This window comes from Chionomys nivalis, chromosome 11 (genome assembly GCF_950005125.1).
Source record: "Chionomys nivalis chromosome 11, mChiNiv1.1, whole genome shotgun sequence".
In the NCBI taxonomy this organism is placed as follows: Eukaryota; Metazoa; Chordata; class Mammalia; order Rodentia; family Cricetidae; genus Chionomys; species Chionomys nivalis.
Window position 1 is genome coordinate 20,099,368 of NC_080096.1, and position 282,505 is coordinate 20,381,872.

Genomic DNA, 282,505 nt, shown 5'->3' on the forward strand with positions numbered 1-282,505 from the left:
GGGTTTCTTTGTAGTTTTGGAGCCTGTCCTGGAACTAGCTCTTGTAGACCAGGCTGGTCTTGAACTCACAGAGATCCACCTGCCTCTGCCTCCCAAGTGCTGGGATTAAAGGCGTGCGCCACCATCGCCCGGCTGATACTTCATTTCTTTTTTTTTTTTTTTTTTTTTTTGGTTTTTCGAGACAGGGTTTCTCTGTGGTTTTGGAGCCTGTCCTGGAACTAGCTCTTGTAGACCAGGCTGGTCTCGAACTCACAGAGATCCGCCTGCCTCTGCCTCCCGAGTGCTGGGATTAAAGGCGTGCGCCACCGCCGCCCGGCGATACTTCATTTCTTGATATTGTCTTAAATTTTGCATTCCAAGTGAGTATTATAAACAATGGTGCAGATAAATTCCTACACTAAACTAGGTCATTCTATGAATAGAATGAAAGATTTATTAGAGATCAAACAGTCAAGATTATGGGGGGAGCAGAAAGAAGAGCAAAGATGGAGAAAAGCAAGCAAATTTTATATGACAGTTGGCAGGGTTGGGATCTGAGCTGACAAAGGTACTCTATGTGCTTGGCGTATGTACAGAGTTCGATAAGTACTTGTTAAACTTCAAATCTCCATTTATTTATTGAATGTGTATGTGTGTGTGCCTGAATGAATTAATGTGCACCATATATGTCCTGTATAGATCCCATAGATGACGGTGTCAGATCCTTTGGAACTAGAGGGTTGTGAGTAACTTGATACAAGTGTTGGGAACTGAATCCAGGTCCTCTGCAAGAGCAGCAAGTGCTCTCAACCACTTGGCCATCTTCCCAGCCCCTATTTATTTAATTTAGCTCGTTTATATTTGTGCGTTATGAGTGTTTTGCCTGTGTGTATGTGTGTGCGCCATATGGATGGAGTGCCTGAGGAGGGCAGAAAAGGATCGGTTGGAAGAGGAATTTCAGATGACTGAGTGGGTGTTGGGGAACTCTGCAAGAGCAGCAAGAGCTCTTAACTGCTGAGCCACCTCTTTAGCCCCTTTTTATTTATTTTTGAGAAGTCTCACAATGTTGTTTAAGTCTTGAACAGCTCTGCTGGAGAGATCCTTACCTTCTGAGGGTTTCAGAATCATACTTGCCTGGTCCCCTGTGTTTAAAGTTGAGGTCGGGACAATAAATTGAACGTTTGTTGTTGTTCCGTATTCAACTTACAGCCTTGCACATGCAGGGAAGGCTCTAGCACTGAGCTATTTCTCCAGACTCTTGAAAACACACAAAATATTAAGAGTTACTACTGAGGTCCATAATGGCACAATGCTATGCTTAGCTGGGGTGCGCATCGTCACTTCGTCACCTTCAGGTATCTCATAGAGTGTCTCCGATTTAAAATATACACTTCTTTTCCAATGCGACTCTTACCCTCCTCGCTCCCCCCAGTGGCTGAGTTCACAATTTAAATACAGTATCCAATCAGTTTCGAGAGATCCAATCGAAACATTCAGGTAGTCGAAGCCGGGGGAAGGAAAAAAACCCAACTAATCCTAGAGCTGTCCTATGACGTAAGCCTTGCAGCTACCTCCCAGTGCACCACTCTTTAATAGGACCCCATCACAGCGCAGCAATGCACTTTTGCACATGCGTTCTTGTCCGCCGGTGCCAGAAGGCGGACGCCTTCCTTATCCTCTCGGCACCCGTACTTCTCCGGCTTCAGTGGCGAGGTTTCCTGTCCATCAGCTTCCTGTCGGAAGTGTGGAAGGCAGTCTGTACGGAGTTTTGGCTGGGCCCTCGCCGGCGAGATTTGGGTATTTTGGGAATACGGCTTGCGAGTGTGCACGCGTGGATTTACTTCCAGCTTTGCGAAGAGCTGCAGCGTGCACGGAGCCGTGTTGCTAGTGTAAGTGCACACGTGCCCGGGATCTCCGCGTGGGAGGACCGGTGCAGTCACTTGAACTTCACGATTCCCGCCTGACTCATTTGAAAAGACGTTCTAGTCGGACCGCCACGAGTACCCTGGCGCCTCCCCTTGAGTCTCCGTGGCGTCCGCCTTAGAATGATGGGTAGACGAGGTCCCTAGGTCGGATTTTTTTTTTTTTTTTTTTTTTTTTTTTTTGTGATTCCCTGGCTGGCTGGAACTTGCTTTGTAGACCAGCCTGGCCTCGAACTTGTAGCTGTCTTCCGACCTCAGCTCCCGAGTATTGAGATTACGGATGTGCCCCAACACGGCCAGCTTTTATTTATTTGTTTTGAAACGGGGCCTCTCTGTTTAGCCCAAGGTGTCTTCACCTTTTTTTGAATTTAGTTGTATGTCAGTTGTTTCATTTGAGCCACGTAGCTGGGGGAGGAGGGCTGAGTGGTTAAATGCCCCTGGTCTTATTTAAAAAGAGACAGACAGTAGGTTCCCGAACAAGAGGTTGCACAGCTGCCTCAAGATTACAGAGGATGAGCCGGGCGGTGGTGGCGCACGCCTTTAATCCCAGCACTTGGGAGGCAGAGACAGGTGGATCTCTGTGAGTTCGAGGCCAGCCTGGTCTACAGAGTGAGTTCTAGTTCAGTCTCCAAAGCTACATAGAGAAACCCCGTCTTGAAAGAACAAACAGAAAAACAATAAAGAAAGAAGAGCCAAAAAAAAAAAAGATGTTCGAAGTTCTGAATGAACAGGTCTTGATTTCAAGGCAGGTGGGACAGCAAACGTGTTGGGCCACACTACCAACGACTCCAGCATAAGGACGAATCTGACTCTTCCAGGTGTGTCCCGTGCTTAGCCGATTGGAAGATCTGTTTCCAGTTTTCTCGTCTGGAGCCAAATCAGAGACATCATGGAGGCCCCTCCAGTCACCATGATGCCAGTCACTGGGGGCACCATTAACATGATGGAGTACCTTCTGCAGGGTAAGTGAGCCGGGAGCCTGCGTTGCTCCGCTCAGAGGAAGTTGAGGTAAAGTTAACAAAGACAGCTACACAATTTCTATCGCCTATGTTTGAAAGGAGGTAGTGCGGGAATGATTCAGAGGCCAGGAATTCACCAAGTAGACCAGGCTGGCCTCAGGTGCCTGCGGGTTTACAGATGTGCAAAACACTTGCTTATTCTTGTTTTTGTTTTTCAATACAAGGTTTCACTGTGTAGCACTGGCTGTCCTGGAACTCCATCTGTAGACCAGGCTGTCCTCGAACTCAGAGATTCCCCTGTCTCTTGAGTCCTAGTACTGGGATTAAAGACATGGCCCACCACAACCTGTTTCGTTTATTTTCTTTCATCTTGAAAAATTAAGTGGCTGGAGAGATGGCTCAGTGGTTAAGAGCATTGCCTGCTCTTCCAAAGGTCCTGAGTTCAATTCCCAGCAACCACATGGTGGCTCACAACCATCTGTAATGAGGTCTGGTGTCCTCTTCTGGCCTGCAGTCATACACACAGACAGAATACTGAGAATAATGTATACATAATAAATATATATATATATATATATATATATATATATATATATATATATATATATATATATATATTTTTAGGTTTTCAAGACAAGGTTTCTCTGTAGCTTTGGAGCCTGTCCTGGCACTAGCTCTTGTAGACCAGGCTGGCCTCGAACTCACAGAGATCCGCCTGCCTCTGCCTCCCGAGTGCTGGGATTAAAGGCGTGCGCCACCACCGCCCGGCCCCTAAATAAATTTTTTTTTTTTTTTTTTTTTTTTGGTTTTTCGAGACAGGGTTTCTCTGTGGCTTTGGAGCCTGTCCTGGAACTAGCTCTGTAGACCAGGCTGGTCTCGAACTCACAGAGATCCGCCTGCCTCTGCCTCCCGAGTGCTGGGCGCCACCATCGCCCGGCAATAAATATTTTTTTTAAAAAAAAAAAGAAGAGCTGACGAGAGGCCAAGGAGAATGGCACAGGAACTTTCATCTGGCGATGGATCGAGAGAGAGACAGAGACCCAATTTGGATCAACCGTCTGAGCTCTTAAGGTCCAAATGAGGAGCAGAAGGAGGGAGAACATGAGCAAGGAAATCAGGACCACGAGGGGTGCACCCACCCACTGTGACAGTGGAACTGATCTATTGGGAGCTCTCCAAGGCCAGCTGGACTGGGACTGAATAAGCATGGGTTGAAACTGGACTCTCTGAACAAGGCGGACAATGAAGGCTGATGAGAAGCCAAGGACAATGGCACTAGGTTTCGATCCTAATACATGAACTGGCTTTGTGGGAGCGTAGCCTGTTTGGATGCTCACCTTCCTGGACCTAGATAGAAGTGGGAGGACCTTGGTCTTCATGTAGAGCAGGGAATTTGGACTGCTCTTCAGTATCGAGAGGGAGGGGGAGTGGACTAGGGGGAGGAGAAGTGGAGTGGGGATAGGGGGAGGGGAACAGGGGGAGGGGGCAATATGTGGGAGGAGGGGGAGGGAAATGGGAAACGGGGAGCAGTTGGAAATTTTAAGTAAAAAAGAATAAAAAAAAAAAGAAAAATTAAGGCTCAGTAGCCGTTATTTCTTCTCCCTCTCCTCCCTAGCCCTTCCCACTCACCTTCCCACTTTGTTTCCTATATTGGCTGCCTAATGTCCCATAGAAGCGAAATAACTGGTTTTGTGACTGGTTTCCTTCACCCAGCATTATGGCCTATGACAAAATTTACATTTTTTTGAAATTATGATAAACTGCCAGGTGTGGTCACACCTTTAATTCCAGCACTCTGGAGGCAGAAGCGGGTGGTTCTCATGATACTGAGGCCATTTTTGTCTTTTTTTTTTTTTTTTTTGGTTTTTCGAGACAGGGTTTCTCTGTGACTTTGGAGCCTGTCCTGGAACTAGCTCTTGTAGACCAGGCTGGTCTCGAATTCACAGAGATCCACCTGCCTCTGCCTCCCAAGTGCTGGGATTAAAGGCGTGCGCCACCACCGCCCCATTTTTGTCTTCATAGTGAGCTCCAGGACAGCCAGGGCTACAAAGAGAGACCCTGTTTCCAAAATTGTGTGTGTGTGAAACTATTTGTGACAGTTCATGTCTGTAGTACCAGCAGTTAGGAGGTTGAGATGTGAGAATTGCTGAGTTCAGGGCTAACCTGAGCTACATGGTAAGTTCTAGGGCCTTAAAACATCTTGGGCGAGACCTTGCCTTTAAAAATAAATAGGTTTTTGGGGGAGCACAGGATTTTGTGTGATATTGAACCTAGGGCTTTAAATATTCAAGGCAAGTGATCTGCCACTGAGTTATATCATAGCCCTTTTTAAAACTGTTGAGAAAATCTCAATTACCCAGACTGGTCTTGAATTTGCTATTTAGCGCAGACAAGCCCTGACCATGCTTTGTTTTTGCTTTGGACTCCTTATTGGCTAGAATTGCAGGCCTGGACCACCAGGTTCTGGTGAGTCTGTTTTTCTTTCTTTTTTCTTTTTTTTTTTTTTAAATATTTATTTATTTATTATGTATACAATATTCTGTCTGTATGCCTGCAGACCAACAGAGGGCATCAGACCCCATTACAGATGGTTGTGAGCCACCATGTGATTGCTGGGAATTGAATTCAGGACCTTTGGAAGAGCAGGCAGTGCTCTTAACCTCTGAGCCATCTCTCCAGCCCCAAGTCTGTTTTTCTAAATTTCTGCTCTGTACCAAGTATCTTAAGTGTTAAATCTACTTAATTGAATCTTTTAGGGGGGTGATTTGTTGTTTGTTTGATTGATTTTGGTTTTTAAGACAGGGTTGGGCTGGAGAGATGGCTCAGTGGTTAAGAGCACTGACTGCTCTTCCACAGCTTCCGAGTTCAGTTCCCAGCAACCACATGGTGGCTCACAACCATCTCTAGTGGAATCTGATGCTCTCTTCTGTCTTAAAGGTGTCCATGCAGATAAAGCACTCATATACATAACATATATAAATTAATCTTTTAAAAAGAAAAAGAAAAGACAGGGTCTTAGCTGGGTGGTGGTGGTGCACACCTTTAATCCCAGCACTCAGGAGGCAGAGACAGGCGGATATCTGTGAGTTCGAGGCCAGCCTGATTACAGAGTGAGTTCCAGGACAACCTGTAGTGTTTAACAGAGAAACCCTTTCTCAAACTATCTCCACCTCCACCCCCCCAAAAAGAAAGCGTTTATTGCAGGCTTGCTCACAGTTTCAGAGGGTTGGTTCATGATCATCATGGCGGGGAGCATGGCAGCAAGCAGGTAGGTACTGGAGCAGTAGCTGAGAGCTACAGCCTGATCTGCTGGCAGAGACACTGGGTCTGGCGTGGGCTTTTCAAAACTCAGAACCCTGAGAATCCACTCCCAGTGACATATCTCCTCCAACAAATACATGCTTCCTAATCTTTCCCTAACCTGTCCATCAACTAGGGTCTAGACTTTGTAATATAAGAGCCTGTGGGGGCCATTCTCACTCCAGCCACCAAAGGGCAATTGCTCCAAAGCCTGAGTTCAATCTGTAGGACCCGCATGGTGGAGGGAGAGAACCGTAGAATCCCATGGATTGTTCATAGGAAACAGTGAACAGAACTCCTTCCTTCCTTCTTCCTTCCTTCCTTCCTTCCTTCCTTCCTTCCTTCCTTCCTTCCTTCCTTCCTTCCTTCCTTCCTTCCTTTTGTTTTTGTTTTTTGAGACAGTGTTTCTCTGTAGCTTTGGAGCCTGTCCTGGAGCTGGAACTAGCTCTTGTAGACCAGGCTGGCCTCAAACTCACAGAGATCCACCTGTCTCTGTCTCCTGAGTTCTGGGATTAAAGGCCTATGCCACTACCACCCAGCTTAACTATTTCTTTTGTGTGTGTTTTATCTTTTGTTAGTTTCAAGACCTTTAGTGAAAGCCGGGGCTCATTGTCTTTTCTCCTCTTCAGGAAGTGTCTTAGACCACAGTTTGGAAAGTCTCATTCATCGCCTTCGTGGTTTGTGTGACAACATGGAGCCCGAGACTTTCCTTGATCACGAGATGGTATTCCTCCTGAAGGGCCAGCAGGCCAGCCCGTTCGTTCTAAGGGCCCGGCGCTCCATGGACAGGGCAGGAGCACCCTGGCACCTGCGTTACCTGGGACAGCCAGAAATGGGAGACAAGAACCGCCACGCCTTGGTGCGCAACTGTGTGGACATTGCCACATCTGAGAACCTCACGGACTTCTTGATGGAAATGGGCTTCCGTATGGACCATGAGTTTGTTGCTAAAGGGCACTTGTTCCGTAAGGGCATCATGAAGATTGTGGTGTACAAGATTTTCCGAATCCTGGTCCCAGGGAACACAGATAGCACAGAGGCCCTGTCGCTCTCCTATCTTGTGGAATTGAGTGTTGTCGCACCAGCTGGTCAGGACATGGTCTCTGACGACATGAGGAATTTTGCCGAGCAGCTCAAACCTCTGGTTCACCTGGAAAAAATAGACCCCAAAAGGCTTATGTGATTAAGAAAAGTCTGTCCATCTTTGAGGTCTGTCCTCACCTGGTAGGCTGCTGCCAGTCAGGCAGACTCCCTTCGAGAACCTGGGTGGTGAGAGTTTGGTTCCTTTGAACTGTTTCCTTCATTCGGTAATTTTGTTGTTTTGTGTTGTTTTTTTGGTGACAGGGTCTTACCTTGTAGCCCTAGCTCACCTGGAATTTGACTATATCACTAGCTAGCCTGGAACTCAGGTCCCCTGCATGTCCATCTAAGTGCCTGTGTTAAAGGCTGCCCTTACTGACCCAACTGTGTCTTCTCCTTGGCGGTCTCTGCTGATTAAAGGCTCAAGATAACATGGAGATTTCTTCAAGTCCTCCCTTGGCTCAAAGAGAGGGAAGTGGACTAAATTAGCTTTTCAGAGGAAAATGTCAAAAACAACTCCAATCATTGTTTTGCCCTTTGTTGTTGTTTTTTTTTTATAAAAGTATTTTCTTACTCTGTTATTTATTTTTTGTTTTGTTTATAAGTTTTTATTTGTCTTGTTTTGCCATTTATATATAAGGTTTGTAACAGCGTTGTGAGCTGGCATTGTATAGTAATAAAGACAGGAAAGAAACAATTTCTGATCCTTATTCTTAACTTTTTATTATTATTATTACTTAGCTTCTTAGCTGTTTACCAATATATCACTATTATCGTGTGTGATGTGTATGGGCACACCTACCTGTGGAGGGCCAGAGGCTTCTCCAGGACTCACGTGGTAGAAACCCGGCTCCTGCAAGTTGTTGTCCTCTCTCTCCGTCAGGCGTGAGTGCTGCTCCTTCACATGTGCACACCCACACCCTAAAGAAATGTATGAAGAAATGGTTAAGTAGCCACTGCCAGGAGAGATGGTTTAGCTGTTAAAGAGCACCGACTGCTCTTGCAGAGAGGACCCAGGCTCAATTCCCAACACCCACTTGCTGTAACTCCAGTTCTAGAGAATGTAATGCCCACATTTGAACTGCGCAGGCATCAGGCACACATAAAGTACACAGACGTACGTGCAGGCAAAACACCCATCCACATAAGTAAATCTTAAATAGGTGGGGGGTGGAGCTCATAGTCCCAGATTTGATGAGGTCAGAATGTGAATTCATATAGTTTTCTTTTTTTCCCCTCAGGAAAACTTTTGGTCTTTTTTATTTTTATTTTTTTAATTTTATTTTGTTTTGTCAAGACCTGACTTGAGATCCAGGCACCAGCTAGCTGGAGGTGGCTGGCTTCTATGTCGCCAGTGCTGGGGCGCTGAGAGGCAGGCCGGTCTAGATGAACCCGAGCTCCAGGTTCAGTAGGAGAACTTGTGTGGGAAGGAAAAGTAGATAAAGGTCCTTGCTGCCAGGCCTAACAACCTGGATCCCCCACATGGTCAGAGTGCAGAACCAACCTCTGGCAGCTGCCTCTGACATCCACATGTGCACATGTAAGACCTAAGTAAGTACATGTGATATAAAATCATCACCAAGCAGATGAGCCAACAGTGAGTTTCATTAGGGTTGTTTGTAGGATCCTGAGTTAAGACAGTCTATAGAGCGAGTTCCAGGATGGCCAGGGCTACACAGAGAAACCCTGTCTCAAAAAAATAAAACAATAAGCAATGAAAAGCAGTGGCTAAAGAAAACTATTATTTCTATTTTAGTATATATCTTTACTTACTTTTTATTTTATAGTATATATTTTAAAGATTGATTTTATTGCATGTGTATGGGAATTTTGCCTCCGTGTATGTCTGTGAGCCCCATGTGTATGATGCCCATAAAGGCAGAAGAGAGTGTCAGAGTTACATATGGTCATTAGCCGCCAGGTGGAATCAAACTTTAGGGTTTCCCATCAAGACTTAGATGGGAAGCCGGGCGGTGGTGGCGCACTCCTTTAATCCCAGCACTCGGGAGGCAGAGGCAGGCGGATCTCTGTGAGTTCGAGACCAGCCTGGTCTACAAGAGCTAGTTCCAGGACAGGCTCCAAAACCACAGAGAAACCCTGTCTCGAAAAACCAAAAAAAAAAAAAAAAAAAAAAAAAAAAAAAGACTTAGATGGGAAAGAGCAAAGATAGGCTTTTTGAGTAAAATCTCAGAAAATCCTGCAGGTAGGTGTAACAGCGGCGGTTGCAAGCCACTGCCCTTATACTGTGGTTGGAAGTGTTTTTGCAACTTTTGTTTTTTTCCCTAGCCATGCATGGGAAAAAATCCCGGCATTCAGGAGGCAGAGGCAGGAGGATCTCTGACTTCAAGACCAGCCTGATCTGCAGAGTGAGTTCTAGGACAACCAGGGGCTACACAGAGAAGTCCTGTCTCAAAAACCCAGAATTCAAAACAAAAAAAAATGGGTATGCCACCATGCCTGGCCATAACTCACTTTGGATCTTACTCTGTCTTTCAAAGTATTATACGAGGGAGGGTATAGCTCAGTGGTAGACTGCTTGGCGCACGCGCAAGGCCCTAGGTTCCACCACCAGTCCCACTCAGATACAAAAACTTGCACAAACTGTCAGGCCAGGCACAGTTTGCCCTCATTTGTCCCAGCTGAAGTATAAGGATCATTTGAGCCCAGGAATTTAAGACCCAGTTGGTGGTGGTGGTACATGCCTTTAAGCCCATTATTCAAGAGGTGCATGCCTTTAATCCTAGCATTCAAGAGATAAAAGCAGGCAAATTTCTGTGAGTTTGAGGTCAGCTTGGTCTACAGAGTTGAGTTCCAGGATAGCGAGGGCTACTTAGAGAGATTCTGTCTAAAAAAAGAAAGATAATAATAAATACAAATACATTTAATAACATTGTAATGTTATTAAATAATAGCATTACAATGTAGTGTATATTCATATATAGTATATGTATTTTGCAAGGTCTTGTTCCAAGGAAAGAAAAGGAAGAAGGGCAGGGAAGGGATGAAGAAGCAGAGGAGGAAGAGTGGGGGGGGGGTGAGACGGGAAGATAGACACCTGCTGCTAAGCCTGAGAACCTGAGCGTGATAACGGGGACTCGCACAGTGCAGAGAGAGCCTCGATTCCCACAAGTTGTCCTCTGACCTCCACATGTATGCCCTAGCATACAGACGCATGCAATAAAGACAATGTAAAAGAGAGACTCCTAACCAGAATGATGTGCACCTCTCTAATTCCATAATTCCATCTGAAGCAGGAGGCTGGACTGCAAATTTGAGGCCCGTCTGGAACACATAGGAAGTGTTCCTCATCCAGGCATAGTGGCCCATGGCTTTCATCCCAGCACTCGGGAGGCCGGGATTAAATCTCCTGAGTGCAAAGCCAACCTGGTCTACAGAGAGAGTTCTAGGATGGCCAGGGCTACACAGAGAAACCCTGTCTTGATAAATCAAATAAATAAATAGATAAATAAATAAAAGAGAGAGAGAGAGAAGAGGCATCCCTCCATGATCTTTGCTTTTGTTCCTGCCTCTAAGTTCCTGCCCCGATGTCGTCAGTGAAGGGCTGTGACCTGGGGTTGTGGGCTGAAATATGCCTTTCACTCACCAAGTTGTCTTTGGTCACGTTGTTTAGCACAGCAACAGGAAGCAAGTTAGCACGTGCTGTTACAGTGTGTTAGGGCGATGATTCAGGCACTGCTCCATATTGGTCAGCCTCTCTGCTGTTTCTAGACTGTTCCTTCTCTGTCCAGGTTGGCCTTGAACTTGAGGCAGTCCTTCCTCTTTAGCCCCTAGGGTGCCGTGATCACAGGCTTGAACACTACGTCCAGCCCAGAGTGCCGTGATCACTACTACATCCAGCCTTAAATTATACTTTCATTCTCTCTCCCTTATAACCACAAAGTTGGATTTATTTTTGTTTGCTGCTGGTTTTATTCTGAGGAAGGGGCTCATGAAACCCAGTCTGGGCCTCATGCTTCCGAGGTAGTAAGACTGGCCTTGAGCTCACCAGAGATCCACTTCCATCTCTGGAGTGCTGGGATTAAAGGCATGCACCACCATGCCAAGCCTCGTTTCTTTCTTTTTTTTTTTTTTTTTTTTTTGGTTTTTCAAAACAGGGTTTCTCTGTAGCTTTGGAACCTGTCCTGGAACTAGCTCTTGTAGACCAGGCTGGCCTCAAACTCACAGAGATCCGTCTGCCTCTGCCTCCCGAGTGCTGGGATTAAAGGCGTGCGCCACCACCGCCCGGCAATATTTTTTTATTATTATGTATACAATATTCTGTCTGTGTGTATGACTGCAGGCCAGAAGAGGGCACCAGACCTCATTACAGATGGTTGTGAGCCACCATGTGGTTGCTGGGAATTGAACTCAGGACCTTTGGAAGAGCAGGCAATGCTCTTAACCTCTGAGCCATCTCTCCAGCCCAGCCTCGTTTTCTTAAGTTACATTTATTTGTGTGTGTGTGTGTGCGCGCGCGCATGTGCTTGTGAGTACATTCTCATATGCATGTCACGGCTTGAGTGTGGAAGTCCAAGGGCAACCTGCAGGAACCTACTCTTTCCTTCCTCTGTATGGGGCCAGATTTGTGGTGCCTTCACCCACGGAGCCATTTTAGCGCCTACCCAACATTTTCTTATACTAACTTTATGGCTTTAGCTTTCACGGTTCAGCCTTTAAGCCTTTTGAAGTCTGTATTCGCATGGTTTCAAGCAGAGAGATTCACCTTTCTTTTTCCTATAGTGAGTTAGTTTCTGTCACAGCCTGAGACACAATCTCGCCAGGGCTTGGTGGCTTGTGGTCACCTTTACCACATATTAACTTCCCGCATGCAGACCTTCCTGAGCTCCCCACTCTGTTTGGTTGGTCTTTCCTTTGTTACTTGCCAGCGGCTGGCAGAGCGGTGTTTTTATTGGCTTTGGTGTAGATCCAGTTCTACCAGTAGGGCAGGCTCCCCCACTTTGCTTTCTCCTTCAAAATAGACTTAGTTTTCAAAGACCACACACCTGTAAACCCAGCACTTGGGAGCCTCCAACTACATACAGATGAGAATTCAAGGCCAGGAGGTTATATGGCATATCCTTCTTTTTTCCCCCCTCTCCTTCGTGAACAATAACTGTTCGTGCTAGCAGGTACTCACTTATGGGGATTCGCATCTTCCTCTAATAAAATGTGAGGTTCGTGAGGGCAGGAGTTTTGTTTCATGCTCTGCCGCATCCCAAGCATGTTCAAGAGTGGCCTAAGGTAGCTCCCTGGACGGTTACTAAGCCAATGAATAAAATATTTTTTTTTTGCACGTGTATGGTTTTTCCAAGACAGGTTTTCTCTGTGTATCCCTGCCTGTTCTAATAGTACACATCTTCAGCCTCAGCACTTGGAAGACAGGCTGGTAGATCTCGGTGACTCAAAGTCGTACACACCGTCTGATTTGCTCATTTCTACAATTTAGTTGCAATCATAGGTAATAAAACACACATGTGTCCACGTACACACACACACACACACAAACACACCTCACACGTCAGACAGAGAGAGTTTTATTCTGTTTGTTGAGGCAAGGTATCGAGAACTCTGTAGCCCAGGCTGGTCTTGAACTCATGGCAGTACACCTGTCTCAGCATCCAAAGTATAAGGGCCACCCAAGTATATACCACCCAAGTGGTAGAGCTCTTGCTGAGCATGTGCAAGGCCTTGGGTTTGTTTTTCAGCACAAGACAAAACAAAGAGTTTTGCTGTTTGTTTGTTTAAGACAGGGTCTCATAGTCCAGTTTAGCCTTGAACTTGCTGTGTAGCCAAGGCTGGCCTTAAACTCCTAAGTATCATTCAGGAGATATGACTCCCCATATAAAAACACTAGCCGCGGGGCTGGAGAGATGGCTCAGTGGTTAAGAGCATTGCCTGCTCTTCCAAAGGTCCTGAGTTCAATTCCCAGCAACCACATGGTGGCTCACAACCATCTGTAGAGGGGTCTGGTGCCCTCTTCTGGCCTGCAGGCATACATGCAGACAGAATATTGTATACATAATAAATAAATAAATAAATAAATAAATAAATAAATAAATGAAAAAAAAAAAAAACACTAGCCGCTCTTTCAGAGGACCCAGGTTCAGTTTCTAGCACTCACTCAAGGACCCGCAGATGACTTGAGAACTCCAGTCCCAGGGAATTCAGTGCCCCCTTCTGGCCTCTGTGGGCACTGCATGCACATACTGCACAGTCATACATGCAGGCAGAACACCAATACACATAAAATAAAAGCTTAACAAAATTAAAACTACCCAGGCATAGTGGTGAACCCCTTTGATCTCAGCACTCAGGAGGTAGAGGCAGATGGATCTCTGAATTTGAGGCCAGCCTGGGCTACACAGAGAAAATCTGTCTGATAACACAAAAACAAACAAACAAAAATGTAAAGTAAGGATATATGGAATTTTCCACTCTCTTTCTGGCTGTGGAGTCTGTGCAGCATAGCCAGTGCATGAGGGCCGAGAAGGCGAGCGTTTCCATGCCCTTTGGAGGTAATTGGCTCTCCTTTCCCATGGGGGAGGAGTTAGCCCAGGATGCTCTCTGCGGTGACAGGGTTCCTAACAGTGATGATGCCCATCAATGGAGAACCAGGGCTGAACTTTAGAAGAGGACAGGATATGAGTCACTGAGCTGGCCTTTTGTCAAGTTGACTGTACTTGTTTCTGTGTTTTTCCTAGGTAGTGTGAGTATGAAATAATGGGACTCATTTAAGGAACAAATAAACAAACATATTAGGATAAGCGTCAAAATAAGTAGCTCCCTCAGATACTGCTTTGGATTATTGGAAGAGAAGGGAGAAATCAAACCCATTCGTTTTAATATCAGTTTATGTTATAAAGCTCTTAATTTATTAAAATTATGATATGGTGGAGCCTGATTGAGGAAGTATATCGAGTAGGCCTCTGGCCCTCACGGACATGCATGCACATGTGGATATACCCATGCACATGAATTAAAATAAAGTCATTTCGGGTCTGGGCATGTAGCTCAGTTGGTAGAGTGCTTCCCTGGCAGACATGAAAGCCTGGGTTTGATTGAGAGCTGCATAGACAAAGTGTGGTGGTGCACACCTGATGCCCTAACACCTGAGGGGTAAAAGCAGGAGATCAGAAGTTCAAGGTCACCCTCCTAGGCTACATATCGAGTTAGAGTCCTGTCTGGGGTAGGTGACTCCCTTTCTCAGGAGTTGGCGATAGCCTGGCATGGTTAAGAGCACTGGCTGCTCTTCCAGAGAACCCAGGTGCAATGCCCAGCACCTACATGGCAGCTCACACCTGTCTGTAACTCCAGTTCCAGGGGAACCCGACACTCTCCCACAGACAGACACGCAGGAAAAACATCAATGAACATAAAAGAAAAACAAATTATATATTAAAAAAAAAAACCAAAGAGAACCTGTCTCAAAAAGTATTGGGGGAGGGGCAGTTAAAAAAATAAATTTAAGCCAGGGTTGGTGGCACATTCCTTTAATCCCAGCATTCAGGAGGAAAAGGCAGGAGAGTTGCAAGATCAAAGAGAACCTGGGCTAAGATCTTATCTCAGAAGCAAAACAACACGGCTGGAGAAAATGGCTGAACAGTCAGAGGCCTGGCTGCTCATCCAGAGGACCCAGGTCCAGTTCCCCTGCAGACACATGGAAGCTCTCAGCCCTCTGTAACTCCAGGTCCAGGGAATCTGACACTGTCTTCTGATCTGTGTGGGCACCAGGCATGGACATGGCACACCGAACGTGCATGCAGGTAAAACACTCATATACATACATACAATAAAAATTTTAAGATAAAATAATAATAAAAAAACCCCAAACAACAACAAAACCCCAAGGAAACAGATAACCACCACCACCAAGATTTAGCTTGTGAAGTTGTTCAGTGGGTAAAGTTGCTTTCCTCTAAGCTAGCCACCTAAGTTTGAGCCCCAGGACCCACCTGCTGGAAAAAGAGAATCAGCTCCATCTTCTGATCCCATCCCCATGCTATAGCACATATATGTCCACCCCTACACAACACAAATGAGTAATTCATTATTCTTCATACACACAGATGTGTGAAACACAGCACACAGACGGCTCAGCAGGTGAGGGCACTTGCCTGCCAAACCCAACTGCCTAAGTTCAGTTCCTGGAGCCCACACGGCGGAAGAAGAAAACTGACTCCTGCAGCGAGGCCTCTGACTGCCACACTCACACTGTGGCATGCGTGCCCTCCTCCTACAAGTAAATGAAATGAAATGATTCTTGAGAGTGTTCCATAATTAGAAAAATAAAAGGTTTGGACTTCAGAGCAGTTTTGAGTTTTTGGACTAAGGATAGTCAGTGTAGGGTGGTCAAGGTTCTTTTGTTCTTTTAAAAAACACAAAAAAAAAAAAACCTCAAGCAAATGAACAAGCAGGGTCTTGAGCTCCCGGACCCACATGATCCTTCTCCATTAACCTCCTAAGTAGTTAAAATCCCAGGAGTCCCGCCAGGCAATGGTGGCGCACGCCTTTAATCCCAGCACTCTGGAGACAGAGGCAGGCAGATTTCTGTGAGTTCGAGGCCAGCCTGGTCTACAAGAGCTAGTTCCAGGAAGGCTCCAAAAGCTACAGAGAAACCCTGTCTCGAAAAACCAAAAAAAAAAAAAAAAAAAAAAAAAAGAAGAAGAAGAAGAATCCCAGGAGTCCCCAACATATCCACTGTAGTGAGTTCTTAATGGTGACAACTTTCGTGTTTTTATCTCAACTCCATCTGTACCCCCCACCAAGTAACCTCTGTGTCTGGTACCTGTGCTCCCCTAGAATGGTCCTCCCCTGGGGCAGGTGACGGTACCCATGATCCCTCTAGAACAGTCCTTTCTGTTTTTTTTCTTTTCTGTTTTTATTCCCAAGACAGGGTTTCTCTATATAGCTCTGGCTGTCCTGAAACTCACACTGTAGATCAGGCTGGTCTTGAACTCACAGAGGATCCTCCTGCCCCCGCATCCTAAATGCTGGGATTAAAGGCATGTGCCACCATCGCCCGGCTAGTCCTTTTCTGTATTCCTGAAGAGTTCCTTTGTGTCTCTCCTGTTGACTTTCCTACATCCTAAAATTGTGTGTGTGCTCGTGTGCTTGCATGCATGCTTGGATGCGCATGTGTGCCCGAGTGTGCACACGTGTGTGCTCATACTTCACATATGTGCTATATACGAGTGTGAGTGCAGGTGTGCTAATTTGTGCAGGCCTCAGAAGTTAAAGGAGGACCGTGGTGGCCTGCCAGGTCACTTTCCACCTTATTACCTTGAGACAAGGTCTCTGGCTGAACCTGGAGCTCATCATTCTTCCCTGCAAGTTGGTTGTCAACAAGCCCCCGGGATCCTCCTGCTCCACCTCCCACAGCACCCCCTGGGTGACAGGCATGTGGCCGTGCTCCTCTCTTACCTGGATGCTGGAGATCTGAACTCAGGACCTCACACCTGTTGTAGCAAGCACTCTTACCCTTTAAATCACCTTCAGTCCCCCATAATTTAAAAAGTATATCTGTTAGATCTGTAGTTTTAGCAGGCCATGTCTTCCCCAGACTCCCTCCTTCCCTCATCACTGAGGCTCCAGCATAGGGCCTTGTGCCCAAGAGGAGAGTGAGCTGCCACTGAGTTATGGCTGCAGCCTTTTGGGGGGAGAAAGGAGGTGGGGTGGAAAAGGGGAGGGGACAGGGCTTTGTGCATGTTAGACATAAAAGTATGATTCTCCTGACTCAGTCTCCCAAGAACTGGGATTACAGATAACAACATGGTGACACTCTGCTACTCTCTTGATAGTTGTAAAAGTTTTATTTTGGTCCTGGAGGGATGGCTCAGCGGTTAAGAGCACAAACTGCTCTTGCAGAGGACCCAAACTTGATACCCAGCAGCCAAGCCTGGAACTCCAACTCCAGGGGATCCGACCCCTCTGTTGTCTGCGCAATTTTAAAAAAATAATACTAAATGGATCTAAAGTTTTCTTTTTATTTGCGTTATCTCGTTTCCTTCCACGTTTGTCTCGTATGCTCTCTGGCTCTTCTGATAGAGGAAAACCTTGTATCTGATCATCTTTGGCTTTCTGCTTATTGATAAAAGGCTGATTAGAGGCTCAGCGCAGAGTGGTGAGAGTCATTGACTATGACGTTGATTATTCAGTAATGACCAGAAAGTCATGGACCATGAGAAGCCGTCTGTTGGGGACCTCTATGCCACTGATCATGAGAAGCCGTCTGTTGGGGACCCCTATGCTACTGACCATGAGAAGCCGTCTGTTGGGGACCTCTATGCATTAACACAAGCGGCTTCCCACTGAGCTTCATCTTCTCCACTCATTTGCCCCCCTTTTAGCGTGGTGCCCCTAACTGCACTGGGTGACTCTCCTTCCTGGTGTTGCTGATTCTTTCAGGAGAATAAACCTCCGTGTAAATGCTGAGAGGGTCTGTGCAGGGAAAGGGGGTTCACCTTCAGCTCATCCTCATCACAGCTGCCCTCACCCTCCACCCCCAGGGATTGCAGAAGCAGATTAATTATTTCTTGGATGTAGTGGACTGTTTCTTAGCTCCCTCCCATTTCTGCCCCACGATTCAGTGTTCTTGAATTGGCCAAGCCTATTCCAATGTCTTCTCCCGATTTAGCATCTGCCCTCTTCTGCAGCTACTGTCCCCCATCCACCAGCTTTCTTTATGCCTGAAAGCGATCCTTTACTGAAGTCTTGGTGAGGTTTGGAGGTTAGGGGACAGTAGAACAAACTGCATGAGAAATGCAGCCATTCCTTCCACAGAATCCCTCCCCTATTCTGTCTCTTCGGAGACAGGTCTGTGCAAACTTGACTGGCCTGGAACTCACTGTATCGGCCAAGGTGGCTTCAAACAAGTGCTCTTAACTGCTGCGCCATCTCTCCAGCCCCTGTTTTAATTTTGAGACAGGATCTCACTACATTGTCTAACTTGTCTTGAGCTCTTTCTATAGTCCAAGCCGGCCTTGAACTTGCAGTTCTCTTGCCTCAGTCTTTGTTGGAGGTTGTACCACCTGCCTCAGCCTCATATAGTACATTTTGAAGAGTATCTGGAGCAAAAGTGGGTTTGGCATTGCATATCTGTAGTGAGAAATCAGACCCAAACAACAGGTGCCGCTTACTAATCATGTGACCCTGGAAGCTGTTTAGCCTCATAAGTCTCAGTCTCTCTCTCTCTCTCTCTCTCTCTCTCTCTCTCTCTCTCTCTCTCTCGTGATTGTCATTATATCACAGTGTTGTCATGAATATTGGATACATCAAGTGGGGAATGCCTTGCACAGTGCCTTGCATATGTTATGCACTCAGTTAGTGAGCACTATTATTGTGCCTTACTAAGGATTTTGTACTGATAAGTAAAGTGTTGATAAGCTAGGAGTTCCACCTTTCTGAACTCCGGTGTTTACAGCATTAAGTGAAATGTGGAGACAGAGCAGCACAAAGTGACAGTCAATAAATCTTAGCTTCCTTTGTTGCATTTTTGTGTTGAGACACCGGACCAACATGGAGGAGGAAAGGCAAACATCTATATGTTTGAACACGACACGCAAACATTTGTCTTTGAGCACTACATGGATCTTCCTGATCCATCTGTCACAGAGCCAGTTCTGGTCACTTCCTTAGTTGCAGAGATTTCACGTGCGCCACACAAGAACAGAAGAGGTGGCACACCTGCTTCCTCCGAGCTGGGGGTAGTCATGGAAGCAGGAGGATGGCCTTCTAGCCCAGGTCATCTCGCAGTCTATGCTGTTTTGGTTTTGTATTGTTTCTGTGTGCTTGTTTGTTTTTCATACCTGTTTACAAAGCTGTCACTCCTCTCTCTCTCACGCTCTCTCTCTCTCTCTCTCTATATATATATATATATATATATATATAAAATGTGTGTGTGTATGATGTTTCTGATGCATGCACACACACAAATATATACATACACATGTAACATGAGGGGCTTGTTTGTCAGGGTTTCTGTCCTGCCCAGTTCCCACAGCCCATAAGCCCCAAAGAAAATCACACACAGGTCTACATAAGATATAAACTGATTGGCCCATTAGCTCAGGCTACGTATTAGCTCTTATAATGTATACCAGCCCATTATTCTAGCATATGTTAGCCACATGGCTCGGTACCTATTTTAGTGGGGCAGGTCACATCTTGCTTCTTCCTTGATCTGGGCAGGTCTGCGGGGAATGGGCTTCCTCCTTCCTAGAATTCTCCTGTTCTCATCGCCCCACCTCTACTTCCTGTCTGGTTTTCCCGCCTATACTTCCTGCCTGGCTATCGGCCAATCAGTGTTTATTTAAAATAAAATTGACAGAATACAGAATTGTCCCCCACCACACACATACATGTGTATATATACATATATATGTATATATTTGTGTGTATACATCAGAAACATCATACATACATACATACATACATACATACATACATACATACATACATTTAATCCCAGTACTGGGAAGGCAGAGACAGGCAGATCTCTATAAGTTCGAGGCCAGTCTGGTCTACAGAGTGAGTTTCAGGACAGCCAGAGCTACAGAGAGAAACTCTGTTTCAAAAAAATTGATTTTGTTTATTATTAATTATCATTATATTATTATTATTGTATGTGTGATGTATGTTTAGGCTTACCTGTGTCATGAATGAACCGGTCATAGGACAACTTTGTGGAATCTGTTCTTTTCCCACCTTTCCCTGGGTTCCGGGGAAAGAATGCCCAAAGGTCATCTGGCTTTGATGCAAGTGCCTTTACCCTCCAAACCATCTCACCAGCTGTCTGGCTCTCTTAAGAAGTTTCTTAACCGCGTTGCTGAGGCTGCTCTTGAATTCTTGGGCTCAAGCACAGCTCTTGCCCAAATGTCATACCTGCTAGGACAACAGAGAAAGCTATCACACTAGCTTGGACTTTCTCTGAAGTACTTCATGCCCTATTGGGCATGAGGCTTGTGCTAAAAAGATGATGGTATTACCAGTTACCTAAAGTTCCTAACTGTCAGATTTATGGCATTTGAAAAAAATGTCAGGCTGGGGATTTGACTCAGCAGTAGTGTGCCTTGTGTGTGCTAGAGTTCCCTGTGTGTGTGCTTGAGCACACACACAAACGTACACACACAAACACACACACAAAGTCAATCAGTAATTAAGAACTCTCTTTCTCTTTTTTTTTTTTTTGTTTTTTTTTTTTTGGTTTTTTGAGACAGGGTTTCTCTGTGGCTTTGGAGCCTGTCCCTGGAACTAGCTCTGTAGACCAGGCTGGTCTCGAACTCACAGAGATCCACCTGCCTCTGCCTCCCGAGTGCTGGGATTAAAGGCGTGAGCCACCACCGCCCGGCATTAAGAACTCTCTTTAACCCAATACTTGGGAACTTGTCTTCCCGTGTTCGTAACTCTGACAGTGCCTAGCATCACGATTGACCCATAGTAGTTCCCAGTCCCCAGCTCTTGGATCACATTAAATAAATTGACATCCATTTAGACACTAGCTCCAAAACTCTGTCACCAAATAGTCATCATTCCAAAGGTGGCAGTCAATCATGAATCAAGCATGCCTGCAGACTAGGTAAGCCAGGGTTTCAACTTCCTGCATTGCAGGCATGTTAATACCCATTCCATTCAGCTGACCCTTAGGAAGAGAGGGCAAACCAAGGAGCGCCTGCCTCAGCAATGGACAGAAGCCTCAGTGTGGGCCCTGCAGGCCCACCCCGACCCTTGTACCGCCTGTGGGGGTCAGTTCATCTTTCCCAGATGCATTTTCCTCATCTGTGGGAGTCAATGGCTACTCTCTCATTCCTTTATGGAGAGAGCAGAATCTCCCGTCTTCTGTTGTTCTCGCTGTCTGGGGCTCTTGCCACCTTTTCCTTCTTTGGAGGTTGAGGGGTAGACACTTGTGTGTCACTTAGGACTTGCTCTGTGTCACACTCGTCTTATACCTCCTGCTTTTTCAGTTGATCCTCTCTCTCTCTCTTTCTCTCTCTCTCTCCTTACTAACTTCCTTTCTTTCTTTTTCCTTTCTTGAGACAGGGTCTCACTATGCAGCCCTGGCTGGCCTGGAACTCAATGGAGACCAGACTGGCCTTGAACTCACAGAGCTCCACCTGCCTCTGCCTCCACACCCACCCCTTTACTATCACTTTTTCTAGACTGTCTCCACCAGTGGCCACGGCATATTGGGTTCACTGTTAGCATCTTCCTGAAGCACCCACCAATTCTTTGTCATTTTTTCCCCCCTTTTTGAGTACTCAGGATGAAACCCAAGGCTGCGTGCATGCTAAACCAGTACTCTGCTATGGAACTCTGTCCCCAGCCCTGTAATTATTTCTCAAACTACTTACTTCCTTTCTGGACTGTTAATTCCTGCAGGATCTGGATAGCGTCTGCGTCTCTCATTTCTGTATCTCTGGTGTCCAGCCATCCCTTGGGGCACAATGCTTTGGCAGAGCGTTTTGTTAGATGAGTGAGAAGAATGAAATAATGTGCCCACGGACGGCAAGACGGCTTATTGGATAAAGGCGAAAGTCACTCAAACCTCACCACCCGAGCTTAATCCCAGAAGCCCTGGTAGCAGGAGAGGACTGACTTCTGAAAGTTGTCTTCTCACCGCCGGGTGTGGCAGCACACCTTAATCCCAGCACGAGGCCAGCCTGGTCTACACGGTGAGCTGCAAGTCAGCCAAGTCTATACACGTGTACTCACCCACAAACACACACTCACTAATAGCAATAATAATAGTAATATTTCTAAATTTGCAATGTTACTTTGTGTTTTTTTTTGTTTTTTTTTTTTTATTTTTCAAGACAGGGTTTCTCCGTAGCTTTTGGTTTCTGTCCTGGAACTAGCTCTTGTAGACCAGGCTGGCCTCGAACTCACAAAGATCCGCCTGCCTCTGCCTCCCGAGTGCTGGGATTAAAGGCGTGCGCCACCACGGCCCGGCTGCAATGTTACTTTGTTAGCAACAAAGTATTGGGGCAAAGTTTCCTCACACTGAGAACAAATTGAACTAGGCATTATGAATTGAGCTAGGCATTATGAATTGAACTCTGCATCTTCTATGTCCTTGGACAAATCTCTCTTATCATTTTTCCATTAGAAAAATTGAATGTCAGATGTCCAGCCTGGTGGGCAACGCTACGTGGTTCTCGTAAAGTCTGCCTTTTGCCACATCCTCCAGGCTGTTGTGCCTGTTCGGGGCCTCTACAGAAGTCCTTTGTTCCCTGCTTTCTCAGTGGCTAAGAGCTGACCTTAATCCATCTTCATTCTGATCTGGCAGCCTCTAGTTATTACATGATTAACCACTGCCCAGGGACCAGCCTGGAAGGGAAAATCGTTCTGGATATTACAAGGATCAACCCATTCTTCCGAGAGGAAGAAACAACTAACTCAAAATACCTTGTAAGCAGGTGAGGTGCGCCAAGTCTACAGCTGCTAATAAGGTAGCTGAGGCAGAAGGATTGCAAGTCTGAGGATTACCCTGAGGAGCTACAAATATCAGGCCAGTCAGGGCTGGCAAGGTTCTATCTTTTTTTTTTTTTTTCAAAAAAAGAGCCAGAAATGCATTTAGTAATCTAACCTGCTGAACATCATGTTTAGCCTAACCTTCCAAACGGTCTCTGATAGCCAGTCAAAATTATCTAACACAGCGTCTATTTGAAAAGAAAGTGCCGACCAATCAATTAACTCATGCAACTTTGAATATCTTAACAAATCCTGGCAACATAGTACACTGTCTAGAATCGGTTGTGTCTCTGCTCTGCCCCCAGCCCAGTTGCCCAGTTATGAGAGGGGCACCACAGTCGGCTCACGGTTGCCGCCAACATCAGTTGAGTACTGCTTTAGCAGGAGAAGACCAATGTTCAAAGTATGACTGCTACTGGATGCACATTGCCTCTGTCCCCCGTCAAAGGAAACACTGCGTTGGGGTCTGGCGAGTTAGTTCAGCAGCTAAAGTGATTGCCAAGCAAGTTTGATCACTTGACGTCAATCCCCTGAACTCACGTGAAGGTGAAAGGCAAGAACAGACTTCACAAAGTTACCCTCTGACCTTCACACGTGTGCCATGGAACATGCCCCTTCCACCACATGTATCATACATACACACAGATGCACACACAATATCATAATAATTTTTTTTTTTATTTTCGAGACAGGGTTTCTCTGTAGTTTTTGGTACCTGTCCTGGAACTAGCTCTTGTAGATCAGGCTCTGTTTCTCTGTTCTAGACCTTAGGACACTGTAACAAGTCTGCTTGGATCATTTTCTCCCATCTCTTTACAACTCTAACCTCCATTCCACCTTTATGTCTTGGCTTTTTTTTTTCTTTTCCTGAATTTGTTTGTTTGTTTTTGAGACAGGGTCTCAGTCTGTAGTCTAGGACGGACTATCCAGGGACCACATAACCCAGGCTGACTTCAAACTTCTAAGATTATAGGTGACTGCCCTCATTCCTGAGTGGAAGCTCTGGTTTAATGTCACTTCTTCAAGAACTGTCACTTGGCTTGCTTAGAATAAATTAACTCTCTCTGTTGTACGCTTTTTGTAGTTGGATGTGACATATGGTCAGATGTTCATATCTTAAAAAGAAAGAACTAGACCTAAATATGAAATTTCTGCTTTTTGTTTCTGTTTTGAGACAAAAGTTCTCACTATGTAATTTAAGATGAATTTTCTTTTCTTTCCTTTTCTTTTCTTTTTCTTTCTCCTTCCTTCTTTTCTTTTCTTTTTTTTTTTTTTTGAGACGGGTTTTCATATATTCTAGGATGACTGAGGATTGACCATGTATTGGAGGATGAACCTGGGCTGGATTACAGGCATGTACCGCTCTGACTGGTGTATGTGGTGTCGGTTTCATACATGGTAGGCAAGCACTCTACCAAAAAAACAAAAAACCAGCCTTCTCTCTACCCTTTGTGGTGCTGGGGATTGAACCTAGGGTTCTGTGTCTGCCAGGTAAGCAGAAAGTCTACTTTTGAATCAAGTCCTAGTCCCATGGCTTTAAACCTTCAGCTCCCTTCTTCTACCCCTGCAGTCCTGTGAATTCTCCCCACACAGACGGGTTTTGCTTTGTTTTAGAGAGAGGGTTGTGCCATGTAGCCCAGAATTACTACCAAACTCACAATCTGTGTGCTTTAACCTCCTGCTTAGGTGGGGGATTACAGGCGAGCACTCTACACTCAAGAGGAACTTTTCTTCTAAAACATTTCATGATTATTTTATGTGTAAGGGTATTTTGCCTGTGTGCATGTCTGCATATCACATGTGGGCAAGCAATTCTATTTTTAACGTTGGCCAACAATTTGAAAAGTGCCCGAAGGCTAGTGACTGCCTGGAACCTGCCCGTGTGTGGTCTGTGCTGTTCAACCTTTAGCTATCCTTGGTAACTACTTCTGTCTTAATCATCATTCCGTCATCCCTCCACTCGTTATCTGTGGACTCCATGCCAGGCTCTGTCTCAGTCCTTCACACAGATGACCTCACTAATCTCTTAAACCACCTGTGAGGTCAAGCAAGGTTCAGTCAGCAAGGTTAAGACACTTGCCCGAGGTCACAAGGTATAAGTGGTAGAAACCAATGCGAAAGGTCTGCCAGCTGGACTGCCGTGCCGTGAGCCACCATCTCCAGCTTGGTCTGGGGTAGGTGCTAATCTATCTGACAGCTATTAGCAGTGGTTACAGGGTTGTTATGTGCCGGACCCTGTGCTCTTTAGGCCCCGATTCTGTCCTCACCAGATCTCTGTGAAGGAACTAGTGTTATCATATCTATTTTATAAGTGGGGAAACTGAGGTAATACTCACGAGGGCAGGAAACAAGCTCCAAACCCAGTCTGATGTCACAGACCTGTCTTTTAGGAACCCCTAATTACAATTGTGTTTTTGTGGGTAGACTGTGGGGTGATGTATAGCTGGGGAAATCCAGAGCTGAGGGGAGGATTTGTGAACCTGTTCGTGAGCCCTGTGGCCTGTAGGTGGCAGCAGCATTAACAGTCTCTACAGACACAACCTCTGGACACCAGTCTTCTGGAGATCCGAGCCTGGTGGATTAGGATCCAAGGTCATCCTCGACCAAGTGATGAGTTTACTGGCAATCTGGCAATGTTTCTTTTTTTGCTTTTTTTTTTCCCCCGAGACAGGGTTTCTCTGTGGTTTTGGAGCCTGTCCTGGAACTAGCTCTTGTAGACCAGGCTGGCCTCGAACTCACAGAGATCCACCTGCCTCTGCCTCCCAAGTGCTGGGATTAAAGGTGTGCGACACCACCGCCTGGCTCTCAAGATAAATTTAAGTGTCATTTCTGACCATTATTTTTCACCATCTCCTCATTAAATCTACAAGTACAGATCAGAATAAAACCCAGGTCCAAACAGCCCAACACAATAAAGCCTTGTTATATGAGGCCATAATGCTTCAGTAAGAAGCTAATAGGACAGGAAAGCCTAAAACAAAAGAGAAGATACTGAGCGGGCCTGGGGGAAAGAGAAGATACTGAGTGGGCCTGGGGAGTGGCTGTGTGGACACAGTGCTTGCCACTCACTGTGAGGACTGGAGTTTGGATCAGCAGCACCCCCATAAAAGCTGGGCAGCCATGATAGCTGCCTGCAATCCTAGTAGGGCAGAGAGAGAGGATCCCTGGGCAAGTTGGCCAGCTAGATCGATTGGAACTGGTGGGCTCCAGGTTCGTTTGCCTTAATATACAAAGTCAAGAAAGAAAGATACCTGCCACCAACTTTGGGCTCACACCCCATACACAAACACACATGCACACACATAAACACTCACATGTATTTAAACACACACATGCATGAACATCACAGAGAAGCACATATGAATATACATAATTAAAATAAATCTTATAAAAAGATATTAAAGTTGTCATGTAAACTGTTAACTCCATTCTCTCTTCCTCTATAATTCTTTATTATTTTTTTAAAAAATAATTTATTTATTTTTATTTTATGTGTGTTGGTGTTTATGTCTGTGTGAGGGTTTTAAGTTCCCTGAAATTAGAGTTACAGACAGTTGTGAGCTGCCATGTGGATTCTGGGAATTGAACCAGAGTCTTCTGGAAGAGGAGTCAGTGCTCTCAACTGCTGAGCCATCTCTCCAGCCTGCTTATTTTTTTTTGGGGGGGGGGTGAGTTTTCAAGACAGGGTTTCTCTGTAGCTTTGGAGCCTGTCCTGGAACTAGTTCCTATAGACCAGTCTGGTCTCGAACTCACAGAGATCCGCCTGCTTCTGCCTCCCAAGTGCTGAGATTAAAGGTGTGCGTCACCACTGCCTGGCAATATTATTATTTTTTTAAAGATTTATTTACTATTTATATAGAGTTCTGTCTGCATGATTGCATATAGGCCAGAAGAGGGCACCAGATCTCATTACAGATGTTTGTGAGTCACCATGTGGGTGCTGGGAATTGAACTCAGGACCTTTGGAAGAGCAGGCAATGCTCTTAACCTCTGAGCCATCTCTCCAGCCCCCAAACCATGAATTTTTTACTACATAAAATTTGCCTGAAGAGCATGACCATCTGATGTCCACAACTCACATCTGCATTTACAGAGTTTTTTATGAGCTCTATACTCACTGCTACCTTCACCAGACAACACTGAGGTGCACTCGAATGCCCATGCACTGACGTTTTAGAGACATCATCCTAAAAGGGAGATTCATGAGGCTAGTGAGGTGGCTCAGAGGCTAAGAGTGCACACTGCTTGTCCAGAGGTGTTGAGTACAATTCCCAACAACCACAGGTTAGATTACAACCATCTATAATGAAATCTGGTGCCCTCTTCTGGCGTGCAGGTACACATGTAGGAGGAACATTGTATACATAACAAATAAATAAATCTTTTTTTTTTTTTGGTTTTTCGAGACAGGGTTTCTCTGTGGTTTTGGAGCCTGTCCTGGAACTAGCTCTTGTAGACCAGGCTGGTCTCGAACTCACAGAGATCTGCCTGCCTCTGCCTCCTGAGTGCTGGGATTAAAGGCGTGCGCCACCACCGCCCAGCCAAATAAATAAATCTTAAAAAAAAAAGAAAAGTTCTTGGGCTGGAGAGATGGCTCAGCGGTTAAGAGCACTGCCTGCCCTTCCAAAGGTCCTGAGTTCAATTCCCAACAACCACATGGTGGCTCACAACGGTCTGTAATGAGATCTGGTGCCCCCTTCTGGCCTGAAGGCATACTCGCAGACAGAAAACTGAGACTACTGTACACATAATAAATAAATAAATCTTAAAAAAAGAAAAGTTCTTTAAAAAAATAGGGAAGTACTTTTATGTTGGGGAATATTATTTTAAGTTTGTTACTTTTGTTTTATGTTGCACTTGTTTAACTCTGTGAAGCTGTGATTCTTTGCCTGTCTAAAACACCTGATGGTCTAATAAAGAGCTGATGGGCCAATAGCAAGGCAGGAGAAAGAATAGCTAGGGCTGGCAGGCAGAGAGAATAAATAGTAGGAGAAATCTGAACAAACAGAAGGAGCAAGATAGAACAAGAAGAGGAGGATGTCAGGGACCAGCCACCCAGTACCCAGCCAGACAAAGAGTGAGCAAAAGGTGGGGTGGTAGTGGTTCATGCCTTTAATCCCAGCACTCGGGAGGCAGAGGCAGGCGGATCTTTGTGAGTTTGAGACCAGCCTGGTCTACAAGAGCTAGTTCCAGGACAGGCCATAAAGCTACAGAGAAACCCTGTCTCGGGGAAAAAGAAAAAGAAAAAAAAAACAAAAACAAAAACAAACACAGATGGGTTAGTTAAGGAAAGCTGGCTAGAAACAAGCCAAGCTAAGGTTGGATATTTATAAATAATAATAAGCCTTTGTATAATTTATCTGGGAGCTGGATGGCAGGCCTCCCAAAAGAGTAAAAAACAACTAACCCATTTATTTGTTTATTTATTGGAGGGGGGGCTCATGTGTGCTCCAGAGGGAATATGAAGGTCAGAGGACTCGGTTCTCTCCTTCTACCATGTGGATTCCAGGCATCCAACTCAAGTCATAAGGCTTGGTGGTAAGGTGCTCTTCCAGGTGAACCACTGTAGGTGGGATTTTCTGTCCCACCAGCCAGCTCCCAAATAACCACACAGAGACTTATTATTAACTACAAATGCTCGACCGATGGCTTAGGTTTGTTACTAACTAGTTCTTAGATTTTAAATTGGACCATATTTATTAATTTACATGCTGCACAATTCTTGGCTGTGTTATGACATATTTTACATGTTCTCCTTCCTCTCTGTCTGGCTGCCCCCTCACCCCTATCACCACCTTTCTTCCCAGTGTGCTGTCTGCCCTGAAAATCCTTCCTAGTTATTGGCCATTCAGCCTTTTATTAAACCAATCCAAGTGACAAATCTTCACAGTGTTCAAAAGGATTATATTCCACAGCAAGCCATCTCATCTGCCCAAGAGGGAAGTATTTTTTAAAATAACTTTTTAAAAATTATATGTGTATGAGTGTTTTGCCTGCATATGTGTGTGTGTGTGTGTGTGTGTATATATATACCATGTGCATGCAGTACCCACAGAGGCCAGAAGAGGGCATTAGATCTCCTGTAAAAGGAGTTACAAAAGGTACCAAGGGAGATAAAGTGTGTGAATAATAAGTGAAAGGTGTTAAATAGAGGTAAGTGAGGTAACCTACTAGGATAGACTCTTAGCTTTTTGCGAGGGTAGGGGTAGTGGGAGTGGGGCTGCCACCCAGCTCCCAAATAAACACACTGAGTCTTATTATTTCTTATGAATGCCAGGTCTTAGCTTGGCTTGTTTCTAGCCAGCTTTTCTTAAATTATCCCATCTTTCTCTATTCTATATCTTCTTCTTCTTCTTCTTCTTCTTCTTCTTCTTCTTCTTCTTCTTCTTCTTCTTCTTCTTCTTTTTCTTCTTTTTTTGCTTTTTTCGAGACAGGGTTTCTCTGTGGTTTTGGAGCCTGTCCTGGAACTAGCTCTTGTAGACCAGGCTGGCCTCGAACTCTCAGAGATCCGCCTGCCTCTGCCTCCCAAGTGCTGGGATTAAAGGCGTGTGCCTCCACCGCCCGGCCTATATATTCTTTACTTCTTACTCCATGGCTTGCTGTGTAGCTGGGTGACTGGCCTTTGGTGTTCTCCTTCTCTAGCGCCTCCCTCTTCTTCAACCTAGATTTCTTCTCCAATTTATTCTCTCTGCCTGGCAGTCCTGCCTATTTATCTCTGCTGCCTAGCTATTGGCCGTTCAGTTCTTTATTAGACCAATCAGGTGGGGTTTTTTTTTGTTGTGGTTTTTGGTTTTTAGCGACAGGGTTTCTCTGTGTAGCTTTGTTTGGAGCCTGTCCTGAAACTCGCTCTTTAGACCAGGTTGGGATTAGGCTCAAAGTCACAGAGATTCACCTGCCTCTGCCTCCTGAGTGCTGGGATTAAAGATGTGCACCACCACCAACTGGCACAATCAGGTATTTTAGAGAGCAAAAACAGCACAGTTTTACAGAGATAAACAAATGCAACATACAAGAATGCATCACATCTTTGCATCATTAAATAAATATTTCACAACGTAAGTAAATGTAACACATCTTGAAATACTCCACAACATACAATTATTATCTTATTATCATTTATTATTGTTATTATTATTATTATTATTACCAGACAACATCTGACTGACCTGTAATTTTTTTTTTTTTCGAGACAAGGTCTTACTATGTAGCTCTGGCTGCCTTGGAACTGTGTAAACTAAATTGACCTTTTTTTTTAAGATTTATTTATTTATTATGTATACAATATCCTGCTGCATGTATGCCTGTAGGCTAGAAGAGGGTAGCAGGTCTCATTATGGATGGTTGTGAGCTACCTACCATATGGTTGCTGGGAATTGAACTCAGGACCTCTGGAATAACAGCTAGTGCTCTTAACCTCTGAGCCATCTCTCCAGCCCCTAAATTGATCTTGAACTCACAATATTTCCAGTCTCCAGAGCAATTAGGAATACAGGTGTGTGCCACCACAATTGGGTTGTAATTTATTGCGATTTTTTGATGTTATGGATTATGTATTTGAAAGGCATAGATTTTCTCCTGTGTTTCCCGGGTTCTTCTGTATGTATGGTAATTTAAAAACGTTTACATTTTTGGCTGGACGGTGGTGGCACGTGTGTTTAACTGCAGCATTAAGGCAGAGGCGGGTGAATCTCTGTGCTCTACACAGAGAAATCCAGTCTCAAAACAAAACAAAAAGTTACATTTAGGTCTAATATGGGTGTGACCCATGGGTTTGGCATTTAGAAAGATCCTCCAGCAGCAGCAAGGAGGGTGTCTGGAGGGTGATAGCTCTGGGGTCTGGAATGAGTGCAACTCACAGACAGATGGTGACTTCCACTAGGTGATAGTGCGGAAAATACTGAGAGTGGGGAGTGTGGAGGTTACATGTCTGTGCATAATGGGCTGGGTTCCTTATTTTCGCACAACATTGAGGGTAAACTGTAACTTTTTTTTTTTAAATATTTATTTATTATGTATACAATATTCTGTCTATATATATGCCTGAAGACCAGAAGAGGCCACCAGACCTCACTACAGATGGTTGTGAGCCACCATGTGGTTGCTGGGAATTGAACTCAGGACCTTTGGAAGAGCAGGCAATGCTCTTAACCGCTGAGCCATCTCTCCAGCCCCTAAACTGTAACTTTTTGACACTTCAAATTGGCTCTCGATAGTTTGAGACACAGACTGTAGAACACCACACATCCATAGCTCCTTTCTTGGGCATCGCCGGGCGTCTGTTACTGAACGTGTCCGCCCAAGCCAGAGACCTTCGCCTTGCTCAGAACTAGGCAAGCTGCCCAAACCCATTTATGTACAGAGCACCGGCCGCGGGCGGCGCATGCCCAGACGGGCAGAGTGGGGGGCCAGGCCCCGCGAGGCGGAGGGCTGGCAGTTCCCGCCATTTTGTCCCGATCGCCACTCAGCTGGCCACGGCTGGCGACTACAAGTCCCGTGAGCCTCCGCGGAGGCACTTCCTATCCTCACTGTCCAGCCTGCTCCCTCCGCCCCCCCCTCCCCGGGGGCCGAAGGCTCCGGCTCTAGCCAGGCGGCCAGAGACCAGGTAGGATTTCCGGGAGAAAGTGCTGTGGAGCCCGCGGAGGCAGCGGCGACCTGGGTGAGTTCTCCAAACTCGGGAAAGTGAGCGACTCGCGCGCGCCGCAGCCGCCGTCTCGGCTGAGCAGAGGGTCGCGGGCCGGACCGGGGTGGGGGGTAACGGCGCGGGCGGCGGGCCGTGCAGCCAGGGCGTGGCGGGCCGTAGCCTCCTCCCTCGGCCCTCCCACAACGGTCCCGCTGCTGTGTCCCCGCCTGTGGCCGGGCCGGCGCAGACTCGCGCTCTCCGCCCCCCAGCTCCGCGGGGCCCTTTTGTCTGCGCCGCTTTTTCCCCCTTTGTGACTGACTGTGCTTAGAGTCTCGGTCTCCGGGGGAACCCGCACGTCCTGCCGGGGACCGCTCCCTGGGGATCCGGTTACTGTAACTGGATCGGGTCAAAGTCCATCTTTCAAAAGTGACCTCCCTCAGCTCTCTGCATCCCGGCGGAGCAGAACGGACGGAGGCTTTGGAGCCTGGCGTAGTTTCTGTGGAGACCTCGAGGTTATTGTCCAGTTCCTAAGTGTCAGCCTCCGGCAGCTAGGGATCAAAACTCAAGGCGCTTTTCGCCCCGAGAGGATGATGTCTAAGAAAAAGTGAGACTTGGAGCCCCAACCCCGGAAACTGAGGAAGAGTGGAATTTACTGCGATGCGTGTGGCAGCTGTGTGTGTGTGTGTGTGTGTGTGTGTATGGGACGGGCAAACAACTCAAGCGAATCATTGCTTTAGAAACCTGAAAATCGGAGAGGAGAGATTTCTAGAGCATCATTCATTTCCTGCAAATAGTCTTTGGCACTTTCATTCGCCCACGCAGCTCCTCGATTCCCCAGAAAAACTCCAAAGAAAAAGTACGCTCATTGAAGAACTTGCTTTGTTGAAAACTCAGTGTATTCTAGAAAGTGGGTTTGGTTTGTTTTTACCCGGTGAAAAGAATGAAAGCGGTTAGGGGAAGAGTGATAAAATGTATTCTTTCTGCCCACCGCTGGATTCGTGGATCTGATCCAATTTGGTTAGATCTCGGTAACTGCACGTCCCGTCAAAGACCCCATCGCGAGACTTAGCGTAGGGGTAAACCTTCATAGAGGCCAAGGTAGAAACCCCTTTGAAAACTAATTAGTATTTCAAATTCCTGAGGGAGGGCAACAGGGACTTCTTTACATGAATCAGGAAAGGTGTTTTGAGGCTAAATTCCCACCCTAGCCATGTAGGCAAATAAAGTCTTCATTATTCTGCCTGGCATTTTGTAATAGAAATGACTTTGAGACGCTTGGATTGTGTTAATGTTGTATAGAGATAGAAGGTCCTTAATACAGGCTCATACCTTGATACCGGTTGTATCTTTCCTAGAAAGTTGTGGTGGCACACCCCTGTAACCCCGATACTTCTGTGGCTAGGGAAGATCATGGGTTCAAGACGAGCCAGAACCTTATTTCAAGGGGAAAGAAATGTTTTCTTAAATGAGTGTGGGAGAGAGTGGAGTGGAGACAGTGCAGGTTTGACATTGGAGACCGGCTCGGTGGAGTTGGTTTTCTCCTGCTTCATTTGGGTTCCTGGATGACCAGGCCTGCGCAGGAAGAGCCTTTACCATCTGAAGCATTTTGCTAGTTCACATTTTTTTTTCCTTTTTTGTTGTGCTAGGACTGGAATCCAATACTCGCTCTGCTGTGGTGCTTACACCTCTAGCCCCAGCTATTCTTCAATTATTGGTCATAGAAATTTATTTATTTGAGATTGGGTCGCCAATTAGCCTAGTCTAGCCTTGAACTTTCCTATCCTGCCTTTGTCTTTCCAAGTGCTAAGATTATGGTTGTACCAGCACATCTAGCTCTGAAATTCTGAACTTATAGCAGGCTTGCTACTTTCTGGCTTGTTTCCTCAAACATGATAGTGCTGTCCATGTTATTTTTTGAGGACTTGTATACATTGTATAAGTTCCGTTAACGTACATTGTATATCCTCACCACGGTTCTGTGAGGTATTGGTTCTCACTTTGCAGCTGATGCAGCCTTGCCTAAAATGTAAAGTGACTAGCCCAAAGCCAGACACTTAACCCTGGAAGGAAAGCTGAACCAAATATAAATAGAAAGTCTAGTGCTTTCTGTTACCTCAGATTTAATATAGCTGCTAGTCATATTTCCACAAACTGCTTTCATTTGCTGAGATCTGAATATTAGAGCAAAATTACGGAATTATTTTCCAGCCCAAACAAATTCCTCAGGAACTGAACTTTCCAGGACCATGATCATGTCTTTTCCATCAGCTGTTCGGAAGATCCTGCTTCACTCCAGCTTGCTTATCCTGTCTGTAGGCAGAATGGCAGTTTTATGGGGCCTTGGGGACACAAGGGTGATGAATTACTAAGTTGTGGCTTTAATCTTTTATTAAAAGGTGATTATGTGTGGGGCTAGTCCGGTCTTCATAACAAGTTTCAGGTCAACCAGAGCTGCCCATTAAGACAATGTTTCAGGGAAGAAAATAAAAGTCTGTCTGAGCCAGGTAGTGGTGGCGCACGCCTTTAATCTCAGCAGAGGCAGGTGGATCTCTGTGAGTTTGAGGCTAGCCTGGTCTACAAGAGCTAGTTCTAGGACAGGCTCCAAAGCTACAGAGAAACCCTGTTTAAAAAACCAAAAAACAAAAAAAGTTTCTCTGCAAGAGAAGATGGGTAAGGCTGCTTTGGCTCCTGAGCCTAACATTGAAGACAGAACTCAAATGCATGTTTTTTTTTTTTGTTTTTCTTTTGTTTTTTTTTTTTTTTTAGAGCATTAAGACTTAGGGAAATGCTTTCTCAATTTTTTTGCTTAGTAAAAAGTTCTGATCAGACTAAACCTGCAGTTTAGTCTTGGTTTTCTGTCAGTACATGCCATGAATGTGACATCAGATTAACAACCTACTTCAACTCTCGTACTTAAATTGTTAAGTGAAATGCATAGCATTCCAGTGAAATTCAGTCAGTGTAATTAGTTCAGGTTCTTTGTCTTATTTTCTTCTTTTTAATATATGATATTGCTATGTAGCCCAGGCTAGCCTCAGATTTTCATTGCTGCCTCAATCTCAGTGCTGGATTACAGACTAATTTAGCCTTTTAAACTAACTGATGCCCGTTTTGTTTTGATACTTTGGTGAGAATGAACTCTCTCTGTCTCTTTTATTAATGTTGCTGTACTTTATTTCCAAATCCATCCTTCTACTCATTCAGCCTTGAATGAAAGTTAAGACTCTACGTCCTGAGGACAAAGCAGTGACAGTGTTTTCTCCTCTTGGGTTATACAGACTTTGCACACTGGTACCGATTAGGGGAGAAAAAAAGACAGACAGTAAGCAGGGTGGCGCACACCTTTAATCCCAGCACTCGGCAGACAGAGGCAGGTGGATCTCTGTGAGTTTGAGGCCAGCCTGGTCTACAGAGGGAGTGCCAGGACAGGCTCCAAAGCTACACAGAGAAACCCTGTCTCGAAAAACAAACAAAAAAAGACAGACAGTGACTACATAGTAAATAAAAGTCTCAATAATTATACAGCCAGCTCAGATAATGTCTTTTATTTTTAAAATGAACTTGTTTTGTTAGAGACAGGGTCTTACTATATATGACAGCTCACACTGGTCTGAAGCTCACTATGAACCTGAAATGATCCTCCTGCCTCAGTTTCAGAAGTACTGAGATTAGGCCTGTGTCACATGGCTGGGTTATGTCACATCCTTGGGCCTTAGTCTTTCATCTTGAACATAGGGATAATGGCATCTTGCTTTACCTAATGGAGTGTTTGCAGGCAAGTGACCTGAGTATCTTTTGTTGTCAGCTGCAGATGCTGCTAGAAAAGGAAAAGGGAATGAGTGAACACTGGGCCAAGAACCCGTCCCTTTGTAAAACTTGGAGGTCTTGTTTTGGGGGAGATGGAGGAGGCTGCCCTGTTGCCATGTTAGGGCCTATATATGATTGGCAAATTCTATATTCCCACTCCTTCCCTTGTATCTTTTGTTTGTGTTTGTTTTGAGATAGGGTTTCTCCGTGTACTCCTGGCCATCCTGGAATTCATGCTGTAGAGCAAGCTGGCAGTCATCCTGTTAGACCAGGCTGGTCTCGAACTCACAGAGATCCACCTGCCTCTGCCTCCCGAGTGCTGGGATTAAAGGCCTGCGCCACCACTTTGTATCTTAATAGGAACTACCTTCCCCCCCAAAGTATTCTCCATTAAAGAAAGTTTGTTTTTATATTCTTTTATAATTTATTTTTATTTTATATATATTGGTGTTTTGTCTCCATGTATGTCTGTGTGAGGGTCAGATCCTCTGGAACTGAAGTTACAGACAGTTCTGAGTTGCCACGTAGATGCTGGAAATTGTACCTGTGTCCTCTGGAAGAGCTACCGGTGCTCTTAATTGCTGAGCTAACTTTCCAGTCCCCTGGTTTTTATATTTTTACAGTTAATTATGACAGTTATGACTATCTCTGGGCTACATCTCCAGCACAAGATAAAGTCTTAATCTTCATGTGAATTGCTTAGCACACAGTTCTTGGTATTTCTTCTCTTTTTTAAGATTTATTTTTTAATTTTATGTGTGTGTACTTGAGTGTACACACATATGCATCATGTGCAAACAAGAGCTGTGGAAAAGGCACTGGATCCCCTGTATCTGGATTGAGAGGCAGCTGTGAGCCACCTGATGGGGTGCTGGAACTGGGAATCAAACCTGAGTCCTCTGGAAGAGTAGCCAATGCTCTTACCACTGAGTCTGCTTTCTAGTCCCAGCAGATACTTTTGTTTTCTGTTGTATGGTAGAGGCTGCTTTTTTTTTTTTTTTTTTTTTTTTTTTTGAGACAGGATTTCTCTGTAGCTTTAGAGCCTGTCCTGGAACTAGCTCTTGTAGACCAGGCTGGCCTCAAACTCATGGAGATCTGCCTCCCAAGTGATGGGATTAAAGGCGTGTGCCACCACTGCCAGGCTGAGGCTGCATGTTTTATGAGCATAGTGATGTAATGGTATATAGGCCAGTCTCCAAAAACCTAAGGTATTACAAAATTATAACAGTGTAATGGTGCTAAATGGGCTGGAGAGATGGCTCAGTGGTTAAGAGCCCTGCTTGCTCTTCCAAAGATCCTGAGTTCAATTCCCAGCAACCACATGGTGGCTCACAATCGTCTGTAATGCTATCTGGTGCCCTTTTGAGGAAGAGACCTGGTCAGTCGTCCTCATCAACAGACCATGAAACCCAATATGGACAAGTTCAACAGAACCACCATATACGGGCTGCCCATGCATACTTCAGCATTGCCAGCGTATAAATTTTATTTTCATTTTTTCAATGGTGCTAAATAGAGATACATTTAAAGAATAGATAGGGATTGGGGGATGAAATGGCTCAGGCAGTAAAGGTACCAATTCAGATTAAACCTGAGTTAAATCACTGGAACCCAGATATTAGAAGAAGAGAATCAACTTTTGTATGCTGACCTCCATATGCATGCTATGGGGAAGCAGGGAGGAGAGGGAGAGAGAGAGAGAGAGAGAGAGAGAGAGCCAGACAGACAGACAGACATGAATAAATACATTGGAGTTGTAGAGATAGCCTAGCAGTTAGGAGCACTGTGTGTTTTTGCACAGGATCTAGGTTTGGTTCCTATCACCCACACGGTGGCTCACAATCATCTGTAGATCTAGGGGATCAAATGCCCTCTTCTGGCCTCTAAGGGCCCCAAGCTCACATGTGGTGCACATGCACAAAATTTTTAAATGGAAATAAAATTTAGATAGGGACTAAATGATTGTTTTGTTTGAGACTAGGGTCTTGCTTTGTAGCCCTTGTGAGCCTGGAAGTCACTGTGTAGATCAGGCCTGGCCTTGAAATTTCAATGATCCTCCTGGGTCCTGGGATTAAAAGCCAGCACCAATATGTCTGGTTTAAGATGCTGTTTTGAGCTCAGCAGTGGTGACTCATTTGTTTAATCCCAGCGCTGGGGAGGCAAAGGCAGGCGGATCTCTGAGTTAGAGGCCAGCATGGTCTATAGAGTAAGTTCCAGGACAGCCAGAGCTGCACAGAGAAACCCTGTCTCAAAAAAAAAAGCAAAGATTCTGTTTTGGTAAACAGTGCAGGACGGCATTACAGAAGGTGCGGTTTTAGGAATTCAGGCGGACTTGTCGCTCCAAGTTCTCTGCTTCCTCCTCCACCTCCATTTAAGGTGTGTGTGTTCACACGATGAGTGCATGACCACATGTGGAGGCTAGAAACCAATCTTGGATTTCCTTCCTCGACTGTGCATATGGGTTTTGGGATGGGGGGCGGGTGTCTCCTCTTCTAGCTTGTACCAGGACCTTTTTTTTTTTTTTTTTTTAAATGTAAGTAAACCTGTCTTTGCTGGTGATGAAACTCAGACAGCATTGTTTAGACAGATCTGTCTCCCCAGCTCTAAGGTTACTCTAGGCAGAGGGAGTAGTTCTGAGCTCAAGAATGGACTGAGTATAAAAATGTTCAGCTGTGTGTCACATTTGGGTGTTGACGTTGTGATTCAGACAGCCCTTCTAGATAGCTTGACGACTGTGCATAGCAAACGTGCACGCGGACACTGTCAGTCCCTTAGAGACTACTTCACTGGTGTGACGGCTCATGCCTGTGATCCCTGCACCAGGAGGCTAATTGCAGGAGGATTGCTGTGAGTTTGAAGCCACACTGAGGCACAAAGTTCTAGGCCAATCTGGGCTACAGAATAAGACCATGTTATTGAAAAACAAGCAAAAATAAAAGAAAAAAAAAGAATTAATAATTAATTAGTCATTGGGCTGGAGAGATGGCTCAGAGGTTAAGAGCATTGCCTGCTCTTCCAAAGGTCCTGAGTTCAATTCCCAGCAACCACATGGTGGCTCACAACCATCCGTAATGGGGTCTGGTGCCCTCTTCTGGCCTGCAGGCATACACACAGACAGAATATTGTATACATAATAAATAAATAATTAATTAGTCATGATTTCGTTTAGCTTTTTGTTTGTTTTGTTTTGGGTTTTTTTTGTTTTGTTTTGTTTTTTTGGTTTTTTGAGACAGGGTTTCTCTGTAGCTTTGGAGCCTGTCCTGGAACTAGCTCTTGTATACCAGGCTGGACTCAAACTCACAGAGATTCACCTGCCTCTGCCTCCTGAGTGCTGGGATTAAAAGTGTGCGCTACCACCACCCGGCTCTTTTTGCTTTTTTGTGATGTTAGAGACCAAATCCTGTGAAATGAGTTTTCCGTTGAGCTCCCCATAGCCCTTCTTTGATTCTTTAGATTTACAAGTATTTTTTGACAGCATATTTCAAATCTTTTAAGTTTTACAGTTAGAATTTCTTGATTCAGCTTTTATTTCCTTGGTTTTTTGAGACAGGGTTTCTTTGTGTATCCTTGTCCGTCATAGAACTAGTTCTGTAGACTAGGCTGACCTCGAACTCACAGAGATCTGCCTGCCTCTGTCTCCAGAGTACTGGGATCAAAGGTGTCCTCCTTTAAAAAAGCAAAACAAAACAAAATGAGCATTTTACCAGGTAGCCCAGGAACTTACTATGTAGATCAGGCTGGCCTCTAACTCCCAGAGTTCAGATTGCCTCTGCCTTCTGACAGCTGGGATTAAAGAACCTCGCCCAGTTCAGTTTTCTTGGCTGCTTTTCTCCCACCTGACTACAAGCCAAGCTTTCTTATTGACTTGTTGTTTCTTTCTCAATTGTTAAAATCCCCTTTTTTTGGTTTTATGTATATAGTGTATGTGTGGAAAATAAAAGAAGGGGTTTTAAAAATGGAGAAAGACAACAAATAAACAGCGAGCAAGGACGCGTGCACTGGACGTGCCGGCGTGGCAGCCTGAGAAGAGGCTGCTCTCTCTGGGGGTTTCTTCTTCTTTGTTTGGTGACTCTCCTGGGCTAAACCTGTAAATGTAAAGTGTGTGTGTTCTTTGTTCTGTGTACCCACTGTAGTCTGCACTTGTTTGCTTAGTGGCTAACTAATGATTAGACAGAGATTTTTGTATGTGCTGTGGACCAGTAAGTTTTCCAGCTTTGCTGAAGGCTTCTCATGAGGACCTTGGTAGGGAGGGGGAAAAGGTCAGGCTCAGGCCTTCATAATAGTGTCCCTCTCATAAACTTGACAGTTCCTTCAAGTTCCCTGAGTCCCCTCCATTAGGTCCTAGCTCTTAAAGGTTCCGTTTCCCGGTACCAGCAACCTGGGAACAAGGTTCCTAACACATCTGAAGCATAGCAGGCATCAACTCTGCTGTCTTTATTCCACACACTAACATCTCATTCTTCCCTCCTCTGGGCCCTTCTGTTGGTATACCATAGTATGCTATAGTACATTGTACCATAGTTTCTGCATAGTTTCTGGGGTGAACTAGCCACCTTTGAAGCTGGCTGCCTTGATGATCAACTTGTAGGAGGTTTTTTTTTGTTTGTTTGTTTTCAGTAATTTATTTAACTTTATTTTATGTGCATTGGTGTGAAGGTATCAGATTCCCTGGAACTGGAGCTACAGACAGTTGTGAGCTGTTATGTGGGTGCTGGGAACTGAACCCAGATTCTCTGGAAGAGCAGCCAGTGCTCTTAACCACTGATCATCCAGCCCCTTGTTTTTGTTTTTCTGAGACAGGGCTTCACTGTGTAGCCCTGGCTGTCCTGGAACTCACTCTGTAGACCAGGCTGGCCTCAAACTTAGAGATCCACCACCTGCCTCTGCCTTCCAAGTGCAGGTTTTAAAGGCGTGTGGAGCTGGGCAGTGGTGGCACATGCCTTTAATCCCAGCATTTGGGAGGCAGAGGCAGGCTGATCTCTGTGAGTTTGAGGCTAGCCTGGTCTACAGAGCAAGTTCCAGGACAGACTCCAAAGCTACACAGAGAAACCCTGTCTCGAAAAACCAAAAGGAAGGACGGAAGGAAGGAAGGAAGGAAGGAAGGAAGGAAGGAAGGAAGGAAGGAAGGAAGGAAGGAAGGAAGGAAGGAAGGAAGGCAGGCAGGCATGTGGAACTCTGCCTGGCCTTTCTTCTGCCCTGTTGAAGAATAGTCTCTTTTGTTTCTGCTGTGCTATGTACTCCAGGCAAGCTGGCCCAGGAGTGCCCAGGTCTCCCATTTCACCTTAGGAATGCAGAGGTTGTAGATGATGCCACTGCCTCTGCCATTTTCCCTGGGTTCTAGGATTGGAGCTCAGGTCATCAAGCTTGTGCAGTAGATGCTCTCACCAGCCTCCAGATAGCAATGTTCTCATTTAATAAGCTGTATTTTTCAATAATGTTTAAGCTATAATAAGTGCTAGTGAGTAGAGCTTATTTAAAAGACACATGCAAGATGATAAATTTGACATTTTCAATATCACATGCATGTACCTTTTCTCTTTTAGACACTCTTCCCCGCCTCCCTACTCTGGTTAATAGTGACATGGAAGATCCATTTGGTGAGTACAGCCTGCATTCTTATTGGTGCTTGTGCTTTGCCCTTACCTGTCACAGCTTTGAGTAAATTATCTCCTGCTTATTATGCTGATGTAGAACAGTGGCTCTCAGACTTTTCACTCTCAGTATCCATTTATACTCTTATTAGCTTATTTTGTTTGTTTACTTTTGAGACAAGGTCTCTCTACACAGTGCTAGCTGTCCTGGACCTCATGTAGACCAGGCTGCCTCGCTCCCAGAGATCCTCCTGTCTGTCACTATCCCCAGCCCTAATTTTCTTTTTTTTTGTTTGTTTTGTTTTTTGAGACAGGGTTTCTCTATAGCTTTGGAGCCTGCCCTGGCACTCAATCTGTAGACCAGGCTGGACTCAGATTCACAGAGATCTACCTGCCTCTGCCTCCCGAGTGCTGGGATTAAAGGTGTGCGCCACCACCACCCATATGTTGGTTTTTGAGACTGGGTCTCCCTGTGGAGCTCCAGCCAGCCTGGAACTCACTATGTAGACCAGAGCTCCTCTGCTTGTCTTCTGATTGTAATATAATACTGGTCTCCATTCCTACTCTTAATGTAATTAAAGGTCCTAAAAAGCTTTTGTTTGTTGACATTTTCTGTATTATAAATTAGGCCTGAGAGGCTGGAAAGATGATTCAGCAGCTAAGAAAAACAGATACCTAATTATATATATGAAGGAATTGTAACCTTACCATAAGCTGTATCCTCAGGCTTAGGAAGTATATTTGAGATGTTAATTTAGTTTATTTTATTCTGTCTTGCCCAATTGCCATTAATGTAACTGAGCCAAACTTTCTGGACTCCCTGACCCAGTAACCATCATCGGGCAGTTCAGGTTGCAGTTTTTGCCTCATGTTGAGATTTTTGTTTAAGATCTTGCAAGATGAGCATTTTTTTTTTCTAATTTTAATGAGGCTAGGTGTGAGCTCCTTGGAGTTTTTATGAAGTATCGCTAGTTCATTGGGAGATCTTTAGTGTGAAGAGGGCAGTCAGCACCTGTTAATAGACCTAGTTTTGTCGTCAAGTAATTATTTGTGAGGATTTGGGAGACTGAGTTTATTTTCATAGCACAGCGACTGTTCCTAAACACGGGTCCGTATAATAAAAAAGTGGGGTGTGATGACACAAGCCTGTACTCCTTGCACTGGGGGTGTAGTCAGGAAGTCGTCCTCCAGCACCTAGAAGAACATTCCTAAGCTACATGAGATCCTTCAGAAGACAAGGAAAGGCACCAGTCACAGGGAGACAAATGAAGCCATGACTGCAAACTGGGCTGGTGTATGATGTTGTTGAAGATTTTACTGAACTTAATTTTTTTCAGACTGATTTCCTTACTTAGCTCTACTATAGTTAGGTTTTAGGTTTAAATGTCCGTGATCTAAAATCTGTACTGGGGGTGCTAAGAGATGGCTCGGAAGTTCAGAGCACTGGCTGCTCCTCCAGAGGACCTCAGTTTGATTCCCTGTAAGTTACAACCCTCTGTAAGTCTAGGTCCAAAGGGTCTGGCGCCCTCTTCTGGCGTACAAGTAGGAAAACACCCATATACATAAAATCTGTAAATCATACAAAGTCTGAAAATTTTTAATGCTATTGTAATTGGAAAGTTGTACTTGACTGAGTGAGAATGGAATGGGTCACAATCCTAAAACAAATTAAAAAATGTATAAAATTATCTTTGGTAGGTATATATGACATGTAAATGAATTTCAAGTTTAACTTGATTTTTAAAAATTTATTATAATTATTTTTATGTATGCATGTTCAACACAGCAGTGGAAAGGTCACGGGACAACTCTCAAGAGTCTGTCCTTCCACCATGTGTGGTCTGGAGACCACACTCTGGTCGTCATGCTTGGCACCCGGAGTCTACCCACCTGCACTTGAGGCTGGCTGGCCTTAAACTCACTATAAAGTGAGTTCTAATGAGTTAGGGGATTGCAGGTGTGTGCCACATCTGGTTTATACAATGCTGGGGATTGAGCCCAAGTCCTTGTGCTTGCTAGGCAAACACTCCCTGACCTGAGCTACATCCTTTGGAGTCTTTTTTGAAGTGCTAGAGATTGAATTCATGGCTTGGCATATGCTAGGCGTAAGCCCTTCACCACTGAGCCACTTCCCTAGTCCCAGATGCTAGTGTGTGTTGTAGTTGTTGTTTGTTTTTTGAAACAAGGGCTCACTTTGTAGCTCTGACTGTCCTAGAAATCACTGGCTTTGAATTCAGAGATCTGCCTGCTTTGGCCTCCCAAGTGCTGGGATTAAAGACATGCACTACTGTGGCTGGCTTGTGTTTTCTTTTTTGAGGTAGAGTTTTATGTGGACCAGGCATTAACCAAAGCTGCCCCTGAATTTCTTTTCCTCTTTCCTGCACTTCATATATATATGACTTTTGACAAGAAGATCCTTCTATATATCCTCCAATACACACACAAAACAATCTTCAGGAACTTTGTTATAATCAAGATCGCTAACTTTGGTGGTAGGGGGGAGAGGTAGGGTTTTGCTGTGTTACCAAGGCTGCCTCCAACTCTTGGTCATACCTATGTTCCCTGATTGTTGGATTAGACATCTAATAATTATGAAAGCATCTTTAGGATCAATTATTTGCAGTGTTCTGAAATGAAGAGCAGTGAGTGTTAGCAGTTGTTTTTGTTTTCTGTGCTAAGACTCATACCCAGGGCTTTGTGCATACTAGGCAGCACTCTGTCACTGAGCTATCTTTGTTCCTGTCGAGAGACTTTTGCTCTCTAATTCCTGTGGGGAAGACTTAAAGCTCCAAGCTCCTTTCCTTCTGCATGATGTCTGCATATGTGTGCAGTGCCTAGGGAGGCCAGAAGAGGGCACCGGATCTTCTGGAACTGGAGTTAGAGTTGTGAGCTACCATGTAGATACTGGGACTTGAATTCTGGTCTTCTAGAAGTGCAATAAATATTCTTAACTTCTAAGCCATCTCTGAAGCCCCATTATTTAAAAATTATGCTATTAAGGCCAGGTGTGGTGTAACATCTCTTTAAACCTAGTACTCAGGAGGCAGAGGCAACTCTATGAGTTGGAAGCAACCCTAGCCTACCCATCAAGTTCTAGACCAACCAAGGCTATATAGTGAGACCCTGTCTCAAAAAACTAAAAGCCAAAGCCAAACAAAACAACAAAAATCATTAGTATTACTATTGGTCTCTGGTGAAAATTAACAAAAAGACATGAACTAACTAGAGGCTTGAGAATTGTGAAAAGCAATAGTCCATTATTATTGTTCTTGTGTGGTGTGATGTGTGGGTTTACATGGTATGGCACACCTGTGGAGATCCGAGGACAACTTTCAAGAGTTGGTTCTCTTTACCATGGGTTCCTGGGATCACACTTTTATCTGCTGAATGAGCTACCTTGAGAGCCAAAAACTAATACTTCTAAAAAATTCTTTTTCATTATTTGACGGTTTCATAATTTATATAATGGATTTCAATAATTTTCATCTCTTCCTCCCAAACTAATAATTTTGTTTGTTTGTTTGTTGAGACAGGGTTTCTCTGTGATTTTGGAGCCTGTCCTGGAACTAGCTCTTGTAGCCCAGGCTGGTCTCGAACTCACAGAGATCCACTTGCCTCTGCCTCCCAAGTGCTTGAATTAAAGGCGTGCGCCACCGCCGCCTAGCCCCAAACTAATAATTTTTACAGTTTCATAAGGACATCAGATAAACTTGCCATTGCCCTTGCACTGTTATTGTAAGTGTGCGCACAGTGAAATAGGCACGGTGGCTGCTAGTGCAGTCTCGGCGTTCTAGAGGCCACAGGCAGGTAGGCCGTCATGAATTCAAGGCCAGCCTGGAATACAGAGTTAAAACCCTGTCACAGCTACGGTCATACATCTCATAAATGTGCCTTGGTCAGTGACAGACCACATATACAGAGATGGCCCCATAAGATTATATCAGCTAGAGGTGGCTTGGTGACCCATGCCTGTAAACCCACCACTCTTCTGAGGCCAGCCTAGACTATGGGAGTTGCAGGCCAACCCAGGCTACTATATTGAGATCCTGTCTGAAAGAAAAGTAAACAAACAAATTACCTAGAGACATTGTAGCCTTCTTAGTTATTATCTTTATGTTTGTCCAAGAAATTACCTGGCCTATATCTGAGAATATGTCCCATCATTAAACAATATGATCTGAAAAGGGATGATTCTCCTTGTTGTAGTCCTCTGCCTTCATCCGCTTGCATAGGGACTTGGAGATAATACGTTGCAGGTGTCACTTGCCAACTTGTATTGGTGTGCAGTTACAAAGAGCAGAAATGGCTGCAGGGTAAGTGGAGTGCCGGGTAAAGACAGTAGAGAGAGTACACATGCACAGCTGTGCTTGTGGTTCTTCACACTCCAGTCCTTTTAAAATGTCCCCTACTTCTATTTCATTCTTCTCCATTCTCTGTGGATTAATCCCAGGCTCCCTACAGAATATCAGAACTGAAAAGTTATTGAAAATGGGACTTATTAGTTGTTAAAATGTACTGAATTGTAAGGACTGGCGATGTAGCTCAGTTGGTAAAGTACTTGCCTAACATGTATGAGGGAGGTCCCGTGTTTGATCCCTAGCACCCTATAAGCTGGGTGTGATGGCACGTACCTTTAATCCCTGCACTTGGAAGGAAGAGTCAGGAGGGTCAAGGATTCCAGGGTCATCCTTAGCTACCTACTGAGTTTCAGGTCAACCAGGGATACATGAGATTCCTCCTGCCCCCCAAAAAACTGCTGAATTGTCACTTCCAAAGATTTGAGAGGTCTAAAATTTATATATTGTCTCTCCCAAATATTTTGTTTATTTGTTTATTGGAAGCAGGGTTTCTCTGTGAAACAGTATGTGTTGGTGGAAGCTGCTCATTCATTTCCCAGCCTCCCAGAACCAAAATCATTACACAAACAATATTATTTGCAATACTATTTGGCCAATAACTTAAGCATATTTCTAGCTAGCTCTTACATCTTAAAATAACCCATTTCTATTATTTTATATTTTACCATGAGGCTTGTGATTTGCTGGCAAGGTTCCAGCACGTCTGTCTCCTGTGGCGACTATATGGCTTCTCCCTGAATCCACCTTCTTTTTCCCAACATTCAGTTTAATTTTCCTGCCTAGCTCTATTCTGCCCAGTAATAGGCCCAAGCAGCTTCTTTATTAGCCAATGGCATTCACAGCATACAGAGGGGAATCCCACATCAGTTCTGGCTGTCCTAAAACTTGCCCTGTAGACCAGCCTGGCCTCAAACTCACAGAGATCCTCCTGCCTCTGCCTCCTGAGCGCTGGGATTGAGTGTGTATGCTGCTGTGCCTGGCTCTTCTTATATTTGAATTTATAAGGACCTACTAGGTTGCAAAGATTTGGGGTTTGCTGTTTTCTTTCCTCTATTTCAGTGGTTCTCAACCTGTGGGTCTTGACCTTTTTCCTTTGGGGTGACGGCGTCAAAGACCTTCTCACAGGTGTCCCATATCAGATATCCTGAATATCAAATATTTACATTATGATTCATAACAGTAGCAAAATTACAGGTATGAAGTAACAATGAAAATAATTTTATGGTGGAGGGGTCACTAGAGCATGAAGAACTGCATTAGGAAGGTTGAGAACCTTTGTTCTATCTGGTCAAGGATACTTATTAACTAGCCATGCTCCTAGCAAGTGTGGCTTATTTCAGAGTTAATGTGAAATTTTTCATCATGTTATCTTAACACTGGAAGCTAAAAGGGTGTCAACAACACAGCCCTTCCCTTCTATTAAAAAGGAGGAGGAAACCTTAACTCTAATTAGTTGCAATTCTTCAGGCGTAGGAGATAAATTCCTTTAAGATTAAGATCTTTTTTTTTTTTTGTAGTGAAGGTCTCTCTCTCTCTCTCTCCCTTCCTTCCTCCCTCCCTTCTCCCCCTCTTTCTTTCTTATTGTTTGTTTTATTTTGGTTTGAGACAAAGTATCTCAAGTTGACTTCAAACACACAGCATCCTCCTTCCTCAGTCCCCCAGTTCCAGGATGAGGACTAAAGGCATTCTGTAGTTTATCTAGAAATTTAATATGGCATCTTCACAAATATCTAGTACATATTGTCTTCTATCTTTTTCCCTGAAAAAGGCATAAACATAGAGAGGATGGGAGTTTTTTATTGTTTTTTTTTTTTTTTTTTTTTTTTGGTTTTTGGAGACAGGGTTTCTCTGTGGCTTTGGAGCCTGTCCTGGAACTAGAGTTTTTTATTGTTATATTCCACTACTTGAAAGTGAACATGATTTTTTTCTTTTTTTTTGTATATATTTCTTCAAGGAGATTTAATTTCTCTTTGTGAAATTAAATGTGGTAGCCATACAAGCCAGAAGTGGTCAAGAATACCTAGAATAGCTGGGCGGTGGTGGCGCACGCCTTTAATCCCAGCACTCGGGAGGCAGAGGCAGGCGGATCTCTGGGAGTTCGAGGCCAGCCTGGTCTACAAGAGCTAGTTCCGGGACGGGCACCAAAGCTACAGAGAAACCCTGTCTCGAAAAACCAAAAAAAAAAAAAAAAAAGAATACCTAGAATACTGACCTCTGGAGGCAGAGGCAGAAGGATCAAGAATTCGAGGCTAGGCAAACATTGTGTCATTGAGTTTATAGCCCTGGCCCTCTAGAAGACATTTTTAATCTTTTTTAAAAACTCGATTTACTTTTGTTTCTTGTGTATAAGTGCTTGTCTGCATGTAAATATGTGTACTATATGCATGGAAGGCCCTCAGAGGCCAGAAGAGTGTGTTAGATAGATTCCCTAGAACTGGAGTTATGGATGGTTGTGAACCACCATGTGAGTGCTGGAATCTGAATCTGGGTCCTCTAGAAGAGCAGTCAGGGCTTTTAACAACTGAGCCAGCTCTCCAGGCCCAATCTACTAGTTTTATTTTTTGAGACAGAATCTACTGTGGCTTGGGCTAATCTGAAACCCTATTTCTAAAAAAGAAAACTTGAAAACTAAGTACTGAAATCATAAGCTTTAAGAACAGTGTCTGCCTGGCCTGGTGGCTCACACCTGTAATCCCAGCATTCTGGAGACTGAGGCAGGAGGAGTACCACTAATTTGATATCAGCTTGAGATAAATGATGGATTCCCGTACATCCTAGGCTACAGATTGGTTTTCCATCTCAAAAAACAAGATGGGTGAGTGGGTGGATGATGGATGGATGAATGGTAGGTAAGGTAGGATTGGGGGTGGTTTAGTTGGTAAAGCATTCCTGGAACATAGTGATGAGTGTATGTTTTCCCAGGGCTGGGAAGGCAGGGACAGGATGATCCTTGGGGGTTCCCTGCCTAGCCAGTCTAGCCTAATTGATGAGCTGTAAGTCAGTGAGAGAACTGTGTTCAGTATGATGTCCTTGGGTCTTCACACCAATCTGCACGAACACGCACCCATGGAGGCATGCACACCTAGACATAAATGCACAGAATAGTGATGAGAAACTATGCTAATAAATAATGTATTAATTGTAAAAGAAAAGTAAAGCTTTTTTGTTGTTTTGGTTTGGGAGGGTTTGTTGTAGTTTTGGGACTAAGGATTTATTTTATGTGTATAGCTGTTTTGTCTGCATGTGTGTGTCTGCACTACATGCATGGATGGTGCTTTCAAAGGCCAGAAGGGAGTGTCAGATCCCCCAGGACTGGAGTTACAGATGGTTGTGAACTGCCATATCCAGCCCTCTGGAAGAGCATCCAGTGCTCTTAACTGCTTAGCCATCATCTCTCTAGCCCTGAAGATTCATTCTTTTTTTTTTTTTAAATTTATTTATTTATTATGTATACAATATTCTGTCTGTGTGTATGCCTGCTGGTCAGAAGAGGGCACCAGACCCCATTACAGATGGTTGTGAGCCACCATGTGGTTGCTGGGAATTGAACTCAGGACCTTTGGTAGAGCAGGCAATGCTCTTAACCTCTGAGCCATCTCTCCAGCCCCTCCTGAAGATTCATTCTTAAAAAGATGTGTGGTTTGCTGGGTGGTGGTGGCATGCACCTTTAAATCCCAGCACTCGGGAGGCAGAGGCAGGCGGATCTCTGTGAGTTTGAGGTCAGCCTAGTCTACAAGAACTAGGTCCAGGACAGGCTCCAAAGCTACAGAGAAACCCGGTCTCAGGGGCGGGGAGTAGGGAGATGTTTGACTTAGGATAGAACATACAAAGGTATGTGCCACAAGCTGCTTATAATTTCATTATGCTTCCACAGTGTGTGCTTTAATATCGTTGCAGTGAAGGCTAGTTAGTTTCCTAACCTCAATCAAAAGATAATGGTCGGTTGATGCTTAGCTGACAGGATTTATTAATTCTTTCAACAAATTTCAGTTGGCACTCTGCCCTAGCTGCCGTGAAGGGAAACAGGAAAAGAACAGGGTAGTGTTTCAGGGCCTGGGAATGACTCAGTGGGCAGAGTGCTCACTCTGCAAGCGGAAGGGCATGAGTTCACATTTCCACACCATCTAAAAGCTGAGTTCAGTGGCCTGTGTAATCCCAGTGCTGACCAGATGGAGACCGGCTGATCTCCTGGCCTTGCCAGCTAGTCAGTACAGCTGACTCATCGAGTTCCAGCTTCAGTGAGAGACCCTGCCTTGAAAGATACACTGCACATTTGTATGCACTTGGATGCAGAATACATTCTCAGAAAGAAAAGATAAAATTTAAGGTCTTAAGAGATTTGGATCTTTTTAAAAATTTGAACAGGGTTTCTTGGTATAGCTTTGGCTATCCTGGAATTCACTCTGTAGAGTAGGCTGGCCTCTGAAGTCACAGAGATCCACCTGCCTCTGCCTCCCGAGTGTGCCACCTCTGCTTGGCTAAAGTGAATTTTTTTTTGTTTTGTTTTTTTTGTTTTTTGTTTTTTCGAGACAGAGTTTCTCTGTGGTTTTGGAGCCTGTCCTGGAACTAGCTCTTGTAGACCAGGCTGGTCTCGAACTCACAGAGATCCGCCTGCCTCTGCTTCCCGAGTGCTGGGATTAAAGGCGTGCGCCATCACCGCCCGACTGTGAATTTTTTATATAAATAAAAATAGTCTTGAAGCTAGGGGTTTGCTCAGTGGTAAATAATTGAATTCATGCAAGAATGTTAGGTGTCACGGCTTGTGGTTGTGATTCTGGCCCTGGGGAGGTGGGCCAGACAGATCCCTGGGGCTCTGTCCAGACAGCCTAGCCTCATTGGGGAGCTCCAGGTCTTGGTGAGAGACCTGTCTCAAAACACAAGGTGGAGAGTAATGACAGAATGCACGCAGCATCAGCCTCTGGCTTCCACATACCTGCAAGCAGATGCACACATACAAATCAGTTGCCTTGAGCCTCTGTGAAAGCTAATTTATAATAACGTATACTTATGGAAACTAATTTATAATAACATGTTTCATGTGGAAGCTAGTTTATAACATTTAATCCACACATAGCAATATAATCTCAATTATGCCTTTTTTATTTCTTTTTGTAGCAACTGATCAATGGTTTATTTATTTTTTAAATATTTATTTATTTATTATGTATACAATATTCTTTCTGCGTGTATGCCTGAAGTCCAGAAGAGGGCACCAGACCTCATTACAGATGGTTGTGAGCCACCATGTGGTTGCTGGGAATTGAACTCAGGACCTTTGTAAGAGCAGGCAATGCTCTTAACCGCTGAGCCATCTCTCCAGCCCCTGATCAATGGTTTATTATGTATTCGTAACTTCTAGGCCTGTTCCCATTTCAAAACTAACTCAGAGGAAGGAGCCTGGAGCGGATTCTCTCATTTTCATGTGGGTCCTGGGGATCGGAGTCCGGTCCTCAGGCTTCTGAAGCAAGCCCTTTACCCACCAAGCCATCTCACTGGCCCCCAAGTGGTTCTTGCATACTCTAGTGTGCTGTGTACTATGCTATTTTTTAAGGCTCTCAAGACAATTTCTACTTTTTTTTTGTCTCAAAAAATGAGGTGGGTGTGGTCAAGGAAGACACTGAGCATCCAGCTCTGACCTCCACGTGCCTGCACGCTCAGTGTCTCACACTACAGCCTCGGCTGCTCTTTTTTTTTTTTTTTTTTAATATTTATTTATTTATTCTGTATACAATATTCTGTCTGTGTGTATACCTGAAGGCCAGAAGAGGGCACCAGACCTCATTACAGATGGTTGTGAGCCACCATGTGGTTGCTGGGAATTGAACTCAGGACCTTTGGAAGAGCAGGCAGTGCTCTTAACCTCTGAGCCATCTCTCCAGCCCTCGGCTGCTCTTGAACAGACAGCCGTCTTCCTGCCTCCACCTGGGCTTAGACAGGAGCCACCCCCCGAGCCTCACTCTCTACTGTCAAGGAAGCGGTGAATAAATAGATGATCACTGCAAAGGCTGCGTCTACTGTAGATAGAGGTTCGTTCAGGATGACTGATTACATAAGACGAGTTGCCAGTGCCGACTCAGGGACGAGAGGCTTCAAGGAACTCAACTTGAGGAAGTCGCGTGAGAACTGGATATTGAAGAGTGGCAGTTGGCAGATTTAGGAAGGAAAGATGGAGAGAACAGCGTATGGCAAGTGAGTTAGACCAGGGAGAACAGGTGTCATAGCTTAGGAGTCCCAAGGGTCGACAGGTCTAAAGATGAGGGTAGGTGTGGGAGAGTTGTGAGAATAGGTACAAGGTCAGAGCCTCTGGGCTTGAGCACTTAATGGTCCTGCCTCAGCCTCCCCAGTGCCTGGGTTATAGGCATGTGCTGCCAGGACTGCGTACTTGGAGTCTAAGGGTCACTGTGACCTATGTTGAAGATAAGTAAAAAGATGGCTGTGAACCCTGTGAAAGAGTCGTTCAACTCTCCCCACCCCACCCCACCTGCTGAAAGGGGTCAGGACCAGAGGTTGAGAAGCCCTGGACTAGGCAATGATCTTGATGTATGCACCACCTTGAATTGTATTATTAATAAACCTCACTGATCACCAATTTTTTTCTACTCTATTATTTTTCATGAGCAGAATGTAGTTGCTTTTTATAGTTACAATACAAAGAAGATCAAAAAGCCTTAGTCTTCTAATGAAGAAGAGCACCTTATAAAGCCAAATAGATGTGCCAGCTAAGCTCTATTAAGGAACCAAGGCATCAGTGAGGCGTAGGAAATCAGGCCACTGTAGGGTCTGAAATGTGCTCAACGCTTCCTAGCAAGTAGCATTCACTGCTGGTGACTCAGATGACGACTAACGACGGCTGCTCCATCCTTCTCTCTCTTTCATAACTCTTTACGACTCAGCCGGCTCGCAAACTGCCTCCAAGTAAAGGAGACTGGACCTGGGCAGAATCAGCCCTCAGTCACGTATCTGTGGGAGTGCAATAACTGTTTGAGGCTAGCCGTGGCACCTGAAAGTTATTCAGGAACTTCTAGCAAGGATTCAGGTTAAGGGGCATTCCTTTCTGGCTTATGTACAGAAGAATCCAGCCTTTATCCTCTCCTAAATAAAAAGTCTGAGTAATAAACACCTGGTGCCACCGTGAGTCAGTAGGAATTCCTGCAAAATAACTAAGGATGACTATGTAAATGTTGTTTCTATCAAACTCACTCCAGCTAGTAATTCAAATGCACTTTCTTGTTTTCAACCTTCAATTTTTTAGAACCACAGGAAGTATGGGGGGGGTGAATAATTAAGTTTTTTTGACAGTACGTTTTGTTTGGGTTTTGTTTTTGTTTTGTTTTTCAAGTCAGGGTTTCTTTGTATAACAGCCCCGGCTGTCCTGAAACTCACTTTGAAGACCAAGCTGGCCTCCTGCCTCTGCCTCCCGAGTGCGGGACCACCCGCCCAGCCTTTTCATAGAACTTTTATGTTTTGCATCACATATACCTTTGTTTCTAAATTTGGTTTAAAACCAGAGCCAAATGTACTTGTGTCTTAGGAAAACAGTCTAGTGAGACCAGAGGAAAGGCGCACAACTCGCACTTTGCCTTACCTGTCTGTGCTAGAGCAGCCAATGCAATACTACCTTTCTAAAAGCTTACAAGTATTTTAGATAAAATGTATCCTGAAAACAGAACCTTCCAAGAAACAAGCTTGGTGATTGTGATTTCAGCTAAAAGCTATTTCTGCTCATGAAGAAGCCTTAAGAGAATCATGATCCCACAGGGGTGGTAACTTAAGCTGTAAATCCTTGCATCTGGGAGGCTGAGGCAAGAGGACTGACTACCTTTAGTCTGAAGCTGGGTAAGCCACAGAGTGAGGCTGTCTCTAAATAAAGATAAGAACACTCACACCCCCTATTCCCTGGCTTAGGCACCAAGACCTCTACAGTCTAAAGGAAGAGTCCTGTAATATCTAATCTTCACTGTGAACTTGACTGGACAGTGAAGCACCATGGAAACCCACCTCAGGCTTTACTTAAAAGGGTATTTCCAGAAAGGTTTAACTAAGGCAGGTAAAATGGCTTGCCATGCAAGCCTAGAGACCCGAGTTTGACCCCTGGAATTCACATAAAAGTGTAGAAAAAAACAACTCCACAAAATTGTCCCCTGACCTCCACATGGGTGCTGTGACATGCATTTCCACACTATCCTAAATTAATAAATAAGTAAGTTTATTACAAAGAAGGTTTACCTTAGGAGGAAAGACTCACCCTCCATATGGGCAGCATCCTCCCATGGGCTAGCGTGACTGAATGGACTGAATGAAAAGAAGAAAGTGGACTGCTGAGACGGCTCAGCTGCTAAAGGCTCTGCTGCTAAGCCTGGCACCTGCATTCTTGTTAATTGAGAAGTAATCTCCTACTGACCCCAAAGGGTCCCCATTTCAGCTATGCTGGCTGGCCGGTGAGCTGTAGGTGCTTCTCTTGATGTAATCCCCATAACTCTATGAGTAATTATCTCCATTCACTGTATGCCTTCTTTCTTTTTTTTCTGATTTAATCGTGAAACAAAGTGGTCCCTGATTGATTCCTCACTACTGTCATATGAAGGGCTTGGCACTTATATTCTCTTTTACTTACTTTTTACAATTCTCTTGTGCAAAATAATGGGACATGGACTTTTACCATATATATATTTCCTCTACCCCCAACCCCCAGATAGGATTTTTTTTTTTTTTTTTTGAGATAGGATCTTTCTATGTAACTCTGGCTGTCCTGGAACTCACTATGTATATCAGGATGGCCTCAAATTTGCAGAAATTTGCCTGCCTCTGCCTCCTAAGTGCTGAGATTTTAATTGTACACCATCATGCCTGGCTAGGATTAAAGTTTCAAATTCATTATGAACATAACATTTTTCCCCCACCAAAGTGAGTTTCTTAACTCACATGATCATTTGGAATGATAGAATCCTCTGTGGTCTGCACATTTTTTCCTTGTCTCCATTGCTCATGCTCTTTGCCCTGATGGCCTTGTTTCATTTGAAACGGTCTTGTATAATGCTGGTTGCCTTTAACTTCTCATTTCTCCTACACCAATACCCTGAAAGCTTGAGTTGCAGGCATGTACATTTTCCTTTGTTTCTGGGTTCCATAAGCAAAGCTTCAGATTAATTCTGTTTCTTTCTTTTTTTTTTTTTTTTTTTTTTTTTTTTTGGTTTTTCGAGACAGGGTTTCTCTGTGGTTTTAGAGCCTGTCCTGGAACTAGCTCTTGTAGACCAGGCTGGTCTCGAACTCACAGAGATCCGCCTGCCTCTGCCTCCCAAGTGCTGGGATTAAAGGCGTGCGCCACCACCGCCCGGCACTAATTCTGTTTCTTGCTGGAGCTGGAGCTCAATGCTTCCCTAGCATGCATGAGGCATGTTTGTGTGGTGGGAGGTTCAGGTTGTTAAAGACTTGCTGTATGTACACTGTGCACCGGGCTCCTTATGTCAAGCATTGGTAGTTTAAGGATAAACACATCATTGTCCTGACCATGAGGAGCTTCTAGAGTATCAGGGAAGTGTGAAGATTATTGCAGTTCAAGGTGTTGGATACATCAAGACCATTGCCTAGTTCAGAGCTTCTCAACCTGTGGGTCTTGACCCCTTTCGGAAAGTGGGGTGGGGTGGGGAGAGTTGAACGACTCTTTCACAGGGTTCACTTAAGATCATCTGAAAACACAGATATTTACATTATAGTTCATAACAATAGCATAATTATAATTATGATGTGGCAATGAAAATAATCTTCTGTTTGGGGTCACCCCAACATGAGGAACTGTATTAAAGGGTCACAGAGTTAGGAAGGTTGAGAACCGTTGGTTTTGTCCATTCTTTTTATTTTCTTTGAGTTTTTTGAGATAGTTTTACCATGTAGTTCAGGTTAGCCTGGAACTTGAGTCTTCTGCCTCTACCTCCAAGTGCTGGTTTGTACCAGTGTGGCAGACAATCAGTTCTTTGTCTTTTCAATAACTGTCTCTTGATATTTGTTCCTTTTTCTCACCTTGATCGTACATTCTCTGGCTTCCTCTAGACACACCCACCCACATATGCATACACACGCATACACACACACACACACACACGTGTATATTTGCGTGTTGCCTATGTGCTCATTATACTCCGTTGTAGTTCCTATTACTATAAGCACTTAGGGAAGAACCTTCTTTTGATGCCAACACAGTGTTAGGCACATAATCAGTGTTTAGTAAATCTTTATTAGAATTTTGTTAATGTGGCTAAGGAGAGGCTTCGGCGAAGGAAGGAACAGTTGAGCCTGTTCTTAAAGGGTGGGCAGATCCTCCCCACTTGAATTTGAGAAAGAAATTCCAGGCAAATGAAAAACACAGTGAAGAATATGCACAGATGAGTAGAAAAGCCTTCTACCAGGGGTGTGAGATAGTTACCGACAGATGCCACTACCACAGTTAGCTAAAGCCTGGCAACCAGACTGTTGCTGTATTATATTGCCTGAGTGTTTCTGTGTTTTCTCCTCATACTTACCCCTTAGCATTTTAGTTATTTTCTTGTTATTATTGTGATTTTTCTGTTGTTTATTTCCTATATCAAAACTGATAATAAGACCCTGGGGAGATGGTTCAGTGCTTGCTGTGTAAGCATGACAACGCCAGCATCATGCCCAGAGATTGTTGATGCTCTTGAGGAAGACAGACCAATATCAATCAGCCTCTGGTCCATACGAGCCTCTGCATATATGTACACATGCACATATTACACCATGCACACACACACACACAAAAGTTGATAATAGGGGTTAGGGGACCAGTGAGATGGCTCAGCAGGTAAAGGTGCTTGCCACCAACCCTTTTCACCTCAGTTTCATCTCCAGGATCCCCATGGTGAAAAATGTCTTTTCTGATCTCTACAGGTATATGCACACACACAAATAAATGTCGTTAAAAAGTGTTTTAAAATAGAAACTTGGAGCCGGGCAGTGGTGGCGCACGCCTTTAATCTCAGCACTCGGGAGGCAGAGGCAGGCGGATCTCTGTGAGTTCGAGGCCAGCCTGGTCTACAAAGGGAGTTCCAGGACAGGCTCCAAAGCTACAGAGAAACCCTGTCTCAAAAAAACCAATAAATAAATAAATAAATAAATAAATAAATAAATAAATAAATAGAAACTTGGAATGTAGCTCAGTTGCTGGCCTAGTGCCTAGACTACACAAAAGCCCGGGCTCCATCCCAGCATCGTATAACTACATATAGTAGCACGAACCTGCAGTGCCACCCTAAATCCCAGCATTTGGGAAATGGATGCAGGGGGATCAGTGCAAGGCTACTTAGTCCAAATTGAGACCAGCCTAGACTACATGAAACTGTCTCAAAAAGTGGGGAAGGTGCTAAATAATCATACATTTTTACTTCAGAGATTCCAAAGAATTTAGGATATATATGTCTATATATTTTTGAGGGGTTATTTTATGTACATTTTGCCTGTATGTATGTATTTGGTCCATGTATCTGGGATCTACAGAGGTCAAAAGAGGGTGTTAGATTCCTTGAAACTGGAATTATGTGTGGTGGTGGTGGTGGTGATGGTGGTGGTGGTGGTGGTGGTGGTGGTGGTGGTGGTGGTGGTGGTGGTGGTGGTTAACTGCCATGTATGTGCTAGGAATGGAACCCAGTTCTCTATAAGAGCAACAAATGCTCTTAGCTGCTGAACCATCCCTTCAGCCCCAACACACACATACACACACACACACACACACACACAGAGGAAAGGTGTTCTACAGTGTGGGTGGATGGGGAGGTAACAAATAATCAGTCCCTATACAACACAAACTTTCAAGAATAACTGGATGATCTGTAAGTAAGCTCATATCTAAAATACGCCTCTGAAACCCACATGAAACTGTTACTCTGAGCCCCGCTGGTGATGTGATTAAATGGCTAGGGTCTCTGCTGTACTTTGGGGCAGGCTCCTTATCTTCTGTGTCTAAGTGGCTTCCAACCAAGCTCAAAGTCAGGAAGAGGAGGTGTGGGCTTTTGGGCTGTGCCGCCAGGCAGCCCAATTGTGGTTGGCTGTCTCCTCCCCTTCCGCACCGGAGCTCTACACACTGTGCACTCTGGAATGACAGGCATTCCTGTGTGAAGACTTTTGTGAGAGGCACGAGTGGCCCAGGAGCCCGGGGTCCAGGAAAGCAGAAACGCCAGCTCTCGTGCTGTTTCCTGGCAGTCGGCAGTGACACAGGATTGCTGGTCCCTGTGTTGATTTGTCTTTTAGAGAAGTTTGCTTTTGTTCAGCATAGTTTGCTGTCGTGGGATACATCTAAGACAATTATAATCATGGGGCAAGCTGATGTCTCCAGACCGGTAAATCCAGATGCAGTCGGTGAGTAATACGAACAGAGAAATAGACATCTTGGCAGGAACGAGGCAGGTTTACAGCCGAAATCGCTGTCTCTTAGAAATTGGAATGCAAGACTTTGGCACCTTTCTAAAAGTTTGGGAGAAATGAATGAAACCTTTAAAGTTGTTTCCAGTCAAGTTTGTTTGCCCCTCACAGTCTTTTTTACCTGCTCTCTGGAGCCCTGTGTTTTAGATTATATTGCTAAGAGGTTACATACTTGTTGATTCCCTGTCTTTGTAGAAAATAAAAGTTACAGGAGCTGTTGTGTAGAGGTTAGAGGTATTTACTGATATTTTGCAGGTTTGGGCAGTTGTTAAGTGTGTGATCAAAAATAAAATTGCCAAATTATAAAAGCAAGAGCGTTTTAATACTGAGTTCGAGTTTTAGACTTGTTCTATTTTTCCCAAGCCAGTCATGGGCTTTTCTGTTGTATCAGAGTTGCTCCTCAGAAGGCACTGTGCTGTGGGAACTGCTGAAGTGTTACTGTCTGGGGCTAGCTCAGACCGGGCAGCTGGGATCCGTGAGGAGTGTGAGGTGCTGAGCTTGACCGTCATCCTGGCGGCACATTCTGCTGTCTTTGTAGGGCATTGTATTTGATGACAAGAGTAAATGGTTTAACAAAGAAGATTGGAAAAAGTCAAGTGGGAGAAAGCATTTAGGTTATTTCTGGACAATGTGCTGTTTAGGAAAAAAGGTTAACTGGTTTAGGAAACATCAGGAAGCCTCTTTAATCGGTTTTTCTGTTTGTTTTGGTTTGGTTTGGTATTGGCTTTATTTTGTTTTCTCTTTGCTAAGAAATAAAAAGTCCAAGATGGACATGGTATCTTAATCCCAGTATCAAGGAGGCAGAGTCAGATGAATCTCTGCTTCTTAGGTTCATCTGGTCTGTACAGTGAGTTCCAGGCTAGCCAAGGCTACCCAGTGAGACCCTGTCTCAAGAACAAAACAAAATAAAACAAAACAAAATCTCAATAACATAAAATGAAATGTGGCGGGGATTAAAGAAAAGCGTAGCAGTCTGGGGAAGCAGGTTCTGCTTCTCCCTTGTTGCAATTTAGTTTCTGATTTCCAGGGAAAGTTTTTTAGGGTTTCCCGAACCTGAGACACGATGACAAAGTGTTTACCCAGTCCCATACTGGAGGACCCCAGTTAGCTGATCCAGTTTCTTGCTCTACTTTACCACTAGGCTGAGTCTTTATCAGTTCAGTACTTTATTGTTTAAGAAGGTGAAAGGCTTTATAGAAAAGGGTGTACAGAAAAATGTAAGAAATCCTCTAGGACTACTTTGCAGCTTGGGAAAGTAAGTTAAACCATAGGGGCTGCTGGATGGGGTACCCGTTAGTAACCCCAGTACTTGGAGGCAGAAGCCAGAGGATCAGGAGCTCAAGTTTTAGGCCAGCCTAGGTTTTAAGAAACCCTGTCTCCCACAGACAAAAATTTAGTTAAGTAATTTTTAAAAATCAAAAAACAAAGTAGAGATACCCTGTCTTAGAGTTTCCTCTTGCTATGAAGACACACCATGATCAGGGCAGCTCATGAGGAAATCATTCATTTGGGGTGTCAGCTTACTCTTTCAGAAGTGAGTCCATTATCAGCATGACGGGGATCATAGCGGTGTGCAGACAGACGTGGTGCTGAAACTGAGAATGCTGCGTCTTGCAGCAACAGGAACTCAACTGACTGTCAGATTGAGGGAAGCTCGAGCAAAGGAGACCTCAGAGCTCACCCCCACAGTAACACATTTCTTCCAACAAGGCCACACCTCCTAGTAGTGCCATTCCCTTTGGGGGCCATATTTTTTTCAAACCACAACATATCCAACCCCTGCCTCCTTACCCTTCCAATGACATGTTGCTTTTTGCTCCTAGAACCAACCTCCCACTTTTGCAGGGTCCACTTTTTTTGTGGTTGCTGCTCTATTGTTCTTCTCTAACAAATACAGTATGGTCTCAAGTAATGGCAGGCTTTTATCTACACTATGGAAATGAAAAAAAGGGGGGTGCTGAGTTCTACCCAAGGTGCTCAAGAGTGTACTCTAGATGGAGGGTGCTCATCTTAGCTGCACAAAACTCTGGGTTCAATCCCCAGCACTGCATAAACTTGGGTGCAGCACACAGCTGTAATCCTGACATTCTGGTGGAGGCAGGAAGACCAGGTCAAGGTTATTTTTATTATTTTTATTTTTTTTTAATTTATTTATTGTGTACACCGTAGTCTGCCTACATGCATGCCCGCAGGCCAGAAGAGGGCACAAGATCTCATTACAGATGGTTGTAAGCCACCATGTGGTTGCTGGGAATTGAACTCAGGACCTTTAGACAAGTAGGCAGTGCTCTTAACCACTGAGCCACCTCTCCAGCCCTCAAGGTTATTTTTAGCTACATACTGAGTGCCAGGCTTACCTGGGCTGCCTGAAACACTGTCTCAGGAACAAAAAGAAATCAGTTTTGCCACTATAACTATAACAAAAAAATTTTGGGAGGCTGGAAATGTAGTTTGGCATAAAGTACTTTCTAGTATGCATGAAACCCTGGATTAGATTTGATCCTAATCATGGCAAAAAAAATATTACATATATAATAATAATCATAAATAAAATGTTTTAATTAAAAAAAAATTAGCTAGATGATAGAGGTGCATGCCTTTAATCCCAGAAGAGGCAGGCAGATTCTGAGTTCGAGGCCAGCCTGGTCTAAAGAGTAAGTTCCAGGATAATTAGGGCTATGTAGATAGACTCTTTCTCAAAACCAAACAAACAAAAATTTTACTCCTATGGGTGTTTTGCCCTGCATGTCTGTGCACCACTTGTGCTTGATGACTACTGGAACCAGAAGAGGGCACTGGGTCTCCTGAATCTGGAGATAAGGTAGGTGGGGGCAGGAGTCAGACTTAGTCTTAGCCGCTGAGCTATCGCTCCAGTGTTTAGGAAATGTTTCAGTAGGCAGCTGTTTAGAAGGCCACACAAGATCCTTCAGAAGGCTCAATATACTAAGACATGTAGACTGGTCTCAAACTCATGAAGATCCTCCTGCCTCTGCCTCCCAAGTGCCGGGATTAAAAGCATGCACCACTACCACCTGACTTTCTTTTTTCTTTACAAAAAGAAGCTCTGTGTGTGTGTGTTGTGTGTGTGTGTGTGTGTGTGTGGTGTTGTGCATATGCTTATATTCATGAATGCGTGCCGGGTGAGGCCTGAGGTAAATGTCACTTACCTTCTCAGTCACTCTTTCTCCTGTTATCATGTGTGTGCATATATGTGTGTGGGGACGTGTGTAGGTCATGTGCTTTTGTGGAAGTCAGAGGACAACCCACCAGAGTCTGTTCTTTACTTCCATCCTGTGCCACCCAGGAAGTAGACTTCTGCTTTGGTGACTAAAGTCTGAGCCCCACTCCACCCATTTTCCTTTTATTTTTTCCTTTTTAAAGAAAAGGTTTTATGTTGGGGTCTTAGTGGTACATGCTTTTAAACCTAGTAGTCAGGAGGCTGAGGCAGGCAGATTTCTGTGAGTTCCATACCATAGGATCTACACATATACTATTGGAGGCCAGTCAGAGGAACACAGTGACACTGTGGTGGTTTGAATATTAATGGCCCCTGTTGACTCATGTGTTTGAATACTTGGTCCTTAGGGACTGGCACTATTAAGAGGTGTGGTCTTGTTGGAGTAAGTGTGCCTTTCTTGGAGGAAGTGTTTCACTAGGGGTGTGTTTTGAGGTCTCAGAAGCTCAATCCAGGCCTGGTGAGTCCCAGTCTCTATCCTGCCTTCTGATCTGGATATAGAACTCTCAACTATCTCTCCAGCACCATGTCTGCCTGTGTGCCACCTTGCTTCCTACCATGATGACAGTGGACTATACCTCTGAACTGTAAGCCAGCCCCAATTAAATATTTTCCTTTATAAGAGCTGCCCTGGTCGCCAGGCAGTGGTAATGCACACCTTTAATCCCAGCGCTTAGGAAGCAGAGGCAGGTGGCCAACCTGGCGTTCAGAATGAGTTCCAAGACAGTCAAGGCTACATAGAGAAACCTGTCTCAACCAGAAAAACAAACAAACAAACAAACAAACAAACAAAGAGCTGCCATGGTCATGATGTCTCTTCTCAGCAATAGAAACCCTAAGTAAGAGAAACACCTTGTCTCAAAACAGACAAAAGACAAGGCTTCACTTTGTAGCCCTGACTGGCTTTGAAATCCCAGCCTGGCCTCAGAAAGCAGATGCCATCATACTGGTCTCCCCCTTTAATAAAGCATGTTTGAAAATGTGAGCTTGTGTATGTTTATGTTATGTGTGAATGCGATACACGCATGCCACAGTGCATGTGTGGTCAGAGGACAACTTTTAGGAGTCAGTTCTTTTGCACTGAGGGTTCTGGGGGTTGAACTCAGATTATTATGGCTGTCTGACAAATGCTTTTACACTATGAGCAGTCTCGCTGGCTCTTCTAATTTATTGAGACGGGATCTCTTCCTGAACCTGAGTAGACTATCTGGCTAATGGGCTCCAGGGTCCTATTGACTCCACCCCTGTTCCCTCCGTGCTGGGTTACAGACACAAGTTACCATGGTGCTGGGGATCCAAACCCAAGCCCCCGTAGTCGGCAGTCAGGTGCCATTAAATCTGTTTGTCATGTTGCTGAGCTGTAACACAGTTGTCATTTTCTATGTGGTGTGGGGCTTGTACCAGGCTGAGCAAGCACTCTGCCACTCAGCTGCACCCCGCCTGCATCATTCTTGCTGCAGTTGTGACTGAAAATACATTTTCCTGAGGTAGACTCAGATCTGCCTGTACTTAAAAATGCAGAGACCTTATCTGTCTGTCCCTCTGTCCAGTGCATTCTAATTCTGGTGGTCAAGGCTGTGTGAAATCTCCAAAAGTGGAAGGCTTTCTCTGCACAAAGGCTACTTTGTTCATTAGTGAAACATTTTGTTTTCTCTAATTTTGTTGCAGTTTTCTGAAACTATTCCTTAAATCCCAAAATAAGCCTCTTTTACAGAACAAAAAATGTGTTAAGTACTGTGGCAAAGTAACATAAATTATGCTATTTACAAAATTCTGAAGGCTGAGACAGGAGGATCATATTAAATTTCAGGCCAGCCAGGGGAGTGAGGCCCTATCTTAAAAAATAAAATAAAGCAAAAAAGCCAAAAAGGACCAAAAACATTGCCAAGCTAGCAAAGGTACCTGTTGCCCAAATCTGATGACCTGAGTTTGATCCTGGAACGCACTGGTAGGAGAGAACAAGCCAGCCTTTAATTCCAACATTCAGGAGGCAGAGGCAGGCGGATCTCTGTGAGTTCAAGGCCAGCCTGATCTACAAAGTGAGTTCCAGGACTGCCAGAAGCCCTATTTTAGAAAAACAAAAAATAAAAATTAAAAAAGGCAGAGAGCAAACTCTTTCAGGTTTTCCTCTGACCTCCACACATGCGGCCTGGCATGTGCACATACACATAAGACACATATACAGTGAGTGTGGGGGGAGACAGGGATGACACGATGACTTACAACAAAAAATACCCCAAAATTAACAAATAATAATTTTTGAAATTGATAAGGTACAAATGATAGACATGGAATTAAAATAAACCAGATAATTTAGTCACTTATTACAAATCTAGTGAAGGAATGTCGAAGACTGCATTCTGTGGATTTCTGTTGCCTGGCTATACTTAGCCATCCATCATAGGTGAGTTGGAGCTGGTTGTAGGCCAGGTGTGATGCTACACATCCACATCTGTAAGACCAGGTGCTCGGAAAAAAAGAAAAGAAAAGAAAAGAAAAGAAAAGAAAAGAAAAGAACAACCAACAAATAAAAACAGATTTCACAGGGCTAGCAGGGAGCCCATTCCCATGCATGTGTCACCTTCCTACCAAAGTAACATTTTTAATCCTTATTAACATAATTATGAATAAACCCACTTTGCCCTCCCCCTGTAAAAAAAAAAAAAAGACCAGGTGCTCGGGAAGCTGAGATGAGAGTGAGCTCAAGGCCAGTCTGGGCAAGTGAAGCCTCTTCTCAAAATAAATGGAAAGAATGCTAAGGATAGAGTTTATCAGTAGAATGTTTTCCTACTGTGCAGGAGGCCTTGGTTTCAATCCCTAGTACTACCAAATAGAAATATATAAAATTATACAGTCTTTGATCTAGGGTATATTGTTTAATCCTATTATTTTCTTTAGTTATGCATAGGTATAACTTACAAATAGTTAATGAATACCTGTAGATGTAAAGTTTTAAAATGTATGGTTTGGTTTAGTTGTTTTGAGACAAGGTTTCTGCTATGAAGTCCAGGCTAGCCTTGAACTCACTATATACTTTTGGCTATTCCTCAAAGATACAGCTAACTGTAGACAAAAGTTTCTATCCTACCCAGTTCAGTCCCAAAGAAACACACAGAGGCTTATATTAATTATAAAGTGTTTGACCTATTGCTCAGGCTTTTTACTAACTAGCTCTTACAACTTAAATTAACCCATAATTCTGATATATCTGTGTTTAGCCTCGTGGCTTGGTACCTTTTCTCACTAAGACACTCTCATCTTGCTTCTTCTGTGTCTGGCTTGTGACTGATTCTCTGCCCTTCCTCTTCCCAGAATTCTTAGTCTGGTCACCCCACCTATACTTCCTGCCTGGCTACTGGTCAATCAGCATTTTATTAAACCAATATGAGTGACAAATCTTTACAGTGTACAAGAGCATTATTCCACAGCAGCTAACCTCCTACTTCAGTCTTTGAAGTATTTGAATTATAAGCATGTACCATCATGGCCAACTTCTCATGTATGGTTTTTTAAAAAATTATTTTATGTGCATTTATGCCACGGGTGTCGGGTCCCCTGGAACTGGAACTGCAGATAGTTGTGAGCTGCCATGTGGGTGCTGGGAATTGAACCCACTTCAATTCTAGAAGAGCAACCAGTGCCCTTAACTGATAAGCCAGCTCTTCAGCCCCTCTAGTGTTTTTTTTTTTTTAATTTATTACTTTATTTTAGGTATTTAGTTATTTTGGGGCAGGGAGCATCCTTTATGCCATGGCATGTGTGTGGTCAGTTTGAAGGAGTAGGCTCTCTTCCCACCATAGGTTCCGAGAATGAATTCATCCCATCAGGCTTGCACAGCCAGTTCCTTCTTCTGCTGACTATTCTGACAGCCTGTCTTTGCTTAAAAATAAATGTGTGTTTGTGTGTGTGCATGTGTACATGCGAATGCACACCTTCAATCCCAGCACTCAGGAAGGAGAGGCAGGTTGATCTCTGAGTTCAAGGCCTCCCTGGTCTACAAAGCAAGTTCTAGGACAGCCAAAAGCTACACAGAGAAATCCTGTCTTACAAAACAAAACAACCCACTGCTGGTCATTGGTGGCACATACTTTTAATCCCAGCACTTGGGAGGCAGAAGCAGATGAATCTCTGTGAGTTCCAGACCGACCTGCTCTACATAGTAAGTTCCAGGGCAGGTAGGACTGCATGTATGACCTTGTCTACAGGAGAAAAGAAAAAGAAAAAGAAAAGAAAAAAACACAAAGGGACCAGAGAAATGGGTAAGGGCACTTGCTGCTCTTCCTGAGGACCCAGGTTTGATTCCCAGCACCCATATTGTAGCTACTAGCCATCTATGAGTCCAGTTCCAGGAGAATCCAGTGCCGTCTTTTGACTTCTTCGGGTGCAGAGCATGCATATTATGTACAGATAAATATGCAGGCAAAACATTCATACACATCAACTAAAATAAAAGTAATAAAAAAGGGGCTGGACTGATGGCTCAGAGGTTAAGAGCATTGCCCGCTCTTCCAAAGGTCCTGAGTTCAATTCCCAGCAACCACATGGTGGCTCACAACCATCTGTAATGGGGTCTGGTGCCCTCTTCTGGCCTTCAGGCATACACACAGACAGAATATTCTATACATAATAAATAAATAAATATAATTTTTTAAAAAAGTAAAAAAATAAAGTGAATGGCTTCTGGGTAATGATTTTCCAGCCTCCATGCATACCTGCACAAACAAATTACAAAATAAACCTTCTTTAGATACGTGAATAAAGACGTGCTAAAGTATCACTGGACATTTGAATGACTTATAACTGGATAACAAATTAGTTTGTAAAAAAATTAATTTGAATCTAACTTCATAATTTAGACCTTTTAAATTAAAAATTATACTTATTTATTTATGTGTGTCTACATGCACATTGTGCCTGTGGCAGTCAGAAGACAACTTACTGAAGTCTATGCTCTCCTACCATGTGGGTCTCAGGGATCAAACTCAGGTCATCAGCCTTATCAGCAAGTGCCCGTACCTGCTAAGCCATCTTTTCCTCCCCTTTATAAAATTTGATATTATATAGAACTTGAGATTAATAACCTGTGTAGGTAGTTGTGAGAACAAGAATTATATAATGTCATATATATTACATTTTGGTGTGTGTTTTGTTGTTGCTGTTTAGGTTTTTTTTTTTGGGGGGGGGGGTTCGAGACAGGGTTTCTCTGTGGTTTTGGAGCCTGTCCTGGAACTAGCTCTTGTAGACCAGGCTTGTCTCGAACTCACAGAGATCCACCTGCCTCTGCCTCCCGAGTGCTGGGATTAAAGGCGTGCGCCACCACCGCCCGGCTTAGGTTTTGTTTTTTGAGATAGGGTTTCATATACCCCAGGTGACCTTGGATGTTTGGTCTTACTTTGGCCTCTCAAATGCTGGGATTACAGATGTGTATTACCTTGCCCTCTGTCAACTGTATGCTGCAAGCCTTTGTTATTAAATGAAACAGATGTAGGAAATTATAATAAGATACAATAAGATTACAGATTTAAAATTAAAATAAAAAGTAGATCTGGAGAAGAGGGGAGATGATGGAACTGGAAGGAATGGAGGAAGGGAAAACTGCAGTTAGCATGTAATGTTTGTGAGAAGAATAAATATAAAAATTAAAATTAAAAGCAGCATGATAAAAAAAGAGCCACAGACTTTGAAGTTAGAGAGATTTCAATACATATCCCCATTTTGTCACAAATTAGAATTTTTTTATTTTTTATGTATGGATGTTTCTGTTCTGTTTTAAAGATTTATTTATTTATTACGTATCCCTGCAAGCCAGAAGAGGGCACCAGATCATGGTTGTGAACCACTATGTGGTTGCTGGGAATTGAAATCAGGACCTCTGGAAGAGCACACAGTACTCTTCACCCCTGAGCCATCTCTCTAGCCCATGTATGGTTGTTTTGTCTGCATGTACCTTGTGTGTGTCTGGTACCCAAGTCAAGGAGAGGGCATCAGAGCCCCTGGGACCCCTGGGACTAGAGATACAAAGAGATGTGAGCCACCATGTGGGTGCTGGGAATCAAACCTGGGTCCTCTGGAAGAACAGCCAGTGCTCTTAACCTCTGAGCCATCTCTCTAGCCCTGCCACACATTTGTAAAATACTAAAATTAAAGTAAGGCATAGGTGTAGCTTAGTGATATGCCATTTAACTAGCAAGCACAGAGCCCTAGGTTTATTCCCCAGTACAGCAGAAAAAAAAAAGAAAGAACAAAAAGGTAGTATATGCCTGTAATCCTGCTACTTGGAAGGTTGAGGCAAAAGATTCAGGAGTTCAAGGCCCAATCTCAGCCACATGAGACCCTGTCTCCAAAAGCCATTTGAATGAACAAACAAAACCAAAAACGTACAACTGAAAATATCTTCAGAAATAAATTTCTCGCCGGGCGGTGGTGGCGCACGCCTTTAATCCCAGCACTCAGGAGGCAGAGGCAGGGCGGATCTCTGTGAGTTCAAGGCCAGCCTGGTCTACAAGAGCTAGTTCCAGGACAGGAACCAAAAGCTATGGAGAAACCCTGTCTCAAAAAAAAAAAAAAAAGAAAAGAAAAGAAAAGAAATTTCTCCTTGATAAAAACAGAATTGCAGAAAGAAACAAAGAGTTCATAAATGATATATAGAAAATACAACAGAGGCTGGAGAGATGGCTCAGAGGTTAAGAGCATTGCCTCTTTTCCTAGAGGTTCTGAGTTCAATTCCCAGCAACCACATGGTGGCTCACAACCATCTGTAATGGGGTCTGGTGCCCTCTTCTGGCCTGCAGGTATACACACAGACAGAATATTGTGTACCTAACAAATAAATAAATATTTTTTTAAAAAAGAAAATACAACAGTATTGTTTGTTAAAACAATAAAATATTTCCTATGGTTTATTGTTACTTGTATTTAGAAGTGAAATATGTGATAATAGCTCAGAAGATTAAAGTTAAATAAGAGTCTTTCATTGTTTAGGAAGCAGTAAAAGTCTAAATCCACGTAGATTAATAAGTCAAGGATGTAGAAGACAAGACAAATACAAACAACAGAAATAAAGCCATACTGACAGTGGAAATCTCAAATGTAGGTGGACTAAGAACCCCAGTAGAGATGGCTGACTAGTTACAACACTGTACACCTGTGATACCGGTGCTGGGGAAGCTGAGCAGAGGAACTTGAGTTTGAAGCCAGCCTAGACCTTGTTTCGAGGGGGCAAAAAGTCAGTTATCAAATGAAATAGGAAACTAAAATTGAAGTAAAAGTATTTCTACAATGTATAGGAATTTTCTTCTTAATAAAAATGGGTTCATTCAGGAGGAAACCATCTAGGCTAGAGAGATGGCTTCACGTTAAGTAAGTGCACTGCTCTTGCAGAAGACCCAAATTTGGTTCTAAGCATTCACAGTAAGTGGCTCACAACCTCCTATTACTACAGTTCCAGGGGATCTGATACCTTCCTCTGGGCTCTACAGCTACCTACATGAGCACATATGCACACACACATACACATGATTTTAAAATTTATTAAAGGGGTAAAAAATGGCTTGGTGGTTATGAGGACCAGGATTAGATCCCAGCTCCCACACAAGGGCTCACAACTGTTGCCACTTTAGTCACCGGGGAGCCAACTCTTTCTAGACCCCCAGGCACCAGACAAACCATGGTGCAAACATACACGAAGGCAAAATACCCTTCCATTCCTTTAAATCTAAGGTAATATTAATTTCTTTAAAATATTTGTTTTTTTCGAGACAGATTTCTCTGTGTAGTCTTGGCTGTCCTAGAACTCCCTGTATAGACCAGGCTGGCCTCGAATACACAGAGATCTGCCTGTCTTTGCCTTCCTAGCACTAAGATTAAAGGTGTGCACCGCCACCACCTGGCTCTTAAATTTTTTAAAAAAATATTTATTTATTATGTATACAATAGTCTGTCTGTGTGTATGTCTGCAGTCCAGAAGAGGGCACCAGACACCATTACAGATGGTTGTGAGCCACCATGTGGTTGCTGGGAATTGAACTCAGGACCTTTGGAAGAGCAGGCAATGCTCTTAACCACTGAGCCATCTCTCCGGCCCCCTTAATTTTTTTTTTTTTTAAAGATGGGCAGTGGTGGTGCACACCTTTAATCCCAGCACTTGGAGGCAGAGGCAGGTGAATCTCTATGAGTTCAAAGCCAGCCTGGGTTACAGGAGTTCCAGGACAGCCAGGACTGTTACACAGAGAAACCCTGTCTCAAAAAACCAAAAAGAAAAAAAAAAAATTAAAGAAGAAAACATAACTAAGTTTACAATTATCCAACAGACCTTGTCACACAGAAAAGCAGCCAATTAATTTCATAGCTAGAGATGTCACAGTGCCTCTCCCAACAGTCGTTGGAAAAAGCAGACAGCACACCAGTCAGGGTGTTAACGATAGTGTAACACAGTGAACCAACTTGACCTGATTGGCATATTTGGAATACGTCACAATGTACATCGTTCTAGGTTTGTCTGTTTTGAGACAAGGCTTGCATATACATAGCCCATGCTGCCCTTAAACTTGTAATCCTCTAGCCTCAATTCCCGTAGTGACAGTACTGAGATCATAAGTGTGAGCCATTGGGTCCTGCTCATGATACACTTGTTTATCACTTTAATTTTTAAAGAAATTACCTATTATGTATATGTATGTATGTGCACTATATTTGTGTGTCTGTTGCCTATAGAGGTCAGAAGAAAGCATCCAGTCCTCTGAAACTGGAGTTGTACATGGTTATGAGTCACCATGTAGGTGCTGGGACTGACACCTGGGTCCGCTGGAGGAGCAATAAGTGCTTGTTCTTAACTGCTGAGCCATCTCTCTAGCCGCTTATTACTTTGTTTATTGTTAGTGTAAGTGTGCGGTATATTTTGGGAGGCGGTTAGTCCGTTTTCTGTGAGAGAACTCGGGTCATCAGGCTTGCTCAGTAGGCTTTTACTCATAGAACCATCTCTCTGGCTTTTTTACTTTTGAGTTAGGATCTCACTATAGTTCTGTGTCCTGGAGCTCACTCTGTGGCCCAGGCTGGTCTTGAACTTCAAGTTCCCAAATGCTGAGGTTACAGGTACGCACCAAGTGTTTGGTATAGTAATACACACTGCTGTGTATATGAAACGTAGTATAGGTGTGGCTAGAAGCAGAGGCAGGCCGATCCCTGTGAGTTTCAGACAAGCTTGATCTAATGCTTCAGCCCTTTAATACAGTTCCTCCTGTTGTGGGGACCCCCCAACCATAAAATTATTTCTCTTGTTACTTCATAGCTGTAATTTTGGTACTATTATGAATTGTAATGTAAATGCCGGTGTTTTCCAATAGTCTGAGATAAACCCTGTGCAAGAGTTGTTTGACCAACCCCTCCAAAGGGGTTGAGACTCACAGGTTGAGAACTGCTGGTCCACATAGGTTATCAACTACAGGGCAATCAGTCCTACACAGAGAAACCGTTTCAAAAAACAAGCAAAACGGAACGGCCGGGCGGTGGTGGCGCACGCCTTTAATCCCAGCACTCGGGAGGCAGAGGCAGGCCTGGTCTACAAGAGCTAGTTCCAGGACGGGAACCAAAAAGCTAAGGAGAAACCCTATCTCGAAAATCAAAAAAACAAAAACAAAAAACAAAAACAAACAAAACGCCAAACAAACAAGCCTATGCTTCCTTTTGATTTGAACTGTATGTGAGTGAAATGGGACCAGAGGGCAGGGGGATCTCACTACCCCATGGGACAGCCTTGGTCAGCAGAGCACTACAACATGGGATCTTCAGCTTCCTTAACAAAGGCATAAGTTTGAACCAGAAAATGTCTGCCTCTGTCTCTTATAACATATGTGAGGTTTCCAGATAAGAATCTGGGGCTGGGGTAACAAATTGGGTGGACCTGAGACCCCTGAATATTTGCAGTTTTTCTTTTCTCAGCTGTATGCAGGGCCTAAGGCCAGTGCCACACTCACTTAAGAGCTTGAGACAGCCCTGCCCTTGTTTTTGAGACAGCCCTGCTCATTGAGCTACATTGTTTCACTATGTAGCCCAAGCTGTCCTGGAACTTTTGATCCTCCTGCTTTTGCCTCTTGGATGCTAAGATTATAGACGGATGCCATCACACCTAGCTGGAGAGTTTTTAAAAGGATTTATGGTTCCACTTCCTGGGGATCCTGTATATTATAAAAGCAGTTGGACTGATTCTGAATATTTGGACAGATGTGAGTCACTGAAATAATATGCAGTTTGTCACTGAGAGGAGGGAGGGGAAGAGGAAGAATAGAAATGTGAGTAAAGCCGGGTGTGGCTTGCACCTGTAATCCTGAATTTGAAAGGAAGACCATGGAGGACCAGGAGTTCATGGTCATCCTTAGCTACAAATGAATTCAAAGCAAGCCTGGGTAACTTAAGACCCTGTCACATAAAACAAGCAAAAATAAAAACACAAAGATAGATAGATGAGTAGGTAAATGTTAATATGGATGAATGATTGGAAAACGTAAAGGGCAGGACTGGGTGTGGCCTTGCCCACTGTATGAAGCAAGGTTCTGGTCTCCTAAAACATTTGACAGGGCTGGAGAGATGGCTCGGCGGTTAAGAGCACTGACTGCTCTTGCAGAGGACCCGGGTTCGATTCCCAGCACCCACATGGCAGCTCACAACTGCCTGAAAATGCAGTTCCACAAGATCTGACACCTTCACATCAATGCACATAAAATGAAGTTAAATAAATCGTTAAAAAATTATTTTTTAAAAAAATTGACAAAACTAGGTACATATGAAGAGAAAAGCAAAGAAAACACTGTTTTTACTGGGCAGTGGTGGCGCAGCCTTTAATCTCAGCACTTGGGAAGCAGAGGCAGGCGGATCTCTGAGTTCAAGACCAGCCTGGTCTACAGAGTGAGTTCCAGGACAGTCAGGGCTACACAGAGAAACACTGTCTCAGGGAGGGAAGGTGAGGGTAATTGAAAAGTAACAATAACACAAACCGTAAATGTGTTAAACTCTTCCTGCCCCAAAACATTGCTTCCAGTATGAAATATTTTACAAATGTGTGGATTGATGCATTCTGTGAAGTAGCAGTTGCACCTTAATCCCAGGAGTGAGTCCACAGAGCTTTTTCTTTCCTCTAGACTTCTCCCGAGAACTCTGGGGCAGGAGGTGGAGTGCAAGGATGCATTGTGTTGCTTTCCTGCTTTTTCTGTTGCCTTCCTGCCCCGCCCTTGGCTGCTACTCTCTTTACCATTAAAGCCCTGCATGCGTTGTCATCACGAGGCCCTCAGGACCTTTGATCTCAGTGTTCGCTGTGTTTTGTGTCAACGCCTTAATATCAGGACTTTCTCTAAATAATAAGATGATGGCAGAGCAGAATCTCCCTCTACTCTCCTCCAATTCCCTCCATTTCTTCTCTCTGTTGTCCCTTCCCCACTCCAGTCTCCTTCCAGTCTTCCAGTTATGCAGAGCCCTTTTTGTGAGGGGAGAAAATCTGATAAACACTTGATGAAGTGCCCTTCCCCGAACTGCTTAAATCCTGAAAACTGCTGGGAGGTGTAATAAATTATTTAACAGTGACTCGGTAGTAGTGGAATTCCCTGCTTCAGGGACACAGAACTCAAGAGGATGGCTACATTGTGTGTGCTAAAGATGTAGACCTGGGGATCCTTATCATCACACTGAATTTTTCTCTTAAATGATGTCAGGTTGGTTTGCCTTCTACAGGGATCTAAGTTTTGAGTTTGGGCCTTTGCTGTCCATGTGGTGTCCAGAGTGTGACCTGTCTACGTGATTGTTATCGCTGCCCCATCCTTTCCCACGGGCACAGGAAGAGAGGGGACATTTTTAGAGGTTATACAGGAATAATAAATTGGCTGTTTCTTCCCCTTCTCCTCCATGTACAGAAGAAGCAGAGCAGCCCTCTGGAGATCCAGACATGGTCATGGGCAGTGTGGAATCAGGAGACACAACACCTCCCACCAAAAGAAAAAGCAAGTTCTCAGGTTTTGGCAAGATCTTCAAGCCATGGAAATGGAGGAAAAAAAAAAGTAGTGATAAATTTAAAGAGACGTCAGAAGGTGAGTGCTAAGATTTAGATGTGTGTTCTAATGAGTGAGGGCAGAGTTCTTGCCTGGGCTCTTCCCTGTTAGTACAGAGGACCTGGTGTACTTTTGTTCTCCTGAAGTCCCTGCAAGGAGAGGATCAGAAATCCAAGGACCAGAGCCCAAGGTCATTCTTAGACATAAACTGAATTTCAGGCCAACCTTGGCACCAACCACGGTGTCAAGACCTTGTCTCAAAAAATAAAAATAAGCCCTGAAAGAGCATTATGATTTAAAATTGATTTTCAATAGAAGGGTTGTTTGAAATATAAAAGACGGGCTTGGCTCCATGATCTCTTTCCCAGCGTGTTAGTTGGTGGTGTATAGAAAAGCTACTGATTTTTCCAAGTGGATTTTGTATTCTGATACTTTGATAAAATGATGGTTTCTAAGAATTTTCTGGTGGAAGGTTGGGATTTCTTATGAATACCACCATGCCATCTGCACATAGGAAAAAAAACAAAAATAAAAATAAAAATAAATATGGCTTATGTTAAATAAAAATTTAAGAGTTCCCTGTTTGTATTGAGGATGTAACTGAGCAGGTAAAGAAAGCTCTTGATGCAAACATTAGGGCCTGAGTTAGAACCCCCAGAACCCACATAAAACCAGATTCATCACACATGAAATTGTAAGCCAATGCTTCTGTGGGGAGATGAAAGGCTGAGACAGAGAGTTGCCAGGAACACGAGGCCAGCTGGCTTGCAGTAGGAAAAGAGCAAGCAGACGCAAGAGACCATCTCAGTCAACCAAAGTAGTGAGAACCGATGCTGGAGGTTGACCTCTGACATTGGCACGCATGTTGTGTCATGCTTATGCCCAAGTGTGCTTGCACACATATATATACAAATTGTACACACACATAAAAAAAGAATAATTGTCTGATTTAGCTGGGCTTGGTGGTACAGGCTGTATTCCCAGCACTTGGAAGGTGGAGGCAGGAGGATCAAGAATTTAAGGTTATCCTTGGCCAGGCAGAAAATTCAAAGTCAGTCTGGGTTATATGAGGCAAACAATTCACAACAAAAGGAGGGGAAGTTCTATTATTTAATTAGTAGTTGATTAATTTAGCAGACAGTCTCATGTATCAGGGTGTCCCTGTACCCTTTATAGAGCAAAGGTTATCTTGGAATTGTGGTTCTCCTGCCTCTACCTCCTGAGCACTAGGACTACAGGTGTGTGCTACATCTAACTTATAAGATGCTGGAGATGAACCCAGGGCTCTGGGCTTGAAGGCACATACATCACCAGCTGAGTTTCCTGTTCCAGAAGTACCCAGATTTTTCATCTCTCCCTAAACTTACATAACCTCCTACTCGGAGAGTTCATTCTTTTAGATTTAGACCGACGAATGGTCCTTCACTGAGCCTTTGCTTTCATTTGCATTGTGCATTGAGGATTAAACCTATGAACCTAAGGCATGGTACATACGAGGCTAGACAAGTGTGCTACACTGACCTACAACCCCAGCCATCTTTTTTTTTTTTCTTTTTTAACGCAGGGCCTCGTCTGACCTGCTATGTTCTTTCTTGCCTTATTTGTAGCACTTAACTCTGCCTCGGCCTCCCAAGTCCTATGGTGGGCCATGGTGTCTAGTTGTTTTAACCTTCAGTGTGTTTGCTGGGTCAGATCACAGCTCAAGGGGAAGTCTCATACAGTTTTGCCAAGTCTGTTCTCTCCTTCCACCCTGTGGTTCCAGGAATCAGACTCCATCCGTCAGGCTTGGCAGCAAGTATCTTTACCTACTGAGCCCTTTTGCCAGCTCCCCATCTGTTTTTTATTCTGATGCAGGTTCTTACTAGATTGCACAGACTGCCTTAAATTAACCATGATAATCCTCCTGCCTCAGCCTTTGGAATAACTGAAGTTTACAGGTCTGTTTCATCAATCCTGGCTTATACTTATATTCTGTAGCCTCCTTCCCAGGTTTGTATTTTGATGGGATTGATTCTGTCCAGTGAAGGCAGGCTTCATGTTGCACACCTGTTATCTTAGTACGTGAGAGGCCGGAACACAAGGGTTGCCATGAGTATGGGACTAGTCTGGGCTACATAGTGAGTCCTAGGTCAGTCAGAGCTGCATTGTAAGACCCCCCTCCCCCCAAAAAATAAATATGAAAATAAAAGGGCTGGATGGGAATACACAGTGAGACTGGCGCACCTGTGCCGTAGCAGATCTAAGGTGCTTCTTTCGCTTAGCACACGTCTCAGCAACATGGCTTATCTGTAAACCTTATTATTGAAGCCCTAATTAAGCCAAAGACATGTGAGTATGACTTCTTTGGGGAGTGACACTGTCCCAGTGCAGATAATAAAATAAATTTAGATGCTTTGTTGTTTGGTTTTGTATCTAGTTCTAAGTGTGGAACCCAGGGCCTTGAACATGCTAGGCAATCACTGCTTTTGCTCTCTCAACCCTGCAATTTTGTTTTGTTTTGGTCAGAGTCTTGCCATGTCCTAGCTGGCCAAGTACTGTGTAGCATAGACTGGCCTCAAACTCAGCAGTATTCATAGCATCTTCCTCTCAAGTGATGATTTTTGTTTTGTTTGAAGCAGTCTTATGTAGCCCATGCTAGTCTAGAAGTTACTATGTAGCTGAGGCTGTCCTGGAACTGATCCTCCTGCTCCCACCTCCCAAGTGCTAGGATTACAGACATATGGTACCATCCTCAGCTACGTTTTTTAATGTAAAGGTAGTTTCCCTGTCCTCTTTTCCCTTAAGAATACAAAGAAATGTGAACCACTTTATTCTTTTATACTTATAATGCTAAGAGTTGTGTTGACCTTCCAACTGCCACATTTCTGAGTTGTGTTTTCCAATTTAATGTTAGTTTTAGAGCGAAAAATATCTATGCGAAAACCAAGAGAAGAGCTGGTTAAAAGAGGGGTTCTGTTGGAAGACCCTGAGCAGGGTGAGTTCCAGACAATCAGCATATGCCTGTCTCTGTACATGTGGTCTTTGGCTGGGTCTCACTAGGGATTGGAATTCTCTTCTTTGCTTTATTCTTTCTGTAGTTATGGTGGAGGAACACTTGAAAAAATGATTGCCTATTTCTTCCCAGGTGTCTGGCTTCACTCTTAAGCTGTGACATAGGATGATTGGTGAAGGGTCCTGGGAGCAAAAATTCCATGTGTCTTCCTCCAACTTGTCACCTACTGTGGTGACAGTTACTTCAGATTGCCTATTGGTAGTTTTGATCAAATTGCCTCCAAGCTCATCTTACAGTGATCACTCCCTGATGTTTCAGTGCCCACTGCTAGTAAGTGATGTTGAGACGATCTTGTAGGCTGTTCTGCAGCAGTGGATTATAAATGTACAGCATAGTATTGTACCTTGATTTATTCAATTTCTCTTCAGTTTCATATGTGGAACAATTCACTACTTTTGTGCCTTCCTCTCCTAAAAATAAGGAAATGGCTCAGTGGTTAAGAGTACTTGCTGCTCTTACAGAGGACCTGGGTTCAATTCTGAGTACCCACATAGTATCTCACAGCCATCTGTAACTCCAGTTCCAGGTGATCTAGCACCCTCTTCTGGCTTCCCCTGGCACCAGGCGAGCATGTGGGGCATATACATGCATACGTACAAACAAAACACTAGGGCTGGAGAGATGGCTCAGTGGTTAAGAGCATTGCCTGTTCTTCCAAAGGTCCTGAGTTCAAATCCCAGCAACCACATGGTGGCTCACAACCATCTATAATGAGGTCTGGTGACCTCTTCTGACTTGCAGACAGAATATTGTATACATAATAAATAAATAAATATTAAAAAAAACCACTAGTACACATAAAAACCAAAAACAAAAGATTTTTAAAAATTAGCTAGACAGTCGTGGTGCACACCTTGAATTCCAGCAGAGTAGGTGAAGGCAGAGGCAGGTGGATCTCTGAATTTGAGGCCAGCCTGGTCTACAGAGTGAGTTCCAGGATATCTAGGGCTACACAGAGAAACCCTGTCTCAAAAAAACAAAAACAAAAATTTTAAATAATAAAATTAAAAATACAGTGCTAGAGAGATGGCTCAGCAAGTAAAGGTACCTACAGAGAACTGTTGTCTTCTGATCTCAGTATGTGTTCCATGACATACGATCCATGACACATAGATACCCATGCACATACATACACCCATAAATGAATGTAATAACTTTTTAAAAATAAATAAAAACAAAAAAACAAAAAATAAATAAATAAATAAATAAATAAATAAATAAATAAATAAATAAATAAATAAATAAATAAAAACATGGTGGCCCACACCGTTAGTCCCAGCACTTGGAAGTCAGAGGCAGGCAGATCTCTGTGAGTTCCAGACTAGCCTGACTAGACCAGCCAGGGATACACAGTGATACCTTGTCTCAAAAAGCAAAAGGAAGTAAAAACTAAAGTCTACAACTGTACATAGTAATACATACCTGTAATCTTAGGAGACGGAGAGAGGAGGATTACTAAATTAAAAACCAGCCTGGTATTTAGAGAAAACTCTAGGCCAGCCACAGACTCTTTCTGGAAAAGCTAGTTTAATAATTAACCAATTAATTAATTTAATAAAAGTAGACCAAAGTGTGGTATGTCACACCTATAATCCAACAGCACTAGGAGACAGAACCAGCTTGATCCAGTTCAAGGCTAGTCTAGGCTGAGTATGAGCCCTTGCCTCAAAACAAATAAGTAGGTAAAAATGCTTTATGATTTCTCTGCTTATTGTCTTTTCTTCAGTGCTTCTAATCTAAACCCCACTGCTTACTGGGCATGCTTGAAGGCCGCCGTCTAATCTCTTAGTGGAGGTGATGCATTGGGTGAGAGGAGCTGTGAGAGGTCTGTGAGAACTTACTGGACTAATGCTAAAGATATCAAGAGATAAGCGTACCTGTGTGTGCGCACACAAAAATAAAACAAATTTTAAACGATGTTACTCTAAGCATTACTGTGGAAGCAAGAAAGGACACTAATACCACACTGTGACCTGTCCTCCCTCCCTCCCTCCCTCCCTCCCTCCCTCCCTCCCTCCCTCCCTCTCTATTTCTTCCTGTCTCTTTCTGTCTTCCTTTCTTTCTCCTTCCTTTTTCTCTCTTTCTTTTCAATACAGATATATCTATTTACTTATTTACTCATTTATTATACAGCGTTCTGCCAGTATGTATGCCTACATGCTAAAAAAGGGTACCGGATCTCATTATAGAGGGTTGTGAGCCACTGTGTGGTTGCTGGAAATTGAACTCAGGATCTCTGGAAGAGCAGACAGTGCTCTTAACTTCTGAGCAATCTCTCCAGCCCCTGAGCCATCTCTCTAGCCTCCTCCTCGCTTTTTAAATATAGTTATATTTCTTTGTGTATGGGTGTTTTGTTTAATTGTATGCCCGTGCCCTTGGAGAACAGAGGAGTACATTGGATCACCTGCAACTGGAGTAACAGACAGTTGTGAGCTGCCAAGTGGGTGCTTGGTATTTAACTCAGGCCCTCTGGAAGAGCAGCAAGTATTCTTAACCACTGAGCCAGCTTTCCAGCCCCCTGACCTCACAATTTTCAGCTTTGTCTTGTAAAGAAGTCTAGGAAAATTTGAGGCACTGAAGATGTTTGTCTAATTGCTCCTTGAGAGAATTTCACTTTCCTTTCCTGTAGCAGTGTGTGATAATTGCAGGGCTTCTCACCACCTCCAGGCTAGTGGCCTTCCTTGGAGTTAGTGTTCAGGGAATCACTGTGTATATCATGTCACGCAGGAATCGCTGTGTGTCTCCTGTTGTCACGCCCCCAGCTCCCACTCCTACTACCCTCAGTCACCCCTGCTATTTTTTCATGTACATTAAAGTAGTAGTTTCTCTTGCTCTTCCTGTCCAGTCACTGCCTGTCTATAACCCTCCAAACAGCTTTCACAAGGTAGACAACATTATACCTCCCTGCTCTTTCTAGTCCTTGGGCTCTTGGTTTCATCCAGGATTTATTTCTAGCTCCTTTTCGTGTCTTAGTCTTTATGGGGCTGGAGAGATGGCTCAGAGGTTAAGGGCACTGGCTGATCTTCCAGAGGTCCTGAGTTCAATTCCCAGCAACCATATGGTGGCTCACAACCATCTGTAATAAGATCTGGTGCCCTCTTCTGGCCTGCAGGGATACAAGGGGGCTGAACATTGTGTATACAATAAATAAATAAATCTTAAAAAAAAAAAGTCTTTATCGCCTGGCTCCTAGTTGTCTTTACAGTCCTGCCTGTAACCATTACAGTCCACTCATAACTGTGGATACCAGGTCACTACCATCGCCAGTCCCTGATCATAATTATACCCTGGCGTGCAGGCATACTGGGAGGCAGAATGTTGTATACATAATAAATAAATCTTTATTTAAAAAAAATCCCCTGGAGCTGTAGTTACTGGTTGTTGTGAACTGTCTGGCATGGATGCTGGGGACTGAACTGAGGTCCTCTGCAAGAACAGAAAGTGCTCTTAACCACTGAGCCATTTTCCCAACTGCCCCTCCCCTATTTTCTTAATTTAAACAGACTATCTTTCAACCACCTGGTAGGCTTCTGGAGCCTTTCTGTCACAGCGTGGTTTTCTTCCTCAGTGCTGGTGTCAGTCACAGGGCTTTACATATGCTATGCAAGTATTCTACCACTGAGCTGTCCCCACCTTGACATCGTGATATGGACGTATGATAGATTATTTATGTAGCAAGTTACTTGACATAGTTGCTAATAAGTTACCTTTTGGGTTTTTTTTTTTTTGTTGTTTTGTTTTTAAAGATTTATTTATTTATTATTATGTATACAACATTCTGCCTCCATGTGTGCCTGCATGCCAGAAGAGTGCAACAGAGCTCATTACAGATGGTTGTGAGCCACCATGTGGTTACTGGGAATTGAACTTAGGACCTCTGGAAGAGCAGGCAATGCTCTTAACCGCTGAGCCATCTCTCCAGCCCAATAAGTTACCTTTTGGAAGAAGAACTCTATTTCTGTTAATACTGTGAGGCTCCAGATAACACAGACTTCAACAAGAAGCCTATCTATTCGAGAGAGTGAGATAAGAGAGGTTAGAAACCACCAACTCTTCCTATCTGACCATGTCAGGTCCATCATGTAGTGTTTTTCTCTTTCTTCTTGCAGGTTATGAGGATGCAGGAAAACTGAGCCATGCCACATTAAAGAATGGCCACACCACCCCCATAGGAAGTGCCAGGTCGTCTAGTCCAGTCCTAGTGGAAGAAGAGCCAGTGAGAGTATCAAGTCTTCGAAATCTTATTCCAGAGGAGGATCCAAAGAAGAGACTAGGTAAGAGTGGGTTTTTGAGTCTGAAAGCCATAGACTGTTCTCATTTACCTCAGAGGACTGCAGGAAAGGGAAGGCAGAGAGGGGAGAGGGATTCATGTTCTTGAGAAATTGCAGTTTTCTGCCCTTATTACTCCCAACCATTCCCCCAAATCCCTAAATCTGTGATTCTTTCCCTGCCCCTTTCTTTTTTCTCTACTTGTTTGTTTCAAGACAGTGTCTCTATGTGTAGACCAGACTGGCCTTGAACTCACAGAGATCTTCCTGCCTCTGCTTCCCGAGTGCTGGGATTAATGTTGTGTGCCACTGTGCCTACCTTCATTCTTTGACACAGAGTCTCACTCTGTAGCTCAAGCTGGCCTCCATCTCAGGGTGGTCTCACTCCCTTAGCCTCCCACATGCTGGGTTTCAGATGGGAGCCATCACACTTAGCTCTTCTGTAGGATTTTGTCAAGCTCCACATTTGTGTTCTTCCCAAGGAATTTTGCATGTGTGCTTTTATGGGTGCAGGTCTATATACATGTGGGTACCAGAAGCTGGCATTGTTGTTTGCTCTTCACCTCTTTTTTTGGGGGGGGGCAGCTAAAATTTAGTTTTATTTGTTTTGTTTTATTAATTTTGGTTTTCAAGACAGGGTTTCTATGTGTAACTGTTCTGGGCTGTCCTGAAACTCACTGTATAGAGCAGGCTGGCCTCAAACTCAGAGATCTGCTCGCCTCTGCCTTCCAAGTGCTGGGGCTTTTGCCACTACCACACAGTTTATTTGTTTATTTTGAGACAGCATCTCTTACTGAACCCAGAGCTCATTGCTTGGCTAGAATGAATGGCCAGTAAACTCCAATGGTCTTGTCTCTAACTCCACCTCCAGCACAGCACTAGGGTTAGAACCTAGCTTTTAAGTAAATGTGTTTTTCTAATTATTCTTTATTAATAAGAATTCAGGGTAAGAACCTGCATGATTAGAGAAGCATTGGAGAAACAACCAGTGACTTCCTTTTTCGTTCCTCCATCCAAATGGGCTGAGACCCTCTCCAAGCCTTGCCTACTACTTCCCGTGTCTATCTTTCCTCAGTCCTCTAAAACCTCTATGGTTAAATTTGGTCAGCAAGTTGCTAGCTCTGCCTTCTAATTCAAAACAAACTTTATTGTCAATCTTGGGAGTGTCAGATGCAATCAAGGTATCACACAGTAGTGGAGATTTGCGCGGCAGGCACTTACCTGGGATGTCTTTGGTAGGAGGCTCTTGTATAAAGGAAGCATCACTACCCTTACTGACCTCTCTTATGGATACTCCCTAAGCATGTTGAACACATCTGGAACGTGGTCTATACACTAATCTGTAAATTCATTGATGACGTTGGTTGTAAAGGTGTTCACATTTTCAGTCTCTCTTCCTTTTTAAATCCTATCATTTCTTGCATAGGCTCAACCGGAAGCCAGCCCAACTCTGAAGCCGAGTCTGCTCCTGAGCATGCACCTAAGCAGCCTTTGGTCCCTCCAAGCAGATCCTCATCCTCTTCTTCCGAAGCAAGTGAAGGGCAAGCAAAGGACATCATGTCTGGCAGCACAGTGAGGTCCCTGTCCTCCATTTCTGGCTCTACCACCACCACGCCTGCTGTCACCACTGCTGCCACAGACGTGACAAAGACTGCTAATTCCTTTGTCACCCCTACCCCAGCCCCCAGGACTCTGCCTGCTGCTCCTGCCAGCACTAACACTACTGTCACTCATACAGCTCCTGCCAAGCAACCCCCAATCCCACCCCCTAAACCAGCTCACAGAAACAGCAACCCTGTCATTGGTAAGTCTTCAGATGTTGTGTTTGGTTTAGTTTTGGACAGTTATTTTATTGAATGACTACTAGATTCTGATTTGATCTGTGAAAGCGTTTTCTAATTCATCTCTTTGAATATTCTCAATATAGAAAAAAGTTTTAGAACCAGGTGGTGGCGGTGCACACCTTTAATCTTAGCACATGGGAGGCAGAGGTAGGCAAATCTCTGTGAGTCTGAGGCCAGCCTGGACTACAAAATAAATTCCAGGTGTGCCACCACCGCCCGGCTAGAATTCACATTTTAAAAAAAGTGTGTGTGGTGGTGCTAGGGAAACAGAGGCAGGTGGACTCTCGGGGTTACAGGTCAGTCAGGCAAGTCTCAGATCTCAGTGAAAGAATATCTTAAAAAACAAGATTAAGGTGGTGGCGCACGCCTTTAATCCCAGCACTCGGGAGGCAGAGGCAGGCGGATCTCTGTGAGTTCGAGACCAGCCTGGTCTACAAGAGCTAGTTCCAGGACAGGCTCCAAAACCACAGAGAAACCCTGTCTCGAAAAACCAAAAAAAAAAAAAACAAGATTAAGACCAGACCAATCTGGTCTACATAGTAAATTCAGGTCAACTTAGTGAGACCCTCTTTCAAGAAAAATAAAGCAATTTACTTCATCAATTAAAAATTAAAATGGACCAGGCAGTGGTGGCGCTTGCCTTTAATCCCAGCACTCGGGAGGCAGAGGCAGGCGGATCTCTGTGAGTTCGAGGAACCAAAAACTACAGAGAAACCCTGTCTCGAAAAATTAAAAAAAAAAAAAAAAAAAAGAGCTAGCTGCAGGATAGGCCTCAAAGCTACAGGAAACCCCGTCTCGAAAAAAAAAAAAAAAGTTAAAATGTTTGCCCGGGTGGTGGTGGTACAAGCCTTTGATCCCACCTCTCAAGAGGCAGAGGCAGCCAGATCTCTGAGTTCAAAGCTAGTCTGGTATACAGACCAAGTTGCAGGACAGCCAGAGCTGTCATTACACAGAGAAACTCTGTCTCTAAAAGCAAAATCAAAGTGCTCGGATATGGTCCTTGTGGTGGTGGTGTCGCACACCTTCAATCCCAGCACTCGGGAGGCAGAAACAACAGGCGGATCTCTGTGAGTTCGAGGCCAGCCTGGTCTGCAGAATGAGTTCCATCACAGCCAGGGCCACACAGAGAAGCCCTATCTTGAAGTCTATCTAGAGACAGTTTTATCCTAGATGGAGCAGCTAACTGTTATTCTTACTTTGCATATCAGGTGCAGCGTTTTCCTAGGCTGTTCTTTTTATTTATTTGTTTGGGGTGAGGTTTTCTGTTTGTTTCTTAATTGTTTTTATTTTGTTTTTCTGACTCGGTCTCATCTCTAGTCCAGTCCTTGAAATCACTTTGTAGCAAGGATGATCTTGAGCTCTTGCTGCTGAGATCGTAGCACATACTACAGTGTCAACATAAAATACCCTCTGTGAAGACCGGTTAGGGTAAGTGAGATGGCAGCCTAGACCAGCTCACTCTTTGAATTTATACATGGAATGAGATCAAGGGCAAATAACATTTTATTTAGGGAAATTTATAGATTCTTTGAGAACATTGGAGAAACTAAAATAAAAGATTCAGATAGACGATTAGAGCTTGTTCATCAAAAGAACGCCTCTTTAATTGATTCACAGGTTAGCTTCCATATGATGTGATGGCCCTCTTCCTCCATAGATCAATGCCTGAGTCATGTGGGCTCTGGGAAGATCAGTAGGGATATGCTGGCATGCTATTGAGTAAGAGTGTCTCATAATCATGTATTGAGGGCACACTATGTGTATCCCTGGGAACATGCTATGGATGGAGGCAAGAGTTGTTCTGCCCTCAAACCCAGAGTGCAACGCAAAGTGAACATGGTGCACAAAGCATTAAGAGGTGTGCTCACTAATTCTAACATGGGTACCCTGGGTACCAGCTAAAGGCCATGCTTGTTTGTAGTGTGATCTTGGGCAAGCTACCTAATGTCTAACTTCTAGTTTTCCTTATGGAAGAAGAAAAAATAAGATGAGACCTTGTTTTCCCTTGTCACCTCAGGTGGTGCTGGTGAGGAAGGCATGAGATAGGTCTGCTGAGGTGGCCCAGTGTTAAAGGTACTTGTCACCAAACTTGACAGCTCAGTTTGATCCTCATGACTTACTTGGTGGAAAAAAAGAACCAGTTACCCCCAAGTTGCTTGTTTTTTTTAGATAGAGTTTCTTTGGTAGCCTTGGCTGTCCTAGAACAAGCTCTGTAGACCAGGCTGACCTCAAACTCACAATGATTTGCCTACCTCTGCCTCCTGAGTGCTGGGATTAAAGGTGTACGTCACCACTGCCCAGCAATTTAAAAGCTTTTTTAAAAAAAACATTAAAAAAAAAAACAGTTTAGTTTCTTTGAAGGGCTTTGTATTTGCCATATAAGTCAAGACTTATTAAATAACTATTGAATTTTATTAAACAATATATAATACAAAGCTAAGATATTAAGGTGTCATCATTTAACTGGGTAATGAAAGAATGCCCTAGAAATTGGGGTGCTTTTGGTTTTAATTTATTATGTGTGTGTATGTGTGTGTGTGTACATGCTGTGTGTGAGTGCCAATACGCACACATCACAGAGCACTGTGGAGCTCGAAAGGCAGCTTTCAGGAATTGCTGCTCACCTTCCACTGTGAGTTAAGGATCAAACTCAGGCCATCAGGCTTGGAGGTATGTGCCCTTACCTACTGAGCCATCCTGTTCACCCAGGTTGGGGTTTTAAGACCAAATTTTGTAAAGTGTTGTTCTCTCCTCCCCATCCCCAGCTACACAGAGAAGACAGTCTTGCTATTTAGCCCTGATTGACCTGGAGCTAGGTATGCAGAGAAGTCTGGTCGTGGGCTTGTGCTGCTCTTCCTGAGAGCGCTGGAGAGATGACACAGCAGTTAAGAGTACTGACTGCTCTTCCAGAGGACCTAGATTCGGTTCCCAGCACCCACGTGGCAGCTCACAACTGCCTGTAACTCTAGTTTCAGGGGATCTATTGCCTTCTTTCTGGCCTCTGAAGACACTAGTCCAGGTACATTATAAGATGCACAGACATACATGTAGGCACAACACTCATATACATAAAATAAAAAATAAAAAAAGACAATTTTTTTTTTTTAGACATGGTTTCCCTATGTAGGCCTGGCTATCCTGGAAATAGCTCTGTAGACCAGGCTAGCCTTGAACTGACAGAGATCCCATTGCTTCTGCCTTCCGGGCACTGTTTAAAAGTCATTTACTACCACTGCCCAGTTACAAACAAGTTTTTAATAAGTTTTTTTTTCTGGATTTATTCTGTTTATTCCATCAGCTCAGAGAGTTGTCATATGTATCATCATAGTAATTAAATGTTAATCATCATATTAACATTCTCACAGCTCTACTACTCATTAGATCTTCTACCTGGAGAAATACCAAGTTTCTTTCAGGTATTTAAGAAATTATAAATTTCAGGGCTGGAGAGATGCCTCAGTGATTAAGAGCATTACCTGCTTTTCCAAAGGCCCTGAGTTCAATTCCCAGCAACCACATGGTGGCTCACAACCATCTGTAATGGGGTCTGGTGCCCTCTTCTGGCCTGCAGGCATACACGCAGACAGAATATTATATATGCAATAAATAAATAAATATTTATTTAAAAAGAAATTATGAATTTGAAAGCCATTAAATTATATAATTTGCCTGAAAGCTTAGTTCTGACCTCAACTCTGGCCTAGATCTTCTGTGCATTGTAAGGCTGTGTTAACAATGTGTTGCTCTCTTCTTCCCAGCTGAACTGTCCCAAGCAATGAACAGTGGTACACTGTTGCCGAAACCGTCCCCACCCTTACCACCCAAGAGAGGCATTCCGTCAGCCTTGGGACCCACCTCAGAGCCTGCTGCTTCACCCACAACAAAAACAGCAAGTGATCAAAGAGAAAAAACTGTCTCTGTGTGGGAACCACCGCTGATGATCCCGCCGTCCTCCCCATCGCCCCCGCTGCCTACCCACATACCTCCAGAGCCACCACGGTCCCCATCGTTCCCTGCTAAGACTTTTCAAATTGTGTCAGAAGTTGAGTTTTCCCCTCCTTTAGATCTATCCCAGGACCTTTCCCAGCAGGAATATCAGAAAAAGGAAGTCCCCAAGAAGATACAGGACCAGAGTTTTGGGGAGCCCCATGTACCCTCCAGGCTGCCCCCACTCCCACTGCATATCCGAATTCAGCAGGCCCTTACTAGCCCCCTTCCCGTGACTCCTCCCTTGGAAGGCGCTCACAGAGCTCATTCCCTGCTGTTTGAGAGCAGTGACAGCTTCTCTGAGGACAGTGGTACCCTGGGGCGGACCAGGTCACTTCCCATCACGATTGAGATGCTTAAAGTGTGAGTGTTCATTGCCTGCCTCCTGTTCCTGTGCTTAGTGTACATAGCCCACATGGGAGGCAGCCTCAGAAAACATGGGCAAATTAAAGCTCAAGAAATGCCCTGCAAGGAGTGTTAGTTCTAGAAACAGCTTTTTACCCTGTTGACTTCTCTCAACTTGTGTTTTTGTAAATGGATTTTTATGATGATTTTTGTGTTGACACCAAAAGTACCTGTTTGTAGATGTGAATATTGACACTATAAGTTTTACATGATATACATGTATAACACATGGTGCTTCAGAACTTTTGCTGATAATGAAGAAGCCCTGGGTTATCACATCTCTCCAAGTCCTGGCTTGTCACTCAGCCTCTCTTGTTTAGTATCTCTAACCTAAATAAGGGGAGTGTCTACTCTAAAGACTTCTGTGAATGAAATTAGGCAAATTCTGAAATGTATCAGTATCTACTAAGAAACAGTGAAGGATTTGAACACAGTGCTTTTTAGATTCATGAATACTAAAAAGCTTCTTGGGAAGAATGTTAATGATTTGTTTGTTTATTTATAACTACTTTTATTTATATACTTTATGTGTATGGGTATTTTGTCTGAGGGTATCCATTACCCATTATAGATGGCTGTGAGCAACCATGTGGTTGCTGAGAATTGAACTCAGGATCTCTGGAAGATCACCAGTGATCTTAACCTCTGAGCCGTTGCTCTAGCCCCGAAGAATGTTAATAATGTCAAGACAGGGATGCTGTGTCTTCTACTTTCTGTGTTTCCATCCTTCTGAAAAGCCTCATTGTTTCTGAAAGGCAAAACAATATTATGTTCATTTGTTAGTCCAGATGATGATGAAGAAGAGCAGGCCTGCCCGTTGGCACTTGCTGAAGATATGACACCTACCTCGGGCACTCCTAGACTACCACCGTGTCTGCAAGAGGAAGGGAAGGAGAGTGACTCCGATTCAGAGGGCCCCGTTCAGTATCGAGATGAAGAAGATGAAGATGATGAAGATGAAAGCCATCAGAGTAAGAAACAGGGGAAGTGTGAACGTTCTTTTGTTTGTCGTGCTGGGGGCTGGGCACCACACATGCCAGGCAAACACTCTGTCCGTGAGCTAGATCCCCAGCAAGTGCGAAAACAGGTATCCTGTTCCCTGGAGTCCTCTGGCTGTTGGAGGCCGGTGTGAAGGACTCTGCCTCCCTTTTAGCGTGCCTCAGTTGAAGGAAGCCATGAGAGGGAGTCACATTGACAGAATCATTTGGATTTATTTTTTTTAATTTTGAGATAAACTGTGTAGCCTTGATTAGCCTGGAATTCACTATGTAGACCAGGGTGGCCTTGAACTCACAGACATCTATCTGCCTCTGCCTTCTTAGTGCTAGGACTAAAGGTGTGTGCCATCGTCATTCAGATTCTTGGTTTATATTTTAGATCTGCTTCCCCAGAGACCAGTGGTATAGTTCAGTTGTGAAGCTTGTGCTAAGCACAGAGCCTGGATTCAGTGCTCAGTACAAAAATAAAAAAAGTGAAAACCGCCGGGCGGTGGTGGCGCACGCCTTTAATCCCAGCACTCGGGAGGCAGAAGCAGGCGGATCTCTGTGAGTTCAAGGCCAGCCTGGTCTACAAGAGCTAGTTCCAGGACAGGCTCCAAAAACCACAGAGAAACCCTGTCTCGAAAAACAAAAAAAAAAAAAGTGAAAACCAAAACCATTCACCTTGAAGATAGAGGCTAAGAATTATAGAGAAAGACTGGAACAGAGATTACACTGAAGAGTGAGGTAAGATGCTGGAGAACGAGCTGGCTCAGCAGTTAAGAATGGATACTATTCTTGCAGAAGACCTGGGTTTGCTTCCCAGCACCCATGTTGGGTAGCTCACAACCACCTGTGACTCCCAACTCCAGGGGATCCGATACCTCTGGCCTCTGAGGGAACCTGCACTCAGTGTGCCCATACCTCCACACAGATAGAAACACACATATGTCATTAAAAAAATCTTAAAGGAAGCCGGGCGGTGGTGGCGCACGCCTTTAATCCCAGCACTCGGGAGGCAGAGGCAGGCGGATCTCTGTGAGTTCGAGACCAGCCTGGTCTACAAGAGCTAGTTCCAGGACAGGGCTCCAAAACCACAGAGAAACCCTGTCTCGAAAAACCAAAAAAAAAAAAAAAAAAAAAAAAAAAAATCTTAAAGGAAAGACTTAAATAAAAGAGATAAATGATGGTTTTTCTTAATATAATGGACTTCTTGATAATCTAAACTAAAAAGTGTGTTTTCCTGGATGTGGTAGGTTACACATTTAACCATAGCATTTGAGAGTCTAAAGCAAAAGGATTACATTAGTTAGAACATAGCCCGAACTGCTAAATTAGCTCAAAAACCAAAAAAGGGTTCTGGAGAGATGGGGCAGGGAAGGGGAGTGTGGGAGTGTCAGCTACATGAAACCTGTCTCCAAACAGCAAAGAAAGCAAGGGTAGGAAGAGAATGATGATTCTAGTCCACTTTCTAAGGGGCAGAGGTAAGAGATTGTGACCTCGGGAGTTTGAGCACAGCCTGGCAACATAGCAAAACTCTCTCTCTAAACAGTGATGAAGAGATGACAAGATGTACTAATATAAAAGCTTTCATGTTTTAAGTCAGAGGACTGTCCCAGAGCAGGCTAGATTCCATCTTTAGAAACTCTCACTGTCAGGGCGGTGGTGCACACGCCTTTATTTCCAGCATTTAGGAGGCAGAGACAGGAAGATCTTTGTAAGTTCGAGACCAGGCTGGTCTAGAATGCAAGTTCCAGGACAGTCAGGACTGTTACACAGAGAAACCCTGTCTTGAAAAACAAACAAAATAAAATAAAATAATAAGGGAACTATAAAAGTGGCTCAGTGGTTAAGAGTAATGACTGCTCTTACAGAGGACCCGGGTTCATTTCACAGCACCTACCTGGCAGCTCACAACTGTCTGTAACTCTAGTTCCAAGGAATCTGATACCCTGACAAATGTGCACATAAAATAAAAAAATAAAACTTGGGCAGTGGTGGTGCACACTTTTAATACCAGCACTCAGAAAGCAGAGGCAGGTGGATCTCTGTGAGTCAAGGCCAGCCTGGTCTACAATAGTTAGTTCCAGGACAGGCTCCAAAGCTTCAGAGAAACCCCGTCTCGAGAAACAAAAAAAGTAGATAAATAAATAAATAAAATTAAAATAAAAAATTAATTCTCACTAATGAGGAAAGTGTAGAGTGATGTGTATCCTTTATCTGACTCATTTTATTTTGCTGAAAATTATCTTTAAATGCCTTAATGTCTTATGTTGTTCCTTCCTCTGAGTTTGGCTGGATCATTCAAAGCCAGATGGGCTGCTGGGAATTGTATCGCTCTTGCGTGGTTCACATGAGCCTTTGTACCTTAGCATTTTTTTTCCCTATGTAAAGGTGCTCTGGCCAACAGAGTGAAGAGGAAAGACACGCTGGCAATGAAGCTGAGCAGCAGACCCAGTGAGCCAGAGTTGAACATGAATTCCTGGCCTCGTAAAAGCAAGGAGGAGTGGAATGAAATACGGCACCAGATTGGGAACACGCTGATCCGGTATGCCTTTGCATTTGGGTTTGTGTGTGTCAGACCCTTGGAAAAGAAAGCATTCGCCGGGCGATGGTGGCGCACGCCTTTAATCCCAGCACTCGGGAGGCAGAGGTAGGCGGATCTCTGTGAGTTCGAGACCAGCCTGGTCTACAAGAGCTAGTTCCAGGACAGGCTCCAAAGCCACAGAGAAACCCTGTCTCGAAAAACCAAAAAAAAAAAAAAAAAAAAAAAAGAAAGCATTCATCTGTCTTTTAAAAGAATAATTTTTAACAGTGTGTGTTCAACAGGTGGAGTTCTCTAAGCTTTAGGAGATGGGGAACATCAGAGATGACATTGGGAGCTTTCAGCCATCACATAACACAGGAGGCTCAGACAGGTTGCTAAAGAAGTCAGGCTGGTTTCCAGGACATGCAGATTCCTGTGTGACTTATCCGATTGCTGAACCATGAAATGCCAACCTAACTCATCATACCTGTATTTTTTTTTTAAATAAGTACCATGTAGCTACTTCTTTTCAAAAAGTTAGTATATTTTTCAAGTCAGCTGGAGTCAAAAAGGAGGGAAGTGGAGTGCAGGCCAAGCTCTTGTTTATGCAATGAGCATATTTGTGTGTGGACAGATGTTTACATGGCATAGACACTTCTCCCGTCTAAAAGGGATAAAAGAAGAAAAAACTCTTCTCCCTACAAGAAAAGTTAACTGAGGGCGTCCATCACTTAAGACCCAGCCTTCTTTCCTACTATAAACATCTAGCTTTTCTTTCTTGGTTTTTTTTTTTTTAATTTAAATTTATTTTATGTGTGTTGGTGTAAAGGTGTCAGATCCCCTGGAACTGGGGTTACAGTTGTGAGCTGCCATGAGGGTGCTGGGAATGGAACCCAAGTCCTCTGGAAGAGCAGCCATCTCTCCAGCTCCACTTTCCTTGTACACAGACTGTGTATTCATTCTGCATCTAGAAACAAGGCAGGCCCTTTGTATACTCTGGCATTCGGGGTGCTAAAGTCATTATCTCATACTGTGTATCAGTTACTTTAGAGGGGGATAGATAGACCCATTTCAAACAAGAAAAGTTGTGAGAAAATACACCATTTACCTAGATGTATTAGTGTGTACTGTTTGCCTTACTGATTATTGTGTACAGTGCCAATATGCACGTACTTTGGGTTTTTGGGGTTTTTTTGTTTGTTTGTTTGTTTGTTTCTTTTTTTTCCCCAAGACAGGGTTTCTCTGTGTAGCTTTGGCTTTCCTGGAACTCACTCTGTAGACCAGGCTGGCCTCGAGCTCACAGAGATCCACCTGCCTCTGCTTCCTGAGTCCTGGTTTTAAAGGTGTGCATCACCATACCCTGCTCCATACTTATTTTTTTTTTCTAGACCCTTTCAGAACACAGTGTAAGCTGTGTAGAATGTCTCCCACTGTGACTTCAGCACTTTGGAGACTGAATGTTGCTAGAATATTGCTGGTTCCAAGTTAATCTGGGCCATATAATGAGATTCTCAAACATTCATGATCTTTTTTTTGTATTGTTTAGACTGGTTCTCATTGTAGTTCAGGCTGACCTCAAATTCTCTATGTAACCCAGCCTGGCCTTGAATTTCAGAATCTTCCTGTCTTAGTCTATCAAGTGCTAGGATTACAGGTATATGCACACTAACACATACAGCTGATCTCATAGCTCTGACTAGTCTTGAACTCACAGAGATCCACCTGCCTCTGCTGAGTACTGGAATTAAAGACATGCGCCACCATACCTGGCTCAGGGACTCTACTCCAAAGTACTTCAGCACAGTCTTCTATGAAGAAGGACATTCTCTTATCCCACATCACACTTACAAATTCTTTACAAAAAGAAAAAAAACTAGTATTAATGTAGTATTTTTATCTATACTATCCATATTCAATTTTATTTATATGTATCTATTTATTTTTGAGACAGGGTCTCGTGTAGCCCAAGCTACTCTCAGACTCACTGTGGACCTGAGGATGGGTTTGAAGTCTCCATTCTCCCACCTCCACTTCCCAAGTATTAGAGTTATTGATATATACCACCATTACTTCATAGTTGTTTTGTTTTCCAAAACAGGTTTCTCTGTGTAGCCCTGGCTGTTCTGGAACTCACTCTGTAGACCAAACTGGCCTCAAACTCACAGAGATCCACCTGCCTCTACCTCCTCAGTGCTGGGATTAAAGGTGTATACCACTTCCTGGCCTAACCCATAATATTTTTTTTTTTCGAGACAGGGTTTCTCTGTGGTTTTGGAGCCTGTCCTGGAACTAGCTCTTGTAGACCAGGCTGGTCTCGAACTCACAGAGATCCGCCTGCCTCTGCCTCCCGAGTGCTGGGATTAAAGGCGTGTGCCACCACCGCCTGGCTCCATAATATTTTTAATAGCAGGGTTTTGTGCTCTAAAGTCTAAATTCCAGTCTGATCTAATACGTGAAATCTAGTTGCCCTGTCTCTTTGGTTTGCTTTAATCTGAAAATTATTCTTAGCCATTTTATTCTAAAGGTTTAATAATTGTGTGTGCATGTGTGTGTGTGTATGTTGGTATACATGCATGTGCATGCATGAGTGAAGTGCCCTCAGAGACTAGAGGGGTATAGGATCCCCTGGAACTGGAGTTACAGTTGTGAGCCGCTTTATGTGTGTTTTGAAAATCAAACTTGGGTCCCCTAGAAGAATATTGTACTTTTAACCGCTGAGTCATCTCTCTAGGCCCCCATCGTCTTTGTATTTTTTTTCCCCCGAAGAACATACTCACCATCAGGAGGCAGAAGCAATCAGATCTCAGTGAGTTCAAGGCCATCCTGGTTTACAGAGTAAGCTCAGTACAGCCAAGGCTGCATAGAGAGAGGCAGTCTTAACAGCAACAAACAGAAAAAGAACATGGTTACTTATTTTGTAGAATGCAACTAAATTTGAATCTGTCTGGTTTCTCATGATGAGATTTCAGTTACTCGTCATCTATTTTTCTTTTCTACTTATGTCTTAGTGTGCATAGTAGTGTGTGTGCACACATGAGCATATATCAAAGTGTTTGGATATGTGTGTGTACACCTTTGCATGCATCCGTGTATATACAGAGTGTTTGTATATATGTGTGCACAATTTGTATGAGAAACAATGTGTGTGTGTTTGTGGCAGAGAGTGTGTATGCGGGAAAGTGGAAGGGGAGAAGTGTGCTTCGCCCATGTGTACACATACAGAGGCCACAGAGAAGTCATTCAGTGTCTTTCTCTGTCATTCTCAACCTTATTATTTGAGGCAGGGTCTCTCATTGAACATGCCAGTTTGATTAATGGCTGACCAGAGAGCCTCCAGACCCACCTCTCTCCTCCTCTCAATGCAGGGCTCGCAGCCGCCTGCTGGCATACCCATGGGTACTAGACTTTAGGTCCTTAAGCTTACACAGCAAGCACTTTACCCACTGAGTCAGGGTCTCACTATATAGCCCCGGTTGACCTGGAACTTGTTATGTAGATCAAGCTAGCCTTGAACTCACAGACATCCACTTGCCTCCATATCCCTAATGCTAGGATTAAAGACATGTGCCACCATGACTGGCTCTACCATCTATCAAATTGTGATTTGCAAAGATTTTTTTCTCTCCCTATAGTATAAAAATAAACACGTGTTTATTATAGTAATAGTTAGAAAATTACAGGAAAAAGAAAACCTAAGGGCTAACAAGATGGTTTAGTGTGTAAAGGTGCTTGCCACCAAGCTCTGCAACTTGAATTAACTCCTGGAACCCATGTATGAGAAGGAGAGAATCCACTCCCATGAGTTTTCAATGGCCACACCTATGTGTTCTGGTCACGGGTGTGCCTCCTTCCTCCTAGCACACGTCCAGATGCACAAACACACACAAAAGTAAATGTGATTAACATTTTAAAAGAAAAAGCCTGGTACACACCTTTAACCCCCACCCAGAAGGCAGAGGCGGGTGGATCTCTGCAGTCCCAGCCAGGACTACACAGAGAAACCCCATCTCAAAAGAAAGAAAGAAGAGAAAAAGAAAAAAGAAAATGTTAATTGCTCATAATCCTATGCCTTATAAAATAGGGTTGACCAACTTCTCTAAAGGACTGAAAACAAGTATTTCAGTTGGGTGTGGTAGTTTCACCAGAAACAGTGAGCTCGCGTTCAAGACCACCTGCAGGTACATAATGAGTTTGAGGATAATCTAGGACTACCTGAGGCCCCTCCTCAAAAAAATGAGAGAAAACGTTTATGATTTCAAGCCACATACATTCCCTTTTCTGAATTTTGGTTTATAGTTTGTTGACTTTTTGAGATCGGGTTTCATGGCACTTAGGATGAGGTTACAGGTATGTGCCACCATGCCTGGCTACAGGCTCTTTGCTTCCTGTGGTGCCAGGGATAGAGCACAGGATCTCTAGCTTTGGAGCCTATCCTGGAACTAGCTTTTGTTCCAGGACAGGCTCCAAAACCACAGAGAAACCCTGTCTCAAAAAAAAAAAAAAAACCTTTCAGGAATCCACTTGCCTCTGCCTTCTGAGTGCTAGGATAAAAGACTCAGACCACCACCAGCGACCAAATATATAGTCTTTGTCCTTACGTCTAATGTTCACTGTGTAACTGATACAATTAACAGAGCCCTGTTAGTTAGTGTTCACCTCTGGTGTTTTGTTCCTCTAATTAATTCTAGTCAATGGTTCTCACACTTAAGCATTCATTTGGCAGGCTCAACTTACCTGGCAAGCTTGTTTAAAAGCAAATTGTTGAGTTCCACCCAGAGTTTTTGCTTCAGGGCGGGCGGTGCCTGGGTTGTATTTCTTGTTTGTTCATAATACTGATCCTGGGGCCACTTTGAAAGTCAGGATTCTATGAGTTCCCACCAGTGTGCTCACTGCAAAAGTTCTGGGGATTATAGTGTAAACTCTTTTGTGGTTGTTTTGTGAAAGTCTCATGCTGTGGCCTAAGCTAGCCTGGAACTCACTCTGTAGCTGAAGCTGGCCTTGCACCTATGGCAACCTTCCTGCCTCAGCCTCCCATGTGCTGGGACTTGAGATCTTAGTGACTCTGCTCAGCAGTGCAGGTCCTGCCTCACCTCTGTCTCTGCTCTTGTCAATAATGTAAAATAGCTGGGTGGTGGTGGTGCACGCCTTTAGTCCCAATACTCGAGAGGTAGAGGCAGGTGGATCTCTGTGAGTTCGAGGCCAGCCTGGTCTACAGATTGAGTTCCAGGACAGGCTCCAAAACTGCAGAGAAACCCTGTCTTGAAGGAGGGAGGGAGGGAGGGAGGGAGGGAGGGAGGGAGGGAGGGAGGGAGGGAGGGAGGGAGGGAGGGAGGGAGGGAGGGATATAGAATAACTAGTGCTGTGGAATGATTTTTCTGTACACTGTGACTATGCATTCCTTTCATTGGTTAATAATAAAAGTGATTTGACCAATAGGCAGGCCCAATAAGGTTAGGTGAAACAATCAAACTGAGAACTCAAATGAGGAGGGGTAGAGTCAGGAGAGATGCCAGCCAGCCACCAAAGGAGCAAAATGTATTATAGCACAGGTAAAGCTAGGAGACACGTAACGAAACATAGATTAATAGAAATGGGTTGATTTAAAGATAAGAGCTGCCGGGTGGTGGTGGCGCACACCTTTAATCCCAGCACTCAGGAGGCAGAGGCAGGCAGATCTCTGTAAGTTCGAGGCCATCCTGGTCTATAAGAGCAAGTTCCAGATAGGCTCCAAAGCTACAGAGAAACCCTGTCTTGAAACCGCCCCCCACACACAAAAAGAGAAAATTTTTAAAAATAAATAAATAATAAAGGTGAGAGCTAGTTAGTAATAAGCCTGAGATCTTCGGCCAAGCATTTTATAGTTAATATTAACCCCTGAGTGATTATTGAGTAGCAACTGTGGGATGGGTCAGAGCAGAGAAACCACCGTTTACAAATTAGTGTGTTCATAGTCACAGATGTAACCTTTCCTCTTAAATAGCTGCCCTTCCTGAGAGAGTCATCTCTCCCTGTGTCTGTTCGTGTAAAGGACATTATTGTTGCCTTACTCTTAATGTTGCAGCCAGATGGGATAATGAGTACCTGGAATCCCAACACTCAGGAGACTGATGCAAGAATATTACTTCAAGTTTCAGACCACCTTGATTTACAGTGGGAAACCCTGTTTCCAAAAAATAAAATAACATATATTTGGCCATCAGGTATATTTTATAACACTCAGCATTTGGCCAGGTGTGTGCACCTTTAATCCTGTTACTTGGAAGGCAGAGGCAGATGAATCTTTAAGTTTGATACCAACCTGGTCTACACAGTAAGTTCTAGGACAGTCAGGGCTACACAGTGAGACCATGTCTCAAAACAAAAATATGTTCAGGGGGGCTGGAGAGATGGCTCAGTGGTTAAGAGCATTGCCTGCTCTTCCAAAGGTCCTGAGTTCAATTCCCGGCAACCACATGGTGGCTCACAACCACCTGTAATGAGATCTGGTGACCTCTTCTGGCCTGCAGACATACACACAGATAGAATATTGTATACATAATAAATAAATAAATATAAAAAAAATATGTTCAGCACTTGGGAGGCAGAGGCAGGCGGATCTCTGTGAGTTCGAGACCAGCCTGGTCTACAGAGCTAGTTCCAGGACAGGCTCCAAAAACCACAGAGAAACCCTGTCTTGAAAAACCAAAAAAAGGGGGCTGGAGAGATGGCTCAGCGGTTAAGAGCATTGCCTGCTCTTCCAAAGGTCCTGAGTTCAATTCCCAGTAACCACATGGTGGCTCACAACCATCTATAATGAGGTCTGGTGCCCTCTTCTGGCCTTCAGACATACACACAGAAAGAATGTTGTATACATAATAAATAAATATTTTAAAAAAAAAAATGTTCAGCATCACTAAACCAGAGACATCTGTTCACACAAGATTTATGAGATGATGAACACCTTTTTTCTTTTTGAGACAGTTTCTCTGTGTTGCCCTGGCTGTCCTGGAAACTCACTCTGAAGACCAGTCTGGGGTTAAAGGTGTGCACCACCATCACATCCTACAAGGATTCTTTTTGTTAATTTTTTTTAATGTGTATGAGTGTTTTGATTGTATTTAACCATATGTGTGCAGTGCCCAAGAAACTCAGCCCCCCTGGAACTAGAATTCTAGTTGGTTTTGAGCTGCTACATGGGTGCTTGGGACCAAACCCAGGTTCTCTGGTAGAACAACCAGTGCTCTTAACTGCCAAACTACCTCCACACTTACCTACCTTTCTGTTCTGAGGCAGGGTCTTTTACATCTCTCCTCAATGCTGGCCTCACAGTATAAAGCCACCACATTCAGCGTAACATCGCGTGTGTGTGTTAGCACTTTCAGTATCAAATTGGTTTCATGATAAACAAATCAGCTACTGAAGTATATGTTAGAAATTTTACTGATTCTTTGTTATAGATCAATATAAATCTTGGCCAAAACAAACAACCCCAAAATCCTTAGAAATGGTGGTTGGAGGTTTGCTGTGGACAGTTAAGTACCTGTGTCTCTCTCTTGTAGGCGACTGAGTCAAAGACCGACCGCAGAGGAGCTGGAGCAACGGAACATACTACAGCGTAAGTCCAGCGTGATGAAGCTCAGCCTTTGTGCACCATGAGTGTAGTATGCTAAAGGGGCCAAGGAGAGTTAGTTCCTGCTCGGGAAGCCCAGTTCCTAGGAAGATGTCACCATGATATTGTTTACTGTACTGTGATATGTTTTCATAGCTCCTGGGTCTGTGATGGCATTTGTGACAGTGTGCGCAGGCTTGGCCTATGCCTTGGTTCAGGGAGGTAAGGTCGTGACTGAGCTGATGGACAGGACATTCCTCTTCCTGGTGGATTCAAAGGATAAGGCCCAGAATATTCCTTCTGCTTTTATTGCTTGACTTGTATTTCTGTAGCCACCAAAGAGGAATGCGTATCTAACTAACTTCCTGCCCATGTGCATAGTTAACTCCCCAGAACAATGTTCTGATCTAAGACTGACTTTGTTTTACCAGCGTTTTGACTTAGAACCTGTGCTCTGTTGCTCCTCCCCTTCCTCTCCTGGGATCTGTAGCTCCTGACAAGTCACTGCTTGTCTCCATCCCAGTTAAAATCACCAGAAATAGTCCCAGCCAGGTCTTTCTACTGCTGCTCCCTTTGGTCTTCCCACCCCAAGCCATGTTAGTTCCTTCTCACAGCAGGGGTTCTCACCTTTGCTCTCAGCACACCCCTGAACTCTGGAGATTATGCTCTTCCCTTAAGGCCTCTCTGTCCTTGTGCCTTGGAAGTACCCACCTCAGTGAGGAAACTGAGCTGAGCCCCTAGGTCAAGGACCAGTCACATCCTGGGGTACCCGGTGTCCTTGTGTCTCAAGTACCATCCCTCTGACTGTGCCTGCAGTCCTGTTTGCCCCTCAGAGAGTGATCTTTTCTAGACAGCTCCTATTTATTTTATCCCTGTGGATATGGATGCAGAGGGATACAGGAGTGAAGAAGAAAGGAAGCAAAAGCAAAAGGGGTTCAGTGATGAAGGATGGGGGTGCCTGTGACAGAGGGGAAAGACCTAGGTTCTCTTCAGAGAGTGTGGGATGAATGAAAGTGTTAATAGCAGAGAAATGGGAGGATCTCCTAGAGCTGCTTCCGAGCATGCTGTCTGACCGTTGTATCGCCTGTTTTCTCGGTGCTTTCTGGATCTACATTCACAGCCTAGGTACTCAGTGAATTTATAATTGAGAACTTTATAGGTGCTGCCCTCAACAGGACACGGTGTCAGTCGCCTATTTTTAGGGATTACTCTGCAAACTTTTTCTTCCCTTTGTTAAGAAAGATTCATGTGCCGGGCGGTGGTGGCACACGCCTTTAATCCCAGCACTTGGGAGGCAGAGGCAGGCGGATCTCTCTGAGTTTGAGACCAGCCTGGTCTACAAGAGCTAGTTCCAGGACAGGCTCCAAAACCACAGAGAAACCCTGTCTCGAAAAACCAAAAAAAGAAAGAAAGAAAGAAAGAAAGAAAGAAAGAAAGAAAGAAAGAAAGAAAGAAAGAAAGAAAGAAAAGAAAGAAAGGTAGGTTCATGTAAGCTGGGCGGTGGTGGCGCACGCCAGCACTCGGGAGGCAGAGGCAGGTGGATCTCTGTGAGTTCGAGACCAGCCTGGTCTACAAGAGCTAGTTCCAGGACAGGCTCCAAAACCACAGAGAAACCCTGTCTCGAAAAAAACCAAAAAAAAGAAAGGAAGGAAGGAAGGAAGGAAGGAAGGAAGGAAGGAAGGAAGGAAGGAAGGAAGGAAGGAAGGAAGGAAGGAAGGAAAGAAAGATTCCTGTATTTCATTTGCATATATGTGTGAACATGCATATGAATGCAGGGGCCACTGTGACCAGAGGCTTCAGATCCCCTGGAGCCAGAGTCACATGCAGTTGTGCACCTGGGAGCTAAACTAGGATCCTCTGCACGAGCAGTATGCATTCTTTTTATGTGTAATTTATTATCTGTGTTTTGCTTGCACGTGTGTCTGTGCAGCCCATGAAGAGGAGGCATCAGGTCCTCTGGAACTGGAGTTACTCTTCAGCCTCTAGAAACTATTTTCCCCCAAGGAAAGTTTTTATTTATTCTTCTTATTACTCATGTGTGTATGTATGTGTTGTGAGTGTGTGCCATATTTGAGGTGGGATGATGGTAGGCCAGAAGAAGGAGTGGAATTCCCATACCCAGCTGGAGTTACAGGCAGTCGTGAGCATCCACTGTGGTTCTGGGAATTGGACTCAGGTCCTCTAGTGCAGCAAGCACACCGAACTATCTCCTGCAAACGTCCCCTTCAAGAGCACTGTGGTCAATATTAGCAATATGTCCAGCTCTGTAGATCTTTAAACACATGGAAACCTTTAAGTACCTCTAAAGTGTTTTTAAAATGTGAAAAACTGCCGGGCGGTGGTGGCACACGCCTTTAATCCCAGTACTCGGGAGGCAGAGGCAGGCGGATCTCTGTGAGTTTGAGGCCAGCCTGGTCTACAAGAGCTAGTTCCAGGACTGTTACACAGAGAAAGCCTGTCCCAAGCAAACGAAGTGAAAAACATCCTTAGCTCAAGCCTGATGCATTGCCCTGTCTTGCTCTTAAGTATTTGACTGTACAGTGGACAGGAAAAGACTGTCCTGCTAGGAAGTTTCTTGATTAGCCATTCATAAGTGGAGTATTTCATTCTAGCTTTGACGCTAAGAAGTATATGTATTGTAAGTACTTAAGTGTCTGCTGTGTAAATTGTCATTTGAAGTAATATCCTCTGTTTCTGTCGATTGAAGCTAAAAATGAAGCTGACCGGCAAGCAGAGAAGCGGGAGATTAAGCGTCGGCTCACTAGAAAGGTACAGTGTCCTGTGTCTAGACGGCCTGAGTGAAGGAGTTGGTTTGTGCCTTACATCAGTATGAAAATAACACATTAGCAGGAGTGGCATCTGCTGGTTTATTTTTCATATTTGAGAGGTTGTCACATTTAAACCAAAAGCTCTGAACATGGTGAGAGCTTTTTTTAATTTGTCTGGGGGGGGATTGTTTGCTTGGTTGCTTTGTGAGACTAGAGAGCAAAAAGAAAAGGTCTTTGTGCATTCTAAACAAGTGTTCTACTAGTGAGCCCTCTTAGACTAAAATTTTTATATATATAAGCAATAATAGGAGAATTTGTAGCATTCCGTTTTGCAACGCAATCTTGTTGTTTTCTAATCAAGAAAACAATTGAAATAATCCTGGGTCCTAAAAAAATAAGAGGAGGCATAATTTTCTCGATCAGTCGGGATAGGGTCTTTTCTACACAGGGTCCATGTTGGCGCTGGAGTCGTCTCTTCTCTCTTCCATTGTCCACGACTTCTGTGATTGCTTCCTGCAGATTCAGATGTGCTCTTAGCTCTTAGATACTTCTTAAAAAATCATAAGAATTGCCGGGCAGTAGTGGCACACACCTTTGATCCCAGCACTCGAGAGGGATTTCTGAGAGGCAGGCGGATCTCTGTGAGTTCGAGGCCAGCGTGGTCTACAGAACGAGTTCCAGGACAGGCTCCAAAGCTACACAGAGAAGCCCTGTCTTAGAAAAAAAAAATGATAAGAAATTGCCAGGCATAATGCCACAGCACCTTTACTCCCAGCACTCAGGAGGCAGAGGCAGAGGCAAGTGGATCTTTCAGTTCTAGACCAACCTGATCTACACAGGGAGTTCCAGGACAGCCAGAGCTACACAAGACAAAACAAGACCAAAAAAATCCCAGTGCAGGTGTGGATATTCTTTCTGGAATTATTCTATCCTTCTCCAGGAATGGAGGACTTATCTAACTTGCTTATTCGAGACTGATTAGTGGTTCTATTGCCTTTTAACATTTAAGGTTACCTAATCCCAGCACTCGGGAGGCAGAGGCAGGCGGATCTCTGTTAGTTCGAGACCAGCCTGGTCTACAGAGCTAGTTCCAGGACAGGCTCCAAAGCCACAGAGAAACCCTGTCTCAAAAAAAAAAAAAAAAAACATTTAAGGTTACCTAATTGTATATCCTTAAATCTAATTTCTCAGGGCTGGAGAGATGTCTCAGAGGTTAAGAGCACTGGCTGCTCCCCCAGAGGTCCTGAGTTCAAACCCAGCAACCACGTGATGGTTCACAACCATCTATAATGGGATCTGATGATGTCCTCTCCTGGTGTGTAGGCATACATGCAGATAGAACACTGAATAATAAATAAATAAATAAAAAGTCTTTAGGGGAAAAAATCATACTTCTTCACAGAATCTGTTATTTGGTAACATTGACCACGTATTACCTAGGACATCTCAGAGCTATGTAACCTCAGGTTCTATTCTAGATCCATTTATAATCAGAATCTGTTTCTTCTTGGGGCAGGGCGGTGGGAAGGGACCAGTGCTACGGGGTAGACCAAGGGTGTCACAGATGCTAACCTTGTGCTTTGCACTGAGTTCTGTCATCAGGCAGCATCTACACTGTAACCAGATCTTCAGGTGCTAAGGGTACATATTAAAGTTTGAAGACCATAGGGCATGGCTATGATTCTGTTCAGACAACCAAACTCTCACAATTTTTCACACATTTTTATTTATTTTATGTGAATGGAGTGTTGCATGTTATGGTATGCATGGTGAGGTCAGAGGATAACTTGTAGGATTAATTGCAGTTCATTAGACTTGGTGACAAGTGCTTTTCCCCTCTAAGCCACCTTGCCAGCCCAAAAGGAAATTCCCGATACCCCAAATCCTTGGGGAGCTTTGGGGAGGATGGGACCCAGGGTGGTATAGTTAAAGCTTCTCGGGTTCTCTGGAGGTGGCAGTTCGTGCCTGTAATTCTGGCATGCAGGCAGCTGATCAGCAGGAGGATTAACTGCAAGTTTCAGGCTAGCCTGAGCTACAGTGTAAGGCCCTATATCAAAAGAAAAAGTGTAGGCCTGGTGGTGGTGGTGGCGGCGGCGGCTGCGGCGCACGCCTTTAATCCCAGCATTCAGGAGGCAGAGGCAGGTAGATCTCTGTGAGTTCAAGGCCAGCCTGGCCTACAGAGTGAGTTCCAGGATGGCCAGAGCTACACAGAGAAACCCTGACTCAAAAAAATCAAATAAATAAATAAATGAATATCTAGATAGACAGACAGACAGACACAGACAGACAGACAGACAGACAGACAAGTGAGGGCTGGAGAGATGACTTTGAGATTAAGGGCACTAGCTGCTCTTCCAGAGGTCCTGAGTTCAATTTCCAGCAACTACATGGTGGCTCCCAACCATCTAGAATGAGATTTGGTGCCCTCTTCTGGCATGCAGGCAGAACACGGTATACATAATAAATAAATCTTCAAAATAAATAATAAGTAACAAAAGAAAGAAAGCTTCCCATGTAACTCTATTGTTCAGTGAATGGTAAAGGCAATTTAATGCATGCTTGGCTCTGTGTGTTTCAGCTCAGTCAAAGGCCGACTGTGGCTGAACTACTTGCCAGGAAGATCCTGCGGTTTAATGAGTATGTGGAGGTTACAGATGCTCAGGATTATGACCGGCGAGCAGATAAGCCATGGACCAAACTGACTCCTGCTGACAAGGTAACTCGAAAATGCTCATATATTCTCTGAGGATCTCTCTCTTCTCTACTCTTTCTGTTATTATTGTGAAGCACACTTAGGGTTTATTAAGAGCGCTTTGAAACATAGATTTTCAGCATAGAGGTAACAGAAAGGGAGACACTTGGCAAAGTCCAGCCACAGCCCAGTGTGGATCTTCAGAAGGACACGGCACTCATGAGAAGAGCAAGCCGGCAGCAGAGCTTCTGGTTTTGATAGGGTGTCACATTTCAAAGCAAGATATAAAATGCCAAGATGTAAACCCAAGTTTTCTATTAAACATTAAGAAAACAACTGTTTTGCCAGGCCATACTAGCACACACCTTTAGTGTTATTTTACTTATGTTTTAATCAATAAAGCTTTCCTAAAGATCAGAAGCAAAGCTAAGCCACTAAAGGGCGGGCAGTGGTAGCACATACCTTTAATCCCAGGATTTGGAAAACCTAGGCAGAAGGGTCTTTGTGAGTTCAAGGCCACCCTGGGCTACACAAGATCACTGCAGAAACACCTGCAGGTAGTGGTGGCTCACACCTTGAATCCCAGTACTAGGGAGTCACATGCCTTTACTCCCAGCACTAGAGGGAATATAAAATGGGAGAGAGGCTTAGTCTACTTCCTCTGTGGTCGCCCAGCCTTGGTAGAGGTAAAACTTCTCTAATAACTTGGCTGCTTTGCTTTTCTGGTTTTCAGATTGAACCCCAATGTTTTGTTTCTGGGTTTTTATTATTTTTGCTACACACACTTTTAATCCTAACACTAGGGAGTCAGAGGCAGAGGCAGACAGATCGCTAAGTTTGAGGCCAGCTTGGTCTACAGATTGAGTTCCAGGACAGCCAGGGCTGTTATACAGAGAAACCCTGTCTCAGAAAAAGGGAAAAGCAAAAAAGAAGAGGAAGGAAGGGAGGGAGGAAGGGAACAGTTGCATAAGGGTGGGGAAGAAAAAATAAGCTGTATCACAGAACAAAAATTTGAGATGGAAATAAAATACCCTTTTTTTCTAATTTATTTTATGTTTATGGATGTTTTCTGGCATGTATGTCTATTCAGAGAGGCCAGAAGAGGGCATCAAATCCCTTGGAACTGAATTACAGACAGTTGTGAGCCACTATGTGCTGGGAATTGAACCTGGGTCCCCTGGAAGAGCAGCCAGTGCTCTACCAAGCTACCTCTCCAGTCCCAATAAAACATATTTTTGGGACTGGAGAGATGGCTCAGTGGTTAAGAGCTGCTATTCCTACTGCCGGGCGGTGGTGGCGCACGCCTTTAATCCCAGCACTTGGGAGGCAGAGGCAGGCGGATCTCTGTGAGTTCGAGACCAGCCTGGTCTACAAGAGCTAGTTCCAGGACAGGCTCCAAAAACCACAGAGAAACCCTGTCTCGAAAAACCAAAAAAAAAAAAAAAAAAAAAAAAGAGAAAAAAAAGAGCTGCTATTCCTGAGTATCCAGATTCAATCAATTCACAGCACCCACATGGTGGCTCACAGCTGTCTGTAAATCCAGATCCAGGGGATCTGGCACCCTCACAGAGATATACATGCAGGAAAAAAAATGCACATAAAATAAATAAACCCCCCCCCCCCGCCAAAAAAAAAAAAAAAACAATCCCCACATTTTTACCAGCAGCAATTGGAGGAGATTTGGTGCTGTATCTGAGTAATTCTCTCACTTCTATGCCCTGCTTAATGTGCTGTGGAGACGACAAAGACTATCTTTTTTTAAAAAAAAAAATATTTATTTATTTATTTATTACGTATACAATATTCTGTCTGCGTGTATGTCTGCAGGCCAGAAGAGGGCACCAGACGTCATTACAGATGGTTGTGAGCACCATGTGGTTGCTGGGAATTGAACTCAGGACCTTTGGAAGAGCAGGCAATGCTCTTAACCGCTGAGCCATCTCTCTAGCCCAAAGACTATCTTTTTAACGCTTTGATTTAAATCGAGACTTTCTGGTTTACATGAAGCTTAGTAGTGTCAAGGAGAGTACTGTGTGTCAGGCTCAGCTTGGCTGGATCTCTTGGCCTGACTTTTCTTCCCTCTGGGCTGCATCCAAGATGTGTGGTTCTTCCTAATGATAAGCCCATTAGAGATACTTGGCAAGTCATGAGGCTGCCCTTCAAGAGAGAAAAGATGCTTAAATCTTATTTCTATCTTACAGGCTGCCATAAGAAAAGAATTAAATGAATTTAAAAGCTCAGAGATGGAGGTTCATGAAGACAGCAAACATTTTACACGGTAAGACCCAAAGATCCAAATATTTGTAGCTGAGTAAAGTTTCCCCAGCAGACAAACATAACAAAGTCGTTCAGATAGGAGGAACTCTACTGATCTAGAAAGTCAGGCATGGTGCTATAAATCCATAATTGTAGTCTTGGAAGGTGGGGGCAGAAGGATCAGGAGTTCAAGGCCTACCTAGACTCTACGAGACCTTGTATTAAAAAACAAAGACAGTGGGGCTGGGGTGATTGCTCTGTGGATGAGCACTGCTGGGAAATGTATAGATGAGTGTGGATCTCAGCACCATGAGAAACCAGGTGCAGCTGGGAGTGTCTGACATCCCAGTGCACATGGTGAGGTGGAAGGCAGGGATAGGCCAGTCCTCAGCTAGCCTGGTGTCTGTCCACAGCGGTGAACAAGAGACCTTCACTAGAACAAGTAGAAGACAAATACTGACACCTTAAGATGTCATTTGACTCCCACGTGTCCATTGTAGTGTATGTGGGTCTGCACTCACACACTACACACATATTACAAATGGAATAATATACCAGGCAGTGGTGGCACATGCCTTTAAACCCAGTACTCAGGAGACAGAGACAGGTGGATCTCTGAGTTCAAGCCCACCTGGTCTATAGAGTGAGTTCCAGGACAGTTAGGGCTACACAGAGAAACCCTCCCTTAAGAAACCAACACACACCCCAGAAAAAATAAATAAATAAATAAATAAATAGGTCTGAGGATGTAGCTCAGTTGGTAGAGTATGTGTCTTGCGTGCCCAAAGCCCTGGGTGCCATCCCCGCACTGCATAAACTGCGTGTGGTGGTGTATGCCTGTCATCCCAGCACTCAGGGAGAGCAGGAGTTCAGGATCATCTTCTGCTACATAACAAGTTCCAGAGCCACCTCGGGGAAATCAGACCCATACCAAAGCAACATCACCAGCAAAAGAGAATGAGAACTAAGAGCTAATTCTAAATGCCATTCTGAGTTTTGCCATTTTGTGTAGCCCAGACCTAGAATTTATATATAACCAGGGCTGACCAGAAACTCACGGCTGTCTAGCCTCTACCCTGGGATTACAAACTTGAGCTACTAAGCTCCCAGCTACTTCTTCTGTTGGTAGTGATTTTGAGACAGGGTCTTGCTGTGTAGTTGTGGCTGGCCTCACAAGAATTGACTGGATTGTAGGGCCTGTGCCACCACGCCCAGCTTAGCCTGGGGCTCTTGATGGTCCTATCAACCTCCTGAGAGCAGAGACTACAGATGGGAGCCCCACGCCTGAGTGCTCGTATTTCTACCTGTCTAATGAAGTTTGTGAGGCCTGTGAGACCATAAGCTGTAGAGACAGCTTCATTTAGTTAACAAGTATTTACTGAGCACCTACAACAAGTACATACAATTCTGGGTCTTTAGGTTGCAACAGGGAATCAGGCAGAGCCTCGGGTTTCTGCAAACTATGCTCTACAGCAGAAGGGTGACTGGGAAATGAAGTGCAGCTATTTGAAGGCTGACAGCACCTGTGGCTTACTGAGGTGGCACTGCTGGAGTCTCGAGAACAAGCATCCTCGGTCTCAGGCTCTGCTCCTCAGCCTACAGCTGGAACTGCCAGCATGTCAACACCAGATAGTAGATCCTTCAGGGGAAAGCCCATGTTTATTGTTCTGTTTTTATTTGGGGAGCTTGTTCTTGTTTACTTGGCTTCTAACAAACAGCTGTTTTGCTGCTTGTCTGGAGTGACAAGCACACAGGTCTGACCCATTCCTCCTTTGGGGAGCTTGTCGCCCCCCACTTTGTGTGTGTGTGTGTGTGTTTTGAGATAGGATCTCACACTGTAGCTCAAGCTAGCCTGGAACTCAAAGCAGTCCTCCTGCCTCAAACTCCCAAGTGCTGGAAGTCCCGCCCTCCAACTACAATACTGATACTGATACAGCGAAGCCAGAGCTGGAGTTTAATTAGTGGCAGAGCATGCGCAAGGCCCCGGTCAGTCTTCAGCACCACTTGAGGTGCATGTATTCCTGTAATCAACAAAAGTCCTTTTGACTTTCCAAAACAGATTTCAAGAATAGGAAAGCAGTCTACATTGTCTGGTAACTTGTCCCTTTCCGACCCTTCTAGCTACCATCGCCCGTGATGCTGATCGTGAAGAAGGGACTAAAGGACCATGGGAAAGCAGAGCTGCTGTGTTGCTTGTCTCCAGGGCAACCATAGCACTTCCCACACCACAGCCAGAGCTGCTCTGGGATCTGGTTCAGAGCTGAACAGCACTTCTGTGAATGTAGCCTTCCACTGTAACGGATTCTCCTGGGCTGCCATTGGAGAGAAATGAGACACCCAATGTTTTTGAACCTCCTCACAACACTGCAGCAGACTTGAGGGCTTTCCTCTCGCCAGCCACCTGAGCTCGGGCCCTTGAAGGCTCTGAGTTTTACTGGCGGCAGCACACCCTGTCCCAAGAGGCAATTTGTGCCATTAGCCTTAACCGCCTCCCTGTTTGTGCGACCGACCATGTAGGCGTCCATCCTCTTGCCAGAACAACCCTGGAGGCTCTACCGTGCTCTCTAGCAAATGGGCCCCCACTCCTGAATGCTTAGACCTCCCTGGCATGGCAGTCAAAAGATTGCACTGTCCCTCCTGGATGACCAGTGAGGCCCCCAGGAAGCTTGGTGTCTGAGCTGTCCCTCCTTTGACACCTGTCATCCCAGCTCCTTTGTTTAGAGGCAAGATCTGAAACTGGCTCAGACTAGCCTGTACCTCGCTATATAGGCCAGGCTGGCCTCAAACATTGTCTCAGCCTCCCAGGTGCTGGGATTACAAGCATGAACCATCATGCTTGGCTCTCATCCTGGTCCTTATTTTAAAGTTATCCTAAAGAAATGATGGAAATCTATTTGTTAAAACAGTCTGAACTGTAATCAAGCTGTTCAATGAGAGTGTCAAGTATAGTTTCTATACAAACCAAGAAAAAGGCCTTAATATTAATGCCAGTTTGGCAGAGCCTGACTCATGGGTTAGACTCCTTAGACTAAGCATACATTCCTTGTACCAAATGATATTGTTAGTCACTTCAGCCAGTGGGTGGGGCACTGTGTGCTGCTGGCCCTCCGTACTGCACAGTGCCTCTTTACTCCAGTAGCCGCTGCTTCTCTCCGGCAGCCTTCACCTCACTTGCCTTTCCATGCTGTAGCCAGTGTGGTTGGTGCCTCAGTTTTTAGATCAGGCCCTCCCCATTTGTATTTGTGATGTAAATGTGATTTCCCAAAGCGAATCTGGTCTGTGCCTCAGAGTTTTCTCTTGAAGCCCATACAGCCTCACCTCTCCCTCCCAATCGCTCTTCACGTTCTAGGTGGAAAAGAAATACATCCTAGTTTTTCTTCTTCTTTTAGTCTGCAACTCAGTCTGTAGCTCAGCCAGCCTTTGACTTGAGGTCTCCCTCCCGGCTTCCCGCCCGGGATCGTAGGATCATGCGTCCACAGGCATAGCCGGTTCCTCCTCACCCACCATTTAGTAAACTGTGAGTTTTGAGTGCTTCCTCTGCACCCCTCTTTTCTCTCTGTGTTCCCTCAGCAGTGTTCTCCTTGTTAACACCGCACTTGCGGAAGATTTAGAATATAGGGCAAACAAAAGCTAAAGTGACCTTAAAATAGGACTTCCTTCTCTTCGGAGTCCTGTCACTATCAGGTGGTTTCTGGTTATGGAAACAGGGCTGCCTCCCCACTTCCCCACCTCTTCACCACCCCCTCCCCACCCCCTCACCCTCCACCTCCTCACCACCTCCCCAGCTCCCCTCCTCCCCACCTGCTCAAAGCTTGTTAACACTTGGGTTAAGGAGGGAGACCAATGACAGTTGGAAGAAGTCTAGACACAAGGTTGCCATAATTGCTGACCTGATCATTCAGCATCCTCTTTTGTGATTGTATTTTGTTCAGTGTGCTCAAGATGGAATCCAAGTTCTCACAAGCTAGGCCAGTTCTCTGTGCCACTGAGCTGTCCTCAGCCCTGTGTCCCAACCACACTTGCTTTCCTGTTGGTTTTAGAGACTGCATATGCCTTCACTGTCTGTGGCTGAGGTGACATTTTCTCTTCTGTTTTATTAGCTGTGGTCTCATGTAGCCCAGGCTGGCCTCAAACTCACTATATAGCCAAGGAAGACCTCAACCTTCTGATGGTCCTGCCTCCACCTCGCAAGCACAGGGATTGCACCATGCCTGTCAGCAAAACAGCCTTTCGGTTGTCTTCCACCGCTGCTGTCCCTCACCGTGCCAAGCCTGAGCTACCCGTCTGCTCCTGGGCCACCAGCGCTCAGATTCACTCTTCATCTCGTTTGTTAGGGCAGCATCTAGTCAGTGGTTCTGTTTTAATGTATATAAGAGCTGACTTTGTGTTTTCTCTCTGTAATTTGAAGTCACAGTCGTAATGTAAAGCCTAGCATATTGTAACGTCAGAATGTCCCCTAATGTACAGAATCATGTAAAATAAATAATTACATTGTATATCAGTCTTCCCACCAGTCTTAATTATTAAAGTATTTTAGAATATTGAAAAAAACCTGATTTTTTTATTTTTTTATTTTTTTAGTACTGGAGATTGAGCCTCATTACTCAACCGCTAAGCCACATCCCTGATTTGTGTTTTGTTTTACTTTTGTTTGTTTGTTTTTGTTTTTTGATTCAGATTTTTTTGTTTTGTTTTATTTTTTATTTTTTTGTTTTTGTTTTTTGAGACAGGGTTTCTCTGTGTAGCCCTGGCTATCCTAGAACTCACTCTGTAGACCAGGTGGCCTCGAACTCAGATATTCACCTGCCTCTGCCACCTGAGTGCTAGAATTGAAGGCATTCGCCACCACCACCCAGTCTTTTTATTTTTATTGGTGCTTTACCTGTATGTATGTCTTTGTGAGGGGTGTTGGATCCTGGAGTTACAAACAGTTGTGAGCCTGGGTCCTCTTGAACCAGTCAGTGCTCTTAACTACTATACCATCTATCTCTCCAGCCCCTGTTTTGTTTTACTTTATTCCAGAAAATTAAAGCAACTTAAAAATGATACCCAAATCCCAGCACTTGGAAGGCAGAGGCAGGTAGATCTCTGAGTTTGAGGACAGCCTGGTCTACAAAGTGAGTTCCAGAACAGCCAGAAATATACAGAGAAATCTTGTCTCAGAAGAGAGAGAGAGAGAGAGAGAGAGAGAGAGAGAGAGAGAGAGAGAGAGAAATGATATCCAAAATATTGCTAAAGACTCCAAAATGAAAAAGAAGATAAGTGATTATGTTAAATGTAGCCATGTTTGTATATTTCTCTGCATGAACAAGAGTCACAGGACTGGGATATAGCTCAGTTGGTAGAGTGCTTATCTTGTGTGTACCAACCCGAGTTCAGTCCCACATCATAAAGCAAGGCACAGTGTATCCCAGAACCTCTGAGGCTGAGACAGAAGGATGAGAAGTTAAAGGTCATCCTGAGTGTAAGGAGTCACACAAGTGGCCGGGTCCCTCCCTGAGGACCTCTAACTGCCAGGCTCCACCCACAGAGCACACACTCTTAACTGCCCTAACAGCTAGGCCCCCAGCCTACCGAGTAAAAAGCTGAGTCTCAGGACTTGAAATTCCACCAATCTCTACCCTTGAAACCTTAACCCTAAGAAGTTCATTCCCCTCCCCCAAAAACTGTCTAAGCCCTGCCTTCTGCTCAGTTCTTCACTGTTTCTTGCCCAAGCAGAGGCAGCCACCCTCCTGGGTTTTTTTCCTTCCTGGTAAATCTCTTCTGTGAGGTTTGTTGTGAGGTGTGACTTTGTGGTATTTCTTGGCTCCCTACTGCCTGGATTTCTTTCCATCCAAACTATACCACTTACATTTATGTCAGAACCCAGCATAGGCTCTCCCTGTGCCTGCGGTTCCCCTCGGGTGCCTAAGGTGCACAGACCCTATCCCTTACTCCTGTGCACCTGCCACAGACTCACCTTCCCCTCAGCAATCACTCTGTCCCACCCATCTGCAGCATTTAGCTAAGTTTCCCCTTTAGTCAGTGTAAACATTTCCCTGTGTCTGACAAAGTGACCACTGATTGTCACCCCCAGCCATGGTCTCTAAGGCCACAGACAGCTGGCCCTCTACACCTGACCCCATCACCTGACCCTTATAGTTGCAATCCTGCAGTTTCCTTAGGCCCAACTGGGCTGCTGTGCCCCTGGCTGTCCCCTTCTCCCTGGAGCTACCTGTAATCCCACAGCTCCTCTAGGCCCTCATGGCTTTCGTGACCCCATTGCCGACCCTTTCCTGTGGAAGAGACCCTCCTCCTGGAGCTTGGTTTCCATTCACCTCACCTCTACAGAAGCCCTGGTACCTACCAGGCACTGAGACTCCTCTGCCTTACAACGACCCACTGAATGGCTTGACCCTTGTTCGGTCCTCCCTGAGTCCTAGGTTTGCCCACGACTAGGCTGCAGTGATATTTTCCTTCCTCTCTACCATGGGAACGTGTCTTCCATACCCTCCCACTCCCCCTTGGGATGCCTCTTAGAAAACCTCCAGACTCGGGGAAACCCTGTCTCAAAAGCCAAAAAAAAAAAAACCTCCAGCTTCTCCACCTGACCCCCAACTGAAGGGCCTCAAATTTACTCACTTTTGCAATAAAATTTGGCCTCAATACCCCTTAGATAATCAATCCAAAGAACCACCTAAGAGCACTCTAGATCCTAATATCACTCAGGACCTTTACAAATAGTGTGAGCGATCAGGGAAGTTAAATTCAAAGATCTCTTTCTAAAGGAAGAAAGGAGGATATGGGGCATGGAGAGATGGCTCAGAGGTTAAGAGCACTGGCAGCTCTTGCAAAGGTCCTGAGTTCAATCTTCAGCAACCACACGGTGGCTCATAATCATCTATAAAGAGATCTGGTGCCCTCTTCTGGCATGCAGGCAGAACACTGTATACATAATAAATAAATAAACCTTTAGAAAAAAAGGGGGAATATGATATTAGAAATGATGAGATAAAAGGTATCTTATTGAATGTATCGTAATCCAAAAAGCAACTGTTGATCTCAAAATATTTTATATTGGTATGGGGTTTTGGTTTATTGATACAAACTTAATGTTAATTTTGTTATACTGTATATTATTTCTACTCCTGTTTGGGGTATTGTGCTTATGCAGTTCATTTTAAAATGTTATGTAGGGCTGGAGAGATGGCTCAGAGGTTAAGGGCACTGGCTGCTCTTCCAGAGGTTCTGAGTTTGCTTCCCAGCAACCACATGATGGCTCACAACCATCTGTAATGAGGTCTGGTGCCCTCTTCTGGTCTGCAGACATACATACAAACAGTATACATAATAAATAAATGTTTAGGAAAAAAAATAAATAAAAAAGTAATGTATAATTAAGAAATACAGGTGAATATTTAGTCATCTATAAAAATCAAACGTGTAGTCATATTAGGTATATATATGTTTTTTTGAGACAAGGTTTCTCTGTAGCTTTGGAGCCTGTCCTAGAACTAGCTCTAACAGCACTAACAGGCTGGCCTCGAACTCACAGAGATCTACCTGCCTCTGCCTCCTGAGTGCTGGGATTAAAAGCATGCGCCACCAACGCCCAGCTAGGTATATTTTCAAGGTTAAACAGATATATTTACGTAGATAAATGATCATCAAAGACTATAGAATTTGGCATTTAACAACCTAAGGCTTTTCATGATGGTGAGACATGTCTGCTTCTGACAGAACCAGTTTGCTTCAAAAGATGATGGGCATCAAAGAAACTCTGTATGGAGATGGAGTTTTCATTCTTTCTTTTTTTATTTTTTTAATTTTTTATTTTTCGAGACAGGGTTTCTCTGTAGCTTTTTTTGGTTCCTGTCCTGGAACTAGCTCTTCTAGACCAGGCTGGCCTTGAACTTCCAGAGATCTGCCTGCCTCTGCCTCCCGAGTGCTGGGATTAAAGGCGTGCGCCACCACCGCCTGGCGAGATGGAGTTTTTTTTTTTTTTTTTTTTGGTTTTTCGAGACAGGGTTTCTCTGTGGCTTTGGAGCCTATCCTGGAACTAGCTCTGTAGACCAGCCTGGTCTCGAACTCACAGAGATCCACCTACCTCTGCCTCCTGGAGTTTTCTTTCTTTTTTTTTTTTTTTTTTTTAAATATTTATTTGGGGCTGGAGAGATGGCTCAGTGGTTAAGAGCACTGGTTGCTCTTCCAGAGGTCCTGAGTTCAATTCCCAGCAACCACATGGTGGCTCACAGCCATCTGTAATGAGATCTGGTCTCCTCTTTTGGCATGTGGGCATACATGGAGGCAGAATGTTGTACACATAATAAATAAAGAAATCTTTAAAAAATTATTGGCTCAGCAGTTAAGAGCGCCGAATGCTTTTCTAGAGGTCCTGAGTTCAATTCCCAGCACCCACATGCTGACTCACAACCATCCATACCTGAAGTCTTGTGGAATCCAATGCCCTCTTCTGATGTGCAGGTGTATGTACAGTTGAAACATCCATATACATAAGACAAATAAATAAATCTTTAAAAAAAAAAAAGGTAGACAGCATTCGGGAGGCAGAGGCAGGCAGATCTCTGTGAGTTCGAGACCAGCCTGGTCTACAAGAGCTAGTTCCAGGACAGGCTCCAAAACCACAGAGAAACCGTCTCGAAAAACCAAATAAATAAATAATTAAATAAATAAATGGTAGATGGGATAATTTAGGAAAAGCTGACTAGAACTAAGCCAACCTGAGGTCAGGCATTCATAAGTAAGAATAAGTCTCTGTGTATGTATTTATTTGGGAGCTGGGTGGCAGGACCCCCAAAAGAGTAAAGAGCAAAGAGAAAAAAAAAAAACAAAAAAAAAAACAGCCAACAACAGAATACTGGTTGTATGTCCTTCCTGGGTCAAACTCATGCCTGCCATTGCGATCGTACCCACTGTCTTATTAGACTCTCTCACCACGCTTCTCGTTAGTTGCTCTAAGCCCAATATTACTACCATCCCTTCTCCTTCCCACACCTCTCTCTTCAGTATCGTAGACTTCTTTAACTCCAACATGCTTTGTGGGCACACTGGATTCTGCGGTTGCAATACCTTTTACCCTCAGTACCACCACCCAGTCCCTGTGCCCAAACATTCCCAATGCCTCCTTTCTCTATGGCACTCAAGTTTATCACTGCCTACCTGATGGGTGGTTCGGTACATGTACCCTGGTGTTCTCTTTTCCAAAACTAGAGGTTGGTACCTAGTGAAGAGCCCGTGTGGATTCCCATCAGAAGGTTTAGAGCATGCTGGCATGACAAAGGAGCAGCTCGGGTCACCCCGTCTAGAGAGGGCCTGGCGGAACTGACTACTTACCTAGCTCTTTTAGCTCTTCCTCTCAGTTCCTCCAGGATCTCCGGTGGGGGCCTCAGCCCGTTCTTACCTCAAGGGACATAGACTCCCTGAGTGCCACAAGTGCTACAAGATCATCGAGGATTAACTAAAGGCAAAAGAGGTGGCCTTTGTCAACTAAGTCTGTCCCATCACCTCTTTGCAGCAGGACCAAGTCCCTCCTCCCAACCCCGTGCCTAGGCTGAGAATGGATTCCATGCTCCAGAAAGTCCGTTCATGCATTAGAGTTAGATCCTGGTCCCACTGTCAGTGGCCCCATACACTGCCCAAGTCACACCCTTGTCACCTGTATTCAGTTCGTTCCTACGCAGGTTCCCCAGGTGTCAGTCTGAAGTCAGTGATCTCTCACTAGTCGGGTCAGCTACCTTAACTACTTAGGTTAAGGTATTACCCTTCTTAACCCACTTTCTCCTACTGGTTGCACCCTGCCTTATAAACTTCTTATCTACATTTCTTCAACAATAGAGTCAAAATATTTCCAAGCAGACTTTTAATCAGTTGTTATTACAGAATTACCAGCCCCTAGCTTCAGAGCCAGAGCCCAGCGATGGTGAAGATCAAGTTCGCCCAAAGGGTAGCACGGCTCAGCAGGAAGCAGTCTAAGGGTCACACCACCCCCTTTCTTGTGACCTGATTGTCTAGTAATAATATAAAGGGGGGAACGTAAGCCCCTCGAGTCATACAATTGGTTAGGCCCCTCCCCTGAGGCCCTCCAACTGCCAGGTTCCATGCACAGAACACTCTAACTACCCCAACAACTGAATCCTGCCCCCACCCCACAGAGTAAAAAGCCCAATCTCTGGACTTGAAACCCCACCAATCCCCAAGAAACTCTATATAAGCTCCGCCTTCTGCTCAGTTCTCTGCTATTTCTCCCCTGATCAGAGGCAACCACCCTCCTGGTTTTTCCCTCCCAATAAATCTCTTATGTGAGGTTTGTTGTGTGATGTGACTTTGTTATTCCTTGGCTCCCAACTGCCAGGATACCTTTCCATCCAAACTATAATGCTTACATTGAGTAACATAGCAAATTCAAGGTTAGCCTGGGATAGCCTGGGGTATATGATCCCTCTATCTCAATTTTTTTCATTTTAGAAATTTTGCAGGTGCTGGAGAGATGGCTCAATAGTTAAGAGCACTGGCTGCTCTTCCAGAGGTCCTGAGTTCAATTCCCAGCAACCATATGGTGGCTAACAGCCATCTATACTGAGATCTGGTGCCCTCTTCTGGCCTGCAGGCATGCATGCAGGGAGAACATTGTATTCATACTAGTAAATAAATCTTTTTTTTTTTTTTTTTTTTGGTTTTTCGAGAGAGGGTTTCTCTGTGGCTTTGGAGCCTGTCCTGGAACTAGCTCTTGTAGACCAGGCTGGTCTCGAACTCACAGAGATTCACCTGCCTCAGCCTCCCGAGTGCTGGGATTAAAGGCGTGCGCCACCACCGCCCGGCCAATAAATCTTTTTTTAAAAAAGAAAAAAGAAAAGAAAAGAAAATTTGTAGAGAAAGTATTGGGAAACCCTATTGCTAAGGATGTCACTAGGTGCCTGTCCTTCTTAACCACCCTCTCCCTAGTTTGGAAAATGAGATTATACAGGTCAGGTTTTTTCAAGGTCAAAACAAACACCATTTGTGCATTTGCTTGAGGACAATAATTTGCAGCCCACTCTGTCTCCCTTACAAGGATTTACTGGACATGGACAACAGTTAACTGAACCTCAGCCTGATGTCACACAGAGCAGCTGATGCTGCTATGCTTTCTGGCAAGCAGCCCGGTTTCAGCCCAGAGCACCTCAGCAATGACTCACCTTCTACTTGCCTCTTAGCACATTACCCTGTACTAAAGCTAAGAGAAACCATGAGTCAGAACTCTCTGGGTGTTTCTTTGCTCCCAGATTGCTGTGGCCCAATTTTCAGGCCTCCAGCTGGTACTACAGTTTCGGGGCTATAATGTCTCCAGAGGTTGCTCTGAGGTTACTCACGGCCCAGTATTTCCTGAATGGTGGGTGAAACTTGGTTCTATGTGGATGGAGAGTGAGGTCTGGAAGACCAAATCACAAAGGACAGGCCCAGGGCCAGCATGATGGCTCAGGGGTATAAATGCATGCCACCAAACCTATTGATCAGAGTCAGAGCCCAGAAATCCACATAAAGGTGGACAGAGAGAACCACATCCATGCTGGGTGGTGGTGGCGCACGTCTTTAATCCCAGCACTTGGGAGGCAGAGGCAGGACGATCTCTGTGAGTTTGAGACCATCTCTGTGAGTTCCAGGACAGGTTCCAAAGCTACAGAGAAACTATTTCTTCTGCCCCCAAAATGCTTTCTTTTCAATATCTTATTTTTGTTTTTGGTTTTGTTTGTTTGTTTTTTGTATTTATGACAAGGTTTGGTGTAGCCTAGGCTTGCAGCAAATTCTCCTTGTTGCCAAGGCTGGCCTTGAACTCCTCCAAAACCTCCTCCTTCCAGTCCCCAATAGTAAGATTCCTTCTCAAAACAAACAAACAAACAACCATAAAGGGCTATGGAGACAGATGAAGGCCTTTGACACAAGGTCCTGTTGATGGAATTCAGTCCCTAGAACTCATTTAAAAGGTGCAAGGAAAAAACTGACTCTGCAGGGTTGTTCTCTGGGCTCCACAGGAGTCCCATGGCACGTGACTGCACCACCCCCCCCCACAATAATAATGTTTAAATGAAAGAGATCTTTTTAATTCTATCCTTTGGTTTGAGTATGTGAAGGAAATCCAGTCTCCTGCAGATATATAGTTAGAATATCCAGAATAGTAAGGGCTAAAGAGAGAAACCCTGTCTCCAAAAACCAAAAAAGGTCATGGTGGTACACACCTTTAATTCCAGAACTCAGGAGGCAGAGGCAGATGATCTCTGTGAATTTGAGGCCAGTCTGGCTACAGAGCAATTTCCAGGACAGCCAGGGCTACGAAGAAAAATCTGTCTTGAAAAACCAAAAGAAGAAAGAGGAGGAGAAGAGGAAGAAGAAAGAGGAAGAGCTGTGCAGTGTTGACACATATCGTTAATCCTACCACTCGGGAGGCAGAGGCAGGCAGATCTCAGTGAGTTCGAGCCCAGCTTGGTCTTCAAAGCGAGTTTCAGGACAGCCAGTTCTATTATACAGAGAAACCCTGTCTCGAAAAATGAAATAAAATATAGAAAGTGAAGAAGAGAGAATAAATAAATTCATCATTCTTTTTTTTTTTTTAAAGATTTTATTTTTTATTATGTATACAACATTCTTCCTCCATGTATGCCTGCATGCCAGAAGAGGGCACCAGATCTCATTACAGATGGTTGTGAGCCACCATGTGGTTGCTGGGAATAGAACTCAGGTCCTCTGGAAGAACAGTCAATGCTCTTAACCACTGAGCCATCTCTCCAGCCCCTCATCATTCTTTTTTAAGAGACAGGATCTCTCCATGTAACCCTAGTTGTCTTGGAATTCACTATGTAGAAATGACTGGCTTCCAATTCAAAGATCTGTCTGCCTTTGCAGGCCTCCCAAGTGCTGGGATTGAAGACTTGTATCAGAATGTCCAGTCATTTTTTCAAGTAAATATTTCACAACAAAATTTGTGTGGCTTAGTTTCACATCTTAAAATCTGAGAAATATGGCCAGTCGGTGGTGACGCATGCCTTTAATCCCAGCACTCAGGAGGCAGAGGCAGGCAGATCTCTGTGAGTATGAGGCCAGCCTAGTCTACAGAGTGAGTTCCAGGACAGGTTCCAAAGCTACAGAGAAACTCTGTTTTGAAAAACCAAAAATAAAAAATCTGGGAAATATGCCAGACAGTGGTGGCGTACGCCTTTATTCCCAGCTCTTGGGAGGCTGAGCCAAGCGGATCTCTGAGTTCGAGGCCAGCCTGTACTACAGAGCAAATGTTTGTAAAGACTTAGCACACAATATATAAGAGGAACATGGTCAGTGTTTCTGCTCAGTCCAGCCTTGATCTTATGATAATGTCATTTTATTCATCTGACTCTATACTGTATTATTACTGTTTGTCTATGTATTATGGGGGGGTGTCATTGAACAGGTACAGTATTTCTTAAGTATATTTCTTAAGTATTTCTAAGTATATCTTATTGTCAACGTCTTTGATCTGTTTGTGTGTAAAGTGCACATAACATTTAACAGCTTTTTAATCAGGTGTAGATCAGAACCTGAAATTCTGGGCAGGTGTCCTCCCACTGAGAATGCATAAGCGCTTTTTGTTTTTGTGTGTTTTACTGACTTTTATTTGTATGTGCGTGTGTTTGTGAGTTATGTGCACCACGTGTCTGCAGATGACAGCTGAGTTGTGAGCTGCGAGCTGTCACATAGGTACTGGGAATTGAACCCAGGTACTCTGGAAGGCAGCCAGCGAAGCCATCTCTCCAGTACCTCTAATCCCTCCACCCACCGGGACTTTTTTTTTTTATTATTATTATTATTTATTATGTATACAATATTCTGTTTGTGTGTATGCCTAAAGGCAGAAGAGGGCGCCAGACCTCTTTACAGATGGTTGTGAGCCACCATGTGGTTGCTGGGAATTGAACTCAGGACCTTTGGAAGCGCAGGCAATGCTCTTAACCACTGAGCCACCTCTCCAGCCCCTCCCCGGGACGTTTTTAATTGTAATCAATCCTTGTATTCGCTGTATCAAACGTTTCTTCCATATACAAAGTAGATTCCAACTCTGGAGTCTAGGAAGCATTCCTCTAGACAGATGTCTTTGCCCATTTTGCATATGCCAGCATATCCAGGCACTGAGGACAAATCGCTCAAACTCAACAACACACTGCTTGGACTTAGAAGCTCAAGAGATCGCACGAACCTTGCCACATTTCCAATGGTCCTCCGTGCGCATGTCCCTGCGCAGGCGCAGTCTGCATTACCCGACTTCCGGGGATTCATGTATAAATATGGCTGCCTCGGCTCTTCTCGTTCTTTCCAGAGTGTCGGAGTCGTCCTGTAGTCTGTTGCTGGTGAGTTACCTTCCGCTCCTTTTTCTGCTGCTGTCGGTTTACCGACGGGGTTCGGCTCCCAGGTTGGAGGTTGGAGAGAAGCGGTTGCGGTTGCGGCTGCGCAGACTCCGCGGGGAGGCCGGGATTCACTCGGCGTAGCGTGGCCTCCTTGGCGGATACGTGCCGCCCTTCCCGCCCGGGACGAGCCTTTCTTAGCTTCATTTTCCAGAGAGTCTTCGCTTTCCCTTAAAGTTGGTGCTGCTCGGGAGGAAAAACTTTCAGCCCGGCGGCGGTGGCGCACGCCTTTAATCCCGACATCGGGAGGCACAGGCAGGTGGATCTGAGTTTGAGGTTCGCGCTACACAGAGAAAGCCTGTTTCCAAAAGGAAAAGAGAAAAATTTTGTTCATAGTAAATATGCCACGTGATTATCGTAGTTCGTGGGCATGGTTTTAACTTTGTGCCTAGGTTCTCAGCTGCGTTTATAATTTTTACTCGTGTCGTAGACAAGTTCCTACGCTTTGGTTTTTGGCGGTAATCTATTACTCTTAATTCAGAGATAATTCTTAAGGCAAATAATGACAATTTGGCAGATGTTTCGTTCTAATTATATCCAAAAAAGTCGGGAGGGGTAACTCATACTAGAAGTACCAGCACTCTGGAATCGATATAGGGTTAGTTGAAAGACGGTCTTCACCGTGTATTTCCAACGTGGATACCTCGGGAGGTCACTCTCCCCGGGCTCTATCCTAGTGGCGTAGGGGAGCATAGGGCCCTGCCCCGTGATGTATAGTCCCGTTCCACGACGTTGGAGATGAAGCTGGGCCTCGAGTCTGCGCCTGCATATTCCTACGGCTTCTCAGAGTCCTCTGGACCGTGACTGGGGAGACAAACCATGCAGGAAACAGTCTTGAATCAGGAGATCGGGGAGTGCGACTGCATGATGGAGAAATTGGATTAGGATTTATTTATGAAGTAAATGCCCTCTTTTTCAGAATTCATCAGTGATTACAAGTTACTTTTTGCTTAAGGTAAGCTGAATTGAATGCTAGTGTCTTCCACGTGGTTTTTTTTTGTTCCAATTGTAAACTAAATTTACATATTAGCCATTTTCTGTGTGTTATTAGTGGATACCTGTAACTCAGGTCATTAGAGACTAATTTGCTTTGGAGACTTGCGTATTGGTTGGGGTTGACGAATCATTGGGTACTACCAGACTTCCCAACGTGGATACCCCGGGAGGTCACTCTCCCCGGGCTCTGTCCTAGTGGCGTATGGTAGCATAGGGCCCTGCCCCGTGATGTGTAGTCCCGTTCCACGACGTTGGAGATGAAGCTGGGCCTCGAGTCTGCGCCTGCATATTCCTACGGCTTCTCAGAGTCCTCTGGACCGTGACTGAGGAGACAAACCATGCAGGAAACAGTCTTGAATCAGGAGATCTATGAGGGAGTCTGCGTGATTCAGAAATTGCATTAGAATTGTACTCACAAATGCCTTCTTTTACAGATCTCATCAGTGATTACGAGTTGTTGGTTAAGGTAAGCTCTACTTGAATTGTGTCTGTCACATGATCTTTTTTTCCATTTGGTAACTGAATTTATGTATTAGCAATTTATAATAAGTGGGTACTTGTGACTTTTTAGGGCATCAGACTAGTGTGTTTCCGGAGACTTGGTTGACGAATCATTGGGTACTAGACAGACGTTCCAACGTGGATACCCCGGGAGGTCACTCTCCCCGGGCTCTGTCCTAGTGGCATAGGGGAGCATAGGGCCCTGCCCTGTGATGTACAGTCCCATTCCACGATGTTGGAGATGAAGCTGGGCTTCGAGTCTGCGCCTGCATATTCCTACGCCTTCTCAGAGTCCTCTGGACAGTGACTGGGGAGACAAACCATGCAGGAAACAGTCTTGAGGTGATAAGTTGGTGGCTCAGTTGGAAGGCAAAGAAGGGCACGCTCCAAAGCTACAGGGAAACCCCAGGGGTCTTTAAAAACTTAAAGTGAGGTGCTAAGGGTTTCAGTGTTTCACTTTTGAGAATCTGATCTTTGCTTGTTTTTCTTCAGGAAAGAAGAGGATCTACACAGCTAGCTACCTGCTGAAGGTTAACTTGGTGCTTGATTTGGAGTCTTGTAATTAACTAGATACAATTTGGCAAAGTTGCTGTATTTGGGTTTAACACCGAACATTGTCATTGCTAAGCATGCACTATTCTCCCTAGCTATTCTTGGTCCGGTAATGAATATTGATGTCTAGGTTTGTGCTTTAGCATATATGTGGCCCATTTCCTGGTAGGATGTACGCTGGCTGCCCCAAGACCATATGCACCACAAGTGGTACCGAATGGTATACAGAACTTATATAAATAAATGCCTGACAACTGATGTTGACCTTTGTATGAATTAAAGGAAAAATTTTTTGACTATGTTTTCATTTTGAATTAATGTGTCAGTCAGTACATGTGTACAGAACACTGGATGGTTTCTAGTTGTTCGTGTAAACCAGCTAGTGTATGATGCATGGATTGGGAATGAACTTGGACTGTTGGTAACACTGTTCCAATAAGTCTGGTCCAATGAGGGCAGTGTGTGGTGGGTTCACCTTAAAGCTTGTCCTTATGATGTGTGCTAGGGGTGGTAGCTAGGTCATAATGGGAAGCCCTGATTTCCTGTGCTGGCTGCTTTCACCTTGGGAAAGTCAAGAACCTGAATGATGGAATAGGGAGAAGGTAGGCCTTGAAGATAGATGCTGGGTGTCAAGATAGATGATGGGTGTCAAGTGGTAATGAGTGTGGGAGGGAATGCCCTGAGTTGGCATGGGACATGCCTAAGTGTATAGCTAGGGATTCCAGCAGAAACACAGGCTTCTCAATTGAAACAGCCCATCTCATAGCTAAGGTGTCTTTCAATATGCCAACATAAGCCATCACTAGCTTCTGGGGGTAAAATCCTGTACCTCCAAGTTCAGTGAGCCTGTCCTTAAGCTTTTGTTTTAAATTTATTATGTATATAGTGTTCTGCCTGCCTATAGGCCAGAAGAGGGCACCAGATCTCATTACAGATGACTGAACCACTGTTTATGTGGGTGATGGGACCTTGGGAATAACTGCCAGTGCTTTTAACTTTTGAGCCATCTCCAGCCCCGCCCTTAGTTTTCTGATAGTCCTGGACGGCACAATGCCTTGGCTACTGACAGCAAAATTGTTTCCATCCACTTTAAATTTGGATCATCGCTCCTGTACCTGTGCAGGGGGGTGATCCCATAGCCTAGGCAAGTAACCTTCCAGAGGACATAAGCCCCTAGATATGGTTGTCAGTTCCCAGTGCATAAGTGGGTGAAGTATTTACTTTCATATGCTCCAAATAACATGGTTAGTGTTTTAAGGTACAGCCTTAAGAGTTAAAGCAATCCAGGGCTACACAGTAAGAAAGACCCTGTCTCAAAAGATCTTTTATGTGCCTACAACTGGAAATACCAGCTGAAGTACATAGCAAGACCCTGTTGTGAAGAATGCTTAGGTTTCTTGGGGTTGACGGCAGAACCTAAATTCCGGGCCATCCTGTTTTACATGGATTATGTCCTTTAAAAGAGGTGGAGAGGGTTATCAACCATGATACGAGAGCTTACATCAGCACCCATGCAACATCCTGGGCATCACGAACACATGTATTAAACCTGGTGGCCGCGGGCGTGTGAGGTCCTGGGTTCAAGTTCCAACAATGAAATCAGTTTAATCCTCTAGAAGTCAGGCTCCAACCGCCTCTATGGTGATTGAAGTCTTAATGTGCATTGGTGTTTGGCCTCAATGTTCATCTGAGGGTGTTGGGTTCCCTGGGATTAGAGTTACCATGTTGGCTCAGAATTGAACCTGGGTCAAGGGAAGAGCAGCCAGTGCTTTACAGCTCTTATTTCGTGTGTGTTTATGTTCATGTAACATGTGCAGGTCATTCCAGATGTTTATGAGCTACCTTGTAGTGCTGCGATTTCAACCTGGGTTCTCTGCAAGAGCAACAATTTTAATCTCATTTTCTACCTCAAGTTTTTGTGAGAAACAAATGGGTTAATGCACATAAGAAGGGTTTACATCTATGGGAGGTGTTTCAGTGGCTGAAAGTTATATTGCTCTTCCAGAATGCTAGAGAGTTTGGTTCTTGGCACCCACATCCAGCAACTGCCTGTAACTCCAGCTCCAGAGGTCCCAGTGCCCTCTTGCAATCTGCACACCCTGCATGCAACATTCACAAACCCACACACAGACATAATTCAAAATAAATGATTTGGGGGCTGGAGAGATGGGTCATCTGGAAGAGCATTGGCTGTTCTTGTAGAAGTCCTGAGTTCAATTCCCAGCAACCACATGGTACCTGACAACCATCTATAATGGGATTTGATGCCCTCTTCTGGCATATAGGCATAGGTACAGATAGAGCTCACATACATAAAATGCTGAAAGAAATTTTTTTTTTTTTTTTTTTTTGGTTTTTCGAGACAGGGTTTCTCTGTGGTTTTGGAGCCTGTCCTGGAACTAGCTCTGTAGACCAGGCTGGTCTCGAACTCACAGAGATCCACCTGCCTCTGCCTCCCAAGTGCTGGGATTAAAGGCGTGCGCCACCACCGCCCGGCGCTGAAAGAAATTTTTAAAAATGAGTTTGAGGGACAGGGACTTGGTGACACACCACTATAATCCTAGCACTGGAAGGCTGAAGCAGGAGGATTAGGCATTTGGTGATAGCCTAGGTACATGAGTCTTTCCCCTCCCCCTAAAATTTCTTTTTTTTGGTTTTTCGAGACAGGGTTTCTCTGTGGTTTTGGAGCCTGTCCGCTGGTCTCGAACTCACAGAGATCCTCCTGCCTCTGCCTCCCAAGTGCTGGGATTAAAGGCGTGCGCCACCACTGCCCGGCTAAAATTTCTTTTGTAAGATAAGTGATGATCATATTTCTGTAATTACATTAAGCCATGTGAATGGGTAAGATCTTGGAGAAAGACAGCAGAGTCTCCAGGGCGAAGCTTGGAGAAACTTCACAGTTTATCATCCAAGAGAGGAGGTCATGATGGAGGCAGAGGTAACCCTGAAAAGGTAAGACAAAACTAGGGCACCCATCTGGGGCTGGCACTACATAGTAATCGTCAAGAAATGGCTCCGTTGGCAAAGGTGCCCGCTGCCAAGTCTGAGGACTGAGTTTGCCTCTGGGACCCACATGATGAGTGGACAGAGAACGTAATTTTGAAAGTTGTCCTCTGTCCCCACAAGCACTGGACGTGCGTACACACACAAATAGAAATCTAAGTGTGTTGACAGGTGAAGCATCAAGGTCAAGAGGCCTCTCCCGGTTGTGAGCCCCACTTTTTTTTTTTGTTTTGTTTTGTTTTGTTTTTCGAGACAGGGTTTCTCTGTGGTTTTGTAGCCTGTCCTGGAACTAGCTCTTGTAGACCAGGCTGGTCTCGAACTCACAGAGATCTGCCTGCCTCTGCCTCCCGAGTGCTGGGATTAAAGGCATGCGCCACCAACCGCCCGGCTGGGCCAGCCTTTTTTAGGTGCTGAGCTTGGTTTTTTGTTGTTGTTGTTGTTTTGTTTTTCAAGACAGGGTTTCTCTCTAGCTTTGGAGCCTATCCTGGAACTAGCTTTTGTAGACCAGGCCGGCCTCAAACTCACAGAGATCCGCACCTGTCTCCCGAGTGGGATTAAAGGCATGCTGATCTTGTTCTTTAATGAAGGTACCATTTTCAAAATAAATAACTGGGCATGGTCATGCACACCTGCTCTAGTGAGGCAGAAGCAGTCAAGGTAGAGCTCTTAACCTCTGAGCTATCTCTCTAGCCCTGAAAATCTATCTTTAAACTCCTAATATTCTGTGATCAGAACCATAGTGACTCACTATCTGCATAGACACACTAGACCCTCACCCTCTACTACTCTAGGGTATGTGGCAATTTCACACAATTTACACTGTCATTGCAAATGTTACCCTTCTAGGACTGGAGAGACGGCTCAGTGGTTAAGAGCTCTGGTTGCTCTAGTGAAATTGGAAATTCCAAGGACCTACAAGGCAGGTCACAACCATCTGTAACTCCAATTCTAGGGCATCAGGCGCCCTCTTTCGGGCTATTTCAAGCATGGCATGGTGAACATGGTACACAGACATACATGTAATAAGCAAATGTTACCCCTCCTGAATGCTTTTCCCACTTAGATTTGAATTAGAAAGCCTTTTCTAATTTTTTTTTTTTTTTGATTTTTCGAGACAGGGTTTCTCTGTGGCTTTGGAGCCTGTCCTGGCACTAGCTCTTGTAGATCAGGCTGGCCTCGAACTCACAGAGATCCACCTGCCTCTGCCTCCCGAGTGCTGGGATTAAAGGCGTGCGCCACCACCGCCAGGCATATCCTAGCACTCAGGAGGCAGAGGCAGGCGGATCTCTGTGAGTTCCAGGACAGTCTGTTCTACAGAGCGAGTTCCAGGGCTACACAGAGAAACCCTGTCTCAACAAGACAAACAAATCTGTTCCTGAGCCCTACCTACCTACCTAGGCTGAAATCAGATGGCCCTGTATAGGTGACAGTTGGATTTTTCAGCCCTCAGATAGACACTTTGAGAACTAGAACGATCAACCTTGTTTTGCTCCGTACAGATATCACGCACCAGATTTTCCCAAACAAACCAGGATTGTAGTAATCTGCTGGTTGTCAGTCCGTCTGTCCCATTTTGAGTTCTGGAAAAAAAAAAAAAAAACCACTGTAGTGGGTAGAAACTGGTAGCACCCGATCGCACTCCCCGCGCTGGCCGCCAGGGGCCGCCCGGCTCTTTGTTTTCCTTTCTAGTCAGGGTCGCGGCCGGAGGCCCGCAGAGCGCATGCTCGGCAGTTCGCCGCCGGCCGCCGAGCGCCGGAGTTGCTTGTGGCAGTCCCGCACGGAGGTAGGTCGCGGGGATCCCCGGGGACCGGAAGCTGGGAGGGACGCGGGACCGCGTTGGGCCGAGGTCGCCAACCGCGTGGTGTAGCGCGGGGCGAGCTGCACGTGAAGCCGGGCGCGCGAGCTTCGGCCCGCGTGGGCCCCGCCTCGCCCGCGCACGGGCCGCACAGCTCCTTAGCCGCCGCGCTCCGGGCGCGCGCTCCGCCAGGCGGCGGGAGATTCAAACGGCTGGTGCGCGGCGGGCGGGGACGCGCGGGAGGCCGCCGGCAGGGAAGGAGCGGCAGCGTCCACAGACGATCGTCTAGTCTTAACCCCCATCAACCAACCCTGTGTCACCCTATCGCTTGCAGCCTGTCGGTGCCGCGCTGCTCCTGAGCCAGTGGGGAACAATGGTGGCAATGGCGGGCCTCCACGTTCTTTGCGGAGCGCCGGGGCTCCCTGGCGGGACTTGCGTGGTTCCACAGTTAGGGTCTCCTGGGATTAGCAAAGTATGTCCGTGGAACTCGAGCGTTGCTGCTGCCAAGTCTTTGGTCTATCAGAAATTAAGTCCTCCGACCACGTGTGGCCTGGCAGAAGTTGAGGGTATGAAATTCCAAAGCGGAAGCCTTTACCGGGTCGTGGAGGGTGGGGATAGTGACCCGATGGGGCTGACTTTGGGTGGTGAGGTTGTAATATGTTTTGGATAACACGGTCAGATTAATCTAGACATGGGGCACAGCACATGCAACCCCTAAAAGTGTTTGGGGTCACAGATGTCAGTGGTGGAACTTTTGGGGAGGGTCGGAGTGAGCGTGGAGGACACAGAGAAGGTGGATTCACCCGAGAAGAGCATCCTAGTGGTGCTTGGGAAGATGACTCAGACGTGATTCGCCAAGGTCTGGTTGCAGAGTCAGCTAAGAACAGGAGTCCGGTTTGGGTCCCACTAGATCCTCTTAAGCCTTCGTTTTCTTACCTATAAAATGAATGTAATATATCCCAAAGCCAGTAGCTCTATCATCTGCTAGAAGCCGTGGCTCCTCTCTCTAGGGAAAAAACGAGATAGCACTAGGGAGTACCATACCTGCTGGACCTGGTAAGGAACTTCCTGGTGTGAAGTGTACTAGCCCAGTTCCCAGCAGCCCACAGCAGCAGCCTGCACAAACACTGCCTTCTCTCATGGTAGCCTGTCCCACGAAGACATTCTGCAGCCCCTAAGTCTGATTGGGGGGAGGGTCGCAGATACTCCTGACTCCTGGTAGATTGTGTAACCTGGTGTACCTACTCCATTTGACTTGGCAGGTGAGGAAGCAGGCTTGGAGCAGCTCCAGCTCAGGGGGGCTGTCCCCTGGGGCTTCATCTCAGCCATGAATGGCCTGCACACCTATTCCTGCCACGGGGACAAGTCTCAGCCCTTAGAGGGTCCCGCACTGTGACTTATTGGAAGTCGGCTCCTTTCTGGTTTTTATTTCTGAGTCTTGCTCACCCTTCTGGTTTTTAAACCCCTTGAAGATGGATCCTGGGGCGTAAGTGGGAATGCAAGGATGGCGACAGGAGACAGGTGTTTGGGTTTCAGTTTTTATGTGTATGAGTGCATGGCTGTCTGTGTTCCATATGCATGCAGTGGCCCACGGGGGCCAGAAGAGGACATTGGATCTCCTGGGAATGGAGTTACAGGTTGTTGTGAGTAGCCTTGTGGGTTCTGGGCACCAAACCTGGGTCCTCTAGAAGAACAGCAACCAGTGCTGAGCCATCTCTCCAGCCCGGGCTATGTTAAAACAGTCTAGGTCTCATTTTGTAGACCAGGCTGGCCTTGAATTTGTGGAGATCAGAAATCCTGCCTCGACCCACCACGCCCAGCTAGGCTGCCCTTCCCCTGCCTGCCTTCTGGGTTTGCACACTGCCAAGTGCAGCAAGTAGACTTCCTGCAGTGCAGATGGAGAATTGGGGTACCTCAGGATCTCTTCCTCAGCAGTGGCTCCTCGAATTTGTTCAAACTTATCGGACATCCTGAGATCTTGCTGTATAGCCTGGGTTGGTCTTGGTCAGTTTCCTAAGTTCTGGGATTATACAAACAGCACTTTTTTCCCCCTTAAAAAAAGTGAAGGCTGGGTGGTTGTGCACACCTTTAATTTCAGTACTCAGGAGGCAGAGGCCAGGCTAGTCTACAGAGTGAGTGCCAGGACAGCCAGAGAAACCCTGTCAGGGTCCTTTTTCCATCCCTCCTTTGCTGTCTGAATATGGGCGAGGAAACGTCCAGTTCTAAGCGTCAGCTCCCTTGGCCGTGGGTAGAGGGGCAACACTGTCTTCAGCTTTCCTGAGTTGGGTTGAGTTTGTTGTGTGTCGTGTGCACGTGTTCATGTGAATGTGCATGAGGGCCTGACTGTGTGCATGTGGAGGGCAGAGTTTGTCTTCCTTGATTGTGTTGTGCCTTACTTTTGGAGAGGGCATCTCACTGAACCAGGAGTTCACCCATTAGGGTCCACTGGCAGCCAGCGAGCTTCAGAGATGTGTGTACCCCACCACATCCTGGCTTCTCTGCACTAGGGTTGTGGGAGTGTGCTATGCCTAGCGTTGTGTGAGTTCTGGGGTTGGGAACTCAGGTTCACATGCTTGCCCGGCAATCGCTTTACTGACCCCGTCTTCTCCGAAGCCCTTGGTTTGGTTTTTTTTTTTTTTTTTTTTTTTTGGTTTTTCGAGACAGGGTTTCTCTGTGGCTTTGGAGCCTGTCCTGGAACTAGCTCTTGTAGACCAGGCTGGTCTCGAACTCACAGAGATCCGCCTACCTCTGCCTCCCAAGTGCTGGGATTAAAGGCGTGCGCCACCACCGCCCGGCCCTTGGTTTGGTTTTTGAGAAGTAAAAGTTTTTGTACAGCAAAGATTCATGAGTTGTTTTCTAGTTTCTTTGGGAGAGAATGATGGGTTAGGAGGGGAACAAGGGGTGACTTTTGTAATGATCTTACTTTCTTACTAGAATGAATGTAAGCTCCATGTGTACAGGAAGCAGCTTAGCCTCTATCTTTGCATCTTAATCCAACCCCAGGCAATCCTGAATACTTGGGAGATGAGTATATTTGTGTCACTCTTTGACTGCCTGCTGTGTGTGAGGAGCCTCCAGTCCCTGCCTGCTCTGTGCTAGGGACATCCAGTCCCAGCTTCTGTCCACCCTGAGAGGTAGCAGATTGTTAACGGTTGAGCAAACCAGAGCCCTGGAAGATGAATTGAGTTCCAGCGACTCCAAAGAGCAGGCATTTAAGTGTGAGGAGAAGGGTCTCAGAGACGCAGCTAGGAAGGGAGGGGATGCCATTGCTGGGAGAATGGAAATTGTGCAAAGTTCAGAATTGCCACCTCATGACAGAACTGGGCCAGCCACAACCTGCACAGGCTCTGCAGGATCCTGACCTGTTTTTGGTCTCCTCCCTCGGAGTCAGAAGTCTCTGGCCTTGTGTTCACACCTTCTGAGTTGACAGCTGGGAAGCCTGAGGCCCAGGGGTGGCGCTGACTAGACCCCCAGCTGACGCGGAGAAGGGCCTTGAGCAGTTTTCATTCCTGTCAGGTGAAGGACTGGCAAGCCTGCTTAGACTCCAGTAGGTTTCTGTCTCAGTGTCATCTGGGGAACACCCTGAATCACCACTGTCCCACCAGAATTAACATTGAGCAAGCTCTTACTCTTCGACTATTTTTATTTGTTGTTGTTATTATTAATTTATCATTGGCTTTCTTTTTGGTTTTTTGTTTGTTTTTTTCAAGATAGGGTTTCTCTGTAGCTTTAGAGCCTGTTCTGGAACTCCCTCTGTAGACCAGGCTGGCCTCGAATTCACAGAGATCTACCTGCCTCTGCCCCCCTAGTACTGAAAGAAAGGTGTGCGCTATCACCGACTGGCCATGTTTGTTTTTTTAAGATTGGGTCTTTCTATATAGCCCTGCCTGTTCTGGAGCTCACTGTGTAGACCAGGCTGGCTAGTCCGCCTGCCTCTGCCACCTGAGTGCTGCGATTAAGACCCGTCACTCCCAGCTCTATCTGTCTATTTGTTTTGTTTTGTTTTTTCGGGACAGGGTTGTTTTGGTTTTTTTTGGGGGGGGGGGTCTGGCTTTCCTGCAACTCATTACGGAGATCACACTGGCCTCAAACTCAGACCTACCTGACTGCCTCCCGAATGCTGGGACTAAAGGTGTACACCCAGCCCAGCTTAATTTTAATTTGATTTAATTTTAATTAAAACTGGGGTGAAATCCAGAGCCTCAGAAATGATAAAAGAGCACTCTGACATTAAGCCACACCCCAGCAGTGTGATGTCATTTAAACCTACGTGTCTGCCACTCCCGGGAAGCACGGGTCTGTAAACTCAGCTCAGGTGTGGCCCTGAAGGAGAGGAGCTCAAGGCAATTGGAAGCTACACTGCACCCTGTTTCAAAAGAACAGGTAGTAACAGATTGGTGGTGCTCGGGAGGCAGAGGCAGGCGGATCTCTGTGAGTTCGAGGCCAACCTGGTCTACAGGGCGAGTTACAGGACAGCCAGGGATACACAGAGAAACCCTGTCTCGAAAAACAAAACAACCCCCCCACAACCAAAAAAAAAAAAAAAAAACAAAAAAATTAGTTAATGCCAAGCTAAAATGGAGACCAGGCAGCTCTTTAGACTGCTCGCTTTGGGTGTGGGGTGTTGATTTTGTTTTATGTGGTTCGTTGTTTCACTTTATTTGGAGATTCAGTCTCCCTGTGTAGCCCTGGCTGGCCCGGAATTAACTGTCTAGACCAGAGATCCGCCTGCCTCTGCCTTCTGATTGAGCGCTAGGGTTAAGAGCATAAAGCACCTGTTTCCGTTGTTTCTGTGTGTTTGAGACTGGCTGGCCTGGGTTGTGGATGCTGCAATGCTGGGGTCATGCGTGGGCACCACACCTGGCTTCTGTCTGCTCTTTGTCACAAGGAGCATCTTTCTATTCAATAGATTTGTCTCTAAAAATGTCACTTTTGATGGCTTCCTACCATTTCATCATGTATATTCTACCTATGTAGCCAGTTGACTCCTCCCGCCCACACATTCCTAGTGCTGAGAGTACAGACATGTGCCACCAGGCCCAGTTTATGTAGTGCTGTGTTTGAACCAGGATCAGACATGAAGCTTAGGCATTTTCTCACCAGGCTGGGTATATCCCCAGCCCTTAGTCTACTGCTATTAATTGAATGATTTGCTCCTCCCTCACCTCCCACCCCCATGTTACCAGCAGTAGAGAATATTTGTGAGCTCAGTTATTATCCACTCAGCAGTTCTAGGGTAGATGCTGGGGAGGGGGTGTTAACTTCTGGGTGACTCCTTACTTTTTAGGGTTTTTGGGGTTTTGGTTTTTTTGAGACAGGGTTTCTCTGTGAAACCATCCTGGCTGTCCTGGAACTCACTCTGTAGACCAAGCGGGCCTCGAACCTACAGAGATCCACTTGCCTCTGCTTCCTGAGTGCTGGGATTAAAGGCGTGCACCACCACCCCCTGGCACTGTTTTTGATAAATATTATATAGAAAGATGTTTGTGATTCTGACATGTAGTATTTGGCTGGGCTTTTCAGGACAGGAAGATGCCACCCAAGCGCATAGCTAAGAGAAGGTCACCCCCAGAAGATGCCATCCCCAAAAGCAAGAAGGTGAAAGGTAAGCTAGCCTTGGTCCCTTCCTGGCTCTGAGAGGTCTCAGAACAAACAGTAAACTCTCTGGGTCCATGCTCCTTCCTCCCTGGCTGGAAGCTCTGAGGGGCTTAGATGTCTAGGGACCCCTGCTCAGCGGAGGTCCTCGTTCATCTCCCCCAGTCCGACCCTGTAGCAGTCAGCAGAGAGGCATAAACCGAGGCCTGTCAGAGAACACTTGGAGCAGTGTTGTCAGAAAAAGAAAACCCCAGATCCTAGGACTTGGCCCTAGGCAAATGCATTATGGTTTGTTCTCTCTACGATACTTTGATTTCCTCCCCCTGATAGTGGGGAAAGTCCTTGGCCTTAGGACCATTTGCTCTGACCTGACTGCTTGAAAGCCTGAGGCTCTTGGATCTGCTGTGCTTTCAGAGTTGGGTCAGGTCCTACCTCTGCCACTTTCTGGCTGAGCTAATCTGGCTGAGGGTGAGTTTCCCTTGGTAGAATGGAGATGAGACTCCACCAGCCTGTCTGAGTCATTGAGGATCAGATGAGGTGATGTCCCGACTTCGTTTGAGGGACCTGTCCTATAATTTTTCTCTCCTACAACCCCAGAGTGTGGTGAAGACAAGAGAAATTGACCCCTAGCGTGGGAGGGAGGAGCGTAGACACATGCTCAGACAGTGTCTGTTTTTTGCAGACCCTCGTAACCGCGGTCCTGCCGCCCGCTCCCGCCAAGGTGCCTGTGGGCCAAACCCAACTGACCCGAAAACCCAACCAGATGGCTCCCTGCCTGGTGCAGCCTCTGTGCATCCGCAGTGGCCCTGGCAGCTGAGGCCACACCCTTGGGGAAGGGACTGGATGCCATTGACTGAAGGGCTGTGGCAGGTTTCCATTGGCTGCCAGAAGGCTTTGCACTACCCACTGGTTGGCCCACATCTCTCTGCAAATGCACCTGTGGGTTCTTACTGTGCCTTCCTGTTCCTCTGAAGCTGTCACTGTGCTGCTCATGCTGGCAAAAGGGGTAGTCTCCTTTCCTCCTGTGTTTGGGAATTGGAAATCTGGTCTGAGGGTGGAGGGCCATTCAGATAGAGGCTGTTAAGTGCTGTAACCCAGGAAGTTGCCCTGTGTTCATTGCAAACTCTGCTAATTAACTTTATGAGCCTGAGTAGGCTCTGATCCATGTCCTGTAAAAAACAGAACAGTGTCTTCTACTTTGGATGTTTGCTTGAGACAGAATAGTCCTGGCTGTCCTGGAACTCACTATGTAACCCAGGCCGGCATTGAACTCCCAGAGATTTTGCTGCCTCTGCCTTCAAGTGCTGGGATTAAAGGCTTGCGCCACCACCTGGCAACAGCTAGGGGTCTTCTAAATATGGGAGGTCTGCAGAGCCAGCTAATGTTGGTAAAGCAAGCAGTCAGTGAAAGGTTGGCACTATGGGTGCACATCTGTGGCATGGTCTCGGCAGAAGACTATCTTGTAGCCTCACTGCCCATGTGCCCTGCCCACCGACATCCATTTCACTGTGAGAGAATGTCGGCTTGGGTTTTAATCCTCACAAACCCTATGAGACAGATCCCCTCGTCATCCTCGTTCACAGATGAGGACGCTTAGGTCTTTCTTATCTCTAGCCTGTTGGCAGAGCAAGGGCTTGAACCCCAGGTCATCACAGTCCCAGAGCCCATGCTGTGCCCTCTGCTGCCTTCATCCTGCACACTCAGGGGCCGTCTTCTCCAATCTTCAGTCTCACACAGGTCCCACAACACAGAACCAGGCTTGGTGCTGACACTGGGCCAGGGCGACGTGGGCCAGCTGGGGCTGGGTGAGAGTGTGCTGGAGAGGAAGAAGCCGGCCTTGGTACCCCTTCTACAAGATGTTGTGCAGGCTGAGGCCGGGGGCATGCACACTGTGTGTCTGAGCCAAAGTGGCCAGGTAGGTCAGAGGGTTGGACTGGTTGGATAGGGCCTGGGTACAAGGGTGTGGGGCAGGACCTGGCTATAGAAGCAAGGAGCGGCCTAAATGAGTAGGCCACAGAAGCAGACTTTGTGCTGATACCACTCCCTGGGTACAGGTCTACTCCTTCGGCTGCAATGATGAGGGTGCCCTGGGAAGGGACACATCTGTCGAGGGCTCAGAGATGGTCCCTGGGAAAGTGGAACTGCAGGAGAAGGTGGTACAAGTGTCAGCAGGAGACAGTCACACAGCAGCCCTTACCGAAGATGGCCGTGTCTTCCTCTGGGGCTCTTTCCGGGTAAGACTGGGTCTGAAGAATTGGGGGTGGGGGCCAGCAGGCAAAATTAACACAGGATACCCAATAGTTCATGACAGTTTCTTTGTGTAGCCCTGGCTTGTAGATCAGGTTAGCCTCAAACTCAGGGAGATCTGCCTGCCTCTGCTTCCCACAATGCTAGGATTAAAGGCTTGCGCCACCACCTCCTTATTTATTGTAAACATTTTTATAGAGAACTTGTCAACACAGAAATACTCAGAATAGTGTATTGCACCTCTATCTTCTTGCCCTGCTGCTTCAACAATTAATTGGCTTTAGGCAGATTTGTTTGTCTCTGCTCAGGTTTTTATCCTCGCTTGCTTGCACAGTTCCCAGACTGGGGACACTGTCAGTCTTGAGGATGTCCATATGTGGCCGGGAGCCTGCCTGTCTCACTGTCCACATGTGCTGCCACTCCCGTCCTTTACCAGGCAACTGCCATGGCCTCAGCAAGCCTGGGCTTGCCCGTTACAGTCTCTGTCCCTCCTTTGTAGGACAATAATGGTGTGATTGGGTTGTTGGAGCCCATGAAGAAAAGCTTGGTGCCTGTTCAAGTGCAGCTGGACGCACCTGTGGTAAAGGTAGCCTCGGGTGAGTGTTGGGTGCACTGGGCTGGAGCGAGGACAGTTCGGCCTTGGTTCTTACAGAAAAGCCCTTCATCTTCTGCCTTCCTCTTGTCTTCAGGGAACGACCACTTGGTGATGCTGACAACTGATGGAGACCTCTACACCTTGGGTTGTGGGGAGCAGGGTCAGCTGGGGCGTGTTCCTGAGCTATTTGCTAACCGAGGTGGCCGCCAGGGCCTTGGTAAGTGGCTTTGGTACCTCCAGTGGGATGATTTGGTAAACCATCCCCTGGCAGAAGTAAAAATTGGGAATGTAGCTGGAGATTCTCATCTCGCCTGATCTCCCAGTTGCTTCTAAAATAACCACCCAGGGGTTTACTAGTAATTACATACTGTTTGACCTATTGGCTCGGGTTATTATTAACTTGTTCTTACATCTTAGATTAACCCATTTCTATTTGTTTGACCATGAGGCTTGTGGCTTGTTGTCTCACGTCTTGCTTCTATGGTGTCTGCTGGCGTCTCCTTCAACTCTGCCTTTTTCCCTGTATTCAGTTTGACTTTTCCCTCCTAACTGTAATCTGGAAACAGCTTCTTTATTAACCATTGGTAATAAAACATATTGACAGCATACAGAGGGGCATCCCACATCACAGATGGGATTCTGTTGAGGGTCCTGTCCTGTGCACTTGCAGTGTTCCTTAAGAACTCAGACTGGGCAGTGGTGGCACACGCCTTTAGTCCTAGCACTTGAGAGGGCAGAGATAGAAAGACCTGTGAGTTCAAGGCTAGCCTGGTCTACAGAGCAAGTTCCAGGAAAGCCAGGGCTACACAGAAACACTACCCACTACCTCAAAAAAAAAAAGCAAAAATGCTTTAAGGTGGAATGGTTGGTGGCAGACACCTTTAATCCTATCAGTCAGCAAGCAGAGGAATGTGGATCTCTGAGTTTGAGGCCAGCCTGGTATACATAGTTCTAGGCCAGCCAGTAAATAATGAGACCCTCTCAAAAAGGGTGGGGGCTGGAGAGATGGCTCAGTGAATAAGAGCACTAACTGCTCTTCCAGAGGACCTAGGTTCAATTCTCAGCACCCACATGACAGCTCACAACTGTATGTAACTCCAGTTCCCAGTTCCAGGGGAATCTGACACCTTCATACCAATGTGCATAAAATAAATTTAAATTATTTTACACAGGGGGATGTGGAGACCCTTAGACTTTGGAGGCTGTCTTCTTATCTCTAACTCCCCACCCCACTTCTGTTGGCTACTGTGAAGAGAGAAGTGACTTAATCAGGAAGATTCCTGGCACTCAAGTTCCGCTTAAGCTTTTCTTCTTGTGACTGTTAAAAATGTGAACCGGCAGAGCCGGGCGGTGGTGGCGCACGCCTTTAATCCCAGCACTTGGGAGGCGGAGGCAGGCGGATCTCTGTGAGTTCGAGACCAGCCTGGTCTACAAGAGCTAGTTCCAGGACAGGCTCCAAAACCACAGAGAAACCCTGTCTCGAAAAACACCAAAAAAAAAAAAAAAAATGTGAACCGGCAGCCGGGCGGTGGTAGCACATGCCTTTAGGACCAGGGCTGCTACACAGAGAAACTCTGTCTCAAAAAACCAAAAAGAAAAAGAACATTGGCTCTGCATTTTCACTCCATTGGTCTAAGTTACCTCTTCTGTAACAAGAATGGCCCTGCTCGACTTCTTGGACTTTTGTGGAAGAGAAAACCCCCTGGGTCTGTCATTGATCCTGTCTTCCTCTTTCCTGACAGAGCGACTCCTGGTCCCCAAGTGTGTGCTGCTGAAATCCAGGGGGAGTCGGGGCCGTGTGCGCTTCCAGGATGCCTTCTGTGGTGCCTATTTCACTTTTGCCATCTCCCGTGAGGGCCATGTCTATGGCTTTGGCCTCTCCAACTATCACCAGCTTGGTAAGTACTGGCCATAGCATCAGGCTGCACTCGACCTTGTTCCAGCTCTAGCTTTTGAACTTTGCTTTTGCTTTGTGGGGTACCTGATCCCTTAGAGCTATGGTGTAAGGTGGCATTTCTGGGGAAGGGTGGGTGTGGCCTTTCTGAGGACGACAGTGATGGAAGCTTCTGGAACACCTTCACCCTTGACAACAGGAACTCCAGGCACTGGATCTTGCTTCATTCCTCAGAACTTGACATCCTTTAAGAATTCCACCAAGTCCTGGGTGGGCTTCTCAGGTGGCCAGCACCATACAGTCTGCATGGATTCGGAAGGTAGGTTGCCCAAGTCCTTCTGCATGGGACACAGTCATCCCTGACACAGCCAGCATCCTAGGATTATGATTTGGGCCAGACATAGATTGCATCTGTGAGGGTTTCCTGGTACTTCAGAGTGGGAGCACCCTGGGGGTTTGTGTAGAGCATCTTCTAGCTCCCACCCCCAGATGGAGAAAAGGCCCTGAGACTTCACCATCTGAGATCTGACCCTCAAGAGCATGGGGATTCAGTCAGTGTGCTGTCTGTTTTACTTGGAATATGTCTCTGCTGATACTTACCTTCTCCTTATCCCACAGGAAAAGCATACAGCCTGGGCAGAGCTGAGTATGGGCGGCTAGGCCTTGGGGAGGGTGCTGAGGAGAAGAGTATACCCACCCTCATTTCCCGACTGCCTGTCGTCTCCTCAGTGGCCTGTGGGGCTTCTGTGGGCTATGCTGTGTCCAAGGATGGTGAGTGGGGCTCCTCAGATCTGGTATGGTTGGAGCCTGGGGAGCACGATTCCTAGCATATTCCTCAGGTTGTCTTGGAGATGACTCTGCTTTGCCACTGACTCTCAGGAACCCTGGAGTATTTTTGCTATTTTGTTTTGGCGTTTTGACTTTGAGACGGGGTCTCTCTCACCGTGTAGACCAGGCTGGCCTGGAACTCAGAGATTTGCCTTCCCTGTCTCTGCCTCCGGCTTGAGTGGAACGGGTGTTGAGATCACAGGCATGTGCCATCATGCTGGACTTAATGTAATGAGTCTTTTTCTACCCTGCCAGCCAGTTCTCAAATAATGGCACAGACACTTTTTATTAATTATGAAAGCTTGGCCTATAGCTTAGGCTTGTTTCTAACTAGCTGTTATAACCTAAATTTACCCATTAATAGTCTGCATTCTTTTTTTTTTTTTTTTTTTTTTTTTGGAGTAATAGTCTGCATTCTTTTTTTTTCTTTTTTTTTTGCTCTGGAGTAGGGAGAATGCAGTGGGGGAGCAGTCTCTTCAGCTCTTCCAAGCTCCTTTGAACTCTTGGGCTGGGGCCTTGCCAGACTGCTATTGGTCAAGGCCACGTATCTCTTGGTATGGCAAGGCAGGCCTGGGGATCTCAAAGACAGCTGCCTCTTTTTCTATCCCTTCTAGGTCGTGTTTTTGCCTGGGGCATGGGCACCAACTACCAGCTGGGAACTGGGCAAGATGAAGATGTCTGGAGCCCTGTGGAAATGACTGGCAAGCAGCTAGAGAACCGTGTGGTCTTAAGTGTGTCCAGCGGGGGCCAGCACACAGTCTTATTAGTTAAGGACAAGGAACAGAGCTGATGAAGTCTTTGTGGGCCTGGCTTCTGGCCCCCGATCCAGCTTCACAGAACAGGAAAACGGCCAGCGACAGATTCCAGAAGGCCCCTCCAGCCCCGACAGCTATCGTCTCCTGTCTTTTCCCATCACCACAGCAGAGCCCTTTTCTTCTGTTTCGTCCTCTTTTTCATCCTGGGACTTGCAGGATGAGGGAGGATGGGAAGGGGGTCTCGGAAGGAACTTTGCTTACCCTAGACTTACGTCATTAGACCTTTCCCTTCACTGCTCTGCCTCCTGTGGTCGTCGTAGGCCCATTGCCTGCAGAGCCCAAAACTTCCTGCCCACACTCTGAAAAGTTGGGAACTCCATCAAGCCCCCCTTCCCCTGTGCCACTTTTTATTCCTGCCACTAGCTTACAAGGAGACAGGTGGTGGCACAGTGTCAGATCCAGTTGTCATGGACCATGCCTGGGGAGATCTGGACAAAGGCTTTACAAGGCTGTGGGTGACCCTAAGCCAAAGATCTGCCTCTAAACAGGTGTCTGTGGGCAAAAACAGTGACCCATTTGAAAAAAAAAATCCAACTAGCTTGCCCAAAAGCACAAAGCACCCACTGTGTCTTGGGCATTGCCTGTGCATTCCCCATCCAGTCAGCCTCTCTGTCCCAGAGGACTGGAAAGCCTTGCTGGGGCTCTGCTAAGCAGTCAAGGCAGGGTATTGTGCAGGGGTGGGGTTGGAGGCCAAAGCTTGGAGGGGCGGAGGCTGGTCCTATGAAAAGGAGGTAACAGTGGCTGAGAAGATAGTTTTGATTTTTTTTAATTATAAAATATTTTGGAGGGGGGAGTGAAATCTTTTAACACTTTGAATAAATTTAGAGTTTTTTAAAGTGGGCTCTTTGTTTTATTCAGGTTCCCTGGGGTTGTTTTGTTGTCTTAAAAGGAGCACCTGCCATGTGCCAGGCATAATGAAGAGGGCAGGGTAGCATGCCTGTGGGCCAGTTGTCAAGGCTGTGGCCAACACAGCTGTGCGCTTCCATGTGCTTGCTGGGAATTGACCCCGGGTCCTCTGGAAGAACCGTTGAGCCATCTCCAGGCCCTGGGATGGGAAAGTATTTTTGTTTTGTTTTTGGCAGGAATTTACTGTGTCCCTGGCTGGTCTGGAACTCACTAGCTTTGAACTCACAAAGATCTGCCTGCCTCTGCCTCCTGAGTGCTGGGATTAAAGGTGTACCACCAGGCTCCTGATTTACTGGACTGCTTGCATTTTTGACAGTTGGTGTCTTTGCTTAAAACTTGGGTGCTCTGCCGGGCGGTGGTGGCGCACGCCTTTAATCCCAGCACTCGGGAGGCAGAGGCAGGCGGATCTCTGTGAGTTCGAGACCAGCCTGGTCTACAAGAGCTAGTTCCAGGACAGGCTCCAAAGCCACAGAGAAACCCTGTCTCGAAAAACCAAAAAAAAAAAAAAAAAAAAAAAAGAATCAGAAGCACAAAACTTGGGTGCTCTGTGGTAAACTTCTGGGAAATGCTATACACACATGTCCACATACACAAATAGGAAACCTAGAACAGACTGAATTAGATATCACCAAAATCAGCCTTGGACCCAGACCCATGGCAGAAGGGAACATGAAATTTGGAGACCCATAGTTGGCTTGGGGATGGAAGGGCCTTAGGGCTTCTTCAGGCACTCAGGGTGGCCTTCATTGTCAGAACTGATTGCAAGGCACAGGGGCTTCCTATTTCTTAATTTTTTGTTTTGTTTTTTGAGACAGTTTGTGTAGCCCTGCTTTCCTGGAACTCTGTAGGCCAGACTGGCCTCAAATTCAAAATGATCCATCCATTTGCCTCTGCCACCGGAGTGCTGGGGTCAAAGACATGCGCTACCACCCACTTTCTCCTGAGCTGGATACCAACCTTATGTTGAAGCCTGGCAGGGAGCTCTCAAAAACCAAGTCTAATAAACTGAGCAGTGGTGCCGCACACCTTTAATCCCAGCACTTGGGAGGCAGAGGCAGGTGGATCTCTGTGAGTTCGAGGCCAGCCTGGTCTACAAGAGCAAGGATAGGCTCCAAAGCTACAGAGAAACCCTGTCTTGAAAAAAAAAAGTTTACTGAGGATTTTCTATGGGTAGGTTTGTGCTCTGAGGTAAAGCCTTGGCATTGTGGAATGGAGTGGGAGGGGCCAGGAGTGGTGTCTCCCACTTGTAAACCTAGAAGACTAAAGTAGGATTGCCAAAAGTTACTGCAGACAGCCTAGATTATACAGTGTGTACCAGGACGGCTTGAGCAACATAATGCCTTGCCTTAAGTCAAAAATATAAAAATTAAAGCGGGCTGGAGACGTGGCTCGGGCATTAAAGAGAATGAATGCTCTTTCAGAGGACGAGTTCATAGAGATAGAAACATAAACACTAGGCACTTTTGGGCCGGCCAGGGCTACATAAAGACGGTGCCCCCGCCCCAAATGATGGGTGAGAGGGCTTTGATTGGATTATTAAGTGAGCCGTTCCTTAGTCCTCTCCGTCACAGGGCTTTATGAGAATGAAGAATCTCAAAAAAAAAAAAAAAAAAAAAAAAAACCAACCGTGTTTTTTCGGGCTGGAATGCAGAGCCAGAGGACAGCTATGCAGGCAGCGGCTCATCCAAGCCCCCAGAGTGGTTCCTTCACTAATTTACCTTCGTGCTTATGCTCGGAATTCCCTAGAGTGCGAGCCTTACCTCTTTTAATTATAGAAGTATTTACTAAGTGGCAGAGTAGCTCAAGCTTCCCGCGCCCCTGCCGAAGCCACGCCCCTAGCCGCCCCGGAGCCACGCCCCCACTCGCGTCGGGAACACGCCCCCTAAGAGCCGGAAGCTGCTGACAGAAGTGAGGAAAACCCGGATCGGCGCGTCTAGCCGCCACGGCTGCGTGTGCGCAGGAGGCGTCGCTGGCGCAGACTCCGCCGACTCCGGCGGTCTCCGCTGCGCAGACGGGCGCGGGCGCACCACGGTCGCCGCCCGGGTGCGGGATGGCGGCCAGCCTGTGGATGGGAGACGTGAGTGAGGGCCGCGCCTGCTCCGAGAGGACCAGAGGGTCTCGAGTCCTAGGGGAGGGTGGGGCTGAGGGCCAGGGGCCTTCCGATCCCTGGAGGGTGGAGGTGAACAGGACGGGTTCTAGGGACAAGGAAAAGCCAGGCCGGTAGTGAGGCGCATGCCTTCATCCTTGCAGTTGCGACAGAGGCAGGAGGCCCGCCACAAATTCGAGGCCCCGTAGCTAGTTCTAGGCTAGTTGGGGGTTCGCAGCGAGGCCCTTTCTCACTCCTGCCCTGATAGGACAGGGAGGCTGGGCATCAGAAGGAAGAGTCATCAGGTGCAGAATCTACGGGTTACAGGTTTTGGGGTCCCCCTTTCCAATATGGCAAAGAAAAGGGGATATTGGGGGTGGAATGGGAGGACTCCCCCGAAGAATTGAGGGGCCTTTTGTTTCTAGAGCCGAAGGCACGCAGAATTCCAAAAAGGGGAGCGATTTTGTTTGTTATTTTTGTTTTGAGATGGGGCCTCACATAGCTCTGACTGTTCTGGAACTCACTATGTAGACCAGCCTGGCCTCGAACTCACAGAGTTCCTTCCGCCTGCCACTAGCTCCCCAGTGCTGGGACTAAACACGTGAGCCACAGGGCCCCGCAAGGGGAGCCATTTGAAGTAAAGAAGTGGTTTGGAACCACAGCACCCTTCTGTGGAGAGTGTCCCTGACCGAGCGGGAGGGGCTGGACCCCTTAGGAAGCTCCTGGAACTGAGCCTCGCTGTTCCGGTTTTCATGCAGCTGGAACCATACATGGATGAGAACTTCATCTCTAGAGCCTTTGCCACCATGGGGGAGACCGTGATGAGCGTCAAAATTATCCGAAACCGCCTCACTGGGTACATCTCCCTTTCACCTCTCCAGTCCTCAATAGAGCCTACCCCTGCTGCTGTCATGCCAGAGGACAAACATCGCTGGAATCTGGGCTTCTCGCCTGGTAGTGGTCCTCATCACACAGTACCGCAAAAAGAACATGGGGTTGGGGTGGACGCTTACTGAGCAGAAACAGCTTTCAGGTTTCAGTGTCCCAGTGTTTTAGGGCAGGATGCTGGAACCTGTGTTTGAAAACTGTTGTTTGATCTTTGGTAGATCACTTGTTTGCTTCATGTATCTTTGTTTTATTTTGAAACTTTTTTCGAGACAGGGCTGTGTAGCCCTGGCTGACCTGGAACTCGCTCTGTAAACCAGACTGGCCTCGAACTCAGCAGTGCAGAACTCCGAACTGCTGAACTCAGCTCCCCTTTATTTAATTTTGAGCATGTGCCATCTCACCTGCCCACATACCCCTCCCTTGTTTGTTTGTTTGTTTTTCTTTTTCAAGAAATCAGGAAGGAGAGTTCAGAAGTACAAGGCTGTGGGAGGACAGTGAGGTAGCTCAGCAGGTACAAGCACTGGCCTCATAAGTCTGTTGAGCTGAGTTGGAGATCCTGGACCTATGATACATTGTATAGACTTTTCAGATAGTTAAGCAGGGGTAGAGGCACAGCACTTGGAAGGCCAGAACATCCCAAGCTATGTAGAGAGACCCTTTCTCAAAAAGCCAAACAGGAAAGAAACCACAAATAATTCTCAGATAATTAATACAAATGTTAAAGAATACCCATCCGTGCCACCTCAGGCTCTCTGTCATTGGACAGGAGAGAAATAATTTCAGCTTACCTCAACCGGTTTTAAGGATGCTGTCCTCCCGGAGTATTCATGTGGGAGTTGTTCTAAGACCCCCCTACAGAGACCCAAACCCCTATGTTTATCCTCCTGTATACTGACAGTGCCTCTAGACTACAATACTAACACAGTGTACAGATAAAACTGTATTGTCTAGGCCAGTGGTTCTCAGCCTTCCTAATGCTCCAACTGTTTAATACATTTCTTCATGTTGTGGTGACCCCCAACCATAAAATTATTTTGCTACTTCATAATTGTAATTTTTCTACTGTTATGAATCATGTATGAATCTGATATACAAGCTATCTGACCTATGACCCCTGTGGATGGTTAGTAAATAGTTCAGGGACTATCCACATTCACTGTCCTTGAATTAAATTTGCAAGTTGTTTCTCATCTGGAATATGGGGTGGAATAATAATCGAGGCTCTATTTGTGGTGTGGCATATGCCTTGTAACCCCAGCACTTGAGAGGCAGTGGCAGACCCATCTCTATGACTTTGAAGCCAGCCTGGTCTACAGAGTAAGTTCCAGGACAGCCAAAGCTACATAGTGAGACCTTGTCTTAATAAAAAGGAAAAAAAAGAAAAGAAAACCATTTTTCCTTTCTTCAGGCCAAGATGTACCTGGATATCTTTATCATTCTGTTTCTCTGCTTTCTTTCCAGAATCCCAGCTGGCTACTGCTTTGTGGAATTTGCAGATTTGGCCACAGCTGAAAAGTGTTTGCATAAAATTAATGGGAAGCCCCTGCCAGGAGCCACACCTGTAAGGACATTTGGATGATGATGACCTTGTCATTTTTATTGTCCTTAATTACCACCACATATTGAATTGCTTACTGGATAGTTAAATCATTTTATACAATAGGTAGTGTTATCTTTCTCAACCAGGAAACTGAAGCAGGGAGATACAATGATTTGCTGAAGGCAATACAGGTAATTAGTAACAGAGCCAAGATTCAGGCAGAAGATTGATTGCCTACAAAACCCTGGCCCTAGGAGCCAAAACCACAGAGAAACCCTGTCTCGAAAAAACCAAAAAAAAAAAAAAAAAAAAAAACCCTGGCCCTTTCCACTCTGCAGTACTGCCTTCTATGACAGAAGATTCGAAAATCGGGCTGGGGGTGTAGCTCGGTGGTAGACTACTTACCTAGCATGCCCAAGACCCTGGGCTCAATCCCCAGCTAAAAATAAAGACTTGAAACTCTAGGTCTTTTGCCTGATTGAGAATCTAGAACAGGCTGGTAACAGCGAGAACACATCTCAAGAGAGTTACATTCTGCTCTTCCCACAGTTACTTAGCTTACAGCTGTACCAGCTGGCACACCTGGGCTCATAGAACCATGGAGCTGGCAGTGCCCTTAACGGTCAACCGTGCAACCCCTTCATTTTATACAGGAGAAAAACTGAGGCTTAGAGAGGGGGAGATGTTTTGGCCAAGGTAATTTATTTCAGTTTTTTTCAAATATTGTTTGACTTTTGAAAGACCCTTCTCTGTTTTAGTTTGTTCATTGTTTTTAAATTTCCAGGCAAAACGTTTTAAACTGAATTATGCCACTTACGGGAAACAACCAGACAATAGGTAAGTAAGGAGCTGCGTCATTGTATGTCTGAGTAGAGGCACAGATGTCGTGGTGCCATTTACTGCCAAAAGGAGGGTAGAGAACTGAATCCGACTGTAAAGACATATTCTCCTACTCCCTGGCCCCATCATGTCAGGGCCATGTCTTTCCTTCTTTGGATGTCTCTCTTTTTTGGGGGGGAGGGGAGACATATCTCAGACTGGTCTCAAACTCCCTGTGTAGTCAAGGGTGACGTTAAAATTCGGATCTTCTACCTCCCTAGTGCTGTGATGAACATATGCATGCCCAACCCCGAGTGTTTGAATGTTAGAGACACACCATGCTGGTGATGGAGCCCAGAACTTTGGGCATGGAAGGTGTCTTTAGTCACTGTTGTACTGTGAAGAGAGAACATTTAACTGGGTGCTTAAGGTTTCAGAAGTTTAGTCGCTTATCGTCATGGTAGGGAGCATGGCAGAAGGCATTGCAGGCCTGGTGCTAGAGAAGTAAATGAGAGAGACCAGGTATGGTATGGCTTTTGAAACCTTAAAGCCCACCCCCAGGTGCACACTTCCTTCAACAAGATCAAAACTAATCCTTTTAATCCTATGTAAGCATTCTAATATATGAGCCTATTGGGACCATTCTTATTCCAGCCCCTTTATTCAAACATACAACAGAAGGCAAGAACTCTTATCTTGAGCTCTATTTATTTTTTGTTTTATTGAAACAAGTTCTCATTCTGTAGCCCACACTTACCTAGAATTCACTAGGTTGCCAAGGTTGGCCTCGACTCACTATACCTCATGGTGCCTAAGATTATAGGTGTGTGCTACCATGCCTAGCGAGGCAATATAAGATTATAGGTATGGGGCTAGAGAGATGGCTCGAGGTTGAGAGCACTGATTGCTCTTCAGAGGTCCTGAGTTCAATTCTCAGCAACCACATGGTGCATCACAACCACCTATAATTAGGTCTGGTGCCCTTTTCTGACATGCAGACAGACATGCCAGCAGAACAGTGTACATAATAAATAAATCTTTAAAAAAATTATAGGTGTGTGCCACTATGCCTGGTGAGGCCCTGTCCGTCCGTCCCCCCCCCCCCGACCTTCTACCATGTTAATTTTCCAGGTTTTGAGGTTTTATTCAGTAAGGATCTATTTACTATAACAATGTGAAACCAGGTGGTGGCACACGCCTTTAATCCCAGCACTCAGGAGGCAGAGGCAGATGGATCTCTGAATTTGAGGCCATCCTGGTCTACAAGATCTAGTGCCAGTACAGGTGCCAAGCTACAGAGAAACGCTGTCTCAAGGGAGGGAAGAAGGGAAGGATGGATGGAAGGAAGGAAGGTGTGAATTGATTATCATTTCCAGTGACTGTCTAGAAGTATTTGGCTGCTGTGTTAAAGATTTACAGTCTGGGGCTGGAGAGATGGCTCAGTGGTTAAGAGCATTGCCTGCTCTTCCAAAGGTTCTGAGTTCAATTCCCAGCAACCACATGGTGGCTCACAACCATCTGTAATGAGGTCTGGTGCCCTCTTCTGGCCTGCAGACATACACACAGACAGAATATTGTATACATAATAAATAAATAAATAAATAAATAAATAAATAAATAAATAAATAAATAAATATTTAAAAAAAAAAAAGATTTACAGTCTGGGCTAGAATAGACAAACTCCAGGTTTGCATTTCCACATTGGAAGCAATCCTGCCTGTTTCACAGAGTTTCTAATTTCGCAATGGTTCTTCAGCTCCATCTCAGACTGTAAAGACAGCGCTGTGGTCAGGTCTGGCAGCACCCTGTCGTCCTAGCTCTCAGCACTCAGGAGGTAGAGATAGGAGGAACGTGGCAAGTTGGAAGTCATCCTGCTCTGCATACTGAGTTCTCAGATAGCCAGGGCTACAGAGTGAGATGCTTACTCTAACAAAAACCTTGAGTTGCTCTGCTTAGTCCTCAGTGGTTTTTGAGAGTTTTAAGACAGTATCTTAGAAGCTTTACCAAGCTTGTTATCTCGTGACCCTGTAATTCCATTCTCCAGAATTTATTCATGGATGTGTGCGGGGTGTAATCTCCTAAATGCTCATTAAAGCATGCATGTGAGGAGAATCCCAGATAGCCTCATAATACAGAAATGGCTGGCTGTAATATATTCATTTGTTAGAATCCTCACAAGACATGTTGCAGAGTCCTGATGTCATGGTGTTGGCAATATGGCTGTGTTGCTTTGACTTACCTCAGACTCCTGTTGTAGCCTCTTGAATAGCTGAGATTTACTGGTGAGCGTCACTGTGATGGAGGAAGGTCATTGGTTAAAAAATAAAGAAACTGCTTGGCCCTCATAGGTTAGAGCATAGGTGGGTGGAGTAAACAGAGCAGAATGCTGGGAGGAAGAGGAAGTGAGCTCAGACTTGATAGCTCTCCTCTCTGGGGCAGATGTGATGAAGCTCTGACTCAGGATGGACGTAGTCTAGATTCTTCCCCGTAAGCGCACCTTGGGGTGCTACAGAGATTATTAGAAATGGGCTAAATTAATACGTGAGAATTAGCCAAGAAAAGGCTAGATATAATGGGCCAAGCAGTGTTTAAAAGAATACAGTTTGTGTGTTGTTATTTCGGGGCATGAGCTAGCTAGGCGGCCAAAGCTGGGAGCTGGGTGGCAGGAACGCCAGCCCACAGCTCCCGCTACATCACTGCACCCAGTTTGGGCAATATATGAGAACCTAAGATGGCAGAAGTAAAACATGGTGGGTCACACTGAAGTGTTGTAGATGAAATGACAGGGACATAGCTCACTAGACAGTGTCTGTGCAGGGAGCCTTGGGCTCAATCCTCAGCACCAAATAAAATGTCATAGAGACTTGTCTGTGATCCTGGCACATGGGAGGTAGAAGCAGGTAATTCCAAAGTATAGAAGGAAGTTTTTGTTCCACCTGGTCCTGCAGCCATTCAGTCCCAAAGAACCACACAGGGGCTTATATTTATAAACTGTTTGGCCTATTGCTCAAGCTTATTATTAACTAACTCCTACACATAAATTAGCCCATAATTCTTATCTATGTTTAGCCATGTGGCATGGTTCCTTTTCTCAGTAAGACATTCTCATCTTGCTTCCTCTGTGTCTTGCTGCCTGCCTGCCTTTGCTCTTCCTAGAAATCTCTTAGTCTGTTTACCTCACCTATACTTGCTGGCCAAATAGCATGTTATTAAACTAATATGAGTGACAAATCTTTACAGTGTACAAAAATATTATCCCGGGGCTGGAGAGATGGCTCAGAGGTTAAGAGCATTGCCTGCTCTTCCAAAGGTCCTGAGTTCAATTCCCAGCAACCACATGGTGGCTCACAACCATCTGCGATGAGGTCTGGTGCCCTCTTCTGGCCTGCAGGCATACACAGAACATTGTATACATAATAAATAAATATTTAAAAAAAAAGATTTATTATGTGTACAACATTCTGTCTCCATGTATGCCTACAAGCCAGAAGAAGGCACCAGATCTCATTGTAGATGGCTGTGAGCCACCATGTAGTTGCTGGGAAATGAACTCAGGACCTCTAGAAGAGCAGCCAGTGCTCTTAACCTCTGAACCATCTCTCCAGTCCCCTTTTTCTCCTCGGCAGTCAAACAATTAAAAGACAACACAATAACATACACTATCCAGACTCTATATTTTCCATGTTTACGTATCTTTTTTTTTTTACTCTATTTTATTTTTATTTGGGTTTTTTTTTGATTTGTTATGTATATGGTGTTCTGTCTGTCTGTATGCTTGCTGGCCAGAAGAGGGCACCAGATCTCATTACAGATGGCTGTGAACCACCATGTGGTTGCTGGATCTCCAGAAGAACAGTCAGTGCTGTTAACCTCTGAGCCATCTCTCCAGTCCTAATTTTTGGTTTTTTGAGACAGGGTTTCTCTGTGTATCTTTGGCTGTCCTGGAACTCACTCTCTGTAGACTAGATTGGCCTCAAGCTCTGCCTCTGCCTCCCAAGTGCTGGGATTAAAGGCATGTGCCACCACACCCGAATACTCTTTTTTTTTTAAGGACTTTCTCTGTCCTTTTTCTTTTCTCTCCCAAGCCTATGTATATTTTTAAATACATTGTAAACCATTGAATCTGTCCTTACCATATATCTCTCTTTTTCTGAGCACCAGTTGTTTTTTTTGTCTTTTGTTTTTGTTTTTTGGTTTTTCGAGACAGGGTTTCTCTGTGGCTTTGGAGCCTGTCCTGGAACTAGCTCTGTAGACCAGGCTGGTCTCGAACTCACAGAGATTCACCTGCCTATGCCTCCCAAGTGCTGGGATTAAAGGCGTGCGCCACCACCACCTGGCTAGTTTTTATAGTCTGCTAAACAGCATGCCTAGGATTAAAGCTGCGGCTTTGGCGACTGGCTCCACCCCATTCCTTAACTTTCTGAGAGTCTAGCTTCATGGCGGAGGTATTGGCAGCAATCACATTTATTGCCACATCTCTGAAGTTTCTAGGTCCGTGCCACCACCAAGAAGTCTGATGCCAGTTGATCATAAACAGCACTTTAGTGTTTGATGGCAGAGTCTTTAGAGTGTACAAGAGCATTATCCCACAGCACAGAATTTCAAGGTCATTTTAAGTAAAATGTGGAGTTTGAGGCTAGCTTGAGCTACATGAAACTTTTTCAAAAACCAAACAGTGGGCTTTAGAGATGGTTCAGCATTGAACAGAGTATTATTCTTGCAGAGGACCAGAGTTTGTTTCCATCATGTATATAGGTATTGAGACGAGATCTCATAGCCTAGGCCAACTTTGAACTTGCTATATAACTGAAGCTAACCCCGAATTTGTGAATCCTCCTGTTTCTCCATGGGCATGGGAAACTATACCAAGGATATGTATCTTAAAATGATTAAATAAGACCTAACATGGTGGCACAAAAAAACAAAAATTTGAGCTGGTGAGATGGCTCAGAGGTTAAGAGCATTGCCTGCTCTTCCAAAGGTCCTGAGTTCAATTCCCAGCAACCACATGGTGGCTCACAACCATCTGTAATGAGGTCTGGTGCCCTCTTCTGGCCTGCAGGCATACACACAGACAGAATATTGTATACATAATAAATAAATAAATAAATATTTAAAAAAAAAACAAAAAAATTAATCTGAATCTCTAAATACATTTGTAAACATTTCTAGGAAAGATTTGATGACCTTGTTCCAACAGAGTTTGAGAATTTCTTAAATAGATTTTAGGTCTTTAGGAGATAAGGGTCTTATTTTATTTTATCATTGGAATTAAAATTTATATTGAATACCTGTCTAGTTTCTTTTTTTGTAAATATTTATTATGTATACAGTGTTCTACTTCCGTGCATGCTTGCACGCCAGAAGAAGGCACCAGATCTCATTATAGATGGTTGTGAGCCACCATGTGGTTGCTGGGGATTGAACTCAGGACCTCTGGAAGAACAGTCAGTGCTCTTAACTCTAGCTTCTTGTCTAGTTTCTTAAAACAAAACCAGACATAAAAACTCCTGGCCAGACATTGTGGCATGCGCCTTTAATCCTAACACTCAGAAGGCATAGGCAGGTGGATCTCTGTGAGTTTGAGGCCAAACTGGTCTAAACAGTGAGTTCCAGGACAGCCAGGGTTGTTACACAGAGAAACCCTGTCTCGAAAAGCAAAACAAAAACCTCCTTGGAGATACCTGTCTAGCCCCTCACCTGTTCTGTCTCTCCTGTTCTCTCCCTCTCTATATTTTTGAGGCAAGGTTTCAGTGTGTAGCCTTGGCTGGCCTGAAACTAACTAGGTAGACTAGTTTAGCCTGGAACTCAGAGAGAGACCTACCTCTGCCTCCTAACTGCTGTGATTAAAGGAGTGCTTCATCTGTGTCCTTCCCCTCCCCAAGATAAAGTTTCTCTGTGTAGCCCTGGCTGTCATGGAATTTGCTCTGCACAATAGGCTGGCCTCAAACTCAGAGATCCTTCTGCCTCCTGAGTGCATGCATGCCCCACCACACCTAGCCCTGTACTCTCTTGATGCTTTAAGTCAGATAGGTTTTGTGTGGTGTCTGCTGACCTCAGAGCAGGGAGCTAATTCTGTAATCTTTTACAGAAGTGTAATGAACTATAGTTCTAGAGTGACTAAGCCTCACATTCATGAGACACTGGGTTTGAGTCTCGGCAGCAGAGTGGGGATATCTGATTAAGTAGGCACATCAGATTTAGTGTTTCTGAAAGCCCCTAGAGGCTTAACCGAACTGTGCCCTTACTCAATATGTGTCCCTATAATTCCTACACTCAGAAGGCTTAGGCAGGAGGATTGCTGGGAGTTTGAAACCAGCCTGGGCTCTATGGTAAAACCTTTTGTCTTAAAAAAGACGAGGGGAGAAAGAAAGATTCCAGAAACTCATAGCAGGGTTTTGATATTTTTCTTGCTGACTCTTCTCTCCTCTCAGCCCTGAGTACTCCCTCTTTGTCGGGGACCTGACCCCAGACGTGGATGATGGCATGCTGTATGAGTTCTTTGTCAAAGTCTACCCCTCCTGTCGGGGAGGCAAGGTGGTTTTGGACCAGACAGGCGTGTCTAAGTAAGGCCTTACTTGTTTACTTTGTTCAGCATTCTTACCTCCTGGGGGGGACCGATCAGAGATACCAAGGAGGGTGGTGGCCCAGAGTGCAGACTTTCGAGCCAGACAGCCTGGTTTGAGCTCAGCTTCATCACTGACAAGGGAATGTGCACTAGACAAGTTACAGATTCTCACTGTTTCCTAATCTATAAATTGAAGCAATATTATATGATTGACATAAGGATTAGAGGAACTATGAATAGCTGGGTTTTGTATTTATTTCTGTTAATAAGGCTTTCTGTGTAGTTAAAAATACTATTCTTTAGCCTAGTGTGGCCCTGCACACCTGTATTCCCAGAACCTGGGTAGTGGATGCAGGAAGATCAGAAAATCAGGTGAGTTCAAGGCCAGCCTGGGCTACACAAGGGTCTCTGTTTTTGTTTTTCAAGACAGGGTTTCTCTGTGTAGTCCTGGCTGTCCTTGAACTCCTTCTGTAGTCTGGGTTGGCCTCTAACTCAGAGATTCACCTGCCTCTGCCTCCCCAGTCCTGAGATTAATGGCGTGCACCACCACTGCCTGGCTGAGACTTTCTTAATGCTCACCCGTCCACCCCCACAAAAGAAAAGAAAAAGGAGGGTTGAGTTTTCCATTTTAAAATGGAGAGACCTGTCAACACTTGGAAGGCGAAAGCTAAGGATTTTGAACTCAAGCCAGCCTGAGCTACACAGCAAGACCCTACCTCAAACAAAACAAGAAAAATGAAGCTAGACTTGTTGGCACGCGTCTATAATCCCAACTGCCCAGCGGAGGCAGCAAGATTGCAAATTCAGGGTCTTTGTGTGCTGTGCAGTGAGTTTAAGACCAGTGTAGGGAACTTAGCAAAACCCTGCCTCAAAAAAATAAATAAAAGTCCACAACCCCGTGTACAGAGCAAGTTCCAGGAGAGATGCAGGGCTACACAGAGTAACCTTGTCTTAAAAAAACAGAAAAACAATCAAGGGGGCTAGAGATATGGCTCAGTAGTTAACAGCACTAGTCATTTTTCCAGAGGACCTGGGTTCAATTCCTAGCCCCTCATGACAGCTCACAAGTATCTGTAACTCCAGTTCTAGGGGATCTGACATCTTCATATGGACACAGGCAAAAACATCAATGCTCCTGAAATAAAAATAATTAAAAAATAAAAATAGATACAACTAAATGCTAGGATGTAGCTCAGTATTGGAGAGTTTGCTTAGCATGCACAAGGTTCCGAGTTTGGTTTCCCCATTCAAAAGAAAAGAAGGTACTTTTTTTTTTTTTCTTCAATTCTTTGCTGTGTGTGGGATTGAACCCGGCCACATCCCACCATTCCAAGAAAGACTTGTTCTTTTTGTATTTGTACTAGATGTTACACCCAGGTACTTAGTGCCCTACCATAGACCCACTTCCTCAGTCCTGACTTCCCCCCCTCTTTTCCCCATATGGTCGTAGCTGGCTTCAAACTCGCTCAGCTTCCCTAGTACCAGAGTTACAGGCATGTGCCACCACCAGCAGCGTTTTCTTCGTCAGTTAAGTCTGACTTTAAGAGTTAAGTCTGCTTCTGTTGTGCGTGACTCTGAGCTAGTTATCAACCCTCTCTGAACTTTGGCTGCTCTTTAGTGCTGTGTAGTACTCCATGTGATGGGGTAACCTTGAAAGTGTCCTCAGCACCTTGTCCAGCAGATAGTACGCGCTGTTAATTGTAGGTGTCATGAGCAGTCTGTAAGTTGTTTGACCTCAAGGAATAGGAACCAGGTCTGTCTGTAACTGCTTCCCGGCATGCCTGATACAACCCTGCAGGAGTCTGAAAAGTCTGCAGGGCAAACTTCACCTGTCCCCACAACTACACGGTGCTGATACTGTTGCCTTCCCCTTGTTTGAGAAGGAGCCCGTGGATGAAGGGGTGAGGAGCATGGGGGCTGAACTGAAAGCCCACCTCTTTTTCTACCCCCTTTTCCATGTTTCCTCTTGTAGGCTTCATCACTTTTGTGATCTAAGTTGCGTTTTTTTTTTTTTTTTTTTTTTTCTCCCTCTAGGGGCTATGGTTTTGTGAAATTCACAGATGAATTGGAACAGAAGCGAGCCTTGACGGAGTGCCAGGGAGCAGTGGGACTGGGGTCTAAACCTGTGCGGCTGAGTGTGGCCATCCCTAAAGCGTGAGTTCCGCAGAGAGCATAGGCCTGGACTAGCTAGCCTGCCCTGGGCCCTCTTTGGCTGTTTGCTGAGTCAGGACATCCATATGTGCAACACACTTCTGCAGAGAGGCAGATGTCACAGATACTATGTGCTTTGGCCAGGCTTGGTGTGGGGGATGAACTAGCGTAGCCACACACCCCTGGGAGCTGATAGCCGAGGGGTCAGACATTGAGAGCAGCAGTAGGGAAAGCTGTTTTGTCCCATATCTTTGTTCTTTGGCCAACTGCTGCTGTTGGGAAATTATCTATAGAGTTTGTTAGAATTAAAAAAAAAAAAAATTCTAACCAGTGTCTGAAATACTGTGTATCTCAGGGCTAAAAAAGCTCTTGGAAATCCATGGTTTGTTTTGTTTTGTTTTCATAGACAGGATCTCTATGGTTACACCTAGCTTTGTTGTTTTGTTCTTTGAGACGGGGTCTTACTATCTCTATTCTTGGCTGGCCTGGAACTCACAGAGACCCACCTGCCTCTGCCTCCAAGTGCCAGCATTAAAGGTGTGTGCCATCACTCCTGGTCCAAGTGACATTTCTATCCTTCAGCCAATGCAGTATTTCTCAGCAGGTAGAGATTTCACTCACTAGGAGGCATTGGTGGCATCTGGATATATTTTGGGGTATTACAACGTGCTAGTGGCATCCAGGAGGTTATAGTGAGGGGTGCTGCTCCAGATGCTTCACTGCACCAGGCAGCCCTATAGCTGGGAATTAGGTGGTACACCCCTACCACTGGCAGAAGTAACAGGGCCAGCCTGGTCTACAGAAGGACTACCAGGATAGGTTCCAAAGCTACAGAGAAACCTGGTCTCAAAACACCATAAACAAACAGATGTAACAGGGTCCAAGATATCTTGACCACAAAGTACAAGGGCAGCCAAACTTCAGGAGATATCTTCCCAATGGTCTTTTTGAAACAACAGAGACTTGAATGTTTGACAGGATTTCACCATGTAGCCCTGGCTGGTTTAGAACTTGCTGAGCAGAACAAGCTGGCCTCAAACACAGAGATCTGCTTGCCTCTGCCTCCCAAGTGATTGATGGGATTAAAGCAAAGAAAGATTGTTTTGGGTTTTTTGTTTGTTTTTTTTTTTTTTTTTTTTTTTTGGTTTTTTTTTTTTTTTTTTTTTTGGTTTTTCGAGACAGGGTTTCTCTGTAGCTTTGGAGCCTGTCCTGGAACTCCCTTTGTAGACCAGGCTGGCCTCGAACTCACAGAGATCCGCCTGCCTCTGCCTCCCGAGTGCTGGGATTAAAGGCGTGCGCCACCACCGCCCGGCTTTTTGTTTGTTTTTGAGACAGGGTTTCTCTGTGTAATCCTGGCTGTCCTAGAATTAGCTCTTGTAGACCAGGCTGACCTCGAACTCACAGAGATCTTCCTGCCTCTGCCTCCTGAGTGCTGGGATTAAAGGTGTGCACCACCACTGCCCGGCAGAAAGATTGTTTTTTTGGTTTTTGTTTTGTTTTGTTTTGTTTTTTGTTTGTTTGTTTTTTTTTGGTTTTTTTTTTTTTTTTTGGTTTTTCGAGACAGGGTTTCTCTGTGGTTTTGGAGCCTGTCCTGGAACTAGCTCTTGTAGACCAGGCTGGTCTCGAACTCACAGAGATCCGCCTGCCTCTGCCTCCCAAGTGCTGGGATTAAAGGCGTGCGCCACCATCGCCCAGCCATATTTTTTTACATATAAGTTCTGTTCAACAATTCCTCTGTTTTTGATCATTTTGACTGTTTCTGGTGTATTCCTGTTTGTTTGATAATTAGACTCGGGCAATATAGCTGTAAGCAGAAACCAAGGCCCATCTGCGAACTTCTGATTGGTTCTGTCTATTCCACACTGAACACAGTTGTTAGTAATCAGTGCCCACCCCTGAGGAGGTGCTCTCAGACCCTTGGGATAAGGAGAACTTCACTGTAATGCATAGGTGTCTGAAGGAAACACAACCAACCCCGTCCAGGAAGATGAACCTCCGTTACTGTTGACAGAGTGATGGCTACCCATAGATTCATTAAGGAGGGGTCAAAGAGGTGAATATTAGGTATGCCCAGCCCAGCACTTGGCAAGTAGGACTATCTGCTTATTGCCTTCAGTGAAGCGTCCTGGGCTAGAGCTGGGTGCTTCGGTGTTCAGCACTTGGATTTGCTTAGCACTGAGTCCCTTTCACAAAGCAAGAGCTTGAAAGTGCTCAGTCAAGTGTTGCAGCCTTTGCAGTGCCTGGTATTCTCAGCTCCTGCTAACAGCTTAGTTTCCTGTCTGGGTTGATGAGCATAGCAAAGGAATATACCAGTCATGAGGGCAGAAGTCAACTCTCCTCTTGAGTCCGCCAACTGCATGGTGGAGCCAGCCTCTGGCTCTTGCATGTTTTTGGTATCATAGGACATTCTTAGCTCAAATTCATGAGTGGAAACCCCTTGTCATGTGCTTGAGCTTCTCCACACATGGTTTTTGTGTCTTTGAAAGCAGTGAAGCCTTTGTGGATTTGTGGATTTGGCAGTCTATCTTTGATTGGAGTGGTGGTGGTTACAGTATGGTAAAAAGGAAGCTTCCCTGGTGGATTCTTTGGAATGTGAGAGTTAAATCTAGACCTGGCCTATTGACTTGTCTTTGCTTTTCTTGTTTTGTTTTCTCCAGACCTGGTTTCTCTGTTTAGTTTTGGTGCCTGTCTTGGAACTAGCTCTTGTAGACCAGGTAGGCCTTGAACTCAAAGAGATCCACCTTCCTCTGCCTCCCTAGTGCTGGGATTAAAAGCATGTACCACCACTGCCCAGCTTAAAAAATTTTTTTAAGATTGGTTTATTATGTATACAATGTTCTGCCTGCATGTATGCCTTCATGCCAGAAGAGGGCACCAGATCTCATTATAGATGGTTATGAGCTACCATGTGATTGCTGGGAATTGAACTCAGGACCTCTGAAAGAGCAGACAGTGCTTTTAACCACTGAGCCATCTCTACAACCACCGGATATTTTATTTTTTTTATTTTACATGCATTGGTGTTTTGCCTACCTGCATGTGTGTATGTGTGTGTGAGGATGTACAGCCCCTGGAGCTGGAGTTACAGACAGTTGTGAGCTGCCATGTGATGCTGGAAATTGAGCCAGAATCCTCTGGAAGAGCAGTGCTCTAACTGCTGGCAATCTCTCCAGCTCCATAAAGCCCGATTTCTTATGTTATGTTTTCCTGAGCTTTTGCAACTGTCAGAGAACAGAGCCCCCCAAAATCCTGAGAATGGGGCTGGAGAGATGGCTCAGAGGTTAAGAGCATTGAGCTACTCTTCAGAGGTCCTGAGTTCAATTCTGAGCACCCACCTGAAGGCTCACAACCATCTATAATGAGATCTAATGCCTCTTCTGGTATGCACACATGCATGCAAACAAAACACCCATATACATAAAATACATAAACAAATCTTTAAAAAAAATTGGGGAGAGGGTCTTGAAGGGAGACAACCTAAGCAAAGAAAGGCTTGTATCCTAAGAGCGTGGATTCTGTAGGCAAACTGTCTGGGTTTATGTTTGTGCCTTAGTCTTGTGACCCTGGACCAGACACTTAAATGCTCTGTCCTAGCCTTCATCCTACAGCAGGGATGGGGATACAGAGTGTGGAGGGCAGCCGGAGGGAACCCTCCCAGAGCATTTAGTGCAGTCCGTGGTCAAGGGAAATCCTCTTACATCTGATTTTGTTCCCCGTAAGGAGCCGTGTAAAGCCAGTTGAGTACAGCCAGATGTACAGTTACAGCTACAACCAGTATTACCAGCAGTACCAGAACTACTATGCCCAGTGGGGCTACGACCAGAACACAGGCAGCTACAGCTACAGCTACCCGCAGTATGGCTACACACAGAGCACCATGCAGGTAACACATTCGGAAACTCTTGGGTCTCATTTTCCCACCATTTTCTACAGTGAAGTTGGTAGCGGGTTGGGGTTTTGAAAAAGTGGGGAAGGCTAGTAAGACCTAGCTCTATTTGTCAAAAGTCAGCCAGAATTTTCTCAGGCTCCTCATCAGTCCTCTCCTCTCTTGACAGACATATGAAGAGGTTGGGGATGATGCCCTGGAAGGTAAGAGTCCCTTCAAGCTCCTGGTAGTTGTTTCAAGTGCCAGCTGTGGGCCCTCAACTAGATGGAGCTGTGGAGTTGGAGCCTGTCCTGGAACTCACTCTGTAGACCAGACTGGATTTGAACTCAGAGATCCTCCTGTCTCTGCCTCTTGAGTGCTGGGACTAAAGGCGTGCACCACCACAGCCTGGCGAGAATGTGTGTGCTTTCTAAAGGTGTGGACACACCCATGATTGCCAGGTTCTGCCTGTTATAATGAAATGAGTGCTGCTCCCAGGGAGCTTGTTACTTCAAGCTGTGGCACTCTGCCCCACCCAGTGGCTCTGTAACATTGATACTGTTATTTTATATTTGTTGGGTTTTTTATTGGTTTGTTCTTATTTCATGTGCATTGGTGTTTTGCCTGCATGTAATGAGGGTCCCATATCCCCTAGAACTAGAGTTACAATTGTAAACTGTTCTTTGTAAGAGCAGCCAGTGCTCTTAACCACTGAGCTATCTCTCTAGCACCTACTTTGTATTTGTTTACCAGTTTGTTTGTTTGTTTTTTGGTTTTTCGAGACAGGGTTTCTCTGTGGTTTTTGGAGCCTGTCCTGGAACTAGCTCTTGTAGACCAGGCTGGTCTCAAACTCACAGAGATCCGTCTGCCTCCCAAGTGCTGGGATTAAAGGTGTGCGCCACCACCACCCGGCTTTGTTTACCAGTTTGTAAGATTAATTTTGTGTCTAAATTTCCTTCTGTTTTGGTTTGAGATATAAGGTCAGGCTGATCTTCACTGTGCTATGAATGACCTTGAACTCCTGTTCCTCCTGCTTTGCCTCCAGATACAAGCAGAGTTTTTAAAGGACAGGAGGTTGAGACTAGACCTATTCCTTTTGTTCATGGTTAGGTTGGGTCTTGTAGTGAGACTCTGTATCAAAAGAAATAGCAGGTGTGATTGTGCAGCCTTTAAATTTAATCCTTGCAAGGCAAGGGTAGGGGCATCTCTATGAGTTCGAGGCTAGCCTAGTCCACATAGTGCCAGGAAAACTTGAGAAGAGGGAAAAGACTAACTCAGCTTGGTGTGGTAGTGCAGGGCTTTATTCTCAGCATTGGGTTCTAGACCAGACAGCACCACACAGTGTACCTCCTAGAGAGATACTTTACTGTGGGCTTCTCTTTGTGAACATCTTTCATGTTCAACATGGTAAAGCACTTCTGTAGTCTCCTGGCTGGGGCACAGTTGGGTTTGAGATTTACTGGGACTGCAGACCGTCTCAACACCCAGAAGGTCTGTTACGGGTCTTTAGACATTCTCAGTATTTCAGTGCAGGTGGAGTTACTCATGATCCATCTGCCTCCACTTCCCAAGAGTGAGGCTATAGGGATGCCACCACACCTTGAAAATGTATATTTGTGATTTCTGAAAGAGACAGAACTAGGTCCCCAATTCATGTGACCAGGCATTTCATCAGACATTGGTTTAGTTCTTAAGGTAACACTTTGGATTGATTCATTAACTTAAATGTTTTCCAAACCCACATTTTTTTAAATTTATTTATTAAAGATTTCTGCCTCCTCCCCACCACCACCTCCCATTTCCCTCCCCCTCCCCCAATCAAGTCCCCCTCCCTCGTCAGCCCGAAGAGCAATCAGGGTTCCCTGCCCTGTGGGAAGTCCAAGGACCACCCACCTCCATCCTGGTCTAGTAAGGTGAGCATCCAAACTGCCTAGGCTCCCACAAAGCCAGTACGCGCAGTAGGATCAAAAACCCCTTGCCATTGTTCTTGAGTTCTCAGTAGTCCTCACTGTCGGCTATGTTCAGCGAGTCCGGTTTTATCCCATGCTTTTTCAGACCCAGGCCAAACCCACATTTTAAATCTGAGCAGAACAGAAAATCTAAGACAGATGTAGCTTTGTAAACTGGAAGGAGAAACTGGCTGCTATCACATGGTCCAAATTACAATGATTTCCATCTTCGATACCCACTCTAAGATGCCCGGAGGCAGGAGCCTGAGCGCTCCTTCCAGATGGTTCTTTTGGCCTGCTTGACCTTGTCCTTTCCTTTTCCTGCAGACCCAGCGCCACAGCTGGATGTGACTGAGGCCAACAAGGAGTTCATGGAACAAAGTGAGGAACTGTATGATGCACTGATGGACTGTCACTGGCAGCCCCTGGATACTGTGTCTTCAGAGATTCCTGCCATGTTGTAGCCAGGACATAAGGATCCAGGCTTTTTTTTTTTTTTTTTTTTTTTTGGTGAAGCTTTTATCTTTTTGAAAAATGGTTTACAAGATTTTAATAGTTTACTGTTTTCTGAGATTGTGAGCCACTTCTCCACTTGTTATTTGTTATTATTAAGCCGTAGTGAAAGGCGTGGAAGGGAATTGTTCTAACAGGAGCTTGGTAGGTCACGTGACATTTTTTTTTTTTAATTGAAAAAAAATTTTTCCGCCTCCTCCCTGCCTCCCATTTCCCTCCCCCTCCCCCCACTCCTCTTCTCCTCCCTCTCCAGTCCCAGGAGCAGTCAGGGTTCCCTGCCCTGTGGAAAGTCCAAGGTCCTCCCCCCTCCATCCAGATCTAGGAAGTTGAACATCCAAACTGTCTAGGCTCCCACAAAGCCAGAACCTGAAGTAGGATCAACACCCCGTGCCATTGTCCTTGGCCTCTTGTCAGCTCTCATTGTCCGCCATGTTCAGAGAGTCCAGTTTTATCCCATGCTTTTTCAGTCACAGTCCAGCTGGCCTTGGTGAGCTCCCAATAGATCGGTCCGACTGTCTCAGTGGGTGGGTGTACCCCTCGTGGTCCTGACTTCGTTGTACATGTTCTCCCTCCTTCTGTTCCTCATTAGGACCTTGGGAGCTCAGTCCGGTGCTCCAGTGTGGGTCTCTGTCTCTATCTCCATCCATAGCTAGACATTTTTAAGACCCTTAGCTGGAGTACTAGAGAAGTGGCTTAGTGGCCAAGAGCACTTACTGTTCTCCCAGAGGACCAAGTTCTGTTTCCAAGTCAGGCAGCTCTTCTACCCTGCATGAGACTCCAACTGCGAAGAACCCGAACATCCACTTCTGTAGATACCCAAACACATCTAGATACCGCCCAGATCATTATGGCACAGGCTTGATGCTTCTGATTGCTTATCAGTTTTCCTAGTAAAACAGGTAATTGTAAACTGCAGTCTCAACCATGAATTGGCAGAATCGAGACTTAAATCAGCTAGGTAGTCCAACACAGGTTAAAACCTGGTTTTAGAGGCTTTTCTGATTCTGGGATGTTTGTAAACATCTGTTTTTCAGACTGTTTCTGTGTACCTCTACCTGTCCTGGAACTAGCTCTCCAAGGCCAGCCTTGAGATCCACCCACCCCACCATGCCATAGCTACATATTGTGCTTTGTGTACCGATTGTTAAGCAACTGATATGAATTGAGAAGGGCTCCCACAGATTGTTTGAAAAATTGGTCAAAGACCTTTGCCAGGATAGGTATGGATGTCCTAAAGTTTCAAGTCTATTACAACTTGCTAGGAGGAAAGTACTGGCACGGCGATCCGTGTGCTACCGTGTATCTACTCTGCCTAGAGTATGGCATCGCACCTTGACATTAAGTTGCTAAGCCCAAGGCAGTCTTATTGGTACCTTTACAGTCCCCATCACTAGCAACCATGGTACATTACTCAGAGCAAGAGGGCTTTTTCCTTTTGCTATTTCACCTGGCTCCTACTGAGCTTGAGTACAACAAAATAAACACAACTGACAGGGACACATTTTGGGGGGTGGGGAGACATGTAAATCAACCTCTGCAGTCTCAGAAACCAGTCCCTAGGACATGAATTCCCAACTAATGAGGGTTGAAGATTTCAGTTGCTGTCCTGGGTTCAGTGGGCAACATCATTCACTTTCAGACATTTAAATTACAGAGAAGATACTTTCAAAAGTCTTTATTGACCAGAATACATGTTAAATCCCAAAGCATTCCACTTTCTTTTTGTGGGTGGGGTGATTTTTCTAGACAGGGTTTCTCTGGTTTTGGAGACTGTCCTGGAACTAGTTTTTTTTGTTTTGTTTTGTTTTTTTTGGTTTTTCGCGACAGGGTTTCTCTGTAGCTTTGGTGCCCGACCCGGAACTAGCTCTGTAGACCAGGCTGGCCTCGAACTCCCCGGGATCTGCCTGCCTCTGCCTCCAGAGTGCTGGGATTAAAGGCGTGCGCCACCACCGCCCAGCTTCACTTTTTCAAGACAAGTTTCTCTTTGTAGCCTTTACTGTCAGTGTGGGCTTCTGCTTGCTTCCAGGGAAGTCCGCTTGTTTTTTTCTGAAAAGGAAGTGTAAGTCTGTGTTAGTTCTGACCTCAGGCTCACTCCCCAGACCTCAGCCTTTTCCTAAGAACTGGTCTCAGTCCCATATCCGCATTTCTCATCCATAGATGTCCACTCAGATTAGGTTTCATCCTAGACCAGTGTTTGAGCTCCCTGCGCACTCCCTCACAATCCATCTTCCCGTCTGCAGGGGTAGTAGATGATCTAAGTGCATGGCTGCTTAGCAGAATGCACTCATGGCCCTCACAAGACAAGCACCTTTGTCCCTAAATGTGAGCAGCTAATTAATGCAGCACACAGGCCAGACATGAATTACTCAAATGCTGAATTTTTTTTTAACACACTTGAGCAACTTTCTGCTGCACTTAGGGACAGAGTACATAACAGCCCTTAACTTACCCAACTGTAGATGAGATCATAAATGATGACCCCTTCACTGGTTACATGGCTCTAAAAAAAATGAATAAATCATTAGAGACACCCAGGCACAATGCTACAGCTGCCCAGATACATATATAATTCTCAGGCTATCCCATTTTACAAGAGCCAAGGAGGCATGTATGAATCTGACCCAATGCTCTATAGCTGACTATATTGCCGTGAGGCCAGCTTCGGTCTGCTCTTCCTCCTTTACGACCACCAAGACCAGCGTCAAGATCTGATGGGAAAGGGAACCGGAGGGTAAGGCTGTGTCAAACAACACCTTTACCTTAGTGACTGAGCAGAGGCAGACAGGCTGACTTCCCCAATTAAGAGCCTTGAGAAGAACCTGCAGAAGGGAAAGCTTTGAGTATCCACGGAGACAACACTGTCCCAGGTAGCAACCCCAGGAACATGTATAGGAAAGTCGAGTGGCAGCTGCAGGCACTGTGCTGGCCTGGGCTGTCAAAGTCTCTCCAGTTACTCTGGCATGCAGTTGGAGATCCCATGGCTACCACCAGCCACAGCCCTTGGAAACATGCTGTACCTCTCACCACATCTCAGCTAGCACCGCCATACTTACCAGGCCCTAGTGCTGCACAGCATCAGTCCCATCTGTCTTCATGGAGGCTCCATCCGCAACAGCTAAGATGAACGGCAACAATTATCCACGTATCCTATAGTGTCCTGCACCTGGTCACCCACTGGCCTCCTCTTACAGGGAATGTGACCCATGACGTGGCCATGTACCAGCAAATGTTTGACAGGTGAACACACTTGTAACTGCCCTTGTATGTTCTTAGGTTCAGCAAACTACTTCCAAAAGTGCCATTCTAACTCCACATTGAAGACATTCTTGTTGGCTTGTAGCATACTTATGCTGATGCTCATAAAGATTTCTAGATACTTCAGAGAAATCACAAGGTGGAGCTGTCTTTTCCCAAAATGTTGCAGATCAGTTACTGTAAACAGAACCACGACCGTCAAGGAAAACTTTTTCTCTGGGCCTCTTTTTGACCACAGCAGCTATGGAGAAGCGGCTGCAGCTTCGATAAGGGCCACGGGCACGGATGCGGGTTACAATACCTCACACCCACAAACCACCTGGTTCACAAAATCGTAAATTACAGCTCTGACTACTACACATTAAAAAAAAAAGAAAATCTATGAGCTCGAAAGGCCAAAAGTTCAACACATGAAGTCACATTGGGGTAGGTTCTTGATTACAACCCAGCCTACAACTCCGTCTCCAGCCACCACACACACAAAAGGCATTAAGTAATTTATTTCAGTTGTCAGGGTAAGTTTTAAAAGGCCGTTTATGCAATCAGAAAGCGACAAAGTGGAGGTTTTAAACTCCTCCCGAAAAAAATTTTTTTTTAAAATATTTATTTATTATGTATACAATATTCTGTATGTCTACCTGCAGGCCAGAAGAGGGCATCAGATCTCATTTCAGATGGTTGTGAGCCACCATGTGGTTGCTGGGAATTGAACTCAGGACCTTTGGAAGAGCAGGCAATGCTCTTAACCACTGAGCCATCTCTCCAGCCCCCGAAAAAAATTTCTTAAAGGCTTGAAGGCTATGGATGAGATATGGTTCACCTAGCACGTGGCCGGAATCCAAAGTTTCGAGCGCAAGACCCGTAACCACTAGGGTAACTCCAGAAAACAGGAGACAGGTTAAGTCGCCAAAGGTCACAGCCTCTTCAGTTGGCGTCATCCCAATAACGTCATCGCACCCAAGCACTTACCCCTCAGCCCGCAAATGCTGTTACCACCAGACCCACGGCCTAAGTCACTCACCCGTCAAAGGGCGCGGTATGCAGGCCGCTGACTACCACTACGCCAGCCGCCATCGTGGCCGCCTTGTTGGCCTCCACCGCCGAGACGGAGAAGGCCGGCCTTCCCGCGACAGGTTCCGCATCTCGCAGTCTTGGGTGCAGCAACCGGAGAATGCGTCCCGAGAGCGGCGAGTTGTGGAGGTGAGGAGGACGAAGTACATGACAACGACACAAAGAGAACACGGATGGCGCAGGAAGAAAGGACGAAACGCGGCCCGCAGCCATCTTATATATGCTCGCGCCCATGGTCGCGCTTGCGCGCTCTGCCTGCCGCATGGGCACTCTGGGAAATGTAGTCCAAGCACACTCACGGTCCTGTCCTGAGCCTGGCCGAGACTGGCCACCAGCCAATGCAGATTAAGTCTCTGGGCAATTTTGAATTAACACGTATTTTAGAAAAGATTCTCCGCACCAGGCAGTGGTAGCGCACGCGTTTAATCCCAGCACTTGGGAGGCAGAGGCAGGCGGATCTCTGTTAGTTTGAGGCCAACCTGGCTCATAGAGAAACCCTGTTTCGAAAAACCAAACCAAAAAAAAACCAAATATATAAATACCGTTTTCTGAACACCTGCTGTTTATGCTGGGCCGATTATTCCATCTCATTTTCATACAAAACTGTGTACTGGCTTCTTGATTTGCCCTTTGTTCAGGAAACTGAAGAATGGGTCACAGCTAACAAAGTAGAACACACTCAGAATGGCTCAGACACTCCAAGCCACGACCATGTGTTGTCTTTTGCTCATGGGATGAATGAATGAATGAGCCCCAACCTAAGAACATAAAAGCACTGGGGGTGTAGCTCAGGTGGTAAAGGGCATGAAATCCTGGGTTTAATCCCTCATGCCTCAGACCCTAGTCTGTAATCCCAGAACTGGGGAGGTGGAAGGAGGATTAAATGGGTAATGTAAGGTTTGGTTGGTTGATTTTTTTGTTTGTTTTTGTTTTTGAGTTAGGGTTTTCTATTGTGTAGCTCTGCCTGTCCAGACTGGCCTTGAACTCACAAAGATCCACCCGCCTCCCCCTCTCAGTGCTGGAATTGGTTAAGATAAGTTCTGAGGCCAGTCAGGGCTACCTGAGGCCCAGGCTCAAAGGAAAAAAAAACACACAGAAGCAGGTGGATCTCTGAGTTCAAGGCCAGCTTGGTCTACAGAGGAAGTTCCAGGACAGGCTCCAAAACTATGCAGACAAACCTTGTTTCAAAAAAGAAGGAGTGGAGGAGGGGAGGAAGATTGGGCGGGAAGAGGAAAAGGAGAAAAGTAAAAAATTGTTGCCAAGAATTAAAAGTAACTACTCTGTGGTGCCGTTACTTTGTAAATTTGTGTCCTTCCATTAATTTATTTATTCCGTGAGGGGAAGATAGTTTATTTAGTTTACATTTCCAGGCTCCTGTCATCACAGCGTGGCAGTCCCAGCAGCAGGGGCTTGATCAGTGACTTTTTCTTGGTTAGATTTTTGCTTCTGTTTTTACACAGCATCTCACTAGTTTGCCCAGGCAGGCCTCAGTCTCCCAAGTAGCTTGGATTACAAATCTATCACCAGGCCATCTTTTTCCCCCTCCCTAATATTAGGGAGAATAGCATTGACCTTACTATCTACTGCCCCTAACTTTATCCTTCAGCTCCTATATACACTGAAGAAACAGGTTTCAGTGAAAGTGTGAGGACCACAGTGTGGATCCTAGCACCCACATAGCAAGCTACGAGTGGTAGCTTGTGGGGGTGTTTGTTTTAAAATTTATTTATTGTGAATATAGTGTTCTGTCTGCATTTTGCCTGTGCACCAGAAGGGGCATCAGATCTCATCATAGATGGTTATGAGCCATCATGTGGTTGCTGGGAATTGAACTCAGGACCTCTGGAAGAGCAGCCAGTGCTCTTAACCTCTGAGCCATCTCTCCAGCCCCAAGAAATCCTGTCTTGAAAAACAAAAAAATAAAATAAAATAAAAGCCTGCACTGGCCGGGCAGTGGTGGCGCACACCTTTAATCCTAGCACTTGGGAGGCAGAGGCAGGCGGATCTCTGTGAGTTCGAGACCAGCCTGGTCTACAGAGCTAGTTCCAGAACAGGCTCCAAAACCACAGAGAAACCCTGTCTCGAAAAAAAAAAAAAAAAAAAAAAAAAAAAAAAAAAAAACAGAAAAAACCAAAAAGAAAAAAAAAGCCTGCACTGTTACACACTACCTTGTTTTTTAAGACAGGGTCTCTCATTGGCTCCGAATGTGCCAGGTACAGAGGTACAGTAGGAGAGGAGAGTGCCCCAGATATCTTCCTGTCTCCTCCTCCTCCCAGGACTGGGATTACAAGTTCTGGAGATGGAGTTTAGGTCCTTAGGTTTCGATGGCAAGCACTTTACCAGCTGAGCTACTACTCCAGCCCATGTGTGTGTTTTTCTACCTTCCTCCTTAGAAGGTGAGCTCCCCAAGAGCAAGAACTTTGCCTCGGCCTTCTCTGTGCTGTATCTGTGCTGGAATATAAACGATAGGATGGGGGCTGGAGAGATGGCTCAGAGGTTAAGAGCATTGCCTGCTCTTCCAGAGGTCCTGAGTTCAATTCCCAGCACCCACATGGTGGCTCACAACCATCTGTAATGAAATTATACACGCCAAAAGGTAGGAGCTCAGCAACGCACTTCTGAGATCTGAGTTCAATGGCCAGAAACTGAGAGAAATGACCGCAAAATTGTCCACTAGCCTGTGGGGGGAGGTGTGGGGGGGGTGCACATGGCCAGGGCACCTGTGGGTTTGTGGGTGTGGGGTGCACATGGCCAGGGCACCTATGCATGTGTGTGTGTGTGGGGGGGTGCACATGGCCAGGGCCCCTGTGCGTGTGTATGGGGGTGGGTGCACATGGTCAGGGTACCTGTGGGCGTGTGTGTGTGTGCGTGTGCGTGTGGCGGTGGATGCACATGGTCAGGGCACCTGTGGGCATGTGTGTGTGTGTGTGTGCGTGTGTATGTATGTGCGTGTGTGTGTGGCTGGGTGCACATGGGCCAGGCACATATGGAGGTCAGGACATTAAAACATACTAGAAGTCAGCATCATCACCCAGTGATGACTATTGTATAACCGGTCAGTGACCTTTGAACCACACCCAAATCTCCCCAAGAGAAATGTGCAGAGCCTTAGCTGCGGGGGTCTACAGTTCTGTGTGAGCTGACTCATGTGCTGCCGTAGCAGACGAGGAAGCAGGACCCAGGGAAGGGAAATGACTAGCCCCTTGGGTTCCACAGCCTTATCTACGGCATGGGTCAGCTGACATGTGGATTCTGGTGCCAGGTGCAATCAGAGGCAAACACATGACCGACCGCAGCCCTAGTCAGCCCTAGTGGGAGCCTCCGACAGAGGAAGTTCAAAGACTCTGCTGCTGACACTGCACAGCCCACGAGGGCTGAGCCGGGGGCTGCACAGCCTGCCCTTGGGAGGGCTCATTTCCCGCGGTTTCATCCCTCTCTGGACTTGCCAGCTGCACTGGCTCTTATTATTTAGAGGTGTGATATAAATGGCTTTTTTGTTTCTTTGTTTAGAACCAGTGAGACGAGGGCCATCAAGATGACTTATTGGGTAACGGCACTTGCTGCCAAGCCTGACGACCTGAGTTCAATCCCTGGGTACCTAAAAGGCAGAAGGACCATGTGCACCCCCTCCCCCCATGCACAAATAAGTACACATAAAAAAGGGAAAGGGCCGGGCGGTGGTGGCGCACGCCTTTAATCCCAGCACTTGGGAGGCAGAGGCAGGCGGATCTCTGTGAGTTCGAGACCAGCCTGGTCTACAAGAGCTAGTTCCAGGACAGGCTCCAAAACCACAGAGAAACCCTGTCTCGAAAAAGAAAAAAAAAAAAAAAAAAAAAAGGGAAAGGGATGGGAAGAATCCTGGGCTGGTCCAGATCCCAGATCTATGTGGTGAGAAAATGAAAGAATAAACAAAACTTTTTCCGCAAAGCAAGTTCCAGGACAGCCAAGGCTATTACACAGAGAAACCCTGACTCAAGAAAACAAAACAAAACTTTGGGTTTGTGTAGATTTACTAGGTGTTGAAGTCTTCCTTCCTGCAAGCTTGGGCTTGTCATGTAACTTCTCCAAGCTTCCGGTTCTTCAGCTATAGAAATGGACAGAATAACCGCCTGCTCCAGGCTGCGTGAGAGAGAAACCTAATAATCCAAAGATGGTTTGCAGCACGGAGGGCTTTCCCACCACCCCTAATTTCCATATCAAACTGGCAAGACCGTCTCAGAGAGATTGAAAAGAAAACAGAGATTAAAACTGCCCGGGACTACCAGTCAGTTCCAGCCTTGATTCCTTAAGCTTCCAGAAACCAGATTTAGATGCAGACAGGCCATGCAGTCCTTATATGAGCTTTTAATCCAAGTGGGACCCAAGTCCTGGTTTTCTGACTTCCCTATGTTCCCTTTTTGGGGCATCAAGGGGATCATGTATTATTGCGACCCCAGGTGGCACTGTATGACCTGAGACAAGCCACACCTCTGAATCTTGGTCTCCTAATCCCTAAAATAGACCACAAAGCTAAATCTAAGTGTTACTCCCAGAAAGCAGCTAGCCCCATACTCCCTGGGTTTTATCTTCAGGAGAGCCGTGTGCTCTAGGGTTACACTTGCTCCTCTACGTGAGCACATGCAGCTCTGTTCTGGGTCCCTGCTGTCCAGGCATAGGAGCTGTTGGTCATTCACCTGCACCTTTGAGCTGGTGAAGTCCCCAGGCAGGGCTAGTGACGCTACAGGAAAGGGGAACCTGAACAAGGAAGGTGTGTCTGGAAACCAGCCACTGCCTAGAGTGATGCGAACGACATCCTCCTGCAAAGGTGCCCTGCCGGTGGTGGTAACCTTTAACCACAGCGCTCAGTAGGCAGACGCAAACGAATCTCTGTGATTTCCTAGCCAGCCTGGTCTACAAAGCGGGTTTCAGGACAGCCATAGCACACAGCAAACCTGTCTCGAAAACCAAAAAAGAAGAAAAGGTGTATGCTGCCGTGCCCAGCTATTTTAATTTCTTTATCCTGTGAAGCAGAGGTCACTGTCCCCATTTTACAGAGGTAGTGACCTGACTGACCAACTATACTAAGGATTGGTCTTCCTGGACCAGGCTCCCTATGATGATAGAGATCCTTCCTCGAGGCTGTGCCAGGACCAGGAACCCGGAGGAGGAAGAGGAGGAGATGGAGGAGGCGGGGCAGCACAAAACTGTCCGAGGTCAGCCTGGAGCCCAGATCCCATGGAGGCAGCGGGCTGCAGCTACCAATTCCGGATCGCTCTGCTCGGGGACGCCGCGGTGGGCAAGACGTCACTGCTGCGGCGCTACGTGGCGGGCGCTCGGGGTGCGGTGGAGCTGGAGCCGGAGCCCACTGTGGGCGTGGAGTTCTACAGTCGCGCGCTGCAGCTGCCCGCCGGGCTGCGGGTCAAGCTGCAGCTCTGGGACACCGCGGGTCACGAGCGCTTCAGGTGCGGCGGGAAAGGGGGATCAATACCACTCACCTGGGGGGGACGCGCCTGCAGGTGCCAACCGCAGGGACTCTGTGGACCCTCCCCTCCCCACCTCTCCCTACTCAGTCATTCATCCTACAAACTCCGCGGGGTGTGCCAAGCCCCCCAACCCCAGCAAGTGCTGTCACTGAGCCACACTCACCCACCCCGTACCCCTGCCTTCCCAAAGCCCTTACTCAACCCTAAAGGAAATGTCAGCTTAGGGAATTTGCGCTGAAACATTGAACTTCCCGGGGAGATAAATGACCTGGTTGCAGAGACAGCTCAAGGGGATGGGGGAGGAAGGAAGACTGGTGTGGAGCCATGGGTGGGAGTTGCCAGCCAAGGAATCAGAAACAGAACAGGTATGAAGAGGGGACGGTACCCTTTCCCCAACACCTCCCGCTGTCTCCGCAATTAGGAGTGAAGGCAGATCAGGGATTCAAGGCCAGCTTGGGACTGAGATGAATGAAATGTGTTGGAACCGAGTGGGAAGCCTGAGGATCTTGGGGCCCTCTGAGGCTGTCTTAAAGGCATATTTACCCTCATTTACCCCCACCCCTAGGACCATCACCCGATCCTTCTACCGGAATATGGTGGGCGTTCTGTTAGTTTTCGATGTGACCAACAGAGAATCCTTTGAACACATCCAAGCCTGGCACCAGGAGGTCTTATCCTCTCAGGGCCCTGACAAGGTGATCTTCTTACTGATTGGCCACAAGTGCGACCTGAGCAGCCGAAGTGTCTCCACCCAGGAGGCAGAGGAACTGGCTGCCTCGCTGGGCATGGCCTTCATGGAGACTTCGGCCAAAAGTAACTGCAATGTGGACCTGGCATTTGACACTGTCGCCCGCGCCATCGAACAGGCCCTGCAGCAGGGGGACATCAAGCTGGAAGAGGACTGGGCAGGTGTCCGGCTCCTCCACAGAGCCCCAAACCCCAGATCCCCCAGCAGAAAGCAGGACTCAGGCCCATGCCAGTGTTGACTCTGGGAGAGAAAGGGCTACAGTGGTGCCAGCCTCAGACTCCCCAGGGAACTGGAGGGCAAATGACAAGATGCTGCCTCCTGATATGTTCCTGCCTTCTAATTCTTGGCCTTTTTTTTTTTTTGGTCAAGATTGAACACAGGGCTTGGCCAGCCACAAATATCTTCAGCCCTTTTATCTCTTATGTCTTCAGAATGATCTTGCTCAGTCCCCAGGCTAGCCTTGAACCTCAGCCTCTTGAGTGATCGGGATTACAGAAGTGTTCCACTAGGCCTGGCCCTCTCATGGGTTTTTAGTTCACAGCACAACCCCTTTCTAGAGAGAAATCTAAGCTCGGGTACGCAAGTTAATGTCATTTAGCCAAGTTTCCTTATCTATCAGTGTGACATGGCAGTTCACAAACGCCCATAATTCCCAAACTCGGAGGCAGGACAAAGATGTCCTCAGCTTCAGAGAATTCAAGGTCAGCCTGGGCTACTGCAGACTATTGCAAAAAACAAGAATAAAAACATTTAAAACCTTCTTTTCTTAATTCCACTGCACAGGGAGGCTGAGGCTGCATAAGGGACAGGCTTGCTGCCTCAGAGCCTGCCTCGCTGGCAGCTGATAGCAAGCTTCTGGCTTCCTTTCTTGGCTTCAACATTTTCATTCCTGGCAGCATCCCTGGTCTGGGAGACGGCTTCCCAGCAGCTCACTGCTTTGCTGTGGGGTAATGTGGGGAATTCCAGTGCAAGCCTGGCTTAGCGTTTCCCCAGCCCTTAGAGTAGCATGGGTCTGGCCTTAGCATGCGTTGCTTCTCACGGTTCCCACCCCAAGCTCAGCGACTACCATTGAATTTGGGGGTTGATCATGAAGGAGCTGCAGGGTGCCAAGGTCTTCCCTAAGATCCTGCATTCACATCTTTTTCTTTCGCTTCCCGGGTCCTTGTGCATGTGCTCTACCCCCAGATCTAGAGGGGTGGCCTTATTCTCCTTCACTTCCTTCCACCTTCTTCTCATTTCTCTCCTTTCTTGTCCTTATCTCTCTCCTGCTCCTTGGACAGGATTTTATGTATTAGAGGCTGGTTTCAAACTTAAAAGTCCTAGCCAGAGATGGTGGTGCCTTTAATTCCAGCACTCGGGAGGCAGAGGCAGGCAGATCTCTGTGAGTTGGAGGTCAGCCTGGTCTACAGAGTGAGTTCCAGAACAGGCTCCAAAGCTACACAGAGAAATAAAAGTGTCCTTGAACTCCCAAAGCTTCAACTGCAAGCTCCCAGCAGCTGGGATCACAGGCCTGCGCCACCTACCTAGTCTATGTAGCACAGGAGGGATCAAAACCAAACCTGGTGCATGCTAGGCAAGCACTCTACCAACTGAGATGTGGTCCCAGCTGTTTATTTTTTGAGACAAGAGCAAAGTAGTCCTAGAACAGAACTCATGGCAGTCCTCCTGCCTCTGTCTCCTGAGTGCTGAAGTTACAGACACATGCCACCATACTTAGTTACAGACACATACCTTGTCTTTCTTAACTCCATTAAGACCTTATTTCTACATGGGAAGTAGAAAGTAGAAAAAGACAAGATTTCCTGAGTAAATTGGGAGCATGGGGACCTTGGGGGAAGGTTGAAGGGCAGAGGGGAGAGGCAGGGAGGGGAGCAGAGAAAAATGTAGAGCTCAATAAATGTCAATTTAAAAAAAAAGAGATGGGGGAGAATGTGGGTGGATGCAGAGAAGGTGTGGAGCAGGGTGCTGATTCGGATTGGACTCTGAGTTTCCCAGAGACAATAAACTCTGATGGCTATGAAAAAAAAAAGACCTTATTTCAGTTTTTCCCTCCTTTTCCTGGCCCACCCCATACAGGCACAGGAAGCCTCTTCATAATGGCTTCCTAGTCCTAGGTGGTCCTTCTGTCTTCAGTCTTACCCTGTTGTAATAGCCAGCCATGTACACACACACACACACTGCTTTTTAGTGAATTCTTCCTCAGAAGAGTCCTTCAAGGTTGCATCTTCGGTCCAAACCACTACTGGCAACATCCCAGTCAGCATTTTCCTGCTTCCAACTGCAGTCTTCAGCCCAGCACACCAGGCAAGGCCTTAGCATCAGCACAGACATACCAGCCCTCACCTGAAACTTCACTGGCTTCCGGCTGTCCAGACAGCAAGTCTAGAGTCCCGCTTAGCATGTGAATCTTTTTGTTTTGTTCTTCTGGATTTGAGACAGGGTCTCTCTATACAGGACTGGATATCCTGGAATTCACTGTGTAGACCAGGAATTCACTGTGTAGACCAGGAACTCTCTGAACTCAGAGATCCACTGGGCTCTGCCTCCTGAGTGCTGGAATTAACGGTGTGTCCTGTGTACCACCACAGCCTGGCTCAGGCCAATTTTTCGTTTTTGTTTTGTTTTGTCTTGTTTTCCAAGACAGGGTTTCTCTGTAGCTTTGGAGCCTGTCCTGGAATTAGCTCTTGTAGACCAGGCTGGCCTCGAACTCACAAAGATATGCTTGCCTCTGCCTCCCGAGTGCTGGCCATGCCAATCTTTTTTTTTTTTTTTTTTTTTTTTTTTTTTTTGGGGGGGGTTTTGAGACAGGGTTTCTCTGTGGTTTTGGAGCCTATCCTGGAACTAGCTCTGTAGACCAGGCTGGTCTCGAACTCACAGAGATCCGCCTGCCTCTGCCTCCCAAGTGCTGGGATTAAAGGCGTGCGCCACCACCGCCCGGCTCTTATTTTTTTTTTTAAAGATTTTTATTTATTATGTATATAGGTTTCTTCCTTCATGTATCCTGCAGTACAGAAGAGGACACCAGATCTTATTACAGATGGTTGTGAGCCACCATGTGGTTGCTGGGAATTGAACTCAGGACCTCTGGAAGAGCAGCCAGTGCTCTATTCCTCTGAGCCATCTCTCCAGCCACCCATGCCAATCTTTTAAAAAATTATTATTATTATTTCCTTCAAGGACAGGGTTTCTCTGTGTATCCCTGGGTGACCTGGAACTCACTTTGCAGACCAGGCTGGCCTTGAGCTCACAGAGATCCACTTTTTTTTTTTTTTTCCGAGACAGGGCTTCTCTGTGGCTTTGGAGCCTGTCCTGGAACTAGCTCTTGTAGACCAGGCTGGTCTCGAACTCACAGAGATCCGCCTGCCTCTGCCTCCCGAGTGCTGGGATTAAAGGCGTGCGCGCCACACTGCCCGGCTAGATCCACTTTTCTCTACCTTATCTTCCCCAGTGCTGGGATTAAAGGCATCCAACATACCTGGCTTTTTATTTACTTAGTTTGAGTATCCTTGAGCTTGCTATGTAGACCAGGCTGCTTTTTTATTTGTTTGTTTGTTTTTGGTTATTGTTGTTTGTTGGTTTGGTTTTCAAGACAGGATTTCTCTGTGTGACAGCCCTGTCTGTCCAGGAACTCACTTTGTTTACCAGGCTGGCCTCCAACTCTCACAAAGATCTGCCTGCCTCTGCCTCCCATGCATCGCCAAGCCCAGCATCCAGACTGGCCTCAAACTCACAGAGGTCCCATCTGCCTCTGCCTCCTGAGCACTAGGATTAAGCACATACCCACCATGTCCCTCTATTTATGTGTATGTGTGAATGCCTGCTTGTTTATCTGTGTACCCTGAGCATGCAGTACCAAGGGCTCAGGAGAGGGCATCAGACTGGAGTTGCAAGCAACCTTGTGGGAGGTGGGAGTCAAGCCAGGGCCCTCTGGCCACCTTTCCAGTTCCTGTACACCAATCTTTTTTTTTTTTTTTTTGGTTTTTCGAGACAGGGTTTCTCTGTGGCTTTGGAGCCTGTCCTGGAACTAGCTCTGTAGACCAGGCTGGTCTCGAACTCACAGAGATCCGCCAGCCTCTGCCTCCCGAGTACTGGGATTAAAGGCGTGCGCCACCATCGCCCGGCTTCCTGTACACCAATCTTGAGTAAACAGAATCTCTCTGGATTTACTTTTTTGGGGGTGAGGGTCGGCGTCCAAGTTTTATCCAGCAACTCCAACAAACAGGCAGGTATGGCCGGGCGGTGGTGGCGCACGCCTTTAATCCCAGCACTTGGGAGAAGAGGCAGGCGGATTTCTGTGAGTTCGAGACCAGCCTGGTCTACAAGAGCGAGTTCCAGGACAGGCTCCAAAACCACAGAGAAACCCTGCCTCGAAAAACCAAAAAAACAAAACAAAACAAAACAAAAAAAACAGGCAGGTATGGTGATGTATATCTGTAATTTCAGCCGCTCAGGAGGCTGAGGCAGGAAGATTGTGAGTTCGAAGCCAGCCTGGGCTACAGAGGGAGACTCTTTTTCCCAAGACTCATGTGTGGGATGGATCTTAGTGGCACAGAACCCACCTAGCATGAGCAAGAGTTTGATTTCTAGTACTACATATAAACAGACAAATAAATAGGGGCTAGAGAGTTGGCTCAGTGGTTAAGAGCACTAACTGCCCTTCCATAGGATCCGGGTTCAATTCCCAGCACCCACATGGTAGCTCACAACTCTTTGTTCCACTCTCACACAGACATACATACAGGCAAAGCACCAATGCACATGAAACAAAATTAAATAAAAGCTTAAGGGGCTGGAGAGATGGCTCAGCGGTTAAGAGCACTGCCTGCTCTTCCAAAGGTCCTGAGTTCAATTCCCAGCAACCACATGGTGGCTCACAACCATCTGTAATGAGGTCTGGTGCCCTCTTCTGGCCTGGCAGGCATACAAGCAGACAGAATACTGTATAAACAATAAACAAATAAATAAATAAATAAAAAAACAACAAAATATTCAGTACTAATAGTCAACATTTAAAAAAATAAAATTAAATAAAAGCTTAAAAAAATGCCGTTTGAGCCTTTGGCAGGCCTAAACAGCACAAAATAATAATAATAATAATCTAAAATAAAGCAACAGAAATCTAACAATAAATCTTAAAACAAAATATCCTAGATCCAATTCCTCAACTTGGTTCATCTCCAAATAATTTGCCATTACCAGCTATGAACAAGTAACCGGTCCCACGGTGGAGTCTTCACCCTGCATGCCCATGGTACAAAGGCCCATACATTATAGTTTTAAAACTATTTACTTATATTCTGGTCTGCCTGCTTCTCTCCCTCCACCTTTATGTGAGTTCTATGACTGAACTTAGGTTGGCAGGCTTGCATGGCAAACAATGAGCCATCCGGCCAGGCCTCAATACCTTTTGGGAAACCCCTCACTTCCTCACTACCACTGCTCTACTGAGACACCCAGCCTCCAGTTCCCGTCAACTTTTTTGATGCTGACATACCCCAACTCCACCTTCTACATAGCCCAGTGTGCCTTTCCCACTTCCCTTTAGCTGTGTGACTGTAACTTTTCCTGATGTCAGTTCACTCTAGGCAGAGCACCAAGGACAGAAACAATTCCACCCAGGTCTCTCTTGGTGAACGAATGAGTTTATTGGGCTTACGTACAGGAGCATGGGGGTGACCCCCAAACAGCTGCATCACTGAAAAGTCTCACCCCAACATGATGACAGGGATGAGGTTCCCTCTGAAGTTGGCTGTGCACACTTTGTATTCTCCAGCTGCCCCGAGACCACATGTGGCTGGGGCAGGGTTACTGCAGCTTGCCGGGCAGCAGGTTGGAGTCCTAGATGAAGGCTCATTAGCCCTTCTCACCCCTTCCTTCCGAGGGAACAGTAACAGACATGATCTTAGGAGAGGCTCTAGCAGATAGCCACCGCTGCTCTAAGTGAGGTGGTGATAGACAGCCTGCAAGGCTAGCAGTGCACACCTCCAACCCAGCACTTGGGAGAGGGAGGCAGTTGGATCCTTAGTCCTGTAACAAGTTTAGTCATCAGCCTGGGCTACAGGAGATCCTGTCTCAGAGGATGGAACAAGTTTAGTCATCAGCCTGGGCTACAGGAGATCCTGTCTCAGAGGATGGAACAAGGCTGGGAGTAAGCTAGTTATCACCAGCCTGCTGCTCCTCACGGTGTATTCAATAAACCTGGCTTTTCCTTCAGGATAATCACAACTAAACAATCAAGACGGCAACCAGGGCTGGGGAGACAGCTAGGTGCTTGTCTCGAAGGCATGGGGACCTGAGTTTGATGCCCAGAATCTATATAAGATGCTGGATGTGGTGGTACATACTTGCAATTCCAGTGCTCGGGAGAGGGAGACAGTAGAATTCCTGGGGCTCATTGGTGAGACAGTCTAGCCTAACTAGTAAGTTCAAGGAGAGACCCAGTCTCAAAGTGGGGAGATGACATTCCTGAGTTGGCTTCCACACACACAGGTGTATGTTCACGTGTGAGCACACGCACACACGCGCACACACACGCACACACACGCACGCACACATGCACACACACATGCACACACATACGCACACACACACAATGCACGCACACGCACACACACACAAATGTGCCGCCATGCTCTACCTAGAAGACGACGTCCCACAATGCCCCTCCCATGCCTTCCCACACCGCGACAGCGTCAGAGAGGCAGGGTGGGTTCTATCATCTTGTCTAATGCAGTCCTTCCCAAGTCTCAACAGGTAGAAAAGACACTGATCAGTGAATGTTGCAGGAAGCCAAGAACGGCCTGCAGCCAACACAGCTCACTGGAGCAAGGCTCCAAATGCCCGAGATGCCGGGATGAAGCCACACTGAGTCTGAGGACTGTCCACCCCATGCTCCCTTTCTTCTCTCTGTACTCTCTTCCAATCCTGCACCTGTTAAGTCCCATCTTGACACTTTTTTTTTCCTTAAATGTTTTTAATTTCTGGGATTGAAACCAGGACCTTACTATATTAAGCATGGGCTCTACCACTGAACTACATCCCTAGCTCCAGGTACACCACCTTCTATAGACCCCTGGGCCTTCGCACATTCTATCACTGTACAAAATGCTTCACTGGCTCCTGTTACTTCTGGACAAAACCCACTCATTGCTGGAACCCGAGACTACACCTTCCCGTTCCCTTTTCTTCTTCCAGATGTGACTCTAGTCTCTGTCGTATTTGTCTTTCTCTGATGGCAGCACACCTGGGTTGTTTTAATTCACTATTGCGGCTCTTGCCTAGTAGCGGCACGGACACAGCGTACAGGGACCTGTACAGCCACTCGGTGTGCTAACAGGACGGTAGGACTGAGACAGAGGAAGCCACCTACCTGTCACACAGCTGATCAAGATCTGACATCTGTGAGTACCTCACTTCTGTCCACTGTACCTCCCAATTGCCTTGTCCCTTTCCATCCTCGACACAGGTCTCAAGAGTCCTTCAAGCTTCCTTCTTGGCTGCTGGAGTCAGGGCTGTGTCCCTGTAAGGGCGCAGTGTGAGCCTTCTGCTGTCTGTCGTCACTAACAGAGCATCCTTTGAGAGCATCTCCCAGTGGCAGCAGGCTCTGGGAAGGTCAAATCCTCCAACATCCTCCTCCTGGTGCTAGGCCACAGGCCGAGCTCAGTGTCCGTGTGACCAGTGAAGAAGCTGGTTGTCTTTTTGCAGGTGAAACCTCAGCCAAGAACAACAGCGACATCTGAATGGTTTTGAGCTGCTCACCCAAGAGATCTACAAACTGTCCCATCTTAGACCAAGCCTCAGGAGGAAGATGACAAAGCTGTGCCTGTGCTGCGGTCCCTAGGTGGAGGGGCAGCCACCCTCCCCAGAGCCCATGGACCCCTCACAATCCACAGGACTGTGCTGGGCATGGGTAGGACAATGCCTTGGGGAGAACATCCTGTGCTCTAGCAGGGCCTGCTTTCCTCTGATGACAGACGCTCAGCAACAGGACTGTACCCGAAGCTATTCACATCCTCCTTCATGATCTTCCATGGAGTTCCAGCCGCGGTCCAAAAGGGCTCTAGAAAGCCGGGTGTGAGGATGCACCCGTAATCTCAGCACACTGAGAGGTAGAGGCAGGAGGGAGGGATCAAGGATGACGCCAGCCTGGGTTACATGAGAGTTTGCCTCAAAACACCAAAAACAAACAAAAAAAAGAAAAAAGTCCCAGGGACATTGACATTACCAGAACTAGAATGCTTGTTTATTTCAGGACTAGTTTATCCTGTCTGGTGGCAGAGAAACTGGATTCCAACTCCTGCTAGTTTGTTCCTTCAGAGTAAAACTGAAAAACTTTCTTAAATGTACGGATCGGTGCGGAGCCTGTGCTGCCACCTGCTGACGGCAGCGCTCCAGCCTGTCTGGGCCTGACTGGCATTTCAGAGGCCCTCAGCTGTGCACCGTGTCTTCAATTAATAAGTTCTTTATTCTGGAAAAGCAAATCAAGTTCATATTCATATAAACACTGACATTACAAAGTACAGGGACTAGGGGAAGGAGCAGACAAACCCGCTACAACCTTGCTAACACTGTCTCACCTAACATGACTGCATATACCGCTCTGCCTACAGTCAATCATTTATAAGACAAACCGGGCCACGTCTTCTCCTGAAGATACACTGCTTCTCTTTGAGACGGCAGGGAAAAGGAACCAGAAGTTGGGGTAGGAGGCTTTATTCTTTTGGCAGATCTTCTCAGTCATTATAGATATTGCTGCACTGTTAATAAAAAATATATGCTTCTCTGTAAAGCATTTAAAAAAAAATCCAAGGATGAGATGGCTGAGGTCTCAGCTCAAGTATCTCCAAATGCGTGTCGTCCATTCACTGACTGTCCCTGTGTTATTTCTTCGTTGTTTTCCGGATCAATGCCATTCTCTGAAAGAGGAGAGAAATGAAGAGGGCTCTGAGTCAGAAGCTTTATGGGATATCCAGAGGCTGTTAGCAAGTAGCATGGTCGACATTGTAGGAGCAGCATGCAGGGTTGAGAGATAGTCACTGGGCCCATTTCACAGACTGAGAGACTGGCACTACCCAGCTGTGCCTGCCATATTCACATGAAGCTCCCTTTCCCCATCAGGGCAGCCATTTAGATTACAACAGAGAGATGCCAGACTTGTCAAGAGGAGGCCAGTACCCCCAGTGGACTAAAGACAGAGATAACTGGTTCTCTATCAGAAATGATGTTCTCACACTGTTAAGAAGGGCAGAGGACAGCAGCTACCATGAGACATAACCCAGAATGTCAGGCAGACCAGCCTGGGTACCTCTCAGCACAAGCCCAGCACACTGCTTTCTCTGCCCTGGGTGGTGTATGTCATTTAAACTGGCTTTTCCTAAGGTGTGGGGGCAGGTGGGAATGCCCACAGATGCTCTGCAATTAAGAGTCTTTTTTTTTTTTTTTTTTGGTTTTTCGAGCCAGGGTTTCTCTGTGGCTTTGGAGCCTGTCCTGGAACTAGCTCTGTAGACCAGGCTGGTCTCGAACTCACAGAGATCCGCCTGCCTCTGCCTCCCGAGTGCTGGGATTAAAAGCGTGCGCCACCACGCCCGGCCTGCAATCAAGAGTCTTAAGTGAAACTCTCTGGGGCCGAGAGGAAACTGAAAGCTCCCCTGCAGCAGCACGGCACCAGGGAGGCTGTCACTGTGCTGCCTCTGACCTCTGTACAGGGAAGCTGGCTGCACAGGGGACGACACTCCTGGAAGACAGCTGGCGTGCCCACTCCGAGGTGCAGTTCTAGGGACCAACCCTGGCTGTCCCAGGCTCCTCACCTGTTTGTGAGCTTCTGTGGTGCAAGCTTTTTTGTAGGGTCGGATTTCTTCGGAGCCAAATCCTGGGATCCACATGTTCCACTGGCGCTCTGCAAGGAAGCAGGGGCAGAGCTGGGGTTCCCGCGAGAAGAGTCATGCAGCTGAGGGCAAGCGGGGCAAGCAGACTGGGCACCCACTGAACAGCCATGGCCTCTCCAAGGCTTCTTCACTGGGCTTGGTGCACACAAGGCAAATACTCTACCAAGTATACCCCAAGTCCTTTAATGTTGGGAGCTGTGGACCCCCAGACCTTGAATTTCCTGTAAACAACTTGTTTTTCTGTGTTTGCAGCTACTCTGAGCACGAGGCCCTCAGGAGTTCCTGATGGCAGGGGATTGGTTTCTGGTGGGTTTGGCTTGGGTGTGGCTATCAGTTAAGGATTCCTATATAAACCGGGCGGTGGCGGCGCACACCTTTAATCCCAGCACTCAGGAGGCAGAGGCAGGCGGATCTCTGTGAGTTCTAGACCAGCCTGGTCTACAAAGGGAGTTCCAGGACAGGCTCCAAAGTTACAGAGAAACCCTGTCTCGAAAAACAAAACCAAAAAAAAAAAAAAAAAAAAAAAAAAAAAGGGATTCTGCCTGGAACACAATAAAGGGGTCATCCTTGTTTCAAGGATGACCCGAGTTTCTGTCTCTGCGTGTGTCAATCTCTAAGCCAGCTCACGAACGATCCCATAGCTACAGGCATAGTACCATATAGTACAGGTGCTACAGGACCATAGTACACATAGTAGCACAGATGCTACACTTTAATGCCCCCCATTTGTTTTTGGTTTTCTGAGATAGAGTTTCTCTATAGTTTTGGAACCAATCCTCAAACTCACACTGTAGACCAGGTTGGCTTCAAACTCACAGAGACCCACCTGTCTTTGTCTCCTGAGTGCTGGAATTAAAAGCATGCACCACCACTGCCCAGCAACATAGAAGTGCTTGAGTTTTCTTTTTTGTTTGTTTTTTTTTTTTTTTGGTTTTTCGAGACAGGGTTTCTCTGTAGCTTTGGTGCCTGTCCTGGAACTAGCTCTTGGAGACGAGCCTGGTCTCGAACTCACAGAGATTCGCCTGCCTCTGCCTCCTGCGTGCTGGGATTAAAGGCGTGCGCCACCACCACCCGGCTGTTTGTTTTTTTTTTTTTTTTTTTTTTTTTTTTTTTTTTTGGGTTTTTCGAGACAGGGTTTCTCTGTGGTTTTGGAGCCTGTCCTGGAACTAGCTCTTGTAGACCAGGCTGGTCTCGAACTCACAGAGATCCGCCTGCCTCTGCCTCCCGAGTGCTGGGATTAAAGGCGTGCGCCACCACCGCCCGGCCCGGCTGTTTGTTTTTTGAGACAGGGTTTCTCTATGCAGCCCTAGCTGTCATGGAAATTACTCTGTAGACCAAGCTAGCCTCGAACTCACAAAGATTCGCCTGCCTCTGCCTCCTGAGTCCAAGTGCTGGAATTAAAGGCGTGCACCACCACTAACTGGCTATAAAATTTATTTTACTCTGGACAGACCAACTACTTAAAACAAATAGAAACTGTGTATTACGTGTGTGTGTTGTGTGCACATGTACATGCCTCTGTGGATCTGGGCAGAAGACACGTGGTGTCCTCCTCTATAACTTTTCTCCCCCAGGGCAGCGTCTGTCACAGGACATGGGGCACTGCCTTCTAGTTAGGCTGGTTGCCAGCAAGCCCCAGTCATCCTCTTGTTTACCTGTCCTAGAACTGAGATTACAGGCATGCACAACCATAACTTTTTTGGCTTCTTTTTTCGAGACAGGGTTTCTCTGTAGCCTTTCCTGGAACCAGCTCTTGTAGACCAGACTGGCCTCGAACTCACAGAGATCCTCCTGCCTCTGCCTTCTGAGTGCTGGGATTAAAGGTGTGCGCCACCGCCGCCCAGTTTACTCTAGTGACTTTATCATGTTACAGTTAATGCACATAAATGTTATGTGACTAACTCATGTTTAGCTGTAGAATGTGCTATTTTTTCCAGTTTATGAACATAATCTGTACTTCTCATAGTTTCCTGCAAGTATCCTCACTTTATGAAAAGAGAGACAGACTCTCAGAAATCAAGCAGAAAGGATTAGGTGGTCCCAGGGGGCATCCCATACCACAAAGCTTTCTCTCTTCTATTGGAATGGTAAAGGTCTGGTTGTGGCCTGAGGATTTCTCTGACCTTTGCCCTGAAAGTCCTCATGGCCAACTCGCGGAGATGCTTCAGGGGAGAAATGAGACCACATACCTAGATGCAGCTGGACATCTTTAACCTCCAGGGTGCTGGACTTGCGATGCCGAGCAAGCTGGCAGGCCGCTGTCACTACACTCTCAATGAAATCATCGGCGATCTGTAGCAGCATCTGTAGAGGGGAATGGCGGAGAGTAACCATGCCATTGGCAGGGCAGGCTCCTGTTTTGAGGATAACTGTGTGCTTCCTGAACCACATATTTAGTCAGGCTTGCTTGCTTTCTCTCTCTCTCTCCTTCCTCCTTCCTTTTTAATAATTAACTTTATTTTATGTGCATTGGTGTGAGGGTGTCAGATCCCAGGGAACTGGAGTTACAGACAGCTGTGAGCTGCCACATAGGTGCTGGGTATTGAACCTGGGTCCAACGCTCTTAACCATTGAGCCATCTCTGCAACCCAGAGCCAGACTTCTATTAGTAGGCCTGGAATGAGGAACTGGACTAGTGTGGATGAGGGAGGTCAAAAATATCACTCAGGTCAAGTACAGGTCATACCTTTCTAAGGATGTCCTTTCTCCTCAGTGGAGATTGACGGAAACAGTCACTACTCTTATGTTTCTTCTTAATCTTCCTTTCCTTTTCTCTCACTCTGTTTTTTGTTTGGTTTGGTTTGGTTTGGTTTTTTGCGACAGGGTTTCTCTGCATAACTTTGGCGTCTGTCCTGGCACTCACTCTATAGTCCAGGCTGGCCTTGAACTCAGAGAGATCTGCCTGCTTCTGCCTGACGCCTGCCTAGTGCTAGGATTAAAGGCACACGCCACCATCGCCCGGTGCTCTTTCCTGTACACCTCTGTACAGAGAACCCTGCCTCAACCTCACCTCCCCCCCAAAAAAAATTTGATGCCCGATTCTTCACTACTGTCACATGAAAGACTTGGTATTTCTATTCTTTTATTTGTTTTTTTTTCCGAGACAGGGTTTCTCCGTAGCTTTGGAGCCTGTCCTGGAACTCACTGTTTAGGCCAGGCTGGCCTAGAACTCATGGAGATCCACCTACCTCTGCCTCCCAAGTGCTGGGATTAAAGGTGCATGTCACCACTGCCCTCTCTGTAGCTTTAGAGCCTATCCTGGAAGAGATTGTTTCTATCTCCCAACAGTTGGGATTAAAGGCCAGTGCACCATGCCTGGCTATTTGTGTTTTTGAGATAGGGTATCACTATGTAACACTATTTGCCTGGATCTTGTGTAGACAAGGCTGGTTTTGAAATCCCTATAGGCTTGCCTCTGCCTCCCAAGTGCTGGGATAAAGGCATGTGCTGCCACACATTTATGTGTTCCTAGGAGAACAGAAGAGGAAGGATGTCAGATCCTCTGGAATCAGGAGTTACCAGTGTTTGTGAGTTGCCTGACATGAATGCTGAGAACCAAACTTGGGTCTTCTATAAGAACAGCAAGTGCTCTTAACTGCTAACCATTTCTCCAGAGCCTCAATCATTAAAAAAAAAAAATTGTGTGTGTGTGTGTGTGTCTGTGAGCGCACGCAACTGGAGAAACATCAAGTATTCTCTACCTCAGCCTGCTCCTGTGAGGCAATGGACCTGGACTTAGCCTTTCTCAGCAAACTCTAGCAGTCCACATTTCTCTGCTTCTTGTAGATGAGCAGCCTCTTGCACTGCTGCTGGGATCTGATTGCTCGTCTTCAAGCTTGTGCAAGAAGTAGTCTTAACAGCCCAGGCCTCACCTCCCCAGGCCTTCGTCCCCAGCCTTTAAAGGAAGGTGCTGAGACTAAGACCCACCTACTCACAGCTGTGTAGTAAGATAGCAGGAGAAGGGACTCAGCCTTCAAGGTCAAGTTCTAATCCTGAAGCCTTTTTATTTTATCTATTATTTAAATAATGCTCTCTCTCTCTCTTTCTGTAATATGTATGGATGTTTTGCTTGCACGTACATCTGGGGCTGGTGCCTGTGAAAGCTAGAAGGCATGAGATCTCCTCAAGCTAGACTCAAAAAGCTGTCATGTGGGTGCTGGGAACTGAATTCAGGTCTTTTGGAAGAGTAGTCAGTGCTCTTAACTGCGGAGCCATCTCTCCAGCCCCTCTTTTCATATTTTTTTTTTTTTGGTTTTTTTTTTTTTCGAGACAGGGTTTCTCTGTGGTTTTTTTGGAGCCTGTCCTGGAACTAGCTCTTGTAGACCAGGCTGGTCTCGAACTCACAGAGATCCGCCTGCCTCTGCCTCCTGAGTGCTGGGATTAAAGGCGTGCGCCACCACTGCCCGGCTTTTTCATATTTTTAAAGTGATGTATATTAGTGTTTTGCCTGCATGTACGGATGTGACCACATACTATGACTACATGGGAGACAAAGAAAGGTACTAGATGACCTGGAACTTGAGTTATGGATGGTGGTGCTGAAAACCAAACCTGAGGCCCTGTAGGAAAGTACTCTTGGGGCTGGAGAGATGGCTCAGAGGTTAAGAGCATTGCCTGCTCTTCCAAAGGTCCTGAGTTCAATTCCCAGCAACCACATGGTGGCTCACAACCATCTGTAATGGGGTCTGGTGCCCTCTTCTGGCCTGCAGGCATACAGACAGACAGAATATTGTATACATAATAAATAAAAAGACAAAAAAAAAAAAAAAAAGAAAGTACTCTTGGCTGGCTGGTGGTGGCACATGCCTTTATTCCCTGCATTTGGGTGGCAGAGACAGGCAGATCTGTGAGTTCAAGGCCAGCCTGGTCTACAGAGCGAGTTCTAGGACAGGCTCCAAAGCCACAGAGAAACTCTATCTCAAAAAACCAAAAAGAAAAAAAGAAAAAGATTAAAATTCGTATTTGTCAACACTAAATCTCTGCCCCCTTTAAAAAGCTATTTATTTATTTGGCTTCTCAAAACACTGTTTCTCTGCGTAGCCCTGGTTGTCCTAAAACTCACTCTGTAGATCAGGCTAGCCTCGGATTCAGATACCCCGTTCCTACCTCCCTAGCGCTATGATTAAAGGCATGCAGCACCACCAGTCCCTATATAAAATATATTTTTATTTAAAAAAACTTTTCAAAAAGTTTTATGTTTACAAATATTTTGTCTGCACATACATATATGAACCGTGTGTGTGTGTGTGTGTGTGTACCTGTATAAGTCAGAAGAAAGCATCAGAATCCTTGGAACTGGACTTACGAATTAATGTGAGGTACTATATGGTTGCTGGGAATTGAAACTGTGTCCTCTGCAAGAGCAGGTGCTCTTAACTACGGAGCCATCTCCAGGCCCATATTTTTATTTTTTATTTGTGTTTTGTCTGCATGTATGTCCATATTATGGTGCTGGGTCCTCTGGAACTGGAGTTACAGTTGTGAGAAATCATGGGAGTGCTGGGAATTGAACCCAGGCCCTCTGGAAGAGCAGCCAGTGCTCTTAACCAGTGAGCCATCACCCCATCTCCCCCACGTCTCCACTCTTAACTACCATGCTGTTATCATCTTTGGTACCCAGATGTAACTTACCTCCTCCACATCTTCATCCAGCTGCTCATTAGGATCCACCTCTCTGACTAAGTCTTGTAATTTCTTCTTGGTTAGTACCTAAAGTGAATTGGGGGAAGAGTTTTCGTAAGCATCAAGGACACAAACTTTATTACCCTCTAAAGAAGACAGGCTGTCAAGTTGTTTAGTTCTAGCTTCCAGACAGCCCTCCCTGGTGGTACAGCTGCAAAAGTACTCAAGGGCAAGAGGCAAGAGTGGTTTGGAGGGGCTGGAGAGATGGCTCAGAGGTTAAGAGCACTGACTGTTCTTCCAAAGGTCCTGAGTTCAATTCCCAGCAACCATATGGTGGCTCACAACCATCTGTAATGGGGTCTGGTGCCCTCCTCTGGCCTGCAGACATACATGGAAGGAATGTTGTATACATAATAAATTAATAAATATTTAAAAAAAAAAAAAAGAGTGGTTTGGAGGTGAGGTCAGCACCTGACTGTCATGCAGTTTATTCAACATTATCTTTCTCACTATTCTTCCCTGCTCTGCACAGAGCAGTCTGCAATTCTCAGAACACCAGATCACCATACACTGTGCCCTTGATCAGTTGTATTAAGATGTGTTCTTCTTTCTTCCTACACGCTCAGGATATGTTCTCTTTTCTGAGGTGTCTCCTGGCCCAGCCAGGAAAAAGGACCCACCCCCTTCAGCTCTTCTTCTGTCACTCTGCAGATTTGCACATCAGCCCATATCTGATTTAGAAGGCTAAGGGTTTGAGCGAGGTATGATGGCACACATCTTTAATCCCAGCGCTTGGGAGACACAGACAGGCAGACAGATTCTGAGTTCAAGTCCAGTCTTGTCTACAGAATGAGTTACAGGACAGCCAGGGCTAGACAGAGGAACACCTCCACCCAAGAAAAAAAAGGCTAACAGTTCTGAGGGTGACCAAAAGTGGTCATCTCTGTACACCTAAATAATAGTCAGTAGCTGAAGGTATCACCCCCTTTCTAAAGAAAGTTATCTTACATCTAGATAACTTTAAAACGTGGTGGGGGAGCTGAAGATTCAGTTTGGTTGTAGACTGCTTGCCTAGCTTGAAGCCCAGCTATGGATCCCTAGAATCACAGAAAAAAACACAAAATCTAACCATTTAAGTGAAACAAGTATCTGGTTTTTGTGTCCTCCTACCCCTCCTACCTACATCACTATGTAGACCAGGCTGCCTCTGCCTCCTAAGTCCTGGGATTAAAGACTTCTCTTTGCTGGGCGGTGGTGGCGCACGCCTTTAATCCCAGCACTTGGGAGGCAGAGGCAGGCGGATCTCTGTGAGTTCGAGACCAGCCTGGTCTACAAGAGCTAGTTCCAGGACAGGCTCCAAAACCACAGAGAAACCCTGTCTCGAAAAACCAAAAAAAAAAAAAAAAAAAAGACTTCTCTTTACAGTTATTTAGTGGTGACATGTGTGCGCGCGCGGATGAACACAAACAACAGTACACATATGTGGAAGAGGTTAACTTGAGGAATTAGAATCTCTTCTTCCACTATCTAGATTTGGGGATTGAACTCAGATTATCAAGATTGGTAGCGAGGGCCGGGCAGTGGTGGTGCACGCCTTTAATCCCAGCACTCGGGAGGCAGAGGCAGGCGGATCTCTGAGTTCGAGGCCAGCCTGGTCTACAAGAGCTAGTTCCAGGACAGGAACCAAAAAGCTACGGAGAAACCCTGTCTCGAAAAAAAAAAAAAAAAGATTGGTAGCGAGGCCCTTTACTGACTGAGTCTTCTTGCTAGCCCTCAAGTTTTCTGAGGCAGGGCCCACAACTGGTTTTGTAGCAGAGGAAGAGGAATCCTGTGGAAGGTGTGAGCCACCTTGCTCTTTTATAGTGGCCTCCATAGTCAACACAGGCTGGACTCTATTCAGCCAACCCTTTCTTTTTTTTTTTTTTTTTTTTTTTTTTTTGATTTTTCGAGACAGGGTTTCTCTGTGGCTTTGGAGCCTGGAGCCTGTCCTGGAACTAGCTCTGTAGACCAGGCTGATCTCGAACTCACAGAGATCCGCCTGCCTCTGCCTCCCTGGGATTAAAGGCTGGGATTAAAGGTGTGCGCCACCACCGCCCAGCTCAGCCAACCCTTTCACAAGCAATTCAGTTAGTCCTCCTATCCACTCCCTTGAATGTCTCCTCATCCATCATATTCAGCCTACAAGATCCAAGGCTTTGTCTTTCTTTTGGTTTTCCGAGACAGGGTTTCTCTATGTGATATCCATGGATGTCCTGGAGCTCACTTTGTAGACCAGGCTGGCCTTGAACTCACAGAGATCCGCCTGCCTCTACCTCCCAGCTTTATACTTCTTTTCTTGTTGCTCTCTCTGGAAGGTGGAATCAGAGTCATAGGTACAAAGAGGGGAACAGATTTCAGAATCACTGCAGAAATGAATGGCAGCAGCAAGATAAACCATGAGAAGGAACAACTGAACACTCTTATTTTAGGACTAGGAGCCCATGTATTATATAGATAACTCATAAAATATCCGCCACTGCCGAGCGTGGTAGCTCACTCCTGTAATCCCAACCCTGGGGAGGATGAGGCAGGAAGATTGCCCATGACTTTGATTCTGCCTGGGACCACATCTTTGAGTTCTACTCACCCTAGGCTATACTAAAACCCCAGCCACATGCTCTTTGAAAGTTTGTTATTACATACACACACAGTCATATATAACAGAGCAAAAATTGATACTCATAGACAATTCAATAAAAATGCTATCCCAGAGAGCAAAACCCTTTTTCTATTTTTGTTTGTTTGTTTGTTGTTTTTCGAGACAGGGTTTCTCCGTAGCTTTGGAGGCTGTCCTGGAACTAGCTCTTGTAGACCAGGCTGGCCTTGAACTCACAGAGATTCACCTGCCTCTGCCTCCTGAGTGCTGGGATTAAATTTGTGGGCCACCACCACCTAGTTTGGGAAAGACCTTTTTCAACAGAGAGCACGAGCACCTGTTATGTCCACCTCTGTGCCTCACAGGTGCAATGTCACAAAGGAGAGCTAAGAGGTACCTGGTTGTTTTCAGGGCTAAGACGACCGCCTGTCCCAGGAGCGCCTGGTATCTTTACCACCGTCGTGCTATTGGCCATGGAGCCTTGTGGAGGGGTGCTGGCTGGCTCCGGTTTTATAGATGAGAAATTGGAGAGGTTGATTAGAGCTGAGGGGCCAAACTGGTTCATAATCTGCCGAGCTTTGGACTTCAGCTCATAGAGCTTATCAAGATCCTGTTTCTTTTTGGAGCTGTGAGGACCAAGGCCAATCAACTGGAGAGGAAAACAGACAGCAGGATTACTCTAGAGACACCTGCAGTAATGTGTGCATTTTGAAAGTAACATGAGATCTGTCAGACTTGAGTCTTCTGTGTGTCCAGGAGGGTGATTGCTTGATATTGACATTAAAATGGAGGGGATGAAGAATGTTCACTGCTCTCACCTGGTTTTGGAAATCATCTTTTCTCCAAAATCGAAATGAAATAGTTCGCAAAATTAAGTTAAAAAAAAAGTAAATGAAATGAGAAATCTTATTTACAAAAATAATCTAGAATAAGCAAGACATTTTTGAGGGATTCATACAAGTAAACAGAATCCAAGTGAAGTACTTACATGCATGTTTTTTTTTAAGTAGGAAATAATGTTAAATTCAAATAAACAGCACAATCACACACTTAAAACTCAGTCACAAAGCTTAAGAAAATGATTAGTTCATTATCAAAACATGAAGCATTTCAAAACATGCTTAAGTCCAAGGCAGGGGTCTGTCAAATAAAGACCACTTTTAGCAACTGTAAAAGCTCTGCTTTACTATAAAGAACTTTTCCCCTGTGTTTTAGCAATCTTCAACACATGCTGAGACCATCGCCTAAAGCAGTTGCAGGTCCTAAAGCTTATAGCCATAAGGCCAACTCTGTGAACATAGGCTGAGGTGTCAAGACCAGAAGCACATTCACCAAGTTCTGCCCACAGTGGCCTCAAGTTTACTTACTGCTATCTGAGTGTCTAGATCTTTAATTACATCAGCAACAGCTGTAAGCCCGGTGTAATGAGAGACAGCCATTTTCAAAAGCTACCTGTAAACAAATAACTCGCATCAAGTGCCACCCCGGCCACAGAAGTATACCAGTTGTGTGGTGGCATGGTGCAACTTCAACCAGGATTTAGCTGAAGATGCAAGTTGGTAGTAGAGAGCTTGTCTAGTATATCTGAGGCCCTGGGCTTCATAACTCCATCAAGACAGGATTGCAAAGTCAGGCATGCCAAGCTGGGCAGTGGTGGTCCCTGTCTTAATTCCAGCACTTGGGAGGCGGAGGCAAGGTAATCTCTGTGAGTTCAAGGCCAGCCTGGTCTACAAAGGGAGTTCCAGGACAGCCAGTGTTACACAGAGAAACCCTGTCTTGAAAAAACCAAAAATCTACCCCTCCTCTCCAGCTCTGCCTCTACTCATCACATGAGCAGAAACATTCAAAACATGTCTGATGCTGGGAGGTGGTGGAACTCACAGATCCACTTGCCTCTGCCTCCCAAGTGCTGGGATTAAAGGTATGTCCATCACTTCCAGTAGCAAAAATCAGTATATTAAAAAGGTCTACCCATCTTGGTATTAATTCAATACACTACCCACTGTATTATGACCATTCTTTTTTGTTTTATTTCTTATTTTTGTCCTTGTTGTTTGTTTTTAGATAGGATCTCACTCTACCCCACAATGCTCTGGAATTTACTATGGGACAACTAAACTCATGGACAATCTTACTGCTTTAGCCTCTCAAATGCTGGCATTATAGGCCAGCACCACCAGACCCAGATCTTTTCTGAGACAGTCTTTACAGACTCCTGGCTCATTTGGTACTTGCTGGTTGTCTCAACTGGCTTTGAATCTGGGGTGATGCTCCTGTCTCACCCCTCCCCACTCCAATTACTGAGGTTACCATGGATCACCATGCCTGACTTCTGTAATCATTTTTATAACTAAAGAATTTTTTCTGTTCTATTTATTTCTTCTTTTATGTTGGGGAAGGGACAGGCATGTGTCACAGTGAATATAGAGGTCAGACGACAAGTTGAAGGCGTTGGTTCTCTCATTTCACCATGTTGGTTAAGACTGGCAGCAAGCACTTTTATCCTCTGAGGTATCTCACTGGCCTTAATGACTGGAGTTGTTTTTGAGGGTTTTTATGTTGTGTTGTTTAAAGGAAGAGATTGGATATTTAAATCAGGGAATGATACTTTGCCTGGCATGTATGAGGTTATGGGTTTTATCTTCTGCACAGGGAGGAACAGAGGGAGGAAGATGCTGGCAATCTCAGCTACTTGAAAAACCAGGCAGGAACATCACTTGGGTCCTGCTGTTCAAGGGTAGCCTAGGCTACAAAGTAAGATCCATCTCAAAGAATAAAAGTAAACACCTGAGCCGGGCGGTGGTAGCGCACACCTTTAATCCCAGCACTCTGGAAGCAGAGACAAGTCAGATCTCTGAGTTCGAGACTAGCCTGGTCTACAAGAGCTAGTTCCAGGACACGCTCTAAAACTACAGCAAAACCCTGTCTCGAACAACCAAATAAATAAATAAATAAATATTAAAATAAAATAAAATTAACACAGGCATGGTGGTAAATGCCTATATCCCAGCACTTTTTTTTTTTTTTTTTTTTTTTTTTTTAGTTTTTCGAGACAGGGTTTCTCTGTGGTTTTGGAGCCTGTCCTGGAACTAGCTCTTATAGACCAGGCTGGTCTCGAACTCAAAGAGATCCGCCTGCCTCTTCCGGAGTGCTGGGAGTGCTGGGATTAAAGGCGTGCGCCACCACCGCCCGGCTATATCCCAGCACTTTTGAGTGTGGAGGCAAGAAGTTCAAGGTAGTCTCTCTCCCTCCCTCCCTCCCTCCCTCCCTCCCTCCCTCCCTCCCTCCCTCCCTCCCTCTCTCTCTCTCTCTCTCTCTCTCGACAGGGTTTTTCTGTGCGACAGCCCTAACTGGCCTGCAACTAGCTCTGTAAACCAGGCTGGCCTTGAACTCACAGAGATCCTCCTGCCTCTGCCTCTGGAGTGCTAGGATCAAAGGCGAGCACCAGCCGGGCGGTGGTGGCGCACGCCTTTAATCCCAGCACTCGGGAGGCAGAGGCAGGCGGATCTCTGTGAGTTCGAGACCAGCCTGGTCTACAAGAGCTAGTTCCAGGACAGGCTCCAAAACCACAGAGAAACCCTGTCTCGAAAAAACTAAAAAAAAAAGAAAAAAAAAAAAGAAAAAAAAAAAAAAGGCGAGCACCACCACTGCCTGGCGTAGTTTAAAATAATCTTGAGCTACTTACAGAGTCAGGTCAAGGCTAGCCTGGGCTACAGGAGAAAGTGTGAAGAGTTCAAGGACAGCCAGAGCTGTTACACAGAAAAATCCTGCCTCAGAAGAAAAAAGAGGGGAGAGGGTGTGAAGAAAAGAGAAATAGCAATGGCAAATAGTCGCAGACGTCTTGTAGGAGGCACCATGGAAAACTCAAGTCAAGTGAGCTAGGTGCCGTCTTTGACCCTAGTTCCACGTCTCTTTTAGCAGCTGAATCATTGCAAATTCTAAAGTCCCTTCAAGCTATGTGAATACTTCAAAATGTATTGTCCTAATACACCTGGTTGACAGTACAGAACAAACTGCTGATGTTGAGTTAGGGATGTAGCTGTTGGGAGAGAGCTTGCCTAGCATACGTGAGGCCTGGGCTGGATACCCAGCGCGACATAAACTTGGATCTCGGAGCTAGAAACTGGCCTGGTCTAGACAGAGTTCCAGGAGAGCCTGGACTTGGAAATACCCGTCTCAATGCCCCTTCCCAATAATGAATATATATATATATATATATATATATATATATATATATATATATATATACACATGTACATATATGAAGCTTTGGCTTCCCAAATCCTTCCTCAGCTTTGTGAGCCTTTCTCCGTGTGCCTGCCGTGTCTCCTGTTAGTGGAAGCCTTAAAACACAACAGTACCTGCTAAGCTACTGAGAAAATAATACTTTCCAGTATGTTAACCTTTCTTTTTCTTAAAAAACAAAACAAAACAATAAACCCATCACTCAGTGGTGGCCCATGACATTAGTCACAGCACCCGGGAGGCAGAGGCAAGTGGAATTCTGAGATTGAAGCCATTTTGGTCTACAGAGTGAGTTCCAGGACTGCCTGTAGCACTAGTAATAAAAAACCCATAGGCAGATAAATATTGGGGTACAACCTGAAGACCAGAAAAATCAAAGCACCTAGTCACTGGCTCTTACCGTTACCTCTGTACAAAAATGGTGATCCTGCCTCCAGGAATCCTCAGAATGAGAATGAAACCTGTCTCCTCCCATTTTATAATCCTCTCTAGTGCTGGGATTAAAGGTGTGCACCACTACTACCTGGTTTTATGGCAAACTAGTGTGGCTACTGGGATTAAAGGTGTATGTCACCACTGACTGGTCTGTATGGCTGATCAGTGCAGCTGTTTTACTCTCTGATCTTCAGGCAAGCTTTATTTATTAAAATACAAATTAAATATCACTACACAGAGAAACCCTGTCTTGAAAACTAACCAAGCCCAGTGGTGGTGGCACACACCTTTAGTCCCAGCACTCGGGAGACAGAGACAGGCGGATCTCTGTGAGTTCAAAGCCAGCTTGGTCTACATAGTAAGTACCAGGACAGGCTCCAAAGTTACACAGAAACCCTGTCTCGAAAAACAAAAACAAACAAAAAGCAAAAGAAAGAAGGAAAAATCAACCAACAAACCAAACAAAAAAACCCCAAACCTTTTTTCCTTTATTTATTTAGTGTGTCTGTGCACAAGTGGTAGGAGGGTTATTTGGGGAGTTCATTCTCTCCTTCCACCTTGTAGGCCGCAGGGTCATCAGCCGTGGTGGCCATCACCTTTACCAGAAGAACCAACCATCTCATTTGACTTTTTTTTTTTTGAGACACAGTCTCATGTTGACATTGAACCCCTGATCTTCCTGCCTCCACCTCTAAAATAATGGGATTGCAGGCAAGCACCAAGACACCTGGCTACGTCAATCCGAGTCCACAACATCTAGTGCGTGCAAGAAAGTTAATTTGATGTAGCCCTAATTTTCAAGAAATCAAGTACATCGTACTCTATTGTAAGGAAAGATTCTATAAACGTTCCTTTTTCTTTTTCTATCTTGAATGTCTATGCTTCCGTGAAAGTACAGGAATTAGGTTTCACATAGGACACTACATAAGTATCCTAATAGTATTTATTGACATTAAAAGGAATTAAGTTGGGTGTGGTGGAGCATCCTTTAATCCCAGCACTCTAAAGGCAGGTGAATCTCTGGAGTTTGAGGCCAGCCTGATCTACATATCAATTTCCAGGCTATGGGGAGCTAAAAGGTTGGGGAAGGAGGGGTGGGGTGAAGGAGTGTTTTCATTAGGTGTCAGGCTTTGTATAACTATTCTATTTTGTTGACTTAAAGTTCAAGAAAGTTTTAGAGGCACATCTAGGGCTAAATCACTCTTGTACTATGCCATTTACGGCAAAGTTCTCAACCTCTTTGGACATATTTACACCGGCGCTAACAATACTTAACTGTGATAATGAATTGATGGAATACTTGTACGTGCTTTAAATTGCAGGGTGTGGTGGTGCACACCTTTAATCACAGCACTTGGAAGGCAGAGGCAGGTGGATCTCTAAATTCGAGGCCACCCCTGTCTAGAGCTCAAGCTCCAGGACAGCCAGAGTAACAAAGAGAAACCATGTCTCAAATTCAGAACAAAACAGAAAGTGCTCAGGTTGTGCCTGACTCATCTGAGTAGGTTTCGGTCATGGATATATGAAGGGAAGTAGCTGGCTCCAAGTCACTCTTCTAGAAGCAATTCCTAGCAAAGGTTCCTGATAAAAATATAGGCCACACTTATTTAAAAATATATAAAATGTATTTTACTTAAAGGCTCACTTACGACATTTACTGTATCTTAGGTCGATGCCATAGTAGTAACCAAAGTATTAGAATCTGTAAAAACGATCCTTCTGAGTTTGAGGGTAGAGATTCCAAAAGCCTTTATTCAAGTAATCTGAACCAAGCACCTCTTGTTGCTGCACACAGAAGCGCACTGAATAACCTAAGAATTGGCTCACCATAACCCTAATCCTTCTTTGGGGCCTCCTTTCCTTAAATGCCAAAGAATTCAAAGTGATCTTTTGCTGTCCTTCCATCTATGACAGTTGGCTTGTGGTAGAGAGGTCTGTGCTCAACAGGGCTGAATGGAAGGGGGCTTAAGGCACTTCCCAAGTACATAACTGCTTCCAACTTCACATCCGTTTTACAACAATGAAGGAGAGAAACGAAGACATTCATGTGGGTTTTCTAGATTGAGTATCTAACACAAGAAAAGCCTAACTGCAAAAAGCCAAGTAGGCAGCGCCAAGAAGTCCTTCCCCGAATGTATCTTTTATCCCTCTGGGTTCAGAAAACAGATCGCTAAATCTTTCAAACCTCTGTCCCTTAAAGGCTGATCTCCCAGCCACGACCCCTTAGATCCTCCACTTTTAAGAGCTCGGGTCCTCACAGCCCTGTCCCTTCAGGAACTCTTGAGTCCGAAAGCCCCGATCCCGCCCCAACAGTAGACCCAGTCCTCACTGCCCGTTTACCTTCCCTCCCAAAGTCAAGTCTTCGCTGCTCGCTTCTGCCTCTCCGGTCCCTAAGTCTTTGCTGCCCTGTTTCTGACTCTTCAGGAGCTGGGACTTTGCTGTCCCGCTACTCTCTCTTAGGAGCCCGAGTCCTCTCGCTGCTCCACTTTTACCTCTGGAGCCCGTGTCTTCACACCCCGTTTCGTTTCCTACCCATGCCTCCTATAAAAAGTCCTCATCATCCTGTCCCTATCAGGCGGCTTTCCCTCAGATGCTGCAGAACTCAAATACCTTCTCGTTCCCTAAGTCTCGTTCGGAGCCCGAGTCCCCAACAGCCGCTGCTTCTGCGAGCCCGAACCCCTCAAGTCCCATCCCAAGAGCCTGGCTCCTCACAGCCCCGTCTCTTCCACAACCTAGTTCTTCCAGCACTGACCCGCTGTGGGTCTGGGTCCTGACGCCCTCCTCCCGCTCTTCGTCCTCAACTGCCAGGGCCCAAGACTCACAGGCAGCAGCGTCTATCTCCCCATGATATGCGGAGACTGCCCCAGTGAAGCTTTCGTCTCAGCAGCCGGTCCGACTGCGCGGCCCTCCCCAAGCACTTCCGGCACCGCTCCCCGCCTCCAACCCGGAAACGCGCGGATCTTCCGGCCGCCGGGCGCGCGCCTACCTCGCGCAGGCGCAGACTTGGGTTCAACACGTGGTTGAGCTGTGAGGCTGGCGCCCGGCTCGGCTAGCTGGTCGTGCTTTCTGCTGCGTGCGGCTGGTTGTTGGCGTGGACGCTGCGTCTCCTACCTCGGTGTGAATCCCTGCCCTAGATGTTTCTTTCCGACTCCTATGTTTTCACTAGCGTGATCGGTAACCGACGGCCTCGGATGGCTTCCAAGTCGCCATTTTTTGTTGGTGCCTTTGTCGTGCTGAGGATGGGATGTGTAGATACCAACTATGCGGCTCCCTCCAGGGGAGTTGGTGGCATGAGAAACTGGGGACTAGAAAGCCTAGTTGGGCCCGTTACATTGTTACAGTTGAGCGAGCGCTGTCTGAGGAACTGGTTAAGCACCCCCACTTTGCAGTAGGTCATGTGATCGAGGAGGAATCCTGTGTGCAATTTACCAAGATTCTACCTAAGAGATGCAGGGTCTCAAAATTCTCACTCCAAAGCCTGGGCTGGACCTGTAACCGCCAAGCTCTGAGCTTTGAGGTTCTTTTTAGTTCATTAAATGCTTGGTGAAGACTGTATTTTTTTAACCCTATTCCAAATATGCTAGGCATGTAAGCAACACGCGGGTTCAGCATCTGGCAGGGTTCTCACTCAGTAAGCTGGAGACCCCACACACTGTCTAGAAATCTCTGAGCTATCAATGTCCTTGTTCGCAGGAATCAGGAAGAGGTTCCCAGGTCGGTTCTTTATCTTTCCATCCTCATTCTGTCAATCTCATCCAACGTGCTGGAGCAAGGGCTTAGCTACCATTAAGTGGCAAACTGTCCATAGCTTTTTCTTTTTCTTTCTTTTTTTTTTAAACTTATTTTCTGTGTAAGAGTGTTTTGCTTGCATTTATATATGTGCCTGCCTGGTGCACAGAGGTCAGAAGAGGGTAGAGGGTAGCTGAAGCCTTAGAATTGAAGTTAGAGATGATTGTGAGCCACCATGTGGCTGCTGAGATTAGTCCTCTGCAAGAACAAGTGCTCCAAGCCATTAAGCCATTTCTCCAGCTCCTAACTTTATTTTTCTAATATAGTCTTTAGAGTTTGGCATATCAGTTTTTGTCGTTAAGTTTCTCCATTTACTAAACCTTTTTTTGGCTGTGTGCTGGGTACATACTGTTGGGTAAGACAGGCAGTCTTGTCTTAAGAGTGTACAGGCAAATGCACAAAGAGTAAGAATATCAATAAATTAAGACTGATCTGAGTGATGGCGGGTCCTAAGCCAATGCTCTGTGTTAAGAAAGCTTACAGATAAAGAGCCAAAGTGGTTGACGTTTGATAGGTGACAGTGAGAAACAGGTGGACTAGGTTGGAGGATTCATTTTAGGCCACAGCTTGTACAATATAGTAGAGATTTGGGCTTTTATTCAGTGTGCAGTGGAAACTGAGGAGGGAGAGCGTAATTTGTGTTTATGGAAACACTTGTGAGATGTGTTATCTCACACCTTTGATCCCAGCACTCTGGAAGCAGATGCAAGTGAATCTGAGTTTGGGGCCAGCCTGGTCTACTTAACAGAGAGGCTAGCCAGAGCTACACAGTAAGGCCATGTGTCAAATAACGTTGGTTTATAAAGGATCTTTTTTTTTTTTTCTTTTTGGTTTTTCGAGACGGTGTAAAGGATCTTTTGATGGACACTTGATAGCAGCCACCTGCCTTCCCACGAGTTTCAAATACCTCTTCCTTTTCCTTTTGCACTGTAAAGCGTTATTTAAATATCTCCTTTTGTTTGTAGATTCCACTTCATAAAGGGCAGGAAACTATATATATTATTAAAATATATTAAAGTATAATGTCCAAAAGTCTTTTCCTTTCTTTCTTCCTTCCTTCCTTCTTTTTTTTTTTTTTTTTTTTTTTTTTTTTTTTTTTTTTTGGTTTTTCGAGACAGGGTTTCTCTGTGGTTTTGGAGCCTGTCCTGGAACTAGCTCTTGTAAACCAGGCTGGTCTCGAACTCACAGAGATCCGCCTGCCTCTGCCTCCCGAGTGCTGGGATTAAAGGTGTGCGCCACCACCGCCCAGCTTCTTTTCTTTTTTGAGACAGGGTTTCTCTGTCTAGCTTTGGAGCCTGTCCTGGAACTAGCTCTTATAGACCAGGCTGACCTTGAACTCAAAGAGAGAGATCCACCTGCCGCTGCCTCTCAAGGGCTGAGGTTAAAGACGTGCGCCACTACCACCCGGCACATCTTTTTCTTTTGGTTTCAAAAATGCATATGCCATTGTGCCTGGCTTCTATACACATTAATGTAAAAGCAGTAAGGAGTGGAGAGACAGCTCACTAAGGAGTGGAGAGACGGCTCACTAAATGGGTAAAGCACTTGAGGTGCAAACCTGTGTTCCATTCCCAGCATCCTCAGAAAAAGCTGGACCAGACTGGTACCCATATGTTGTGAGGAGGTGAAAACAGAAGGATTCCCGGGCTTGTTGGCTAATCTGCATGAATTGAGGATGGTTAGGTGAGAGACCCTGTTTCAAGACATAAAGGGAATGATGAGGGAAAACATCAGACTTTGACCTCTTACCTACAGTAAACCAAGTATTATTGGGACATTCCAGTAATCCTGTCACTTAAGAGACTGGATTCAGAGTTAGAAGGCGGTTTAGACTGCAAAATAGTATCAAACCCCCCCCCCCCCCCGCCGCCGCCGCCCCACACTTCCTTAAAAAGCTCTCTGGACGCTGCCATTCAAGTTCAATCCTGGGTTACTTGATGAGACACTTCTAAAATTCCTTCCCCAGAGGAAACATAACGTCTACCCTTTTCCCAAGAGTCCCAACTGAGGTTCGCACCACAGTTCACTCTGGGCAGCCAATTAGTTTATTGGGTTTATTTACAGAGTAGGTGAGAGGTTAGCAACAGGGGTATGAGTACTTTGTCCCCCAGAAGTCATACCTTAAAATGTTTACTCAGCAGGGATAATGGCTGTCCTATAGTGCATAGATGAGCCCCTCCCCAGTGTTCCTTGGGCTACATACTGTAACCCTTGCTGGACACCACGCACAATGAAGGAAGAATTGGAGTGGCTGGATACGGCAGCTGAATTTTATGACAACCCAACCCCCCTCCTTGAGGGAATGTCAACTGGTATGATCGTTTGCAAGTGGGCTCATCTGAACAGCCCAAGATGGTGATTATTGGGCTTGGGGACTGGTCTTGAACAACACCCTGTCTGAAATAAGTAGCTTAAAATCCATCAGTCATTTGTCGGGTGCTTTTTGTCTTTGATGCCATATAACCTAGGCTTACCTGGAACTGCTGCAACTTCCCATGCAGGAATGCATGCACCACTCAGCCCAGTGGTTTGAAACTCGACATCTACTCTAGCCTAGCTAGAATTCCCTGTAGTGCTCCTGTCTCTACCTCCTGAGTGCAGGAATTACTGAAATAACACACCAGACCGCCCTTCTTTAAAAAGTATATATCTAGCCGGGCGGTGGTGGCGCACGCCTTTAATCCCAGCACTTGGGAGGCAGAGGCAGGCGGATCTCTGTGAGTTCGAGACCAGCCTGGTCTACAAGAGCTAGTTCCAGGACAGGCTCCAAAACCATAGAGAAACCCTGTCTCGAAAAATCAAAAAAAAAAAAAAAAGTATATATCTGAACCTGGCGTGGTAATCCTGGCGACAGCTAAGGTCACACAGAGAAACCCTGTCCCGACAAACCAAACCAAGTGGTGGTTAATATATGTGTGTATATGTGTGTATGTGTGTATACACACACATATATACACACACACACATAAACATATATCTGTTTTCATCGAAGTACAGTGTCCTGCCATTTAGGCACAGGGTGCTGGCTGGCTTGGCTTTTCCCTCCCCATCACCTAGAATCTAGGTCCTAGACGTCCAGTTGCTCCGTTTGCTTGCTTTTACAGTCATTGGCTCCTCCTGTGTGTTTCTGTCAGGCTGGACCGGAATGGACGGCTATGAGTGGCACTAGACTCCATATTTCAGTTTTGATTAAGTTAAGGCTTGGTGCTCCCAGAGCTAGTCTTCCCCGGACGGTTCTTCGCGCTGCGAGTTGGAAGTTGTGGTTGGCGGCAGCGCCGCCTACCTTTCCCTCCGAGCCCGCCAGAGCCTTCCCGACAAGCACTGCTTAATTTGCATATTGACTCACGCTCTTCCCTTTACAGCTATACAAAAATCGAAAAACATTCTCTTTGTGAAAGCTTCGCTCGGCTTCAGAAGACTCTAGTGTTCCCTCCCGGCGTAGGCAATATAGAATTGAAAGTTGGGTCGACTTCATTTTCACCTTCATCTTAAGATGGGTGGTCCGACATTGCCACCCTGCTCCTGCGCGTGCTTGGGCAAAAAGGGCTTCTGTCGTGAGTGGCACACGTAGGGCAACTTGATTGCTCTGCGTGCGGAATCGACATCAAGAGATTTCGGAAGCATAATTTTTAGATTCTTGGGCAGCTGGTGATCGTTGGTCCCGGCGCCTGCATCTGGTGTGAGAAAGTCAGAGCCTCTCTACATGTGTAGTTTGGCTTTTGTAGCGCTGTGTTCTACAGCATGTTTTTCCGATGTTAGCCCCCTCATGTATCAGAAGACGACTGGCGGACCCCACTCGGCAATGCTGCTACTCTGTCAGCTTTCTGAGCACATGCCCGGTTGGCCTTTGGTGTGTAAATATTACTTGACGTGCACAAGTGTTTTGTCCTCGTGGACACCTGAGCTTACATACTTTGGTGCCCATGGAAGACAAAAAGAACATGGGGTCCTCTGGAACTGAAGTTTACATTTTGTTTTGTTGTGTTCTGTCACATGGTTGCTGCAAACTGAACTCCTCAAATGTTGAGATTAAACTCGCGTCCTACTATGTCCAGATTCTGTTGACCTTAGAAAGGAATATGGGGGGGCTGGAGAGATGGCTCAGAGGTTAAGAGCATTGCCTGCTCTTCCAAAGGTCCTGAGTTCAATTCCCAGCAACCACATGGTGGCTCACAACCATCTGTAAGGAGGTCTGGTGCCTTCTTCTGGCCTGCAGGCATACACACAGACAGAATATTGTATACATAATAAATAAATAAATATTAAAAAAAAAAAGGAATATGGGCTTAGAGGGTTGGCTCAGCAGTTAAGAGCTGAACAATTGTTGAGTTTCCAGTGTTCAGCACTCCACCTCTTCTGGCCTCCTTGGCAATAGGCACAAATGAAGTGTACATATATACACATAAAATAAAGAGAAATAACTCATTTTTTTCAAATATACAATCTATGTGTGGTGGTACATATGTTTAATCCTGGCACTCAGGAGGCAGAGACAGGCAAGATCTCTGAGTTCCAGGTCAGCCAAGGCTCTGTAGTGAGACTGTCTCCGGGAAGGAAGGAGTGAATGACTAAAGGAAGAAAAAGGAGAGATGGTTCAGAGAACAAACAGTTCAGAGGACCCGAGTTCAATTCCCAGCATCCACATGGCTGCTAACAACTATCTGTGACTCCCAAAATCCAATACCCTCAGACAGACAGACATGCAGGCAAAACACCAATGCATATAAATTAAAAATAAATAATTTTAAAATAATAATGTTTACTTAAAAAGAAGGAAGAAAGAAAAAAATGGGAGGAAAAGGAATTTGGAGTTCCTAAGGGCTTTGATGCTTCTGCACTGGGCTTGAAGGTGGTCACAGGCTCAAGGATCTTAGACTCCAGTGGACGACGCTGCACGTGTGGCACCAGCTCATGGAACACCCGCTATGGAAGAAACTCTGGTCTTAACTAAGGTCCCATGGTAGCTGAGGCAGCACTGCCTGGGCACTGAGCACTGTAGGTGGGTAAGTAGGTGGTGAGTACCAACGGAATATTAATAGTAATGCCATCTGGAATCTCTTTTTATTTGGGGGTGCTTTTGTGGTTTTTTTTTTTTTTTGGTTTTTCGAGACAGGGTTTCTCTGTGGGTGCTTTTGTTTTTTGAGACAAAGGTTCACTATGTAAACAGACTGGCCTAGAACTCACAGAGATCTGCTGGGATTAAAGATTTCCCCTAACACGCCCAGTTCCAATAGGTATTTCTTGAGTGCTCACCACATTCTGGAGATGTTCTAAGATCTTTTCGCATGTGTGCAGTACCTCATTTTCTCTTCACAACCCCTGTCCCATCACATACACCTATGTCTGAGGTGCTTTTTCCAGCCCCTCACTGCCCCCCCCCCCTTTGGACAGGGTCTCTCTACTGTCCTGGAACTTACTATCTAGACCAGGCTGGCCTCAAACTCACAGAGATCCTCCTGCTTCTGCCTCCTGAGTGCTGGGATCGAGGTGTGGGTTATCTATCACTCCGACCTCCACCTCCCTTTCATTTGTAAGGATACTGGAGTGGAAGCGGAGTCTCAGGAGCATGGGGCCTGGAAGCAGAGTCTTAGGAGCACGGGGCCAGCAGACCTTGACTCTTACCCTGACTCCTGACTGGAAGTCAGCTTTTCCTCAGGTCCTGACACTGGGGTGCAGATGGGGCAGGGGTGGGGAGGGTGGGAGAGGCAGTGACTCACCTGTCCCCATCTACATTAGTCTCAGATTTTTTTTCTTTTTTTCATCAACTGGCAGAGCTTCCTCTCTTTCTAATGCTGTCTCTTCTTCTGATTCACTCCCCATCTGTTACTAGTTTCTGGTTTCTGAGAGTGTGGAAGGGAGGGACAAGCTGTGGGGGGTGGGGAGGTGGGAACAAACGTGCAGTAGTCTTTAAGCAACAAATTATTTTGACATCCTGTGTACCAGGCTGTCCTCTGTGGCTAATGTAACCTTTCGTTGCCCTCGCAGAGAGTCGACTGCAGGATATGTATTGTGGAGGGGGCACAAGTACAGGCAGGAGGGAGCCCTGTCGGGTATGGGTAAAGACATTAAACAGATGTGAAAGAGAGTATCCATGAGGACAGTGAGGACCAGAAAGGCCTCAGCCTGGGAAGGAGGCAGCTGAAGATCTGGAGAGTGTCCCCGGCTTGGGGAAACTGCATACCTTCAAAGGCCATGGAATTCCTGGGTTGGATGAGGGACAATGTGGGTCTTGGGGTGTGGTTCAGTGGTAAGTGGCAGGGAAAGAAGCCACTGTAAGGCAGCAGATGGACAGAAAGAAAACAAGTCAAGGTCAGGTAGACTGATGAGAAGTTCTGATTTTGTTCTAAGCACGAGGTGCACATCAGAAGACTGAGTCCTTAAGGCTGCAGGGCAGGAAGTGAGAAGGGGGGGATTGCTCTCTGACTGTTAGGGAGCTATGTGAAGAAGTCAAGACCAAGTAGGGGTACAGAGAAGAGAGATGTTTTATTTTTTGCTTGCTTTTTGAGTTAGTATCTCACAAGTTGGATTAGAATTCACTATGCAGCCCAGGCTAGTCTTAGCCTACTCAGATGTTGGGGGGAAAATACATTATATAATACTTTTTTATGTATAGTTGCATTTAAAATGTATTTATATGGACTGGAGAAGATCCTATGACAAAATAAAAATCAGAGAGTAGCCGGGCGGTGGTGGCGCACGCCTTTAATCCCAGCACTCGGGAGGCAGAGGCAGGCGGATCTCTGTGAGTTCGAGGCCAGCCTGGTCTACAGAGCTAGTTCCAGGACAGGCTCCAAAGCTACAGAGAAACCCTGTCTCGAAAAACCAAAAAAAAAAAAAAAAAAAAAAAAAAAAAAAAAAAATCAGAGAGTAATCCTAAAACATTCACATCACAATCCTCCCTCCAAAGATACTGCCTGGGTTCATCTGGGGTGTATGTGTCCTCAGTCTCCCCAAGGGTTCCCCAGCAGCCAGGGACAGTAGCAGGGGCTCTGCAGGTTACCTGCTTATCTTCAGATCTCACACCTGGGAACTTGGGGAAGCTGTTTTGCTGCTTCTCACCCCAAAATCAGTGACAGACCCACCCTTTGTGGTTGGGTCGGTCCAGTGTTTAGGGCGGGGCCATGAACCTAGCAAGCTGGAAGCAATTCTGGGCAGAAACCCTCATGTCCATACTGCTGACAAGGGCTTGTAGCCATGGAGAGCCCATGTCCAGTTTATCCCTATAATCTCCCCAAGGGGGCCTGGGATGTCTTTACTATCCCATTGTTCAACCTCCTTTTTTCACTCAGATAAACAGAATCATTTCCTAAATAAAATAAGCTATCAGAGCCCAAAAATGCTGGCAGATAGGATTACTAGCTATGGTATCAATTATCTTTTTTTTTCTTTGTGTTGTGTGTTTGATGAGGGTTCCTAAAGGGGCCCAATTCTACTTTTTTTTTCTTGTTCTTATTTTTTTTGGGGGGGTGTCTTTTTCGAGACAGGGTTTTTCTGGGTAGTCTCTGCTGTTCTGGAACTCACTCTGTAGACCAGACTAGCCTCAAACTCAGAGATCCATCTGCCTCTGCCTCCCAAACACTGGGATTAAGGCCTGTGACTCCACCACCGCCTGGCTTCTACTTTTTGTTTTCAAACAGAGTTTTCTAAGTTACTCAAATTGGCCTTGAACTCACTGTGCAATTCAGGCCAACATTGAACTTGTGATCTTTATTGCCTCAACCTCCCCAGGAGCAGAGATTGCGGTCTGGGCTACCAGGCTGGGTCCAAGCTTCTTTCATACTGTAAAGAAACAAGAAGGCTGGTAGTGTAGCTCAATAGTGAGGCACTTTCTTAGCATGTACCAAGCACTGGGTTTGACCCCAGCATTGCAAAAATCAAATCAAAACTAAAATATACTAACACCTCTTCAATGCTTAAGAAACAGCATTGCCAGGTGGTGGTGGCGCACGCCTTTAATCCCAGCACTCAGGAGGCAGAGGCAGGTGGATCTCTGTGAGAATGAGGCCAGCCTGGGCTCCAAAGCTACACAGAGAAACCCTGTCTCAAAAAACCAAAAAAAAAAAAAAAAAGAAAGAAAGAAAAAGAAGAAACAGCATTTAATGAATTAAGAAGCGTACTTTAGAATTATGTATTTATGCCGGGCGGTGGTGGCGCACGCCTTTAATCCCAGCCCTTGGGAGGCAGAGGCAGGTGGATCTCTGTGAGTTCGAGACCAGCCTGGTCTACAAGAGCTAGTTCCAGGACAGGCTCCAAAACCACAGAGAAACCCTGTCTCGAAAAACCAAAAAAAAAAAAAAAATTATGTATTTATAATAAATTATGAAAGTAAACAAGGAAAATAGAACAAATGTTGGAAGAGACACATGAGCTATAAGTAGACGTCCACTGTTTCTCCATGCTCTGTGCACGCTGCAGTGTTCCAGTGAACATTCAGTTACAGGAAGAATGAGTAAGTGTTGGGGGGCTTTCACATCCCTTTCCTCTTAAAGTTAAAATAGTCATCTTAATACCTTGTTTTACTGTTCCCTTCCTTCCAGCAAAATAAATATGAATACAGTTAAAGCCATCTCTCCTTGGCGTTTTCTGTATGTGCTGCATTTCCTGCCATCCAGCCTCCTTCCCAGCCTCAGAAAGGACTCCATGTCAGCATGATCTAACAGATGCTAAACCAATGGCCGTTCCTTTTCCCTTCCAGAGTTCTCTGCAGTTCTGGTATTGTTGGCATATCTCCTAGGAACTTCCAGTCTGCTCTGTGGCATCCCTTTCTCCCTCTGCCCAGGGAACTTTTCGACCGCTCCTGCTGGCTGAGGGTTCCTTAAGGCTCAATGCTCTCTAAGTTTGGGCTCCTGGTTTCACCCTGTTTCTGTATGCTCATTCTTTCTGGGTGACCCCATCCATTTTTATTTCGGTGGACTGAGCAGCTACTAGATTGCTCGTCTGTAAGGCAGCTCACAACTGTGTAATTCCAGTTCTGTGGATACATGTATGCAGGTACAACACCAATTAACATAAAATAATACACACACATATATAATGAGTCTTCCTGTCTCAATACCCAGATCACATGTAACACATGAGCCCGCCATTTCTGGATGGCAGTCCATTCCAGATATAGTCAAGTTGACAACCAAGAATAGCTATCACACATACTTATATATCTTTTTTTTTTTTTTTTTTTTTTTTTGGTTTTTCGAGACAGGGTTTCTCTGTGGTTTTGGAGCCTGTCCTGGAACTAGCTCTTGTAGACCAGGCTGGTCTCGAACTCACAGAGATCCGCCTGCCTCTGCCTCCCGAGTGCTGGGATTAAAGGCGTGCGCCACCACCGCCCGGCTCTTATATATCTTTTTTAAAAATTACATTTGCCGGGCGGTGGTGGTGCATGCCTTTAATCCCAGCACTCGGGAGGCAGAGGCCAGTGGACCAGTTCGAGGCCAGCCTGGTCTACATGAGCTAGGTCCAGGACAGGCTCCAAAGCTACAGAGAAACCCTGTTTCAAAAAACAAACAAGGAAAAACAAACAAACAAACAAACAAACAAAAACCAAACAAACAAGGTGCTGGAGAGGTGGCTCTCAGAGGTTAAGAGCACTGGCTGCTCTTCCAGAAGTCCTGAGTTCAATTCCCAGCAACCACATGGTGGTGTACTACCATCTGTAATGAGATCTGGGGCCCTCTTCTGGTCTCCAGGCGTACATACCAGCAGAACACTGTATACATAAGAAATAAATAATTAAAAGAAACAAACAAAAAATGGTCTTCACACCAACTTCCCCACACCTGTACACGTCTCCTCTAATAAACTCCTAAGCGGGTTTATTGCATGTTTTGTGCTTCTTTCCCACTCACACCAGGTAATTTCAGAGACTTTTTAGAGTTTGTAAATATATTCCTGCACTCGTGCGGGCAGCGCATCCCCCGCCATCTTCAGGCTGCTGTGGGACTTGGAGAGGTCAAAGTGCGGCCTCGCCTTTGCCCCTGCAAGTGGTGGTGCTGTGAGGTCACCTAGCCACAGCCTCGGTTGCTGCTCAGTGGATGGGAAGAATGGAGTTTGGCGCGTGTCCCTGAAACGGCCTGGGTTACCTGAGGGTGTGGCAGTCCACGCATGCGTGCTGTAGCCAGATGCGCCTGACCCACGCTGTGCAGTGGAGCCAGGAAAGGCAGGAGACAAAAATGTTTAGAAGGGTACCTCCCACAATCAGTGCCCTGAATCATGAAAGGAAATGCCTAGAAGCTATTTGGCCCATGAACCAAGGGACTTATAATGGATAAATCTATGACTTTTAACAGAGGAGAGGATTCAGGAGTTTTTCTAATTTTGTGATTACAAGATTTAAAATAAAAAAGCAAGGATAGTAAGAATAGGTGTGGCTATACCTCCTAAACTCATGGTCTCTCGTGGCAGTCTCAAAGCCGCTGCGATGGCAGATACCTGAGAACCTGAGCTAAATTTGTCAGCCACCTCTAATGCTGGTCTGTGGCAGGACACTAAAAATGGCCTGTGCCCAGGCACAGCAAGCAATGAAGGCCAGGCCTCCTGGTCCCAAGTCCCCAGCGGGACACTGCCAAGTAGAGAGCGTGGTTTGTGTCCCACCATGCAGCCCAGTTTCCGCTGCAAGCCAAGATCTTGGGCTCTGGCCTGACAGCTAAGCTGCAAAAAAGAAGCCACAGGGAACTGCAGCTTCAGGCCAGTCAAGAGTCTGTGAAAATGTACATGAGCAAGTTAAGCCTATCAGCTAAGCAGACTTGCAACTCAGTTTAGAAAGATAGCTTACAAACAGGGCGGTGGTGGCGCACGCCTTTAATCCCAGCACTCTGGAGGCAGAGGCAGGCGGATCTCTGTGAGTTTGAGACCAGCCTGGTCTACAAGAGCTAGTTCCAGGACAGGCTCCAAAACCACAGAGAAACCCTGTCTCGAAAAACCAAAAAAAAAAAAAAAGAAAAGAAAAAAGAAAGATAGCTTACAAACTTTTAATAAAACTTCCAATGGCGACCAGCTGCCAAACCAGAGATGTATATGAATATGTTAATAGATATATAATATATATGTGTCTATAAATACTGCTTTGTATATATGGATGTGTGTGTTCGATATGTACTGGTGCTTCTGACGTGCCCATGTAAGTGCAGGCTCATGCATATGTATGTATGTATGTGTATACACACGTGTGTGTGGAAGTCAGAGGATTACTGTGGGTGCTGTTCCTCCTCAGGCACCATCCACATGTCTTTCTGAGATGATCGGAGGCCCACCTGTTTACCTGGTCTGACTGGCTAGTGTACCGCAGGATGTGAGAGTCTCTCCTTCCTCAGAATTGGTATTAAAAGTGTGTGTTACTTTGCCTATATTTTTATGTAGTTACTGGGGACTGAACCCAGTTCCTCATGCTTGCACAAGCCCTTTATCAACCAGTTATCTCCATTGCTCTCTATACATATTTCCATAGGAAGGGACTAACCACTCCAGCAGTCAGGCCTTACCCTTCTCCCCACTTCCTCTCCCTTTCTAAAAAGCAGGAGATTACATTCCTAAAGCTAGCGCCCAAGGTCTGTTCCATTCCCTTATTTGGCCAATCCTTCCTCTTGACACTGACTACCAAGGTTTAGCGATCAAAGTATTGGAGTCCAGCAATCAAAAGCCCCCTTTGCACCTAATTAACATATTCAATTAAAATAAACACCTCATCTTAACACAGGGTTTTCTTTCTTTTTTTTTTTTTTCCGAGACAGGGTTTCTCTGTGATTTTGGAGCCTGTCCTGGAACTAGCTCTTGTAGACCAGGCTGGTCTCGAACTCACAGAGATCCGCCTGCCTCTGCCTCCCGAGTGCTGGGATTAAAGGCGTGTGCCACCACCGCCCGGCAACACAGGGTTTTCAATTGTACCTTTGTAAACTGCCTTTTTCCTATGCACCACGTCTGTCTCCCCTGTAACCAGAGGCAGTCCCCCACCGTGAATACTCCTGCCCCCTTTCCCTTGTTCTTCTCCTCTTTGCCCTCTATCTTCCTTATCTCTTCTCTCGGTCCTTCTTGGGTAAATAAATCTCCTTTGTGCTAAGAACTTAGTCTTGGGCATTAAAAAGAAAAGAATTACATTTATTTAATGCGTGTGTGCTGCCTCTCCTTCCATCATGTGGGTTCAAGAGAGAACAGGTGGAACTCAGGAGCCCGCATCGGATGATTTTTTTTCTTAAAGGAAAGAAGACAGATACAATGTATAGGAAGCAAGATGGAGAAACAATCCTTCCTCTTAAAAACAAAACAAAAAAACCAAAAAACTTTACTGCCTGAAGGAACCCAGGTCTACTTCCCTCCTTACATCCCTCATCTGTTCTTTTTTTTTTTTATTTCTTTTTTTTTGTTTTTTCGAGACAGGTTTTCTCTGTGATTTTTTTTTTTTTTTTTTCGAGACAGGGTTTCTCCGTAGCTTTTTGGTTCCTGTCCTGGAACTAGCTCTTCTAGACCAGGCTGGCCTCGAACTCACAGAGATCCGCCTGCCTCTGCCTCCCGAGTGCTGGGATTAAAGGTGTGCGCCATCACCTCCCGGCTTCTTTTTTTTTTTTTTTTGGTTTTCTCTGTAGCTTTGGGAGTCTGTCCTGGGACTAGGTCTCGTAGACCAGGCTGGCCTCACAGAGATCCACCTGCCTCTGCCTCTAGAGTGTTGGGATTAAAAGCAGAGTGCACCACCACCACCTGGCTTGCTTGCTTTTTTTAAACAGGGGCCCACTATGTAGCATTGGCTGGTGTAGAACTCACTATGTAAACTAGGCTGGTCACGAACTCTGCTTCCTTTGGTCTCCGAGTGCAGGGATCAAAGGTGTGTACCGCCAAGCCCAGATGCTTATGTTTAATGTTTAAAACGAGATTGAAAGGTAGCAAGTAGGGTCGCTGTGAGGATTATAAGCCGAAAGCATCTTTCCCAAGGGCTGGCCACACTGTCTTAATGCTTGTCAGTAATATTGCCGGCCTCAAGAACTTTAATAAGTACTGTTCAAGCATCATTTCATTGAACATGCGCGGTATATGCCTTTTGGGAAATAAGAGGCTTAGAGTTGTCAACTCATTTTACAGTTGTACACGTTGCAAGTAAATTCATACTTGAACCCAGAACCCGCACGACAAGGAAAGCCTGGGCCAAGAGTCAAGGTTCAAACGCAGGAAGGGGTGACTGATCTATGTTCCGCCACATCTTTTGATTCCGTACTGGTCACCTGAAACCCTGATAAAATGTAAACAGGATTTTGGGAGAGAAAAAACCCTATCCCTCCACAAGAGTCAAGACGAGTTGACCTTTGCGTCTTAGCCTTAGTCGGTCCCAAGGATCTCCCGCGATCTCTCCACCACTGCCTTACAACAGCCAAAGGCCTCAGCTCACGAACCGCCCAAAACGCTCCGGTGAGGCGTGCATCCCACGAGAGGCCCGCAATAGGGACGCGTTCCCTTTAAGGCGCCAGCTCAGCTGCGGCGGCGGCCGGAAGTGTTGGAGCCCGGCTTGGCGGCGGCGGTGGCGGCGGCAGCCGTGGCGGCTTGTGCGCATGCTCCGTCGCCCGCCCGCCCTGGCCGCTCGCCGCCCGCCCGCCCGACGGAGACGGTGAGGAGGGGGAGGGGTGGGCGCGCGGCGCGGGCGCGGCGAGGGTTGGGGGCGGGGGGGGCGGGCGCGGGGGCCGCGCGGCGGCCGGCGAGGGCGGGCGGGCGCGCAGGGGGCGGGGGGCTGCTGCCTCCGCGGGCGCCTCCCCACGCCCTGTGCGTGCCGCCGCCGCCGCCGGGGAGCGAGCGGACGTCGCGGCGCCGCGGGGGGGTGGGGGGACGCTGTCGCTGGGTCCGCCCGAGCAGCCGGGCCGCCCCCAGCGTGGCCGGCAGGGCCTTGGGCTCCCGGCCCTTCGAGCCGCTTGCCGGGCGGGGTGGGGGTGGGGGCGTCGGGGGAGACTCGGCGCCCCCGGACCGAGGAGCCCGGAAGTCCTCGCGGAGGGGCCGGGGGAGCCGGGGTACCCCCCCAAAGGCGGGGTCTGCGAGCTCGGGCCTTGCGCGGAGGAGCTGGGTCAGGCCTGGGTCGTGCCCGGGGGAGGGGCGGCGTGCCGGGAAGGGGGTGTGGGTGGGCTGAGTGTGGGGATTACGAGCCAGCCTTCGCCGGAGGGAAGAGGCCTCGGCACCCGGACCAAGGGAGAAGGAGCCAGGTCCTTCTCGAGCGCCCTTCCCAAGATGAGGGGCAGTGGGAAGGAGAGGGGTCCACCCGAGGACTGCAGACTGGAGTATCTCCGGTGGCTAGATCGAGAGCAGGGTGGTCCTCTGCTCCGGGAGACGAGGGAAACCTATGGTTAGGCGGGTGGGGAGGAGGTAATTACCGGGAAGAGGGTACCCCTTGCTTTCAGAAATGACAGGGGAATTGGCCAGGTGTCCTCTAATTGAGGGAACAGAAATGAGGGCAGAATCTTCCCCGAGGGTCTTGACCTAGGAATCAGAGGGAGGAAGGCTTGGCTGTCCAAGAAGCAGGGGAACCCTGAATTCTCAAAAGGAGACCTGTCAGGATGTCAAATAGAACCAGGAAGTAGGGGTTTCCTCCATATCTGGAGACTTTCCATCGGCCCAGCCTCCTTGACTTGGCTAGTATTATGTAGGGAACGTTTTCTTAAGGGCTTGGGCCTGCTCTTAATTTTTCAGCCCTATAATAACTTGTTTTCCATGTGCACGTGATCAAGCCCATTGGTTTTCCAAGCTCCCCTAGGCTTCATTGGGTTAGGTTGGGCCCTAATTTTGGTTCCTTAGAGTCTTGAGGGATGACTTTAAAAAAACGTATCTATTGATTCCTCCAAACACCTACATTAGAAGTCTCCAGTCTGGTTTATATAAAGCTTCATTTCTTCTGGATACTTCCTGCATGGTGGTTCTGTGTAATCCTCTTGTGTTTATTGTATCCGAGGTCACTCTGGCTCAACTGTTATGTGCATAACAAAGGACTGGATTTAATGAATTTTTCCATAAGTAATAAAGTTGGATCTTGGGAGATTTCTTTTTGTTTATTTTGGGGTTCTTTTATTTGTTTTCATACAGCAGTGATGGTACACACCTTTAATCCCAGCACCAGAAGGCAGAACAGGTGGATCTGTGAGTTTTTGGGTTTTTTTTTTTTTTTTTTTTTCGAGACAAGGTTTCTCTATAGCTTTGGTGCCTGTCCCGGAACTAGCTCTTGTAGACCAGGCTGGCCTCGAACTCACAGAGATCCACCTGCCTCTGCCTCCCCAGTGCTGGGATTAAAGGCTTGCGCCACCACCGCCCGGCTTGGGTTTTTTTTTTTTTCTTTGTGTATATCTGGGTTACATAGCAAGTTCCAGACAAACCAGGGTTACAAGGTGAGATGCCAAGGAAGAAAAAAAAAAGAAAGACAGGCACATAAACCTGTAGATCTTGTGCCTATGATTCAAGCACGTGAGCACCTGAGACAGGACTGCCTAAAGTTCAAGTCCAGGCTGGGCCACCGATTGAGTGCAAAGCTAAGGTTGGATACAGTGAGCCCCAGTTTTTTTTCTTTTTTTTTTTTTTTTTTGGTTTTTCGAGACAGGGTTTCTCAGTGGTTTTGGAGCCTGTCCTGGAACTAGCTCTTGTAGACCACGCTGGTCTCTAACTCACAGAGATCCGCCTGCCTCTGCCTCCCGAGTGCTGGGATTAAAGGCGTGCGCCACCACCGCCCGGCGAGCCCCAGTTTCAAAAAGCATACACAACTGCCTAGCATTGTCTGGGAGGCAGAGGCAGGACTATGTAATGAGACCCTATCTCAAAAAAAAAAAAGCCAGATATTGGTGGCTCATGCCTTTAATTTCAGCAATTGAGTGGCAAAGGCAGGCAAATATCTTGAGTTCGAGGCCACCCTGGTCCACACAGATTTCAGGATAGCCAGGACTACCTTGTGTCAAAACCCAAAACAATTCTTTTTTGTTGTTGTTGTTGTTGTTTTTTGTTTTTTCGAGACAGGGTTTCTCTGTGGCTTTGGAGCCTGTCCTGGAACTAGCTCTTATAGACCAGGCTGGTCTCCAACTCACAGAGATTCACCTTCCTCTGCCTCCCAAGTGCTGGGATTAAAGGCGTGTGCCACCACCGCCCGGCTTAACCCAAAACAATTCTAAGCCAACCTGCTCTATGGAGTAAGTTCCAAGACAGCCGGAGCTACAACAGTGAGCCCCTGTCTCAAAAAAAAAAAAATTATATGTATGTGTATATGACAGTAGGTATGTACTTGTGGAGGTCAGAGGACAACACAGGATTTGATTTGAAAGACCCCCGGAGCGGGGAGACTCTCAATCAAGTCTTGAGATAACACAAACCCCCAGGAACTCACGAGAGACCGTTCTTGCTGCAATCACATGAGGTTTATTGACAGGACAGGAACCAGTGCACTGGGACTGAAACTCATTTCCCAAGCAGGGGTAGAGAGTTTGACCCCTAGTAGCTGGGAGAAGGAGTATTTAAGGGAAGAAACCATAATCCAATAATCCAGAGGGGGTAGGGAGGGCGTCATCGGAAAATTCCAAAAGTACCAGTGGTCATTGAAAAATTCTGAAAATACCAGTGATAATCACTCTGCTTCTCAAGATTATTCTCAAGATTGTAATCTAACTTTATCTTCAGCTAGTTCCTGAAACGGAGTCACAGAACCAGCTAATCTAGATTTTTGATTCTTCTCTTCCTGCTTAGATTTTTGGCTATATTTTTTTCTGCTAGAGGGGTCTGGATTTATTTGGGTCTTTCAGATTCTGTCCTTCCACTATGTGTACCCTAAAGATGAAACTCAGGTTTTCAGGTTTGGCAACAATCGCCTTTACCTGCTGAGCTACTTCACCAGGCATTCCTCCTCCCTTTTTTGGGGACAAAAATTTCATATATCCTCAGTCTCCTTACCTAACTGAGGGTGACCTTGAATCCCTGACCCTTCTGCTCCCAAAGTGCTGGTTTATAGACATGCCCGCTTTCAAATTTTTAAATTTTTTTTTTTGTTTTGTTTTTGTTTTTCGAGACAGGGTTTCTCTGTGGCTTTGGAGCCTGTCCTGGAACTAGCTCTTGTAGGCCAGGCTGGTCTTGAACTCACAGAGATCCGCTTGCCTCTGCCTCCTGAGTGCTGGGATTAAAGGCGTGTGCCACCACCGCCCGGCTCAAATTTTTAAATTTATTACTTGTGCATAATGTTGGGAGGGTGTGTGTGTGTGTGTGTGTGTGTGTGTGAATGGACGTCAGGATTTTTATGGCGTTGGATCTCTTATATGAACGAGATCTATAGATATGACAGGGCAAGGACCTTTCAAGAGTTTTTTTTTTTTTTTTTTTTCTGTCTTGAAAATATCAACAGAGCAGCAGCCCATTAGCGCCTGTCTGTAAATCCAGCTCTCTGTAGGCTGGGCCAGGAGGATTGAAAATTCAAGCCTCTTGATGCAAACAAAAACCCCCAAGTAACTTGAGTGTGGGGGTTCCTGAGCTTGGGAGGTAGAAGCTGGGCAGGATCAGTAGTTTACGGCCATCCTCTGCTATACAGTGAGTTTGAGGCCAGCCTTGACTGCATGAAACCCAAACCCCAAACCAAGCCCAGCAGTGATGGCACACACCTTTGTTCCCAGCACTCGGGAGGCAGAGGCAGGTGGATTTCTGAGTTCGAGGCCAGCCTGGTCTCCAGAGTGAGTTCCAGGACAGGCTCCAAAGCTACACAGAGAAACCCTGTCTCAAAACCCCCTCCTCCCTACCAAAAAAAAAAAAAAGCCAAACCGAAACCAAAGCAGAGAAACTCTGCTGCAGGTTGAAAGCCACATTTACACCAAGCCTCTGCCCTGAGCTGTCCACCCCTTGCAATGCTTCTTTCCGCATAAATTGACTAAGGGTTAACAAAATTTTCTCATGTTTTTGTGTGTTCTCGGAGAATTGCAGAGCACACACTTGGATTTCATAAAGGGTAGTGATTGCAAGGCCTCTTCTGTGAAACACCCATGGGATTAGCTCGCTCACCTTGTCTCAGGAGTCTGTGCTGTTACAAACAAGGGGCAGTTTTCTGTTTACATGGCTTACAGAGATGACCTTGCAGTTAGCCAGGTAGTGGTAGTGTGCTCTTGGTTTGGGGTTGCTCACTAGGAATGTGATAGCTTGAGGTAATGAGAAATACTGAACCTAAACTTCATTTACTAAAAAACTATGAATCACAGTGTTGGTGTGGACTCTCTTCTCTGTTACTAAAAGCATATGTTTTGTTTGTTTATCTTTTTTTTCAAGATTTACAAGATTCTTAGTCCTGTGTGATGGTATATGCATTTAGTCCTAGCACTAGGGAGGCAGAGGCAGGAGGATCTCTGAGTTTGAAGCCAGCTTGGTCTACACAGGACAGCCAGGTGTGTGATCTCTCTCACAGTGTGGCCTCACCCCTGTGTGGGGAGGTATGGGGGGATGGGAGTGATTTACTTTACACCAATCTGATCTAGTGGATTTCAGACTTGCCAAAGCTACATAGTGAGACCCTGTCTCAAAAAAACCAAGACAAAACAAAAAGATTTGGTTTGTTTATTTAGGTTTTTTTTGAAACAGGGTTTCTTTTTTTTTTTTTTTTTTTTGGTTTTTCGAGACAGGGTTTCTCTATAGCTTTGGTGCCTATCCTGGAACTAGTTCTTGTACACCAGCCTGGCCTCGAACTCACAGTGAAACAGGGCTTCTCTGTGTAGTTTTGGAGCCTGTCCTGGAACTCGCTCTAGAGACAAGGCTAGCCTGGAATTCACAGAAGATCCACCTGCCTCTCTGCCTCCTGGCCTCGAACTCACAGTGAAACAGGGTTTCTCTGTGTAGTTTTGGAGCCTGTCCTGGAACTCGCTCTAGAGACAAGGCTAGCCTGGAATTCACAGAAGATCCACCTGCCTCTGTCTCCCAAGTACTGGGATTAAAGACGTGCACCACCACAGCCCGGCTTGTTTTATTTTTTATGCATGAGTGTTTTGCCTCCATATATGAATGTGTACCATGTGTGCCAAGGGAGGTCAGGAGTGCATCAGACCCCATGGAACTGGAGTTAAAGTGTTGTGAGCCCCCATGTGGGTTGGAAATCCAACCTGGGTCCTCTACAAAATCAACAAGGACTTTTAACTGATGATAATCTCTTCGGCCCTACTTCAGACTTTCAAGAGGCTACGATTTCCGCATGTATAGCTGGGCACAGTGGAGGCAGGAGGATCAAGAGTTCAAGATCATTCTTAGTGACATAGTGATTTTCTTTTTTCTTTTCTTTTTTTTTCTTTTTTTTTTTTTTTTTTTTGGTTTTTCGAGACAGGGTTTCTCTGTGGCTTTGGAGCCTGTCCTGGAACTAGCTCTTGTAGACCAGGCTGGTCTCGAACTCACAGAGATCCGCCTGCCTCTGCCTCCCGAGTGCTGTGATTAAAGGCGTGCGCCACCACCGCCCGGCGATTTTCTTTTTTCTTTTTCCTTTTTTTTTCTTTTTTCTTTTTTTTAGACAGTATTTCTCTGTAGCTTTAGAGCCTGTCCTGGAACTAGCTCTTGTAGACCAGGCTGGCCTCAAACTCACAGCGATCCGCCTGCCTCTGCCTGCCGAGTGCTGGGGTAAAGGCATATACCATCACACCACAGGACTAGCATAGTGATTTTTCAAGGCCATCCCAAGTCACTCCCCAAAATTAGTAACCTATAATTCCAACCACTGTGGAGGCTGTGGCAGGAGATCATTTTGACCCACAAATTAAGAGGCCAGCCTGGTGAACACAGCAGAACCACACCTGTGGGAAAACAGCCTGTGCTTATATAAGCAGAAGAGACTTCACCTTAATCCTCAGCAAACCCCCCCCACGCAAAAAATGCATGATGGAAAAGGAGCATAAGCTCAAACTTAGTGATGGAAGCCATTGGAAGACCTTTCCAAGGAAGTGATGCTTCAGAAGTTAACAGAGACTAGCCCACAGGAAGGGAAAGAATCCTGGGGACAGAAAGCAAATTCAAAGGCTCGGTCCGGGAATGTTGCACGTTTGAGAACTGGAGAACAGTGACAGCCCCAGTGTGTCGGCTGTGAGGAGGCCACATTAAAGAGCTCACGCTTTATTTCACAGCAGCAGGAATACACTGAGACATTTTTAAGAGGTGATGTGGCCCGTGGCCTTTAGTAGGATCACTTTGGTTGCTATGTGGGAATGAATTTTAGGAATCCAAGACCAAAGGTTAGGCTATGGGAAAGGAGCCGGGAAAACCCAGGTAGCAGTGTGGCAGCCAGATACGGTGTTGACTGCACAGATGGGGTATGGGAGGAGCACATGCACTGTAGACTGGATAGGGTTGTGGCTCATTGGGTTTAGAAGGAGGAGGCAAAAATAACTCCTGAGTTCCCTCGTTTTGAAAATGTGCAGAGGATAATATCACTTAGGGAAGTAGGAAATCTAGGAGTGGGTTTGAGAAAATATGGTTCAGTTTAATGTAGTAGAGGCTGATAAATGCAGGAATATAGAATTCTTTAAAAAATTGAATGGGATTAAAAGCCAGATATGAAGAAATTTGATTAGGTCATATATGTATGCAAAAGTGATGGAATCAACCTATCTATCAGTGTCGTATCTGAGGAGAGTGACTGGGTCACAAAGATGTTTAGATAAACAGTGCCTAAGCACTGACTGATGGCATTCACCTGCTAATCAGAGGCCGAAATTTGATGCTAGCCTGAGCTACATGACAAGACTTTGTCTTGAGAAACCAAGAACAATCTGAGTGTTGTACACGCCTATAATCTCAGCACTTGGGAGTCAGAGGCAAGGGGATCTCTTAAATTCTGTTTTACAGATTGAATTACAGGACAGCCAGGGCTACATAGAGAGACCCTGTTTCAAAAAACCAAGGAAGGAACTCAGAGCTGTGGGTTATAGTTCAGTTGTAAACACTTGGTCACATGTCCACGGACCCGTGCAGAACACAGAGCAAATAAACAATAAGGAACACTAGCTATGGTTGTCAAGGTCTGCATGGGGAACTGCAGTGAAGGACAGTGTCTAAGAACAGGAGGGAGTGACAGCCTATATTTGGGGGGAAATTCTGAAAAGAAAGCTTGATGATGGGGCTGTAGAGATGGCTCAGAGGTTAAGAGCACTGGCTGCTCTTCCAGAGGTCCTGAGTTCAATTCCCAGCAACCACATGGTGACTCACAACCATCTGTAATGAGATATGGTGCCTTCTTCTGGCCTGCAGGTATACATGCCAAAACAGTGTATACATAATAAATAAATTTAAAAAAGAAAAAAGTGCAGTGATGCTTCCTGGAGTAGTGAACAGAACATTAGGGACAAAGATGCTTAGAGAACAGAAAACCTTAGAGCCCTGGTAGCACGCTAGTGTGTGTTCAGAGTACCTGAGTGACTGACACGGTCGGAGAGTAAGCTGGAGTACGCCTAGGCCAGTGAGGTCCACTCTGGGCACCACATTACGTATGTCTATTTTCAAGGCTGGCAGAGCTGAAGAGTGACTTGAGTCTCTGGCTGCCAGCTACACTTTCCAGTGTGCATCTACAGTCAACATGGCTGTCTCCTGCTTGCCTTCACATGTTTACCCATATTCATTTAGTAAGTTCAGTATCTTTTCTTGTACGCGCTATAGTGATTTTTTTTTTTTTTTTTTTTGGTTTTTCGAGACAGGGTTTCTCTGTGGTTTTGGAGCCTGTCCTGGAACTAGCTCTTGTAGACCAGGCTGGTCTCGAACTCACAGAGATCCGCCTGCCTCTGCCTCCCAAGTGCTGGGATTAAAGGCGTGTGCCGCCACTGCCCGGTGTGATTTTTTTTTTTTTTTTTTTTTGGCTTTTTGAGAGAGAGTTTCTCTGTAGCTTTGAAGCCTGTCCTGGAACTCTGTAGACCAGGCTGGCCTGAGCTCACAGAGATTCTCCCTCCTCTGCCTCCTGAGTGCTGGGTTTAAAGGCGTGTCCCACCACTACCTGGCAAGTGACTTTTTTCTTTAAGGCAGGCTGGCCTTCAGTTTGTGTAGCTCAAGGTGAATTCAAATGCCCCATAATTCCCTGCTTCAGCCTCCCAAGTGTTGGGTTATTGTGTGAGCCACAGCTCCTGGCCCCTTTTTTTCAACTGGATAGTGTAAAGGATTGCACACACAGCTCTGGGTAAGCTCGGATGTTAGGGAGCTTACCACCAAACACAAGGCTTTGAGTTGCGTCCCTAGCACTGAAAAAAAATCAATTTTCCTGAACTCTAAAGGCTAACAGCTGCAGGCTGTCCTGAGACTGTCTGTGTTTTCATAAAGAGTGGGACAGTGGGGACGGCAAGATAGCGAAATAGGTAAAAGTGCTTGCCACGCATGCCTGATGACCCATGGTGGAAGGAGATCTGCTGCTGGGATTAACGATATGGACTACCACCAAGAGGCCAAGAACTTTTCTTTTTTTCTGAAGCCCAGTCTGACTCCTGGAAGTTGTCGTCTGACTGATGTCTACTTGTGTGCCTTGGCATGTGCATAAACATACAAACAACAACAGTAAAAATGATTGGCTTAGTATTTTAGATTGAAGGAGCTCATGGCACTTGGTTATGGTTTCCTCAGTAACTCTGCAAGGAGCTGTCAGACAAGGTCATCTCCATTCTCTCTGAAGAGCTGAGACATTCCTGGGACCCTTGCAGGCGTGTACTAAGGTGTACACCTTAGTCCCATTATTCCTGGTGCAAACAGGAAGATCAGAAGTTGAAGGTCATTCTCAGCTCCAGAGCAAGTTCCAAGTCAGCCATTTGAGACTCCATCTCTAAAAATAAAACAAGAACATAAAGTTCTTAGAACCAGACTTGGTGACTCACACCCTATAATTTCAGCTCACTGAAGCTGAGGCAGAAGGATTGCTTTGAGTTTGAGACTAGACTGGGCTTCAGAAAGAAAGAAAAGTTCTTGGCCTCTTGGTGGTAGTCCATATCTTTAATCCCAGCAGCAGGATCTCTGAGTTTGAGCCCAGTATGGTCTATAGAGCAAGTTCCAGGACAGGCATACACACACACACACACACACACACACACACACACACACACATCCTAAGAAAGAGAGGGAGGGAGGAAGGAAAAAAAGGTCTTAGAGATTGTATAGTAAATTCAGCATTTATTAACAGCTATGCAGCTGAACTCAGATATGTATATTTATAAAGGATAGAGCACTGTATGTAATACATAGTTGATCTGTAACTGCTACTTGCACTTAAAATAGGTACGATTCCTACTTTTTAGGGCCCATTCTTTGGGATGGAACCTGTCTATGTTGTAAATCAATCTACAGAAAAAACAAGCCAGGTGTGGTGCATGCTTGTAATGCCAGCACTTGGGAGGCAGAGGTGGAGGATCAGCAAGTTGAAGCCAGCCTGGACTATTTATTGATATTCCCTTCTCAAAACTAAAACAAACCAGGGGGTGGGGGAGGGGTGGCACACGCCTTTAATTCCAGCACTCAGCAGGCCAGGGGTTCCTTCGAGGCCAGCCTGGTCTACAGGGTGAGTTCCAGGACATCCAGGACTGTCACACAGAGAAATCCTGTCTTGAAAAACCAAAAGAACAACAACAGCAAAACCCACAAAGACCTTTGATCCCAAAAGCAGGAGAGAGAGGCAGGCTCATCTTTGAGTTTAAGGCCAGCCTGGTCTACATACTGAGTTCCAGGTCAGACAGCATTTCATAGTGAGACCATGACTCAAAAACAAAACAAAGAAGACCCTAAACAACAAAACCTTAAATTCTAGTGCTCTTAACCTCAGTGCCGTGTGTGATCCCAGTGCTGCAATCCCAAGCCGCCCATCTGATGCCTGTAAACGTGAGAGGAGAGGAGATGTACAATCAGGTCTGAGCTGGTAGAGTTGGCTCTGGCAAACGACTGGGTGAGTCACATGGACTGCGAAGCACACTAGGAGTAGGAGCCTGTGCCAGTCCTGTCAGCCCCCTCTCAGGCCTCGTTCTTCGCAGAGGATGATGAGTCCAGGGTGCTCAGAGCTGTTTGTTGTCTCGGCACTCCCTTCCTGCAGTTGTGCCTTTCAAGATGAAGTTACTCACGCTTCTTGTTTCTCACAGCAGCCCCAGCTAGCTGACTTCATGTGAAAGATGGCTAATGCGGAAGTGAGTGTCCCAGTGGGAGATGTGGTTGTGGTACCCACTGAAGGAAATGAAGGGGAGAACCCTGAAGACACTAAAACCCAAGTGATCTTGCAGTTACAGCCTGTGCAGCAAGGGTAAGTGGAGAGAGATTTGGACGTTCTGAAAATGTATTATTGGGAGAGTAAATATGGGAAATAAGAACTGTGCAGGGTTTTAGTACGCCATGAGCACTCAGATCAGTCAGAGCTGGTGATAAGATCCCTCTGCCTTCTTAGGGCTTTTGCTTTATTTATTTATTTTTATTTTTGTAATTTTTGAGATGGTCTCATGTAACCCAGGCTTGCCTCAAACTTCCTGTGTTGCAAGGGTAGCCTTGAATACCTGATCTTTCTGCCTTTTCTTCCCAATGACCAGGATTACAGATGTGCACAGCCATGTCAAGCTGCCATTCACTACTTACTACAGCAGCGGTTCCCTAGTGTCCCTCTGTCTTTACAGTGTGAGCTCTCTGGGGGTGAGTTCCATGGCTCCCTCATCTTCTCTGTCCACATTGTTTAGCCCAGGGCCCATGTGCATATTTCTCAAATGCAGTGTTGACTGAGAGACAAAACAAGGCACCTCCAAAATCATTTCTACCATAAACTCTAAAACTTGCATGGGTCAGCAAATGCTCAAGCTTAGTCTGTCCCAAGTATCTATCCACACCATGATGATGCGTTACCGCAGCATTAGAAGAAGTAAAACACAAGGTCCTCGCCAGCGTGAAGCTTGCAGTCTAGCTATAAAACAAAAGTGCATGTAAGTGTGGAACCTTACGTCGTGAAGACGGGCAGGGTTGAGTGGCCTGTGAGTTCAGAGCTCACTATCAGCTAGAAAGGAACGTTGACTAAAATGCTTCCGCAATGTCCAGAATCAAACCTGGGGCCTCGCTCATGCACAGGTCATATACCACCGAGCTATGCTATAGGATAGCCCTAAAAGGTAAAATTTAAGTTTTTCTTTCAAACAGGTCAGTGGTGTTGCACGTCTTTAATCCCAGCACTTGGGAGGCAGAGGGAGGTGGATCTCTTGGGTTCCAGGGCATCCTGGTCTATAGAGTGAGTTTTAGGACAGCCAGGGATACAACAGAGAAACTCTGTTTTGGGTGGGGGAGAAAAAGTGTGTCCATCTGTTTTTCTTTCCTTTTTAAAACAAGGTCTTGTTATACAGCCCAGGGTGGACTTGAGTTTAACTATTCTTCTGCCTCAGCCTTCTCGGTGCTTCTCATGTGTTGCCCTTCCTGACTTTAAAGGGTAATCTTTTTTTTTTTGGTTTTTCAAGACAGGGTTTCTCTGTAGCTTTGGTGCCCGTCCTGGAACTAGCTCTTGTGGACCAGGCTGGCCTTGAACTCACAGAGATCTGCCTGCCTCTGCCTCCCGAGTGCTGGAATGCATTAGGCAGTGAAGGTAGATTGGAACAGTCTTCCCATGTGTGCACAGAGACGATGTTCTGGAACTCACGGCCCAGCTTTTTTTTTTTTTTTAATATTTATTTATTTATTATGTATACAGTATTCTGTCTCTGTGTATGCCTGCAGGCCAGAAGAGGGCACCAGACCCCATTACAGATGGTTGTGAGCCACCATGTGGTTGCCAGGAATTGAACTCAGGACCTTTGGAAGAGCAGGCAATGCTCTTAACCACTGAGCCATCTCTCCAGCCCGGCTTTTTTGTTCGTTTTGGTTTAGATACTTTTATACTTAATATAGCGAATTTGAGACCAGCCTGAACTACATGAAGCACAATCTCAAAACAAACAAAAGTCCAGTGAAAAGACCCAGTAACTACAAGAATCTTCTGGAAATGTCACCCAGTGGCTCAGTATTTCTTTGGTATGCAGAAGGCCCTGAGTTGCATCTCCAGCATCTCAAATAAAATAAAGCCATCGCTAAATGCTTAATAATTTTTCAAATAAGTCCCTTTTTATAACATTGCAGTGATAACAAATAAAGTTGCCTGAAGATCAGAGTGCAAAGCTCTGACACTAAAAGCCAGGCGGTATTGGCTCACACCTTTAGTCCCAGTACCTAGGAGTCACACACCTTTAATTCCAGTGCTAAGGAGGTGGAGACAGGAAGGAATATAGCTGGGCGGGGAGAGGGAAGTAAGGCAGGAGGAGACAAAAAGCTGTGCAGTTTGGAGATGAAGTTAGAAGATGCAATCTGAGGAGGACAGGATTACCACTTTGGTCTGAGCATTGGTAAGAGGTAAAAGGACTCTTTAGTGGCTGGCTGCTCTGCTTCTCTTATTTCCCAGCTTTTACCTCCTAATATCTGACTCTGGATTTTTATTAAGAATAATTAGAGCCGGGCGGTGGTGGCGCACGCCTTTAATCCCAGCACTCGAGAGGCAGAGGCAGGCGGATCTCTGTGAGTTCGAGACCAGCCTGGTCTACAGACCTAGTTCCAGGACAGGCTCCAAAACCACAGAGAAACCCTGTCTCGAAAACCCCCCCCAAAAAAAAAAAAAAAAGAATAATTAGAGCAGGGCAGTGGTGGTGCATGCCTTTAATCCCAGTGTTCAAGAGGTAGGCAGATCTCTGTGAATTCAAGACCAAACTGGTCTACAGGTGAGTTCCAGGACAGGCTCCAAAGCTAAATCCAAAGAGAAAATCTGTCACGAAAAACAAAACAAAACAAAACAAAAACAAACAAACAAAAAAACAATTAGAATTCATGTTACATAACATACATTTATTTATTTATTTATTTATTTATTTAGGTTTTGGTTTTCAAGATAGGGTTTCTCTGTAGCTTTGGCGCCTCTTCTGGAACTAGGCTGGCCATGAACTCACAGAGATCCCCCTGCCTCGGCCTCCTGAGTGCTGGGATTAAAGGCGTGCACCACCGCCAACCCACTATAACATATTTAGAGTTCTCAGAAGAAATGGAGGTGCCAAGATTTTGTCACCATTCTTTACTTTCCTGCTGTTCTTCTAGGCACACACACACGCGCACTTACACACACACACACACACAAGTGTGTGTGTGTGTATATACAAGCAATCACATGACTTTTTTAAAAAATGTTTATTTATTTATTTATTATGTATGCAATATTCTGTCTGTGTGTATGCCTGCAGGCCAGCAGAGGGCACCAGACCCCATTACAGATGGTTGTGAGCCACCATGTGGTTGCTGGGAATTGAACTCAGGACCTTTGGAAGAGCAGGCAATGCTCTTAACCTCTGAGCCATCTCTCCAGCCCCCGCAATCACGTGACTTTATACACAAAAGTAACATAAATCTTTAAAGTTATTAAAGAAGCCAGAGGGTGGTGGCATATGCCTTTAATCCTAGCACTCAGGGAAGCAGAAGCAGGTAGATCTTGTTTGGGTTGGGGCTTCACCCCAGCCATCCATGTATCCAAGGAGTTTGGACTGTTTGGTGGAAAATTCCATTTTATAAGCCCCTTTCTCTGGGAGTTGCCTCAGTCCAGACTCCACCTCAGAATAATCCCGCCAAACGGTGACCCCCTCCCCAGAGAGGCTCAAAACCACTCCCACAGGGTATTTAAATTGTCCCCCAGAGACCTAACACATGGTTTTCTGGTCTCCCCCTGGGAGCACTGGTAACCATTAAACCTGGGCTTTTTCTAATTCGGTTTGATTTGGTCTGATTTGTGTTATTGCGATGGCGGAGAAATTTATTGGGGTGTAAAAACTTTTCAGATTCCTATGAGTTTGAGGCCAGCCTGGTATACAGAGTGAGTTCCGGGACAGCCAGAGATACATAGAGAAAATTCTGTCTCAAAAAACCAGAAAAAAAAAAAAGAAAAAAAAGTTAAAAATTAAAAAAAGAAAGGGCTGGAGAGATGGCTTAGGGTTAAGAGCACTGACCGTTCTTTAAGAGGATCCAGGTTCAATTCCCAGCTCACAACTGTCTGTAACTTCTGTTACAGGGGCTCCAACACCCTTACAAACATGCAAGCAAAACACCAATGTACAGAAAATACAAATAAACAAATTATTAAAAGTGTTTTGTATTAAAATTATCAAGGAAAAAGTCTGTAATGCAGTAGCAAAGGTGTACACGTAGCAAATATTAGTTTACTTGGGGTGAGGTGAATTGTTTCGTTTTCCTGGCAGTAAGTGTTTCTGGACCTTTTGGAGTTTAGTACAGTGGGAAACTTGTCATAGTACTGAGGTGGTGTGATAGAATACATTTACTTCACTCCTTTTGGGATAGATGACAAACAAATATCTTAACTCCGTGCTGTGAATATTAATTTTTTCATGATTTGTGTAGTTTGTTTACCGATGGACACTTTTACAACAGGATTTATGATGCTGGGTCAGAGAACAACGCAGCAGTTGTAGCCGTGGAAGCACACACGATACACAAAATTGAAGAAGGAATTGGTGAGTCTTTCTGCCATTCTATCCAGTGCCTTTGACTTCAGCATGCTGATTGAGAGTTTCTGTATGTTTTTGTTTTTACATTTCTGGGAATGGAACTTGGAATCTTGTCCAGCAAGGCTGATGCTCCACTACTGAGTTGTGCCCCCAGCCTATGATTTCTGCCCTTTTGTGCCTTGTTTTCTGTCCCTACCAATGCAGTGTACCTACTGACACTGGTGGTGAAGATGGCCGATTTGCCAGGCATGGTGGCGCACACCTTTAATACCAGCACACAAGAGGCAGAGACCAACCTATCTCTGAGTTCCAGGCTCCAGTACAGCCAGCACTACATAGAAAAACTGTCTCAAAAAAAAAAATAAAAATAACCAACCAATTAAAACATGGTAGACCTGTCACTTGGTCACTTACTATCAATATGTTACAGTAACCAAAAAGAAAAGTTTTCATCTATTAAAATTGTACCAAGAAAGGTGGGATAAAATGTTTAGATTGAGTCTCAATGTGGGATCCCTGAGTACCATTGGGGGGGAATTAAAATTAAAATAAAACAAAAAACCCTAGGTGCACTCCAGAGCAAGTTCAAGGCCAGAAGATTGGAGGCATAAACCCTGTAGCAAAATGCTTGCCTGACCTGTGCAAAGACTTAGAAGCCTTAGTCATCCTTCCCACCTCCACCCCCTCCTCACTGAGTACGGTGAAGTGGCATACCTGTAATCCCAACAGTTGGGAGGCTGAGACAGGAAGATTGTGTTAGAGGTTGGGCTCTAATGTAAGTCCATGCCTTAAAAAATAAACTCAAAGAAACAGGAGCTTTTAGATTGATATGTTTTCATTAGGTGATCCTTGCAGCTGAAGACTAAAGAAGTAATGTATCGACTGGGAAATTGTCAGTGAATGGAAATTTAGAGACTAAACTAATCTTTTCACTCTGTGTTCTTGGGAACTCACTGTTGTTTTGTTTTGTTTTGTTTCGTTTGTTTGTTTGTTTTTGTTTGGTTTTTTGAGACAGGGTTTCAGAGCCTGCCCTGGAACTCACTTTGTGGACCAGGCTGGCCTCAATTCAGAGATAGACCTGTGGGTTTTTTTTTTTTTTTTTTTTTTTTTTTTTTTTTTTTGCCTCCCGAATACTGGGATTAAAGGCGTGTGTCACCACCAACTGGCTCTCACTTATCTTTTGAAGCCTGTACATTTATATGTAAAATGTGTAAAACGTAGGAAGTAATTACCATCTCACAAGATAGTAAGACCTAAAGTACTGGGTGTGTTGTCTTGTGCCTATAATCCTGGCACTTTGGAACTAGCGGCAGCAAGATCAGGAGTTCGGGGGCTGGAAAGATGGCTCAGTGGTTAAGAGTACTGGCTGCTCTTTTATAGGACCCAGGTTCAATTCCCGGTACCCTTATGACAGCTCTGTCTGTAATTCCAGTCCTAGAGAATCTGACACCCTCACACAGACATACCTGCAGGCAAAATACCAATGCACAAAAAAATACTATTTAAAAGGAAGATCAGGAGTTCAAGACCATCCTTGACTACATAAAAAGTTCATGGCAGTTTGAAACTGTCTCAAAAAGCAAATAAAAGCAATATGGTATTAGCACATGTGAAGGGTGATGGTAGGGCTGGCCATATGCTCAGTGGTGCAGCACTTAACTGGCATGTATAATGTCCTGGGTTTAATCCTCGAGAACATGCAAAACAAAAGACTGTGAGAGAGACATGGTTTAGCAAATGAAATTACTTGCTATGTAAGCAGGCAAGCCTGCAGCATTTCAATCCCCAGAAGCTACATAAAGGTGGAAGAAGGAAACACCCTACAGAGCTGTCCTCTGATCTCCAGAGCATGCCCTCAACAATAAGAATAAATAATATTTTTAAATTAACAAAAAGAGAATAAGAATAAGAAAACAATAAGAATAAATAATATTTTTAAATTAACAAAAATTAACACATTGGTAGCTTGGTAAGACACAGCTGTTATGTCAAACATCCGACCCTGGGGCTGGAGAGATCCCTAAGTGGTTGAGACTGTTTGTTTGCTACAAGGCCCTGGCTTAGAGTCCCAGCACTCAGGAGAGCCCACAACCCTCAAGAACGACTGCAGTTGCAGGGGACCCAGGCTCTCTTCCTCAGGCATCAGGCAAACAATTGGTGTACAGACTTGCATGCAGGTAAAACACCCATACTCATAAAATATGAATTTTTAATTTTTTTTAAATTATTACTATTATTTTGAAGAGTGCCCTGTTAGTGGTGGGAATCTAGCTCAGTTGGTAGAATGCAAGCATCAGTAATCTGAGGTCATCATTACTGTATACTGAGTTTAAGGCCAGCCTGAGCTACATGAGACCGCATCCTAAATAAATAAATAAAAATATGGCTTAAGAGGGACCTGAAAACTGTACGTTTGGAATTTAAGTTTAGGAAAGAATTGTTCAGTAAATAGTGGATTGCTTTTTCTATTTTCAGATGCAAGCAGCATAGAAGCAAACGAGGATATGGAAATTGCCTACCCTATAACCTGTGGAGAGAGTAAAGCCATCCTGCTCTGGAAGAAGTTTGTGTGTCCAGGAATAAATGTGAAGTGTGTCAAGGTGACTGTCTCGCTGGAGCATTCACCTCAGTCGCGTCTCTCACCAGACCAGCTTCTGATCTGGGGTCTGGAACACGGGGGCAAGCGCTCTGACTCGGAACTGTCCTTCCGGCTTCAATCCGCAGCTTTTTGTTTTGCAGTTGTTTTCATCTTTAATTTTGCTTTTGTTTGTTTATTTTTTGGTTTTTCGAGACAGGGTTTCTCTGTGGCTTTGGGGTCTGTCCTGGAACTAGCTCTTGTAGACCAGGCTGGCCTCGAACTTGCAGAGATCCTCCTGCCTCTGCCTCCCAAATGCTGGGATTAAAGGTGTGCGCCACCACCGCTCAGCTTGTCCTTAATTAATTAATTAATTTTAAACATTTACTTAGTTATTTTGCGTGGCACCCATGCCAAGGGCAAAGGGAGCTTGCAGCAGTCTGTTCTCTCCTTTCACCATGCAGATTCTTCTGTGATTGAACTCTGCTTGTCAGGCTTGGCAGCTGCCTCTCCTACATAACTTGGGTTAGAACCTTGGCTAGGGGCTTCGAGGGAGTGAAGAAAGGACAGCCACATGTACAGTAAAGCTGGGGTCCGGTGGGATTCTTTAACTGCTACCTGGAATCTTAGCGTATTTTACATACAGCAGAGAGCAAGGTTAGGTAGTCTTGGTAGTGGGTCTCTGTAGGTGTAGACATCTGGGAGGAGGAACCTGCATTTGTCTGTGCTCACACTGATCAATTATTTATAAGCACTTGGACTTGTGATCCTGAGCCATGTGGGTAAAGGTTTTGCCAATTGTGCCATGGTCTGAGAACTGAGCTTTCTTGGCATGGCTGTGCCCGTGTCAAATACACATCCCCAGCCAGGTAAAGTGGTGCGTACCTTTAATCCCAGGACTTGAGAGGCAGAGGCAAGAGCAGCCTGGTCTACAGAGGGAGTTCCAGGATAGCCAGGACTACACAGAGAAGCCCTGTCTTGAAACAGCAACAACAAAGATGCACATTCCCGGCGACTTCACTTGCCACTTCCTACAGGCACCAAATACCTTCATCTCCTGGGCCATCTTCCTGTCCCCGCAGTTTTCTCTTATGCTGTCACAGTAGAAACATAAGGATTTTGAAATAAAATGGGCCTGGCTCTAGTTCCACTGGAACATGAGTCTTGTGCAAGCACAGAACATTATTCGTATTCACCAAAATAAACCTGGTACATAATATGATGCCTTGTTGGTGGTGGCAGAACCTTGGCATGACAAGGACTGGCTGTGGTGCCTGCTATACAACAGTGTTCCTTAAGTACTTGTTCAACAAGTAAATGAATAAGTGGCCAGAACCCTTCTTTATCTCTTCTTAGCCATGTGATTTTGAGCAAGTTATTTAACAATTAAGATTTCAGAGCCTTGCTGGGCATTGCGGTGTACACCTTTAATTCAGCATTTGGGAGGCAGAGTTTTTCTCCCACCCACCAGTTCCCGAATAACTGCTCTGAGGCTTAATATTAGTTACAAAGTGTTTGGCCTATCAGCTCAGGCTTATTATTAACTAGCTCTTACAACTTAAATTTATCCATTTCTATTAATCTGTATTACCATGGACACCTGTGACTTACCGGTAATGCTTTGGCATCTTATGCCTTCAGTGACTCCTGGTGTCTCCCAGACTCCACCTTCTTTTTCCCTGTATCTTTACTTGGATTTCCTACCTGGCTCTCTTCTGCCTGGCTGTCGGCCAAATCAGCTTCTTTATTAACCAATGGTAATGAAACATATTCATAGAATACAGAAGGGCATCCCACATCAGGCAAATCTCTGAGCTTGAGGCCTGCCTAGTCTATGAAGTGAGTTCCAGGACAGCTGGAGCTACACAAAGAAACTTGTCTCAGAAACATGCCTTGAACTGGTATGCATCATAATAGACCTTAATCAGAATTGTTGTTGATAAGAATGAGTAGTAGTAACTACTGTAACTCTCGCGTGGAGACAGTAGGATTGATTTAAGTTTGAGACCAAGAGGTGATGGAGTGTCTCAAAAAACCCAAAAGGGGCCGGGCGGTGGTGGCGCACGCCTTTAATCCCAGCACTTGGGAGGCAGAGGCAGGTGAATCTCTGTGAGTTCGAGACTAGCCTGGTCTACAAGAGGTAGTTCCAGGACAGGCTCCAAAGCCACAGAGAAACCCTGTCTCGAAAAACCAAAAAAAAAAAAAAAAAAAAAAAAAAAACCAAAAGGGGGGTTGGAGAGATGGCTCAGAGGTTAAGAGCATTGCCTGCTCTTCCAAAGGTCCTGAGTTCAATTCCCAGCAACCACATGGTGGCTCACAACCATCTGTAATGGGGTCTGGTGCCCTCTTCTGGCCTGCAGGCATACACACAGACAGAATATTGTATACATAATAAATGAATAAATAAAAACAAACAAACAAAAAAACCAAAACCAAAAGGTATGGTGGCGCACGCCTTTAATGACAGCACCTAGGAGGCAGAGGCAGGCGGATCTCTGTGAGATAGGGACTGGAGAAATGGTGCAGTGGTTAAAATGACTGGCTGCCCCTCCAGAGGACCTGGGTTTAGTTCCCAGCACCTATATGGCTGCTCAGAACCAGTCTGTAGCTCCAGTTCCAGGGGAATCTGTTGCCTCTTTCAGGCCTGTGTGGGCATTGTTTATGTGTGATGAAGACACATGTGCAGGCAAAACACCCATATACATAAGATAAAAATAAACCTTCAAAAGGGTCTTGTGTGTGTGTGTGTGTTTGATTCTGCTGCTGTACTGAGTATTCCAGGCTAACCAGTCTTCCATCTTCCCAGGGAGTCTTCTGACTTCCATCTCACAGTAAGAGTGCTGGAACTACAGATGCAGTTCACAGCCTCCAGTTTTTAGGTGATTTCTGGGATGGAAGTCAGTCTGTAGTCTTGCACAAATAGTGCTTTTACGGACGAGTCATCTCCCTGGCTCACCCATCTTTAGCACTACTTTGATTTCTTCAGTGACTTGACCAGCCTCTCGAGCACTAGGCCCAGTCCCCTGCTTCAGAATCTAGGTGGATTTGTAGATACTTTTAGCACGGTTCTTTCTCATCCTCATCCGCTGTAGCTTTATCCTAGGAAACGGGAGGTACTCAGAGAAGGATAATGTTTGGTTCCATGGGACAGCAGGCTGAGTGACCCTGATACGGCTTGTGAAATTGTCCGGGGGTTTTTGTGTGTAGCAAGTGACATTTCATTCTTTCCTTGTTGACCTATCTAAGTTGACACTGGACTACTTTGGATTTTTCTTTCTTCCTTTAGTTCAATGATCAATTGATCAGCCCCAAGCATTTTGTCCATCTGGCTGGCAAGTCCACTCTGAAGGACTGGAAGAGAGCCATTCGTCTAGGTGGCATCATGCTCAGGTGAGTGCTGGTGACATCACGTGCGTCTCAATGATGCACTTAGGGTAGAATCTTCTACACCATTTGACCTTCGTCAACTTGTCCTTAATCTTTTGGTTTTTAACTTTGTGACACTAGGGACGGAATCCAGGGCCTTGTGCATGCTACGCAAACACCCTACCACTGAATTATACCCCGTGACCTCTAACTATTAACTCAAACTTGTTACCTCTGCCCAGTGTCTGCATTAGATTTTTCATTCTTTCTTTTTAGTTTTTGAGTCTCATTTAATTCTGGCCCAGAACTTGCCATGTAGCAAAGACACCAGCATGCCTGACTTAGGGTACTGATGTCCTTTCTTGGCAGAGGAGCTCCGAGGAGCTAATAGTCCTCCCTGTCATCCTCACATAGAGAGAGCAAAGCTGGGTGCTGAGTAAGTGTGACAGCCATGCCTGACGGATCCTGGGGTACTCTGTTAAAGTAGAAGCACTGCATGATGTTTGCCGTCTTTGCCGTCACTATCTAAGAAACAGATGTCAGCATGTGGAATAGCTCTCATCCACCCTAACTTTTGCTCCATCAAGTTTACCATTGTAGTTTTCCATGTTGAATACATTAATTAGTATGCCTTGAATGGTCACCTACTGATAGAAAAAAAATTAAATGTAAAACCTAGAACTGGAGAAATGAGTTCTTGCTGCCCTACTAGAGGTTCTGGGTTGTTTCCAGCACCCACATGGCAGCTCTCAATCATCTGTAACTCTAGTTCCAGGGGAATCCAACACCCTCTTCTAACCTTCATGGAAACCAGATGTACACACAGTACACAGACATACATGCAGGCAAAGCACCCATATACATATAATTATAAAAACAAAAACACAAAACCTTTTTTTATTTTTATTTTGTGTGCATTGGTGTTTTGCCATGGGTGTCACAGATGGTTGTGAGCTGCCATGTGGGTACTGGGATTTGAACCCAGCTCCCCTGGAAGAGCAGCCAGTGCTCGTAAGCTCTGAGCCACCTCTCCAGCCCCCAAAAACAAAAATTTTAAGGTCAAGAATTAAAAATGTCCAGCCAGGTGTGGTGGCACCTTTAATTTCAGCACATGGGAGGCAGAGGCAGGAGGATCTCAAGTTTAAGGTCAAGCTGGATGACATAACCAATCTGGTCTCTATAAAGAGACCCTGTGTGGAATGTGGAAGCCAAACACAGACAAGGGGCTGCTTCCATTGGGACAGTTTCTCTGTGGTGGCGACACATTCTCTGCAGACCCCAGGCCCTGGGTTCGTTACAGGTGAGGATTTGAGAGGATTGCCTTTCCTTTCTGTTTTGTTCTTTTTTTTTTTTTTTTTTTTTTTTTTTTTTTGGTTTTTCGAGACAGGGTTTCTCTGTGGTTTTGGAGCCTGTCCTGGAACTAGCTCTGTAGACCAGGCTGGTCTCGAACTCACAGAGATCCGCCTGCCTCTGCCTCCCAAGTGCTGGGATTAAAGGCGTGCGCCACCACAGTCCGGCTTCTGTTTTGTTCTTGTTTCATCTGCCCAGGAATTCGAGCATGTGCCAGTTTCCCCACTAATGCTTAAAGGACTGAGACTGCACCTGGGAGGTGGTGGCGCACATCTTTAATCCTAGCACTCGGGAGGCAGAGGCAGGCGGATCTCTATGAGTTCGAGGCCAGCCTGATCTACAAGAGCTAGTTCCAGGACAGGCTCCAAAGCTACAGAGAAACCCTGTCTTGAACTCCCCCCCCCCAAAAAAAAAAGACTGCCTAGAGATCTGTTAGTGAAAACCAAGTGACAGGGTGACATAGAGTTGTACTAGAATTAAAATTTAAAATGCTTCCTGGTTTTGCTCATGGTCTGTAATAGTAGGGCCTCATTGCTCTTGTTACAAGAACATTTTCCAGAAAGGGTTTGTTATCATCAGTGTTTGTTTTTTTTTTTTTTTAAAGATTTATTTATTTATTGTGTATACAACATTCTGCCTCCGTGTATGCCCACACGCCAGAAGAGAGCGCCAGATCTTATTACAGATGGTTGTGAGCCACCATGTGGTTCCTGGGAATTGAACTCACGACCTCTGGAAGAGCAACCAGTGCACTTAACCACTGAGCCATCTCTCCAGCCCTTTCATCAGTGTTGTATAATACTTCTAGGAGACTTAATTTTGTAAATTTTATTTTATTATTTTTGTTTGTTTTGTTTTTTTGAGATGAGGTTTCTCCGTATAGTCTTGGCTGTTCTGGAACTTGCTTTGTAGACCAGGCTGGCCTCGAACTCAAGAGATCTGCCAGCCTCTGCTTCCTAAGGCCTGGAAATAAAGGCATGCACCACCACTGCCGGGCTTGTGGTTGTTTTATTTTTGTTATAGGGTTTCACTGTATAGCTCAGGATAGCCTGGAACTTGGCTGTGCACACCAGGTTGGTCTTGAACGCACAGGGTCTCTGCCTCCGAAGTGTTGGGACTTTCAGCTTTGGGTTTTAATGACTTTCTTGACATTCTTAGTTAATCTAAGGCTTGTTGTCGAGGAAGCTCAGAAGAGAAGTAGTGGTCAATAGTGGTCAATGAGGGAAGGACCAATGAACATTTGATAATTCCAATTAGAATTTTCAGTTTTATGACTTCAGATATTGGACTTCTCTAATCACCATGAAATCAGCAGATGGTCCTCGTCTGAACTCATTTCTCACAGTTCTAGTAGGTGAAATGTGGGCTGAACTGCTTCTTGTCTCTCTACAGGAAAATGATGGACTCTGGGCAGATTGATTTTTACCAGCATGACAAAGTTTGCTCCAATACCTGCAGGAGTACCAAGTTTGACCTTCTGATCAGCAGTGCGAGGGCGCCAGTGCCAGGCCAGCAGACAAGTGTGGTGCAGACCCCCACCTCGGCCGATGGTAGGGGGTAGGAAACCGCCCGGGCAGCCACTGTGTTCGCCAGCTCTTCTCTCCTTCTCATCGCTTCTCCCTTGTGCTTTTGTTGTTTGGTTTGCTTTTGAGACCATCTTACCACATAGCCCAGGCTGGACTTGAAGTTACTGTGATTTCCTTGTTTCTGCCTCCCAAGTGCTTGGATCACAAACATAAACCGCCATGCCTGGTGTCCCCGGTTTCCCGTTCCTGTCAGCAATTTGGCTGACTCTAAGCCCTGAATTCCCTTTTTCCTCTTAAAAGACTCATGTTTGGTTTGAGACTAGGTTTCTGTTACCCAGGCTGGTCAGGAACTCACTGTGTAGCCCAGGCTGACTTTAAATTCATGGCTATTCTCTGTTCTAGAATCCTGGAACACAGGCTTGAAATCACCCATGCCTGGTTTCTCTCTTTCTCTATTTGGGGGATGTTTTTCTTTTCTTTTTTTTTTTTTTTTTGGTTTTTCGAGACAAGGTTTCTCTGGTTTTGGAGCCTGTCCTGGAACTAGGTCTTGTAGACCAGGCTGGTCTCGAACTCACAGAGATCCGCCTGCCTCTGCCTCCCAAGTGCTGGGATTAAAGGCGTGCGCCACCACTGCCCGGCTGGGGGATGTTTTTCAAGACATTGTTTCTCTGTGTCCCAGTGATCCTTTTGTTTCTGCTTCCTGAGTGTTGAGATTAAAGGCATGTGCCACTATGCCCAGCATGCCTGTCTATTTTAATTGATTCTTTCTTTCTACCCTCCCCTCCCCTCCCTTCCCCTCTTCTCCCCTCCCCTCCCCTCCTTTCCTTGTGTACAGAGTTCTGCCTGCTTGTAGGTCTGCAGGCCAGAAGAAGGCACCAGATTTCAAACAAATGAGCCACCATATGAGTGCTGGGAATTGAACTTAGGACCTTTGAAAGAGCAGCCAGTGCTCTTAACTGCCATATCTGCCATATCTCTAGCCCCTTTTAACTGATTCTTTTTTTTTTTTTTTTTTTTTTTTTTTTTTTTTTTTTTGGTTTTTCAAGACAGGGTTTCTCTGTGGTTTTTGGAGCCTGTCCTGGAACTAGCTCTTGTAGACCAGGCTGGACTTGAACTCACAGAGATTCACCTGCCTCTGCCTCCCGAGTGCTGGGATTAAAGGCGTGCGCCACCAAAGCCCGGCTTAACTGATTCTTATTGGCCAACTCTTACCGTGTTTTTTCTTTTCTTTTTTCAGTATCATCATCATTAGTACTGTCTGTGCTTCTGTCTCTACCTTCTGTTTCCAGCAATCTTTGTTTGTTTGTTTGTTTTTGTTTTTGAGACTGCCTTTCTCTGTGTCATCCTGGCTGTCCTGGAACTTGCTTTGTAGACCAGATTGGCATCAAACTCAGAGATCCACCTGCCTCTGCCTCCTTAGTGTTGGGATTAAAGGCATGAGCCACCACCACCTGCCTTATTTCCAGCATTCTTATTTCTTATTTTGTTTTTTCGAGACAGGGTTTCTCTTTGTAACATCCCTGGCTGTCCTGGAACTCACTTGGTAGACCAGGCTTGGCCTCGAACTCACTGAGTTCTGTCTGCCTCTCAAATGCTGGGATTAAAGGCGTGCGCCACCACTGTCCGGCTCACATTCTCATTTCTTGTACCAAGTATTAAAAAGACGTCCTGTGCTCACAGGGCTTACTCAGTACTCTCACTTTGCTGCCACTTTCCAGGCGTGCCAAGATTGAGTGGAGGCAGATAAGATCTGAAAGGTACTTCAGAGTGGCTAACAGCTTCAAATGTTGTGAGGCCAGACCTCAGTGTCTGGGCTGAGCCTGAATTAGGAAGTTCACCTGAGTGAGCCCCAGTTTGCCAACCTAGACTTTCTTGCAGATGGGTAAAGTGGGTGCACAGGCCCTCAGAGTCTTCCTAGAGAGCCCAGGCTGGCCTGGAATTTGCTGTGTTGTCCAGCTCAAACATGGGGCCTACCTTCTGTTTTTTGTTATTGCTATTGTTTTGCTTTGATTTTGTTTGTTTTGATATGTAGTCTGAGCCGGGTGGTGGTGGCGCGCACCTTTAATCCCAGCACTTGGGAGGCAGAGGCAGGCGGATCTCTGTGAGTTCGAGGCCAGCCTGGTCTACAAGAGCTAGTTCCAGGACAGGAACCAAAAGCTACAGAGAAACCCTGTCTCGAAAAATTTAAAAAAATAAATAAAAATAAAGATATGTAGTCTGATTGTGTAGTCCAAGCTGGCCTAGGATGTCCCTGAATCTGCTCCCGAGAGTCCTGGGTTTCAGGCCTGTTCAGCTGACCTTTGGTGCTTTTGAATTTTGGTCTGGGGTGCCCTCTTATCTAGGTAAGAGGGGGAGAGGGAGAATATGAATATGAATTATGATGGATTAATCACAGCTTCTGGAGACATCCCAGTGGCATAAAAGGCGTTTCAGCTGCTGTTAGAGATCTTTGGGATGAGGGCACCCAGGCTGGCCTCCAACTCACGACCTTTCTGCCTTAGCCTCCCAAATGCTGGAATTATTTATAGTCCTCACTCACCTCACATGGCTTTGTAGGGTTGGTTTTGGTTTGTTTTTTGGTGAACTCTCATATTCTGAGAGTAATCAGTAGGTGAGTTACAAACCAAATCTCTTGGAGCCTAAAGGCCCTTTCAGGAAAGTGCCTGGCAGAGAGTTTTCATGTATTTGATTCTTTTACGTAGAAAATGAAGAATATTCCAAAATGATTTTCTTTCTTTTTATTTGTCAAAACTTTGCTTGATTGTCCACGTTGTACTATTTCTTTGGTTATTGCTATCTTCCGGTATAGAGCTCACATGTGTCTGAGCCACTTTGATTTTTCTCAGTTTTTGTTCAGCTTTTTAGAGATAGTCGAAAGGTAAAGTGTGTTTTAAGATTTTGAATTGTGTGTGTATCTGTGTGGCTATGTGCTTGTGTATGCATATGTGTCTGTCTGTATGTCTGTGTGGGTACATGTGAGTTGGATACCCTTGGAGCTAGAGTTACAGACAGTTGTAACCTGCCTGACATGGGTCCTGGGAACTGAACACTGGTCCTGGAAGAGCAACATGTGCTCTTAACCACTGAGCTGTCTTTCCAGTTCCATGTCTGTTCTATTATTCATGTGTCTCCTCTCTGATTTTTCTTTTGTGTGTATGTGTGTGTCTCTGTTTCTCTTGCTTTCTCATCCCAGGTTGATTCATTAGCTGTAACAGCTTCAAATATTCTAAATGCTTACTACCAAACACATCTATAATAGGGTTCATGACAAATACACTTCTTTTAAATGATTCTAGGTCTTTCCCATCCTCAGTAAGTCTGGAGCTGGTGGTCTGGCAGGCACACCTACCCCCAGTCACTTTCAAAGACATTTGACTGGGAAGCAGACTGCCCTTGGAAGTTTTTTGGTTTTTGTTTTTTGTTTTTTTGGTTTTTGGTTTTTCGAGACAGGGTTTCTCTGTGGTTTTGGAGCCTGTCCTGGAACTAGCTCTTGTAGACCAGGATGGCCTCGAACTCACAGAGATCCGCCTGCCTCTGCCTCTCAAGTATTGGGATTAAAGGCGCCACCACTGCCCGGCAAATTTTTTTTTTAAAGCTTTTTCTTTAGCAAGGCAAGTTTCCTTTAGAAAACTCAGTGTCCATCCTGGCTTATCTAGAGATCTGTGTTTTAAACTATGGACACATAGGGAAGAGGCATCATGTTAGAATCACAAGGTCTTTCTGCTGTGAGTATGAGAGAGGATAACTGTGAATTTCTTCATAAAACTGACTGTCTTTCTTTCTAATGGACTCTGCTAGGTAACATCACACAGATTGCCATCTCAGAGGAGAGCATGGAAGAGGCTGGGTTGGAGTGGAACTCAGCTCTCACTGCTGCTGTCACCATGGCCACAGATGAGGGCATGAAAAAAGACTCTGAAGAAATTTCAGGTACTTTTCTGTGTAGCTCATGTATTCCTCCTGTAGCTTGTGTCCTCCTATGGGTTTGTGACCTTGTTTATGCACAGAGCAGACGTCTTCGTAAACATGAATACTAACTAGAGCTGGAATCGGCTCCTTTTAACCCGAGCAATCATCCAGACAGCTGTGAGCTGCCATGTGGGTGCTGGGAATTGAACCCAGGTCCTTTGGAAGAGCAGCCAGTGCTCTTAACCACTGAGCCATCTCTCCAGCCCCACTTTATCCTTTTGATCATTTATTTAATAAATATTTGTTGCCTATTTGATTCTCTTGCTATTTGCTGTGTACAGACCTGAAGAGACTTAGCCATCACCCTAGGGAAACTACAGGCCTTCCTGCCCAGCTGTTTGGTTTAGTGTAGAACTAGAGGGAATATATTTAATTAGTAGTTAGCTTAATATCTTTATTAGTTAACATTTATGAAATTAAATCCTATCTAACTGAAAACAAAATTAAAATTGAATTTAATCAAGTAATACTTAGTCTTAATTATTAAATATCTATTTAATATTTAACTGAATATTTTTATTGAACTAAGATGTCTGTTTTTATAGCCAGAATCATAACAAGTCAAGGGCATGACAAATTGAAGCAATTATCCCAAGCCCCTGGTATCTGAAGGGGCTAATAATTAGGTACCAACTCATGGACACAGCTAGTCTTTCATGTTTTAGCATAAAATCCTTTCAAATTGAAATTAGCATTATATACATGCTGAGGTATCTGGTAATGTCTACCTTCTGTCTTTTCCCTTCTGTGCCAGAGGACACTTTGATGTTCTGGAAAGGAATAGCTGATGTAGGGTTGATGGAGGAGGTCGTCTGTAATATACAGAAGGAGATAGAAGAACTTCTCAGGGGTGTTCAGCAGCGGCTCCTGCAGGCTCCCTTCCAGGTCACAGGTAAGTGCACTGAGCCTGGTACTAGCCTTCCTTTCTTTGAGCATTCACAACTGTGCTCAGGTTCCTGTTCGCCCCACAACTCTGAGGCAGAGGTACCGTTCTCTTCATTTTACAAATAAGAAAGTAAAGTTTGTAAAAATTAAGTAATTGTTTTTCATGGTTCATGACTGTGTTTTGTTCATTTATGTGGTCCTAGAGATTTAAGTTGGCCCCAGCATACTAGGCAAGCACTCTTCTACTGAGGTAGAGCCCCAGTCTTCTTTTACTTTATCATTGATGGGTTTTATTTGTTCATTCATTCGTTCATTTATTTATTTGTTGGTTGATTGATTTTTCGAGACAGGGTTTCCTCTGTGAAACAGTCCTGGCTGTTCTGGAATTCACTTTGTAGACCAGGCTGGCTTCAAACTCACAGAGATTCACCTGCTTCTGCCTCCCACATGCTGGGTGGCATTAAATTAACTGGGTTTTAAACTTTGGTTTGGTATGTTTAGCTACTTGGCTTTGTACTTTTTCCTCAGTGAGGCATTCTTTTTTTTTTTTTTTTTTTTGGTTTTTCTAGTCAGGGTTTCTCTGTAGATTTGGAGCTGGAACTAGCTCTTGTAGACCAGGCTGGCGTCGAACTCACAGAGATCCGCCTGCTTCTGTCGTCTGAGTGCTGGGATTAAATGGGGATTAAAGGTGTGCGCCACCACTGCTGGCTGTCTTTCTCATCTCTCTTCCTCTGTGTCTGCCTTTCTTCTTTCCAGAATTCTCCTAGTCTGGTTGCCCCACCTATACTTCCTGCCTGGCTACTGGCCAATCAGCATTTCATTAAACCAATATGAGGGGCAAATCTTTACAGTGTACCAGAGCATTATCCCACAGCAATATCTTATTGTTTTAAAGATTTTATTTTTATTTTTCAATTATGTTGTTTTAAAGTTTCTATTACTGTGGTAAAACAACATAACAAAAGCAGCTTGGGAATGTGTCAGGGAAGGGTTGACTTTATTGTATGTTTCCAGGTCTTTCTTTTAAAGATTTATTCATTATGTATAGTGTTCTGCCTGCAGGTCTGCCTGCAGGTCAGAAGAGGGCGCCAGATCTCGTTAGATGGCTGTGAGCCACTTTGTGGTTGCTGGGAATTGAATGCAGGTCCTCTGGAAGAGCAGCCAGTGCTCTTTACCACTTAGCCACCTCTCCAGCCCCCTCAGCTTACCTTTTTATAGCACCCAGGACCACCAGCCCAGAGGTGACAGCTGGAAACTATCACATCAACCTTCAATCAAGAAATCATCAATTGTGGACTGGGTATCTTTTTCATACAAATAGGGTTATGATGAGGCCTCACAGTTTGTATGTTCACTGAATTCATTTTGTTGTTGTTGTTTGTTTGTTTTGTTTTGTTTTTCTCGAGACAGGGTTTCTCTGTAGCCTTGGAGCTTATCCTGGAACTCACTCTATAGACTCGAACTCACAGAGATCTGCCTGTTTCTGTCTCTCCCGAGTGCTAGGATTAAAGTGCACCACCACTGCCCGCCTGTCTGTTCACTGAATTCTTTTTTGTTTTTAAAGATTTATTTATTTATTACGTATACAGTGTTCTGCCTGCATATATGCCTGCACAACAGAAGAGGGTACCAGATCTCATTATAGATAGTTGTATCTCACCATGTGATTGCTGGGAATTGAACTCAGGACCTCTGGAAGAGCAACCAGTACTCTTAACCTCTGAGCTATCTCTCTAGCCCTGTTCACTAAGTTCTTTTTTTTTTTTTTGGTTTTGGTTTTTTTTTTTTTTTTGAGACGGTTTCTCTGTAGCCTTGAAGCCTGTCCTGGAACTAGCTCTTGTAGACCAGGCTCTCCCTCTGTCTGCTTCCCGAGTGTTGGGATTAAAGGCGTGCACCACCACTGCCCGGCTTCACTGAATTCTTTTTTTTTTTTTTTTAATATTTATTTATTATGTATACAACATTCTTTCTGTGTGTATGTCTGAAGGCCAGAAGAGGGCACCAGACCTCATTATAGATGGTTGTGAGCCACCGTGTGGTTACTGGGAATTGAACTCAGGACCTTTGGAAGAGCAGGCAATGCTCTTAACCGCTGAGCCATCTCTCCAGCCCCCCTTCACTGAATTCTTAAACTTGTTAGTTGTTGACTTTTTTTTTTAAGATTTATTTGCTTGTTTGTTTGTTTGGTTTGTTTTTTTCTTTTTTGAGACAGGGTTTCTCTGGCTATCCTGGAATTCACAGAGATCTGCCTGCTTCTGCCTCCTAAATGCTGGGATTAAAGTTGTAAAGCACCATACCCAGCTTCAGTATGGTTTTTTTGTTTGTTTGTTTGTTTGTTTTTTGTGATAGGGTCCCAAGTATCCCAAGCTATCCTCAAACTTTATATAGCCAAGGTTGGCCTTGAATTCCTCCTACCTCCCCGTGCTTAGTGCTGTGTCTAGAGGCCTGAACCACAAAAATCCAGCTTTACTTACATTTATTTATTTGTTTATTTATTTATTTATTTATTTATTTATTTATTGTGCGTACGTGGAGGGGGATAATGCAATCCATGCCATAGTTCATATGTGGAGGCCAGAGGACAACTTGCAATTTTTTTATTCTCTCCTTTGTGTCCCAAGAGTCAAGCTCAGATCCTTGGGGTTGGCAGCAAGCCCTTTACCTGTGAGCCATCTCATTGGCTCTATTTATTGTTTCGGCCCTGGAGAGGAAACAAAGGGCTTTGCATGTGTCAAGGAAGTGTTCTATCAGAACAAACTCCCATCTTGGTTTAAATTAATCTGTGTTTGGAATGAAACCCAAGCAGATAATACAGAAAGCTGTGCTACTTGTTTTCATAGTAGAAAGAAAGGCCTCTGATGCCTGGCGGTGAACTTAGAACACAAACCTGCATTTTGGAAGTTAGGCATATAATGAGCCAGGAGAAAGAAACAGGCAGAAAGAACAAAGATCTTGGAGAGACAGTATCTGGTGAGTACAAAGAACTATAGGAAGCTGGGTGGTGACACGCACTTTTTTTCTTTCTTTCTTTTTTTTTTTTTTTTTTTTTGAGACAGGGTTTCTCTGTAACTTTGGAGCCTGTCCTGGAACTAGCTCTGTAGACCAGACTGAGAGGCATACACCTTTATTCCCAGTACTTCGAATACAGAGACAGGCAGATCTCTGAGTTCGAGGCCAGCCTGGTCGACAAAATCTACAAATTTAGTTCCAAGAATCCTGTCTTGAAAAACAAACAAACAAAAAAAGAATTCTAGGAAAACCCAGAGTAACTGTTGCAGTGGGTGAGACTGAGGGTGCAGATGAGTATGGGTGTGGTGTGGTTGTTGTTGTGGTTGTTGTTGTTTGAGATAGGATCTCTCTGCATAGCCTTGACTGTCCTGGCCAGGCTTGCCTCACTGTTGTCTCTCCCTCCTGAGTTCTGGAAAAGGAAAGTGCCACCACACCCAGCCATTTAGTGGTTTTTTTAATCTATAACCCAGGTTGGCCTTCAGTTCAAGGCAGTGATCTCACTTCAGCCTCACCAAATGCTAGGATTACAGATGAGCCATCATACCTGGCCTGTATTTGGAAATGGAGTCTCATCATATTGCCCAGGCTGATCTTGAGCTCCTAGGTTCAAATTATCCTGCTTCAGCCTCCAGAATAGATACAGCTAGAGTTTTCCGACACCACATCCAGCTTTTACCATCGTGTTTCCAAACCATGGGTCAGAATTTATAACTAAATGCAAGGTTTAGTCTTTGTTGTACTTTTTTTTTTAATATTTATTTATTTATTATGTATACAATATTCTGTCTGTGTGTATGCCTGCAGGCCAGAAGAGGGCACCAGACCTCATTACAGATGATTGTGAGCCACCATGTGGTTGCTGGGAATTGAACTCAGGACCTTTGGAAGAGCAGGTGATGCTCTTAACCACTGAGCCATCTCTCCAGCCCCTTTTTGTTAGTTTTTTTTTTTTTTTTTTTTTTTTGGTTTTTCGAGACAGGGTTTCTCTGTGGTTTTGGAGCCCCTTTTTGTTAGTTTTGAGATGGGGTTTTACTATTTAACTTTGGCTCTCCTAGAACTTGCTGTGTTGACCTGCTGGCCTCAAACTCACAGAGATCTGTGTGCCTCTGCCTTTCAAGTGCTGAGATTAAAAGCATACATCACTATGCCTGTATTTTTTTTTAATTATTTATTTTGGGCTACAAAGATGGTTCAGAGGTTAAGAGCACTGGCTACTCTTCCAGGGATCCGAAGTTCAATTCCCAGCAACTACATGGTGGCTCACAGCCATCTATAACAAGATCTGGTGCCCTCTTCTGGCCTGCACACATACATGGAGGCAGAATGTTGTATACATAATAAATAAATCTCTTTTAAAGAAAGAAGGATTTTCCCGGGTGATAGTGGCACATGCTTGTAATCCCAGCACTCGGGAGGCAGAGGCAGGCAGATCTCAGTGAGTTTGAGGCCAGCCTGGTCTACAAAATGAATTCTAGGACAACCAGGGCTGTTACACAGAGAAACACTGTTGGGGGGGGGGGGCGTAAAGATTTATTTATTTCACCTTTTTATGTATTTTTGCTTTTTGTCTTTGTAATGGTATGGATTAGACCAGCATGCTAAGCAAGCACCCTACCGCTTGTAGGAAGATCTTCAAATACATTACAAAATCACATTAAATAGATGTGGTAAATCTGGGTTAAAAAGCTTGCTAGCCAAGCAGTGGTGTACACCTTTAGTCCCAGCACTGGGAGGCAGAGGCGGGAGGATCTCTGTGAGTTCAAGGCCAGCCTGGTCTACAGAGCAAGTTCCAGGACAGTGGTTACACAGAAAAACCCTGTTTCATAAAACAAACCAACAAATATTAAAATTGCCAGGTATGGCAAAAGATGTGAGTGTAGGATTCAAGGCTATCCTTGGCCAGTTTGAGAGCAGCCTGGACAACAAGATCCTTTCTCAAAACCAGCACCACCACAGCAATTATTGAACTGTGTTTAAGAGAATTCTATAAGGCTGGGCGGTGGTGGCGCACGCCTTTAATCCCAGCACTTGGGAGGCAGAGGCAGGCGGATCGTCTACAAGAGCTAGTTCCAGGACAGGCTCCAAAACCACAGAGAAACCCTGTCTCGAAAAACAAAAAAAAAAAAAAAAAAGAGAGAATTCTATAGTCTCTTCATTTTTTTCTTGTTGGGGGTGAGGGGAGGTGTGATTTATAGGTCAGCATGGCCTAGAGCTCACTCTGTAGCTTAAGCTAGCCTTGAACTCCCAATTGTACTGCCTCCATCTCCCAAGCTCGCAGCTCCACTCTGGGCTCCTGGTTCTCTCAGATCTATAACTAGCACAACAGGGCAGGGGCTGTTTGGACTCTACAGGCCTGTGCTTTGTTTCCAATAGATGCTGCTGTTTTAAACAATGTGGCACATACATTTGGCCTGATGGACACAGTCAAGAGAGTTTTGGACAACAGACGGAAGCAAGTGGAACAGAGCGAGGGGCAGTTTCTCTATACCCTGGCAGGTACGTGGACTCACCTCTCTTCTTTGGAGGGTTGATGTGTCACTAGGTTATTCTGATAATTTAGGAATGTTGGTGGCAGGAGACACGAATCAGCTTTCCTTTTTATTACATTATTAATGTGGCTGTTTTTGCTAACTATGGATTTTGTACATTTTCCATTGTCATAATCATAAATTATGACTGGGGAGATGGCTGACTGAGTTGGTAAAATATTGGCTCTATATACATGAGGACTTGCTCTGTAGTCCGGGTTGTCCCGGACCTCACAGAGATCCACGTGCCTCTATTGGGATCAAAGGTGTGCACCACCATCACCTGGCTGGTTTTTTTTTTTTTTTTGGTTTTTTTCAAGACAGGGTTTCTCTGTGGTTTTGGAGCCTGTCCTGGAACTAGCTCTTGTAGACCAGGTTGGTCTCGAACTCACAGAGATCCGCCTGTCTCTGCCTCCCAAGTGCTGGGATTAAAGGTGTGCGCCACCACCGCCCGGCACCTGGCTGGTTTAAATGTTCTTCTTTTTTTTTTTTTTTAATTTATTTATTTATTATGTATACAATATTCTGTCTGTAAGTATGCCTGCAGGTCAGAAGAGGGCACCAGACCCCATTACAGATGATTGTGAGCCACCATGTGGTTGCTGGGAATTGAACTCAGGACATTTGGAAGAGCAGGCAGTGCTCTTAACCACTGAGCCATCTCTCCAGCCCCCTTCTTTTTTTTTTTTTTTGTTTGTTTGTTTATTTTATTTATTTATTTTTGGTTTTTCGAGACAGGGTTTCTCTGTGGTTTTGGAGCCTGTCCTGGAACTAGCTCTTGTAGACCAGGCTGGTCTCGAACTCACAGAGATCCGCCTGCCTCTGCCTCACAAGTGCTGGGATTAAAGGTGTGTGCCACCACCACCCGGCTCTAAGGTTTATTTCATTTATTTATTTATTTATTTTTAAGATTTATTTATTTATTATGTATACAACATTCTGCCTCGATGTATGCCTGCACGCCAGAGCAGGGCGCCAGATCTCAGTACAGGTGGTTGTGAGCCACCATGTGGTTGCTGGGAATTGAACTCAGGACCTCTGGAAGAGCAGCCAGTGCTCTTTACCTCTGAGCCATCTCTCCAGCCCCCAGGTTTATTTTATTTTATATATATGATGATCTATGCCAGAAGAGGGCATCAGATCCCATTGTAGATGGCTGTAAGCCATCATGTGGTTGCTGGGAATTGAACTCTGGAAGAACAGCCAATACTCAACCTCTGAGTCATCTCTCCAACCACCAGTTTAAATGTTCTTAAATGATAGATGTGATTGATAAAGTCAGCCAGTGAGCCAGCCAATCTAGCTTAATTGCTAAGATGCAGGCCAATGAGATACTGTGTCTTGAAGGAGATAAACACTTAGTCCTCTTTCTGCACATGCATCTACATATACGTGCTCATACATGTAAACTTACACACATGAGCAAACCACAAAAGGTAAAACAAAAATGTTATGCTATGCCTCATAATTGTGTACAATTTAAAATAGATGTAGGTGTGGCTAGAAAGACAGCTCAGCATTACTTTAAGAGTATACGTCCTCCTTCCAGAGAGTCCTAGTTCTGTTCCCAACACCTACATCTGGTGGCTCACAACCACCTGTAACTCCAGCTCTGGCATATCTGATACCTTCTCTGGCCTCCACAGAGGCCAGGGTGTGTACTCTTACATGTACACACACACGTGCACACATGCATACACACACAAGACAAATAATTAAAAATATAAATTTAATTAAAAATATATATTTGTGTCTGTGTATATTGGGAGGTGTGGCTCAGTGCTAAAGCATGTCCTTAATATGCTCCTGCCCTGTGTGTAAATCGCCTGCTTGTGGAAGGGGGAAAGACCATGGGAGCGTGTAAATCACCTGCTTGTGGAAGGAGGAAAGACCATGGGAGGCTTCTTTGATTTGTATTTTGTCGAGAGATGAAAAAATGCAGAGGAGTATGTGGGGTTGAGTAAAGTAAGACCACAGTTTTGATAGACTCGGAACTGTTGCCCCACTCATGATCACACCATTAAGTGCAGTTACTAAAAGGTTAAAAAATCAATCATCTCCATAAGTTATTTGAGAAACTTTGGTGTGACTTGCCTGAGGCCACACAGTGTAAAGCCATGACAGGATCCTGTGTCCCCGACCCCCTGGTCAGTGTTCCCTCGATGACATCTTTTCCCACTAAGTCTAGCTGTTTGGATGTTGTTTTGTTTTTTCCCTCTTAGACTTGGAACGGCAGTTGGAAGAGCAAAAAAAGCAAGCCCAAGATCCTAGACTGAAATCTCAGACGGTTCAGAATGTGGTACTGATGCCTGTGAGCACCCCGAAGCCTCCAAAGAGACCCCGGCTCCAGCGGCCAGCCTCCACCACTGTCCTGAGCCCTTCTCCTGTGCAGCAGCCTCAGTTTACTGTTATCTCTCCTATCACCATCACCCCCGTGGGGCAGTCCTTCTCCATGGGCAATATTCCAGTGGCTACTCTCAGCCAGGGCTCCAATCCTGTGACTGTCCACACGCTGCCTTCTGGCCCGCAGCTCTTCCGCTATGCCACGGTGGTTTCCTCTGCCAAGAACAGCTCACCAGACACAGTGACCATCCACCCTTCGTCGAGCTTGGCACTGCTAAGCTCTGCCACTATGCAGGATGGCAGTACCCTGGGCAATATGGCCACGATGGTGAGCCCTGTGGAGCTGGTGGCCATGGAGTCTGGCCTGACTTCAGCAATCCAGGCAGTGGAAAGCTCCTCGGAGGATGGGCAGACCATCATTGAAATTGACCCAGCCCCAGATCCTGAGGCTGAAGACAATGAGGGCAAAGCAGTCATCTTGGAGACAGAGCTGAGGACTGAGGAGAAAGTGGTGGCTGAGATGGGAGAGCACCAGCATCAAGTCCACAATGTGGAGATTGTGGTCTTGGAGGACTAATTGGGGATGGGGCCAAGAGCTATGTTTTGGTTTGGAATTTTAATTATGTTTATTTTTATCATTGTCCCATTCATTTCCACATAGAACCTTTTTTTTAAAAAAAAACAAACTACAAAAATCTCGTTGTAACTGACAATGTTGGGTTCCTCCTACCCGTCACTGACAAATGGACAGAACAAGCTACCTTTCCTGAAGTTAGGAACAGGTCATCCGGTCTCCTAATCATCTTACCCCGAGGAAGGTATTGCTTTTAGGGGAGGTGTCAAAATAACCAGGAACCCTTTCCAGAATAGTCTGTCTGTATACACATTGCATGGGCTCACTCTTGTAAAGATGTATTGACCAAACTCTGGAGCACAGGCCTGGCACTGGAAGACGGCCAGCTCTCGCGTATCCTGGATACGGCCTCAGAGACCAGTGCAAAACTCTCAAACAAAAGGAAGTTGAACTCTGCTTAGACTGGGAAGTAGCATGCCATCAGCCACTTAAATGGGGAAGTTCTTTGGCAAGGAGGGGGCAAGGCGTGATCTTCCAGAGGTGCATCTGATGCCCCCTCGAGCTCTTTGAGGGTTGGGTACCATTTTGAGAAGAGGCCAGTGATATGCAGAATGGCACACAGCAAACAAGCGATTGTCACAGCTGTGCTTTTGGGATAGCTCACCTTGCCCCCAGTCTTGTCAAAGCCCTCACCCTCCTCTCCAAGGATTTTTAGTCCATTCCTTTGCAGACTGTGATGTGGCATAAACTGCTCTAGATCTTGGACTGTGACTGTCATGAGATGGGGCTCCAAGGCCATCATTTTTGTTTCTTGACTCCAGGGATGGAAGAGTTCCTCATGCAGACCAGCTGCCATTTTTGGGAGTCCTGCACGCAAGTGTGTGTGGTGTGGTGTGTGTGGTGTGGTGTGTGTATACCTGTTTCGGCTTTGGAACCAAAAGCAGTCCCTCACTTGGTGCTTCCCCTTCTCTTCATCCTTCAGTCTCCCGGATCCCACGCTCTGCAGCTTTTTGGCTGATGTCGAGAGCAGTGACAGGTGCCTGCCTGCCTTCATTGCTTTTGAGAGTCACTTCTGTTTATGCCACAGATGCTTCTGGGAGATACTGAGCTCATAAAAAGACTTAGGCTTGGCAGGGACGACTGGAAACACCTCCAGCCTTTCCTGAGGCATGGACTAGACGTCTCCTGAGTGAGCCAAACTCCCTGGGAAAGAAATGTCTGTGACAGTAATGTTTGGGGGCGGGGGCTTTTTCCTAAATGCTGTTTGTACGTTTAGACCTGGGTCACCTTCCATGCTGCAGTCCCTTCACTTTGACCCTCTTCAGTGTTTGGGAAGAGGGAACAGTTTGATTTCTTTAATTACCCGTTTCTGATTTCTTTAATTAATTATATTGTTCACTGTAATAGGGAAAGTATAGACACTCTACAGATGACTTAAATAGGCTGGAAAAGCATACAGTTTAGGAGTTGGAGCATTTATTAGTAGTAGTAGTATTATTAAAAGTAAAATTTCGACCTTAGTTTCTATTTAAACAAAGAGAGAATGCCTGCCTAAACCTATCTTCCTATCTGCAGGTTTTGGAAACTATAAAGCAACTGAGAACTGTGTCCTCCCATCTTTTTGATGGCCATAGATAGCCAGAACGCCCTCAGGTCTCTCTGAAGACCCTAAGAGTGAGATTTCTGAACTCCATTCAGATGCATTTTAGCTTCAAACTGGACTTTTCAGAATATTTAACTGAGCTGGGGACGGAGCTCAGTGTGTCAAGTGCTCACCTGGCACACATGCAACTCTGGCTTCAGTCTTCACCACGAATAAAGTGGGCATGGTGGCACAAGCCTTTGATCCTTGGGAAGTAGAGACAGGAGGCTCAGAAATTCAAGGTCATTCTCAGCCCTGTAGCACGTTCAAGACTAACCTGGGATACACAAAATGCTGTCTCAAAAAAATCCGTTTTGAACAAGCTTTTGGTCCTTTATACATTTTTAGTGAAGAAACTGGAATTTATTTCTGGCTTCCTTAGGTTTTCTGTTTTTTTTTTTTTTTTTTTTTTTTTTGATTTTTCGAGACAGGGTTTCTCTGTGGTTTTGGAGCCTGTCCTGGAACTAGCTCTGTAGACCAGGCTGGTCTCGAACTCACAGAGATCCGCCTGCCTCTGCCTCCCAAGTGCTGGGATTAAAGGCGTGCGCCACCACCGCCCGGCCTAGGTTTTCTGTTAATACATAAGAATTTTTATTACACTTATTTATCCGAGAGAGTGTGTGTGTAGTGGAGAGCTTGCTATGGTGTCTGTGGAGGTCAGAGAACAACCTACAGGAGCCAATTCTCTCCTTCCACCGTGGGGGGCCTGGGGAGTGAACTCAGTAGCCAGGCATGGTGGCAAGCATCCTCACCCACTGAGCCATCTTGCCAGCCCTAAAGGTTTCAGGCTGTCTGAAACTATTACTTGAACCTAGAAAGCCACATCTCACTCCTGTTGTGCTCTCTAGGTCATTTCTCTCTCCCAGAGGAGCCTTGGAGACCTGGGACAGTCTCACTCAGGTCCATCCCTTTGCTGTCACAACTGGAGCATAAAAGTTTGTGTGAGCTTCGTGCTTCCAAAGTCAGCCGTCCTCTTGGGACAGCCTGTTTACGTTCAACATTCTGGCAGGTGGGTTACACGAGCGTGGCTGTTTTCCTGGTCTTCCGATTGCTGTCGTTGCTAGCTGCTGTGGTACTCGTGAGGACGAGATCTCTCCCAGCCCTGGTCTAGATCATTTCAGATGGGTTGAGACACATGCAAGTTATTGCAATGAAATTACTCCTCAGGCTGACTTGATGGTAGCTATCTTTTCTCTAGCCATTCATTAAATAAACATTTATAAGTCCAGTCTATGTATAAGTACTGCACGCTAACCGACTGCGCCACCGAAGCCCTGGTAAGAACCATGAAGATGCAGGTCTTGTGCTAGCCACTGACCATGCAGACAATCCCTGTTCTCAAGGACCCAGACCTCTTCTGCACTTTACTGCGTGTCAACGTCTTTGGTTTCTTCTGGAACCTTGTTTTATCTGAAGCATTGAGAAGCTTTCTAAGACTTTAGTTCTAAGGTTTTGGCAGGCTGGCAAAGTTACAGAGGTAAAGCGACCCCTAGCAAGATACTACATCAAATCATTGTGTTGGGGTGAGTTGTAGCTATGGACTATATTGGCCTGGGGTTAAGGACAGAGGATTAAGCACTTGTCTCAGCCTGGAGTATGAATGAGGTTCAGCAAATCTGAGACAGTTCCTAGGAGAAAGTGGCACACTTATTTTCAGATACTTGGTCTATGTATACAAGAGTAATTCTCCAGTCCTGCTTGCTGCTGCTGCTGCTGCTGGAAGACCCAGGCCCTCATCAGTGAGAGTGTCTATTCGAAGCCCTGGAGAAAGTGGGGTCACACCTGAGGTGGTAACTATCAGATGGGCCTGGGGCTTCATCTACGGCGTGGCTGGGCTTTCTTTGGTAGAGGTGCATCTCTGGACTTTTCCTGCCAGGTGTTTTTCAAAAAGCCCTTATTGTGTGCTTTGTCTAGCACATCTTCCTGCTTGACCCCTGCCCTGTTGCCTTGTTCTTGCCCCTTCTCTCTTTCTCTCTGTGTCTGTGTCTGTCTCTTTCTTTCTGGGCAGGGTCTCTGTGTAGCTCTGGCTGTTCTGGAACTCACTCTGTAGACCAACCTGGCCTTGAATTTAGAGATCTACCTGCCTCTGCCTCGCAAATGCTGGGATTAAAGCATGTGCCACACAACACATAGCTCTTGTTTTTTTTTTTTTTTTTTTTTTTTTTTTTTTTTGGTTTTTTGAGACAGGGTTTCTCTGTGGTTTTGGAGCCTGTCCTGGAACTAGCTCTTGTAGACCAGGCTGGTCTCGAACTCACAGAGATCCGCCTGTCTCTGCCTCCCGAGTGCTGGGATTAAAGGCGTGCGCCACCACCGCCCGGCCACATAGCTCTTGTTACTCCATTCCTAGGCTCTCACGGAGTGGTGTTGCACGCCTATCGATAGTCCCAGCACTAGGGGCAGTTGCAGGATAGCCTCAAGACCTTGCCTCACAAAACAAACATTTAGGCTAACACATCACCAAACAAAAAGTTACGCTGCTTTTTGTCCCCTCCTACCATGGACAATAGACATTTAAGATTCAAAGCCACCACTTCAGCGTGTACTTCCCTTTACTTCCTGCCATAGTAGGAGGGGGAACCAGTATTAATAAAAATATCTTGTGGGCGGTGGTGGTGGCGCACGCCTTTAATCCCAGCACTCGGGAGGCAGAGGCAGGCGGATCTCTGAGTTTGAGGCCAGCCTGGGCTACAAGAGCTAGTTCCAGGACAGGCCCTCAAAACTATAGAGAAACCCTGTCTCGAAAAACAAAACAAAAAAAAATATCTTGGAAATTAATATTCAGGTGCTTCTTTTAATGTTGGTGGTTTATCCCATTTCATGAAAGACACTGAAAGTGGATGGTATGGAGAGTACTGGTTTTATTTACTAAAAGTTTACATCGTGTGTCTGTGTGCCTTTGTGTGTGTGTGTGTGTAGCATGCCAGGGTACACAGTGTCTTGGTCAAAGGACGTCTTTCAGGAGTCAGTGCTCTGCTTCCACCATGTGGGTTCCAGGAGTCAAATGCCGTTCACCAGGCTTGGCAGGCAAGCACTGTTACTCGCTGAGCCATCTTGCTGGCCAAGATATATCTTTGTTTAAATTTTTCTTAAATTTTATGTTTATAAATGTTTTTGTTGGAAGTATGTATGTGCACCACATGTATGCCTGCAGTCTGAGGAGGTCAGAAGAGGGTTTCAGAACCCTTGGAGCCAGAGTTAGGGATGGTTGTCAGCCACCATGTGGGTGCTGGAAATCAACCCAGGTTATCTGGAAGAGCAAATGTTCTTAACCAATGAGCCATCTCTTCAGCTGATATATAAGTAGCAAAAGTCCATTGTGAAATACTGAGTCACTGAGTCAAACTGGTCCAGAATGGAGTACTATCTAGGAGGTAGACAAGGCACCCCCCAAAAAAAAGATTGAATTCTGAAAATAGCAATGAAGTTGTGGTTTGTTTTGGTCAATACTTACTGAGGATACTGTCGGTGAGGGGAAGTTAGACTTAGGCTAGCCCTGCACTTCCAGAAGACTTCTAGTCCAGGTATCACTTGGAGGCGAGGCAGATCCCTTCCATCTGGAATCTGTCTTCCCTGGGAAATCCTGCCGTAGAGGTGGGTGTGAATCAACAGCCCTTGACTGGCAGGCACAAGGCTCCAAGCTGAGAAAATTCTAGTATAGTCTGTAATGTGTGAATGAACAGCCAAAGTAGACCAAGGTGTGGTGGGGCATACCTGAAACCCCTTCAAATGGAAGCCAGAAAAGCTTAAGTTTGAGATCAGCCTGGGTTCTGCAGGAAAATCCTGTTTCAAACAAGCAAACATCAAGAACCAACTTTGTCAGTGACTCCAGGGGATTCTTTCTACCACCTCTTCCTCCGCAACATCTGTTCTCCATTCTGAGTCCTTTCTACAGGTCCTTCTCAGCCCTGAAACACTTCCCCAGCTTGAGATAACACAGTTGGAGGATTTGCTTCCAAATCCCACAAGCTACACTGCTACATCATCCTTCTTCTTCAGCTCTTGCTTTTAGGAGCCACACTTTGGCTCCCATGCTTGTCATGTTAGTAACTCTGCATGCCCATGTTTGTTCAGTAGTATATTTTAAGATTCATTTATTTCTATCGTGTATGTATATGGGTGTTTTTATCTGCATGCAACATCTGCACATCAGAGGAAAACATATCCCATGGAACTGGAACTACAGTTATGGATGGTTGTGGCTGATGCCAGGTAAGTACAGAGCAAGTTCCAGTACAGGCTCCAAAGCTACAGAGAAACCCTCTCTCAAAAATAAATAACCAAGGCCGGGCGGTGGTGGCACATGCCTTTAATCCCAGCACTTGGGAGGCAGAGGCAGGTGGATCTCTGTGAGTTCGAGACCAGCCTGGTCTACAAGAGCTAGTTCCAGGACAGGCACCAAAGCTACAGAGAAACCCTGTCTCGAAAAACCAAAAAAAAAAAAAAAAAAAAAAAAAAAAACCAAAAAAAAAACCAAATAAACAAGCAGACAGACAGATAGATAAAGACATTTTAAAACATTTCTATTATTTTATAGCTGGGCCAAGTGGCACATGCCTTTAATCCCAGCACTTCAGAGGCAGAAGTAGATGGATCTCTGTTGAGTTTGGTCTACAGAGTGTGTTTCTAAGAACTCTAGGTATAGACAGTTGTGAGCCATCATGTAGGTGCTAGGAATTGAACTTGGGGCCTCTGAAAGAGTAGCCAGTGTTCTTAACCACTGAGCCATCTCTCCAGCCTATATATTTGATACTTTGAAACAGTCTTTTTTCCAAACTCAAGGCATTGTCAGGACTCCAAAATGTAAACATACATTCACACAGTACCAGCCAGTTTCACTGGCTGAAAAAGCAAGCCAGTTTAACACCACTGGTCACTGAACTCAGTACATTTATTATTATCATTATCGGTATTACTATTGGGCTTTTTGCGGCGGGGTTTCTCTGTGTATCCCGCCCCCCCCCTTATGTGTTTGTGTGTGTGTAGGAGGATACATGTGCACAGCACACATTTAGTCAGAGAACAATTTATGAAGGTCTGTTCTCTCCATCCACAATGTGTTCTAAGAATTGAAATCAGGTCACTATGGTTGAGAAGACCCACCTTACTGGCTCCAGACCTCTTCTTTGTTTCTTTTTTCGAAACAGGGTTTCTCTGTGTAGCCCTGGCTGTTCTGAAACTCGACCAGGCTGGCTTTGAACTCACAGAGATTCACCTGCCTCTGCCACTGGAGTGCTGGGATTAAATGCTTGCACCATGACCGCCCAGCTTCCACACCTCTTTAGAGAGAGAATCTCACCTTGAGGTCCAGACCGACCTTGAATTTACTTTCCCAACCTCTAAGGAAGAGGTCAGGACCAGCCGGCACCTGGTTTTTTTTTTTTTTTTTTTTTCTTGGTTTTTCGAGACAGGCTTTCTCTGTGGTTTTGGAGCCTGTCCTGGAACTAGCTCTGTAGACCAGGCTGGTCTCGAACTCACAGAGATCCGCCTGCCTCTGCCTCCCGAGTGCTGGGGTTAAAGGCGTGTGCCACCACCACCCGGCCCCAGGCCTGGTTTTGAAACACCATTCCTCCTGTGCTGTGTGTGTACACACAGAAAGATTCCCAGGACAAACAGACTCTAAAAGTGTATCTGGGGCTGGGGAGGCGGCTCACAGGGTAAGAGTACTTCCTGTGCAACCTTGAGGACTTCCGTTGGAATTCCAGTGCCAGTGCCAAAAGCTTGAAGTGGCATCGAGCACGCATTTATCCTCACTGCTGTGTGGGAGGAACCAGGAGTGGGGGTGGGGCTGGCAGGCCGTGAGCCGAGCTCCAGGTTCAGAGAAAGACCGTCTCAAGGAAATAAGGTCTCAGTGTAATCGAGCAGAACACCTGGTATATTCCTCGCCTATGCATACATGTGTATATGTGCGTATACCAGTATAGACACACACACACAAACACACACCCTAAAGCCTATCTTACACCTGCTTTATTCTCTGCCTCCTCAGGTGTGCCCACGTGCATACACATGTACACGTGCGTGTACCAGTCAGTATAGACACCACACACACACACCCTAAAGCCTATCTTACACCTGCTTTATTCTCTACACAGGATCTTGGGCTGTGTTAGACACACCTCAATTTCTGGATAAATAACTTCTGCTGTATAGAATTCGTCCTACTTCACAATTACCTGAAATTTCTCTTATGTCTCGTAAACTGCTCAACTGTAAATGAACTCTGCCTTGTAAAATTGCCCCTGGGTTCTCACGCATCTCTGGTCTTCTGATACCACAGCTTAGAATGTGCTCTCTCCGGGTCTGTGGCTAGTGTGAGAACAAGGAGGAACGATCTGTTTGGATATATAAACTAGTAAAGGTAGTTGGCCACTGTGGCCCTCACCTGTAATCCCAAATCCCAAACATCTGTTCCCGGAAACCCAAACTAACAGGCAGGTATGTTGCCTGCTTATCAATCCAGCACAACCCAGGTCCAGGGAGGACCGTTCTGAACCTCAGACAGAGTTGGTTATATACTGAGTTGGAGGCTAGCCTGGTTTAGGTGAAGCCCCACTTCAAAAAAACAAAAACAGCCGGGCGGTGGTGGCGCACGCCTTTAATCCCAGCCCTTGGGAGGCAGAGGCAGGCGGATCTCTGTGAGTTCAAGATCAGCCTGGTCTACAAGAGCTAGTTCCGGGACAGGCTCCAAAACCACAGAGAAACCCTGTCTCAAAAAACCAAAAAAAAAAAAAAACAAAAAAAAAACCAAAAACAAAAACAAACACAAAAACAACCACCACCAGAAGCTCTGATAACAGTGTTTCCTCATAAAACCCTTGAAACTTGGCTTATTTGAGGCTCTGTCATAGGTCTCACCAACGCCCTGTGACAAACCAACATCTCCTTATTTTGGCAGCATTTTCTTTCCCTTCTGCATTCCCTTAGGTCCGTCACCCACAGAGAAATGCCCGGCTGTTCCCTCACTTCTTTAAAGTTCCTGTTAACACATGGCCTTGTCAGGGAGGGTTCTCCTCACCCCACCCAAGGAAAATGGTGGCTTCCTCCTTGCTCTGTACTTCCCCTTTTCCTTCGTTCTGCTTTACTTTTTTTTGCTTTTTGTTGTTGTTATTTAATTTATTTGTATTTTATGTACATTGGTGTTTGCCTACATGTATGTCTTGTGGGAGGGTGTCGGATACCCTGGAACAGGAGTTATAGACAGCTGTGAGCCACCATGTGGGTGCTAGGAATTGAACCCAGGTCCTCTCTAGGTAACTCTGGCTGTCCTGGAATTTGCTGTATAGACCAGGCTGGCCTTTGATTCACAGAGCTCTGCCTGCCCCTGCCTCTCCCATGTACCCTTTTTCCTGACCCGGGCTATTTTTGTTTTGTTTTGTTTTTTTGAGACAAGGTTTCTCTGTGGCTTTGGAGCCTGTCCTGGAACTAGCTCTGTGGACCAGGCTGGCCTCGAACTCACAGGGATCCGCCTGCCTCTGCCTCTGCTGCCTCTGGAGTGCTGGGATTAAAGGCATGTGCCACCACTACCCGGCTTAGGCTATTTTTGAGTAGGGCAGGATGGTGCATTTCTTTAATACCAGCTTGGAGACAGGGATGAGTGGATTTGGCTTTGGGGTTTTTGTTTTTTGTGACTCCAATACTTTTAAAAGAGAAAGAAATACTATTGTGAATTTTTATTTTGTATTTTTTTTATATTTTTTTGAGACAGGGTTTCTCTGTAGCTTTGAAGCCTCTCCTGGAACTTACTCTGTAGACCAGGCTGGCCTTGAATTCAGAGATCTGTCTGTCCCTGCCTCCAGAGTGCTGGGATTAAAGGTGTGCCTCACCACTGTCCTGCTATTATTAGTTTTTTTACTTCCCCAAATGAAGTTTCTCTTCCCTCCTCTCCTCCCAGTCTCTACCCCACATTCACTTCTCAGCTTCTCTTCAGAGAAGAACAGGACTTCCAGGGACACACATCAGCCAAACATGGCATGGCAGGTTGTAGGACGACCAGGCCCATCCCTTGTATTGAGGCTGCACTAAGCAACCCAGTATGAGGAAAGGGGTCCCCAAAGCAGGGAAAAGAGTCAGAGACAGCTGCCACAAGAACCTCCACAGTAGCTTTCTAATGGTTGACCCAGTTATGCCAGCACCACTTGTTAAATATGCTTTCTTTTTTCCATTTGATATTTTTTGCTTCTTTAGCAAAGATCAGGTGTTCGAAGGTGTGTGGATTAATATCAAGGTCTTCTATTCAGTTCCATTGGTCCTCCTGTCTGTTCTTATGCCAGTACCAGGCTGTTTTCAGTACTGTGGCTCTGTAGTAGAGTTTGAAGTCAGGGATTGTGATGCCTCCAGAAGTTCCTTTATTGTACAAGATTGTTTTGGCTATCCTGGGTGTTTGGCTTTTCCAAATGAAGTTGAGTACCGTTTTTTCAAGGTCTTTCAAGAATTTTGCTGGGATTTTGATGGGCATTGTGTTGAACTTGTAGATGCTTTCAGTAAGATTGCAAAAAATATCAAATGGAAAAAAGAAAGCATATTTAACAAGTGGTGCTGGCATAACTGGATATCAACATGTAGAAGAATGAAAATAGACCCATATCTATCACCATGCACAAAACTCAAGCCCAAATGGATCAAAGACTTCAACATAAAGCCAGCCTTATAGAAGAGAAAGTGGGAAGTACACTTGAACGCATTGACACAGGGAACCACTTCCTAAATAGAACCCCAGCAGCACAGACACTGAGAGAAACAATTAATAAATGGGACCTCCTGAAACTGAAAAGCTTCTGTAAAGCAAAGGACACGGTCAACAAGACAAAACGACAGCCTACAGAATGGGAAAAGATCTTCACTAACCCCACATCAGACAGAGGTCTGATCTCCAAAATATACGAAGAACTCAAGAAATTGGACACCAAAAGATCACATAATCCAATAAAAAAATGGAGTACAGACCTAAACAGAGAACTCTCAACAGAGGAATCTAAAATGGCTGAAAGACACTTAAGGAAATGTTTAACATCCTTAGTCATCAGAGAAATGCAAATCAAAACAACTCTGAAATTCCATCTTACACCTGTGAGAATGGCCAAGATAAAAAAATACTGATGACAACTTATGCTGAAGAGGTTGTGGGGAAAGGGGAACACTCCTGCATTGCTGGTGGGAATGCAAGCTGGTACAACCCCTTTGGAAGTCAGTGTGGCGATTTCTCAGAAAATTAGGAAACAACCTTCCTCAAGACCCAATTATACTACTTTTGGGTATATATCCAAAGGATGCTCAATCATACCACAAGGACATGTGCTCAGCTATGTTCATAGCAGCTTTGTGTGTCATAGCCAGAACCTGGAAACAACCTAAATGCCCCTCGATCGAAGAATGGATAAGAAAAATGTGGTGCATTTACACAATGGAGTAGTACACAGCAGAAAAAAATAGCGACAGCTTGGATTTTGCAAGAAAATGGATGGAGCTAGAAAACATTATTTTGAGTGAGGTAACCCAGACACAGAAAGACAATTATCACATGTGCTCACTCATAGGTGGTTTTTAAACATAAAGCAAAGAAAACCAGCCCACAAACCACAATCCCAGAGAACTTAGACAACAATGAGGACCCTCAGAGAGACTTACATAGCTCTAATCTACATGGGAAGTAGAATGTATAAAAAGACAAGATCTGAGTAAATTGGGGCATGGGGACCTCGAGGAAGGAATGAAGTGGGGAGGGGTGAGGCAGGGAGGGAAGCAGAGAAAAATGTAGAACTCAATAAATATCAATAAAAAAAAAAATATATATATATATAAAAAAGCCGGGCGGTGGTGGCACACGCCTTTAATCCCAGCTCTCGGGAGGCAGAGGCAGGCGGATCTCTGTGAGTTCGAGGCCAGCCTGGTCTACAAGATCTAGTTCCGGGACGGGCACCAAAGCTACAGAGAAACCCTGTCTCGAAAAACCAAAAAAATAAATAAATAAATAAATAAAAATAAAAAAAGAAAGATTAAAAGATATAGAAAGAGCAATGGAAAAAAATGATTGACTCGTCTTTGTACCCACAACCAAGGTGTTTCTTCTCTCTTTTCTTCTTTCCTTACTTTCTTTTTTGTTTTTTGTTCTTTTCAGACAGAGTTTCTTTGTGTTGTCCTGGCTGCCCTGCAACTCAAACTGAGGTTGTTTTAAGGTTTATTTTATTATTATTTTTTGGTTTTTCGAGACAGGGTTTCTCTGTAGCTTTGGAGCCTGTCCTGGAACTCCCTTTGTAGACCAGGCTGGCCTCGAACTCACAGAGATCCGCCTGCTTCTGCCTCCCAAGGGCTGGGATTAAAGGCGTGCGCCACCACCGCCCAGCTATTTTATTATTTTTATTTTTTGTTTTGTTCTCCTTCCCCCTGCCAAGACAGGGTTTTTCTGTATAGTCCTGGCTGTTCAGGAATTTGCTCTGTAGACCAAGTTGGCCTCAAACTCTTTGAGATCTGCTTGTCTCTGCCTCCCAAGTGATGGGACTAATGGCATGTGCCACCACCGCCTGGCTAATATATTTTATTTTTATTTATTTTTTTTTAAGTTTTTCGAGACAGGGTTTCTCTGTGGTTTTGGAGCCTGTCCTGGAACTAGCTCTTGTAGACCAGGCTGGTCTCGAACTCACAGAGATCCACCTGCCTCTGCCTCCCAAGTGCTGGGATTAAAGGCGTGTGCCACCACCGCCCGGCCTAATATATTTTATTTTTAATACTGTGTGTGTGTGTGTGTACCACATTGTGTGTGGTTGCTGTGGAGACCAGAATCTCTCCAATCCCTGACGTTTTAGAGAGCATGTCCTGTAGGCAAGGCTGGCCTTAAGGTTCTGATCTCCCTGCCTCCACCCCCTAAGTACTGGTATTATAGGCATGGCTCACTGTGCAGGTTAGATTTCTGTGTCTACAAGTTTGTCTACAGGACCACTGAATTTGCTGCCTTTTTTTTTTTTTTGACTAGATTTAATGTAATGATTTTCCTTATTCCTAATCTCTTTTTCCCACAACACACTGGGACCCTTCATTAGCCTATCAAAATTTGTAGCCAAAGAGGAAAGTCCTTGGCTGGGCGGTGGTGGTGCAGGCCTTTAATCCCAGCACTCGGGAGGCAGAAGTAGGTAGATCTCTGTGAGTTCGAGGCCAGCCTGATCTACAGAGCTAGTTCCATTACATAAATTAAATAAATAAATAAAATAAATTTGCCAGGTGTGGTGGCATTATCACCATATCCTTAATCCCAGCACTCCTGAAGTAGAGACAGAGAGAGTTCTAGAACAGCCAAGAGGACACAAAGAACCCGTCTTGAAAAAAACCAAAAACCAAAACAAAAAAAAAGAATGAAGCCCTTATGCCTTTTCTACTTAATTCTCCAGTCTCATCTGGCACTTCCTTCTCTCTCGTTATTTGCCAGTCATGGGAACCTATCAGTCCTTACCAGTGCCAGCCTCTTCCTCGTCTAGGGTCTTGGCACACATTGTCCCTGTGCTAGCTGTGCTAGCTTCCTTCCTTGTCTGGTCCTTCAGGTCTGGGCTAAAGCTCGGTCCCCAGTGAGAGTCCCATGCTCTTCTGAGGAGGTCATTTGCCTGCACTTCCTCACTGTACTTTGCTCAGCTATAACTGAGTCCCTTTGAATAACTATTTGCACGGTCTCAATTTCCTTAACTAGTCTATAAACTCCAAGGGAAAGTGAACCGGGAGCCTTTCTCTAGTACACTGCCTAGCCCCCCAGACGCTGTGAAAAAGCTCCATGGAAGAGCTGACACTAGAACCTAAAGCACGTAGAGTTCCTATCTCCAAGCCCTGCAAGACTGTAGCCCACTACAGACTTCCCTGTGATTGGATGCGTGTCAGTTTGGAATGTTCTGTTTATTCAGGAGCCTGTGAAAGCCTGTCTGGTAAACTAACCCAAGGTTGGCATTACGTTACCCCTCCCACAAGGAGATTTTAGCATTTACCTGGGGACTCTGGCAGAAAAGGTGATCTCACAGGAGCTAATCAAAACTTCCGGTACCATGAAGACACTGTTAGAAGCCCCTCCCCATCTCTTAATGAGATCTCATGGAAGGAACCTACAGGGGATCAGACATTTTCTAATGCTTGCAGTTTTTCTTTACCTTTAGTTTTGTGACAGAGTTGCTGGGCAGGTGGTATTAGTCTCTGTCTTAAAGGAGGGAGGCTGAGACAGGTGTACTAACTTCACAGCATCGTACATAGGCCAGGGAGACCAATATTTAGACTCTCTTGCTCTCAGGATATGACTCCTGCTTTAATTTCTTTTACAAAACCATGCTGCCTCCAAGTGTGGGCAACTGCTCATGCAGTTTATATATAAACCTGGGCCGTGGGGTTAACTGGCTGATTTTCTTTAATAAAATGCCTCACTAAGCTTCTCTCGTTCCCTTCCTGAGATTTGCCATTTTACTAAAAGTCCTTCACCTTTGGTGCCTGATCTTAGTTTATTTGATGTTTTTCTTCCTGTCTTTCTTTTACATACCAATCCCAGTTCATTCATGTTTTTCGAGACAGGGTTTCTCTGCGTAGCAGTCCTAGCTGTCTTGGAACACACTTTGTAGACCAGGCTGGGCCTCGAACTCGGAGATCTGCCTGCCTCTGCCTCTCAAGTGCTGATATTAAAGGCTGCGCCACCACGGCCCGGCCTTGGTATCTGATCTTATTCACTTTAAGCCTAATGTGAGTATAGGGGGAAAAGAAATGCTCTGTACTTTGAGCAGTTTTATGAAGTAGAATCCAAGATTCTTTGGGGTTTTTTGGTTCCTCTATGTAACAGCCTGCCTGTCCTGAAACTTGCTTTGAACAGAGATCTGCCTGCCTCTGCCCCCAGAGTGCTGGGACTAAAGGCACGGGCCACCTTGCTGTCAGGATTCTTTGATTTTACTCACGAGGCCATCAAAGCCTGTCTATCTAGCAAGCATTTAGTATTTTTTTTTTTTTTTTTTTTCGAGACAGGGTTTCTCTATGATTTTGGAGCCTGTCCTGGAACTAGCTCTGTAGACCAGGCTGGTCTCGAACTCACAGAGATCTGCCTGCCTCTGCCTCCCGAGTGCTGGGATTAAAGGCGTGCGCCACCATCGCCCGGCGCAAGCATTTAGTATTAAGTTGATAATACTGCAGGGCGGTGGTTTCACATGCTTTTAATCCCAGCACTCTGTTGGCAGAGGCAGGAGGATCTCTGTGAATTCGAGGCCAGCCTGGTCTTCAAGAGCTAGTTCCAGGACAGGCTCCAAAACTACAGAGAAACTCTGTCTCAAAAAACCAAAAAACCCGTGCTGGAGAGATGGCTCAGTGGTTAAGAGCATTGCCTGCTCTTCCAAAGGTCCTGAGTTCAATTCCTGGCAAACACATGGTGGCTCACAACCATCTGTAATAAGGTCTGGTGTCCTCTTCTGGCCTGCAGACATACAGACAGAATATTGTATACATAATAAATAAATAAATAAATAAATAAATAAATAAATATTTAAAAACAACCCAACCCCCCCAAAACTGTATTGCTCATAGGTTTAATTTTTACAACAACAAAGGCTATTATTAAAAATTCCTGCATAGAATTTTAAAATGTCTTTGCCAGCTGGGCATGGTGGTGTATGCTTTTGATAACCAACATTCAGGAGGGAGAGGCAGGCAGATTTATGAATTCAAGGCAAGCCTGGCCTACCTAGTGAATTCCACGATAGCTAGAGACTTCGTGTGTGTGTCCAGGCAGAGGTTTCTCTGTAGCTTTGGAGCCTGTCCTGGAACTAGCTCTTGTAGACCAGGCTGGTCTCGAACTCACAGAGATGCACCTGTCTCTGCCTCCCGAGTGCTGGAATTCACCGCCTTGCTCAGCTAGGGACTTTGTAGAAGCAGCCTGTCTGAAACCAACAAACACTCCCCCCCCCAACAAAACAAATAACAACAAAATGTCTTTGTGCATCCTTTGGATCTCCTCCAGATCTTGGATGCTGAATACATGATTTCTTTTTGAGCGGTTGAAGGATGATATTATGTTCTTCTTTGTGTCCAAAGCAGGGCTCTGTTTAATAGTTTGGCAACTCTGGGCAGAATAGTTAATCTTGGTTTTCCCAGTTGTAACAGGGCGGACTGCTAGCCACTCTGAACTTGTTCAAAGTCTTGTGTGTTGGAAAACACTGACAAAGCCCCCGCACACAGCAGGTCCTGGAATAAAGTTCATTTTCCTGTCATCGGATGGAGGCTATTTCCTCTTAAAGCCCCGCAGGACGTTTATAGGTGCATCGGACTCTGTGGAAGTATGTGCGACATCGTGTGCACACGCGTGAGGTGTCTTTTTCTTGGAAATAAAACCCAGAGTTTACTGGATTATTTTAGGGTTAGTGACGTCTCTGCAAAGTGATTGCATATATTTCTCCCTCAAAAGTCAAAGGGGTGAATGTTTTTTGTGGAGGGCAATGGGGGCCTGGTTTTTTAAAATACTTAGTAGATGTATTGCTCTTGGGAGCTCTTTGCAAGTCCCTGATGAAGGACGATGACAGACAGTACTCCTAGGGAAGGTGTCTCCTGGGTCCACCTCCAGGAAGTTTTCCCGTGAACTCTCAGGACCTTTTCAAATTGGAGAAGAGTTGTCCAATGCAGTTCTGAACTAGGGTTCAAGTCTCGCATGTACTGACTCCTGTGCATCATTAAGAACCAGAACTTTTGCATGTTTTCTTAAGACATAGCCATTTCCCTCTAGGCATTTGCCAAAATCTCCAGTCGCGACCCTGGCCACCCGGCGCTCCTAGGCCCAAAGCCGCGGCGGTGGGGGCGGGGAGACCGCGCGCGCGCGCCGCTTCCGCTCCTCCAGGCCGCCAGAGGGCGCCACGGGCACGGCTCCGCCTTCCCGAGGTGCTCCGCGCCGGCTCCCTTCCGCGTGGGTGAGTGAATGTGAGAGTCAGCGCTCGCGCCGCGCGCGCCGCTCGTCTCTGCTGCTCGGCGCCCATAGTCCGGCTGCGAGGGGCGGGCGCGCGCGTAAAAGCATAGAGACGGGCGTTGAGCTGCCCGCCTAGAGCGTCGCCGAGTCGGAGCCGGAGCCCGAGCCGCGCGCTGTGTCTCCGCTGCGTCCGCCGAGGCTCCGAGTGTCAGGGACAAAAGCCGCCGCCGCACCCTCTGCTCCCACCGCCGGGGCTCATCCGCCGCTGCCGCCGTCCTGAGGAGGAGTCCGCTGCCGTCGTCCCCAGTGAGGATCCGAGAGCCATGTCGGCCAGCAGCCTCTTGGAGCAGGTACAGGCCCAGCCCGCATGTCTCGGCCATTGTGTGAGTCGAGACGGAGCCCGACTAGGCCCGGGCCCGCCGCTCCGGGCCGGGCCGCGGCGGCGCCTCTCGCGGCTTGGGATTCCGGCCTGAAGCCGGCCGCGCCCTGCGCCTCCCGGTCTGGCCCGCTCTTCCCGCTCCTCCCCGGACCTCGGCGGCCGGGTGGCCGCGCCGCGCCGCTCCGCGCTCCCTCCCCACAGCGGCCCGGGCTTCCCTTCCTCGTTTCCTCCTCCTTCCCTCGTGTCGCTGGCGGCCCGGCCCGGGTGACCCGGAGGCCTAGCGCTTTCCCCCGCCTCCCCCTCACCACGCGTCCCCTCAGGCCTGCTCCCTTTCTTCCCCGCTCGGGCCCTGCTCTCATTAGTCTTTTTCCCCTTTCCGTTTTCTTCCCGGACGACTTGCTGCTCGGCGACGTCCCCTCCTCCCGCAGAGACCAAAAGGTCAAGGAAACAAAGGTAAGCTGGGCTCCGCCGGTGGCCGCCGGCCGGGCGTGGGGGGCCACGCCGGACAGTGGGGGCGGGGTCTCGGGGACGCGCCCCGGGGAAAGGACCTTTCCGAAGCCGCTCGGTTCGCAGGTGCCTCGCGCGGGGCGCTCGACCCTTTTGGTGTGCTCCTGCAGCTGGCGAGCAGCTTTTTCGTTAACAACGAGTAATTCATGAGCGGGTGGGGGTGGAGAGCGGTTTGCAAAGCCCTAGGTCCCTAGTTTCCCGTAGGTCTTAGGAGGCCTTTGTTTTCCCTCCTCGCCGATCACTTTCTGGAAGTAACTTAGATGTGGCGGGGCGTGTGTGTGGGGGGAGCCGGAGGGAATTGAAATTCGGAGGCGCCAATAACCGACCTTTTAAAAAGAACAGCTTGCTCTGGGGTGGAGAGAGTCGGTTTTTTTTTTCCCCTTTTTGTTTTATGTTTTTTATTTCCCTCACTGGGGAATCTCGCTTCAGCTTTGGCGCTCACCGTTATCCCTGAGAGGTTGGTTGGTGGCTCTGCACTAGCGTGGTTTCTTCCTGGTGAGGATGTAATTGATGAACTTGGGGGAGCTTGTCGGACCTGGACATTCCTAATCTGACTTTTCCCCTCTAGTACAAAATGGATCTGTGCATCAAAAGGATGGACTGAACGACGATGATTTCGAACCTTACTTGAGTCCACAGGCAAGGCCCGTGAGTAGCTGATCATTTTCCATTATCTGTTAGACTTTCTGCCCTATCAGTCAGTCTCACTTTTGTGTAGGAGGGGGTTTACTTTTAATACTTAATAACTTGTTATAAACCGTTTATTACAAATGTTATAAGCTGTGTGGTCAACAAAGTATGTGCTCTGAGACCATATACTGATAACAGGTCCTGTGTAAGTGCAGTGATACCAGCAATATATCAGTGGCAAAATTAGTGGCACCAGGAATATATCAGTGCCAAAATTAGGAATATTGGCTAGTGTTTAATGTTCTGACTGCGCTGAAGGAAACAAAACCTTGTCTTTTAGGAAAATTGGGTTACCAGTGTAGTGAGGAGATTCTAGTGTGTAATCACGTGTGAACTTCAGCGATAATCGCTGGTCTCTAGTGAACTCTTCATGTAATAAAATTGTTTCGAAGTGAGACAGTGGGATGCTTGCTCTTTGATTTGCACTAATTTAGTATTTCTAGAGAACAGCTTTGTGTACCTCTTGTGGCTAATGTAGTTATGAAATGAAGTTACAGTTAGGACACTTCAGCACACTTGATGGAGCGTGTTCTGGAACTAGCTCTTGTAGACCAGGCTGGCCTTGAAGTCACAGAGATCCCCCTGCCTCTGCTTCCCCAGTGCTGGGATTAAAGGAGTGTACCACCATTGCCCAACCTTACATAAAATTTTTGAGATAGCCTATCTAAACATTTTCACAGTGAGAGTACAAAAACCATCTAGGGTAGTGATTCTCAACCTTACTTTAATACACAGTTCCTCATATTTTGGCCCCCCCCCATAAAATTATTTTTCTTGCTGCTTCATAACTAATTTTGCTGCTGTTGTGAATTGTAAATATCTGATAAGCAGTGGATAATCAGACCTCCCCCAAGGGGCGAGACTCACAGATTGAGAACTGCTGATCTAGGAAGTGACTGGAAAAAGTTTCCACAGAGGACAACCAACTAATCAGGAAAGTCAAGGAAGGAAGTAGAGGAATGAACTATTAATAGCTACTGTTAATAAAGTAGTTTGCTTTCCTAATAACTGTAACAGAGAGTGAGGACATTTAGAATCAATATATGTATGCATGCATGCATGGGAGGCGGGGCGTGTTTTCGAGACAGTTTTTCTTCTCTGTCCTGGCTGCCCTGGAATTCACTCTGTAGAACAGGCTGGCTTCAGACTCACTGAGACCCACCTGCAGACTCTGCCTCCCTAGTGCTGGGATTAAAGGCATGCACTAGCACTGCCTGGCTAGAATCAGTTCTAGGTAGTGCTTGTAAAGTATTGTGTAATTCAGATTTTTGAGCTCTATGGTATGCGGGGATTTGACATTACAGGTATAGACTTTCATCTGTCTTGGCATAATCCATGCTAGTAAGAATGTTTTCTTTTTCTTTGAGAAGTAAGCTGGAAGCGTAAGTAGTGGTTTTTGTTTTTTGTTTTTTTTGGTTTTTTTTTGGTGGTCTAATCAAGAGTAATTCATAGCCGGGCGGTGGTGGCACACGCCTTTAATCCCAGCACTCGGGAGGCAGAGGCAGGCGGATCTCTGTGAGTTCGAGACCAGCCTGGTCTACAAGAGTTAGTTCCAGGACAGGCTCCAAAATCACAGAGAAACCCTGTCTCGAAACCCCCCCCCCCCAAAAAAAAGAGTAATTCATAGAACTGGGAATGATCTCTTCTTTCCTTTAATTCCAGGACTAGGGAGACAGAGGCAAGTGGATCTCTGAGTTTGAGACCAGCCTGGTCTACACAGAGAGTTCTAGGACAACCAGGACTATTACACAGAGGTGTAAACCCTGTCTCAAAAAAACAAAAGAATTCTATGCCAGTCATGACTACATGCATAGTAATACTGTCTCAGAAAAAAAAAAAGTAATTTATGGGTTTTGTTACTGTTGTTTTTTAATATGTGTGACGTGCTTAACACAGGGCCTTATGTATACTAATTCATGTAATTTTTCCCCCACCCCCGCCAGTGTTTTCTGTGTAGCTCTGGCTGTTCTGGAACTCTACCTAGACAAGGTTGACCTCAAACTCTCAGATCCACCTGCCTTTTGCCTCCTGAGTGCTGAGATTAAAGGCGTGAGCCACCACTGCCTAATTTATGTAATTTTTAGCTGTTTGTTTCTCCATCTCTTCCTTCCCTTCCTCTCTCCCTCTTTCTTTCCCTCCATTCCTCACACTCCCTGAGATTTGTCTGTCTCTGTCTTCTGAGTACTGGGATTAAAGGTATAAGGCACCATGCCTGACCTTATCAAATTCCATTAGCTGAAAATTTTATTATGTAGATGTGTTTAGAGGCTAGAGAATACTGTTTATGCTGTTTCTGGCCTTGGCAATACAAGTCTAAGTCCTAAGGTACTTGCTGTTTTCCAAGTCTCTTCAGGATAGCTACCTACTGGTAGCTAATGAATTGGTAAATAATGAGTGCCTTATTAGAACTATTACAACTAAGGCAGACTTATGTGAATTGAACTATGTGTTTATGGAGATCAATTTTATGTACCTCTTGCTTTTCACTTGAGGTTATTCTGTGTGCTGTAGGGTTCATTTAGTTTAATTTTGAGATAAGTTCTTTTTTATTTTATTTTATTTTTTTTTGGTTTTTTGAGACAGGGTTTCTCTGTGGTTTTGGAGCCTGTCCTGGAACTAGCTCTGTAGACCAGGCTGGTCTCGAACTCACAGAGATCCGCCTGCCTCTGCCTCCCGAGTGCTGGGATTAAAGGCGTGCGCCACCATCGCCCGGCCTTGAGATAAGTCCTTATAGTGTTCCCCTGTCTGACCTGGAACTATGTATATATTGACCAGGTTGGCTTCCAGTTGACAGAAATTCTCCTGCCTCTGTCTCCCCAGTGCTGGAATGAAAGGTTACAGCACCATGCCCAGCAGTGCTGTAGGTTTTTTATGCAAAAATCAGAAACTAAGATGAAGACTTGCACAATACCATCTATTTCCGTGATTTAAAGAGTAATTGTGCGTGATTTCATATTTCTGATTATTTAAGGTTATAGACTTATGTCATATTTTTCTACTTCTAATGCTAAAGGTATAATACTAAGTTCAAATGATTGCCATTCATTTGGTAGATGATATTAAACAAGAAGTACTCCCTCCACTCCCCACCCATATTTAAGTTCTTTGGAGATCACTCTTTCCACTCCAGGTTATTATAAAGTTTATATAGTGAACACTGTTAGTTTATGAGGGAAGAATGCTTAAACAGACAATTGGAAGAGAACTTGAAATTTGTAAGTTTTTTGTCCTTTTTTTTAACCCTCTTCCAAAATTTTCTTACACATCCACACTGACTAAATAGCTGGACATGTGTGTGCTACTATACAAATGTGGAGGGCAGAGAACAGTTTGTAGTTGACTCTCTGTTCTCCATTTTTCAGGGACCTACCTCAGGTTCTTGACCCGATTACTCACTGAGCCATCTTGCCAGGTTTTATTTTCCTTCCTTCCTTCCTTCCTTCCTTCCTTCCTTCCTTCCTTCCTTCCTTCCTTCCTTCCTTCCTTCCTTCCTTCCTTCCTTCCTTCCTTCCTTCCTTCCTTCACATTTATTTATGTGGGTGTGGGCCTACACAGCCTGTATTTGGAGGTCAGAGGGGAACTCGATGGTGTCAGTTCTCATTACCTTATGGTGCTCGTGATTAAACTCAGGTCATCAAGCATGGTGGCAAACACCTTTACTCCTTGAGCAATCTTTTGGCCCTCATAGGATTTTTTTTTTTTTTTTTTTTGGTTTTTCGAGACAGGGTTTCTCTGGTTTTGGAGCCTGTCCTGGAACTAGCTCTTGTACACCAGGCTGGTCTCGAACTCACAGAGATCCGCCTGCCTCTGCCTCCCGAGTGCTGGGATTAAAGGCGTGCGCCACCACCGCCCGGCCCTCATAGGATTTATTAATTTTATGTTTTGACTTTTTTTTTCCAAGACAGGGTTTCTCTGTAACTTTGGAGCCTGTCCTGGAACTAGCTCTTGTAGACCAGACTGGCCTCGAACTCACAGAGATCCGCCTGCCTCTGCCTCCCGAGTGCTGGGGTTAAAGGTATGTGTCGTCACTACCTGGCTTGGCCTGTGTTTTATTCTGTGTGTATTGTATGGTATGTACAGTGAATTTGTGCCTGGTGCCTGTGGAGGTCAGAAGATGACATCAGATTCCCTGGAACTGGAGTTACAGATGGTTGTGAGCCACTCCATGGGTGCTAGGAACTGAACCCAAGTGCTTTTAGCCACTGAGCCATCTTTTCAGTACCTACTTTTTCTTTTCCTTATTGGACATAGAATCTGTTTTTGTTAGGTCTCAAATTCACTTTATAGCTAAGCTCTTGATTTCTACCTTCATACCTCATACTCACCACTTGCTAGGCTTACAAGAGTGTGCCATAAAGTCTGGCTCTTTTGCTGGGAAGCTCTTGAACACTGATCCTCCATAATTTCCAATTTTCAAATCTAAAATGAATTAGTTTTATTAAAGACATCATCTCCACTGGGCCTGAATTGGCAGGAGTTAGAAGTAAGCCATAGTTCCACACCTCTCTGGGATATAGAGCAAGACCCTTTAATTCTAGCTCTTGGGAGACAGAGCAGGGGGATCTGTGGGAGTTCAAGGCTGACTTGGTTTAAGCCAGCCAGAGCTACATAGTGAGAGCCTGTCTAAAAGTAACAACTGACCAGGCATGACAGGGTGTGCCTTTTGGGTGGCGGGGGGGAAGAATGGGGGTATGTATGGGTGATTCGCCTGCATGCATGTTATGTTCCATGTGTGTGCTTTGTTCACAGAAGGCATCAGATCTCTTGGGCCTGGAATAACAGATGGCTGTTAGCTGCCATGTGTGTGCTGGGAACCAAACCTGAATCTTCTGAGGTTCTGCAAAAGGTTTTAACTGTCCAAGCCTAGTGGTACACATCTTTAAATTCTAGCACACTGAATTCTAGGCCAGCCTGGTCTACATAGCAAATTCTAAGACAGCCACAGCTACATAGTAAGACTCTTATCTCCAAAACAGTGACAGCAAAAATCTCTATTTACTGTATGTATCAGCTTAGCTTTACATGCGTACACAGGACCTTTAGGTATGGTGTGACATGCCTTTAACCCCAGCATTTAGAATCTGAGGCAGGAAGATTGCCTTAAGTTTGAGGCCAGCTGGGCTATATAGCACATAAAAGCCAGCAACCAAAAAAGATTTAAGCAGCTTTCACATCAAAATTTCATATTGTTCAAAAATGCCAGGAAGTTTACAGAAAGGTGAATGGACTATTCCCTTTTGTAGTGATGGCTCAAATACTTGAGTTGTGATTGTGGAAGGAATGTCCTGTTATTTATATTATTTATATATATATATATGTTGTTTTGATGTATTTGCCTTTTCTTCCACAGAATAATGCATATACTGCCATGTCAGACTCCTATTTACCCAGTTACTACAGCCCTTCCATTGGCTTTTCCTATTCTTTGGGTGAAGCTGCTTGGTCTACTGGAGGTGACACAGCCATGCCCTATCTAACTTCTTATGGACAACTGAGCAACGGAGAGCCCCACTTCCTACCAGATGCAATGTTTGGGCAACCAGGAGCCCTAGGTAGCACTCCATTTCTTGGTCAGCATGGTTTTAATTTTTTTCCCAGTGGGATCGACTTCTCAGCATGGGGAAATAACAGTTCTCAGGGACAGTCTACTCAAAGCTCTGGATATAATAACAATTATGCTTATGCACCCAGCTCCTTAGGTGGAGCCATGATTGATGGACAGTCAGCTTTTGCCAATGAGACCCTCAATAAAGCTCCTGGCATGAATACTATAGACCAAGGGATGGCAGCACTGAAACTGGGCAGCACAGAAGTTGCAAGCAGTGTTCCAAAAGTTGTAGGCTCTGCTGTTGGTAGTGGGTCCATCACTAGTAACATCGTGGCTTCTAGCAGTTTGCCTCCAGCTACTATTGCTCCTCCAAAACCAGCATCTTGGGCTGATATTGCTAGCAAGCCTGCAAAACAGCAACCTAAACTGAAGACCAAGAATGGCATTGCAGGATCAAGTCTTCCACCACCCCCAATAAAGCATAACATGGATATTGGAACTTGGGATAACAAGGGTCCTGTGGCAAAAGCTCCCTCACAGGCTTTGGTTCAAAATATAGGTCAGCCAACCCAGGGGTCTCCTCAGCCTGTAGGACAGCAGGCCAATAATAGCCCACCAGTGGCTCAGACATCAGTAGGGCAACAGACGCAGCCATTGCCTCCGCCTCCACCACAGCCTGCCCAGCTCTCAGTCCAGCAACAGGCAGCTCAGCCAACTCGCTGGGTTGCACCTCGGAACCGTGGCAATGGGTTCGGTCATAATGGGGTGGATGGTAATGGAGTAGGACAGTCTCAGGCAGGTTCTGGATCTACTCCTTCAGAGCCTCACCCAGTATTGGAGAAGCTTCGGTCCATCAATAACTATAACCCTAAAGATTTCGACTGGAATCTGAAACATGGCCGGGTTTTCATCATTAAGAGCTACTCTGAGGACGATATCCACCGTTCCATTAAGTATAATATCTGGTGCAGCACAGAGCACGGGAACAAGAGACTGGATGCTGCGTATCGTTCCATGAACGGGAAAGGTCCCGTTTACTTACTTTTCAGTGTCAACGGCAGTGGACACTTCTGTGGAGTTGCAGAGATGAAATCTGCTGTGGACTACAACACATGTGCAGGTGTGTGGTCCCAGGACAAATGGAAGGGTCGTTTTGATGTCAGATGGATTTTTGTGAAGGACGTACCCAATAGCCAACTGCGACACATTCGTCTAGAGAACAACGAGAATAAACCAGTGACCAACTCTAGGGACACTCAGGAAGTGCCTCTGGAAAAAGCTAAGCAGGTGTTGAAAATCATAGCCAGCTACAAGCACACCACTTCCATTTTTGATGACTTCTCACACTATGAGAAACGCCAAGAGGAAGAAGAAAGTGTTAAAAAGGTAACCATCTTAATCAGACTATGGGGAAGGAGGAGGCCTTAGGATAAGAAAGCTATTGCAGCGAGTGAATGGTTAATAAAAGCTCTGTAAATAATGGTGTCATTTAGCAGCTCAAGGCTTTATTTGGGGATAATTGGTCTTTTGAACCCTAGTGTGAAGGAATGTGAGCTTTAGTGGAGAGCAGAAACAGTACGGTTTGAACTGAACTGGTATAGACAGATAATTGTAAAGCTACAAGAGGGAAAACTGAAGTGAAAGGAGAGGGTGGTGGGTATAATTACAGGAAAGTATGAATGCTCTTTGGACTTAGTCTTTGCCTTTGGTAGTTTTGTGTTATTTTCAAGAATTGCTGTGTTACCGCCTTGAAATCTGTCTGCTTCTGACAGTTGATTTTATTGTTTGTTAGAACTTTGCATTACTCTTTATAGTGTCCACTTTATTATTTTTTTTCAGTGATGGGAATTGAAACTAGGATATGCTAGGCAAGCCCTCTGTCCCTGTGCCACATGCCCAGCCATTGGAAAGTTATCATATGTAAATTAACTTTATTATATGAAACTTTAAAACAGCAGTAAAAGGGTTGGAAAAACAACTGATTGGTTGCTGTTCTTTTTCTTTTTTGGTTTTTCAAGACAGGGTTTCTCTGTGTAATAGCCCTAGCTGTCCTGAAACTAGCTCTTGTTGACCTGGTTGGTTTTGAACTCAGAGATCCTGCCACTGCTGGGATTAAAGGTGTGCACCACAGCTGCCCAGCTGCAGTTGCTGTTCTTGCAGAGGACTTGGGTACAATCCTATTACCCACAGGGTGGGTGGCTTGCAGCCACTCATAACCCAGTACCAGGGGAACCTAAAGACATGCAAGTCCACCACATGTGTTCATGTAGAACATTCATGACCCCCCAAAAAACTCCCCAAAACCTGAACATTAGAAAACCTCTTAGTTCTTACATTTTATTACTCAATCACTTTCTCTTGATTTTTCTGTATCAAGTGGAAAGAGTGATAGACAAAGGATCCAAACTAGAGTGATTTGTTAGAAATAAATAGTGTTTGCTCTAAAGGTATTAGATATATGAAATTTTAGGACCATAGGTGGGGGGGAGTGTTTGCTTTTATTAAAATTTACTTTTATTTTTGTTTTTTGTTTTTTGGTTTTTTGTTTTGCTTTTTCAAGACAGGGTTTCTCTGTGGTTTTGGAGCCTGTCCTGGAACTAGCTCTTGTAGACCAGGCTGGTCTCGAACTCACAGAGATCCGCCCTTTTTTTTTTTTTTTAAAGATTTATTTATTATGCACACAGTGTTCAGCCTCCATGTATGTCTGCATGCCAGAAGAGGGCACCAGATCTCATTACAGATGGTTGTGAGCCACCATGTGGTTGCTGGGAATTGAATTCAGGACTTCCGGAAGAGCAGTCAGTGTTCTTAACCTCTGAGCCATCTCTCCAGCCCATATATTTGTTTTTGTATGGGGCTGAGTATATTCATGTGTACCACATGTATACATGTAGAGACAGAAGAGGATGTTGGGTGTTCTGGAATTGGAGTTACAGGTGGTTATAACTCTGCCATGTTGGTGCTAGGAATTGAACCCAGGTCTTTGAGAACAGCTAGTGATCTTGACCACTGAACTGTCTTTCCACCTTTTTACTACTTACTCATATTTTATTAATTGTGTATAGGTGTTTTGCCTACATGGGTGTCTATGTAGTACATGCAGGCCTGGTGCACACAGAAACCACATGAGGGTTTCAAATCCCATGAAGCTGGAGTTTCTGTTGAGTTATGCTTACTTAATTTTTGTTCTGCTAGTGATTGAATTGAATCTGGGGTGGACTTATATTTTTATTTTTTACTTTATACCAGTCCTCTGGATGGAATGAGGTCCTTGTCCTTGAACATGCTAGGGAAACAGTCTATCTCAGAGCTAAGCTCCTGGATCCAATTGATTAACTTTTGGTCAAGGATGTATTTGGATTAAATTCATTGGAGTGATTAAATGAGTAAATGAAACTTGAGGATCTCATAGTTTAGACCTCAGAATCATTAACTGAAGATGACTTTGAATCTCTGAAACTAATTTTTTTGTTTGTTTGACTTTGGAGTCAAACTTACTAGGTACATCAGGCTGGCCTTGAACTCACAGAGATCTGTTTGCCTCTGATGGGATTAAAGATGTTTATCACTCCCAGTGCTTGAAGCTAATTTTTTTTTTTTTTTTTTTTTTTTTTTTTTTTTTTTTTGGTTTTTTTCGAGACAGGGTTTCTCTGTGGTTTCTTGGAGCCTGTCCTGGAACTAGCTCTTGTAGACCAGGCTGGTCTCGAACTCACAGAGATCCGCCTGCCTCTGCCTCCTGAGTGCTGGGATTAAAGGCGTGCGCCACCACCGCCCGGCTGCTTGAAGCTAATTTTTAAAAAATATTTTAGTTTTTTTTCTAAGCTTTTAGATTTATCTTTTATGCTTTTGTATGTCTATGTATGGATGGTTGTGAGCTGCTGTGTGGGTGCTGGGACTTGAACCCTGATCCCCTGTAAGAACAAGTGCTCTACCACCCAGCCCTGCTTAGCTTCCGAGATCGGGCGTATTCAGAGTGGTATGGCTCCAAAGCTAAAGAGAAACCTGTCTCGAAAAACCAAACAAACAAACAAAAAAAAAAAACATCAACAACAACAAAAAAACAAGTGCTCTTTAACTGCTCAGTCATCTTACTAGCCTCAATAAATATGTAGCCCAGACTGACCTTGGACATTAGGTGTAAGATTCTTAGAATTGACCATTCTTTTACTGTTTTCCTAGAATGAATGCAGTAATGAAGGTTGTCAAATAGTGTCTAGGGTTAGGAGTGTAACTCTGGTAGAATGTTTGGAGAGCATGCACCAGACCTTGGTTCTATCCTTAGAACCATCCTCCTTTAAATAAAAAGGTAGAGACAGGTGTATCTGTGAGTTTGAGGCCAGCCTTGTCTGCAGAGCAAATTCCAGGACAGGCTCCAAAAGCTACAGAAAAACCCTGTCTTAAAACCAAAAATTAAAAAGTAAATAAATAAAAAGGTTTATTTCCAAAACCACACATAAAGATTTACATGAATGAGTATCCTAATTGTTCTTAGGCTGGTGAACAAAACATCAGATAAAAATTAAAGTTTTGATTATATTTGTGTCCCATTGCCTTTTAGTTAATGTTCTATGTGGGAAGAGACTTAGGTTTCAGGAAGACTCGATGCTTGCCCTTTTTCAGTCAGAATTGTCTGCTCAGTTGGTTGTTCCAACTGTCTTTGTATAACTGACTATAATCTGTTATTAGTTTATTAGGCTTCCAAGAAAGTTTTGTGAGAATGAGATTCATAGCTCATCAAGGCACTAGGTGAGGTGTGTGTTCTTTGTGTTAGTCACAAGAAGGCAGAAGACTGGGTGGCATGTAGGGTGGTAATGCAGTAACTTGGAAGTAACTAGGAAGCACTTTAAACTTAGCCTGAGGATGACATCACAGCTGTTCTGAAGGCCCATGATCAGACTTGTATCTTCGCAGACCACACCGAAGTAGAGATGGCCATTATTGCCAACCATTATTACTGAATCATTCTGTCACCTGATGTAATTCAGTATCCTGAAACCTTCAAACATTGCATCTGTCTGGCTTGATATTTCCAGTAAATTTTAGTAATATCTTTGTGTCTTTTGGGTGTTTAACTCCTCCCACCCTCCTACCTCTAGCCCAGCTGGCCTTGAACTCCTGATTCTCTTGCTTCCTCCTGAAAGCTGGGGTTATAGGCCAGTCAAGTCCTGATTTGTAACTTTTTAAAAACTTTGTATCTAAAGCATTATTTAATTGTGAGAGAGAGCACACACACACCCATGCATGAAAGTGGAGGTCAGGGTTGATCTCTCCACTATGTAGGTCTTCGGCTTGCTCAAACGGGCTGAGCCATCCAAACTGGCTGGTTCATAACATCTCTTTAGCTCTGAGTATTCTCCACTTATTTGTACACCACATCAGGCACTGTGACATCACTTTAGTGGCTTTGTAGTCTGTTATAAACTTGTCTGATTTTATTTGGGACAGCCTGACTGTGTAGCACAGACTGACCTCAATTCGAAGCAGTTCTTTAGCCGCCTAGGATTACAGGTGTGAGCCATTGCACCTAGATTCTGTATTTTCTTACTAAATGATTAACTTAAAAATTACCATACCTGCTTTTGCTCACAGCACTCAGGAAGCAGAGATAAGTGAGTCTCTGGTGGGAAAAAAAGAAAGAAAAGAAAAAAAAATACTTATTGTTGATTTCTATTTATTCCCTACTCCAACACTGGAAGTTACCTCCTCAGACTTCCTGAATGGACATCCATTGAGTTCTGTTTGTGGGTGTTTTCGTATACTCAACTGTGCATGGAAGTCAGAAGATAACTTGTAGGAGTCAGTTCTCTATTTCCATCGTCTGGAAATGTAGCTCTGTTGGTTAGAATGCTTGTTCAGCATGCACAAAATCCTGAGTTCAGCTCCCAGCACTGCATAAACTGAGTGGCCCTAGATGCCTCTAATCCCAGCACTGGAAGGGTGGAGGCAGGAGGATCAGAAGTGCAATGTTACCTCTGGGGCTAACCTGAGATACAGGGCACTCTTGATCTAAAGGGAAAAAAAGAAATGGAGGAATGTGAGTGAAAATTCTACAGGTTCAGCATCTCTGCTATTTGTTGGGTTGTTTAGCGGGGAGAAATGAGCAGAGCCTAGATTTCTTTGCTGAAATGTTGTAAAGGTGGCTACAGCTTTTGAAGCATTGTGTTGAATTCTTATTGAATGCCTTGATTGAAGGGACAATGTGATAAAGAACTTTCCTATAGCTCTTTATTTTGTTGTCACTTATTTTTTTGTGTGTTTGTATACACTTGTGGGTGTCTGAGCCATTGTGTGGATGTGTAGGTCCGGCAGTCTGCTGTCGTTCTGATGACATGGTGATTCCCTGGGATCATACTTAGGTTGACAGGCTTGGTTTGAGCACTTCATCTGCTGAGCCATCGTTGACCTGATTATAGCTCTTGAAAGAAAAAAAAATAGTAAATTAAGGCAAGCAAAGGTGATTTCTTTCTGCTTTTCTGTATTCACTATTGACCCCTAGGTTTGCAAATGAGCCAAAAGGAAGAACACTGAGTGTTCAAATGGCTCCATCACCACAGGTTGACAGTTAAGTTGTTGCTGCCCCCTTTTGGACACAATTATAACTCCAACAAAGATAGTGCTAGTATCTGGGTAATACTTTCCACCCTGCTGAGTAAACAAGCTCCAGCCGACCTGGCGTGAAGGGATAATTAGAACGAGGTCACCTGAAATGTATAGAGCAGTGTATGTTCCATTGCTGACGCTGGGCCAGCAAGGTGGCCCCGCGAGTAAAGTGCTTGTGTGTCAGCCTGACAGCCTGAGTTCAGTCCCTAAATCCACATTTCTGTTTTGTTTTTCTAAAGATGGGACAGAAAAACTTCAGAGATGGTCCAGCAGTTAAGAGCATGTACTGCTCTTGGCAGAGAGCTGAGTTCAGTCCCAGCACCCCTTTATCCTGGGTAGCTGACAAATGCCTGTAACTTCAGCTCCAGGTCTGAGGGTACTGTACTCACTTGCATACACATACATAATTAAAAATTACAAAAAAACTTAATAAAAAAAGATGGAGTATGATAAAGATGTCAACCTCTGGCACAGACAACCACACCTACAACACAGTCAGCTGTACACTGCACAAAACACTAAAAATATGGAGAATGATTTTACAAAATTGAACATTGCATGCATGCCTACACTTGCATTATATGTACACAAATAACTTTCTTTAGATTTATTTATTTATTGTGTATACAGTGTTCTACCTGCGTATGTGCCTACATACCAGAATAGGACACTAGATCTCATTACAGATGGTTGTGAGCCACCATGTGGTTGTTAGGAATTGAACTCAGGACCTCTGGAAGAGCAGCCAGTACTCTTAACCTCTGAGTCCTCTCTCCATGCCCCTGTTTGTGATCAAGTACAGAAGGGATGAACAAGACCGGCTAAGACTAGTATCAATAAAAGTTTTATGGAACGGTTAGTTGCATGTACATTTGGAAGGAGGATGAGAAGGGAAAGGTAATGGAAAGGTGAAGGTAAGGGGAAAAATGGCCAACAGATCTCTGAGGCCTGACTGGTCTTCATAGTGATTTTCAGGCCAATCACGGCTATATAGTGACCATCTTTATTAAAAGGTTGAGCTGTTATAAATAGAGGAAACTATTCTTTTCAACTTTATTTGACCTTGAATTTAGGATTATCCTGTCTCTACATTTCTGGGTGCTGGGGTTACAGGTATGTGCTACTGTGCCTGATTTTATGTGGTGTTGGAGCTTGACTAGCACTTAGTGCATACAAAACAAGTATCTGTGGCTTCTGTATCTGTTGATTCAGCCAACTGGCTAGTAGTATAACTCGGTAGAGTATTATTTACAGCCTGTTCTTGTCATTGTTCCCTAAGCAGTGTAGTACAGTAATTATTTACAAGGCATTTGCATTTATAATATGATTTAAGGGGACTTAAAGTCTATGTGGATATGTTGCTAAGTGGTGAAATGTCAGCTGAGCATTTTCAGAGTCCTCTGTCCTATCTTCACCACCTAAGAAAAAGCCTAGAGCTGAGCAGTGGTGGCGCTGCCTTTAATCCCAGCACTCGAGAGGCAGAGACAGGTCTGTCTTGAAAAACCAAAACAAGAAAAAAGTGTATAGGAGTGTTGGTTGTATGCAGGCACTACTATTTTCTTTATTACTTTTATACTGTGCCATTTTTCTTCCCTCCCTCCCTCCCTCCCTCCCTCCCTCCCTCCCTCCCTCCCTCCCTCCCTCCCTCCCTCCCTCCCTCCCTCCCTCCCCCCTCCCCTCCCCTCCCCTCCCCTGTCCTCCCTTCCCCTACTTTGTAGTTGGAGGGTGACCTTGAACATGGTCCTGCCTCCACTTCCCAACTGCTGGGACTATAGGCTTGTGCCACTATACCTTGCCTGATAAAATTAGTTGTGAAATTGTCGCATTTTGCATATAGCTCTTTTAGTAGACAGCCACCTAATGATTTCAAGAATAGTCGACTAGTCTTGGTAAAGAGGCAGCTGGATCTCTTTGAGTTCAAGGCCAACTTGGTCTACAAAGTGAGTTCCAGAACAGCCAGGACTGTTACATAGAGAAACCCTGTCTCAAGAAGCAAATAAACAAAATTTAGTCTGGTCATTCTGAAAGACTCATCCATTTACAGCACTGTATGTGTGTTAATTCACAACACTGAAGAATATGAATTGATTATATCTGAACTATTCAGATTTATTTTGGGAGGTATAGTCACACTTTTAATGTTAATATCCAGTGCTTGTGATTATGATTCACTTGTGTCTTATGAACACTTAGAGAGAGGGCTAAGGAGTATAGATGAAGCTTGCAAGCATGTGCAAAACTTTGAGTTCAATCTCCAATACCACAAAAAAGGAAAAATAGAGGAAGAGAGAATAAGCAAGTGATACATAACTGGGTAAGGTAGCATACGGTCTAGGAGGGTGGAAATCTCACAGCCTGTGTCAACCAGCACTGTCTTTAAAAATGAACTGGGGCTGGAGAGATAGATGGCTTAGCACTTGCTCCTTGCAGACAACTGGAATTTGATTACTAGCACATATGTCAAATTGCTCACAACTGGTTGTAATTCCAATTCTAGGGGATCTTCCAGTATCCTCTTTTGAACTCCATGGGCACTTGTATGCATGTACACAGACAGATATTTAAAATGAAATGGAAACTTAACAGTGACAGGAGGAGGGGTTGTAAAGATGGTTCAGAGGTCAAGAGCACTGACCGCACTTCCAGAGGACCCAAGTTCAATTCCCATTACAACCATCTGTAGTTCCATTTAATTATTTTGTATGGGTATGCATGGGTGGGTTTGGAGTGTGTACATTGTTAGGCCTCTTCCTCTATTTATTCTCTATCTTTCTTTGTTTTTCGAGACAGGGTTTCTCTGTGTAGTTTTGGAGCTTATCCTGGAAATCACTCTGTAGACCAAGCTGGCTTCGAATTCACAGAGATTTCCCCTGTCTCTGTTTCCCGAGTGCTGGGATTATTTATAAGCATCTGTCACCATCACTGGACCTTCATCTTATTTTTTTGAGATTGCATTTCTAACTGAACCTGGAGTTTACTACCTGGCCAGTGAGAACTCTGATCTGTTTGTCTCTAGGGCTGTTGGGGTGTATCACCTTGACTGGCTTTGTACATGAGTCTTGAAATCTGAATTTAGTTTTCCATGCTCGTACAGAAAACACTCATCTAGTTTTGGAAAGAATACTTTTAAGTTTTAGTTTTTGTTCTTTTGAGACCGTTTCTTTGTGTAGTCTTGACTATTCTAGAACTAGCTTTTTTTTTTTTTTTTTTTGGTTTTTCGAGACAGGGTTTCTCTGTGGCTTTGGAGCCTGTCCTGGAACTAGCTCTTGTAGACCAGGCTGGTCTCGAACTCACAGAGATCCGCCTGCCTCTGCCTCCCAAGTGCTGGGATTAAAGGCGTGCGCCACCGCCGCCCAGCCTGCCTCTCCTCTTGGGATTTAAAGACTGGGATTAAAGGCATGTGCTGCCACCACCTAGCCACCCAGCCGGTATTTTTAAAGAAGATATTAAAGTAGAGACAGGTGTGGTGGGCCAAACCACTTAACCCCAGTGTTTAGGAGGCCAAAGCAAAGAAAAGTATTTCAACCAGTTAGATTTCATAGAGTAAATGAACACTGCCACCTTGTGGCTTTCAAGGTATTCCTGTGAGCAAATTTTTAATTTTTTTTTTTTTTTAAATATTTATTTATTATGTATACAATCTTCTGTCTGTGTGTATGCCTGAAGGCCAGAAGAGGGCGCCAGACCTCTTTACAGATGGTTGTGAGCCACCATGTGGTTGCTGGGAATTGAACTCAGGACCTTTGGAAGAGCAGGCAATGCTCTTAACCGCTGAGCCATCTCTCCAGCCCCAAATTTTTAATTTTGTAATGCTTTGTTTTGTAGTACTGGGTATTGAATTCAGGGCCTTGTGGGTGCTAGACAAGCTCTCTACCACAGCCAAATCTCCAGTTCTGTAATTAGATTGAAAGTAAGGAAGGGGGACTGAAGTGGTTTGAATAGAGGTGTGGATGTTACTTGTAGTTATTTAAGCAAAAGACTAAGAGGTTGAGGCTTAGAAATTTTTTTTATAGTTACTTACTTTTAAAAAATTGCCTTTAGCCAGGCGATGGTGGTGCACGCCTTTAATCCCAGCAGTTTGGAGGCAGAGACAGGCAGATCTTTGTGAGTTTAAGGCCAACTTGGTCTACAGAGTGAGTTTCAGGACAGGTTTCAAAGCTACAGAGAAACCCTATCTGGAAAAAATAAAACAAAACAAAAACGGAAAAAAAAAACACAGAAATTACCTTTAAATATTAGAGAAGGGAGTTTGAGATGTTGGTAAGAGGACACATAATTACAGATAGATTAAAGGTGTAGCAGGTCTTTGCACTGCCAGCTCCCAAGTAATGACACAGAGACTTATTAAGTACAAAAGCTTGGCCTTAGTTTAGGGTTGTCCTAACTTAAATTAACTTATTTATTTTAATGTATGCTCTGTTGCTTGGCTTGATCCCTCATCCCTCTGTACTACTCCCTCATCCCTCTACTACTCATGCTGCTTTTTCTGAGTGGCTCACAACCCCACCTTTTTTCCTCTCTTAAGTCCTCTCTGCTCCCACAGTCCTCTCTGTCCCCCCCAGAAGTCACGCTAACATCGTCCTGCCCAGCTGTTGGCCATTCTTTTCTTTTTTCTTTCTTTCTTTCTTTCTTTCTTTCTTTCTTTCTTTCTTTCTTTCTTTCTTTCTTTCTCTCTCTCTCTCTCTCTCTCTCTCTCTCTCTCTCTCTCTCTCTCTCTCTCTCTCTCTCTTTCTTTTTGTTTTTCAAGACAGGGTTTCTCTGTAGCTTTGGTGCCTGTCCCAGAACTAGCTCTTGTAGACCAGGCTGGCCTCGAACTCCCAGACATCCGCCTGCCTCTGCCTCCCGAGTGCTGGGATTAAAGGCCTGCGC

General features: G+C 45.4%; 8 protein-coding genes, 1 long non-coding RNA gene and 8 other non-coding genes across 29 annotated transcripts in view; 12 read left to right on the forward strand and 5 right to left on the reverse strand.

The window, feature by feature from the left end:
- The first annotated feature begins 1,729 nt into the window (after positions 1-1,729).
- Med18 (mediator complex subunit 18) lies at positions 1,730-7,930 on the forward strand. The gene is made up of 3 exons (XM_057783742.1): positions 1,730-1,868; positions 2,720-2,863; positions 6,790-7,930. The coding sequence occupies exons 2-3, from the start codon at positions 2,791-2,793 to the stop codon at positions 7,341-7,343; spliced, it is 627 nt and encodes a 208-aa protein (XP_057639725.1). The 5' UTR covers positions 1,730-1,868; positions 2,720-2,790; the 3' UTR covers positions 7,344-7,930.
- A 23,333-nt stretch (positions 7,931-31,263) lies between these two features.
- On the forward strand, positions 31,264-109,648 carry Phactr4 (phosphatase and actin regulator 4). Of its 3 annotated transcripts, XM_057784838.1 has the most exons (14): positions 31,264-31,361; positions 40,676-40,729; positions 72,643-72,816; positions 75,671-75,751; positions 79,939-80,103; positions 81,524-81,901; positions 85,700-86,291; positions 87,117-87,304; positions 89,705-89,858; positions 97,376-97,431; positions 100,133-100,194; positions 102,772-102,909; positions 105,087-105,163; positions 107,263-109,648. In XM_057784838.1, the coding sequence occupies exons 2-14, from the start codon at positions 40,714-40,716 to the stop codon at positions 107,276-107,278; spliced, it is 2,097 nt and encodes a 698-aa protein (XP_057640821.1). In that variant the 5' UTR covers positions 31,264-31,361; positions 40,676-40,713; the 3' UTR covers positions 107,279-109,648. The 3 variants fall into 3 exon arrangements, with proteins under 3 accessions (XP_057640821.1, XP_057640820.1, XP_057640822.1); XM_057784837.1 differs by lacking the exons at positions 31,264-31,361; positions 40,676-40,729 and adding an exon at positions 57,240-57,447; XM_057784839.1 differs by lacking the exons at positions 31,264-31,361; positions 40,676-40,729; positions 75,671-75,751 and adding an exon at positions 57,243-57,447.
- A 9,747-nt stretch (positions 109,649-119,395) lies between these two features.
- Positions 119,396-121,890, forward strand: LOC130883819 (uncharacterized). Its single transcript, XR_009057995.1, has 4 exons — positions 119,396-119,492; positions 120,466-120,501; positions 120,977-121,008; positions 121,536-121,890. It is a non-coding gene; the product is annotated as an uncharacterized LOC130883819 (long non-coding RNA).
- Positions 120,177-120,380, forward strand: LOC130884578 (small nucleolar RNA SNORA73 family). Its single transcript, XR_009058094.1, has one exon. It is a non-coding gene; the product is annotated as a small nucleolar RNA SNORA73 family (small nucleolar RNA).
- Positions 120,692-120,895, forward strand: LOC130884579 (small nucleolar RNA SNORA73 family). The gene has a single exon (XR_009058095.1). It is a non-coding gene; the product is annotated as a small nucleolar RNA SNORA73 family (small nucleolar RNA).
- LOC130884576 (small nucleolar RNA SNORA73 family) lies at positions 121,177-121,380 on the forward strand. Its single transcript, XR_009058092.1, has one exon. It is a non-coding gene; the product is annotated as a small nucleolar RNA SNORA73 family (small nucleolar RNA).
- A 4,452-nt stretch (positions 121,891-126,342) lies between the features above and the next one.
- On the forward strand, positions 126,343-139,152 carry Rcc1 (regulator of chromosome condensation 1). Of its 5 annotated transcripts, none has more exons than XM_057784228.1 (11): positions 126,343-126,381; positions 131,917-131,998; positions 132,671-132,709; positions 133,716-133,903; positions 134,043-134,222; positions 134,735-134,831; positions 134,925-135,047; positions 136,573-136,728; positions 136,924-137,043; positions 137,343-137,495; positions 138,167-139,152. In XM_057784228.1, the coding sequence occupies exons 2-11, from the start codon at positions 131,926-131,928 to the stop codon at positions 138,340-138,342; spliced, it is 1,305 nt and encodes a 434-aa protein (XP_057640211.1). In that variant the 5' UTR covers positions 126,343-126,381; positions 131,917-131,925; the 3' UTR covers positions 138,343-139,152. The 5 variants fall into 5 exon arrangements, with proteins under 5 accessions (XP_057640211.1, XP_057640214.1, XP_057640212.1 ...); XM_057784229.1 differs by lacking the exon at positions 126,343-126,381 and adding an exon at positions 127,834-127,879; XM_057784227.1 differs by lacking the exon at positions 126,343-126,381 and adding an exon at positions 128,016-128,036.
- A 2,045-nt stretch (positions 139,153-141,197) lies between these two features.
- Positions 141,198-160,720, forward strand: Trnau1ap (tRNA selenocysteine 1 associated protein 1). 3 transcript variants are annotated; one of them, XM_057785286.1, is made up of 9 exons: positions 141,198-141,350; positions 142,118-142,215; positions 143,709-143,808; positions 144,572-144,624; positions 151,041-151,172; positions 153,209-153,328; positions 157,046-157,208; positions 157,381-157,414; positions 159,467-160,720. In XM_057785286.1, exons 1-9 carry the CDS (start codon positions 141,324-141,326, stop codon positions 159,601-159,603), a joined length of 864 nt encoding a protein of 287 aa, XP_057641269.1. In that variant the 5' UTR covers positions 141,198-141,323; the 3' UTR covers positions 159,604-160,720. The 3 variants fall into 3 exon arrangements, with proteins under 3 accessions (XP_057641269.1, XP_057641270.1, XP_057641271.1); XM_057785287.1 differs by lacking the exon at positions 151,041-151,172; XM_057785288.1 differs by lacking the exon at positions 142,118-142,215 and having other exon boundaries at positions 141,216-141,350.
- Positions 160,721-161,770: 1,050 nt separating this feature from the next.
- On the reverse strand, positions 161,771-161,844 carry LOC130884533 (small nucleolar RNA SNORD99). Its single transcript, XR_009058059.1, has one exon. It is a non-coding gene; the product is annotated as a small nucleolar RNA SNORD99 (small nucleolar RNA).
- Positions 161,845-162,256: 412 nt separating this feature from the next.
- Positions 162,257-162,385, reverse strand: LOC130884516 (small nucleolar RNA SNORA61). Its single transcript, XR_009058043.1, has one exon. It is a non-coding gene; the product is annotated as a small nucleolar RNA SNORA61 (small nucleolar RNA).
- Positions 162,386-162,536: 151 nt separating this feature from the next.
- LOC130884515 (small nucleolar RNA SNORA44) lies at positions 162,537-162,666 on the reverse strand. Its single transcript, XR_009058042.1, has one exon. It is a non-coding gene; the product is annotated as a small nucleolar RNA SNORA44 (small nucleolar RNA).
- A 384-nt stretch (positions 162,667-163,050) lies between these two features.
- Positions 163,051-163,185, reverse strand: LOC130884505 (small nucleolar RNA SNORA16B/SNORA16A family). The gene has a single exon (XR_009058032.1). It is a non-coding gene; the product is annotated as a small nucleolar RNA SNORA16B/SNORA16A family (small nucleolar RNA).
- A 6,007-nt stretch (positions 163,186-169,192) lies between these two features.
- On the forward strand, positions 169,193-170,562 carry Rab42 (RAB42, member RAS oncogene family). The gene is made up of 2 exons (XM_057785161.1): positions 169,193-169,419; positions 170,006-170,562. Exons 1-2 carry the CDS (start codon positions 169,193-169,195, stop codon positions 170,424-170,426), a joined length of 648 nt encoding a protein of 215 aa, XP_057641144.1. The 3' UTR covers positions 170,427-170,562.
- A 5,279-nt stretch (positions 170,563-175,841) lies between these two features.
- Positions 175,842-195,945, reverse strand: Taf12 (TATA-box binding protein associated factor 12). Of its 3 annotated transcripts, XM_057785162.1 has the most exons (7): positions 195,832-195,928; positions 189,697-189,781; positions 188,723-188,978; positions 185,704-185,777; positions 182,262-182,376; positions 179,995-180,083; positions 175,842-179,103 (listed from the first exon to the last, which is right to left on the reverse strand). In XM_057785162.1, the coding sequence occupies exons 2-7, from the start codon at positions 189,766-189,768 to the stop codon at positions 179,068-179,070; spliced, it is 642 nt and encodes a 213-aa protein (XP_057641145.1). In that variant the 5' UTR covers positions 189,769-189,781; positions 195,832-195,928; the 3' UTR covers positions 175,842-179,067. The 3 variants fall into 3 exon arrangements, with proteins under 3 accessions (XP_057641145.1, XP_057641146.1, XP_057641147.1); XM_057785163.1 differs by lacking the exon at positions 189,697-189,781 and having other exon boundaries at positions 195,832-195,945; XM_057785164.1 differs by lacking the exon at positions 189,697-189,781 and having other exon boundaries at positions 195,762-195,928.
- A 4,391-nt stretch (positions 195,946-200,336) lies between these two features.
- LOC130884526 (U11 spliceosomal RNA) lies at positions 200,337-200,470 on the forward strand. Its single transcript, XR_009058052.1, has one exon. It is a non-coding gene; the product is annotated as a U11 spliceosomal RNA (small nuclear RNA).
- Positions 200,471-210,272: 9,802 nt separating this feature from the next.
- Gmeb1 (glucocorticoid modulatory element binding protein 1) lies at positions 210,273-248,140 on the forward strand. Of its 3 annotated transcripts, none has more exons than XM_057785236.1 (10): positions 210,273-210,383; positions 220,837-220,994; positions 225,176-225,258; positions 227,728-227,852; positions 231,114-231,217; positions 233,936-234,093; positions 237,868-237,999; positions 238,793-238,930; positions 244,306-244,428; positions 246,683-248,140. In XM_057785236.1, the coding sequence occupies exons 2-10, from the start codon at positions 220,867-220,869 to the stop codon at positions 247,378-247,380; spliced, it is 1,689 nt and encodes a 562-aa protein (XP_057641219.1). In that variant the 5' UTR covers positions 210,273-210,383; positions 220,837-220,866; the 3' UTR covers positions 247,381-248,140. The 3 variants fall into 3 exon arrangements, with proteins under 3 accessions (XP_057641219.1, XP_057641220.1, XP_057641221.1); XM_057785237.1 differs by having other exon boundaries at positions 220,840-220,994; XM_057785238.1 differs by lacking the exon at positions 210,273-210,383 and adding an exon at positions 220,595-220,646.
- Positions 248,141-264,029: 15,889 nt separating this feature from the next.
- Positions 264,030-282,505, forward strand: part of Ythdf2 (YTH N6-methyladenosine RNA binding protein F2) — a 23,370-nt gene continuing 4,894 nt past the window's right edge. Inside the window, exons 1-4 of the mRNA XM_057785521.1 lie at positions 264,030-264,262; positions 264,720-264,744; positions 265,367-265,446; positions 270,839-272,422. Of these exons, the coding sequence (XP_057641504.1) occupies positions 264,236-264,262; positions 264,720-264,744; positions 265,367-265,446; positions 270,839-272,422 (1,716 nt within the window). The 5' untranslated portion in view covers positions 264,030-264,235. The remainder of the gene's footprint in view (positions 264,263-264,719; positions 264,745-265,366; positions 265,447-270,838; positions 272,423-282,505) is intronic.

Bases quoted from the DNA above. Each gene is read 5' to 3' on its own strand.
- Med18 (XM_057783742.1), top strand. From the start codon at position 2,791: ATGGAGGCCCCTCCAGTCACCATGATGCCAGTCACTGGGGGCACCATT. The intron at 2,864-6,789 runs GTAAGTGAGCCG...TCTCCTCTTCAG, and splicing joins GATGGAGTACCTTCTGCAGG to GAAGTGTCTTAGACCACAGT.
- Trnau1ap (XM_057785286.1), top strand. From the start codon at position 141,324: ATGGCGGCCAGCCTGTGGATGGGAGAC. The intron at 142,216-143,708 runs GTACATCTCCCT...CTTTCTTTCCAG, and splicing joins ATCCGAAACCGCCTCACTGG to AATCCCAGCTGGCTACTGCT. The intron at 144,625-151,040 runs GTAAGTAAGGAG...CTCTCCTCTCAG, and splicing joins GGGAAACAACCAGACAATAG to CCCTGAGTACTCCCTCTTTG.
- Gmeb1 (XM_057785236.1), top strand. From the start codon at position 220,867: ATGGCTAATGCGGAAGTGAGTGTCCCAGTGGGAGATGTGGTTGTGGTA. The intron at 238,000-238,792 runs GTACTTTTCTGT...CTTCTGTGCCAG, and splicing joins AGACTCTGAAGAAATTTCAG to AGGACACTTTGATGTTCTGG. The intron at 238,931-244,305 runs GTAAGTGCACTG...TGTTTCCAATAG, and splicing joins GGCTCCCTTCCAGGTCACAG to ATGCTGCTGTTTTAAACAAT.
- Taf12 (XM_057785162.1), bottom strand. From the start codon at position 189,768: ATGGCTGTCTCTCATTACACCGGGCTTACAGCTGTTGCTGATGTAATT. The intron at 185,778-188,722 runs CTCTTAGCTCTC...CACTTTAGGTAC, and splicing joins CCCTGAAAACAACCAGGTAC to TAACCAAGAAGAAATTACAA. The intron at 180,084-182,261 runs GTATGTGGTCTC...GCTTCCTTGCAG, and splicing joins AGATGTCCAGCTGCATCTAG to AGCGCCAGTGGAACATGTGG.
- Rab42 (XM_057785161.1), top strand. From the start codon at position 169,193: ATGGAGGCAGCGGGCTGCAGCTACCAATTCCGGATCGCTCTGCTCGGG. The intron at 169,420-170,005 runs GTGCGGCGGGAA...CCCCACCCCTAG, and splicing joins GCGGGTCACGAGCGCTTCAG to GACCATCACCCGATCCTTCT.
- Rcc1 (XM_057784227.1), top strand. The intron at 133,904-134,042 runs GTAGGTCAGAGG...CCCTGGGTACAG, and splicing joins GTCTGAGCCAAAGTGGCCAG to GTCTACTCCTTCGGCTGCAA. The intron at 135,048-136,572 runs GTAAGTGGCTTT...CTTTCCTGACAG, and splicing joins AGGTGGCCGCCAGGGCCTTG to AGCGACTCCTGGTCCCCAAG.
- Phactr4 (XM_057784837.1), top strand. From the start codon at position 57,402: ATGGGGCAAGCTGATGTCTCCAGACCGGTAAATCCAGATGCAGTCG. The intron at 72,817-75,670 runs GTGAGTGCTAAG...ATTTAATGTTAG, and splicing joins ATTTAAAGAGACGTCAGAAG to TTTTAGAGCGAAAAATATCT. The intron at 80,104-81,523 runs GTAAGAGTGGGT...TTTCTTGCATAG, and splicing joins GGATCCAAAGAAGAGACTAG to GCTCAACCGGAAGCCAGCCC.